This window comes from Lipophrys pholis, assembly GCF_963383615.2.
Source record: "Lipophrys pholis genome assembly, chromosome: 16".
Taxonomy (NCBI): Eukaryota; Metazoa; Chordata; class Actinopteri; order Blenniiformes; family Blenniidae; genus Lipophrys; species Lipophrys pholis.
Genome location: NC_137634.1, coordinates 3,194,261 through 3,480,029, shown reverse-complemented (window position 1 = coordinate 3,480,029; position 285,769 = coordinate 3,194,261). Strand labels below are relative to the sequence as shown.

Genomic DNA, 285,769 nt, shown 5'->3' with positions numbered 1-285,769 from the left:
CGACTGCATATGCACAACACAGCCATAGTAAATAGCTCATATGCACATGTGCAAGTAGATGGACACTAACAAAAACGTTTGCCTCCAGAGAGGCATGACCCCAAGTCCATATTAGACATGTACAGTCAATACGAATGTCCATGTTCTCGCCATTTTTAATGATAATAGCGGATTGTTGTTTGCACACGTGTGTCTGGTTTCATTTCAAAAACAACCAACAGCGCAAACTTGTGGCCTGGCATGTTAACTGCATAGTTTTCAGTGTTTCTTCCATTTCCATGCAAGCAGTTTTCAAAAAGTTGCTGTGTGAACACTGAACCTTTCTGAAACGATCACGCAAAATTATGCATTTTCTTCATTAAAACGTTGCCATTTTAAAGGGGCCGTAGTTTAGCTCACAAAATATCAACTCTCTGCCATGCAGTTAATTGTTGTGACAGTAGCTGTCATCATCTACAAATAATGTAACAACCCTCAAGTAGGCCTACTTTTAAAGGATAACAGTATTTCTAATGCCTGACAACCAATAATGGGTTTACAATCCAAATGACTTCACTGAAACAACTATTCTACTCTTTAAATACATGATGGTCGTTGTTTATTCAATGTTAATTGCAATTGCAAATTGACCCAGAAGTCTGTGAAAGTGTTCTTTTTCACGTGTTTTTGCACTTCTTTAATGAGCCGATGTCACGGATGGGAAACGTGTTTGAGATCATCGTGAATCTGGTTCCAGACCTTCGACTCCCAAATGACAGTCGTATTTCGTCCAACAGCTCCAGAAACGTCTCCTCGTGCGGAATCGTGGTTCAGCTTCATTTTTAAAGGATAAGGATCGCTGACTGTCTTGGAAACCTCTTTAATATTTTAGGAACATTTCGGGCCTTTTATCCACCAAGAAATGCGTCCAACTTAGATTGGAGTTGGAAAAATGACAGCGATTAGTCCCATATGCGTTTTTGAGAGTGATGTCAGTTTAAGGGTGTTATAAGATATTAATTTCAAAATGTTTGATTTTATGGTGGAGACTCAAATTCTCGTGATAAAGTGTGGCTTTTTTTTATTGGAAAAATCAGCACTTATGATGCTATTACTTTAGGGATTGGCATGTGCATGCCTTCGCTTCATTCCCGTGTGAATATGTTCGTGTGGGGAGCTTTTTACTCCGACAGCGAGTAAAATACTTCTGCATTAAGTGTGATCGCACGTTCGCTTTGCAAGTGTTTTACAGGTGATCTACTAAGTACACCACCATAAGGGAGATCATGTGCAAACAACAGTTTTTAAAAAAATTGTTTTGCATGCATTAGATCCTGTTGGATCCGTTGGAAACAGTCTCACTATTGTGTTGGTTTACTTGTGTAATGGAGCAATTCAAAGAAGCACTGCGACCCTAAAGCACACAAATATGGAGTCGGGTGTCTTAGTGGAGGAACATAAATGTTTTGTATTTAATAAAGCTTACAGTCATGGGTGGTTCAGAACAATCTGGACCATTTTGTAGTGAAACTGCCATAGGTTAAGACTGTCGGGAGACCGACACTGAGGTTGTTTCCTTTCTTACTCACCATGTCTCACTATCACATGTCACTAACATTTGTCCCTCTCCTGCAGTTTCTCTCACAATGACAGCAGCTGAAGGCTGAAAGTGGAGACTAGAGGTCAGACCAGGTACCACTGGAACTTACCAGTCAATGGACGATTGAGTGGTAAGTTTCCACACACACACACACAGGAATAACATGCAAACTCCACACAGAAATGCCCGGCCGGTATTTGACCCCGGACACTGTGAGGCGAGAGCCACCAAGTATAAACCTCTCGCAGTATTTTGTGTAATCTGGAACACACACCCAATGTTGGATATCCATGTAGGGAAATACACCAAATAGATAATGTGTTAGAAGATCGGCTTCCACACGTTTACACGCAATATCGCTGTAATATTTTACTCCCATTTTTATGAGCATTCTAATTGCATTTTTTATCCAAAATATTTCACAAGCCTTTTTCCTTTGCTGACCCACCAACTCTTACCGTACTGCATTTGTCACACTCTATACTTTCTAACCAGTCTGCTTTAATGACAATTATAATAGCTGTTTAACTATTTTTGGCATCAATATGCAATAAAAAGCAAACCTCTTCTCAAGCTAGTTAGATAAATCTTTGTGTATGGTCTGAAACTGTTTTGCACTAAAACGTTATACTCTCTTTCACAATCACAATCAGTTCTGAAAATGTGTGGTTTAATGCAATCATGGTGAATTTTACCTTCAATTTATTTCCTTTTATCATGATCTGGATGACGATAGGAAAAGGCATCGCCCTGACCTCCCTGTGTGTTCCAGAGTTCATCTTATGGATTGTTTTGTGGCCCTTTAAGGCCTTTTTCTCGCTGCCTTTCTGACCTCTCGGTGCCGTAATGAGCTGGTGTGCAGTTTGAGATCATCGGGTGGAGGTCCTGTATTCATTTCAGAGGCTTTAGCTGAAAACTGAAGGGAATGCTACGTTTACAGCCAGGACCCCGGGGCTCTGCAACGACCTGCTTGTGGAAATCAAGTTGGCCGAACAGAAAACGCTTCATAAATCATACTTTCATCAGAAATCCTCTCCTGATTTGAGCTCGTGTTTTGTTACCGTCCTCGTGTTTTGATTTGGTTGTGCCTGTTGTAAAACCTTTATGAAGCACCGTTCCAGTTTTGAAGGGTGTTCGGGCTCAATTTTACTTTTTATGTTGACGCTGCAGCGTTTTAAACCCTTTTACCTGAAGTACGTCAATGCCCCCTTGTCATGAGAAACAATATACACAGAAAACAACAGTTTTACAATCTGTTGAAGCTGGTTAAACATCCCTGCTTTGTAAGGCAGTTTCTTTCCTTTCCAGCAGAGAAGAGGTATCACCTGACACAGCGTTAGTGGGACTCGGAGCAGGAAAGCGAGGGGGCCACATCTGGATGTGACCTGCAGTGGCTGAGATAGAGCAGACCTGCTGTCGTTCAGCTGAAGAGGGACTTCTGGGTATAGGTTATGCTCTTTTACAGGAGGTGATGAAATCTGTTCTTATATCCCCCCAGTTATTAACATTCCTCTCCGAATGTTTGAGAGTGACGTCAGACTCGCTTTTGATCTGTTCGTCGTGATAATCCAAAAGAGAAATAAAGTGAGATCAGGTGGTGCGGCAACAAGAAAAGACACAGGCAGAGGTGATCAACAGTTACTGTCAAGGTAAAGACCCCAGAAACACGTCACCTACTAGTGTCTTGGCATGAAAACTACAGTTGTTTTAAACCTTTATCACAGGACTGTGGTTTTGTTTCAGGAGCCCCTTTCAGTCCAATTTAATCCTGGGTGGGCCCAACGAGTCTGATCGTTGGCTCTACTCCCAACATTTTGCTATGTTTGCTAATCTTACTTAAACAGTGTGACTCCCTGTACATTTCACACTTCGCTGTGTCGCTGCAGTGGCCAAAATGCACTGGCAGGCTGGGTTTGGTTCACAGGCCATATGTTTATATTGTTATATCGTGTTCTCATGTATAGAGCACTCATTATCCAAACGCTACCATCTGTAATTTTGCTGAAATAAAAAATAAATATACTTTTCCCCAAAGGGCCCAAGGATCCCTGTAGATGGCCCACATCCATATGTCCGACTGTTAATATCCTCAAGATGGAGGAGGAAATGCATTGAATAAGTATCTACCTACCTACCCAGGTATGCACCTTCCTACCTACCTACCTACCTACCTACCTACCTACCTACCTACCTACCTACCTACCTACGTACCTACCTACCTACCTACCTACCCACTTATCTACCTACCTACCTACCTACCTACCTACCTACCTACCTACCTACCTACCTACCTACCTACCTACCCACCCACCCACCCACCCACCTACCTACCTACCTACCTACCTACGTACCTACCTACCTACCTACCTACCTACCTACCCACTTATCTACCTACCTACCTAGCTACCTACCTAGCTACCTAGCTACCTACCTACCTACCTACCTACCCACTTATCTACCTACCTACTTACCTACCTATCTACCCACTTATCTACCTGCCTAGCTACTTACCTACCCAGGTATGCATCTACCTACCTACCTACCTACCATCCATCCATCCATCCATCCATCCATCCATCCATCCATCCATCCATCCATCCATCCATCCATCCATCCATCCATCCATCCAATATATAATCCAGGTTTAGGGTTAGTGTTTGTTGGTAGGAGAGTGTTTTTCCTCTGTAACTTTCCAGTTATTTTAACACAGTGCTTGTGGATAAAAGTAGTTCAGACGACATGAAGCAAAAAACAAAGATAATCCTCTTCGCAAGCAGCAGTTTTTTGACCATGGGAGCAAAAAGAGTTTAATAAACTATAGACTGTTCTCAACCTGCACCACTGTGCTAATCCATTTCTTTGATGAGTTTTTGTTAACCATAATAAACTCTGAAGATGAAGCTAACCATTAGATTTGAGTATCTAAGCTGTGTAGCAGCCGTCCTTGTTTCTTCCAGCTCGTCGTGTGTGTCTTGATACTGCCCCGTCTGCCTCTGACAGAGTAGTGATGCGATAATTACTCCAGTAGGAGTTCAGAGGCCGAGGCTGCCTCCCTCCACAGCTAAGCTTTGAATCACTGGGGATTTTCGGGGCAGGGCCAGGCTGCGTCCTCCTCCGGAGCAGAGCGTGTGCGTTTGGACAGGGATGAATCAGGCTATTATTAATTATCCACTGCGCAGGTCAGTGGCGCCATAAATAACCATGGACTGACAGATGGATTCTAACCAGAAAAACAGGCAGCATTTAGTGGTGAACGCGAACTTTAAGAACTTGTGAGAATAATGCTGTCTCTTCAGTGAACTCCTACAAGAAGATCCAGACTTCTTCATTCGCCACACAGATTCTGTGTTTTGTTTTGTTTAATTGAGAAACTTCACTCTTTAAAGCGTGTTTCCACAAGCTGTCCGAGAATCGTGAACTTTTCCCACTTTTAATCAAATATTTAATGGGCCAACTTTGGAGCTTCATCAGGGTGCAACCGGAACACGACTCCCCGAGGTAAACACATCAAACCACACCATTCAGAAGTGTCCATACATCGATGAACGGACTCGCTTGTGTTGAATATTTGGCAGAAATTCTGTGGCAGGCGTGTATGATCATCCAAAATCCTGTCATTTTAAAGGTATGCTTCAGAAAATAACTGCTACAAAGCGCCCATGAAATCTGAACGCCAACTTAATGTTGTTGCTCCAAACCGCCAGTGGGTCTGCTTTTATTTTGTTTTTCCCACCCACTGAGGCAAATAGGAGGCAGCCCAGCAGGGGGCCGGGAGGGCAGGTAGTATTTCCTCTGTACACCTGATCCTAAATGCCTCATCTTCCTGTGTCCTGTCTAAAAAAAAAAAAAAAGATTAGTGTGAAGACGTAAAGGTTTCAGCTCTGAATGCACAAATAAATCCGGGTTTATTGACTTAGTTCAGGCGCTGGTTTGTGTGCCTGCTTATGGTCAGCACAAGTCAAATATGAGGTCAGTATATTTTCAATCACCGACCTCCATTTGAATAGTCCCCGAGCCGTGACAGGGCTTTCCGCAGCACATCCAGCGCAGCGACTCAAAACAAACAAATAGGTCCGTCCGCTCCACCTCAAGGTGCTCATCGTTACCCAGATTTAGTGACGGAGGATTACCATTTTAATAAGCATGAGAGGAGGAGGCCTGTTGGCTCCCACATGTCAAAACATTTGTACAGCGTCGCAAAAAGGCCTGTGGTTTTTCCAGCGGGCAGCGGAGAAAGAGCGGACTTTTATTTTAGTCCTGTCGGGTCCTTCCAGAGCCGTACAGTGGGAGCATTTAGCGGAAGAGCTGCACGGCTCGGTCGCACGCCTGATTGCCTGTGAGTGAGGAGCGATGATTCATACTGAGGAGGAGCGGAGATGAAACACCTGCACAAAGTCATCCTTGTGCTGCCTTCAGTCGATGATAGCTTCATTCACTGAGCAGGTCAGTATGAAGTGAACCTGCAGCATTTAGATCCATTTATAAGGGGCAATAACGGCGATATTTCAATGGGCCTTTCCTTTTTACGTAAAGAAATCTACAAGTCACCGAAAATGATTATATCTCACTATATCTAACTACAGATTTGGAAAAACTCTACGTTTGCGTGTAAACAGGAGGAGACGGAGTTTAATGTCGCAGTATGTGACAGAAGCCTCGTGTGTGTGCGATCTGTTTGCCTACTGTGATGACAATGACGGTTTTTGGAAACAGCCTGTTTGCATTTTCAATCACTCGACATACAATAGCGACATTATTGCCGAAGGAACAAGATGTAATTCGTGAAATTTGTTGTTGGTGCCGTTGTTGTTTTTTTCCAGCTATAGGTTTGTCATGCTCAAAGTAGCTCTTTACCAGGTTTTTATGCGGTTTAGTGTAAATACATTTCTTATTTAAAACAATATCGTGTGAACTATGTTATTTGTGAAAACGTAGAGGTGGAAATATCTGTTTTTGTAAATACCTGGCGATGTGTCAACATGGCCTTATATCCAGGATTTGATTTAAAGAATCACATCATTTTTTCTCAGCATGTCTTCTTTCCTTTAAGTTTTCAGATTAAATCATAATAAACAGAGAACTCATCATTTTCACAGAGGTGTCAAGTAACAAATTACAAATACTTAGGAAGAATTTTTAGGCATCTATACTTTACTGGAGTAATTCTTTTTCAGCCGACTTTTCACTTCCACTCCTTTACATTTTTAAAAACAGCCTCGTTACTGTTATTTCTTTTAGGCCTTTTTGGGGGATTTTCATTGTTTAAAAAAAAAATCCAACAACAACCAATTAAGTCACACCATCCAGATAGCGTCAGCTTGATTGTGATTGGATGAGAAGTGTAAACGTACACCATTCCGACACCCTGTTGGCTTGTACACGATCCATCGCCCCTACACATGAATGACAAACACAAATCATGTCACCAGCTGACCTTACAATTCAGGTGTTGCAGCAGCTCCACGTAGCGCACGTATAAAGAAAAATAAGAAAGCCCATAGAATTAAAAGGTGGATTACAAGATAAAATACGAGATTTAAATGGCACACAAGATTATCTGAAACATAAAAAACAAGCTTGTTTGGGGTTTTGTTGAGTTTGCCTGTTCTTCCACTCTACCCTGGCGTGTCCTTTCTGTCCTCACACCAGTGATTGTCACTCATTGCTCTGAGAAAATGTGAAACAGATTCAACATATCGAACCACTCAGAATGTCCAAAGAATTTATCAAATATTAAAGAGGGCATAAAGCTTTGTGGTTTGACCTCAAGGATTTGTTCCAGAAGATCCCACATGGATCAGAGTGATGCTGATCATGAGAGTGTGAGACGGTAAAACCTGCACAATGATGAAGTCAGAAACTTACTCTTCAATCTTTGTTCCAGGAATTATTTAGCATTAAAAAGAATCTGCAAAGACTAAAAAAAAAGAAATGTCATGCTCCGTCCTCCAACAGAGACCAGGCTCCACAGTTTCACGCATCCTTGATTTCTCGCTTCTGAGGGTCCTGGTTTATTGTCATTAGCTCTTTTTTCTTCTTCTTCTTCTTCTGCTGTGGAAATTATTAACAGATTGTGTTGTATTTCTTTAAAGGCCCAGAAGAAGATGTCAGGAACAAAGCATTTGTATGAGAACAGCAGAAATGTCAGAATCAAGGCCAGAGAAAAGCTCCGTGCTCACCATGTGGTTCCAGCCCACAGCGGGCTGAGACCCCCGGCACACTTTGCATGAAGGCTGAATGAAGCACATTAACAACCGATGTTTATAATATTACAACTATTAGAGGTCGTTAAATGGAACAATGTACTTACTGGAGGAAAACACAGAGGGTTTTTTCTTTTCTTGTTTTGTCTAACTATTTGGTATGTTTCTGTTTCCAAGGAATTTGAAACTCAAATATTAGCCGCCAATCTGGGAGACTAAAATTCACATGTTGATCTTCAACAGATAACAGCTGAGATGCATTTCTGATGCTCTGCAGGCACATTTAGAAAATAGTCCTTTCAATCTTGTCTCATGACCCGAATCTTTCAAATAAATAAAAATCAACACAGTTTGTTTTGAGCTAAGATTGGCAGTGAAGCTGATTTAAATTTAAAGGGGCACTGTGTAACGCTTAAGTCGTTCCTCTGCCCATCGGGGGGCAGTGTTGAGTCACTCTAATGCTAAACTAATGTGGTTGGTGATTCTCAACTGGTCGGTCATGACCAAAAATTGCCTTTGATTGGACATTTAAAAAAAGTTACGATAAAAATCAATACAATGTGGTTTGTTCATTCCTTGACAATATTCTAAATGAACATAGCTACCTCCGCAGAAATGAGAAATGCATTTTTTAAAAGGACACAAAGTGTGTTTCACGTTAAAAGTTGAAGCCATATAAACTGAAGCAATGTCTGGACCTATTTAATGCTGAACAAAAATATAAATGCAACACTTTTTTTTTGCAACATTTGCTCCCATTTTACGAGAGCTGGACTTAAAGATCAGAGACTTTTTCTATGAACACAAAAGGCTGATTTCTCTCAAATATTGTTCACAAATTTGTCTAACGCTGTGTTAGTGAGTCCTTTGTCGAGATAATCCCTTCACCTCACAGGTGTGACAGATCAAGATGCTGATTAAACAGCATAAATAAAATGATGATGATGATGATAATAATAATAATGATAATGATAATAATTAATAATAATAATAATAATAATAATAATAATAATACAAATCTTCAATTAGATTTTTCAGAATTTTTAAAAAATTAATTAATTAAACAATCCATTAAAATATGTTCAAATAATCTCTGAACTGCACCAGATCTATACTTTTATGAAAATAATCACTTTAAGTTAATTTATTAATATATTCTAGTACTTATTTTACATTATTCAGATTCAGCTATTATTGAAAGATCTAATTGCAGTTCAAGTTATTCAACTAATTAATTGATATTTCTCACTTTTATCAATATGGTCAAGACAAAGAGGATATTTATCACTTCTTTGAGCAGATGAAACAGTCTAAAATTATCCTGCTGGTCTTTCATCTCGCTGAAATCTGGATTTGAGTTCATGGTTTTGTCTCATCTGCCTCCAGAGTTTGTTGAATTGTTTTCACGCTGTCAGTTTCTTCTCAGTTTCTATTGTGCAATGCATTCTGGGACATTTACAATTTATTGACACAACGCGAAAAACTAGTGAGTTCAGTTCAGTCGGTTCAAAAATGTGAACGGAGATGCGTTTTGTTTTGTTTTGCTAAGTTGTTTTGATCGCGTCTGGTTTCATCACTTCAACCACACTTTTATTGTTTCTCTCTGTTTCGGAGAAACGGATTCGTCACTCTTCAAAAGCTGCGTTGTGGTTTGTTATAAAATTAAGAATCAGGATGGGACGGAGCTGGCCGCTCGGCGTATCTCTTTCCGCGTTAAATCTGTGAAGCACATTTCAGTGTGTCCGTGGATAAGCGATCTTCAAAGCGCACAATGAAAAGCAGTTAGAGTGCTTTTGCTTTGCCCACTTTCACAAAAACGCCAAATCAAAGCCTTCAATTACTGCAGTTAATCTGTTTCCTGTAAAGTCGTGGCGGGGCACGTCGATGAATAACACTTAAGGCAGGCACGTCTTGCTGAGAGCTTACAAACAACTCCTGAATGGGACTAGATAATCCCATGCAGCTCCCTCACTTTGCTTCACGGAGATCTTTTGTGGGGATGCATCGGTGGACTGGGCCTCCTCACAGCGGGGGATGTTTTGGTGCACATGCAGACACGGCGAGCTGCAAATGTAATCCAAAGTAGAGGAGAGCCCACACTGAGTCGGGGCTGATAAGGCTTGTCTCGGGGCTAACGACAGGCCACAGCAGGTACCCGACCCATCCATTTCCCCGCAATAAAGCCCGACTTACAGCCCGCTCCCCCGAGGCTTCAAAGAAAAGAGCCGAGCCCGTCCCGCTGAGGGTCACAGCCACTGAGGAGAAGAAACAAAGTCGCAGAAGCCTGGACGATGCTCGCCCGCCTGTCTGTCTGCTCCTGCTGCTATCTCTCTTCCCTGACACCTGTGACAGTCGCACAGCCCCGATGGCCGAGGCACAAAGAAGACTAGAGGTGCTCCAGAGGTCAAGGAGGGATGTCAGGGGGCTCGCTGGCCCCCGACCCCTGGGAGGGTGGGGTGCCATTCAGCTCCTGGCAGCATGTGTCCACGCCATGACCCGAAACCAAAGTCCTGCAGTGGCCAAAGGTCTTCATCAGACCGCTTTCTACTGTGGAGTCAAGTCTGAAGGCCTGTGGGATCCGAGGTGGAGGAGGCGGCGACACGTGGGCCCGGTGCAGAGGAACCAGAGGGCAGCCGAAGGATCTCACCTCTGACAAACAGGAGAGGAAATACCACAGTTTGATGAGGTTATATCAGGCGGCTGCAGAGGAGGAGGGGGGACTTCACAAGCTGGATGGTTTTGCTCTTTTTAAAGTCAACACTCGAGGCTGACATGAGGAATAACAGACACACGTTTACCAGACTGTCCCCTCCGGCTACAAGCATCAGTCGACGAAGGGCAATCAAAGCCTGATTTCAACAAAAGCAGACAGTTTAATGGGAGAGTGACTGCGTAGCCGGCAATTACAATAAAATAATGGGTGGAAACCTAGATGGTATGATATCGTTGAGGTTGGTAATTATTTATTTAGCAGAGTTTCATCCAGGTGTGCATCTACACATTAGACAGCGGATACAATTTGTTAACTTTTGAGGTCTGTCACGATGCACTTTATTTTAATAGTTTTATGTTACATTTGAATTTGCGCAGAGTGGAATCCACGATCTATTAAATTTGTATCTACGTAATTCAACTTTCATGGGTTTGATTCCAGGCTTTGAGGCTCTTTCAGTGTGAAGTGAACTGTGCGTCGCATGGGCTCCCTTTTTATCCTCTGGGTAATCTGATTTCCTCCCACAGTCCAAACACATACATGTAAGATTGATTAGTGTCTCTAAATGGCCTGTAGGTGTGACTGTGTGTCTCTCTGTGATGGACTGCTCTCCCATACCCAGCTGATATCAGCTGTAGCCCCCCCATGACCTGGAATTAGATCTAGCAGATGGAAAGAGTTAACTCAATGGTCAAAACAACTTTTTTTTTTTTTCCGGTACTTTTACCGTATGTAAACGATATTTTACCTTTTTTAGTTCCACAATATGTCTGAAAAAACAAAAACTGCCATGCAAATTCAAGTTGAAGAGATTTCATGAATGTTGTTGACTTTATATTTGGAAATTTGCATATTTTATTCCACATTATCACAGTTATTTGTGTAAGATTTCTATAATTGATTTTAAAGTTATGCTTTACATTTCCCATGATAACATTTACTCCTGTTGAATTTTCCCATTTTGCAATAGATCACTGCACCAGTGCCTCCAATTCATAATTCTACTTTGAAATCAGAGAAATGTGACTATCTTCATTTATATTCTGCACAGTGCAGATGTGTCTGTGTCAAATTTAAACACTGGCACAATGAATCGATTATGAAGCCTATTAGATAGATGAAGATACAAATGTAACCCATTCTGAGATTATTCCTAAACTATAATCTGTAAAATATGCATAATTTTGGTCTGTTTTACATTTTTTAGTAAACTCCATTATTTTGCAAATTAGATTTTCTTGGCCTTGACTCTATAAAAACAAGTTTTCACACATCTTTTAGCAATAAGGCACTAGCAAAATGTAAATTTCTGTGTATTTCACAAAGAAAAAAGGTAAATAAAACCATTTTAACCCATCAGGAATCAATCATTATCAGATTGCGGTTCGTTGTGGAGCGTTTCTCTGTTATCTTATGATGGATTAAAGAGATAAATGTTGACTTTAAGCTGTGCATCTGCATTTGCTGGTTGTTCATGGGAACTGTCAACAAGTTGTTGATGTATTACCATGAGATGTGCTGCAGATTCTGACATTCCCCACTGTTGATCTCCTGATTTTCTTTGGCTGTTATTGAAATAAATGTCTCAACAATCACTGTTTGAATTATTGCAATATCCCTCAGGGTGATCATGGGATTTTTTTTTTACTTTATTTTAGTTTAGAACTGATTACTTTTCATATATTAAGAGCTACGTATCAGCCTTGAATTTAGTAAAAAAATAAATAAATGTTTGGATGGTTTAGTTGGTTTAAAACAGCAGAAGGACACGCAAACAAAGCTACAGAGTTAGATGATCTAATCACAAATTCCTCACCTATTTGGCTGTTTTGATTCTGATCTGGATGTACATATTAGAAAAAAAGACACTCATTTACTTTTATTCTCGCAATAAATCTTGACAGAGGTATGCCAAACAACACATAGTCTGTACTCTCAGTTGAGCATTTGTGTAGCTTTTTAATTCACAGAGAGAAAACACTATTTCTCCATCAACGTGCTAATCGAGGCCACAAGATCATAAGGCAGCATCAAACTGAAAAATAAACATTTGCAGACGGAAGACGTTCATCCTCTGACACACTGCGCCATCATGATTTACACCAAAGCTCTTCAAGTGTACTGTACAATTAGGTTCTGTGAATTAACCTCAAAAGCACTAAGCCGGAGTACAGTTTAGCCCCACATTGAGCCTCGGGGGACGGATATGAACGTTCCCCCACAGCGAAGCTACATATCGCTCATTCAATCTAATTTTATCTCTATAGCGCCAAATACAACACAGTCATTTCAAGGCACTTTTACAGAGAAATAACAGTAATTCCACATGAGCCAAGCAGAGGAGACCGTGGAAAGGAAAAACTCTGTTTTAAAAGGAAGAAACCTGCAGAACCAGAGTCAGAGGAGGAGAATTTCTGCAGTTCCAGTTGGGGTTTGGGGACAGAAGGAGAGAAAAGGACAAGCAGATTATGAGGAGGGATTCAAACCCTGGTTCAGGTCGGGGGTGACGGGAGCAACAAGCAACAGACTGGATCGTTTAACAACCCAAAAACAAAAGAGTCACTTTTTGTTTTGTTTTGTCCAACAGGAGCCAAACTATCCAGAGGATCCAGCAGTGATGGAAAACCAACCCCTCACATGTTGGATTTCACACTGCTCTGATAGTATCTGTGATTTTTCCCTCCTTCATGAGGGACCTGTTAAACGCTCTGTAAAAATTCCCACAGTTTATGAGTACTAAAATCTATCGGTCTCACTTGGCCAACAAACTCTTCTCCTCTGCCTTCCCAGTCGCTCAGCGCAGCGTTGAGGGATGAAAGGAGCAGAGGAGGACAAACAATGAGGTGATCGATCTAATCTGGGACAGATAGTGGAGCGGAGCTGCAGCTCGGGAACTGACGGGAAAGGCCGCGGCCAAGTTGGAGTGGAAGGCTTTCCACTTGCCAGATTGGACCGTGGTCATGAGAGAGAGAGTAAGCACGCAGTTTGAAAAACAATCGAAGTCAGATCTCCCTGAGATGTTTGAGCTTTTCTGTCCGATGTAGTTAAAACACCTGCTGGAGTCAGTTGTGTGGCAGATGCTTACAGTTTGGGAGCGAAAGGCATGTGACCCTTCCCTCTGATCACGGCGAGCTAAACAAATCATCCCGAGATGTCAGTTGCGGGTGTTCTGGCTCACGGGGCTCGACAGCTCTCCGCTAATAAGCGTTACAACCGATGGAAAGTCATGAAAAGGCCTGAAGGAATCGGGGGGGGGGGGGGGGGGGGGGGGGGTAAATTAGCAGCACGGACAAAAGGCCTCAGTGTGGAGGCACACGTACTCTGTCGCCCACTCAATTATTAACTGCAACACCAGGTGAGGTGATTGTCATGAAATTACATTCTCACATTTTCCTGCCACTCTTTATGTAAAACTAAGACCTCGTTTACACAACAACGTTTCAGAAAAGTTTCAGCGTTTTGAAAATGACGTCTGTTTACACAGCAGAAACGCTGAAAACGATGTAGTTAGTATGTAGGGCCACGAGTCGGCGCTGTTGTTTGTTTTTGTAATGAAACCACACACACATGCCAGCAGAGAACAATACTCTATAAACACTAACAATGAATACACATAGACATACAAATGAACAGATGAGCAAGTTGGATTGTTATTACAGTGACTGTCAACTATGAAACTACAAGTCCCAGGAGAATGTAGACGCGTTTCCGCCGTCTACGTGGAGATGGAACCCGAGTGTTTTCAGAAAGTTGGCATTTCACTAAGTTTCTACAGAGACAAAGTTGGGGCGTTGGTGAAAAGTTACACCTTGAAAGCCATTTTCAAAAAGTTGCCTGTTGTCAGCCGCTCTGAGCGCCGTTGTCATGGAAACAGACACTCAAAACGCAGCAAAGGTTTTTTTCTCTTGAAGACGTTAAACTGGGCCTAAAAGTCAATACCAGGTGTTACAAAAGTTTTCATCCATTTCTAAAGTCTGTCCCTCGAGTCGCCATGTCCCAGTTTGCTGGACAAGTCGGGACGCTGGCGTTGGCATCCCTCATTGACGGTGTCTCGAAGACGACCCAGGAATGTGGTTGGGGTGGCGGGGGGCCGGCGTCATGAGCTCTGCCTGACCTCGGCAGCTCACTCCGGAGGGGCAGATGGGCCTTCACCCTGTAATCCCACCACAACAGGGAGCGGCGGGGACAGCTCAGGCAGCTCAGCCTCCTTTTAAAGGCTAGAAACTCCCTGCAGGGACGGACTCCAATAAAATCTCTTTGTTCCCTGGTGAGCGCTACATCCCAGGCCCTCATCAATGAACCGGTTTGGGGTTTCAAGAGAAACTAAATACCCCCGTGGCCGCTTTTCCCTCGTGCTCTTTGTCAGCGGGAGTGAAGGGGACATCGGAGAGAGGGCGAGTAGATTTATTAGGCGGCTTACAGAGTTCTGACTGAGTTCATTCAGGCAGAGTGATACTTCTGAAAGGCTGCGGTCGCCGCTGTCACTTCGTCATGAACATTAATAATTTGGTGGTTCTTTTGTTGTTGTTGTCTCTCATGTTTGGCATTACATTTCACTCATATTTCACTACAACAAAGGATCATTTTCTGCAGCAATCAATTTATTATTCTCTCCAAGTGACACAATTGATGAGCTTTTTTTCCTCATGAGTGCTTGTTTACTCAAGCTGACTTTACAATTTACTGGTTGTAGTTTATTCAAAACCACAGTGGCGATTTCCCTGGCAGCTCTTCTCAGCCTTATTCGGATTGAAATGCAATTCATCAACAACATTGTTCAAGTTTTCATGCTGTAAACAAGAATCACCACAGAGAGAAAAAAATCTGAAACTCAGTTATACAAAAAGTTAAAAACAATTAGAATACAACTGTAAAATGATTGATAGTGGGACTAAAAAGGCTTATCAACTCATCTGTGAATATACGGGGAGTTTATGAGACACAGAAGTAAAACCAGTTCATTCGTTGATCGTATCAGGTCGGGCCTTCTTTTGTCTTCAGAACATAGCAGGTTCTGACGCTACCGTCTGAATGAAAGAGAGAGAAATCTTTGTTTTTTCAAATGTTTTCGAGCAACAATGCAAAATAACAGTTGAAAACATAACTTTTTATAAACGGCTCTCAAACTGGAACTTTTAGAAAACGCTCTTGTCTCTGTGAAAACGGTTTCTGTTGGAAAATAACAACAATGTTTGTCTCCGGATGGTCATGACTGCCAGCATGTATCCTCCTGGGCCTTGGTAGTTGTATAGTTGACTGTCATTGTAATAACAGTCCAACTTGGTCGTTTGTCAATACAGATGTCTGTTCTCCCAATGTTGATGTTTATATTGTATTGTTCTCTGCATGCAAAAACAAAACAAAAAGCAAACAAACAGCACCAGCTCATGGCCTGTCATGCTAACTACATCATTTTCAAAACATTGACGTCACCTCTCTGGAACAAAAATGCAAAAACGATGCGTTTTCACTTCACTTCACTTTACCAGTCCCGAGCTGACAGCCGGGACAGCCGGGCTGATATTCTGCTGCTGAAGACCTTCAGCTTCAAGCTTCACCAAGCAGAGATCCTCCCCTGGTCTTTCTACCATCTAATAATTCACCTCTGACCTCCATCCCCGCTCGCTGGATAAGTTCTCCTTTTCAGGATATTCTCTAGAGATGGTTGTGTGTGAAAATCCCAGTTCATCGGCAGTTTGTGAAACCCTTTCACAAACATAATCTGCATAATCTGTAAGGGTCTGAACACTAAATCAGTAGTTTTTAAAAATTCTACATGGGCCTAATCTAGAGGGCAGGAGAAGTCTCGCGGTCAGGGTGATGCTCTTTGACCTGAATTCAGATCATTTCCTGTCCGAAAATAATTTAAAGGTTTAACCTTTCTTCAAAGGTTTATATTAATTGCAATCAATATTTTCTATTTGGTGAAATAAAACCTCTACGGTTAGTTCGTTCGTTGCTCTATTGCATCGATCAGTCACCCTCTTAAGGACTTTTAAGAGAAAATCTGTTTTCTATCTATTAGTGCTTACATAGAGATAATAATGTGAAATGCAGAACCAGACAAGAGGGGAAACTTAAGCACTCAGCAACTATAATAGAAGATAGTATGTGTATGTATATTTTACATCTATTTTTCAAAAAAGACAGCGCTCACTTCTCTTTATCGAATTCATGCAAAAGTCATACTCAAGTCCGAAAATGTATGAAGAAGAGAAGAGTTCCTCTGATTGACGCCGTGTTAACAGTGATGCTCAGGCCATAAAGACAGAGAAATTACATAAACAGCCAGTGGCTGTAAAACAAGTCTCTGCAGCCGAGTGAAACTGTGTAAAGTTGTTATTTCACACTGCTGATAATCGCTGAATTCCTAACAGGTAGAAAAGTTTATAATCACACTGAACACGCGGTGCCGTGTGATTACCCAAAAATGCAACTCGTCTGACAGCAGTGCAGATTTTTAATAAGCATGTTTGTTTGTTTTTGTTCCCCCGGAGATAAAATATGAGCTGAAGTCTGAATGACCTTCTAATTAGACCTTCTGCTTGTTGGGGGCACAGACTTTCCCATTTTAATGGTCTTCCTGCATGTGCTGAGAGCGCCGCGCTATCCTCGGGTGATCCCCAGCATGTGTGCACCAACGTGGCAAAAGAAACATCCGAATGGAAACTTCTGCAGGATTGACAGCGCCGCGTGCCCCGTTACGACACAAAGTGGGAGAAAAATCAGCCACGTTTCATTCCTTAATGACCCTTCAGATGAATCCGTTTACTTCTCCAGGATGTCCCGGCATGTGAAAGACGAGAGGCCACCAACAGAACAATGGGGAGAGTAAATATTTGATCCGTCTTTCTTCCCCGCCGTGTCGAGCTGTCATTACAAATAGAGGGTGAGATTCAAAAGATTGCTTTCCTGTGAGTGTATAATGACTCATAAACAGCTCGTGTGAGAAATGAAATATGGTTTTAATTGGAGTCTAAATGTTTATGACGGTGTGAGAGACATCAAAGCCCGGGCTGAGGGTCTGTATACAGCTGTGGCCGCTATCAGAGCCTGCTAATAGTGTTTATGCTGGCTGATGACCAAATTTTCATTGTTGCCCCCGTTGAGCAAACAAACACATCTTTTTGAGCGGGTGTCTGTCAGTGAGGAGTGTCTCAACATCCACTTCTCATTACTCAGGTCAGTTTCCATTCAAGGGCGGCGCAATCAGCCGAACCGGCAGTCCAGCAACTGTAGGCACCAACCAGCACGCAGCAGGAACAAAACCAATCTTTGTTCTCCGCACGTTCTCTCGTAGAACTCCAAATCTCATAATCCAGCCATGTTAATGTGTGATAAGCATCTTAAGTAAAGCTCATGTGGTTTGTTATTATTTCAGATTGGCTAATGACGTCTTTCGGGTTAAAATCGCCCCTCGTGTTCGAGTTTGACACTAAAATACACTCTCATGTGGAAGCAAGTAGAGTTTTTAACTTTAAACATCAGCGCAAAATGCAGTAAATGCACATATGATATCAGTCATGTTGATTTGAAGGAAGAATCCGAAAGAAAAACACACATAGCTTGGCCTTAAATAGTCAAAATAATACGCAAAGATGCCTTGTAATTTCAGTTTATTTAAGTTCTATAATGTAACCAATCTAAATCTCTCCATAACTAAAAATTCAAAAACAGATAGAGGTTACTTACGACTAACCAAAATATCCAAAATTATCTCATTTCCACAATAAATGATACCTAAATAATTTAATCCTCCTTTTGTCTTAGGTTTTATAATGTTAACATGACATAACGTTTTTGATTTGTATGTAATTATCTAAAAATGAGCTGAATGCTCCCATACGAACTTCTTTGCAAATCCTATTAACAATGTTAGTGGAGTGATTTTGATTTTAATAAAATTCATAGTGCATTTGCTACGTTAAAAAGTGATGAGCAAATTGACTAAACTTTGATATATTCACATTTCTGATAACCCATCAATCTCTGCTTTAAATTTGTGCATTTGAATTTGTTGTATGGCACCACATATTACGAAAATAAAACAAGATTTATTTTATATTTCCTGTTTTCGAAGCTGTCAAAACAGACTGAAAGGACGAAATATGCATAAAAATACAGGTTTCATATAGAACCTAGTGTATGGGGGGGGGGGGGGGGGTCATAGAACTGTTGCTTTCTCTGCACAGAGAAAATAGTACATAATATGCATAATACAACAAGAAAACATTTCACATTCAAATTTGTGTGTGCCTACCATTTACTGCCAACTAGTATATCCCCTAGTGATAGTATGTATGTGTAATAATAACCTATGATTTATATATATATACATATCAATATCAATATCAATAAACTACCAGGAATAGTGAAAAGTATCAATAAAGTAGCATTATTAGTAGCAAAGTATCAATAAAGTACCAGTAAAAGTGAAAAATCCTGATTAATTTATCTTTTAGAAATCAAGCTTCAACAAACTATCTTTTCCAGTTTTTTTTAATGGCTACAATAAAAAACCAGAGCAAAGTGTATGACAACTACCACAATGAATAAGTGTGTTTTTACCTTTTCACTAATTTGTAGAATTCTAATAATGTGAACTGATGTGTTTTGGCCTTTTAAGTCGTAATTATTATTATTATATTTTCATTATATCTGACTCCCACAGACAGATTCAATGTGATGTGATGATCAGCCGCTACATCAATTTCTATCTAAAACAAGATTTTTAGATAGTTTCAGTTCAAATATCCAAATGAACGTATTTTTGAATCATACAGGAGCTCACACTGTTATTTTAGTGAAGTAGCCAACATTTCCAAACAGTCACTTTATTAAGAGATATTTTGTTCTCTCTTTACTGTAAATGATTAAATACAATCCCACTAGACAAATAATAAACTCTCTGCATTTTTGTTTTAAAGACACCAAATAAGGACAAGAAGCTTATTCATGATTCAGTTTGAAACAATAGACGGCTCTTAATAACCGTATCAAAGAAAACCCTAAATTATACGCCTTGTGTGTTTTTATGAAGCTCTCACATGTGTGAATCTGGTAAAAGTGGACTTTCCTGCTCCCGGTCTCGGTGCCCTGTGTATTTTGCAGGAATAATTGATTTGAATGGCCTCTATCAAAGCTTCTCACAGCCGTCCTGCAGGATCACGTGTATATTTTCCCTCCTACCTCAGATAACACTGAGACGCAGAGCTCCTGCAAGGAGAATTCTCCTCTCTGATTTAACATCCACAACTTGAAGGGAAGACAAACTAAGCCCGAAACAGAGATGAATACAATCATTTTGAGATGAAATATCTTAATTTTTCTTATACTGTAACACAATTTGTAACCTCAAACTCGTCTAAATTTTGTCACATTACGGCCACAAATGTGAATGTATTTTATGTGACAGACCGGCGGTGTCACATATAAGGCCGGTGGGACAAAATCGGCATGAAAGAGGCTCTAATCTGGCCAAACCACCAAGGAAATAGTGAAAATTTCAAAGAAAACATTGATTTTTTGAAACAAATTTCTTGCCAATTTCTTGCTTTGCTGCCACGAAAACTATGGCTACCTCATTGCTAGCAAACTAGCGTTAGCTACAAAGCCACGAGTTTATAAAAACTATATGTATACAGCTACAGGGGAAGTGTTTTGTGGCACATTTCACTATACTTTGCACCAGAAGGTTTCATATTGATATTGAAGTCATCTTCAAGAGTAATTGTCAAAAAAAATTTGGGATCATAATCTGCACCATAACAAAGAAACATTTTTAAGTTTAAACTGAAAGGTTTTTATGGCACTATTTTACCAGTCAGGCCCACTCAAGGTGCCTTTGACACCCCTGTGATACACCAACACAACGTGCTGCATAATTGTGAAGTGGAAAGAAAATGGTTTTCATAAATTTTCACCCAAACAAAATGAAAAATGTGGCGTGCAAAAGTATTCAGCCCCCCTGACTAAATACCTAGTAAAGCCACCTTGAGCTAAAACCACAGCTAAAGAATTTTAGGGTTTGTTTCTTACCAGTTTCACACATTTAAAGACCGAAAGTTTTACAAAATAGCTCCAGCTCAGTCAGGTTGAATGGAGAGCGTCTGTGAACAGCAATTTTCAAGTCGTGTCAGAGATTTTCAACTGGATGAAGGTCTGGAGTTTGAGGTTGTTGTTCTGCTTTAGGATGAACCTCCACCCCAGGCTCAGGTCTTTTGTCCTGTATTTGGCTCCATACATATTTCCACTAACCCTGAGCAACCCCCCTGTCCCTCCAGCAGGAAAGCATCCGCACAGTATGATGCTGCCACCACCATGTTTCACAGTGGGGATGGGGTGTTGGGGAGTTCCACATTCTTTTTTGCATTTAGTCCTAAAAGTTCAGTTTTGGTCTCCTCTAACTAGAGCACCTTCACTCACATGTTTTCTGTGTCTCCAACACGACTTATGACAAATGGCTCTTCAGGTTTCGTTTCAACAATGGTTTACTTCTTGCCCAATGTGTGGCGTGCAGACTGGATTTCTGCCACTCCTCCTGAGTTACCATGAGACCAGCCGGACTGCTATCCTGATCGATTTCTGATCAGTGCCCTCCTTCCTTTCCGTACTCTCTCCATTTTCAGATGAATGTCTGAAGCCTTCACAGAACAGCTGGCTCTATTCTGAGATTAGACTGTTCATTCTATTTATCAATCAGGTGACTTCTGCAGGCACTTGGTCGCAATAGATTTTATGGTTTATCCTGGTTTTGTGTTTCCAGAAGTGCTTTTAATGATGGTGTGGGGAGCGGAGTGACCACAGTGGCGCTCAGATGAATGTCAGTAATAACGTCTCACATTGTTTCCCGTGTCAGCACTGCGGGGACGAGAGGAACAGCCTCCGTTATAAATCACCATCTCTGTTCGTCTAAACACAGGCTGCTGGTAGATGCATTATTCCTGCTCGATGGCTGTCTAATGATCATATTCTCAACACATGTCAGTGAATTCATCGCAGCTAATCAAAACTTTTTTTTATATTTTCTAAAAGACACAATACATCACTTTCACGTGTAATGTAATGCCGTAGGAATCGGCCACTTTAAAGGTCCTTCCAAGTCATTTTTTTCCTCGCTCGGCATATTTCACGTACACGTCAACATCTGAGGCCGCGGACCGAGCTTGTACATGTTGAGCCGTTCAGGCAGCGAATCTGAAAGAGAAAGGGCGTGATGGTTATTATGTTATTATAGCTTAAATAACTTCTGTAAGGCTGCCAACTTTCAAGACCTGAGCTCAGGATTCTGCTCACACGACTTTCAACCCCCGATTAACCCACGAGACCCGCTGAAGGCCTCGAAAGCAAAATTTGAAGGGGGTCTTAGATTTTGAAAAAATTTAAAGTTTAAGAATTTATTGTCACTCATGGTCACTTAAATGTCTTCAAACTCACCATGTCCAGTATTCAGAATTTAAAACATTTATTCGTGCTGAGGTAAAGGTCACGTAGCAGATTTCCTGTCACATGACTAAATGAACTCGTAGTTTCAAGATAAGAAGGTCACCATCTTTGGATTACATTACTATAACATGTACTTTATATTCATTTTGATTTGTACTCTGTTCAAACATACACTGGAAAAAGTGGACGATTAATAGAAATGTTTCATTTGCTCACAGTCTTATTTGTAGGTAAGGTATACAAGCAGCGCTGTGACCTCACCACATTAATACACGCTGGTTTGTTTCTGTTGGGGATTTACGAATTCACCTGTTTCGCATGAGCATTACAGCCCAGAAGTTATTAAAACATTCCAATAAATGTGATGAGTTAAAAACTAATTTCTTCACCAATTTCCAAGGCATTTACTTTTCATTGGGAGTGCAGTTCTTATTTAATTCTTGGAGAAACAAAAGAGAAGTTTAAGGGGTTCAAACCCCGATGTTGGCCAGGTAGTGATTTCCATGTGTAACACGGTCCAGCCGGAGGGATTAGATCCGCGGTCAGCTGGAGAGAGGGCAGGGGAAGTGGTCCAGGCCCCTTGGAGGCGAGTTGGGGGCCGGTGCCTCTACGACCCCGCACTGAGGGGAACACCGAGAGTGCAGGGTCAGTAGAGCGTTCAGACTGCTAGCCAAGAGGGACACGCTCGGACAGACTCCAGAACAGTGGAAACATGGCAGGAAAAAAAAAGCAAAAACACCAAAGGTAACATTGCAAATTCTGCTGTAACATGCAAGTTTCTTCAACTCTGGTGTTTTTTTACACCTTGAGCGGTGGACCCGCCTCGTCCTCTGGTGTAGAGGCGCACGTAAATCATACAGGCCTGCGACGGCTGCTTGGGCACATTGCTCAGGCATGTGGACGAGGAGGAAGTACGCCGGTTTGATTCCTCGGCACATCGCCGCGTGCTGGCCCACGCTGTTTCTGACTCATTGAGCTCCGAAGGTGGTAATTGATTCTGGCAGAGCGAGCACGGCTCAAAACATTCAAATGTAAACCAGCGGCTGGATTCTCTCTTCAACCCGATGTGGCCTCCGAAAAGGGTTGCGTCGTAGGTGCGTCCACCACATCAGATATAAGTTTGAAGGCCGAAAGCAGCTGTGAGCGCACGCCGACTATCATCTATCCAAACAAAAGCGGAAAACAAACAAAGATGCAGCTCGAGATTCCAAAGAAATGTCTTCCATCTCAGCCAACATGCCAGCATCGCAGATTAAAGCAGACACGACTTTCATGTGGGGACCATCTCATGTGCCCCTCTCGGCTTCAAGGCTAAAAAACTGCTTTCTTCTGGTACAGCCAGATAATTTCTTCCTTTTCGGCCTCAAAGCAACAATTTAAGCTCGCGACTCAAAGTGTCATTGCGAATAATTAGCTACTTTTGTCTGCAACCCGCGGTTCCGAAGCCACATGTGGTACTTCAGCCGCTCTGCAATGGCTTGCTGAAGCTCTTTGAAAAATATACATAAATAACTTGGTTTTTTTTATATATTATTTACATACCAAGCTCCTTTAGACTTATCCACCCAAAAAAAGGTAAAAAGAAAGTGAAATAGCTAAAGCTACAAAAATCAACTGAAAAGGATAATATGGCTAAATATGAGTAAAATGGCAGAACATTTTTAGAATTGCTAAAGACTTCAATAGCTAAACCACAAAAAACATGTAAAAAGAGAAAAATTTCTAGAAATAGATAAAAAGGAAAATGTCTATTCCAGTCAAAGCTATCCAGCTAAAGCAGCTAGTTTGGTTTGAATGACAACAAAGTTCTGAAACAAGGTAAAATCTTTAAGAGAGATACAATTATGATAATGAATCAAATTGCTAAAATGGCTAGGAACAACTTCAATTGCTAAAGTCACCAAAAAAGGTAAAAAAATAAATAAAAAAAAGAACAAACTGCCAAACCGTCAGCTAACTAAAACAGCTAGACTGGATCAAATGACTTGAAAATGTCTTTAAAAATGGTTAAAATAGCTAAATTGATTAAAAACGCTAAGATGTTAATTCACTACTAACTAGAAAAATACAACAAACTGCCAAAATGTTGAATAGCTAAAATCAGCTAAAAGAGTTTGCTACAAATTAAAAACAGAAAACTGCCTAAATATCCAAAACGGATGAAAGTACTATTACAGAAAGAAAAACTAATAAAATGGTGGAAAAACAATAAAAACTGTTGACATGTCTAAAATAGCCTAAACCCTAGAAAAGGTCCAAATGAAACACATTACTAAAGTAGCTCAAATTTCTAAATCAGTGAAACAAAATCTAATCCAAATCTAAAGCAGCTGAATCCATAAAAATCATAAAAACAACTGTTAAAATGACGTAGCTACAAAAGTTAAATTGATAAAAATGTAATAACAAGTCTACCATTCCAATCTATATACACAACTTTAATAATCTACGTTATGTTCTTTATAACAGTTAAACATGTTCCAGGTTCCAGATGTATTTTATTTAGTGAAAAGAGGCAAAAACAAGTCGTCATCAAGGTTGCAGACCTCTGTCTTAGAAACACAACTGTGGCTGATTCTTGTTTGGCACAGAGAAAGGACACAATCTGTGTGCAGTTGAGGTCTTGGCATTTTCCAGAATCATCGTCCAGATTTCCGACGATCTTCTTCTGGGAAACTATTTACCTTTGTCTAAAAATCACCAAGGAAGATTTATTACCATCACCACGATTTCAGGTGCAAATGTTTGAACATAATTTCACGAATTGTAGCAATTCGTACTGTGCAATGATGGAGAATCAGAGAAAATCAAGGCTTTGCTGTGTGTTGGGGTTGATGAGAGAGACATAATGCAGAGCTGAGTCTACATGAATGGAGCTCAGGATTCCCAGCTCATTCCAAAGCGTCTCCATCTCCTCTCCTCTGATAATCAGCCTCCATTAAAGCCATTTAAGTGGCATCTGCGCTCTGACCTTAACCTTAATGGAAAACAGCCCATCGAAACCGTGTGTGTGCGTGCGTGTGTGTGCGTGACAGCCAAAATTCAGTACACGCATACAAAAACACGTTTCCAACAACTTCCATTCTCTGCTGGTCCTCACACGCCATCTCACGCCCCAAAAACGCTGCCATGGTGGGGATTTTCCTCAAAATCCATAAATTTAACGTCCCACTCAGTCAGTCTGAGGGACCAAAGGCATATCTCCTGAAATACTGTGAAGTTGAACGATTCAGAGATTCAATCCAACAGTCGCCATCAAAGCCTCTTCAAGTGGCCCAGCCAAAATAAAGCCGGACACACAGCTGCACCTCGTTGCCGAGCTGGGTTGATTTAATCTGAGCTATACATGATCTAATTTAAAGCTCATACGGCGCTTGTGTGGTCGAAGTGCAACACAACCTCAGACAATACAACAGATAAGAACGAGTGACCTCTCCTTGGAAAGAAAACAGTCGGGACCGAAAGTCCCCTCAGGGCAGCAATCCTTCTTTTATTTTCTATCTGGGGATTTCACTGTGTTTGGTCGAATTCAAAGAGGATCGATCGCCTCCGATCGGTTCAAAGCGGCAGCTTGGAGGCTCGCTCCTGCCCCCGTGGCCACCTGTCACACCCAGTGACTGTCCAGTGGCAGTAATTATGCCACGCTGGCATGAAAGCAAACAGGAAATCCCTCCAACAAAACGTCTGCCGGGCTGGAATGTTGGCACCGCCGCTGGTACTCCAATCTCCCGAAACTGGCCGAGCTCGATGACCACGTGACGCACCGAGGAATGAGAGGATTTGGAGGCCAGCAGTCAAGGCTGTGGCGCTAATCCCCAGAAACAGGCTGGGGATTTGCCAGTGGTGGCATCGAGGTTCGAGAAGTGGATTGAAAGTTTGCAGGTTCAAACGTCAGATATCGTTGATATCCCCGGGTGCTGCACTGTGGCAGCCAACTAGTCCTAGTATGTAAAGTTAAGGTTTACTATTAGAAGAATAATGAAATACAAAAAAATAATAATAATAATTAATAATATAGTATATATTCTTCCTTTTATCATCTTCAACCTCTGAGAAAATATAACACTATGCAGATGACACACTTTTATATATCTCACTGAAACCTGACACATAAGGTGTCACCTGCATTTGAAAATCTTTCACCGATAACAAAACTGAATGATCATTATTGTTCATATAGATGAATCACTACAAATCTGAAATTGTCACTGATAAATCTTCTTGGCAAATATCCCAAAATTTACACTTTGTTTCGCTTTGTTGATGCTATTTATCCTGAAAGTTATGCAGTTCTGTTTTATACAACCGAGGCTTATACGAAGGATCAGAACATTTTGTAGGAATCAGTCATTTGTGCTTGTATATCATCTCTCATATTAGATTATTGCAATACCATTTACTCTGGTATCAGTGTGTCTGATACACAAAATCTGAACTGACCCAATGATTCCTGTCGTTGGAATACTTCACTGGCTCCTTTTGAGCTGAAAACTTATTTCTTTATTTTGGAGACAGTCAAACAGCTTAACACTTTAACATTTTAGCAGTTTTGAATTCATCTGTGACTTCTATTATGAAGTGCTATATAAATAATGGGTATTAAGATTTTCTACTTAGGGGAAGCTTTGGGACATTCCACAAGTAATATATTTTCTGTTCATGACTGCTTTAGTTGTCCAACTCATATTAATCTGCACATTCACTATATGGCCCAATTCTTCCTCAGCCATGATAAACTGCTTTCATTGGAGTACTGTAGGAATATTTCTTATAATTATACTAACATATAGATAGAAGCAATGCTTGAATTGGCTGAGATGATTACAACAAAATGATTAACAGCTACAAATTATATAGAACCCTGACAAAATTCTGAGAAAGGTGATTGTATTTCATTCCAATCTCTGTGCATTTTATGAATGAACAGAAAAATATTTTCCTGAGAGTCTTTATTGTGTTTCATTTAGCAGCATCAGCAGTGTATAATTCTCCCGTGTGAGACAATGTATGTGTTTAAGTCGCTTGTTTCTGAGAGTGATCTGTTTTCCTGTAAAAAATAAATCAATAAACAGAAGCAACCGGCTAAAGCTTTTTTTTTAAGTATTTTGATTGATGATTAATATCTAAAATATGACAAATTTTACAACATCTAAGTGCAGAAATAACCTGACAATGTTATAGTGGCAACTATCATAACAATATCATAACACAATTTATCAATACAACATCCAACTGAACACAGAAATTAACTTAAGACCACATAAGTACAAATGAATGAATGAATACACAAATTAATATTGACATAGAAATGAAGAAATATTAATGAAATGACTTGAAAACCACTGGGCTTCACATTTTTCAAGGGTTATTTGATGTGTTGTTGTTGTTGTTGTTGTTGTTGTTGTTGTTGTTGTTGTTGTTGTTGTTGTTGTTAGCGCCAATGTTACATTGATACTCAAGTTCTGAAGAGATTCAATTTCTATGTGTTAATACCATTAATATATGCTAGAAGCAACAAGATTTTTCGATTTTTCGATTTTCCAACTGAATTGTTGAATCTGGATTTTTTTCTGGATTTCTTTCTCTTTCCAGTGAATTACATATGCAGTAAACAAAACAACATAAAACTTGATTTAAATGAGTGTTTCGGAAAGAATATACTAAAATCCCCCCCCAGAAAATACAACTTGGTTTATTTTGTTTTTAGTCATATAATTATGATAGAGGAAAATGAAAATAAAATTAGTTTACTGTGCATGTAAATATTTTCAAATTCTATGTGGATTCTTTATATTGATTTCATTTTAAGTACGACCTTTTAGGAGGAAAATGAGACACTTTTTGTGGACATGATGGTTCACTTGTTGCTATCGGTGAAATGTAAGTGAATGTGTCTCTGGGCCAGTCGAGCTGCTGATTCCAGCAAATGAAAGCTGTCATCAGAGACGGTTTGTGACAAGACAAATGTCTGCCACTGGAATCAATGGACGGTCGCAGCTGCTCCTCCAGCACAGCTGTGAACTGCAGAACGACGTGTAGCACAAACCAGGACGCAAATTCCTCCGTGTAGGAATGCATCGTTAAACCCAACCTCACCGGGAATAATGCATTTCTGCTGAAGAGGAGCGAGGAAGAGGAGATTGTCTGTCACACATCTCCATCTCAAGTCATTCACAGATAAACAGGGGGGGGGGGGGGGGGGGTACACAATATATGACCAACATAACTGTCACAGTCGCACATCTGCAGAGAGCAAGATTCACATACATGTGAACCAGTGTTGGTTTTATTATATTATAAGAGGGAAAAATCCATCCTGCATTCCCATCCCCATGAGCACTGAGCTGAACTGCAGGTTGTGGAAATTAATTTCTCCCCAATGTCACTGTCATTAAATACCGACAACTCAACTTCTCAGGTGGTCTTTATGTTCTTACATTCTGCAAATCAAGTTGATGATTCTGAAAGGAAAAAGAACAATGTCTGCTAAATTTGTACTTTCTATAATGTAAAGATGTTTAAGTTTTTGCAGTGCCATTTGAAAAAACTTAAGTATTAATTGAGACAATAAAAATATTTTGGGCACATTTAAATCTACAACCACAGAGTTTGAAATGTAATTTTAGCAGAAACTGTTTTTATCTCACATTTATAATTTTCTAAGCTCAATGTTTTTACAATTATTATTATTATTATTATTATTATTATTATTATTATTATTATTATTATTCCGTCACTCATTTTTCTATCGCAGCATTGATGATTCACAATGCTTCACAAGGAAATACATTAAAACAAGGAGATTAATGCATATGATGTTTAGTTTTTTTTAAATAATTTTGTTTCTTCATTTGTTTTAGGAATTATCCAGTTTGTTTTATTCAAAGGAAATGACATGATTAATCTTATAGTAATAATAGAATAATTCATTTATAATAAAGTGTAATAATAAAAGCAATAATATAAGAGAAAAGAAAAATACAATTAAACTTTTTGTCCAAGATATATTTTTAAAAAGTCCTAGAATTCTTTTTAAACAGGATGAAAGCCTTGAATTTATGAAAAACTGTAGGAAATTCAAAATGAGCTGACCAACGTCAAAGCATTCATTTCTTATTTGCATTCCTTTGAATTTTAGACAAAGTATTTTACACAGTTCATGAGAACTAGATCATGTATATTCCATACATTTCATCTGTGATTACAATAAAATAACACAAAATTAATGTGTCCAGTCAAAATATGACACAAGAATCAATCCTCAAACTGCTGAATGAATATTGCAGGGAGTGAAGCAGACAGGCTAACATATTGAACAGTAAACTGGGATATACAAAAAGGAGCAAGATTAAATAAACATTCTACTCCTGTGTGGTATGAGTGGGTTTATATACAGTTGTGGGGATATGGGCACATTTATACATAAACCTTGTATATAACTGTTTGTATGTGTCTGCATGTAAGTATGATCTACATGTCTGGAATAGATCAGCAGAATCATTATTGTAAAACATAACTTGGTTTCAATATATTTGAATGACTACTTCAGGCACAGTTAAGTGCTCCATGTGGATTTGTTGCAGTTTGATCAGTAAGCTGATGGTTATCTGGTTTGTGCCAGTAACGTTTCTCTGTGTGAAAATATAAACAAGTCCATACTGCAGCCTCATGAGAAACCAAAAAGAAGAAAGACAGAAAAACCCCATTCAAAACTCACTGCAGCGGGTCCCTTTGTTGGGTAAACTCAGATCACTCACACACACACACACACACACACACACACACACACACACACACACACACACACACACACACACACACACACACACACACACACACACACACACACACACACACACACACACACACACACACACACACACACACACACACACACACACACACACACACACACAGCTTCTCCAGAGTTCACCCGCGGACCCTCCTGTCAGTCTACAGCTGCTCGCCGCTCCGCAAAGTCACACAGGGGCCCTGAAATAAAGGACAAATGTTTGTTTCCCCTCAGGAGAATTAATGAGGGCATCAGTTCCTGCCACCTCGGCTCTCCCACCCCGACGGCCCAGCTCCCACTCTGCCCGGGCCCCGAGAGCCAGAAGTAAATATTAAGACTTGAGTATTTAGAAAGGCTGGGCCCACCGCAGGGCCACGGGCAGGGCAGCGGGAGAAATGAACGGCAGCAGCGGCTGTGCTGGCAGAACTTCTGAAAGTGCTCCCCTGCAGGATATGTGCTAATTGCTTTAACCCTTCACACCTACTTGCTCCTTGTTATGGCCCTCCAGTTATTCCTCTTCAAATAAAGACGAGGCCTCGCTCACTCACTCATCCTGCACATGCCTGGCTCTTGGTTTATGTCAGGTTTTGTCAGTTGCAGATAATCTGACCATACCTTCTGGATTATAGCCTGAGTGCGATCATTTCCTCTACTCAGTGTGACTTCAATGGCAAAATGGTCGAGCAGAGGCTACAGGGGAAAAACTCCATTTCATCAAGAAGAAACCTTCAGCAGACTCACAGTTGAAGGCTTTCTGCTGCGCTTAGCTGACGTCACACAGCTCACTGAGCCGCATGCTGCAGATTTGATGGGGTCGGATGTCGACCACAGATTATCCAGCTCCACTGTCAGAGATCAGTCAGGTTACGATTTCTTTGACTCCAAGCACCGTTAAACAGACGCAACCAAAGGTTTCTGTTTTCACTTGAAGACGTTGTCATGTAAACAGGGGACTGAGTTAGCTGTATGCCACAGCAACATGAGTGAAGAGAGAAGAGAAATTCCATGTTTCAAAGAAATTCTCTCATCTGTCTAAGGAGCTGTTTAGCGCCCTCCCATGGCCCGGCATACTTACTACATCATTGTCACTGTGTCCACTGCTGCAGTTTAAAAGCAACACTTTCCTTTAATGGTCAAGGTGTTGTTACGTGAAACGTTGTTGAGTAAACGAGGCCTAAACCTAAAGCAGCTTAACTAGAATCGAGTTTGTTCTCTGAGCCTTACCAAACAGGAACATTCTAGGCCAGAAGTAAAGACTTTGTTTGACTCCACAACTGAAACTGTTTGTATCGGCTTAAATCCTCCTGCTGCAAAATGTTCATGGTTTCCTCGACCCTCTTGAATCTCCTCCAGAACATTTCAAATTAAGTAAAACCTGGGAAGCTCAGCGAGAAGAGGGTCTTTCAATCCTTTGTGGATTTGACATCGTTCTTTGTATTTCACTTAAAGGTTTACTTTCAGTTTCTCAATATCCTTACAGTTGACTTACATATTTCAGATCATGGAGAAATTAATACATTGAAGCCTGATTCATAGACTCTCACAACCTTTCTCCCGGATTCTTTATAGTACGATCCAGTTGACCGTGGAGCTCAGGATCTGCAGCCTCTTTTCAGAGTAGCGTAGTGAAATGAATACAAGAGCCGCTCTCTTCAGGTCAACTTCTCAAGATCCCTGAGTTCAGTTTGCAACAAGTCTGCAACATGCTGGTCTGAACGGTGTGGTAATGTTGTTTTGTGTTCACTTTTCCAACCTTTTGAATGACTCGTACATACTGTACATGTCATTGTGTCACCACTGGAAATAAAAGTTTGGCTTTCCTGAATGAAATAACTTGCAATGTTAATAGTTATACTTAAAGAGCAGATGTATGATTTACTATATAGTGACAACCGGAATGCTATAATCTGTTTTTTCTGAAGGTGACATCATTCTAAACCAGTAATCCCAAGTTTAGCGGCAACAAAAAAAAAAACCGGTATTTATGAGCTATGTAAATCTTCGCATGACCCTAACACACGCAATATCAAAGGGATCAGCAGCACCTGTAAGTCAGAGATTTTACAAAGACGAGCTAAACCTTTAAGTGGATTGTAATCATTTACACCTAATCTGGAATCTTTGATATCATTTTGTTACGGCGGGGAGACAGAGGCTCAAGCGCAGAAAGTCACCAGAACAAAGATGAAGTGAACCAAGGATTTTATTTAACAAACAAAATAATAATTTTAGACTTTAGACTCCTCCAGAAGAGATAAAGTCTTGGGGAGAGTGGCTCACGGGTCAGGCTAGCGTGGACGGAGTCAGGCTGACGGAGCGAGGGGACGTGTCCTTGTCCGGACGGGGGCTCCCGGGAATCAGCACCAGAGCCGAGTACAGAGCTGATTGGGGCAGAGCAGGTTGAAGCTGTGGTCCAGTGGGTGGCGGCCGAGGCAGTGTGGGACGAGCTGGTGCTGGCTGGGCCCGAGCGTGGAGTGTTGAGCAGGTAGCAAGAGGTAGAGTTAACAGACAACACCACAACTCCTAACTCTTGTTGATTTTACGGTCCCGCGTCGAGTGGCGTGAGGAGCCCGTTTAAAAAGCAGAGCCACTCCTCCAAAACGCCTCCACCTGCTACCCGCAGCTGTACTGAATCCTGGTAATTAACCCAGCCAGCTCTTCCATCCCAAACACCACCTCCAGGCACGCCCACCTGAAACACACTGCAGGGAAAAAAGCACACACCTGCAGCCAATAACCCCTCCCCCTAAGGGGCTGCAGGAGAGCTGATCATGACACATTTCGTACAAAACAAGGGTGATGCTTGTAGGCAAGAGGTTCTTGGTTTTAACTTTCACAGATGACAAGGCATTGTGAGCAGCGTTTGCACATAAAGCACATTTGAATTCCACATGCATAACAAACCACGTGGACTTTAAATTAATTCATGACAAGGTCCTGTTTGAAGTCTGCTAAATTGTGTGCAAATCCATTCTGCATTCAGTTTTCTTCTGTTTCATATTTGATCACCTACGAATAAAACCATGAGTCACATCACCTGCAATGGAGTATTCAAATGGAGGTTTTGCATGCATTTGGCCACGTTTACATGAACACAATCAGTTTCCATATTTGTTTGCTTGAGTTTGTCATGGAGTGACTGGATGGAAAGCTCAAACAAACTGAAAGAAAAGAGTAATATTGATGATACTTTGTCATGAAGTCAAAGCTGGAAGAAAAGTGCAAGCAGCAAAAGAGATGCAGAAAATTAATGAATCCATTAGTCACGTGTTGCTTCAGCCCCACTTGATTCCAGAATAAGTAGAAATAGATGATGGCTGAATTGTTGTTACGGTATTGAGTTCATGTGTTTGTGAACTGTATATGAGATAACACATTTCAATGTAAAAAAAAAATTAAATCCCAACGTTGAAAAAGACAAAACGGTAGACAAATCATGCTTTTGATCTGTAGTAATAGTTTGAATCTGGCTACTTTTAATGTTTGAGCCACAGCTGACTTCAACTCTTCTTTAGACAAACACTGCTGTGCACCAACTCCTCGTTGCAGAAAGATAAATATACTCTATATCTTTCAGACTGTAAAATACAAATTAAATAATCTCCCTCTGTAAAATGTAACTTTCTCATGTTGAGTTTTGGACTTCATATTTATCTTCTCGCTTCACCCATTGTTTGGAGTAAATGTGGATTTAAACTGCACAGACAGCGTTCACAAAGCTACTGGTGATGGAGGTGGGAAATACCAAAAGGCCAACTTTGGAGTCGTATACGTCGATGACTCACTCTGGTTTACGTGATCAGATTGTCGATGGCTCCTTGGCGTGTCCCCATCGGCGTTCTCAGCTGTGTGGTCACACCGGGTCTAAACAGAGCCGCGCAGAAACAGAGTGTGTTTGAAGCTGGGATTTAATGAGGACTCTCCGGGAGGATGTATCAATGCGAGACTGTGCGACCACACACGATTAGGGTACATTTGTAAATGAAACCACTTGCAAGCCAGCGTGTCTCTGGCAGTGGAGGAATTGGAAGCGAGTGGAGCTGCAGTTCCTGCACGGCTACGTATGACTGGAGATTTAACAGCTCAGCGGGGAGTCGAGACCAGCACAGATTTACTGGCCTGGGAGAGGAGAGTAAATCTGGCTGCAGGTAGAATGTTGAGAACCTGAAGTTTGTGTCTGCAGATCAGGTGGTTTCTGCACCATTGTCTTTCTTCAGCGCTCCATGAACATGCAAAACAAACAAAACAAGTCAGAAGTACTTATTTATGTAAACATTCACTGAAATTGTTGTGGGGGGGAAAAAGAAGTGTAGTTTGGTTAAGTCTCCCAGGAGATCTGTAAAATACTGCCTCTGACTCATGGCAAGGAGATTTGTTGCAAAGCAAATAGAGAATAACTTCAGTTTACTACTTTTTTTTTTCTTCTTGTTTTCACAGTTCAAGGCATCACTTCTGCTGGCTACCACCTGTCACATCACCTACTGTTCAGACCGGCGACGTGCGGTGGGGTTCATGGCCGGTGAGACACTGGGCGCTGAACGTCAGACGCCGCCGGGTGCTGTGGTCTCCACACCGCTGTGGTCTGACTTAGCCCAGTGGAAGAGGCAGCTGGAAGTCAGCATCAGGCAGAAATGAGAAATGGGTGAGGAATGTTTTATTACCCACCTTGACAAGTTTCAATAGGTGAGACTCCTGAGCTGTACAACAGTGTGGAGCCTTTAAATTGCAGCTGAGCCATTGAGGGGCACTAAGTAAGTACAAAAACAAGCCTTAAAAGAGCATTTTATCTTAATTATTTCATATTTTTTAAGTAGTAGTAAATCCAAATGTCACTGTCTATTGATAAATATACATACAGATACATCTTGTGTGCTGTGATAAAACCACTGAAGAGACTCAAGGCAAGACCTCTTTATAATGAAATTGATGATATTAATCATGACAAATTGCATTTTTGGCAGTTGCTTTTAATTCCTTGTGTAGTGCCAGCTTGGTATTGATTGTGTCAAGTGTTTGATCAGAAGTCATGAAATTGATGCAGAAGACGATATCCTGGTCTGAGGGACTGAACATGGAAGAAGTTCAGCTCATGTTGCTTTGAATTATGCCTTATTATTAACGTCATCCTGAAAACAACCGTGGAACGGATTAAGAGTTCTAGTCGTGAGGTGGATCCAAAGTGCCACAAATGTTTGAGTCCTCAATTAGCCAAAGCACAAGGATGACAAACGTAGAAAAACAGTATGCAGCTAGAGATTTTTTTAAAAAATATGATGGATAAAGTAAGATACAGTGAGTTGTCATCCAATAAGATATGTTCAAAAGTACAAACCTTGGAGATTCCAAAACACAAGTACTACCCTATCAATTGGTGATGGTTCTGAAAGTAAATCAATTTAGGCTGGAACTTAGTTGAGACCCTGGTTCCCGGAGTTGAAACAACATTCCTGTGATGGTTCCTAATACTTCACAGAAAGTCCTGAAAAATGCAGTTCAAGTCACAATTTAAAGTGGTGTATGGCTACAGTAATTACATTTCCTTTCTCCACGTCCAAGGAAGGTGTCTTGTTTGGTGTTTAAAATAGCCTGATAGTTGTCCGTCAATGTGACAGACTTGCTCACGGAAACTGCTAAACAAGGTTTGGTTAAAGGAAACAATTGTTCTCATTGCTCGCTGCATGTACAGTCCCTGTTCACTGTTTTGTCCCTGAGCTACAAATTCTCTGACACACCGAACTCTTTCTGCTCTCTTTCGGTTTACTTTTGCACATTTGATCAATTTTAGTTTCAATTCTGTTGATTAGCATTTTCTTTTTGGAGATATTTTGCATGCACTGTCAGACAAATACTGTAATAATGGAGATTTTCCTTTGGGGGTCCTTTGAGCGACTCTATAATAAAAGTCGCATGACCAGTCAAACAATTGAAAAAAGAGTGACTTATAGTCTGGGAAATACGGTAACGATAATGTATAAATATGAGCCTAGCAAATCTAGATATTATAACTGTAATTTGACTGCATATTTAGTTTTTTTACTTCATGAACAAGAAAAACAAGATCAATGGATTAATAAATTAATAAAGTAATGATAAATCAGAATACTCTAGGTCAAACATTTGCTTTAAAGGCATTGAATTATTTCACATGGGAATACCAGCCTGACACGTCTCATAAACTGATGGAGCCCAAAATATTTCAGCACCTGTTTCGCTTTCAGTAGCCCGTTATTGATGATTGATGGTGGCACATTATTTCCACTGCAGTATTTTGAAATTAGTTGGGAATAAAACAAGGAAAAAATGAAAATTACTCTTTTCCCTCAGGGGGGTATCACCAATCAGACAATTCACAAAACAAAGTTAGTGCTCCAAAGAGTGCTAATCACACATAATGGCCTCACCGGCTGCCCTTCCCACTCAGTCTTTTTCGACAAATAAATGGTATTACCTCATTCTGGCTGAGAAATATGGAAGCAATTAAAGTGTAGGGGGGTAATCTGGCTACCACTCAAATAGACCCCGACGTTACAAATGGAGGAGAGACTGAAATAAATATGTGCATGTGTATAAAGTTGAGTCCTCCCGTCACATGTATTGGTTTTTCTTGCAGTAAAAAAAAAACCAAAACGCCTTTTTTAAATGAGAGCAGGAGTTGAAAGATTTGCAAGGGCCGAAGACTGATTTACGACGATGCGCTTGAGTTGCAGAAAGAGAAGAAATGTCTGAATTTTATACCTCGGCCATTCATTTGGACGGCTTGAGAGAACAGCACCTTTCAACCGGATCGGTGGGGTGGGGGTCTGAGCTCATGTGGTCTTTCTTCAAGCCAAGACCGCGTGTTCGGTTCAGCCACTCGACAACTGGAGCTGTTGAAGGAAGTGGAGGTGCAATTTTAGCGCTCGGGTTGGAGCTGCCTGGGTTAACAAAATATTTCAAGGAAGCCGGACAATGATCGGCAGCTTTTCCACATTTACTAATACATGGGAAGAAAGAAAGAAAAGAAGGAAAAAAAAAAACCTCAAAGAAGAATGATTTTCACTCTTAACCTTTGAGCCGCAGTCACAATGAGAGTGGGGTATTTGTCAGAAATAAACAGGACTCACATCTGTTTCCAATACATCAATATATATGACAAACAAAGTCCTTTCCCAACAATATCCACTTGTGCATTTATTTTATAAAACTGGACACCGAAACAAAGGAAGGCACAAGCTGTGCCGAGCTTCAAACAAAGATCCACAAATCAGTGGAGCGGGACATTTAGTTTATACCAAATGTTTTCATGTCTCATATATTCACGAAATCTGCGCCGCAATTCGGAGTCGTTTAAAAAGGAGAATGAATGAGCGGCACTTTGCATTTTTTTTTCTTCCCCTGTACGTTCTAGCACAGATGGAAAAGTGGTGCAAATCGTAGCGGTCATAAAAGTAATTCTTGCGGAACAACACCTCTTTGTTCTGGTCTTTTCTTCAATGTTCCACAAATTTTTCAGAACTGCCGTTCACTGCGTTTCCCCTCATGTTTTTATCAGTCCGCTTGGCGTGACAGCTGCCTGTTAGATCAGGAAAAACTCGGGGTGACGAAACGCCCCCGTGAAGGCAGCGGATCTGTGCTCGCTACTTATCGGATCATCTTAATGCCGCGGCGCTGAAACGGCCTCCGACACGTTCAACACACATCGGGAGAAAAAGAAAAAACCTCTAAATCAGTGACATCTTTAGGTGTGTGACCCTGAATTCTCTCCTTGAATTATACACCGGAGTTTACACAGTTTAACTCAGCCAGACACTGGGTAAACACGGCGGCCTTCCACTGATCTTCGTGTGAATGAAGCCGTGCCGCTACCCTCTTTAACCCCGCTCAGTAATGTTAGTTAGTTAGCCGTTTGTTGACTCCTCCGCCGAGGGCAAAGCCGGCTTATTTCGGCCCCCTGGACAGATTTACTGTGATTACACGGAGCAGTGTTTACTTTTCCCAGCATACTTAGCTCGCTGTTTCTTTTATACGTATTAATTCAGTCTCTCTTTGCCCTCTGCTCACCGCTCGTTTCATCTTCCCTCGCTTTGATCGGCGATACTCAACCCGTACCGGCCACATAAACACGAGTACACAAGCTCTGCATTGAAATCATATAAAGGTCTAAATCAATACATTACATTATTTTGAATTATAGTTTAGTCCAGCTAACGTATTACAATGATAAACAGTTCACTTAGCTTATATAGACTAACATATTTTTCTTGTAAATATATATTTCACCAAGAATATGTTTACGAGGGGACCAAACAGAACTGCCCAATACATCAAAATCTGACTTTAAAGCGATAAAAACCAGAGTAATCCTCAGATTGTGGAAAAGCTCGTCGTCCCAGGTATTAAAACATGGAGAGAAACTAAATTATCATATGAACACATGTTGGCACGGATAAATGATGACATGGAGACGTTTAGAAGAACATGGGATCACATTTTCACAAACTTCGAAACTGTGAAAGTTTATTTTTTTTATTTCAAACATGTGAGTTTTAAAAACGGTATGATTATGAATGGCACATATTTTCACTTTACAGAGACTGCTGTGTGGGAATGCTTTCACTGTGGGCAATGAGTGTAAATGTTGCTGTCTTCTGTTTAGTTTTGGTCTTCTTGCAAAAGTTTACGTATTTATTTTTAAAAAATGGGAGAGAGGATGCAAATATGGGCACATACGCACTACTTTTTTTTATTTTATAACTTTACTATAAGTGTGGTCACATATTTATGTTATGTAAACTTCGATATCCAATGTGGCAATATCCAATATGCCAATATTTTTAAGACAAAATATTGCAGATATCAATAATATCTGGAGTTCAGGGAAGCGTCACTAAAATACAAACAAACAAACAAAAGAAAGAAACACCTGATGGAAAGAAACGAGATGGAAATGTGAAACTGAGGTTTTTTTAGAAAGAAAAGAAAAAAGGAAGCATCGGCGCGTCAAAATCATTTGTCCACAGGATCCGTCAATTTCCCGCTTCCCATTCATTGTCTCGTGAAATGCACCGCGCTGCATGCTGGGTGTGGTGCGTCGCCGCAGACTTATCTTCAGCTCATTTGCATAAAATTGAATCCAACATGTAAACGAGCTGTAGTGGAACCAAATCCAGGACAGATTCAGCCACTGCACAGATTATTTATCTCAAATCGCTTCAAAAATACTTTTCGCTGAACTCTTTTAGTACCAAAAGAGAAACTTTGGGTCCGAGCCGCCATGTTGGTTTAATTTGAACTCCAGAAACAGACGCCGAGTCGACGTGTTCAGGTGCAGCACGTAACTTCGAGCCGTGCTACATGTTGAAGAGTTTCGGGGCTCGCACGGCAGCAAAGCCACATGCTAAACAGGATTAAAGTAAAACTGATGCACTCATTAACAGTGAACTGGAACGTGGTCATGGTGTGCTCACGCAGGTTGAGCTGGAGAAAAAAAATCTGCCATTTCATGCCAATGTAAAAAATCTTTGTGTGATTATCAGCAGATGCCGACATCGTGCCTCTATCATTGTGCATCTCTAGTAGATATCAACATAATTCTTTGCAGGAACGTGAAATAAGTGAACCATTGACATGTCTACGAGCCTTGCTTAGCCATTTGTTCGTCCCTCTATTTCAAAGACACGGAAAATCTCGAAAAATAAATTCCACAGAACATAAAAAGAAGGAAATATTCAGTGTGACGCATGTTTTCAAATGTCACCATAACCCAAAATAATTAACTCAAAACAACAATAAAAGAAAATAAACTTGTCTCCTGAGAAGACCAGACTTACCAGTTTGCAGGACAGAGATCATTTAGAAACTGACGGGTTTTTTTTACATTCAGGCGGTTTGATCGCAAAATCCACCATAAACGCAGACAGCGTTCTAACGGGCTTGTCAGGCGGCTGTTTGGTGGCGTGTTTTCGTATTTCAACCACACGCATACACGCAGAGAACCGTGCGACGTAAACATTCACATTCGCTCCTTGAAAGTATCTCTCTCCGCATGCGATCCAGATGAGGGTGAAGTAAATGCACACTTTAATGGAGACGTGCTGTTGGATTCACAAGAGTCTGGAATCTGTCTCTCTTATTGTTGTCGATCGACGCGCACATGTGCAGAAAAACAATTGACGAGGACAGAAAAGCTTTTTAAGTTTTCAGCGACACCCGAACCCCCAAACCCAGCAAACGTATAACGAGCCTCATTCTCACAGTTCTGCTGCTTATCAGGCTTCAAACTTGATCTGGATTAGTTTTGCTGATCGTTTCAGCCTCTCTGTGCTAACATTAGTTTAACTTGGATTTTGCACTTGTGAGCTTATTGAATAATGAACCCACTGTGGCTCAGCTCCTCTTTGAAAGATGTGATGGGTGAAAACATTTTACAGTATATGATAAAAACTTCCCTTATACTCCCGTCAATGTTTACTCACTCTTTTTGAAACCCTTTCATACATGTTGTCTCACACAAGTTTAAAAACAAAAACAGAAATAAGAACAAATAACAAAATGATAGGATTTGATGTAAAGCGATCAGCTAAATTATTAGGCTTCATATTCACCACAACCAACATTAACAAATGGTGAGAATAAAATGTACGCAAGAGCATGATCTTATGACTCTTTTTAAAGAGGCTTAAGGAGCTCAGAAGAAAGTGACCTGATCGTGACACCCTTCACTAAAGCGCTGATAAATCCTTAATAAGCCCTTCTATATTATTTTATTCAGAAGTTGAATTTATTTCCCAAAGCAAGGGAGGATAGTTTTACTCTTTAAACACATGGAAACCTTTAAGACTTTCATTATAAAGAACAGACTTTAATTTGGTTGTCAATATGAAAATCGTTTTGTTTTTTTTTCTTTTCTGAGTAATGATCCACACATGATTGAAAGATCTAAAAGACAGAAAATTTAATTATTAGAATAACTTGAAAACAGTGTTCAACAAGATTGAAGGATGATTGAAATAATGAAAACCATTCATTCATATAACTATTTATATGGCACTCACAGAAATACTTGATAATTACAAATTTTTAACAGAAAGATATTAGTGAAAAGTAGCTGAAAAGTATAAATAGTTTTTTCTTTTTTATTCATTTTTACTAGGCAGTAAAAATAAACAAGATACTTATGGTATGATGTCGACCATCTTTTAGCTCTGCTTGGGCGACCCTCAGGGAAATCCTGAAAATGACTGCTATTATTTGCTTTTTTATAGCTGATATATATAATATTTAATATATAATATATATAGACATTTTTCACATCATTGGCAACTATTATATTGTTGGTTGTGTCTAGCAATTGTTACCTCATAACATTTTTGTTTCACAGTTTTCGCATTGCCTTTCATCAGATAGATCTTATTGAGCAAAACTCCAGTCAACTTAAATGAAAATTATTTGCCCACCCTTGATACAGATAATTATTGATTTTTTTCAATTTATTTTATGTTCAATTGACCAAATCACATATATTTCATTATTTATGACTTTAGATATGATCTCTAAGCAAATGAATTAGGTCAGCTGGACTTGTCCATATGTCTTAGACACTACTTATCTTTATCTTTAGATTTAAACTAAAGTTTTTCTCTGTTGTGGTGAAGAGTATATGGGATGAAAATGTCTCATTAAAATGCCAATTTGCCAGTTTTGGCCCATGAGCCTTATGTTTGACATCTCTACACTAGATGAACTAGGCATTACTATAAAACCTGATGTACTGTCATATGCACTTGGGTTATGTTTTTTAATGCATTGGTCAGAATTGTGATAGAAGTAAGAGGCTAAACAGTTGAATTCTGACATGTTTAAAGGTTTTGTTTTTAAATGCAACAAACGGAGCACGTTTATCAAACTTTTTGATCATGTAATTCGCCAATGTCACCAACTCATTATAGTTAGGTTGGAAGAAAACTTTAATTACTAAATACAACCACTTATCCAATCTGTTATTTGTTTCCGGTCTTTATTTGCGTCTATTTAAAGGCTTGTGGTCAAATCATTAGAAACCCTGTTGGTGTCACTGCCTCCTGTTCCTCAGCCATCCATCGGCTTGTCTTTATCTAGAAAGCTGCATGCTTTGCACGATCTGCTATCTCCCGGCAACATGCCCGAGGACGGATGGACACACACACACACACACACACACACACACACACACACACACACACACACACACACACACACACACACACACACACACATGCTCTTTAATGACACATACTGCTGGGTTCCTATTTAAAGGCTGCAGGGTGGGGGGTGGGGGTGGGGGTGGGCTCCACAAAAGTCCATTTACAGTACGGGTCAGTACTTCTGAAAGGCTTTACCACTGCAGCCAAATTCTTTGTCTCCCTCATTCACAGCCGGTTATCTGGACTGCAGGCCGCACAAAGGCAATTGGCATTATATTGTCCGGGCCGACATTAACCCCTGATATTTTCACTGCTCTCCATTAAAGTCCTCTTCTCCTTCTCTATTACCAGGCAATTCCCACCGAGCGAGGGGTCGCGTCGGCCCGCCAGAGATACTGAGACACTCTGACAAAGACAGACTGAGAGAAAGGAAACATAAACTTCAGCAGCGATCAGTTCCGTTTTTTGTCCTCACTGTCTTTGTTGAGTGAATAACGGGGGGATGCTCTCAGCCTGATCCTGAATGGGAGGGAGAACCACTCGCAATAAATAAACAGCAAGTTCATATGTCGCATACAGCCACTCACATGAATTGTATTTTTCTGAAGGGTTAGTTGAAGGTCAGCTGAATACTTGCACGGCTTGATGATAGGAGCGGTTGCTCAGAGAGGGTCAGCTTGGCCTGGTCCAACATTTCTGACTGCACCGCCCGTCAGGCTGAACAATTATCTAATCTTTAGAGACGTGATGAAATTATTCCAATGTCATGTTTAGGTTTTTTTGATGGTTTTGGCGTGCGACAGACTCCAGGAAAATTTCTCAACATTTGCACAACCTTTAGAAAATGTACAGAATTCCAAGGTTATCAGATTACTTTATCATCAAAACGGTATGAAAAGTGCATTTGACAAGCCGCATGAGGTGAAAAGTTCCTTCCGAGAGTCCCCATCAGACAGAGGAATCTTCTGAGGGGCATTTTTAGCTACGACTTGAGGGTAGGCGCTCTCTGCTCAAGAGAAACCGCGAATAACCTCCATGTCAAGTGGTCGGGGCGGATGTGAGTGTTCACACTGACGGCCTGGAGTCAACGCCGCATCATCAGTCACCGAGCGAAACAACAGCTGCGGGAGGTTGGCGTGTAAAAAGAAAAAAGACTTTCGGATTGTATCATGCTGAAGATCTTTAGACATCTACAAGCCCCCACAGACGTGTGAGTATGTGAGTTTGTGTTTCTCTCACCAAAAGACATGTATAGTTTATTTCAACCCACTTTGTCGCAGTAATGTTTATATTGTGGCCGCAAAGGTCATGAGATTTAGAAAACTATGGAGCACTCACCGCATACATGATAGTAAAGAAACTAAGGCCCCATTTACACGAGAGCATTTCAACTAAGAACAAATTTCTTTGCATTTTCATTTCAGAAAAGTTTCGAAACGTTTTGAAAATGACATCCAAATGGGATTTCTATTCCAGGTGACTGAACTATAAAGCTACCAAGTCCCAGGGGAATATAGACTGGGAGTCAAGACACATGACACTCAGTGTTTCCACCGTCCACATGGACGGAGACGGAGACGGAGTCCGAGTATTTCCAAAAGTTTGAAAGCATGTTTTCAGTGGCTCCGAGCACCGATTCTGTGTAAACAGGTAGACACAGCAAAAGTTTTCCGTCTTCACTTAAAAAACGTTAATGGTGTAAACGTGGCCCAAATGTAGACTTCCAAAAATGCCTTCCATCCAATGACTGAGCGTACGTCAAGGTGAAAAATATGCTAAAGGTCACTGCACAGTTGCTGTAAGACAAAGTCTGAAGTTAGCATGAACTTCCCAGCAAAACTCTGCAGTTTGAAATAAAGCAGAATCCTCCCTTGAAATATGAAACAAAACACAGACACCTGGAGCAGAACTGAAGCCCTGGCTCTATAAAGCCGACTATAGAAATAACAGTACGGTTTTAAATCGAGAACCAACAACCCTTTTTCACAGGAATACGTTTGCTTTGCCAACAATACGCTGGTTTTTGTCACTTCAGCATTCCTGTTACCGGCACTAATGCGAAAAAAAACAAAAAATTGGGAGTGCTTCAAGGTTTGTAGCTGTTGGAGGAGCTGCCCATAGGATATTGCCCATGGGATATTTTCTCTGTCCTTAAAATGGTTCGACCTGAAAACACTTTAAGTGCTTTTTAATCTTGTGAGCCACCTCTGCTCTGAGCCAGCAGGTGAGGCTTCACATTTCTGTCACGGTTGAACCCGGTGGCTGACAGCAGTGGGTGGACTCATAACCTATTCTCTCCCAAACGCTGTGCTGAGGAATGCCAGTGACTGAAGAGTCCTTGAGGCTGTCAACAGACGGGCCTGTGTGGGGGGGGGGGGGAGCAGACCCCCGCTCACCTGCACACAGCAGACCCTGCCGTCCCCCACAAACCGCATCTGGCTGAAGCTGCTTTTTTTTTCTTTTTTTTTAAATACACGACTTCTCAGCGCTTGGTTGATGCCTTCAGTCTCATTTCTCAAGATGTTGACGTACACAGGGTCTGTTTACACGACAATGTTTTCAAGTGAAAACACAAAACGTTCGATGCATTTTAGGAATCAGAGCCTCTGAAAACACAACCTTTTGAAAATGGCTCCCAAGGTGGGACTTTCCAAAAATGCCCGGACTCTGTCGCCGTAGAAATGAGACCAGCGTCATTTTAAAAAGAATGTAAAAAAATCAGTGATGACTGTGGATAACGTTCCCTCACTCGGGAGTATCGCCGGCTTGTTTTGGCAGCTTCTGTTTGCGTGCACGGTCTCGGGTCAAGAAGCGTTGCAGCTCTGGTGAGTGTGCAGCTCGTACCGGCCGTCGCTGCAGTGGATCATGTGAGCTCACAGCGTGGGCTCAACATCTTCCACAGCTATTACTGTCAGTGGAGAATCATGGGAACCACTTCAGCCAACACAAGGCTGGTCAGAGGGCAACATCGTGCCTGTACACAGCGCTCAGTCTGTTCCTCTCCAACTAGGCCAGCAGCCCATCTGCATGGTGGAAATAAATTAGATTTGCCCCCCACCACTCTTTTTTTTTATAATCTGATGTTTGCCCAATGAAGGTCTGGGCCTCAGACAGATGATTGTTTGAGTGTTAAAGCCGTGGTATGAGTGACAAAAATCCCTCCGCAATGGCCTTTGTGAGGAGGTGGAATGTCCAAACAAACACTTTTCCCAGGGTTGGGGTAATTCAGAAAGAGGGTGGGGTGGGGGGGAGTCCCAATAGGCTGTCAGGTTGAACCCTGCAACTCATTACTGCACTGAGCTGATTTACAATCGCAGTGCACAATACGTTGTGGTTAACTGGCACTTTACTTCTTAGACTTGGAGTGAGTTTCGCTGAAATCTCAGGCCCCGTTTCATAAATTTTCAGTTTTCCCCCGGTTTCCACGGAAACAGAATCAAGAGTGTTTTCGAAAAGTTCCGCTTTGAGAGTCATTTTAAAAAAGTTGCATTTTCAGTGACTCGGTTGTCGTGTAAATGGACCCAAAAACGCAAGCAATGTTTTGTGTCTTCACTTGGAAACGTTGTCGTGTAAACGGGGCCTCAAACTACAAAAACAGAAAAACATGCAGCAACCACTTAAAGATGATGGTAAGGATTGTTTAATTATTTTATAAATACTTCTTTCTTTATTTCAGTATACAAAATAACAGTATGTACATCCACACAGAAGTGGTTTACAAATCCATGAGTTCAGCTCATATGCTCTGAAAAATAGACTATATTTTTGAACTGAAGAAGGAGATAATGCACCATTTCACAAAAAGTCTGTAAAACTCTCTTCTCTCCATCCACAGGGGCTGCAGGCGCGTCCCGATCTGAGAGTCCAAAACCAACCAGCCAATCAACCACAAAAAAAAACAAATAAAACATGTTCCGTGATCGAAAAGCACTTAGAAGTTTCCCTTTGTGTTCCTCTTTCCACTGCAGTCCATTTGCTGACGAGGAAAAACATTTTAATAGTACCAAAAATGATCAAAAATAGAAGTGGATCCATGAGACCCCTTTGATTTCCGTGGAATGAAGCCAAACGTAAGTTTTTGTCTCATCAGGAGGAAAGAAAAATCCCTCTCCTCCAGCACAGGGTCCAATATTATTTCTTTTCATTAGATATATAATAAGATAGACTTTCATCCCTGTTGTGGGGGGGGGGGGGGATTATAATCATTACCAAGAACAAGAAAATACCCAGGAGGACGGCGGTCTTCACATGGAATAACGGCGGCGCCACACTCTCCATGTCCGGGGAGGAAAAAATAAAAAAAGAAGCCCGTGATACAAAAAATGATACTGACACAAGTATAGACCAGTTCTGGATGAGATATGCATGCTAACAGCTTAAGACGAAAGGAAGCCCTCTGTAGTGCTTTGGTTAATCTGTGGAGCCTTGGGGTGGCTGGGTGCTAAAGGTGGAGGCGCGGGGTGGCGGGTGGCGATGGTGGAGCGAGGGGGGGGGGGGGGTCTCATTTGCAGACGTATCGCTCAACGATCCGCTCGCACTTCTTGCAGGTGACGTAGCAGCACCAGTGGTACTTGCAGTGGCAGCGCTCCACCAGCTTCTCCGTGTACGGGTTGTAGCCGCGGCCGCAGCACATCAGGTCGCAGCTGTCGCTGCCCAGCGAGGTCTTGTTGCACTGCCTGGAAAAAAAACAAAAAAAAACAGAGGAAACTTTTGTTTAATCCCGATACGTCTTCCTAAAAAAGAACCCAATGAAAGCAAACGTATCTCCGCTTCGCTCCCCTTCCCCTGACAGTTAAATTTACAGCTTCGTTCTCAAACACTTTGCACAGTGTCGCAGGCCGTCAGGAGTCCACAATGGCCTTTTAAAAAGGGGGCTTTGACCGACCTGCGTGCTCTAACCTTTTGTGCACTCCTTCTCCCAAACATTTTTCTCTTCCATTTTCTTTTTGTTTGCTTGTCTCTGCGCTGCGGAGCCTCTCATTGCAGCAGCCTGAATGAGCGGAGAATAGCCCCGCCATAAATCACACTGAATACGCAGGCCTCCCCTCCCTCTCTTTAGCTGCCCTCGCCACATAATTGCTTTGTTTTATGATGGCAGAGTGTTAATGACCAGCAGAGAGAGAGAGAGAGAAAGAGAGAGAGAGCAAGAGAGCGAGACGCAGAGCCGACGGCTGCAGTTGAAGTGATTGAGAAAAAGGCGGAGCAGCGACAGGAGTCATTGAGAATGTGAGACAGGTTTATTACATCGGTGGGAGCTGGCGAATGGAGCGAAACCCCCACACGCTTATGTTTTGTCAGGAGCGAGATCTCGTTATTTCACTCCTCAGCTTGCAAGTGGAGCAGGAGGACGGCTCAGCACATTCTGCAGGTCACATCTGCAGGGTTTGTTTTTTTTGTTATTTTTTTACAGAGAAAGCCCCGTAAATTAATTTAAGACCAATTCACTGGCTCTTTCCAAGGAAGTGACACACTTTGGATCCTGGGATCACACTTTATCCATTAGGGGAGTTAAAATCCCCCCCCCCCCTCCCCCCCTGCCCCAGATTCTCCAGTTAGCCAGGAATGATGACGAAGCACTACAGCTGCTCTCAGGTGTGGCGTAAAGGTCAGAGCAGACAATGGAAACAGAAGCTGGGTCAACGCTAATATAAGTAATGATGGTCACAGAATGGACACCAGGAAACAAGCAGAGGTGGCACGAGTGATACAGTATGAGCACTTAAAAAAAGACGAGACTTTAGGCGTTTCTGTCAAAGCCGTCCTCCGTTTGAATTATTGTCACCATCAGCTGCTTCACTCACTACACTGTAACTCTGAATCATGCACAGAGAACAATACTCTACATTAATGGCGAGTGACTGTCAACTATAAAACTACCAAGTCCCAGAAGAACATGGAGTTATGACACTCTTCAGGCAAATGTTGTTATTGAACATCTATTCGCACATGTGCAGACAAACTATTTCATATGGCCGTGGTGCACATGACCAGTAGCAGCATTTCATATATATAAACCCTGTAAATAAGAGGGAAAAAAGACTGAATCAATAGAGTTACATTAGATAGGACTTCATTGATGCAATGGATTAAATTAAAGCTAAATGCATCTCTTGTGGTGAAAAACTGGTGGATGAAAGTTTGAAACTGTTCAAGCTGGAGCGGCTCCAGTCCACCAAACACCCCGAGGTGGCGTGTAAACCCAAAGAGCTTATCCTCAGAGAAACTGAACTCGTCGTTAGAGAATAGGACAAAGAAACTAGATTTTGTAATGTGTTATGAGTCGAAGTTTACGGTGGTAACAACTTGGGTCCCTCAGAAAAAGGTTGGCAACTCCTGTTGTATACAAATCCTTGATCTGGGAGATTGTTGCCAACTCTGGTTGATGCCAGACTGTATTTACGGTAACCTACTAGAAACACAGTAATCACCCGTGTTTTTATTGATAATTAAACTTTAATGCTAACAGTTGTAAGCCTCACTGCAGCATGCCAGTGAACCAATTCTCATTAGGATACAATCAGTCTAGACTCCTATGACAACAGCCAGTATCCATGCAAGTGTGCTCTCACGATTGCTCGCACACAAACATCGGCGTCACACATTCATATCAGGTCAACAGCAGAGCGGGCGCCTCGTGATTTGGCAGAAGCCCCAATGTTGCAGACTGTGTGGCTGCTGCGTTATCGGCCCTGAAAAGTTACCCACCGGGGCACCGGTGAGTGTCCCCAATCACGTCTTCTGCTTATCTGTAGATTAGCACAAGTCTGAGTGGCACATGATCCTTCCTATGATGTATGGAATTTATTACAAACAACATCATGTGGTGTTTAGAGGCCTTTTTTTTTTTTTTTTAATCCTCTCTTACTCACACGGTGTGATTATATTCTGGCACGGCTTCAGATCGCAGCAGCACCGAACACCACGTGGACGGTGAGGCATGTCTGGCTAAACAAGCTAACGTGGGATCAGTGGAGTAATGCCCTTTAAGTTATTCAAGATTAAGAGATTTCAAAGCTAACACCTGCTGCTGTTGTCAAAATGATCAACTCATAACATGCACTTCCAAACAATATTAAGCCTGACTTCTTTCTCTGTGACACAAGTACCTTATATGGCGACATTTAATAAGCTACAGAGGCGGAAAAATACAACCATTCTTTACTCAGACTGTATAATTACATTGAATAGGCTGGCCAATTGCTGTTTCCATTAAAAACAAAACAAAAGACTGTGTTTCAGAATTACACTGTTTAACAGTTCACAGTTGTTTTATTGGAGAGTTTGTAAAAGGGCTGTCAAACTCATTTTAAATCCACATAATACAACCTTTGATCTCAATAGGGCCGACCTGGTAAAAGGTTAGCATACATAACCTTAAAATAACAGCAAATCCAAAATGTGACCATTTACAGGAGAATGTCAACAAAAACCTCTGTAATTTTACTTTGTTTTGATTTCAGTCATATTGTCTGAGTTTGGTATGTCTATGCATGATCTCATTTGTATGAGGCGTCTCAAAGCAACGGAACCCAGACAACTGGACTTTCTTCATATGTTTTGGATGACGTAACGTCCCTTATCCATGCGGGATATGAGACCCGCCAGCCTAATCGAAGGAAAAGCATGAACTGATGAAGCCAATTGGATAAAGGGCGAAACTTCTTCCAAGACACATGACCAAGTCCAGTTGACCTGATTCAATTGCTTTGAGATTTAATGTTCGAAAGTCACCCCACTGTCTGGACTGCGGCAATGTCAAAAAACGTTTTAAAGTGAAAACACAAAATTTCCGTTGCGTTTTCTGTGTCCATTTACACGACAACGGTGCTAAGAGTCAACGTAAACACAACTTTTTGAATACATGGACTTTTTTTTTTGTGTGTGTGTAAACGGGTGAAAAAGCAACTTCTCTGAAATGCTGCACACCACAGCTGTAGTAAATAGTTTCTCTGCACATGCACAAGAAGATGGACAATAACAAGAATGTTTGACTCCAGAGTGTCATGACTCCCAGTCCATATTCTCCTGGACTTGGTAGTTTTATACCAAAAAAACCAACAGAAATACTAGTATATTATAAAAAACTAAAATTTTTCAAAATTGAATTTAAAGTCTTAAAGTAGCATCTGTATTAAAAACATGTATAGAACTTATTTCTGTTCCTAATCTTCGATAACTTTCAGCATGAATGTTGAAAAATATAGTCAGTTGGATTTCTGGTTCCTTTTCAGACATGTCAATACTCGTCCCCCCAATAGAAGCTTTTTCTCCATGGATACGTCTGACTATCAACCCTTTTCCATTTGGTTAAATCTCATTCCTCATCTCTTTTTATCTTTGACATTGATGAAATGGACAGAGAAGTCTTGTCTATGTAATCATTCTCCATCAGCCTTGTTAGAAATCTATATTGAAATTGTACAGAGCGTAATAGTAGCAGGGTTTATACGTTTAAAACTTACCACATCTAATTACCTAACAAGATTTCATTTCTCTGATACTGCTGAGGAACATCTCAGTCAAATTGGCTTCTTGCCACCTGCTAATTTCCTGCAGAGCTGCACCATGTCAACCAAAACACTTGTGCCAAGTGGTCTAAATAGACTTTTATCTTTTAGAGACCATCTACTATTTCCTGTCTGTGAGTCTCTCTCAAATCAATATCAGCTCGAGAGCTCTCAGTCCCAAGAATAATCGCATTTATTATAGTTACAGATAGCGGGGTAAGAGCTCCAGTCACTGGGGCTACAGACAAATGGCCACAGACGAGGCCAGCGCTTGTTATCAGCCAGCCCTGCAAAGTAAACCGGGCCACCATGCAGGACAACACTCCACTTGAGTCAACATCCTGGATGAGTGGACATTTGGGATTGGTCATTTCCTCTTTGTCAGCATTCACGTGACTCATGCTAACAAATGTACCACTGCTCTGAGCAAGTTACTACCATCCATGTCTCACACACACACAGCAACAGTCATAAAGAGGAGGCCTTACCTGTCCTGAGTGCCGACAGAACCCTGCTTCTCGTTCTTGGAGCAGAAGTCCGAGGAGCTCTGCAGGTAGACCAGCTCATTCTCCCTCACCGGCCGGATGTCTATGTCTTTGGGTACCAGCTGCTTGCGTGTTCCCATGGGCCGGTGGACCACTTTGGTGGCAGACAGATATTTGGTCTTCAGGTCCATGGCAATCTCTCTAAGGTCTTGCAGTCCCCTCCAGCAGGTCCTGATGGAGCAGGATCCGGACACACCGTGGCATTTACACTTCTTCACCAGTGCCTCTCTTAATACCTACGTGACACCAGAGGCGTGGATGAACCAGCTGTGACGAATGTTTGGTAAAAACAAGACGAGATCGTTCATTTTTTTCATTATGTTTCAAGACTTCTTACTTGTCTCCCGACTTCACTGTTGTGTAGGTGCATCAGTTTGTTGGCGTGGGAGCCCGAGCGCTTCATCTTCATGGGAGCATCGCTGAACTTGGAGCCCATAATTAGACCGTAGTGCAGGTTGTCAGCGCAGCCGCCCCAGCGGTAGCCGGGCTCCGGGATCTCGGCAGGGATCGGCCCACACGAGCAGAGGCGCAAATCGCCGGTGGTGCACGCCCGCGCTATGGTGTGGCTGATGGTGGCCGCGGACAGAGCGTAGACGAAAGCCGCCTCCCTTGTTCCTGATTAAAACAGAGGAGGAGAAACCAGATTATATATTCTACGTAGACAACATACATCGTTCAGTCAAAACATTGTCACATTATTTTTATCGTGCCTCCTTTTATTAGGTGGGATATATTAGGAAGCAAGTGACTATATTGAGTTAAAAAGAGAAAAAAATGGTCAATGGTTAAGACCTGAGCAAATTTGACAGGGACAAAATTGTGATGCCTCGACATCTCGGAAATCAGATAATTTCCTCTGCTCTTGTGGTGATTTTCCATTCTGCCATGGTCGGTATTAATCACAAGTCGTCTAAGGAATGTAAAGTAGTAAACCAATGACAGGGGAAACATAAATTTATATACATTGTCCTATCGAGGCCCCACCTCAGAACTTTGAGGATTTAACCTTCTCACATGCCGTTCAACCAAAAACCAAAACTGATGATTTTAAATAGACCCTGTGCACTTCAAACAGTCTGGGTTAATGGATTTTTTTATTTGTTTGCTTTTATATGAGTTTATTTAAAAGAGTCTTGATGTGTTTTAAAAACGCTTGTGCTTTTTGATCAACACTGGTATTTTTAAACAGGCCGAAGTTCCAAGTCTAGTTTTGTGTTTTGGGAGCTTGTTTGATGAATTCGTCACCACTTTTTTCAGGAATTCAGTTCCAAACCTGAAGTAAAACCTGAAGTATTGGCCTGTTTTAAAAGTCCACGTAAATTTACACTTTCAAGGACAGGGTCTTGTTTAACTTGTCGGGGTTCAATTGAAGTTTAAGAAACATTTTTTCTTTTGAGATGATGTTAAAGGGTTCAAAGTTCCACTGCTAATATCTTGGTGCCAAACAGCACAGCACACCTCAAGAGGTCTCGTTGATCAGTGTAGAATGCTACCAGATCATTATTAGACTGTCTGGCTGAACTGCAACAGGACCAGGGCTATTAAGATAAAGGTTTAGCTGAGTCTCATCAGGAAAAATATTAATCAACTGAACTCTACTTATATTTTGGTTTTTTTCCTTTGACTTGTTCAGATTCAAAGTCCTAGATCCTGCAGAAGTCTTGTACGTCTAATTTGTTGGATTTTTAAGCAGGCCACTGCTTTTTTGTCACTGAGGCAAACCGGTCAGCTGGTTAGAGTGGATTCCAATGACAGGGTGAAGAGGTCTCTAAAATGATTCAGGAAGATTAAAAAAAAGAACAAAAGAAGTCAAAACCTTCACAGATCCAAAATGATTTCTCTACCATAATCAGCCCCTCGGCTGTCCGTCTATTTTCAAGTCTGTTTTTTGCTTCTGCTTCAATGAAAGAACAAACCAAGCACACAAAATGCATCTATCAAATGTTGGCACTCGTGCAGACTGAGCGCTGATGTAATTGGGGGTGATGTGTGTACACGGAAAGCACATATGTTAAAGGCCGGGGAGCAATTGCAAGTAAGAGAAGAACTCATGTATGACCGTGGGCTGCTTAGATCAAAGACATCCCTGGACAGAGATGAGCCATTTCCTGTTCAGTGAGACTGTTCATTTGGTAAATGGTAGCCATGTCTGTTCTTTTTTTTTTGAGAGGGATACCGCCGTAATCCACCTCCCCCAATCCCAACAACCCCATTCCACAACCCTGCAACCCTCCCCAGCTGATTGAAACTCTTATTTTGCCACAGAAGCAGCTTACTGGGACTGCAACAGCCACACTGTGGAGAAATAAAGCTGCATATTTCATAAACAGACCAATTATTGGATCACATTCATTGTGCATATGTTGTGAAAAGGAGGGGAGACGTAAATAAGTTTCAGTCCCTGGGAAAATATGAAGCAACAAGTTAGCAGAGACTAAAATGGTGGAAATGAGGCAACATGTTCTTTGAAAATACCAGAAGGTATCATTGAAAAGGCATGATTCTGCTTTTTTGGCATTGATGAAAGCTGGGAACAAGGTGTGCACCTCATTGTTGCCAAATCTACATTCACATGTGGAGGAAACCTCGACCTTCAACCTGTGTCGTGAACTGATCTATAAGATCAAAGTTTGAGGAGCAGGAAGGATAGGCGTATCCATGTTGGACTTAAGAGCTCAAATCTGGCCCTCGCATACCAACACTTGTATTCTTTGACATAGAAAGTGGATTTCTTGAGATTTTGCAGAATACTGTGCATGTCCAGAGGGGCTGTTGTGTTTGTGGGTTTCTACTGGACTTTCCTGCACCACCGTTTTCCGACAAACCATCGGAATTATGAGCTTGCATCCTTCTGACTCATAATCAAGTGGAAAAGAACAAAAACATACAGGGGATGGTTACCAGAAGATTGGTTTTCAAACTTTTTTTTCCTCTAGATGCCTCCGCGAGGTGCCCCTCTCCCATCTCTGATTTATCAAAACATTACAGTGAAGCCACTGACTCTCATATCACACAACAGCACAAAGCTTCGTCTGCTTTAGATTCTAGAAAGAGTCTTTTCACGGTTTTCTTCGAAATTTGCTAATTTGATTTTGACATTCAGAACATGCAAAGCTTCGGGCCACTTTTGGAAATGCTGGCAGCCCTTCAAGGGGATTCTGGACTCCAGGTTGGGAACTATTGTCCCCAGAAAAACTGCAGTGCTCTCTACTTGTTTCAGTTAGCTTGATTTTGAAATTTCTTGTTCTGAATGAGTTTCTTTTGAGAGAGAGAGAGAGAGAGAGAGAGAGAGAATATCAAACATGACCAGAGACAATAAAATGTGCAAGCATTCAACATTTTGTGGAATTCACTGCATCTGCACGGTCAATCCCATTTGCCCGTTCGTACCTCGGTCGAGGTCTGGCCGATACTTGGTGGCGTCGAGGGGGATTTCGATGGACGAGCAGTTCCAGCGCATGTCACCGAATGTCTTCTGACACGTCTTCTTGACCTCCCGGGCGGCCTGGATGATGGTTTGCATGAGCTCCAGGTTGCTGCGGCACAGCTGGGCTTGGGAGGACACCATGCCGGGAAGCATCTTACAGTGCTGGGTCTGGTTGACGTATATAGAGGCAGGAGTGTGTGATAGTGCTCTGCGGGAGGAGGAGAAGACAAAGAGCTTGATTCTCCAGGTGAATGGGAGCGACTTGGCTTCGAGTCTTGCCTAAAGACACTTTGACAGAAAGACAGGGCAAGATGTGGGATTAACGGCGTGCTGTATCAGCTGAGTTTAAGGTCAAGCTACCCAACAATAATGCAGCTAAAAGCTCTGATTGCTTCATCATGTGTTTTACATTTTATGTCTTGCAAATTTATCACATTTACAAGATGATAAGTCATGCAGTGAGTTTGATTTGACGATGGGTGTGAGCCATTCTTGTGAACATGTATTTCAAGGCTTTTTACACAGAGTAGAAAAAAAAAGAAACAGATAATGCTTCAGGCAGGGAAATATTTTGGCAAAGAATCATCTTATCACAGTGAAAATCCCAAAGGAAAGTCAGCTGCAGATTCATAAAATACAAATGACACATTCTTGGCACAAGTCATTTTCTTTTGTAAAATCACAGAGGAGGCCAGACGATTTGCCAAAAAATCCGAAAGCTCCACTAAATTCAAATCCATCCACATCCCCGGGATGAAAAATGGCGAGGATCCTCCGCTTTTTTGAATTTTCCACCACAGGAAGCGTTGGCCTCCGTGGCCCGGCTCGACATGAATCATCTGTTTACAGACAATTAAAGGGAGCGCACATTTCATTTAAACTATTTTACTTATTGGGGATTAACTTAATAGAGAAACCACAGACGGAGCAGGTTAGCACTGATCTCCGCCTTCTGCGTCTCGCTCTCTGCCGAGAGTTCGTGAGAACCCGGCAGGGCCGCCTGCACCTTGGCCTGGTTTGCATTAGCAGGACAGGGGGGTGGGGGTAGGGGTGGGGGTGGAGGGGCTCCGTGCCCGATGATAAGCTGCGACTCAGCTCTGGCTGGTAACCCGGCACTCACAGGTGTTTGCAGTCGCATCTGTTTTGCATTGCGCCGCTGTGGGACCAGTCCGCTCTGGCACTTGCCATCCCAGCTCTCATGGGCACATCTGCTGCAGTGTTCCCACTGTGACCACTACAACCTCTTCCTCTGATAAGAAGGTATTTCTGCAGAAAGGTGGCGATTCATACTGACAAGGCCACGGCTGCAACTTCTTAATCAATCTTCACTGAACAGAATATTTATCAATGATTATTTTCAGAATTTGTTTTATCTCATTTTGCATCTTTTTGCCAATTTTCAAAGCCACATTTCTGGTTTCACTTCATAAAAACAAAAAGGATATTTCAAGTTTGTGTGGAAAAGTTTCACCAATCTTCTCCTTTAACATCCAAACTTATCGATTATCTGAGAAAATGTTGACCGATAAATTGACGCTGCAGCTCTAAAGCAGATGAATCCAAACTCAGATACAGCTGATTGTGAAGGAAGTCACACACACACACACACACACACACACACACACACACACACACACACACACACACACACACACACACACACACACACACACACACACACACACACACACACACAAAGAAAGCGGTGACATCAGTGGCGCTGCCTGCGACGCCGTCACAATTTCGATTTAATTTTTCCGCTTGTTCTTTACATTACACAACAGGAGCTTGGTTCACTCCGGGATCTTAGACAATGTTGTACGTTTCTGCTGTGAATTGAGTTGCAGTAAACTCCAGTTTACAGCTGCAAGCTCATTTCAGATGCAGACGCGTCGCATCAACACAATACACCCCATCAACATACGAAAACTTGGGGCTCAATTCAGACACTGGTTCTATTAAAACAAGGCGAAAATACTATATTGACTATCTTTGAGTCATCTGTTTTGACACCATTTGAAAGCAAAGCAAAGGAGACGGTGACACTTCTGGAGGATACTTACAGCCACTTGATGCCGGAGCAGAGTTGGGACAGCAGCAGAGCCGTGAGCACGCCGAGAGGCAGGGCATGAGAGCTGCTCCTCATGGTTGGACAGCGGACAGCTCAAACAGGACACAAACACAAAAGAGGGCCGCCGGGCTTCTCCACCGCGACTCAGAGGTCAGCTCTCATGGCACAGCCTCCGTTTCTAAATCCTGCGATAAATCAGAGAATAATGTGAGTGAGTGGGCAGCGTCGAGGTAGGCCACCGAGAGCATTTTCTGATTTAGAACCTCTTTTCACAAAGGCATGGGAACGTTTTTGTACGAATCCGAAACGTCACAACATTCAGACATTCAAAGAAACAAACTTCACAAAACAAAGACAGAAAGTTTTAACTTTTAGTCGGTAATGATCTCACAGGTCTTACATGACAAGTATAAACAGAAGTGAGCTTTTGGAGAAATAATCTTTACAGAAAAGAACAAAGTTGGGAGGGTTCAAACACACACAAGTTAATTCACAGTAACCTAACCCAGCACTTCAGCCTCATACAGGCAAGCAAACTTTCTAGAAACAAAAGCGACTGTAGTGAAACCTTGAAGACAAAAGACTCTCTTCACAAAGAAATACTCTCAGTCTGGTGACATGGTTCAGAGTCAGTATAATATAGTTTAATGAGCTTAAAGTGATTTTATTCAGTTGATCAGACATACACGCCTCCAGGTCTGATGTCACCTTATGAGCAGATTTATTTAGGTCACAATCCAGTGAACTTTGTCTCAACTACGGGACAAGGGGGGCCTGTTTCCGCTCGATCAAACGCGATCGGGCCGTATTTGCACGGATATTTTAGTCCCGCTAATTCGGTTTCGGTGTCACCCAGCTGCGACCCCTCTGCGTAAAAATGTCAAGAATCCCAGATGGATGGGCCCACATCAGCCGGACAGCGGCTCAGATGGAGAGGGCTGATTTGGACAGGGGCAGCAGCATCGGGAGCACTTCGATCTGATAACAGCTGATAAGGAGCCTCTTTGAAGGCTTAAAGCAGCGTTAACGCCGCAGGTAGCTGCTGATAACCGGCCCGTTTGAAACGACGCCGTGCGCCGCAGCGGAGGTTGGAAAATCACTTTTTTTAAGCGAGCCGAACAAAACCCCTGGTGGATTATAGCTATTTTATCACATTCACTCTAAAACCCCATAAACACAATCAGTCTATTGTTTATTATCAATGAAAAACCAGAAACTTCCTGAGTCGCCTCTTTTATGGACTTTACGCAGATTTGGCACCGCTTCTGCGCCTTTAACAGATTTACCACGAACGTTTACTTTTGGCTAAAGTGGTCCTAATGGCAGCCCCCCTGTTTGCAGATAAAGGCTAATAGCCACACACACACACACACACACACACACACACACACACACACACACACACACACACACACACACACACACACACACACACACACACACACACACACACACACACACACACACAATACAAACACACACACCGAGCAGAGATAAGCGGACTGTTAAACATGTTTCCGCGCTCCAATTGCAGATTATCCGTAAAGTGTTTAATGACAATACTGTCATTAATGTTAAAGTTCTGCAAACCGTTCACTTTAGTTTTTAACGCAATTTTGAAAAAGAAAGCGCGCCCGGACGCATTTTCTTAAGTTGCAATATTTAAATTAAACTTAAAATCTGACTTATTCGCTATTTTATTTCCTCCTAAAGTAGCCTCGATATCTGTTGTAAACTAGTCTTAGTCACAATAGCCAAGCTCACACACTTTTCCATGCGCAGACCCTCCGAACAAAGCAGCTTACTCGTCCGGTCTTCGCACAATCCCGAACTTTTACGCACACTGGGACGCTTGTCTCCAGCCGCACTCCCTCACCTTTCAGAGCTCAACTTCCTCCGATCAGCGAGCCAAGTCCAGCAGCAGCAGCAGCAGCAGCAGCAGCAGAAGAAGAAAAAAGGTCGGAATATCCTTTGAGACAGATCAGCCTGACGTCTTGGTAAAATCCAGCACGGGGTGGAAGAATAGCTCCGGACAGGTACTCATGGTGCGGGTGCGAGTCAGTGTGTGTGTGTGTGTGTGAGGGAGGGAGTGAGAGTGTGTGTGACAGAGTGGAGGAGAGTGAGTGAGCCTGAGTGGGGGCAGACTCAGCTCTAAAATACCCCTGCCCTGCTTTGATCTCACTGCTGATGTCAGACCAGCATTAGCATAAGAAAGCAAGCTGGCCGGACTCTGGAGCGTCTTCCTCCCAGGGAACTGCTCTCTGTGGCCGGACTCAGGTCCGAGCAGCAGCCGCCAAAGAGTCCCACTGGGAGCCTGTCTGGGATCATAATGAGCCATCCAATCACCGCATTTAAAGTTAATCAGAATTCCCTCAAGTTATCAAGTTTATTCACTGTATGGAAATACTTATTAGAATCGAATAGAAATACTTTATTCATTCTTTTCTATTCTAAACATGTGTTCATATGATTGTGAACTGATTAAACTTGATAACTTGTTTCCATGGTAATTATGAAATTAAGCTTAAATAATGTGTGTTTCTTGTAGAATTAAATTATAGAATATAAATAATGTATTAATCCCAAAGGAAATTCCCTTTTGCATTTTATATGGAAACAAAATGTTTTCTTGACTTTTGTTATTCAAGTTTTTATTCACATTCAACTAACAGATACTGTAAATATAGACATAACTATTCTATTAAGAATTAATCAAAACATCAGAACTTTTCCTCAAATTCATTAATTGCAGAATTAGTTTTCTGTTTTTATTTTGGACTTGGTGTTAGGGTTAGGGTTAGGGTAATCTCGACGAGTTCTCAGGTGATCTGGACCTCATTTTTCTTGGGGAAAAATATACTTGTTTCCCCCAATATATCTTTTGAGATAAGTATGTCATTTTAAATGAAAACTGTGAGTTCATGGATTTGGAAAGCAGTAAAATGCTCGGCTCAGAAGCCTTAATAGTGATGTATGGGTGAACAAAATACTCTTAAAAAATGTTTCTGTTTGTTGGAATTTTCACTTTGTCCCTCAGATTTAAAACAGTACAACCTTGTATGAAACTTCCTACACAATCATTTCACTATAATTACTCTCATGCTTTCCATCAAAAGCCCCTCAGGATCTGTTTTTTATGTGCATGTTGGAGATTTTTCCGTTTCTTTTGTGCACAAACTACCAAATCAAAACACAACTATACTGCAGTAAATCTCTGCTCTCCCATCCCTTCAGTTGTTAGCAAGTTGGCCTCCTTAACAGTATTTTTAGGTCACATTTAAGGGAAATGTCACGGTCACAGACGGCACCCTGAAATGAATTCCAATTTTCCACTAAAATTTAAAAGCAGCTTGAAAGGTGAACGATGCTCTGAATCGTCCGTGGCAATAAAAACATCTTTTATTTATTAGCATGGATACTATATAATAGCTACAATATATACACTGTAATACAGGGTGACATGATACAGTACTAGTCCAAATACACACTCACACACATATGAATGCTCGCCAACATGTGCTCTTTCAGGAAAAAAAAAAAATCAAATAAAAGCTTCCTAAAGTTACACAGTTTTTCTGCACTGGCTGATTTCCTTAAATATTAACCGCACTGTAAGTGATACGTTGCCGGGCCAGCTGTGGGAAAGTAATGTATAGTTTTTCCTGAGAATCTGTTGCACCTCCAGACGAATAGGCAACGCTGAGCGGTTGTCCAGACCTTGACCTTTGTGCCTGGTGTAGCTAACACGGCCGGCCTCGCACTCCTCCGGGAACAAAGTGGGCCAGGTGTTGTCATGCCGGAGCGGACGCAGACCCACAACAAACTCCTTTTACTCGGCGGGGAAACACCCAGTGTACCATGTGCTTATTTACAGGGCTGCGATCCTGCTTCCAGAGACACTCAATGTGTCTTACATGGCAGTCAACTGTGAATGGGCCGCGCTGACTGGGAGCTGTGCAGCTTCCAAGCGGGATCGGGCCCGTCTACACACATTTATTTAATTTTTTTTGCTTTTTGCACACAGGCTCTCCATTCCTGAGCTCGGGATCAACACGCAGTCCCCCCTTGATCTTCACATCTCGTCTTCCCAGCAGCACAGAGACATGAAGTAAGGGGGCGGGAGAAGACATGGCATGTGAGAGCCACCGCGGTTCAACGATAATGAAATACCTTGTGTCGTGTACGAGCCGAATCAGAGCTGAGTTATGAGCGATAATCCACGTGCAGGATGAAAACCAGCTTTACAGAGATAATATTACAGCCTTGCTGTATTTTTTAACTGTCACTGTAATCAGCTTTAGACACGCTGGGATTACTGGTGCAGCGAGCGACAGAGTGCCTGAAAATACCAACTGTAATTACACTTCCAAGTTTCCAAAACCTTCTGACACACTGTTGTTTAACCGAGATGCTGTCCGGACCGGAGTTTGGAGTTTATTTTCTAACGAGTCAACCAGCAAATGAAGAACCCCTTTAAATTTTTGGGAAGCCAGTGAAATATACCTGAAAAAATGACATGTAAATCCACATAACTAGAAACTGTCTCATTAACCCCTTAACTGAATTACACAACGTGAGGTTCTTGTGTTGCAAAACTATTTTGATCCGGTGGAAGAAGTTTGGCCCCGCTCCGGCTCAAAGAAGCGTGAATGTTCGCTGGGTCTCACGGCGTCAGGCCGCCATTGTCCCCCTCGAATGGAGGTGCAGCCATGAACCAGGAGGTTCGCCGGGGACGGGGAGGGGAGCGAGGACGCTCAACTTTCACCCTGGAGGATCAGAGCCTGAATAGGCACTGAGTTACTATTACAGCCTTGGAAAATAGCCGAAACAAACCTGGCTATGGAAAGACTGCGCAGGTTCCGAGCTTGCAACGTTTCTTCTTGATTATGAAAATGTTTGAAGATGATTTCATGTGACTATAAAGCAAATTGAAAAACCCCTCAGTACATATTGGGAGGATTAGATTAGCATGAGTTTACATCTGGTGCTTTGACAAAATGATAAACTAACAGAGGCTTAAGTCTCTCTGATGAGGTACATTCATCTCTGGTCTTTCACTTTTTTTCCCAATGAAATTAAAAGCAGGAGTTTTGATTAACAGCCATCACGAATGCAATAAAGTGAGGAACATAAAAGGAGGATTTTCAAATGGAAACAATCAGTGAACCGTACTCTGTAACGGTTAGATTTCATTTCGCCTCTCATCTCTAACCAAACCCCGAACGACACAGTGGCTCAACCACAGCCGCCGCCGCCAGACAATTATTGACAAATAACAAGAACATGATGTGTTATCAGCAGCTTTCTCCAAAGGTGGAGAAGAGGTCAGGAAGGGTCCCTGCAGAAGGACAGGGACAGCTTCACCATCGGCCAGGTGAAAATCCCATCACCCCCCTCCTCTGCTCACAGCGGGGGATCTCCTCCAAAAAAATAAACAAGCTCCGTCCAATCTCACGGGACTGGACCTGCGTCTTTTTGTGCGCCATTTGTTTATAACCTCCGTCCCTATTGCGCTTTGATGATGGAACCCTTTCAAGTGACAGATGGGTGGCACTTTTGAACACATCATGTGGTCCGTCGCCTCCAGTGCCCAGACTCACGCTCGGCTCTGGATGAGTGTGTTCACGGGCACGATGACCTGACCGGGAGAGTTTACCAGCACCAAACCCCACAAACACACCATGAGGATACTCCGGCTTGAGAAGAGGCCAAGAGAAGCGTGGATTCCAGTAATATAACTGTTTATTCTAGTTGTTGTCCCTCTAAAATCACCAGCGCTTCATAAATCTGAAGTATAAATAAACGCTTTTTTAAAAGGGAAAATTATTTTGTTTTTAAATTATTATAAAAATTATTATTTTTAAATTAACCTGAAACCGTTACACTGTTGTAAATTTGTGATAAAGATCAGTGTGTAATTTCAATCTCCACTATCATTATTATGAGTCCGGTGATAGGAATGTGTGTTGAGTTGTTTAAAAAGAAAAAAAGGTCTATTTTTCATGAAAAAAATCTGGTAATCACAGTTTAGTCAGGTCCATTTGAAAATAACCTGCTTGTGAGGTTGGAGCATTTATTTCAAAATGGTGGCTCGGATCTCAGACATGTTGAAATCATATCAACATGATGCCTCCCAGGTAGGAGTTTGTCAACTCCTACTGTCTACACAGTTTGATTAGCTTCACAGGCGGTTAGAACAAATCATGGCCTACGCTGTCTGGTCCACCCTGCACATCGACATCATTCACTGATACACATCTACCGGAAATTTGGAAACACGCCTTTGACCAACAGAATTTGCAGAGTTTGCATGTGGAACAAGGACCAATAGGAAAGTTTGTCTGCCTGTTGCCATCCAAGCACATTTTATCAGAATTAGTTGAGAATTTGAGGACATGTCTATAAGCCACTAAAACATCCCAGGATTTGTTTCTTTACTTGCTGTCTGTTCAGCAGCTGCACAATTTCTTTCCCGTGACAGTGCTCGATCTGTGCATGCACCTATGGATTCAGTTTTTGGCTCGTTTAGAAAGAGAAGCTTCTTCCAAGTGTTGGGGGGGCGGCAGAGCAGTTTCACACAGGCCCTTCATCTCAGCGTTGTGATGTCAGCGAAGAGGTGTCGCTGAAGAGGAGGGAAAAGGTGTCGAGGGCAGGACGGGGTTGAGGTGAACTGCAGGGGAGGATGTGCTGACCTCATCAGTCTGGGATGCCGCATTCATTTACAAAACAGCTCGTGCTGGTAAATATAACAGTCAGGCAGTGATAGAAGAATGAGGGAGACTTGCACCAGCCTGGGGGCCTCCAAACAGCACAATAGATAAATTGTGCCGATACATCTGGTTCCTATGAATACAGCTCTGTAGATTGTGGTTGGCGGAGGCGTGAGAGCACCAGCGCATCCTTAGAAATGATTAAAGTGAGCTTCTTTAAGGATTACAAAGGCCTGTGAGAATGCTCCAGGGCCACGTGCAGAGTAAAGGACGCTAGTGCACAAGTCCAGAAGGCAAGCTGGGCACTGTTCTGACAAGAAGCATTCGAGCAATCATAAAACATTGTTTTATTCACCTCCCAACTGAAGACAACGCAAGCATGGTCTTTTACATATTACTTACCCTTTCGAATCCTATAGTTTTACAATGACAAGGAGAAATGAAGTGTTCCTTAAGAGTACAATCAACAAGCTGACATCTGAATAATTCAAACCAAAAGTTCCCTGCTCGCAGTAAGAGGAGGATCTGAATTCTGGGTCTGGGCTGCCAATTTTCCCTGAAAGGGAACCTTGAAATAAAATCCACTTAAGCCTTCTGTCTTCCCCTCCAGAGTGTAGTTAAATCCTGACTGTGTATGGACATGATTACAGAGTGCCACGGGTCTTACATCAGTGCAGAACCTTGACTTCCAGCAGGAAACCTAGAGCGCGGGTCAATTATGGCAAAACCCTCTTTTGCTTAAAGATGGAGGATGTGTTCTTCATGCTCAGACTCTTCTGAGACTTATACCGTAACATGGACCACTTGTACGTCCAGAGTCTAAATAAAAGCAGCAGATATGGGGGTTTCTATTGGAGGTGTACGGTGTGAGGCCTGCGAGCTCCGTGGCCGGCAGCCCACAGCGGAGGCAGATCCGTTTGCTCAGCAGCTGAGAGGGGACGCGGAGATGCTCCTTTCACACAAAGCTGAGCACCGACAATCAGGGCTTTGTGTCACAGAGGCATCTGCTGTTACAGCTCACAGGAAGAGTCCATGTCTCTTTCAAAAGTGCACTCAGGGGTGCATCTTTTATCAGTGTCGAAAGATAATGGAACTTCATGTCAACAGTGCGAAGGATCAGTTGTGTAGCGTTTGGAACATTTGTGCTGGGATGAGATTGTTAATGAAAATAATTTGATATCAAATGACAAAATTGCAATGATTGGTATCAATATAACATTCAATGCCTGGTTATAATCCGTTAGATTTCAAGCAGGGTACGATGAGTCACTTCCTGTTAATCAGTGTACTACCTGCAGTAAATGGGGGTCAGCAGGTGATCAGTTTGGAAAAGCATTCATGGGTCAGCTGTCGCAGAAGCTAAACAATGGACTCTATGGACCGGGTCAGCAATGCAACATAGTTTAACCACTTACAGGAAGGCCTGCTTGAATACAAGAAATTCATTATCACATCAAGTGTACCTTGCAGTAAGAACATTTACAGTACTTTGCCTTTTTGGGAGGCTTGATTCACCCCAGAATCTAATGTTGACATTGCTCTCTCATTGGTCTCCAAATAAAAACTGAGTAGTTGGCCTGCAGCTGTTTTTTTTTTACTATTTTCTTTCTATGCTGACCCCACATACTATGATTCAGTTCCTACATTACAGTAGCAGTGTTACTGAAAAACCTCTTGTGGAGTCTTTCATGCCTATGTGGAATTAGTAGCAAATAATTGACATGGAAGATGGACAATGTTCAACAGAATACATTTGTTCATACAAATTATATATTAACCAAAATACAATGGTAACAATGGAGCCCAAAAGCAATGATTTGCTTTGGTGGCAAATACCAGTTGAACAAGTCTGGCTCTCATTTCTCCAGAGGACACATCCTTTTCTTTGTGAAACTAAACATTTACTTGGTAGAAACATTTGAAGGTTATAGGAGTGTAATAACCATCCTCCGATCCTTTACACCGACTACCCAGACTTTGAAATCACAACTATTTCTGAAGAACTTAACTTTGAGATTAATTAATTTTATATGAAAAAAACCCTTTATCACTTAAGAAAAGTAGTGAGCAGTGGTGAACTAGCAGCTAAAGAAGTGACCCAGAATCAGAAATTTGTAGGTTCAAATCTCACTTTGGTCAGGTCACCACTGTGGGTCCCTGTGTATGACCTTTGACCCCCCCATCAGCACATTGATGTAGCTGCCCACCGCATCCTAGAAACCGGATGTGTAAATGTGGAAAAAGTAATTCCTCTGATGGGATTAATAAAATGATTTAATAAAAAGATTCTGTGCACCTACAAATTCTCACTGCACTAAATCAAATTCATGCAACTAGAAATTGTTCTAGAAACTATGCCCCCTTGCCTCTGGTTCTAGTTCTGTTTAGTCATTGCCCCTTACAAGCCAATTGCAGACCGCCGGCACCATCTTGTGTTAACCTACAAGTATGACAATGTAGTGAAGCGCTGCCTGCTACACATAAGAAATAAAACTGTACAAACTTCTTTTTGAAATATTTTATTACTTTTTTGACAAATATATATGAAGGTTTTCCTATTGAGGAAACATTCTTTCAAAGATACGTTTACAGCAAAGTCATTCCTGCACAGAGGAAACATGGGAAAAATCATCAGAAGACATGATGGAACTAACCTTTTCTATTTGTGCCCAGGAAAAGACAAAGGGTGCAATTCAATAATTAGAATGGACTGATGACAGTGATGTACAGAAGTCTGGTCATTTCGGATAGACAAAAATAGAGTTGTGTCAAACGCCCATGGGACATTGTCAAATGGTGAATTATTAATTTTGCATCAAGGCACACAAGCATTGATAACCGTCATTGGAGCATTGCTATTTACTTTTTTTTTTTGCCAAGACATTGGTCCCATTGGGCAATAAAACTGTACAAACTACAGAATTAAAAAAACAAACAAAAACAAAGCATAAGATAGGGCTCTGCAGGATAACAACCAAAGGAAATCTCAAACAATTTAGATCAATAATGTACAGAGAATTATCAACGTGCCAACTTCACTCTCATTATTCTTGAGTATGATTGCAACACCACACTGAATCAAATCTACTAGTGTAGTGGAAGACCTGCAAGTCTTACAGAGGATGAAGCTCGGTGAGGGATCTCTTCTTCTGTAGAACAAATTCACGTAAGCTCCTTTTTCCCTCCCTAAAGTTGCTCTCCCTTCTTGAAAATGGCAAGATGACTTGAAGTCTCAGGAGAGTTTCAACGTTGCTGAAACTTCTTATTTGTGATGTCTTGAGTGTATCGAGTATAGTAGCTGGAAGGTAGCCTGCTAGGGGGTCCAACCACTTCTCCTTCCACGACTTCATCTCAGAGTGGAGCGACACCTGATCCGGTAGGTCCTCCTTGTACAGGCGGAACACAAGACCACCAAGAACGCTGGTTTCTACTTTGGACATTGCGTAAGGCACAATCTCCAGACACCTCATGGTGTCCAAGACCTTCTCCGTGAAGAGCTCATCAATTTCTGCTATCGAGTGCTCAACGACCTTCAGGCTCACTGACTCTTTGTAAAACTCACTCAGGGGCTCAAGAAGTACCGAATGCAACATGGTGACATGGAGTTTAGATGCCAGGGCGACCGCTTCCTCAAACCAGACCTTGTGATGGGTGTCGATATCACTCTTGAGTGTACTGAGGGATGTTTTCAGATAAGGCAAGAAGTGCACAGCAAGCAGCATGTCTAACGGTTTGCCCTGAAGAGACTGGCTCAGCTTTTTAGTTATACTCAAAACGTTCTTCTGCACCACCGTCGTCAGAACAAACTCCAAAGTTCTTATGGCATCAAAGAACTGCGACGCTTTCTGCTGAACTGAAGCGCTTCCCTCACCTTTCAGCTCATTCAAACATAGCATGACCGCCTCCAAAATGTCTACCATCACTTCGTGCATATCATGACTCTTGTCCCAGTTTTTGATGAGCTTGTCTCTTAACTCGCTGCCCTTCGCTTCATTGTCCTGGAATACGTGAATGATCATGTCTTCCAGTTTGTTCTGGCGCTCGACGTCGTCTGTGAGCCAGTGTAAAATTTGATTTATGAGGACTGCTGTGTTAGCGGCCTCCTCAACCGGGAAGGATTTAGCCAGCCAAACATTTAAAGACAAAGAAGAGCTGACAGTTCTAAAAGCCTGTGGGTACTTTGCAGATATAGCTGAACTTACTGCCCTCATCTGAGCCCCTACTACGCCCACACTCAGCAAGGCCTGCCCTCTGCAATACTCCATGTTGAGCCCCCACTTCTCAGACAGAGCCGTTTCTATAGCCTCTGTAAGGCCAACTGGATCATCACTAAATGGGATGAAAGCCAATGTTTCCTCACATTGGACATCCTCTTTGTTTAGATATCTGATGCACAATGGAATATAGAGCTCACCGTCGATTTTAACTTCTTTTTCCGTTAGAAAAGTGAAGAACTGAGAGTCCCACAATTCCTTGAGCATCTGCTCACGGACTTGCGGATCATAGAAGGACATTGTCGTTCTTGGTCCCGGGATGACCTCCACTATCGCTTGGTTATCAGCTGATGTCTCCTCTCCATCAGTGGCTTTCTCAGCAACACTTGAGCTGTGCAGTTCTGCTTCAGTTGGTACTTCTTTGACTCCTGATTTCAGAAAAAAATTTAATTCACATTGAATTCTCCTCCAAGCATCCTAGAGTAATAGGTTTTGAAATTGCCATGGATACTTACCACTGTCCAGCTTTAGTGTTTCAAGTGTTCCCATCACCTAAAAGATACATTTAAAATGTGATTATGAACATATTGTGAATTTACGTTTTTTTTTTTAATAATCATTTTCTATCTCAACGACAGATGAAATTTACCTGGAACAAAAATGGGCCACTCTCTGGATCACCTTCGGAACACTTCTCAATGACCTCTGGCAGCCTTAGTAGTGTGTTGCAGTGGGAGCGGAGCATCACATGAGCGATTCTGTCACCTTTGCACACTGTGTTGTTGAACAAGTCCCTCATTGAATTCAGGGTGGTCTTCATGAGGTCACACTCCATACTGACACTGGGGAGGACGGCTACTAGCCGGAGTAGTAAGGTAATGGTTGGGTGGCTCTTTGACTCAGGATGAACTAGTGCTTCAGCAATGGATGCTGGTGGAGCAACATCCTGGTATTTCTCCCTCCAGACAGCAGCCCATGTGTTGATTTCCTGCTCCACTGCCTCAGGCTCAGGAAGATCCGTAAGGAAGAGACTAAAGGGCTTGTCTGTGGACTCTAACAGTATGGGCTGCGGGTTGCAAGACGGCAACAACGACAGCACTGACAGGGCTTTCAAGTGGTTGTCCGAGAAACTGTACTTCATCTCATCAATGAGACTTTGAAGGAGAGGAACACTGAGATTTTCTCGGTAATAGATCTCAGGAGATTCATAGCTGTTGGCTTCCTCTGAGAAGCACACTTGTTCAGGTGCGACCTTTGTTGCTAGCTGAAATGCCTGCTCAAACCAGGTGGAGTGCACAATGCTAACGTTTTCTAACATTTTCTTGAGGGCTTCGATGATGGAGGGAATTTTTTCCACTTCACAGAGAATGTCAGCAGGGTTTCCACAGCGGAAGACGGTGCTACAGTTACGGAGGGGAGCACAAGCATTCTTCAAAATCACAAGGGTGACAATGAAATCCATATTTCTCAGAGCCGTGGAGAGAACTTGAGCGTGCATTGACTTTGCACCTGTGGCCAAAGAACTAACAGCATCAAGACAGCTGAGAATGCCCTCTAAAGTGTCAGCAAGAATATCGAAGAAGTCTTCTCTCTTTTTCCACCTCGAGCAACACGTTTCTGGAATTTCTTCAAGAGCCTCTCTTGGCATGTTCAGAAGTCCATCGACCGCCTGTGCCAACTGTCCCTCCAGACGAGGATATTCATTAAAAAACAGCAGCAGGTCTTCAGTGATATCCAGCATTTTTGCTACTGAAGGACAAGGCACACTTCCTGCCAACCAATGGGCAAGGCCACATGACTCACTGGGTGTCACAACGCAGAGGGGAAAATTCTTTAGCAAATCTAGAGACATTTTCTTCAGGCTTTGATAACTTGAGCCCAAGTGCATGAACGCCTGCCCTCGACACTGAGACATTGGCAAGCCCCATTTGTCAGTAAGAATCTTTGCAAGTTTGCTTGCTTGTGTGTCAACATGACAGTTTTCATCGAATGGCAAGAAACCCATGAGCTCCACCTTTGGAGCAGATTCTCCAACATACCTGACAAAAACAGGTAGGTAGGTCTTGTCTGCGATTTTTACAGGTTTGTCTGTAATCAGTGAGAAGAATGGAGAATCCTGGATTTCTTTCAGTATAACATCTCTGATGCTATCTATGAGGAGGTTCACTATTTCGTCATCACTTATGCAGAGTGTACTTTTGTTGTCATTTTCAACCCAATGGCACATGCTGAGCTCCTGGAGCAAATATTCCCTTTTTTCTTCTGGGAGGTCACCAAGAGTGGAATTCTTTTTTCCCAATAGTGCAGCTAGTCTAAAGACCGTAGCCAGGCTTTGAAAGTTATCTCCTGTGTGCCCATTTTCATCTGCTGGTTTCATTTCTTGATCCTCAATTTTAGCAGGATATTGCTGAATAATGGGCTCTTCTGCTTCATCCTTGACAGAATCAACTAAAAACACCAGGGAGAAACAAATCACATTAGTTATACCAGAATTCAAAAAGTAATGTTCAAATAAAAAAGGTTTGCATCGACCATACCTTCCATGTTATTTTCTGTGTTCCTGATTAAACTCTTGGCTTCCTTGTCCTACAAGAATACCAAGAAATATAGAGTTAGTCTGGCAATAACATATAAACAAAAAAATAACAAGCTAAGCACATATAACACAAGTTCATACCAAGCAGATGCCTTCCAAGGCTTGTGGGGTGACCTTCAAGCACTGGGTCACCATGCGGTCCAGGTCTCTGTTGAAGTCCGTGCCCACTTGCAGCATAGCCAGGCATGGGGACCTGTCTTTGGGATTTGTGTTTTTCAGGTAGTCTTGAAACTTCTTGTGGCGCATGACAACGCCACAGTCCTCCAGCACTGTGCTGGGTAGCACGGACATAATCCTCAGCAGTGTATTGATGTTCCCAAAATACTGCATGAGTGGCAGGCGCAACGTGTGAAATATGGAGCTGGGGATAGTCACAGATGCTACTTTGGTCTTCCACGTTACTCTCCAACAGCACAGCTCTGTAAAGAAGTTGTCGGCATCAGGTAGATCACTGCTGTAAAGGGGAGGCTTCGACTTCAGGCTCTCAAACATGTAACTCACAGTGACTGAGCATGGGACCAGAGAGAGAAAGTTGAGTGCTTCTTTGTGGTCTTCTGAAAAATGATCTTTCACAGCATTGATAAGGTTGTCTACGAGGGGTACACTTAGGTTATCTTTGTAAAAACCAACAGGTTTTACCATGCTGTCTCTCGGCAAAGAGTTTTCAGGCACTTCAATCTGTACTCGTAAACTCTGTGCCATCGCACTGGCCTCATCAAACCAATTCTGATGAAACACCTTCATATTTGTTTTCACTCTGTTCAGAGTTGCCACAATGCCGCTGATCTGGCAAAGTTGGGAGGCAGCAGTGAACTGGTCTTTCTGTATACCAGCACTAAGCTCCCTGGTGAAAGAGGAGGCATTCTTCAAGACCACCATAGCAATGATGAAGTCGAATTCCATCACCCCGCGGAGGAGGGCTCCTGCTTGGTCAGACACATTGGCGTGCCATCTCTGTGGGTTGCTTTTGACTTTCTCAAGACATTCGACCAAAGGCTCTAGCATCTGCACAAACACTTCATAGGAATCATGCTTCTCTTGCCAGAGGGTACAAAACTTTCCTTGCAACTCCTGGACCTTTTCGTAGCTCTCTCGAAGACCAAAGTCAATCACATGGTCAAGCTGTTTCTCTAAAGCGGAACTGCTGCCAAAAAAAATTAACACCTCTTCAAAGGTATCCAGGGCTCTTTTAACAGCAGGGACTGGAATTGATTTTGACCACCAGGTGTTGAAAGAGTAGGAGGAACAGTGTGTGCTTATCGCAAGAGGATGCTTCTCCTGGACTTTGCAGGCAAACGCTTTCAGCTTGTAAGAAACGTCTCCAGAACCAAGGTATGCTTGACCTCGGCAGTTGTTCAGATCAAGACGCCACTCCACTGTAAGAATCTCCATCAGACGTTGTACCATGTAATCACAGTCAAGATCTGCCTCGAGGAATCCCATAAGCTCCAATCGCATGACATCGAAACTGTCCACAAACCTGAGAAAAAGCGGGAGATAGTCCTTCTCTCCCAGCTTCACTACACGGTCAATGAACAACGAAAAGAAGGAAGTGCCCACTTCCATGATTATTCCCTCCCTGACAGCATTCTCACACACAGTAAGAACTTCTTTCATTTCAGACTTGGTCACATACTCAACTTCTCCATCCTGTGCAGGACAAGTGTCGCTCTGTGACCTGCTGTGACTGCTGTATGCTGCTGTGACTGTAGCCTGCAAAGCAGATTTAAGGGATTCTCTATCAGTCTCTGCACACTTCATCTCTACAAGCCTCTCGGCATCCATCTCCAGGTTTATGAGGTGCAATTCCTCCTCTGTGTCCTTTTCAGGATGGTTTCCATGGGCTGCCACTGAAATCAAAGGTAGAGTGGTGTTTGGTGAGATCAGTTTTACATGAAAAATGGGAATTTGTGTGAACTCATGAAAAAGTCATCTTTTTAATGTATTTTTGACGTCATTATTATTGAGTGGGTGTGGCACATTTCTGTGTATCCAGCAGGTTTTAAAGGAGTCATCACCCGGAAATCACATTTTTCCTTGTTAAAATACATATATTGGTGTTACACCTCAGTTGAAACGTGTCTGAAAATCTGGAATTTGAAAGTGTCATGAGTTTTTTTGTGTGGGTTCTTCCTTCAAACCAGAATCAACCACAAGAGCGTGGACCCCAAAACGTGAGATTTTGATTGTGCTGTGTGTTGTCATCACCAGGATGACAAAGGAACGCTATAGCCACGATTGACAGGTCCTGCGGCTAATCAACATGCCATAATATCTGTACCAGTCAAGATCTCACATGTTGCGCTATGAAATAGGGTCTGAAGAAGCTCTATATTTTTTAAAAGACAATTTAAGGGACAATGGATATGTGAGAATACCAGGTGATTCCTTTGATATCAATATAGTAAAACAGCAGTGTACCTAATAGAAATATCCCACTTCACTTCAAAATCCTCTTACCTTGCAAAGGTTTGTCTCCTGTGTCATCATCCTACAAGACAAACATATACAATCTGATATTATTTCACTGCAATCAACTAAGAAATAATGTAGTTAGTTTAAAAAATTCTACTCACCGTTTGCAACAAGTGTAGGATGTCTGGATGCTTCTGGACATACGACTCGACCATTTGTTCCACGCTGAAATGCACATCTTGGTTGACATAGATATACGCCATACTGCACTGTCTTTGGTCCTCTGATGTGGCTCTCAGGTAGGAGTGGCACCTTTCCAGTACCATGTGGTATTGACCGTACACATCTGCCTCTGCATTTACGCAGGGAACAGTGCCCAACACCCTCAGCAAGCTTTGCACGTTTGGGTAAAACCCAATATCTGGAATCTTGAGAGTAGCAAACACTGTGGTTGGCAGAATCCTGCGCTTGCTTGCATGCCTCCACTTCACTTCCCAGCAGCCGAGCTCTTCATAGAACGTGTCAGGCCGTGCAAGGTTGTTAAGGTTGGCATCTGCCACCTTATCCCTACGAATGCTGAAATTGTGGTCAGCCATATAAGATGGCACCAACGAGAGCCATCGGAGAATCCTAACCATTTCTATGCTGAACACTCTCTTTACCTCTGCAACAAGATACTGCAGGATGGGCCGGCTGAGTGTTTCTCTGTAGAAATCCTCAAGTGGGGTCTCAGTTGTTTCTTCTTGTGCCATCTCTGGTTTGTTGACCTCCACTCCCAGCTTCTTGGCTCGGCCGACTGCGTCCGAAAACCATTTTCTGTGGAATATTGCGAGCTCCTGTTGGTATTTGCTTACCAGCTTTAAGGCATTGGAAATTGTGTACTGCAAAGTACTGCTGATGCTGATTATTCCCCTGAGACTAGAGTTAAGTATGCTCACACAACACAGGGTGTTCTTTAGAGCCACAAGTGTCATGATGAAGTTGAAGTTCTTCAAAACTGGCTTGAGCTTTGCTATTTGTTCAGCAGTATCTTCATCAACCTTCGAAATCATCTCGTTGATACAGTTCAAGAATGGCTCCAGAATTTCAAGCATGGTCTGGAACGCATCAGTGCTATATTCCCAATTCCCAGAAATGGCTGCTTTGATTCTATCCACTTCGCCTTTTAAATGCCCGTATGTTATCTGAATCTTTCCTTCCAGTCGTTGGGACAGCTCTGGAGTTCTCCTGAGTAATGAGGCCACCTCCTCCACAGTATCAGCAACCTTCTGGATGGAGGGCACAGGCATGCAGCGAATAATCCATATGTTGAAGGCATACGGGTCACTTGGTGACAGAACTACTTGTGGAAACTCCTGCAGAATCCTGCAGGTGAGATCTCGCATTTTCTGACACATGCTGCCTGTAACCACATAAGTGAGTCCTCTGCAATGCTCCATCCTCAGCCCCCACTTGCTTCGCAGCTCGGAGATGAGCATGTAAAACAGATTTTCAGCATCCAGTTCGCACGGCAAGAATCCAACGAGGTGCTTTTGTGGGAACCCTGCCACTGTGACAGACCTGATGAACACTGGGATTTGCTCCTTCCCCTCGATGCTCGTGGCATCCTGGAGCAGGATGGAGAAGAATCGTGCCAGTCGGAGGCTGTTCTGGATCTCCTCCCGCATGAGGTCTTCACTGAACTGTAGGATTTCTTTCTTGTCGATTTTTTCCACACAGATGCGATTGAGGGCCTGCTGGCCCCTTGCGCCTCCGATTGGCTCATCTGTGTTGATATTTGCGCCATTGATGCTGAATCCAGTTAGTGCCAGGATTTCCTTAAAATAGACCTTCAGAGTCTCTTTTGCTTTCGAGCTGGCTCCATCCTCTTGGGTCTCAGTGTCTTTTTGCAGATCAACTGTTGCAGTGTTCTCCCCAGATGCTTCTTTTGTCTCTTCTTTCAAGTCTCTTGATTCATTTTCTGAGGTTACAAGAAGACATACTAATTCACATAACTTTAGAAATTGCCACTTTGTCCAGTGAATAACATTTTTTACAAAAGGAGCTAATAAATTTAAGCATGACTTTGACATCATGTAGACGACATAAAATGCTATTTTCATTGATGAATCAAGTCTCTTACAATACCTTTTGTTTTCTTCACAGCCGTAGCTTCCTCTTCAGACTAGGAGACGGAGAAAATGATAAATGTGCACTGACAGCATTAAAAATACAAATTACAAGTTAATATCAAAACTTACAGGGTCTCGAGTTCGCTTCCTGTTGTAGTTGGATTGATTATTCACAGGCGTTGAAAAGTCGAATATTGTTGGAACAGCATCTTCCTGTAAGACACAGCTGGAGGTGCTCTGAAAAACAAACCAGAAGTAGATCAGATACATACAGGGATAGGTACCTTTCACATTTGAACTGGTATGGTACCACTACCCAGGATCTGGGAATAAATGTTAATTTGTGTAATAATAAAATATTTTAATTTATTTAACATATTTATTTCTCAATGTATAAACTTTAACAAATATATCAAAACAACATCCAACAATCAGTATTGTAACATTGCAGAAGTTTCACAAATTTCTTCAACATGAAAACCCTTAGCTACAACTACACAGTGTTTTTTCTTAATAATGTACAAATTAAAACCCACATATATATAGATCTGCGAGGGTAGATCTGGGGCGTTGAAAGTTGTGCGCTCTTCAGCCTTAAGAAAAATCTTGTGCTTTAACAGGAGCTTCCTCAGATTAGAAGTATCCCCACCGCTGGCCTTGCACTTCGCGTCACAAATTATGCAGCCAGTGTAATCTGCATTGCATTTTCTAAAGTGGAGCTGTCCTTTCAAGTGCTTTCTATCTGCCATGCTTGCTCCATAGCCTCCATTTTCTGAAGATGGAGCTACGGACGTCATTACGCTCATGTGCGTGCCATTATGTGTTCAAGCCCAACTCAGAAAATCACCTATCCTTCCACTCCCTCACAGTCACAAGGATGCATATTTCAGTATTGAAACATGGTACCGTTTCATTTTACGTGAATCGGTACTTGGTAGTAACAACGGAATTCAGCCGATACCTATAAAAGTATCGAATGTGGTAGCCATCTTTATTTTGAATGTGAATAATAGGAAACTTCGAACAGACTTAATAGCTCGGGATGGATTGTTTCTATACTGCGTGTGAAAAATAACATCTCATATAATTGTGACAGATGCTTAAAAATTATAGGAACTATCTTTCTCATGTCAGCTCATTGAGGTCAGGATTTCACCAAGGTGGGATAGTTTCATAGTTAGCTTTGGCCAAAAAGTGGAAAAAGAAGTTTAATCTTAAAAACGTCACCACAGACTGCACTATTTTCCTGATGTTGAGCTGCACAGATGTTTCCATACAAGTACTAAAAGACACTCAGCAAACACTGTTCAGGTCCAGCAGGCTAGCTTGCAGGGCGTGGAATTCCCAGGGTTAGAAATTCACCATGCATTAATTTTGTTTATAGGTCGTTTTTTTTTTTACCTGGTGAGAGATCAGGGAGGGGTCGAAGTGCTTTGCACAGAGCCTGTAGAGCTGATGCAACTGTTCCGGAGGCTCCAAGGCCAGATCGAGGCGACGACAGTTGTTCAGCCATTGCTTGCAGCTAAAACACAGGGGGGGGAAAAAAACAGTGATAATCAATCAAGTTGTACTTTGGATTTCTTTAGTGATCTATATTCACTCTGCAGAGCTGGAGTAGTAAATGTTTAGTCTCTGTGGTACAAATTACCAGAGAAAAAATCTCTCTCCAGCCATCGAAAGACAACATTCATATCTTTGTATGTGATCAATATCAAATATATTCTCTTTTTATTTTGAGAAAATACTGGTTTAAACAGCCAATATTTTTTTGCCAAAAACTGGTATCATTAACTAGGGTTGTGCATCTTCACTGGTCTCACAATTTCATTATTCTGCCCATGATTCGATTCCACGCTGCCTAACTATTTGTACATCCTCAGTTTCTTTATACCTGCTCATGGCTAATTTTCCCATGCAGTCAGATAACTATGAACTCGCTTTTTATTTTAATTTTTTTTATTTTATTTTAGAAAATGACCTCCCTCCTCCTCTAGATCTTTGAGGCAGAACAAAATTTCCTGTCTCTCTTACTTTTGTCATTATCATTAATAATAAGGAATCTCCAAACTGCGGACATCGCTCGTGCTCTCTTGTGTACCTGAAGGCCAGAATGCTCTTGCAATTTCTTTAACATGAAAACTTTGCTTCACTGCCGGAAATTCAAGAAGCATTACTACGTTATAATTAATTCGGTTTAGTCACTACATTGATGCAGAATTGTCAGCATCACAATGCATCGTAGAAACGATTCAATTCAACACCCGTACCATTAATCAATACGAAGAGCATGAAATCCTTTTTATTCCGTCAAATTATTTTTTTTCTTTTGTATTTTTTTATGGTCTTAGCCAATTTTACAATGAAAACAATCATGACATTATTGTCATTATGCTTTGTGATCTGTTCTTCTAATCAACAGTGCTCCTTCTCTTGCCCAAATTCATCGCTCCATTTTATTTACTTTGACCTTTTCGGACATTTTTCTTTCGTTTATCGGACTTCTGTCGAAATCGATAAAAATCATTACTGAATGTTTTAATTTGCTTTGAGTCTTTTCACAATTAAAACAATCAGAATTTTCACAGGTTTCAGTTTGACAGGAACAACAGATGCTTTTGAAGGCTACAAATATGGCCGTTCGTGCTGAAATAGTCTGTCCATATGAATGTCACTCACCATTGTGAATGTTTATCGCATAACGTTTCCTGCGCACATGCATGTGTGGTTTCATTACAAAAACAAACATCAGCAATCTGTGGCCTGGCATGCTTACTACATTGTTTTCAGCAATTCTACAATTTCAATGTAAACAGACATCGTTTTCAAAACGTTACTGTCTGAATGCGAATTTTTTTTTTTTAAACAAAAACAATATATTTACTAGAAGCGTTGTGCAAACGGGGCCCAAGCCACAACTTGACTCTTTCAGCACTTGGCTATGATGATATTCAGAGTATACACTGTCCGCGGGTCCTCATCCAAGATGGCCACAATGCTTTACACCTTTTTGTTTCTGTATAAGACTGTTTATAGAGGATAAACTACAAATAGTTAAAAGTTTATAATACGCAAACATATAGTCACAGATAAACCTGTTGTGTTTTGCTGAACTTTAAAATGTAGTTTTAGCAGAAACTTTTGTTTGTTATGAAGTTATGTAACAATTAAATATCACTTCCTTAATTTGATCTGCTCGTACTAAATTGAGATTACCTGCTAAAATAAATCATATTTACTTTATAATGTTTGAACATATTGGATTCAGTCAAATTAACACTGTTTAATGGCAAAGCAAATTTATTTATAGAGCACCTTTCAAACACCGGGCAATTCACAATATTTTACAAAGAAATAAAAGAAATACATTAAAACAGAGATTTATTAAGATAAATTTAATAAAGTAAGTAAAATATCTTGTTTATTCGAAAGCCTGTGCAAATAAGAAGGTTTTAAGTCCTGACTTAAAGAAGTGTGTCAGCAGTCTTCAGGTGTTCAGGAAGTTTGTTCCACAGGTGAGGAGAAGCTGCTTCACCTTGTTTGTTTCTGACTCTAGGAACACTGAGTAAACCTCTTCCTGAGGACCTCAGGAATAATACTTTATTATGACCCAAATTCTTGTTATTAAGCTAGAACAGGTCAGGAAACAGAGGCTGCTGCACTGGCTTCAATCAGGGACCATCACATGAATATATAAACGTTTTTTGAAGCGATGAAGTGAATTTTATAATCACTAAAATGAGATCTGCCAAGTTAAACCGGAGGTGGTGTATTAGTTAGTCCGCCTCCACAGTGCAGACGGTAGGTGTCGTGTAACCCGTTTTGAAAGAAAAAAAAAGTTTCAAACTGGGCTTTTTTCTCGGTATAGTAAACACTTTAAACGTCAAATGAAACCCGTGAATCGGCCCTCGCACAGCCGAAGGTGGCTTCCGAGGCGGGCCGGCCGAGCGAAGTGTTGAACACGGACTTTTTTCCTCCGAGAGGAGCACAAGTCTGCGCCATTTTCCAGCGTGATGCTAGGCTAACAGGCTAACGGCGGAGAGCTAACTCAGTCATTGTGCTCTCAGCGCGGCGGCTCGCCAACCCAAAACCCGCAACACGGCGGAATAGAGTCTTACCGGTCCGGATCCGAAGGGAAGCTGAAGAGCGGGGGGCTGCTATCCCCCAGCTGGGAGTCACAGCCCGCCGCGGCGCAGCAATCAGTCATTTTGGACCCGCAACGGAGCTAGTTAGCTGAGCTTAGCTTAGCAGACGAGCGAAGCAAACTCCTTCTACAGAGTCATGCCTCGGACAAAAACCTGCAGCCGGCAGAGTCTGCTATCACTTTTTCACTCGCTTAATGTGTCTTTGGCTAGAACAAAGAACGGTCTAATTCCATGCTTTTAAAAGTTCATGTTGTGAGCTGCGCCGAGTGTCCGAAAGCGTGTTATCATCAACCAGGAACTGGAACGTGCAGTTCCGACAGATCACCGGCAGGGGGGGCGGTAGTACCTCGGGGGATGGGACGGAGACGCGCGACCATAGACATTGTGCGCGACGTCAAGATGATTCACGCAGTGTTCCGGGACAATCGTAAACCTGCTCTTTGTTTAACTACATTTTACTCTTACGCCCAATAATAATAAAAGAGCAATGATAAAATTAAGGTTTACTGTCAAAACCTGGTAAACAATGTGCAAAAAAACTGTGTATCCTTGTTCAAATGTAATTATTACAGTACAGATAAAACCGCTGAACTTATTTAATCATTTACTAGAATCTAGTAACACGACGTGAATCATCTAGTATCTAGATGATTCACGTCGTGTTGCGGGTGAATAGTTAAGAAGACAGACATGCTCTTTGTTTAACTACCTTTTATTCTTATGTATGAAGCCTCTGAGTGGCGATAGAAAAAAATATTTATAAGAACACGTGGTAGTATCATTAAGTTATATATAATGATGATTCATAAAATCAAAGTCCACTGCCGAAACTTTATATTAAATTAATGTGCAAAAATAAAACAACCACTGTATTAATTTACTTCAAAGTTGATTAAATAACTCTTTACAGGATTGTGCAAGGCGTATTCTGGGAAAATCTTAAAAAACACAAACATTATCTATGTTTAACTAAGTGTTATTTTGATATAATGAAAAGTAGTTGCTTGGTATGGAGGTCAAATAGTTCCATATGATAGTTCAAGCACAGATAAAGATCAACCCTTTACAAGATGATTTAGGTCATGTTTTGGGAGAACTGCAAAAAACACAAAATTATTTATTCCCAATATTATAATGGTAAAATACAATAAGTGTGAAACGCAAATTATTATCACAACATTTTGTTTGCATTACATTACTGTGTATGAGCTAGCCAGCCTTTGCTATTCACACATTAGCTCATGCTCCACTCTGAAAGTTATTGATAAGTTCGGTGTGTCTAAATCGTGTCTAAATTTGTATTCTTATTAACATCTTGCTTGTCTGTTTTAGTAAATTGTTTCAAATAAACCTTTTGTTTTGATGAATATAATCAGTTTTAAGACATGCTGCAGACACACAGTATATTCCATAACATTTTCAAACATTGTATTTCGGCTGGCATGTTTTGCGTGTAAACAAAATGTACTTTTCCCATGTAAAGTAAAAGGTTTGATTACGACTCATTCATGTTAAATGAAAAAGACTGAATAACAAAACCCATTGGATTCATAAACATTTTATTTTCATTCATTCAAAGTTCACATCTGCTCATGAAAGATCTTTCAAAACACACAAAAAGGAAGCTGTGTTCGACATGAAATGGTGTTTAAATGTGTAACGTTTCCTTTAAACTGGATACCTTGTGATTTTAGGCTCAAGCTGGACTTCCTGAATGAGATCTCCCATAGTTTCACGATTTCATCTCTGAGAGATTTCATGTATGAATGAATGACGATGAGTAAATCTTATCCCGTATGTTTCACAAGAATACAGTTTCCCACTTGTTGAGTGGTCATATGATTCATAGAAGTACCGTATTGACTGATACTTTCCCCAGGTTACATAAAAACACAGCTTCAGATCTGTGTCAGTTCTCATGTGGACCAATAAATTACTCTATCGGTTGAAAGTTTTCCCAACCTTCACAAGAAAACACTTTCTCACTTGTATGAGTTGTCATGTGATTCGTTAAAGTACCGTATTGACTGAAACTTGCCCCACATGTTTTACAAGAATATGGCTTCTCACCTGTGTGAGTTCTCATATGGGTCATCAAATTACTGTGGTTACTGAAACTTTTGTCACACGTTTCACAAGAATAAGGCTTCTCACCTGTGTGAGTTCTCTTGTGGCGCAAAAATGAACTACGAGCACAGAAACTTCTTCCGCATGTTTCACAAGAATACGGCTTCTCACCTGTGTGAGTTCTCATGTGGACCAACAAAGTACTCTGTCGGCTGAAACTTTTCCCACATGTCTCACAACAATACGGTTTCTCACCTGTGTGAGTTTTCATGCGGACCAACAAACTATGCTGTTGCCTGAAACTTTTATGACATGTTCCACAAGAATATGGCTTCTCACCCGTGTGAGTTCTCATGTGGACCAACAAAGTACTTTGTCGGCTGAAACCCTTTCCACATGTTTCACAGGAAAATGGCTTCTCACCTGTGTGAGTTCTCATGTGACTCATCAAATTACTCTGGCGACTGAAATTTTTCCCACATGTTTCACAAGAATACGGCTTCTCACCTGTGTGAGTTCTCATGTGGCGCAGCAATGAACTACGATCACAGAAACTGCTCCCACACGTTTCACAAGAATACGGCCTCACACCTGTGTGACTTCTCATGTGGACCAAAAAAATATCCGGTCGGTTGTAAGTTTTACCACAGATTTCACAAGTTATCTTCTTATCAGCGACTGATATGAGCTCGTCATTTCTAGTTGATTCTGAGTCCGTATGTTTTGTTACATTGTGGACTTCAGAGTCATAAGAGAGGACCTGCTCAGTGTCTGGTTCTTCTTCTAGTTCACTCAGGTCACTTTGCTCCTCAATAGAAGGAACCCTATAAGAATCACTTTTAACCTTCAGTATAAGTTGCTCTCCCTCCTGGCTGGTACCGAGTTCCTTGTGCTCCTCAATCTGTGAAGGTTCTGGTTCTTCTAGTTCCTCTTTGATCTGTGGAGGTTCTGGTTCCTCTTTGAACTGTGAAGGTTCTGGTTCTTTTGGTTCCTCTTTGGACTGTGAAGGTTCTGGTTCTTTTGGTTCCTCTTTGAACTGTGGAGGTTCTGGTTCTTCCTGTTCTAGACAGGAGTTTGTTTCCTGTTTCAAGAGCTGCTCCTCCCCACAGTCACAATGCTGCAGGAGCTCTGGAGGGACAAAGAAGTACAAGATAGAAGGTTAGTTACATTACTTCTACTTACATTATTGCTCGATGTGGACCTTCAGTTGCTGAACTCAGTGATATCATTGGCAAAACATTGTGTTAACTCTTCACCATCACGCTTGGGCAATAATACACTTACCTGTCAAAAAAAACTAAATCTGCCCGTCTAAGCCTGTAATATATTTTTAAATATAATTTATTTAATGCCTAAACAACGAGTGCTTGTTTAGCACTTATGTATGTGTGGTTTAATACTATTAGTAGGCTAAAATGTTTCTCTTCAGTGTTGTTTAGTGAGAAGACAGCTAATAAAGTTTTTGGATGTGACGTCGTCACGATATTGCCCAAGTCTGTAAAGACTGTGTTCTCAAAGCACAAATTTTCCCCATTATTCTTGCTGCTGTGTGAGATTTAATCTCAATGCATCCATCCATCCATCCATCCATTTTCTTCCGCTTATCCGGGGCCGGGTCGCGGGTGCAGCAGTCTAAGCAAGGAAGCCCAGACTTCCCTCGCCCCAGACACTTCCTCCAGCTCCTCCGGTGGGACCCCAAGGCGTTCCCAGGCCAGCCGAAAGACATAGTCTCTCCAGCGTGTCCTAGGTCTGCCCCAAGGCCTCCTACCGGAGGGACATGCCCGGAACACCTCCCGAGGGAGGCGTCCGGGGGGCATCCGAAACAGATGCCGGAGCCACCTCAGCTGGCTCCTCTCGATGCGGAGGAGCAGCGGCTCTACTCCGAGCTCCTCCCTGGTGACTGAGCTCCTCACCCTATCTCTAAGGGTCCGCCCAGCCACTCTACGGAGGAAACTCATTTCAGCCGCTTGTATCCAGGATCTCAATGCAGACAACGAATAATCTCAAACTTACTCCACAAAACAGTCCGAAAATAGAAATGTCCCACATGTTTTTTCAATGAATAGTCATTGTTTTAATCTCGTCTGTGTATTATCAAGTAGTTGGACGTTATTCTAGACACTCTTTTTGCGTTCAACTGCAACTGTGTATTGATTCAAACCTGGAAATGTGCAAAAAAAGCCAGTCTGAGCTCAATCCAAGTTTCCAGGCAGAGACACAAATCCTTTTCGATACCTGTTCTGTGGAACTTCATTTGAGGTTTGCAGCTGATATCCAGCAGTCTGCGCTGACGACCAATCTCCTCCTCATACCGGACGATAGTTTGTTCAAACAGGGTGAATAATTCCATAGCAGCAGCGGTTAGTCGCTCGGTGGTCAAGTCTCTCACAGAGTCGTGGGAATCGTCACTTTCACCATCAGTCACAGTCACTTCAACAAGATCCTCCTCCTCTTTAATGTGTGGAGCTTCATGTTCTTCCTGCTCCAGACGAGAGCTCGTCTTCTGGTGACCAATGTGTTGAAGTGGACTCTCTGGATGGAAACAAGACTAAAGTCACTGATGTGATGGATGTATATATTTTACAGAGATGGATGAGACAGGAAAGGCTACTTGAAATGACACTTTGTCTATTCACTATCCGTTTTCTGTACGGTTTGCATGACATATTGAAGTAAAACATAAACTTTACCCAACTATCAATGTTGCATTTGTTTAAGTTTTATTTGATTTGTGTTATGTTTCTGCTTTATAGTTACTCCTATTATTTCATTTTGAACAAGAACTGCAGTTGCAGCATCATTTCTGTCTGTGAGCTTCAAAAGAATTGTCACGTTCCTCCACGAGTTACGTTCATGTGTTCATTCAGACTTTTTCATACCTGTTTTGTTTAACTTGATTTGAGGTTCCCAGCTGGTTTCTAGCATTCTCTGCTGACGGTCAATCTCTTCCTCATACTGAATGATAGTTTGCTCAAACACAGTGAATATTTCTCCAGCAGCAGCAGTTAGTCGCTCGTTGATAAACTCTCTCAAAAAATGACGTGAACTCATTGTTGCTGCAGGAGATAAAATATTTCCTCGGTGAGACATGACACGAAGAAAGTCCAACAAGCTCCAAACAGCCACCAAAGCTTCTTCTTCTCTCGCCTCGTTGAGAATCACAAAGAATGTTCAGCTTCACACCAACACCTACTGGACAGAGGGAGAACTGCAGGTCAGTATGCAAACTTCCTTGTATATGGACAAAAGATTCTGAAACTACCTGTATTGCATTGTATATTGCATGTATTAAATGTATATATATATATATTTTGCACATTTTTGGGGTGATTTTATAGGGAAAATATCTGGTCTATATTTAAATTTTGAGAGAATAAATGTTTAAACTGTGGGTAGGAGGAAAAGCGAGATGTTACTTTGATATTCTAGGGTGTATTGTGTTGTATATTCACTTTTTGGGGTCTATTGTATCAGATATTTCACCTTGCAGAAATCGTATCACTTCCTGTTTCAGTTACTTCCTGTAGCCGTGCTGTTGCCTCCATAGACATGGGCCATTTTCCAATTCTTTGAACGCCAGTGCGTACTCGTATACGTCATGAGTAACTACTTGCAGGCCGTCCTCGGAAGTGCGGATCTCCTCCGCTATCTCGCCAAAAGCACTATGGGTAATCTGTCTTCCCAAGTCTACACAGGTCCGGTATCGATGTATCCTCAATAAAGTAGGTGGAGTGAGAATACCTCCGGGTATTCCATGCATACGCGGTGAGAAAAGGCCTAAGAATTGGGTCAGTACTTGGTCTCCCACTGATGACGTTTCACGAGTACACGGGAACACAAGTATGGACAAATATGGGTATTGGAAAATGCCCATAGATAGACGCCTCACTCTGTGCTTGAGAGTGATCTAGCATCGCCATCATATTGGATGGGGCATCTCACTATCCGATAGCACCAGAGTAGCCTGGCGATAATGCAGAAAGAGCAACTTTGCCTGTGTTTTGTTTACAAAAATTTAAAGGAAAGCTGAAGAGAACCGACCAGTGGACCTCTCTGAGACTTTCGCTGAAAGTGTACTTAAGCCCAATGATGTATTTATATTTCATATGTTCCATACAGCTGTGACCATCATTAATCTGCTCGGATTAAAATCTCACGCTTGTTTCTGTGACTCTTTTTACGCATACTCACATATACACTTCTAACATGTTATAAATAAATACATATGTTAACATCACAACTGAGTAAAAAAAACTGTCATGCGTGTGCGTAGGCATGTGCCTGAAGTAGTTGCATTGAATTGAATAAACTCACAACACACACACAAAAAAAAATGAAGACATGCTTCTGTTAATCGTATGTACATAAGGGCCGTCTCTCTCGCTCTTTCTTTCTCTCTTGCTCCGTTTCTAAATGTAAATATTTATAAATACGCAATATTATATATCAGTCTTTGGAAAACAAGATAAAGCATAACACAAGGTATCTCAGCGTTAACGATCATATTTTTTATAGGTGAAAATTCGGGGTATGAGGATTATGACAGACGGACTACGCCTTCCTCAGTAGTATTTAAATGCACTGGAGGTGCAGGGTGCCCCATCCAAGATGGCGTCGCGCTGCGACATCAGCTCCAGTAGGCAGCGCCAGCCAGCTACCCACCTCCCCATCTTAACCATTGGACGTTTTACAGCAAAAACTGCACCGTAAGGCGTCAGTTGTTGATCGTAGCTTGTTCAGCACAAGCACTATTTTCACCTCTTCTCACTAAAACCACTGATTGAAATCGTTCGCTGGCGTCGCTTAGCATTAGCATTGGTGACGGCTTCTCTGTCCTCTTCTCCTCCACCTGCCTCTTCCTCAGTGTGCCTCATGTTTTTTCACTTTTCGGTCTCATTTAGTGATGATGGTGTTTGGATTAAGTGCAGCAATTTGTTAGCTTTGGAGACGAGGCTCACCGCGTTGGAGACTGGACTCTGCAGCCAGCAGTCGATGACAACAAAGACGTGCTGCTTCTTTTTCTGAGGTCAAACGGCAGTTTGCGTCCATGTAGTTGCACTACCGCCATCTGCTGGCTCGACTCATCTACATTATTTTCCATCACTACACATTTTCCTCAATAAACACGCTTTAAAAATATATATTCAATCATCTGCCTCCTCCTCCTCCCTCCATTCTTTCTCTCCATCATATTCCTTCTTTCGTTCATATATTTTCTGCAGTTAACCAACACATGTTCTACTGTTTCTGATTCTGAGCACAGAAGACAATCCCTGTTGGATGTTTCCCCATTTTGTGTTTTGTTCTGTTTAAGTAGGTGTGCTCAATTCTTAATCTGGTGAAAACAGCCTCTTCTTCCGGACTGCGTCCTCCACTCCTCGTACCGCCCACTGCATTAAGAATAGGGTTAAAATGCCTTCTTCTTGTGCATTTGTCCCACTGATGGTGCCATTTTGCTTTCTTTCCCTCCAATGTATGTATTTTCCCTGTTTTTGCCAACTTGATAATGGCATCAACATTTGTTTTGGCCGTGACTTTCTTGGCCAACTTGTCAGGCCTCTCATTTCACCCCATGTGCAGAAACCCACATAAATACAATTTCTGTCCCCTGATTATTCATCCATTACTCCATAAAGTATGTCTTGCCTACTGTAGGACCCAACTGATCTCAGACTGTTAAATACTGAATCACTGCATAGTAACACTTTGCTTGTCCTACTTAGACTCAATGACTCGAATGTCGGTAAGTCTACTGATGTCGACGGCTGATCAAAGTGTTTGTATGAACACTAAAACATTGTGTTTGTAAGTTTTAGTCGATTGATTCAAATTAATCTTTTGTTTGATAGATGGATGACATGTTTTGATGAATGTAATCAGTTTCAAGACATGCTTCAGACACATCACGTTCCATTAAAGTTTTCAGACAATGTATTTCAGCAGGCATGTGTGTCGCATGTCAGTAACAAGTTTTAGGTTTTTTTTGACGTAGCATAAAGAGTGAAAAGTTAAATTATGACCCATTTATGTTAAATAAAAAAACAATGAATAACAAAACCTATTGGACTCATATCAACATTTTATTTGTTTCTTCAAAGTTCACATCTGCTCATAAAAGATTTTTCATAGTTTTCAAAAACACAAAAAAGCAGTTGCGTTGAAATACAAATGAAATGTGTTTCTCGAAGATTTGTTGAACAACATGGGGACCGTTTGTCAACCTCTGAAGTTCAACACCAATAGAAACCACATTTATTGAAATATTTCCATTTTTTTGTGACAAACCAGAAACAACAATTTTCCTGAAGAATAGTCTCAATAGTATTTAAATCAGTAATGTTTCCATTCGGAAGCACGCCTTGTGATTTTGGGCTTGACTTCCTGAATGAGAGCTCCCAGACTCTTTTATAATTTCATCTTTTTGTGACATTTCATGTGGTGCAGCACTGAACTACGATTAGCAAATTTTTCTGCCACATGGATCACAAGAATACGGTTTCTCACCTGTGTGAGTTCTTGTATGACTCATCAAATGACTCTGGCGACTGAAGCTTTTCCCACATGTTTCACAAGAATACGGTTTTTCACCCGTGTGACTCCTCATGTGGCGCAGCAATGAACTACGTTCACAGAAATTTCTCCCACGTTTCACAAAAATATGGCTTCTCACCTGTGTGAGTCCTCATGTGGACTATGAAATGACTTTGTTGGTTGAAACGTTTCGCCACATGAGTCACAAGAATATGGTTTCTCACTTGTATGAGTTCTCATATGACTCATCAAATTAGTCTGGCGACTGAAACTTTTCCCACATGTTTCACAAGGATACGGCTTCTCACCTGTGTGAGTTCTCATGTCTTCTCATGTGGACCAAAGACAAATCTGGTCGGTTATAACTTTTCCCACAGATTTCACAAGTTATCTACGAAAGATTCCCAGACTACTTGTATTGCATTGTATATTGCATGTGTTCAATGTATACGTACTGCACATTTTTGGGTGATTTATTCTTATTGGCTTGTGTTAATATTATTCTATCAGGCTAAATATTTGGTCTAGATTTAAAAAAATCTTTCCTACTATTTCCTCATTTTGGGAGAATACATGTTTACACCGAGGGTAGGAGGACAAGCGAGATGATACTTTGACATTTAAGGGTAAATTGTGTTATGTATTGACCCATTCAGGGTTTACTGTATTAGATACATAGTACATGAAAGATAATCGGTAAAACTTTCCTGTATGTACCCATGATAGCATTTGTTCATTTTAGGGTTTTATATTGAAGCATATTGAAGCTATTGTCATATTGTTGGCAAAATAAATAAACTGGCTTTTCCATAAATTCTTCATTTTATTCTTCTTCATTTGTGTTCTATATGTAAAGTGTCTGAGTGCCAAAAAAGCACTGTTCTGGTTTAATTATTATCATTATAATAAATCATTAATTACTCTGAACTGATCTATTTATAATTATCTTTGTAATGAGCATGCAATTGCTTAAGAGACAGCGGTAGTTGGGCCGAGCATCATTGAAATGCTTATGACAGTAATTAGTCCTGTAAGGCATGGAGGTCAGGGAACTTCAAAACATTCAAATTATATTGTATGAGGTTTTTGTGAAGCGTCTTTGTGATGTGAAAATGATAATTATACACATGTATTTTATTATGTTTATTATTTATTATATTTATCTGAACTTTCTCTCACTGTGATGGAGCTGGCCGGAGGCTTTTTGCCACTACCGGAAGTCAGCGCCTATTTGCTATGGCAGCTCCGGCTAGTAGTATTGGTTGCGCAGTCTACAGTTGTAAAAGTCTATGATCTTATCTATTGGAATATTTACAGCCTAAACCGAACTGTGACTGATCGGTTGTCAATCGTAGCTTGTTGAGCACAAACACTAACTTCACCTCTCCTCACTAAAGCTTGTTTTTCACTCATTCGCTAGCTGAGCATGAGCATCGGTGACGGCTACTCGGTCCTCTTCTCCGCTTCTTCTTTCTGTTGCTCAGAGTGTCTCATGTTTTCTCACTCTTCGGCCTCATTTATTGATAACGATGTCTGTACTAAGTGCAGCAGTTTGTTAGTTTTGGAGACGAGGCTCACCAAGTTGGAGACTGAACCTCAGCCAGCAGTAGATGCTAACAACAGATTCTTCTTCTTCTGCGATTTAATGGCAGTTTGCATCCACGTAGTTGCACTACCGCCATCTGCTGGCTCTACCCGTCTACATTATTACCCATCACTACATATTTCCCTCAATAAATAAATATATTCTGCCCGTTCTCCTCTCCTCAGTCCCTCCATCATATTCCTTCGTTGACCCAAATTTTCTGCAGTTAGCCAGCACCTTTTCTGTTTCTGATTATTACCACAGAAAACAATGGCCTGGTGGATGTTTCCAAATTCTGACTTTTGTACTGTTTAAGTACGTATGCCCATGTCGTAATCTGGTGAAAACGTTCTCGTTAAATTATGACTCATTCACATTAAATAAATTTTTAAAAAACCACTGACCCCCCCCAATGGATTCATAAACATTTTATCATCATTTCTTCAAAGTTTTTTCAAAACACTCAAAAAATTTGTTATTAAAAGTGAATTGTGCTTCTCCAAGATTCATTATACAACAGGGGGTCAGCCTCTGTGTTAACACCAATGGAAACTGCATGTACTGAAATCTTCATGTTTTGTGATAAACCAGTAACAAAACTTTTCCTGAAGCAGCAGTGTTTCTCAACAGTGTTTAAATCAGTAACATTTCTCTTAAACTGGATAATGACATTTCATGTGGTGCTGAAATGAACTTAGATGACTAAATCTTATCCCACATTTTTCACAAGAATACGGTGTCTCACCTGTGTGAGTTCTCACGTGTCTTATCAAAGTACCATGTTGAGTGAAACCTTTCCCACATGTTTCACAAGAATATGGTTTCTCACCCGAGTGAGTTCTCTTGTGGGCCAACAAATAATCTCGTCGGCTGAAGCTTCTCCCACATGTTTCACAAGAATACGGCTTCTCACCCGTGTGAGTTCTCTTGTGGATCGACAAGGCATACTGTCGATTGTAACTTTTACCACAGATTTCACAATTTATTTTCTTCTTATCAGTGGCAGTTCTTAAGTTCTGACACGGTGGTTCCTCCTCGTGTTTTTTAAACTGTAGAAGTCCTGGTTCTTCTTCTTCCTCTTTGATCTGTGGAGGTTCTGGTTCTTGAGCGAGGACCTGCTCAGTGTGCGGTTCTTCTTCTGGTTCATGCAGGTCAATTTGCTCCTCAACAGAAGGAACCCTAAAGGAACCACTTTCAACCTTCAGTATGAGCTGCCCTCTATCCTGGTTGGTCCCGAGTTCCTCGTGCTCCTCAATCTGTGAAGGTTCTGACCCCTCCTGGTCCACTCTAAACCGTAGAAGTCCTGGTTCTTCTTGTTCTTTTTGTATCTGTGGTGGTTCTGGTTCTTCTTGTCCTAGACAGTTGTTGGTTTCCTGTTTAAACAGCTGCTCCTGCCTACAGTCACGGTGCTGCAGGAGCTCTGGAGGGACACAAAAATAAAAGATTAAAAGTTAGTTACATTACTTCTACAGGTCCAGCTTGGAAAAAAATGTGGGCTCAAACAGTGGCATTGAAAACCTTCATTACATTTTCTAAAATAATGCACTGTTGTTTCATAATTGCTTGATGTGCACCTTTAGCTGCTAAACAGCTGGTGGATTAATGATTACTTTTCTCCATTAACTTTTTCTAGGCGGTATATTCACTTATCTTCTCTCATATTTGCACAACATTGTACTGACTGTTTACCATGCTAAACTTCAATACACAGCAATGTCCACAGTTCCATCGGTTGGTTATACACACAACATGCAAACCAATAAGATTAAAGTTATGTTTAAAATATTATTATTTCAGCTGGTAAGATTAAGACCCGCATCAAGGCAATAGGAAAAATCTTAAAAATAAATACAATATTACCATGATTCATGAGGTAATATTATGAAAAGTAAAAAAAAAAAAAACTATAGATGAATATAAACACTCATAAAACTGATCATTTCATTTTACATTTACTGTAGAACCATTAAAAACTGTGTTCTTAAAGCACGAATCAATCCTGCTGCTGTGTGAGAGTTCATCTCAATACAGACAAACTGTAGTCCCAAAGTTACTCCAAAGAACATTCAGAAAATAGAAATACCCTCCACATTTTTTTCAAGGACTTTCCATATTATTATTCTGACATTGTCTCAATGTATTCTATTGTAGTTCGTGGTGATTCCAGACGCTCTTCTCGCGACTGAACTAAACTGCAACTGTCTATTGATTCAAACCTGGAAATGTAAAACAAAAACAAAAAAAAAAGTCAAAGTCTGAACTCATTCCAAGTTTCCCCGCAAGAGACATAAATCCTGCTTCTGTCTGTCTGCGGTGGACAAAGCAAACTCAGCCATAACGATGGAGACCTTCCACCAGTCGTATTCAGGCGTTCATTCCGACTTTTCATACCTGTCCTGTGTAACTTGATTTGAGGTTTCCAGATGATTTCCAGCATCCTGTGCTGACGACTGATCTCCTCTTCGTACTGGACAATAGTTTGTTCAAACGCGGTGAAGATTTCTCCAGCAGCAGCAGTCAGTCGCTCGCTGATAAACTCTCTTAAAGACTGAAGTGAACTCATTGTTGCTGCAGGAGATGAAATAGTTCCTGTGAGACACGATCGAGGCGCCTGTTGATGGCGTAGGATGTCGCTACTTCTTCCCACAAACAACGTTTAGATTCACACTGACTCCCAGTGGTCACAGCGGGAACTGCAGATTATTAGCTGCAAAAGAAAGCGTTTGGCCTCTTTTATGAATGGACTGTTCTTTGTATTTTACGGCTGCTCATACTGTAGTGCATCTTGGAAAGAACTGGAGAACTATATTCTGAACAAAACACATAGTCAATATTGAAGAGGGAAACTGCTACTTATTTTGAACCTAGTAAGAAACTATGCACTATTGTTAATCTATATTTTACTTTCATAAATGTAAATTTAGAAATTGCATTCAGTTTCAAGACTTGATGCAGACATATATTCTATAAATGTTTTCCAACAGCGTATTTCAGCAGTGTAAAAAAAACAACCAAACCCTTTGGTTTTATATGAACATTTTAATATCATTCCTTCAAAGTTCACATCTGGATATAAAAGATTTTTAGCATAACATTTTTCAAAAAACACACAAAAACACAGTTGTGTTAGATATAAAAATGAAACGTACTTTATCCAAGATTCGTTATACAAGTAGGGGACCGGGTGTCAACCTCTGTGGAGTTTAACACAAATGGAAACCACATTCATTTAACAGCTCTGCTTTGTGACAAACCTGAAAACATTTCTTTTCTTCAACCAACAGTCTCAACAATGTTTAAATCCGGAATCTTTTCTTTCAACTGGATGATAAATTGTGATTTGGGGCTCAAGCTGGACTTCCTCAATGAGATCTCCCACAGAGTCTTTCATGACTTTGTCTTTTTGTGAGATTTCATGTGGTGCAGCAACGAATTACGGTGACTAAATCTTGCCCCGCATGCTTCACAAGAATACGGCTTCTCACCTGTGTGAGTTCTCACGTGACTCATCAAACTACCCTGCTGATGGAAACGCTTGCCGCAAAATTCGCAGGAATACGGCTTTTCACCCGTGTGAGTTCTCATATGGACCAACAGGTTGCTCTGTTGGCTGAAACTTTTAAAACATATTTGACAGGAATAAGGCTTCTCACCTGTGTGAGTTCTCTTGTGCACCAACAAAGTACTGTGTACACCGAAACCTTTGCCACAGGTTTCGCAAGAATACGGCTTCTCACCTGTGTGACTCCTCATGTGGCGCACCAACTCACTCTGTCGGTTGTAACATTTACCACAGATTTCGCAAGTTATCGTCTTATCAGTGGCCGTTTTTAAATTCTGACTTAGTTTCTGTTTTTTATGGACAATTTTAGCAGGTGGTTCCTCGTGGTGAAGCTTAAGCCGCTCTCCCTCTGAGCTGGTCCCCTGTTCCTCGTGCGCCTCAATCTGTGGATGTTCCGGTTCCTCCTGGCCCTCTTTGAACAGCAGAAGTACTGGTTCTTCTTGTTCCTCTCCGATCTGGAGATGTTCCGGTTCCTCCTGGCCCTCTTTGAACAGCAGGAGGACCGGTTCTTCTTGACCCTCCCCGATCTGTGGCGGTTCTGGTTCCTCCTGGTCGGGACGGTAGTTTATCTTCTGCTTAAAGAGCGGCTCCTCCCCACAGTCACGGTGCGGTGGGAGCTCTGGAGGGACAAAAGAGTGAACTGTTAGTTACATTACTTCTACAATTCAAGCTTTAAAAAAAAAAAACTGTGAGTCACGCTGTGAAATTGAAAACTTTCTTCTAAATGTAAAAAATGACGTACAGCAATTGCATTACGACTCGACGTGCACCTTTAGCTGCTGAACAGCTGGTGGATTAAAGATTACTTTTCTGGATTCACTTTTTCTTGGTGGTATTTTCACTGATCTTCTCTCATACTCACACTTTTTGTTTCCCGTTTCCCGGGCTACCTGAGATGAAGAGATAAATAGACGTCCTGCTTTTAAATGTTCTCAGGAAATGCCTCTTCAAAGAACATCAACGACCACAACATTATCGGACATTCTATGCGTGAACAAAAAAGTACTGGACAAACAAGCAAGGCAGCGCCGGAGCGCGACAATACTTAACACACCTGCAAGGTTCAAGTATTTTATCCAGCTTTCGCAGTTTGGTAAAATACTACTAGTCAGTCAACATGACAACCTGCTGTTCTGCTGAGCAGAATTACTCCTGTGGACCTTAAATTCAGCTTTAAAAAGTCTGACAAAGACTTTCACTTTCACTTAACAAGCCTTCAGGTACTTTTCAAAGTGAACCTTTCTGCTTTAATATCTTATAGTTGCTCAGTATTCTGCCGCTCTGTAGTTTTGAAGTAACAAAACAGCGTTACTTAATTTTTAACAAGTTAAAACGATTTAAAGTAATTAATTAAATGAATGCGTTATTTTTTACAGCACAGGTATTTTTTTCCGCCGGATATCTCCGCGGATGTGTAATTTGTCGTTGAAGCAAACAGAATCTGTGACTCGTGGGGACGAACGTCTCATTGATTCCGCTGCACAAATGTGTTTTTCACCAGATTTACTGCAAAAATTGTAGGAAAAATGTGACTGTCAGTTTCTTTAATCCGTGACTCGTCAGACAGGATTTGTGCACCTGCAATTAAAAAGTTGTGAATGTGTAAGTGTGGGGTTGTATTTGTGGAGAGAAACCAAAATTCTCCAGGTACACGACGGCAAATTCCACTTTCACAAGCGCTCAAACCTTTTTCACCAATAATCCCTCCGCAGAAAACGCACCAACCAACATCCAAATGGAGCTGACTGAACGTCAGTGTAGTGACACACTGAAGTCAAAGTACGACGCCGTGGGCGCCGCACAATTTCCACATTTCCTCCCTGATGCAAGGCCTCAGCTCCGCACCAAAGCTGCTCAGACGTTCGTCATCTTGAACAGCACTTACGTGAGCAGCTATACTCTTCGATGAAGATGACCAAAACATCTCGCAGCAGACGTCTGACTGATGAACACCTTCGCTCGATCCTCAGGATTTCCTCAGCTCAGAGCCTGAGCCCAGACGTAGATGAAGATTTGGTCTGAACACATCAGGGTCGATCAGTGTGCAGCAAAGTGAGCTAAAATTAATGTTTTCTTAATGCACTTTTTCGTGCCACTTTAAGGCACGGGTCTGAATGGTGTCACGTTCATTGAAGGATATTATTATTAGCTATTTGGCTTATTACTGTTATCTTATTTTTAAATTAGCCGGTGGAAAAAGGTTACTGTTGAAATTTAAATCAGAAGGCTGCAAGTTAAAAAAAGAGCCGTACAATTATTATTTTAATTTGATTTTAGAAATTAATGCCATTGATGTGTTTTTTTAATTTGAAATTCGATTTTACATAGGTGCAATATAAAGTTATATATTGTAGCGTTATTGAACTTTGCTTGTTCCATATTCAGCGTTTGAGCAAAATTTGTTTGGGTCCATATGAAAAGGTTCATTGTTAAATCTAGAGGGAGATTTTTTTCAGTAAATATCAATGTTGGACTGTAACTTTAAAATTAAGTTTAACATTTTGGCCCACTGTGTATTTTAGTTTGGTTTAGAGAACAAGGGTGGGTGATATTTTCATGTGGCCTGATGTGTTGCATATGTCTCACAAATTTCTTGGACGTAGGTAGGGATTAGGGATTAGGGATACACGGTCCACGTTTTTTCACTTCCGAGCCGATACCGGAATTTGGATATTTGCCAATACTGATACTATTCCGATACCAGAGCTCTGTTTGCTTTAATATTATCATTATTTTATATGAGGCTGTAATGAACTCCTCTCTACAGGAATTGTACAAATGCATGCGCGTATTCTCCCAAAATGCAACTTGAGGTTAGTATAAGGTCAGAAAAGGAAGCAGTACAAAAACCTTTTGTTCAATTTGGACAATGTGGGGGTCCACGTGATGTCATCATCTCATAATAAACTTTAAAACTTCAGAATCACTTTATTAATCCCTGGGGTTTGGCCTGTAAAATAACGTTAAATGGTAATTCTCTGCATTCCAATAGGGTCCTGCCCACCTCTGCCCAGACCCTAAAAACTGACAGTTGAGTTGAAAATGAATATTTTCTTGGGGGGGATAAAAGGAGCTTTTATATCTACTAAAATGTAATATTGTGCAGTGGTCGTGATTTACACTTCCACGCCACAGGGGGCGCTGTGTGATTGAGTCGACGTAAAGAGTTGGAGAAGAAGAGTGTGCGCGTTTGGATTTATCGTGGTTCGCCCAAATCCTGCTTTTTTTCTGCGGTGGATAAACCAAACACAGCCATAACGCTGGAGATCCAACACGAATCACATTCATGTGCTCATTCACACTCTTCCATACCTGTTCTGTGGAACTTGATTGGAGGTTTGCAGCTGATTTCCAGCAGCCTCCGCTGACGGCAAATCTCCTCCTCGTACCGGACGACAGTTCGTTCAAACACGGTGAATATTTCTCCAGCAGCAGCAGTTAGTCGGTCGTTGATATACTCTCTCAACGTCTGAAGAGAAGTCATCGTTGCTGCAGGAGAATAAATGTTTCCTCCGTGAGACGCGACAAAGCAACGGAGTCCAACAAGCTCCAGCCTCCAAGGGTGCTTCTTCTCTCGCCTTGTTGGAGGATCACATACAACGTTCAGATTCATACTGACACCTACTGGAAACATAGGGGAACTGCAGGTTATTAGTCGTTGGGAGTTCTTTTCTAAATGGACTGTTACGTGTATTTCACAACGATCAATTTAATGATCGTGATCTATTAACATAAAACGAAATATTTTGAAGGAGAGACGATGCCTGGAATTTCTAATTGGTTGTGAATTTTGCAGAATGATGCCAGGAATAATTGTGGGAGTCATAATCAACCAATCACTGTCAAAGTTAGAATCCTATATAGAACGTAACGCTCATCCACAAAAGGAAAATTTTATGTCTCTGACTTTCTCGTTAAATTTGTTTGCCCTGTTTATAGTATATTTAACATATTGCATCAATTTTGGCTGGTATGGATGGAACTATCTTAACGTAATGTGTATTTGATGTCATGTTAAGTGACATCCTGGTGTGCTTTCATTGGAACTATCTTCTATTTCTGTATTACAGCTGACAAAGGTGTTTGGATGAATACCAAAAGAAATTTCTTGGACTGTTTTAGTCAATTATTTCAAATAAACGTTTACTTTGAAAAATGTATTACATGTTTTGATTGATGTATTCAGTTTCAAGATAGACCACAGACATATCATCTTCCATATGTTTTCAGCAGGCATGGGTTGCATGTAGCACGTAAGTGCAAGTATTTTCTCATATATAGCCTAAAAAGAGTGACGTTAAATTATGAGGTTGAATAAAACAGATACTGAACGCTACAGACATATATTCCATAAAAGTGTTCAAAACATCGTATTTCTGGAGGCACGTGTTGCATGTGAGCAAAAAGATCTTTTTTCCTATGTAGCATAAAGAGTGAAAGGTTGAATTAGGACTCATAAATAAATAAATAAAAAACTCTCTGAATAACAAAACCCTTTGGATTCATAGATAGTTTATTTCCATTCCTTCAAAGTTCACATCTGCTCGTTAAAGATTTTCAATATCAAGTCGAGCTCCAGCATGGAGCAGGAGGAACATGAAGCTCCACACATTGAAGAGGAGGAGGAAGAGCGTACTAACATACCTGTGGTTGGTGAAGCGTCCATGGCATGCGCTTATAATAGAGACATGGCAAATATCTCAGAGTCACGATGTGTTTTCATTTATTCTTTAAACCCCACAGCTAATGTCGTTCTATCGAAATAATCACACTTTTTGTTTCTTTTATATATACACACATGACGTCACGAGCAGGCGCAGGAAAAAAAACCCCGCCCCGAACAGATCTGGTAGCTCAGGCGCATGCGCATGCGCAATCCCCGCCCCGGACAGATCTGGTACCTACACCGCCAGTCAAAATGCGAAACGCCATCATAGCCAATCATAATGTGAAACGTCATCACCGTGCGCGGGTTCAAACCCCGCCCCGGACAGATCTTGTACCTACACCGGACATCAGGTACCTTAACGGAGGAGGAGAGAAGGGAGTCGACAGACCGACTGTGATAAAAGTTTTTTTTATCGGATCCTTTGGGGATTTAAGGCGTCGTCGAATGAGTCCCTGTTGTATAACTGGTTTCTCCGTCAACTGGTGACCGACTTTCTTTAGTGTCCGTTGTTGCTGCAACTAGCAACTTTGGAGACTGGAGTTTGTTGGACGTTGCTGTATTGTCGTTTCTATTCCATCTCCTGCAGCAACAATGAGTTCACTTCAGACTTTGAGAGACTTTATCAACGAGCGACTGACTGCTGCTGCTGGAGAAATATTCACCGTGTTTGAACAAACCGTCATCCAGTACGAGGAGGAGATTGTTCGTCAGCGCAGACTGCTAGAAATCATCTGGAAACCTCAAATCAAGTTACACAGAACAGGTATGGAAAGTCTGAATGAAGACATTTGTTTTATCCTCCTCAGACGGAAGCAGGATTAATCGCTTTTATTCAGCTAAGACTTTGACGATAACAACTTTTTCTGGACGATATATTGGCCTACAAATTATTGCAGAGAAACTATATTATTGTCAAATTCATTTTGAGACCAGATTAACCACAAATGTAATGATAATATATCATATCATCGGTGGGGGGGGGGGGGGGGGGGGGTTGTCTTAAGGTGCACATCAAGCAATGAAGTCATGACTAGTAATGTAACTAACCTTCTCTTGTACTTTTTGTCCCTCCAGAGCTCCTGCAGCATCGTGACTGTGGGGAGGAGCAGCTCTTCAAACAGGAAACAAACTCCCGTCTAGAGCTGGAAGAACCAGAACCTCCACAGATCAAAGAGGAACCAGAAGAACAACAACCTCCACAGATCAAAGAGGAACCAGAAGAACCAGAACCTCCACAGAATGAGGAGCACGAGGAACTCAGTACCAGCCAGGAGGGAGAGCAGTTTATACTGAAGGTTGAAAGTGGTTCCTTTAGGGTTCCTTCTATTGAGGAGCAAAGTGACCTGAGTGAACCAGAAGAAAAACCAGACACTGAGCAGGTCCTCTATCATGAACCAGAACCTCCACAGATCAAAGAGGAACCAGAAGAACCAGAACCTCCAAAGATCAAAGAGGAACCAGAAGAACCAGAACCTTCAAAGATCAAAGAGGAACCAGAAGAACCAGAACCATCAACTATGAAAGCAGAGCTGAAAGAAACCAGCATATTTCATAGTGACCGTGTCGACAACGTTCCCGTGTCAGAGAAACAGGCTGAAGGTGAAAAACTTCTTTCTGAGGAAACTTATTTTGGATTACACAATAATTTGGTGGACCACATGAGAACACACACTGGTGAGAAGCCGTATTCCTGTGAAACATGTGGGAAAAGTTTCACCCAACACAATTATTTGTTGGTCCACACAAGAACTCACACGGGGGAGAAGCCGTATTCTTGTACAACATGTGGGAAAACTTACAGTGATCATCGTGGTTTGGTGCGCCACATGATAATTCACACAGCTGAGAAACCATATTCTTGTGAAACATGTGGAAAAAGTTTTGGACTAAAACGCAATTTGGTGGAACATAAGAGAACTCACAAAGGGGAGAAGCCGTATTCTTGTGAAACATGTGGGAAAACTTTCAGTGATCATCGTTCTTTGGTGCGCCACATGAGAGTTCACACGGGTGAGAAACCATATTCTTGTGAAACATGTGGAAAAAGTTTTGGATTCAAACAGAATTTGGGGGATCATATGAGAACTCACACGGGGGAGAAGCCGTATTCTTGTACAACGTGTGGGAGACGTTTCAGTGTGCGACATACTTTGTTGTCCCACATGAGAACTCACACAGGTGAGAGGCCGTATTCTTGTCAAACATGTGGGAAAAGTTTCAAACACCGGGGTAGTTTGTTGGTCCACACAAGAATTCACACAGGTGAGAAGCCGTATTCTTGTGAATCGTGTGGGAAAAGTTTCGGTCGACGTAGTTCGTTGCTGCACCACATGAAATCTCACAAAGAGTTGAAGTCATGAAAGACTCTACAGGAGGTCTCATTCAGGAAGTCCAGCTTGAGCCTGAAATCACAAGGAATCATCCAGTTTAAAGGAAACGTTACTGATTTAAATCCTGTTGCTTCAGGATGATTGTTGTTACTGTTTTATTACAATAAATGAGATGCTTTACAAAAATGTGGTTTCCATTCGTACTGAAGTACACAGAGGTTGATTATTATTCTTGCTCTCCTTTTTCGGAACCTATATTATTTTTTTGCCTCTCAGTTTCTTAAATTGTTTTGAAGGATATTTTATTTCACTCCATGCTCAAATATGAACAATATGTTTCCTGTAAAAGGCTACTAGGGACTACAGTAGATTTGATTTTGAGTTTAAGATGATGTGATGTAGATTGTGGCTTATCATTATAGTGATGAGGGAAAAGAAAGCATATAATTATTTTCTTTGTATTTTAAAGACTATTTTAGCCTCTGTCTTTCTTTCCCCCTTCTTAGTTCTTAATTAGTACTCGTTGTTTTATTTTTGTGTGCCTGCAAATGTGAGTGTATATACACATGTCATTAAAGAGCCAAATTATTAAAGCCACTTTTTGCTGGCAGTCTCTACCACTTGAGATTTTGATACCATTTCTCATAGTATTATTGTTCTTGTTATTAAGGGCTGGAGATAATAAGACATACATATAAATTGCTCTTTCTGGAAAGAACACTCTGAAAATATATTTCCAATGTTTTAGTCTTGCTCCCTTACAAACAAACAAACAAATCTTTATTAAAACCGTGAGTCAGATATAAATACAACAAAGGATGAAGGCCAAAGGTTAAAATATGTATCGGCAGGAGGCCAGGCAGTGATCAGCACAGAGTTTTTGGCAAAACCGGTTGTCATTTTTGTGTTGACAGTTGCAGAAAGTAAGTTACTTGTAATCTAACAGTTACTTTTAAAAAGAAGTAATCAGTAAAGTAACCAAGTTATTTTTAAGAGGCGTAGCCAGTAATCAGTAATTGTATCTTTTAAAATAACTCAGATTAGACCCATCACATGCTTTCCTACAACAATTAAAACAAGACAGACATAAATTGCTCTTTCTGTAAAGAACACACTGAGAATATATTTCATCTGTTTTGATGTTGCTCCTTTTCTAACAAGTTATGGGACGATATTCGCACCTTGATCTCCACGTGTATTGAACCACACTTCTCCCTTTGCTTTGAAATATATATTGTTTGGCTTCATTGACTTTTCCTCTGTCAGAAAAGCTCTATATCATTAATCTTATTATACTTTTAGCTGAATGACATATTCATAAATGTCGTGATACAAATTATAAATAACGCTTCTCTAACTTTGAAAATGAGAGAGTATATGAAAGCTGTCGGACAATCAATCAACATGAACGCAATTACGACTTTCGATATATGTGGTCGTTTTAATGTTTTTTTAATGTAATACTCTGGTTTTGTCTGTGAATGTTTATTGCCTCCTGGCGGTTGTTATACGGTATTGTTTTGTGCTGAACAGCACTGTTATTGTTAATAAAGACTTTTTGAAAAAACAAAGAACGCTATGATGACGCAATAGAGCTGCGACGATCGGTGCTGCTGATTCGAGGGAGAGAATAGAGTCGCCAGACCAGTGTGAAAAAAAAACTTTCTACTCAGCCTCGGTGGATTTATGGGCGTTGCCGAATGCGCCCCTGTCTTCTTCTGGCTGAAAAATCCCGTGGGATGGAGGAGTTTATAATATTTCGGAGCTCGGTGGCGGTGGATTTCAGCGACATGCTGGCCGCTGAGGGTGGTGGTTTGGATTAAGTGGTTTCCCCGTTAAATGGTGACCAACTTTCTTTAGTGTCCGTCGTTGTTGCGATCAACAACAGAAGCAGCCTTGGAGGCGGCTTGGAGCTTGTTGGACTCTTCTGGATTGTGTTTCTCACAGAGGAACTATTTCATCTCCTGCAGCAACAATGAGTTCACTTCAGACTTTGAGAGACTTTATCAACGAGCGACTAACTGCTGCTGCTGGAGAAATATTCACCGCGTTTGAACAAACCGTCATCCAGTACGAGGAGGAGATTGTTCGTCAGCGCAGACTGCTAGAAATCAGCGGCCAACCTCATATCAAGTTACACAGAACAGGTATGGAAAAGTCTGCATGAACAAATGAATGCGAGTGGCGGAAGGATCGTTAGATTTCTTTTTAGGCGAGCAGATAGAACAAGAACTGCAGCTGCAGACTAATTTCTAAGTGAAATAACAGCAGAGATTTTAAAGCACCACAGGAAACCGTGTTTGTGCTGTTTGCAAACAGAAGAAGTGATTTATTGTCTCAATCTGAGCCAACATGTTAACATGCCTGTGGTTTGTGCAGCTTTCACAGTATGTTTATAATAGAGACGTTATGGTAAAGAGTTCAGAATAATGATGGTTCAGGGTTTGCTGGGATCAAAACAAGTCTGAGCCACGTTAGAGTGGAAACTTCTCACTAATGTTTAAGAGCTTAGAGACGCTAAAGTTGCATTCAGACAGTTTTCTCATTTATTCTTTAAACCCCAGTTTACTGTATGTTTATATTTTAAAAGTAGCCTTTCCCATCTCATCCGTCCATCACGTCTTGTTTCCCTCCAGAGAGTCCACAGCAACACATTGGTCACCAGAAGAGGAGCTCCAGCCTGAAGCAGGAGGAACGTGAAGCTCCACACATTAAAGAGGAGGAGGATCTTGTTGAGGAGACTGTGACTGATGGTGAAAGTGACAATTCTCACGACTCTGTGAGAGACTTGACCACCCAGCGACTAACTGCTGCTGCTGGAGAAATATTCACCCTGTTTGAACCAACTGTCGTCCAGTACGAGGAGGAGATCGGTCGTCAGCACAGACTGCTGGAAATCATCTGGAAACCTCAAATCAAGTTACACAGAACAGGTATGAAAAGTCTTAATGAAGACATTTGTTTTATCCTCCTCAGACGGAAGCAGGATTAATCGCCGTTATTCAGCTAAGCCTTTGACGATTCAGGAATGGTGTGATCAGGTATCGACTAGTCACCCTGAACAGAATGACCCGCCCACAGTCCTTGCTGATTTGCATTGTATTCCTTTTTTCTTTTCCAGACAGCTTGACTCATCGAGTAAATACAATGGAAAAGACAAAACAGGAGAAGCATTGACAAAATGGAATAAGTAGGGACGTCCCGATCACACTTTTTTGCCCCCGATACCGATCCGATTTTTCAGAATTGAGTATCGGCCGATACCGATACTTTCCCGATCCGATACTCACATTGCTATTGCAAATATACTCAATAGTCTATTTTTGGAGCAACTAAGATGTCTGAAGCTAAAAGCACTATTGGCAGAAGCTTTGTTTACCTAGAAATTATTGTAAAACTCACTTATTGAATCAAAATTCTTCGCTTTCTCTTTAGTTGTTGTTGTAAACTGAGGAACATCCACACGACGAAAAAACGATCTTTTTCCTCCCTGTCCTTCTCCCAATAAACCGTCCACACCTCACTATGAACACGGCTCAACACGAGGCTTCAGGGCATGTAGTACACATGCCAGGCCTTTAGGGGCGCTGTGACTCACCAAACACAATAAAAAAGCAGAAGAAGACAGACCACATAGACATTTAGAAGTAGACTTCTGCGCATAAACATAAACCACTATATATAACTCTAGTTTTATAGGTCTATGGCCCCGCTCCGCCTGCTTCTAGCTTCTGCAGCTCGACCGGAGCTTCTAGTCCCTGATTGTTGTGGTTATTAGGAGACGTTGCGGACCACGTTTTTATTTTTTAGATCGGCGGGGTGATCGGCTGGATTTGCCGATCCCCGATCACTCACAAATCGCCAATATCGGCCCCGATCCAATATCTACCGGTCGGATCGGGACATCGCTAGCAATAAGCAAAGACAACATAGAAAAAGAATAGCACTACCTTTGTATATTGTTTGTATTATTGATTCTCTTTATATTTCCACATTTATTTCCTTTTAATTTGGGCACTCCTGTGATTTCATACCTCTGCGCTTTACTGTTGCTGAAATGACTCCACAAGTGTTTCCCTGCCGCTGCTCTGCAAACTGTGGAATGGATTTCCTGAACGGCGGCGGGTCTCAATAAGACACGGACTAATGAGTCAGGAAATCCATTCCACAGTTTGCAGCCAGCTCGCAGGCTAGCATAGCAGCACCGTGGCTATCCAACCTTTCTTGTCAACATGTCGACTGTTTGGACGCATTTTACACTCAAAACACAACAAAGCAACACAGCAACCTGTGATGTTTGCAAAGCCGTTGTAGAGCGAGGCGGCCACTCTGCCGCCAGGCGCCACCGTTTTAAAACGCCAGCTCGCCGAGGAGAATAGCTCTGACATCAAAACAATGAAAAGGAGCTCCTCCAGGCTGGAGCAGGCGATTCACACCTCTGTGAAGCTGCATCCTACTCCACGCAAATAGTCCCAATCGTTTGTGCTGCGTTGCTGAAGAATTTCCCCAGGGATTAATAAAGCGATTCTGAGGTTTTAAAGATGGAACTAGTTTATTATGAGATGATGACGTCACGCAGACCCCCTCATTGAACACAAATAGTTTGAACTGCTTCCTTTCCTGATCTTATACTAACCTCAAGTTGCCATTAGGGAGAATACATGTGTACATTTCATACTTTATTATCGAGATGACTTTATTACAGCCTCATATAAAATCAACTAATGATAATAATAATATTAAAGCAAACAGCTCTGGCAGCGGAATGATATTGGTATTGGCAGATTTCCAAATTCAGGTATCAGGATCGGACCGGAAGTGACGAGATGTGGATCAGTGTTTCCCTAATTTAAAAGAAGGATGTCATCACTTCATCTCAGGTAGCCTGGTAAACAGGAAACACAATGTTGTGCAAATATGAGAGAAGATCAGTGAAAATACCATCTAGAAAAAGTTTAAAAGGTGAATCCACCAGCTGTTCAGCAGGTAGAGGTGCACGTCAAGCAATGATGTCATGACTAGGAATGTAACTAACCTTCTCTTGTACTTTTTGTCCCTCCAGAGCTCCTGCAGGATCGTGACTGTGGGGAGGAGCAGCTCTTCAAACAGGAAACACACTCCTGTCTAGAGCTGGAAGAACCAGAACCTCCACAGATCAAAGAGGAACCAGAAGAACCAGAACCTCCACAGATCAAAGAGGAACCAGAAGAACCAGAACCTTCAAAGATCAAAGAGGAACCAGAAGAACCAGAACCATCAACTATGAAAGCAGAGCTGAAAGAAACCAGCATATTTCATAGTGACCGTGTCGACAACGTTCCCGTGTCAGAGAAACAGGCTGAAGGTGAAAAACTTCTTTGTGAGGAAACTTATTTCGGATTACACAATAATTTGTTGGTCCACATGAGAACTCACACGGGGGAGAAGCCGTATTCTTGTGAAACATGTGGGAAAAGCTTCAGTCATAGGGGTGGTTTGTTGGTCCACGTGAGAACTCACACTGGTGAGAAGCCGTATTCTTGTGAAACATGTGGGAAAAGCTTCAGTCATAGGGGTAGTTTGTTGGTCCACGTGAGAACTCACACTGGTGAGAAGCCGCATTCTTGTGAAACATGTGGGAAGAGTTTTGCAGGAAAACGGTCTTTGGTGGACCACATGAGAACACACACTGGTGAGAAGCCGTATTCCTGTGAAACTTGTGGGAAAAGTTACACCCAACACAATTATTTGTTGGTCCACACAAGAACTCACACGGGGGAGAAGCCGTATTCTTGTGAAACATGTGGGAAAACCTTCAGTGATCATAGTTGTTTGGTGCGCCACATGATAATTCACACAGGTGAGAAACCATATTCTTGTGAAACATGTGGAAAAAGTTTTGGATTCAAATACAAATTTGTGGAACATAAGAGAATTCACACAGGGGAGAAGCCTTATTCTTGTGAAACATGTGGGAAAAGCTTCAGTCTTAGGGGTGGTTTGTTGTCCCACATGAGAACTCACACAGGTGAGAAACCATATTCTTGTGAAACATGTGGGAAAAGTTTTGGATTCAAACACAAGTTGGTGGAACATAAGAGAACTCACACGGGGGAGAAGCCTTATTCTTGTACAACGTGTGGGAAACGTTTCAGTGTGCGACGTAATTTGTTGTCCCACATGAGAACTCACACAGGTGAGAGGCCGTATTCTTGTGAATCGTGTGGGAAAAGTTTCGGTCAACGTAGTTCGTTGCTGCACCACATGAAATCTCACAAAGAGTTGAAGTCATGAAAGACTCTACAGGAGGTCTCATTCAGGAAGTCCAGCTTGAGCCTGAAATCACAAGGAATCATCCAGTTTAAAGGAAACGTTACTGATTTAAATCCTGTTGCTTCAGGATGATTGTTGTTACTGTTTTATTACAATAAATGAGATGATTTACAAAAATGTGGTTTCCATTCGTACTGAAGTACACAGAGGTTGATTATTATTCTTGCTCTCCTTTTTCGGAACCTGTATTATTTTTTTACCTCTCAGTTTCTTAAATTGTTTTGAAGGATATTTTCTTTCACTCCATGCTCAAATATGAACAATATGTTTCCTGTAAAAGGCTACTAGGGACTACAGTAGATTTGATTTTGAGTTTAAGATGATGTGATGTAGATTGTGGCTTATCATTATAGTGATGAGGGAAAAGAAAGCATATAATTATTTTTTTTGTATTTTAAAGACTATTTTAGCCTCTGTCTTTCTTTCCCCCTTCTTAGTTCTTAATTAGTACTCGTTGTTTTATTTTTGTGTGCCTGCAAATGTGAGTGTATATACACATGTCATTAAAGAGCCAAATTATTAAAGCCACTTTTTGCTGGCAGTCTCTACCACTTGGGATTTTGATACCATTTCTCATAGTATTATTGTTCTTGTTATTAAGGGCTGGAGATAATAAGACATACATATAAATTGCTCTTTCTGGAAAGAACACTCTGAAAATATATTTCCAATGTTTTAGTCTTGCTCCCTTACAAACAAACAAACAAATCTTTATTAAAACCGTGAGTCAGATATAAATACAACAAAGGATGAAGGCCAAAGGTTAAAATATGTATCGGCAGGAGGCCAGGCAGTGATCAGCACAGAGTTTTTGGCAAAACCGGTTGTCATTTTTGTGTTGACAGTTGCAGAAAGTAAGTTACTTGTAATCTAACAGTTACTTTTAAAAAGAAGTAATCAGTAAAGTAACCAAGTTATTTTTAAGAGGCGTAACTAGTAATCAGTAATTGTATCTTTTAAAATAACTCAGATTAGACCCATCACATGCTTTCCTACAACAATTAAAACAAGACAGACATAAATTGCTCTTTCTGTAAAGAACACACTGAGAATATATTTCATCTGTTTTGATGTTGCTCCTTTTCTAACAAGTTATGGGACGATATTCGCACCTTGATCTCCACGTGTATTGAACCACACTTCTCCCTTTGCTTTGAACATATATTGTTTGGCTTCATTGACTTTTCCTCTGTCAGAAAAGCTCTATATCATTAATCTTATTATACTTTTAGCTGAATGACATATTCATAAATGTCGTGATACAAATTATAAATAACGCTTCTCTAACTTTGAAAATGAGAGAGTATATGAAAACTGTCGGACAATCAATCAACATGAAAGCAGTTACGACTTTCGATATATGTGGTCGTTTTAATGTTTTTTTAATGTAATACTCTGGTTTTGTCTGTGAATGTTTATTGCCTCCTGGCGGTTGTTATACGGTATTGTTTTGTGCTGAACAGCACTGTTATTGTTAATAAAGACTTTTTGAAAAAACAAAGAACGCTATGATGACGCAATAGAGCTGCGACGATCGGTGCTGCTGATTCGAGGGAGAGAATAGAGTCGCCAGACCAGTGTGAAAAAAAAACTTTCTACTCAGCCTCGGTGGATTTATGGGCGTTGCCGAATGCGCCCCTGTCTTCTTCTGGCTGAAAAATCCCGTGGGATGGAGGAGTTTATACTATTTCGGAGCTCGGTGGCGGTGGATTTCAGCGACATGCTGGCCGCTGAGGGTGGTGGTTTGGATTAAGTGGTTTCCCCGTTAAATGGTGACCAACTTTCTTTAGTGTCCGTCGTTGTTGCGATCAACAACAGAAGCAGCCTTGGAGGCGGCTTGGAGCTTGTTGGACTCTTCTGGATTGTGTTTCTCACAGAGGAACTATTTCATCTCCTGCAGCAACAATGAGTTCACTTCAGACTTTGAGAGACTTTATCAACGAGCGACTAACTGCTGCTGCTGGAGAAATATTCACCGCGTTTGAACAAACCGTCATCCAGTACGAGGAGGAGATTGTTCGTCAGCGCAGACTGCTAGAAATCAGCGGCCAACCTCATATCAAGTTACACAGAACAGGTATGGAAAAGTCTGCATGAACAAATGAATGCGAGTGGCGGAAGGATCGTTAGATTTCTTTTTAGGCGAGCAGATAGAACAAGAACTGCAGCTGCAGACTAATTTCTAAGTGAAATAACAGCAGAGATTTTAAAGCACCACAGGAAACCGTGTTTGTGCTGTTTGCAAACAGAAGAAGTGATTTATTGTCTCAATCTGAGCCACCATGTTAACATGCCTGTGGTTTGTGCAGCTTTCACAGTATGTTTATAATAGAGACGTTATGGTAAAGAGTTCAGAATAATGATGGTTCAGGGTTTGCTGGGATCAAAACAAGTCTGAGCCACGTTAGAGTGGAAACTTCTCACTAATGTTTAAGAGCTTAGAGACGCTAAAGTTGCATTCAGACAGTTTTCTCATTTATTCTTTAAACCCCAGTTTACTGTATGTTTATATTTTAAAAGTAGCCTTTCCCGTCTCATCCGTCCATCACGTCTTGTTTCCCTCCAGAGAGTCCACAGCAACACATTGGTCACCAGAAGAGGAGCTCCAGCCTGAAGCAGGAGGAACGTGAAGCTCCACACATTAAAGAGGAGGAGGATCTTGTTGAGGAGACTGTGACTGATGGTGAAAGTGACAATTCTCACGACTCTGTGAGAGACTTGACCACCCAGCGACTAACTGCTGCTGCTGGAGAAATATTCACCCTGTTTGAACCAACTGTCGTCCAGTACGAGGAGGAGATCGGTCGTCAGCACAGACTGCTGGAAATCATCTGGAAACCTCAAATCAAGTTACACAGAACAGGTATGAAAAGTCTTAATGAAGACATTTGTTTTATCCTCCTCAGACGGAAGCAGGATTAATCGCCTTTATTCAGCTAAGCCTTTGACGATTCAGGAATGGTGTGATCAGGTATCGACTAGTCACCCTGAACAGAAAGACCCGCCCACAGTCCTTGCTGATTTGCATTGTATTGCTTTTTTCTTTTCCAGACAGCTTGACTCATCGAGTAAATACAATGGGAAAAGACAAAACAGGAGAAGCATTGACAAAATGGAATAAGTAGGGACGTCCCGATCACACTTTTTTGCCCCCGATACCGATCCGATTTTTCAGAATTGAGTATCGGCCGATACCGATACTTTCCCGATCCGATACTCACATTGCTATTGCAAATATACTCAATAGTCTATTTTTGGAGCAACTAAGATGTCTGAAGCTAAAAGCACTATTGGCAGAAGCTTTGTTTACCTAGAAATTATTGTAAAACTCACTTATTGAATCAAAATTCTTCGCTTTCTCTTTAGTTGTTGTTGTAAACTGAGGAACATCCACACAACGAAAAAACGATCTTTTTCCTCCCTGTCCTTCTCCCAATAAACCGTCCACACCTCACTATGAACACGGCTCAACACGAGGCTTCAGGGCATGTAGTACACATGCCAGGCCTTTAGGGGCGCTGTGACTCACCAAACACAATAAAAAAGCAGAAGAAGACAGACCACATAGACATTTAGAAGTAGACTTCTGCGCATAAACATAAACCACTATATATAACTCTAGTTTTATAGGTCTATGGCCCCGCTCCGCCTGCTTCTAGCTTCTGCAGCTCGACCGGAGCTTCTAGTCCCTGATTGTTGTGGTTATTAGGGGACGTTGCGGACCGCGTTTTTTTTTTTTTTTTTTTTTTTTAGATCGGCGGGGTGATCGGCTGGATTTGCCGATCCCCGATCACTCACAAATCGCCAATATCGGCCCCGATCCGATATCTACCGGTCGGATCGGGACATCGCTAGCAATAAGCAAAGACAACATAGAAAAAGAATAGCACTACCTTTGTATATTGTTTGTATTATTGATTCTCTTTATATTTCCACATTTATTTCCTTTTAATTTGGGCACTCCTGTGATTTCATGCCTCTGCGCTTTACTGTTGCTGAAATGACTCCACAAGTGTTTCCCTGCCGCTGCTCTGCAAACTGTGGAATGGATTTCCTGAACGGCGGCGGGTCTCAATAAGACACGGACTAATGAGTCAGGAAATCCATTCCACAGTTTGCAGCCAGCTCGCAGGCTAGCATAGCAGCACCGTGGCTAGCCAACCTTTCTTGTCAACATGTCGACTGTTTGGACGTATTTTACACTCAAAACACAACAAAGCAACACAGCAACCTGTGATGTTTGCAAAGCCGTTGTAGAGCGAGGCGGCCACTCTGCCGCCAGGCGCCACCGTTTTAAAACGCCAGCTCGCCGAGGAGAATAGCTCTGACATCAAAACAATGAAAAGGAGCTCCTCCAGGCTGGAGCAGGCGATTCACACCTCTGTGAAGCTGCATCCTACTCCACGCAAATAGTCCCAATCGTTTGTGCTGCGTTGCTGAAGAATTTCCCCAGGGATTAATAAAGCGATTCTGAGGTTTTAAAGATGGAACTAGTTTATTATGAGATGATGACGTCACGCAGACCCCCTCATTGAACACAAATAGTTTGAACTGCTTCCTTTCCTGATCTTATACTAACCTCAAGTTGCCATTAGGGAGAATACATGTGTACATTTCATACTTTATTATAGAGATGACTTTATTACAGCCTCATATAAAATCAACTAATGATAATAATAATATTAAAGCAAACAGCTCTGGCAGCGGAATGATATTGGTATTGGCAGATTTCCAAATTCAGGTATCAGGATCGGACCGGAAGTGACGAGATGTGGATCAGTGTTTCCCTAATTTAAAAGAAGGATGTCATCACTTCATCTCAGGTAGCCTGGTAAACAGGAAACACAATGTTGTGCAAATATGAGAGAAGATCAGTGAAAATACCATCTAGAAAAAGTTTAAAAGGTGAATCCACCAGCTGTTCAGCAGGTAGAGGTGCACGTCAAGCAATGATGTCATGACTAGGAATGTAACTAACCTTCTCTCTTGTACTTTTTGTCCCTCCAGAGCTCCTGCAGGATCGTGACTGTGGGGAGGAGCAGCTCTTCAAACAGGAAACAAACTCCCATCTAGAGCTGGAAGAACCAGAACCTCCACAGATCAAAGAGGAACCAGAAGAACCACAACCATCAACTATGAATGCAGAGCTGAAAGAAACCAGCATATTTCATAGTGACCGTGTCGAGAACGTTCCCGTGTCAGAGAAACAGGCTGAAGGTGAAAAACTTCTTTGTGAGGAAACTTATTTCGGATTACACAATAATTTGTTGGTCCACATGAGAACTCACACGGGGGAGAAGCCGTATTCCTGTGAAACATGTGGGAAAAGCTTCAGTCATAGGGGTGGTTTGTTGGTCCACATGAGAACTCACACTGGTGAGAAGCCGTATTCTTGTGAAACATGTGGGAAACGTTTTGGACATAGTGGTAGTTTGTTGGTCCACGTGAGAACTCACACTGGTGAGAAGCCGCATTCTTGTGAAACGTGTGGGAAGAGTTTCGCAGGAAAACGGTCTTTGGTGGACCACATGAGAACACACACTGGTGAGAAGCCGTATTCTTGTGAAACATGTGGGAAAAGTTACACCCAACACAATTATTTGTTGGTCCACACAAGAACTCACACGGGGGAGAAGCCGTATTATTGTAAAACATGTGGGAAAACCTTCAGTGATCATAGTTGTTTGGTGCGCCACATGATAATTCACACAGGTGAGAAACCATATTCTTGTGAAACATGTGGAAAAAGTTTTGGACTAAAACACAATTTGGTGGATCATATGAGAACTCACACGGGGGAGAAGCCGTATTCTTGTAAAGCATGTGGGAAATGCTTCAGTGTGCGACGTACTTTGTTGTCCCACATGAGGATTCACACAGGTGAGAAGCCGTATTCTTGTGAATCGTGTGGGAAAAGTTTCGGTCAACGTAATTCGTTGCTGCACCACATGAAATCTCACAAAGAGTTGAAGTCATGAAAGACTCTACAGGAGGTCTCATTCAGGAAGTCCAGCTTGAGCCTGAAATCACAAGGAATCATCCAGTTTAAAAGAAACGTTACTGATCTAAATCCTGTTGCTTCAGGATGATTGTTACTGTTTTGTTTCAATAAATGAGAAGATTTACATAAATGTGGTTTCCGTTTGTATTGAAGTACACTGCTGCCTGCACAAGCTGGTCAGGAAGTGTGTGTGTCAGTGGTGGGGACGGGGGTGGGGACGGGGGTGGACACTGTCGATGAGCTGGTGGAGAAGAGGATGAGGAGCATGATGCAGGCCATTCTCAGGAACAGTAGCCACCCCCTACTCAACACTGGTCGCTCAGAGAAGCCGCCGCAGTGACCGACTCCTCCATGTGCTGCAGCACTGAGAGGTTCAGGAGGTCGTTTGTCCCGGCGGCCATGCGACTGTACAACAAATTCTTGTAATGTACATTTTATATCTATTGACAGTCACTTTTTAAACTTTTCTTTTTAAGTCTGTGCTGGTGTGAGAGTGTTTAGCTATGTTATGGATAGCACACACTGGATGATGTCAGCAGAAGCAGCAGCAGATACTCGATTATACCGTCTCTGAAGCTGGGAACCAAGATGACTTTGTTGACTATGTACCTCTGTCAGATTGTGCCCCTGATACTCCGGTCAAGCCAAGAGATAACAAACAAAAAGCAGATGTAGCTTTAGAAGAGTCACAGAACAAGATTGTCACTGCAATCACTCAGCCAGCAGACAACCTGGAGGGCGTCATCACCAAAAACACAGTGAAGCCCTAAGAATGTCAGTCGACTTTGCTTTTGCAGAAGTTGAGTCACTAAAAAAGGATATGCGAGAGGTGAAAACTACCAGTGAAAGAAATCACCAACAAATAGAACTGCAACGTGGGCCCCAATGAGTCTGAACGATGGAGGATGGAAGGACGGAGATGGAACCTCGAGACTCCACGGTGCCCCCGGTGGTCAGCCAGAAGATATCAAGGCCACAGTTTGTAACATCTGCTGTGCTGTGCCTCCAGGCTCTCAGCAGAAGATCAGGGACGACACTGACATTGTTCATCGCCTGGGCAGGTACCAGGGAACATGAAACATCTACAAGAAACCTGCAGTGGAAGATGACAAGAACGAGTCAGTACCTAAAAGACAAGAAGCTGAGCTTCACGGAAGATCTGACTGCTCACGACAACACGATAAGAAACACAAGGGTGTTTTTAATTACTACAGATGCAACTTTTGAGGTCAACGAGACGGTTTGTTTTGAGACTAGCAGAGGAGGAGAACAAATCAGAATGCAAGGAGGTTCATCATTATTCTTGCTCTCCTTTTTCTGAGTCTATAATTCTTTGTAATTATGATTTTCCTATTTCATATGTTCTCCCCAAAAGGCCTCGAAGGACTCCTGTAGATTTAATTTAGATTTTTAAGATGGTGTGATATACTGTGGCTTATTTTTATAGTGATGGGGGACAAAGAAAGTGTATATATATATATATATATTTTTTTTTTTTTTTGCATTTTCAAGATCATTTCAGACCCTGACTTTCTTTCCCCTGTCTTACTTCTTAGTCATTACTTTTATTTTGTTTTTGTGTGCGTGGAAATGTATGTACACCTATCATTTCAGAACCATATTAATCAAGCCCCTTTTTGCTGGCGGCGTCTACCTCTAGAGATTGTGATACCAGTGGGGCAATGATGTTTGGTTATTGTAGAAAGAGCAGTAGGTACTGCTCTCTTGAAGAACTCCTTCAGTGGTCATTTTACACTCTGAAAGTGATGCCAAGGGAAAGTTCCTTTGGATTTGGAATCTGCCAGACAGATATGATAGATAATAAAGAAATGTCTTTTAAAATTCTTCACAGATTTGACCCATCACATGCTTATATACAACAATTCCAAAAAGACATAAATATAAATTTCTCTTTCTGTAAAGAATACCCTGAAAATATATTTCATCTGTTTTGGTCTTGCCCTTTTCTAAGAAGTTATGTGAACATATTTGCACCTTCATCTCTACTTGTATTGAACCACACTTCTCCCTTTGCTTTGAACTTGTATTGTTCGGCTTCATTGACTTTTCATGTGAGAAAAGCTCCGTATCACTAATCTTATACTTTTAGCAAAATGGCATTTCCATAAATGTCGTTATACACATTAAAAAACACTTTTCTCCATCTTTGAATATGAGATTAAGAATACATGAAACCTGTCAAATAATCGATCAATATGAAAGCCATTAAGACGTTTGATTTATGTTCCCGTTTTAAAGTTGATGTAATCTGGTTTTGTCTGTTTATTGCCCCCTGGCGGTTGTTATGCAGCATTGTTTTGTGCTTAACTGCACTGTTGTCAATAAAGGCTTTTTGAAAAAGGAACGCGCGGATGACGCAATAGACATGCGACGGCAGAAGCTGCTGACTTGATGGAGGGAATGGAGTCGCTAGACCGACTGTGAAAAAAAAAAAAAACTTTCTTCAGACCCTCGGTGGATGTATGGGCGTCAGTGAATTAGTCCCTGTTGTCTTCTGGCTGAAAAGTCCCGTGGGATGGAGAAGTTGATGATTTTTCGGAGCTCGGTGGCGGTGGATTTCAGCGACATGCTGGTCGCTGAGGGTGGTGGTTTGGATTAAGTGGTTTCCCCGTTAACTGGTGACCGACTTTCTTTAACGTCCGTCCTTCTGATTAACAACAGAAGCAACGTTAAAGGCTGTTTGGACTCTGCTGGATTGTTGTGTCTCACAGAGGAACTATTTCATCTCCTGCAACAACAATGAGTTCACTTCAGACTTTGAGAGACTTTATCAACGAGCGACTAACTGCTGCTGCTGGAGAAATATTCACCGTGTTCGAACAAAGCGTCGTGCAATACGAGGAGGAGATTGGTCGTCAGCGCAGACTGCTGGAAATCAGCGGCAAACCTCATATCAAGTTACACAGAACAGGTATGGGAAAAGTCTGCATGAACAAATGAATGTGACTCGTGGAAGGATCGTTACATTTCCTTTTAGGCGAGCAGATAGAAATTAGTCTGCAGCTGCAGTTCTTGGCCACAGTGGAATAACAGGAGAGATTTTAAAGCAACATTAACAAAGGAAACTGTGTTTGCAGATGAAATGATTGTCACTCAGTCTGAGCCACCAGGCTGACAGCAGATGCCACAGTCCACTGTGTGTAGGGGTGCATTGTTTGTATATTTGTGTGTATATATAAGTATCGTGGGGAATTGGTGATCGATTAGAAATAATGCACGTTCTATATTTTCAGTGTGATAATCTTTTTGTTTTTGTTATGTACATTCATCATTCATATTTGTGAGTGATGTTGATTTTGGGTGGTTGAAATACCCCTTGGACTTTTGTTTCAGCCCAGCCTGTTCTGATTGGCCCATTTCAGGGTGGGGCTGGGCTTATTTAAGGAGGCACACCTTCAGTGTCAGAGAGGACTGAGAGACTAAAACAGTACGTCTGAGTCAGCCAGCTTGCTGTGAGGCCGGAAGTAAATGTGTTTGTCAACTCATGAACAAAGAATGTTTAAAGTAAAAAACTAATTTAATTTTTGAAACACCGTCTACAACCTCATCCTTGCCTCCTCCACTCAACCACAACCAGGCCAAACACATCCCGAGTTGGGGTGACCCCTCGGTCTCTCACAACCATGTTAAAATGGAAGATTCCCACTAATGTTTCATCCAGACAATTTTCTTATTTGTTCTTTAAACCTCACAGCTTCTGTCAGTTTATTGAAATGAGCAGAGTTTTTGTTTCTGAATGTTTATACTTTAAAAGTATCATTTCCTGTCTCATCCATCCTTCACTGTAAAATATTCACATTCATCACATCAGTGACTTTTGTCTTGTTTCCCTCCAGAGAGTCCACAGCAACACATTGGTCACCAGAAGAGGAGCTCCAGCCTGGAGCAGGAGGAACATGAAGCTCCACACATTAAAGAGGAGGAGGATCTTGTTGAAGTGACTGTGACTGATGGTGAAAGTGACGATTCCCACGACTCTGTGAGAGACTTGACCACCCAGCGACTAACTGCTGCTGCCGGAGAAATATTCACCCTGTTGGAACAAACTGTCGTCCAGTACGAGGAGGAGATCGGTCGTCAGCACAGACTGCTGGAAATCATCTGGAAACCTCAAATCAAGTTACACAGAACAGGTATGAAAAGTCTGAATGAACCCATGAATGTGACTGGTGGAGGAGTTCCATTGTTATAGCTGTTTGGTTTATCCTCCAATGACAGAAGCAGGATTTGTGTGTGTTCTGTTTTTGATATCTTTAATCGCCTTTATCCAGCAAACTGGCAGCTCCAAATACACTGACTGTTCTTCTCCACTCTCTACTTCAAGTCAACCACACAGTGCCCCCTCTAGTGTGGAAGTGTAATCAGAGCAGCAGCACAGCATTACTCTTTAGGAAACACAACATCCCCCTTTTCCCCCCCCGAGGAAATACTCCTTCTCAAAAGTAAATAGTAGCTAGAACTTTAACAGTGTCAAATGTATGTTCATTCCGAATGTCTTTCGCAGCATATCTGTAAATATTGTAAACGATCTTACTGTTTATAAATTCAACTATAATAACACTATCAATCTTCAGTCGTGTATCTCTCAAGCAAAACAATAAACACTGTAAAGGCAGTGAGTTGCAGACCTACACTGGTACACCGCCGATGAATCCGACAAGGGGTCATTTAAAGAGCAACTGTGCCTTGAGGGTTTGCTGAGAGGAGGAAGAGTGGGGGATATCTGCCAACAGTGTATCAGAAATTAGATTATTATTTTATTTCTTGTCATTTCCATCGCTTTCAAAAAACCTCGTGCGTGGGTGTCCGTAGACCAGTTCAAAGCTGCTCGCAGCTTTAATTTTTTAACTTAAGAGCGTGATTGAGCCACTGCCGGAAAATGAAGAAACAACATTACTAAGCTATAATCCATTATGTTCTGTCACTGCATCGGTGCAGAATCATCCAGGCCTGCAGCGCAACGCATCCCAGAAACGATTAAATTCAACACCCAGAGTGGTTTTGAAGACCCACTACCTGAGAACATTTAAAAGCCAGACGTCTCATCATCACTTCATCTCAGGTAGCCGGGTAAACAGGCAACAAAATGTTGTGCAAATATAATACATCAGTGAAAATACCATCTAGAAAAAGTTTAAAAGTTAATCCACCAGTTGTTCAGCAGCTAAAGGTGCACGTCAAGCAATGATGTCATGACTAGGAATGTAACTAACCTTTTCTCTTGTACTTTTTGTCCCTCCAGAGCTCCTGCAGCATCGTGACTGTGGGGAGGAGCAGCTCTTCAAACAGGAAACAAACTCCTGTCTAGAGCTGGAAGAACCAGAACCTCCACAGATCAAAGAGGAACCAGAAGAACCAGAACCTCCACAGATCAAAGAGGAACCAGAAGCTTCACAGATCAAAGAGGAAGATGAAGAACCAGGACTTCTACACTTTAAAAAGGACCAGGAAGAACCACAACCATCAACTATGAAAGCAGAGCTGACAGAAACCAGCATATTTCATAGTGACCGTGTCGACAACGTTCCCGTGTCAGAGAAACAGGCTGAAGGTGAAAAACGTCTTCCTGAGGAAACGTGTGGTGAAATTGTCTGTAAAAAAACTAAATTATGTCAGAACATAGGAACTGCCACTCACATGAAGATAATTAGTGAAGTCCGTGGTACAAATTACAGCCGGCAGAGTAAATTGGTGGTCCACATGGGAACTCACACAGGTGAGAAGCGGCATTGTTGTGAAACGTGTTTGAAAAGTTTTGGTCAAAGGTGTGATTTGTTGCGCCACATGAGAACTCACACAGGTGAGAAGCCGTATACTTGTGAAATATGTGCGAAACGTTTCGGTCATCATAGTTCTTTGAAAAAGCACATTAAAACTCACACAGGTGAGAAGCCGTATACTTGTGAAATATGTGCGAAACGTTTCGGTCATCATAGTTCTTTGAAAAAGCACATTCAAATTCACACAGGTGAGAAGCCATATTCTTGTGAAACGTGTGGGAAAACTTTCAGAACAAAATATAATTTATTGGACCATATGAGAACTCACACGGGTGAAAAGCCATATTCTTGTGAAACATGTGGGAAACGTTTCAGTCATCATAGTTGTTTGATAAAGCATATGAGAAGTCACACAGGTGAGAAGCCATATGCTTGTGAAACATGTGGAAAAAGTTTCAGACTACATTGTGGTTGGATGAAGCACACAAGAACTCACACAGGTGAGAAGCCGTATACTTGTGAAACATGTGGAAAAAGTTTCGGTCATCATAGTTCTTTGAAAAAGCACATTAAAACTCACACAGGTGAGAATCCGTATACTTGTGAAACATGTGCGAAAAGTTTCGGTCATCATAGTTCTTTGAAAAAGCACATTCAAACTCACACAGGTGAGAAGCCATATTCTTGTGAAACGTGTGGGAAAACTTTCAGAACAAAATATAATTTATTGGACCATATGAGAACTCACACAGGTGAAAAGCCGTATTCTTGTGAAACATGTGGGAAACGTTTCAGTCATCATAGTTGTTTGATGATGCACATAAGAACTCACACAGGTGAGAAGCCATATGCTTGTGTAACATGTGGAAAAAGTTTCAGACTACATAGTGGTTGGGTCAAGCACACAAGAACTCACACAGGTGAGAAGCCATATTCTTGTGAAAACTGTGGGAAACCTTTCAGAACAAAATCTAATTTATTGGACCATATGAGAACTCACACAGGTGAAAAGCCATATTCTTGTGAAACATGTGGGAAGCATTTCAGTCATCATAGTTGTTTGATAAAGCATATGAGAACTCACACAGGTGAGAAGCCGTATGCTTGTGAAACATGTGGAACAAGTTTTACTCTTCATCCTTCATTGCTGCAGCACATGAAATCTCACAAAGAGATGAAGTCATGAACGATCTCATTCAGGAAGTCCAGCTTGGGCCCAAAGTCACAACCTAGTGTCCAGTTTAAAAACATTACTCAGACTGTGCTTTAGGACATTTTTTGTTACTGTTTTATTTCAGAAAATGGGAAGATTTAGATAAATGTGGTTTCCATTTGTGTCGAACTACACAGAGGTTGACAAACGGTCCCCTGTTTGCACCATTAATCTTACAGTAGCAGACTTGATGTATTTCTAACTCAACTGCTTTTTCACGTGTTTTGAAAAATGTTCCGTTAATCGTCTATGGGTAGATATGAACTTTGAGGAAATAGAAATAAAATGTTGATATGAATCCAAAGGGTCTTGTCATTAATTTAACATGTATGAGTCAGAATTAAAATTATCACTCTGTTACCACAATGTAGGAACAAATACATTTTGCTTACATGGAGCACAGGCCTGCTGAAACACGCTTTAGGCCCTTTCGCCTCAGAAGACGTCGTTAGCTTTCCGTGAAGCTAACTTTAGCGTCGTTACTTTGTTTACACTGTGACGGCAGAAACTTGCCGCCACTAATAATGTGAAACGCCACCGCAGCCGATCACAATGTACAACGTCATCGGAAGGCATTATTGCGTTGGTAACTTACATGATCTGCTCCCTTTTTCCGACCACACACCGGTGATTAAAAAAAAAAAAGGACTTTTATCTGTTGGATTAAAAAAAGGCACAATAGCGAAAATGACTAGAATTTCTAAAAGGGGGAAAAAAATCTTAAGCCGAAAACAATTGTCGTGGTAAAATTATATTTTATCATCATACGCCTCATACTCATATTTTATAGGCTTCCTGGCATTCAACTAGCAAAGATTCCCTCACCCTCTTCGAGCAAAGCTGTGTGAGAACTATGAACTTCAAGGTGAGCCACTTGTTGTCAAACTCTCAACAGGCCTATTGTGCTCCCAGCCCTCCTCCTCCTCCCCACTGGTTAAGACACACAAGCACAACTTGTGAGACGCACACTCTATCTTGCAGACGGCTGAATGCACTCTGCATGATCCTGTGCCGTTAACACTTTATTCCAAACGGCACCGACAACAACAAAATACCCACGACACAAGCACAACTCCTTAGGAAAGAGATAAAATGGTTCAAATGGTCTTACTTCCTCCAACCATAACAATCTGTCCCGTCAATACTGGTTGCTGGGTTTCAATCTCATTCTATCTTTGCTTATATTAGTCACCGTTGTATGCATTTTAAAACCACTTTAAAAGCTGTTTAAACATGTTTTGTGGCTCCAGGTAAATTTGACTTGGTAGAAAAATCACAGAAATGATTCTTTTGGTCAAAACGTTTGCAGACCCCTGACATATACCGTATCTTATTCAACATGTATGACAAGGGGTACTATGAAGCAGATCTTATTTAATCCTACCCCATCGCCTATATTCAATAATCAAATTTCATAATTATATTTTTTGGAAACTTATGCATTTTATGCACAACTTAACAGTTTAAATGGCCGATTCCACTCAAAATAAACTTTGAATTTAAAAGACCTATTCACCTTTGTGGAACTTAACGTTAAACTAAAGTACACACTGTGTAGTGTTTAGCGCGTCTTTATCTTTCTGGATTTAAAAATACATGTGAAGACAACGGCAAAGCTTTTTTAACTGCTCTATTCACAGACCTAATACCCGAGATTAAACTTACTGACAATCACATTCTAACAAAGCTCTGATTTAATCCCATTTGATTCTGGCATGTCTCAGAAGCACATGAAAACCACAAAAATTTAGAAACAAATCTTTATAAACACAGAAGGAACCAATCAGAGATTATAAAAGTACAAACACAGGTGGCAGTGTGATGTGAGAGCCTTTCTCGTCTGACATTCATTAATACAGAAAGTAAAGTTGCTACAAAAAAAAAAATTCAGTTTCAGAGGCGAAACTTGATCTGAATTATCGGCGATCTCAGTCAGTGCTGGGGCACTGTGGGTACGTCTGCACGTACATCTCTACCAGTGAATCCAGGTCGAGCCCGACGTCGTGGTTCAAGTTTAACACCGAGAGGCTCTTTGATTTGAATTTGTCTGGCGTGCTCTCCACGTACATCTTGAAGCGTTTGAACGTCACGTCGGCGCTCTCCTGCAGAGGCAAAGTCGGCACGATGCTGATCAGCCGCAGGACAGCCAGCATGTTGGGGAAGAACTTGACGTCCGCCGCCTGCAGCGTCTCCTGGACGCTGGAGGGAAACGTCTCGTCTTTGCCTTTCTTGCTCCATTTCACCCACCAGCAGTGCATTTCAGCGGAGAGGGTTCCCGCGTTGGGGATGTCGTTGTTGAACACCTGAATGCAGGCCTCTTCAGGTTCCGTGGATTTGTGCTGTTCGATGACGGCGGGGACCAGCGACAAACACCTCAAGGTCATTAGGTGGTCGTCGGAGAAGAGATGAGTCACTTCATCCAGGACGTGGTTCACCAGGGGAACAGACAGATGCTCCTTGTAGAAGCTTTCCGGCCGCAGGGTTCGGGCTTCCACCGGATGCTTCCTCAAGAACGATCGGGGAACTTTGATGGGGATATCCATGGCAGTGGCGAGGTTTACCGCCTCGTCGTTCCAGAACTCGTGATAGACGTCGATGTTGTCGGACACCTCCTTCAGGGATTGCACCACAGCCTTGACGCCGACTGCAGCGAGGTGAACGTCGGCTCCGCTTCCTTGGAGGTTGTTGCCGAACGCTCGGGTGAGAGTCAGAACGTTTTTCAGCACAACCAACGCCATGATGAACTCGAAATCGGCCAGGCTTTTGGAGATCTCCAAGGCGCTGTGGGTGACCTGATCTGTCCACCTCATGTCCTCGTTGTCGTGCACACTGTCCACGCAGAGCAGCAGTGCCTCGATGAGCTCCAACGCCACCTCGAAAACATCCTGTCGTCTGGTCCAGTTGCTTCTGCAGATCTCCCTCAGCTCACGGACCTTCTCCTCTTTGTCCGGGTAGAAAATGGAAATGGCATCCTCGAAGTCCACCTGCAGCAGAGGTGTCTGACTAAAGAAGGACTCAATCTTCTTCAAGGTGGCTATCACCAGCTGAACGCCTGGAAAAGACATACTAGCTGCTAGTGTCATGTTCAGTGCCTGAGTAGATCTCAGCGAGACCACTGCTCTTGGATATTTCTCGATCAAACTGGCAGCAAAGGCTTTGGTTTTTTTGAAATGTGTCCCGGAGAAGGTGTGGGCTTGACCTCGACACTGTCCCATATCCAAACCCCATCCTTCCACTTCTGACAGCAGATTCCCTGCCAGGTCGTCCACGCCGCCTTCGAAGCTCAGGAAGCTGACGAACCGCTCGCGCTGGCAGTTGGACTGGTCTATGTACCGGAGAAAGACGGGGAAGTACCACTCCCCAGAGATCTTCACGGGGTCGTCAGTCAGTAGTGAAAAGAAGCCGCTCTGTTTGACTTCCTCCACCAGCTTGCTGCGGATGCTTTTCTCACACATTTCAATCAACCGCTGGAGCTGTTCCGAGGAGCAGCACTCCTCGTTCACTTCATACCTCTTCTTCAGGGCTTCGTCTCCACTGTTCATTCGATACTCCAGCAAAGCCTGAAAGTTGCTTGACCCCAGAGCGTCAGTCTTGCCATCAGTGGGACAAGTAGGAGGAATGTTTTGTTCTCCCAACAGCAGAACAACTTCAAACAAACACTTGAGGTACTGTTTGTACTCGTCTTCCTCGGATGCGTCTTCCTTAACCATCTCTTCTTCAGACCTTTTGACTTCTGAAAAAAAGAAAAAGAAAAGAGGGCCAACTTGAAAAGTCACCCTGCTCTTTTAGTGAGGAGCAAGAAACATGCATGTTGGGATATGGGATTTGACCTTACTTTTCTTCGCATTTGTCGGTGTTTCTTTGTCTTTGGCCTACAAAAACAAAGATGAAACTTGTCAGAGTGATTGCACAACAGAGTCTCAGAGTTAGTCACATTAAAACATCGCATCCTTCAAATAACACTTATTGAAGACATTGGAAATGTTCATTAGTTGAGCAACGAAAGTACTGGATTCATAAAATTCATGCCAAATCTAAAACCAAAAACACAACAGGACATGAGCAAGACTGATTTCAGTTGATGTGCCTCTCATTCAGAATACATGAAACCCATCGAAGTACAGATCCAAACAATGTTAAAAGCAAAGAGACAGTGTTAACTCTTATCATAATAGGGCTGTAGTGGATGAGGTTCTCAAAATGACAGTATAAATTCGTAGTTAATAGTTAGTTGTTAGGCCCCGTTTACAATAAAAGGTTTTCAGGTGAAAACAAAATCTTCTGTTGCGTTTGTGTCCATTTACATGGCAATGGTGCTCCGAGCCACTGAAAACCGCTCTCAAGGTGTTTGTGCACTCGCCATTGTTAGTGTTTATAGTTTGATTACAAAAACAACCAACAGCACCCACTAGTGGCCCTACGTGTTATCTACATTGGGCCTTAAGTGTAACACCAAGTATCATTAAATGTGTGTTTTCTTATTGAGCCACTTGTTACCCTGGTCTACCCATCCTGGGAGTAGTACGTGTCTCAACTTGTGAAGAGAAATACAGAAGGATGGATCAGTTTTGCTTTCTCGTGGCTTTTTTATTTTTTCCCTTTAATTAGGGGGGGTTAGTTTTCCTTGTTTGAGCAGTACTACAATGCAACTGTTAAAGTGACTAATGGAGAAATGTCTTTGCTGATTGAACAAAAAAACCATCTCCACGACAAAGCGCCTTGCTTAAGGTATTACAATGTATGAATGGTGTAAAGAACCACAACTATTGCGAAATAGAAGTGTATCACAGGATTCTTGCTAACATACACTCTTGACGGATTGTGATGTGTCGTGCACCAGTCATGCCACTTCCTGCATTTAATTTCAGAATTTCGAGGTTTCGTACTTCATAAATAAACTAATAACATTTTAGTTTCAGTCACTCCTCTGGTGAAGAAAACATAATTCAAATATTAAGGCTGTGTGTGGTTTCACCCACCGTATCTTTGCTGCGCTTCACCTGCCCGTTATGAGACTGGTTTGGATCGTCGAAGATAGTTGGCACGGCATCGTCTTTCAATTCTGGGTTCGGAGCGTCCTGGAACCAAAACATAATTATCACATACGCAGGAAACAGCGTCACCACAACTTCATAAATCCTTAAAAAATCCTACAACCTGTTAACGTTACTTACAGTAGTCATTGAAGTGGGTTCAAAATGTTTCCCACAGAGTCTGTAGTATCTGTACAGCTGCTCTGGACATTTCTCCACCAGGTCAGGCCTATGACAGCTTTCAGCCCACTGCTTGGATCTGACACAAGAAACCAGGTTAAAATGCAGTGTGAGTCAACCTTGAGTTACTCACAGCTCTAAAATAACAAAGATAAATTACAGAAAAGCTGGAAACCAATCATACAGACTGTCAATCATACAGCTTCCAGCTGAAATACACAATCGGTTCACTATCCTGCCATAATTTGTTGGTTTGTTTTTAATAAATGGATATTATATGTCTAGTTTGTTTTTATGGAACTACATTTGTTAAAAATTCCCCTGTGGGGATGAATATGATGGAATAAAATACTTTATTTATAATTATATGTGCAATATAATGAAACTGTAGTGCTTCTCCCATTTGGATAAAGCATGCAAATGTACACATAAAAATCAATAGCACGTTATATAAAACAAAGACAGTGTGGCCTTGTCATTAATTCTTTGTGGACATTTAGAATCTTGATTAAATAGCACAAAGCCAGCCTTAATGAGTCGGTAAACACTTTATTGATACTGGGTTTAGTTTCATCTCTCATCTTAAATTTCCTATTAGCATTAGCATCAGAGCTAATCGGACTTACCTACTCGGATCCCGCGGGAACCGAAAGAGCGGCTGCGGGTCAGACTTCCTGCTGGAGCATCCCGCTGCAGCGCACTGATTCTGCATCCCAACTTTAAATCTATAACTAACGTTTTGTCACGAAATTCAGTTTCTCCGGGTTGGCTACAGCACTTGCTAAAGCTAGCAATATACCCTGACTGAACACAACAAACTGGCTTCCGGTTTCGGATTTCAGAATGAAAGCAGCAGTTAGTTGTCTGCAAATAAGGCCACAAACATTAGTTTTATTTATTTACTGAAACGCATTTACATGGTTGATTAATGTCTAAAAATATATTATTGATTCCTAACCAATCATTCTAGTTTTTCGTAATCACTTTTTATTTGTTTTTTCGGGTATGTTCTTTTACTGTGGTAGAAACTTTGGCACATCCTCAAAATACGTCATGACGTGGCGCCATTGGCTCGCACACCCACACACGCATTTCCCGCCATTCTTTGCGCTCTTTTCAAAGTGAAAATTAGGGAAACATGTGGCTGCATGTACCAGACATGTTGTGACGCGTGACAGGAGATCATATTTTAACCTTTTGTGTGGAGTTCATATTTTTGTTATTCAGCCAGTGTTTGTGGTTCTGCTGAATTTGTTCTTAATTCAACACAAACAATTGTACCTTAAAATACTGAAAATATGTTTACTTTATCTCAATTACAAGCAACATAAACAGTATATATGGTTCATATTTGGCCTTTAGCTTTGTTAGATACATTTATCAATAAAGGTCTGCTCTTTTTTTGTTCGATTTTGGTTTGAAAAAATTATAATCAGTCATAATGAAGATAAAAGATGTTTATAATTATATATTATAACTAAAGATTCACAGGTGTTGTGAAGCCCTCTTGAGTTTTATTGGAATAAGGTTTATTTATGTATTAACTATAGATGAGTCAGCTTTTACCTTATTTATGTCACAAAACTGCTATGTTTTAGTGTTACATTGTTTTATCATATATATATATATATATATATATATATATATATATATATATATATATATATATATATATCATATATTATTTAATTTTATTATTCAAGAATTCCCCCCAGAGATTAATAAAGTATATCTGATTCTGATTCTGGGGCTGCTTGGTAGAGCGTGATGGTGTGGAATTTGTATGTTCTCCCTGTGTGTGCATGGGAAACTCAACAGTCCAGAGACATGCATGTGAGTTATGCATGCATACAGGATGAAGCGGTATAGAAGATGCATTACTGGATTGCGTCAATAAATCGGCACTGTATGATCAGAGTCAGAGCCTCATAACATCACTGCTGCTTTCACACCACCTCTACTATTACTGGACAAGTTTAATCATGACGCTCTTTTCTAACGGGGCTTTAATGTCCATGAGCATAAATCAGAACGCCCTTATGTCCTGGGATTTAATAGAAACTCGTAGAAAACTAATAGACTTTAGTTAATTTTCATTCTGTACTCCAGTTGCATTGTTACACTTTATAGTGTTTATGCCATCTTGTGGTCACAGTGCGTAACTACAGCCTTAAAAAGTATTTCTTTGGAGAAATTACACAAAAAAAGTATCCTTATGTGTGAAAAAGCAAGCTCACGTGAATGACTTTCATTCAGCGTTTGATCAAAATTTAGTTATGGACTTTTACAAATGAGATCTAAGCCAAAAGAGGCCTTTTCACTAATAAAAGTAGATAATCCATGTTTTGTCAAAGGGAATGTGAAGCTTCACAAATCACGTGTTTGTCACCATCCATTTCTCACAAGTGATTTCCATTTAGAATACAAAATACTTTCAGTTATAATAATTTGTATATTTCTTGTGTTGTCATTGCACGAATCGACAGCTTGCTGATCGTTTTCTTCCTATTTTCCAAGGGCAGTTTTTGCTTTGGGCGTGTGTCTGTTAGCGTGGACCGGTACTGCAGGAATCTGTTTGGGTTCAAACATTCAAACATTGTGACGACGAAGAAGAAAGAGGGCGCTCTTCTTCAAATCTCGCTCTCATGTGTTGATGCGTTCTGTTGGTCACTCCGTGTTCTCGCGAGACGCGGAGAGCCAATCAGAGCGCAGCGGGAACAGATTGAATCGGATGGTTTGTTCCTGCAGACCCTCAGTCGGTTTGTTTTCCACAGAGCGGAGCTGCTCGTCTGCCTTTTTCACAGCTTTGAGAGGCACCAAAACACGGTAAGTCAAAGTTTATTCATTCAAAATGACAACACGGAGTGTACAGTTTGTGTCGCTTACATATAACGTCTTTCGAACGTGTAGTTTTTCGCCTGTACGCACGATGCCTTGTCATACTAGCGCGTGTAATCTGAATAAACGTTACTATTTTCTTTTTTTTTTATTACAACTGACACTTTTAATAAAATTACTTGTTTAATTTGAAGACACAATATAATTTGAAACGGTAGTTATTGCGATATCATACGCGATATAACACTGACTGATCTGCGATAGATTATATTCCTATACACGATACATCCATGAAATTAATCTACATATAATTTGGGGATTACTAATTAAAGATCGGACCGATTGCCAGCCCTCTTTTTTTTTTTTTTAATACTTGATTGTGAAAAGCAAACCTGGTCCACTGAATTTGAACGTCCAGGTTTTTCCTTGAGGGATTTTCTCTCTACAACAGGAGTAACAAACATAAGACCCGGGGACCAAAACCGGCACGCAAGAGTCTCTAATCCGGCCGGACAAAACACCAAGCAAGTTGTGAAAATTCCACAGAAAACATCAATTTTTTTTTTTAAAACAAATTCCTTAAGAGTAGTGGGCACAACACGAGCTGCGCTTCATGGGGCAAAAATAATCCGTTGAAATGCAGAACCGATTGATTTTGCACCATATAAATATTTCAGTCTGATTATATTTGCACTGTCCGATTGAAATCAGTTCATAAGGGGTGCTTTAGTCTGGGTTCTGATCGGATCATAGTCCACATAAACAACACGTTGGGTTACTTCCTACAGTCGGAGCTTTGCGTGTGTCTGTTACCAAAGGTCGCAGAGTAATCCGTGCCACTCTCTGGATTATATTTTGTTGCGAATGTCACCGTGCATTATGGGATTGGTGCATATAAACTGGCTCAACTTTAGTATTATTTTATTCAGTGTTCATGTAAACAGGACAATCTGATTCTAGAATTGTAAAGAATTCAATCAGATTGATAAAAAAAATTTATAAGTGAGCCTATAAACGCAGCTACTGACGACCTGATGTTGTTTTTGGTTTTTATTGTATTTTTCATCTTTCCTCCACTAGTTGTGTTTTCCTAAGCGAAGTGATGGACAGCGTTGCTTCCTCGAGACGGATTCACGCCAGCAAAAAAGTAAGAATACATCTGATCATTGCTTGTTCTCTTGTCTGGGCTGCTGAGTTAACTCTTTCATTTTAACAGGGGAATAAAGAAAACGCTCAGCCTGCTCATGGAAGCAAAGGCTTCATCAAACGGGACAAGACGTCCGCACCCCCTTTCCAACAGAAGGGCAACAAAAAAGAGGAGATCCCGTCAACAGACGATTCTCTCAAATCCAAAGTGAAACCGGCTGGTCTGACGTCGGTGTCCAGTGTGGCTGCGAAAAAGGTAACGGTTGCTCAGAGAGATGGGAAAGGAGGCTCCGCCGCTGATATCCAGCGACAAACACACAGCAGAGCCTTCATCACCGAGCAGGCCGCAAAGATCAAGAAAATGTCTGCAGAAGCTCCGAAACCTCCAGCCGCTGTCGCTCCAGTCAAAGCAGCTCCTGGACTGTACAAAGGCAGAATCATCCAGTCGAAGATCGGATCCATTTGGAAGTCGAGTTCCAGTCTGAATTGCCTGGATCCCAAACCCTCCGCAGCCAGAACGGAGAGCCAACGGGTTGGGAATGTGACCAAAAGCAGGTCCAAGTCTGTTTCTGAGCTTCCAGCGCGGGGAACTCGGCAGGCCGCGGTGACGAGGTCCAAGTCTGCCTTTGATAAACGCACTCAGATGACCAAACCCGCGGCCGGCAGCCGCCCTGCTGCTGCTGCTCTCTCCTCCACTCGGCCTCCTACCAGAACCATCCCAGCCACTAAACCAAAGGTCGCGGTCACAGAGAGGAAGGTCAACAAGCCTCCCGCCTCCAGCAGCCTCAGTCAGTACAGACTCAACATGGAGACCGCCGAGGAGAGGAGGTAAACCCCGTCTCACACATGCGGCCCGCGTTCCAGTTACTTTTTTAAATCACTAAAGGGTTTGTCTTCCTTCAACAGGGCGAAACTGGCCGAGTGGCTGGCTTCTAAAGGGAAGACCTTGAAAAGACCGACCATGGCGGCATCAGCAGCTCCCGCCAAAAACAAAACCGCCGCAAAACCTGAAGCCGATCCCAAACCTCTGAGTGGGCGTGGCGACGGGGCTCAGCCGGCTGCACACAGAGTGTGTGGACCTGAACCCAATGTGGATGCACACATGCTCGACTCTGCTGCTGCTCCTCCTGCTGCTGCTCCGCACTGTGCAGACACACAGGAAGCAGGGCTCCCGGCGCCCAGCAAAACGCCCCTCGTCATGGAGACGTCTCTGCAGCTGCTGGAAGTCTCCGAACTCGATCCACATGAAGGAATGGAAGACGTAAGGACGCCATTTTTTTGTTTGAAGTGGTTAAAAGTGGTACTTCCTTCGCTGTTAATTCAGAGTATTGTTTTTATGTTTCCAGATTGTTGTGAATCTGTGCCACGCCCTGGAAGCAATGGAAACACCATCTGAATGCAGTGATGGTAGGTTTGTCGCTCTGTACCACCAAACTTGAATGTCAGACATTTTTACTTTATAAGATGTAACTTTTGGGTTTATAAGCAATGAAAATGAGTATCTTGTGCTTGTTTGGATGCTTTTATTATTATTTTCCTCAATTCTGTTTGAAAGGGAAAGGAATACTCGCGGGACATTTACCCAACATAAGAAATTAAATTCAACAATAGAAAAACATGTATGAATAAAAAAGTAAATATGAATTTAATCTGCATAATCCTTGATGGACCCAAAGCGATTAACATTCGTTATTTATTCTTAAGAAAATGTGTAGTCCTTTGCAGTAAATGTGTTGTTCTGAATGTGTTTGACAGATTGCCTCCAGGCGACGGACGAGTGCAGTGAGGCTGAAATGGAGAGCAGCAGACCAGAGGAGGCAGAAGATGAAAAGTCTGAGGAGGAAGTTGACGAGAAAGTGCACACGGAGGATGATAATGATGATGGAGAAAGTGATGAAGGTGTGACGGAGTCGCCCTCGCAGGCGGAGGAAGCATCAGTGATCAAGTACAGCATCAAGACGACTCCGTACCTGCAGAGGTGAGCTCACCGTCTCTATAGCCGTTCGTTTAGCTTCTTCAGCCACGTCGATGCTAAAACTGAATATCTCTTCCACCGCAGCGTCAAGAAAACCCTGGAAGACGAGGCTGGCGCACGTTCGTCCAGGAAGAAGATCAACATCGGCGACCTGAAGTTCGTCACGCCCGTGCGGCGCTCCTCCCGCATCCAGCGGACGTCGTCGCGCCTGCCGGCGATGCTGCAGGACCACGACCCGAGCGTGTCGTCGCTGGCCGAGCTGCTGACGATGGACGACGACCCCAACGCCTTCATCTGCAGGAGGAACGTGGCGCTGCTGGACGAGCTGCCCGGCGACGGACCCCACCGGCTCTGAGCCCGATACTGCAATACTGCTCAAGAAGAAATGTACGGACTGACACTAACTGGACACTTTACTGGCTTTATTATAACATTATTTTACCTCTTAAGCTATTTGTGGTTGTCTAATTCCTAATGTATCAAATTCTTTTAACGCTTTCATCTTTTAATCAAAAGTTGACAATGTACTGCACACGCACTACAATAAAGAAAGTTTGTTCTCATCTAAAGTGCTGATTTGTTGAGGTCATGTGAAGATTTTTTTTATATTTAGTTTCATCCTGACAGTAAATATGAGGATAAAAAGACTTTAGGATATTTTAGCTTTATGAGGCAATGTTTGTTTCTTTGCTGTAGGATCAAAATCAAACTAATCTGCCCTCCTCTTTCAAATTGAAGATAATCCTGCACAATACAAAATAAAGGTAGGCTAGGAAGAAATACTAATCCATGATCCTTTGATTTCCTTCTGATAAAGTCAAGGTGTCACCTGTTTTTCCAGTTTATTCTAAATATTCATGCAAATTGCTGTTTATTTTACATCTCTGCTTTAGTGTTACAATTTCTAGAGATTTATTCTCCATTCTAATTGAGCTTCATTTTTAATCCAGATTGTCTCATTTCAGTTCTGCTTTAGTCCACTTTCCTCAAATTCATGCTTCATTTCTGATCTTCCTGATTGTTTATCAAGTCATTTGATATTTAAGCTGGATTTCTTAATAAGCAAGCTTTTTATTGTAATTTCATGCTTTATTTTCAACATTTTTACACATGTGGTGTCCAAACGACAGGTTCTCTCCTGGATTTATTCAGTTTTGCCATTTAGATGTTTGATATGAATGATGTTGCGACTCGGGAGACATCTGGGAACAGCAACATGATCTGAAACTCGGATTTGTATTCCTTCTGTAGTTTGGAAGTAACTCTTTTCAAAAGAGGTTGATATTAGAATCTGTGTCAACATGTGCTGCTATGATGCTGGAACATTTCAGTGGTGTGTTGAGGCTGTAGTTAAAAAAAAAAAAAAAGAAAATCAAATGTTTCACCACATTTTAATCTGACTTTAATAGACCACATTGTAAAAATTCAAAGCGTCCACAAATGAACACCACTTTTCTTTTGGCTGCTTCCTGACAGACTGGACGTTTTGACACCAGCTCCCTGAAGATCTGATCCCAGATGAGCCGTTTTATTACAACAAAAATTAAACTCATTCACATCCCAAAACAAAAAAAAAAAAAAAAAAAAAAATCTCTTTGATGCAACTCTCTTCCCCAAACAAAAAGTATAAAAAGTACTCTCTCCTCTTCTTTCTCTCTTTATTCCCGCTCATCTGCAGACCTCAGGGGAAGGCCATCAGTGCTGTGCGCTAAAAGGCTGTTTGCTCGCCGCCGCGTGGAGCTTCTATGTCCTCGACAGGCCTCGGTTGTCCAAATCTTTCACCTGGAACACAACACGTGGTTCAAAGATCCTCCTTTTACAGCTTTAGGCTAAATTTACTCTGGTTTTAAAGTCAAAAGGAATCGTTTCGTGCTATTTCGTTTTCAGAAAAGTTCAGGGTTGAACGTATCTCCATTGAACATTTATTTTGCCAAAAACCAATAATCAGCATGTTGAGGACGTCTGAGGTGGAGTTTTTTTTCACCCTTTCTGCTGCTGCTTGGGGTGATTTGGGTTCCTTGTCCTAGAGCGTTTCATCTTGGCCTGATTTCTGCAGTTTACTCCAATTAAAAAATCAGCAACTCACTTTTCTTTCATGATCAGTGGACGGTGTTTTTTTTTTTGTTTTTTTTTTATGTTTTTGGCGTTTCAAACATCTTTGTCTCAAAAACTTTCAATATAAGCACACACAATACCACAAGTGACATCGAGATTTAACACCGGCTGGAACCAAGTACAAATAAGATTTGGAGCTTTTTTTATGTTGCTTGTTACTATTTATGTTCAAGTTACTTTCACGACAACTGGTAACAACAACAAACGATGACTGAAAACATTGCTGCCATTAGAAAGCAAGTAAAAAATTTTAAAGATGGTAAAGAAACTTTCATAATATCTGATCTCAATAAATTAAAATACAGTGAAAACGTGCTTCATTTTAGGTTGTTTTTTTTACTTGCACAACTAAAATATTTAGAGCAGGGGTGTCCAACACATTTCAGTTCAGGGGCCACATACAGCCAGGTTTGATCTCGAATGGGCTGGTCTGGTAAAATAGTGCCATAATAACCTTTAAATTTAAACACTTTGTTGTGGCGCAGAGACGTGATGGAAATGTCTATATTTTCACAAAACAATTACAAAAAAAAATTATGACAATTGCAACATGAAGGCAAAATTAATGAACGGTTCTGGTGCAAAATTAAGTGAAATGCTTAAAATAACTTCACTTATAGTTGTGGCATTCTGCTTGTTTTTGTAACGAACTCATCCTGACAGCATGGCTTTGAGACTAATGCTGGTTTGACAACTTTCATAGCAACATCACTGATATTTTAGCTCAGGTCTCAAGTGTTGTGTCACGTCCGCTACGCTTAGAAAAAATAAATCGATGTTTTCTTTGAATTTCTACAATTTGCTTGGTTGTTTGGCCGGATTAAAGCCTCTTTGGGTCAGTTTTGGCCCACAAACATTTACTTTGACACACGGTTTATGTGTTTTAACCTAGAAACTAAACTAAATCTTGAACAAACTGTAGTTGTGGCTTCAAGGTTTAAAATTTTAATGTTAACTGATGTTATGACATATTCAAACAGGCTTCAAACCCTTTGGTTACCAGGATGCGACTGTAAAAATAACTGAAAATGTTTGATGCTGGTTTACCTTGTATATCCTAACCAGCCAGTGCTCTGTTGTGTAGGCCTCCTCCAGCACGTCCAGCTCAAAGTCTTTGTTCCCGATCTCAGCGTTCCTCACACGGTCGTAGCCGGGGGGGCGCTCTGCGGAACAGCGCCAGTGTTAAAGGCTCCAGCAGTTATTCGGACGTGGTAAAGTGAGCGTGGGTGACACGAGCTACTCACTGGCCTCCGTGTAGACCTGCCCAAAGCGGTAGTAGCACATCTTGTACATGAGGCAGTTGAGCAGGACGGGCGAGCCCTCGCGGTCCACCCTGAACTCCCCGGTGGGGGTGTAGTAGTCGTGCTCCTTGATGTGTTTCCCTGTGTCCGTGCTCCCCCCGATGCGGACCATCCACAGGAACTTATTGATGTCTGTCCGGTAAACACAGTCGCATCACATCTTTAAAACCGAACACACTCACGGACACTGTTTGACTCTGTGTGTGTGTGTGTGTGTGTGTTGTGTTCCGCACCATCAGAGGAGTAACCCGTCAGTCCTCCAAAGATGACCAGGACGTAACTGACATCCAGCTCCCTCATGATCTCATAGGCCCTCTCCTCTGTGGACGCCATCGCCTGCAGAGCAGCCCATAGTCGAGTCAATACAACAGCACTTCAAACTAGAGAGGCAACGATACCAACACCAGCATCGAGTCAGATGGATAGATAGATAGCACTTTATTGATCCCCGAAAGGAAATTCCACTGTCCCGCAGATCATCAAAAGAAAACACACTTCCATTCATACGACACTATTTCATAGATGTGAATAAAATAAGTAAAAAAAACCATTGCAAAATAGTAGGTTTAAAATATCCATAAAATTAGAGTTAAAATGGGATTTGGAAAAATGTGAAAAAGCGATAAAGATTCTGAGTGCAGTGAGTGAGTGAGTTCAGGAGGCATTAAACAGTCTTATTGCAGCGGGGACGAAGGACCTCCTGAATCGCTCTGTTCTGCAGCGCAGTGACAGGAGCCGCCCGCTGGAGCTGCTTCTCTGTCGCTCCAGGAGACTGTGTCTGCTATTGTCCATTATATCACTTAGACACTGCATGGCATACCCGTCCTTTAAGGTATCGGTGCGTCCCGACTTCAAACACACTCATCTTAAAAGCTCCTCAGCTCACCTGTCCAACTCTGGAGATGTGCGTGTTGTTCCACGTGTTGTTGTCCACTAGAATGGTCCGATTCGCCATGGCCGTGATCTGATAGCCGTAATCCCACCACGACATGACTTTAGCATCCTGCACACAGAAGCGCGGCTCAGTCGGGCAGCGGGTGGACAGAGATTAAAAAAACCTTCTGTGCGTCTCGAAAGACGGCTGACCTCGGGGGTGTTGTGGCGCAGCCAGTAGTAAGCCTCTCTGAAGTCGTCGAAGATGATGCGGCTGCCGTCTCCCCCGCGGGCTGACAGCACAATGGAGGGGGAGGAGTAGGCCTCGCTGGTCACCCAGGTGGAGTGGAAGGTGTACGTGATCAGGAAGAACGCCATGACCAGAATCATTCCACTGGCAACCTGGAGAGGAAACGCAACACGTTTCACTTCATGTCTGTCTGTTCCACAACAAAACGAAAAGGAGCATCACCAGCTTCAGCAGGGGTGTCCAATACGAGGCACACGAGAGGCGTCAATATGGCCACCAAACCTGTAGTAATTGTTTGTTTTTGTGAAAATATTGAATTTTTTTTCAAGCATACTCTGCACTACGACAAGGAAAAACTTTAAAGTTTAAATTTTAAAGGTTGTTATGGTACTATTTTTAACATTCCGGCCCACTCAAGATGAAATTGTGGCCCCTGAAGTAAAATGTGCTTGACAACTCTGAGCTACACGAACTGCAAACATCCACTGAAACAGTTAGATGAAGCTAAAGTTTCTCAGTTTTAACAAGAAGCTGCTGCCGACACCCCTCAGACAGTCATGTAACTAAGAAATAAGGAAATAAAATGAAGTAAAAAAAACTTTGAATGTTTAAAGGTTTGTTGGATTTTTGAGAGATATTGTACAATCTGAAACTTGGATAATTGAAAACAACCTAGTTCTGAAACTTTACACCAAAAATGACAAGCAAATTGATATTCAATCTAGACAAGGGGTGGCCAGTTAGTTTGCCTGTAATATTTGCACTGATTGAACTCTCCCATGATGCATCACTTGCAGCAGATTTGAAGTTTGCTTCTTTTTTCACATGAGAAATTAATCAAACTATATTGTTTTTTTAATGTTATTTGGACAGCGTTGGCGAGAATAACAATTAAATACATACAGTATTTGTAAAACACACCACTTTAGTCTTTGAACATTGAACAAACTCAATCCGCTTTTCTACACAGAGTTCGGATGGCGGATTTCACAATTCCAGAAATGAAGCTCTCTTGTGAAACAATCACACTGGAGTTCATTTAGAAAAATACAAAAAAACCTTTGTGAACAAGGGATGCACAGATACCGATACTAATATCGGGTCTGACATTTGAACCAGCAGTTAGCCCAATGTCACTCATTAGTTTAAATGTGTGCTTCATGGCAACGGACAGCCTTCGCATATTGTTTCAGAATGGAGTATAAATCCGGCTTTACGACATTTAATTGGTACTCGTTGCTAAAGGTTAGTACCCGTCCTTTCGTGAAAGTGGTATTGGTGTATCCCTATCGCGAACACCCACCTCGTTCTTGATGGGGTAGGTGGCGTCCTGCTGCTTCTTGCTCTTCTTGTCGGGCCGGCTCACGTCCAGGTTCTTCATGTACGTGGTGAGCACCTGCGACACGCCAATGCCCGACAGGATGCACATGACGGGAGCCAACACCAACATGAGACGCACCTGAGGGTTCAACAAACCACCTCATTCAACATGCGCGTGTTGGATCACATGTGGGCGTGGAGCTAATGATGTGTGCAGTCGTACCATGACAGCGGAGAAGTACATGCTGGTGACTCCGTACATGATGATGAAGATCCTGGCGTCGGACAGGTTGTTGAAGCAGTAGTAAAGACCGACTGAAAGGAGGCAAACATAAACCTGCTTCAGTAATGAAGCGACAACACAGAATCCGCTCAGTCGCTGTGAGCTTCTTGTCTCACCCGGGAACATGAAGACGAGCAGCTGCAGGTCGAAGTAGTACGACGACCAAGTTGTGGGCTGGTGCTCGGAGACTGAGGCGATGATGGGGATGTTGTTCTTGGCGTAGGACGGGTCCAGAAGGGAGTAGAAACGTCCAGTCCAGGGAGAGATTTTACCTGGAAGATTCAAGAGAACGGGAGCCTTCAGCTACCAGGTTCCTCCAACGTGGAACCAGCTTCCAGTTTCAGTTGGGGAGGCTGAGAAGAGTCTGCTTTTAAAGTTAGGCTCAAGACTTTTCCATTCAATTAGCTTAAACTGGTTCAGGACACCCTGGACTGATTTTTGTCTCTGTCCTATGCTTTTCTCTTCTATCCATTAACCCCAATTGGAACAACACAAAGTCTCCATCTCATTTGAATTCACCATGTTTGTCCTTCCCGAGTGTGGCTGGTCTCACCTGTGAGCATGAGCACGGCGCCCACCGACAGCAGCACGAAGCCCACCAGAGAGATCACGCTCTTGAACAGCACTTCAAACTGCTGCGCGTTGAGTTTGCTGCGCAGGTAGTCGACGAAAGCGTGGATCTGACACAGGCCGAACACGCCGAAAGCGGCCATGTGCTCCGACGACTGCACCGGCTGGCGAGCCCAACGAGAGAAAAGCGTGTCACAGAACGAAGAGCACCTAAATGTCTCGTTTTTAACAGGGCCACGCCGAGCTTCTCACCTGGAAACCGACAAAAGAGATCTGCATGGAGAGGACTGTGCCCAGGCAGTACACGGTGCAGTAAGCCACATAGATGCGGTGAGAGAAGCGGCCTGTGAGCATGAGCACCAGGACGTGGAGCGGGATGAGGTTGATCAGGAACACGTAGCCTCCCCAGGAGGAAACCTGAAGACACACAAAGACCCGATCACCACATCTGCACACTCAAACGGAAGCAGCATGAGGTGCAGGATGATGACGCGGTCTCACCATGTAGAAGTAGGCCAGCGCGCACATGGACGACCAGTACACCGAGCCGGTTTTCACAGCCTTTATCCACATGTAGTAAGTCAGGAGCATGCAGAAGATGGCAATACCTGAGGGAGGACGAGTACAGGAAAAAAAAACCACCATGTGATCCAATAATTTTTATGCTTAATTTGTGTCTAAATCATAAGGAATAAAGCAAAAAACTTTTAAGTATTTCAGTTCAAGTGTAATTTTTTTTTTAGATAGATCTGTTGCTACAGACCTAAGATGAGGAACGTTTTCACTAAATGTTCCTGCATTTTGATTTTAGATAATCACCAATGAAATCTTGGTTGCAAATCTATGAAACATTAATGCGCTCAGAATAAATGAAGTGATTTATATGCACAAATCCCACAGAATTTCTTTTTACATTTTATCTTTATACCCAGCACAGACAACACTAATCACATCTAGTTCTCATTACATATTCTACAGTTTGTGTTCATCCCATAGCGAGGTGGATGTTTATATATATTTTCCCTCTGATAAATATTATTGATTATATATTATAGAGCAACTATAGTGTCATGTAGACTCAACATACTAATAAATCTTTCTCTGTTACCTTCATTATCATAGGAGCCAGCAACAGAGCGAGAGATGTAACCCGGCACCACAGCGATCATGGCAGCAGCCAGAAGTCCGGCTCCGGCATCCTGCAGGACAGAGGCAGCCATGGTTGTTACATCGGGGGTGTCAGACATAAGGCCCGTGGGCAAAACAGGCTCGCGGGAGGCTCCAATCCAGCCAAACCACCAAGCAAATGACAAATATGTCAAAAGAAATTGATGAATTTATTTATTTGTTTAATTCTCAAGAGTAGCAGACGAAACACAACACTGAGACCCGAGCTGAGATGTCGGCGATGCTGCAGTGAACGCTAACCAACTAGCATTAGCCTAAAAGCCATTTGTAAACTCATTCATGATGCAACAGTTGTCTCGACATTTCACTGTTTTTTGCACCAGAAAGTTCAATCAAAATTGGTATTATGTTGAGATTGTAGTCATTTTCTGTAGTAATTATTGGGTTTTGTGAAAATCGACATTTTCATTGTGTATACTCAACGTCGCAACAGAGAAAAAACCTAGAATTTAAATCTAAAGGTAATTTTGGCTCTATTTTAGCAGTGTGGCCCACTAAAGATGAAATTAACCCGAATAGGACCCCTGAACTTAAATGTGTTTGACACCCTTGGTTTACCAGGAAACTTATGCACTGTAACCAATTTAGAACTTGATCATGGTGAAAACTGTCCTGAAAAGATCATTACAATATTTCAGGCAAAGAAGCGTTGGTTTGAAAGGACGGAACATTTTTAAAAATCCTTGTTAAAAATAGGGACATACTATTCAGTAAAATTAAGGATATTCTGATTGTTTGAGTCTGAAATTAAACAAACGGTGTGATTGGTGGCTAAGCACAACTGTAATTGCTTAATTTTGTTATTCTAAATAACAAACAACTCAAGTGAGTAAAATTTATCAAAGCGGATAAACTTTCATTCCGTTTGAAGTGTCCCTTTACACGGCCACGGAGCTCGGACTCACTGAAAACACAACTTTTTGAAAACGGCTCCTATTATTAATGTTTACATTGTATTGTTCTCTGCACGCATGTGCGTGTAATTTCTATACAAAAACACGACAGAACCTACAAGTGGCCCCACATGAAAACTACATGGTTTTCAGTGTTTCTGTGTAAACTGACATAATTTTAAAAGTGTTGCCATGTAGACGCAAAACCTTTCTGAAACAAAAATGCAAAATTGATGTCGTTTCTCTTCAAACATCTTTGAGTAAACGGGACCTGGGAGAGTGTGAAAAAATCTGGATAATGTCCCAAACAGACCCATCCGAGTCTTCACCTTCAACTCCTTGGTGAAGTGGTAGGTGACGATGGCGGTGAAAGAGGAGAAGAGGGGAGCCAGGAAGACGCAGACGTTCCGGATGTCGATGGTGATATGGAAAAAATGCAGCACGTGGTAGAGGAGGGCAGACGTAATCATCAGTCCTAGTGAGGGAAGAAGAAGAGAGGGCATCCTTTGTGATCAAACCTGAGAGAAGTGCATCACATCCAGGCTCAGAAACGGTTCTCTATGGAGTCTCACCTGGATAAATGGTGCCACCAATGATCCTCCCTAAAGGATACCAAGCCCTGTCATCGAACCAGTTGTGAAACTTATAAAAGCCTTCTTCTGCCAGGAAGCGGGTGGTACGGTAGTTGAAGTAGCTGAAAGTGACAGAAAAGTTTTAAAAGGGCAAAATCCAATAGAAACAAGGCAATGCAAGAGGGAATGTGTTGAGACTTATGTGTTCACCAATGTACACTTCGATATGTGGATCATATCATGGCTCTCAATACTTTGTCATGGACCTAGAATTCAGAATATGATTTTGATTCGCTTCCTCCTTTGCATATTATCTGTGAGTCTGCTAAATTTAAGCAAAGTCTGTCCACAGGTTCTGTGGTTCAGGTCACCCTACGAAAACAAATAAACCTGATCCAGGTCAAACTAAAAGACACCAGGACAAAGTGGCTGCTACAATCTTTTTGAAGTTGCAGAATTTAAGTTGTAAAAGACTTTAAGGGGCAAATCTACTTTTAAACTCAGGACCCCCCCAGTCCATATTCTCCTGGGACTTGGTAGTTTTATAGTTGACAGTCCCCGTAATAACAATCCAACTTGGTCATCCGTCCACTTGAATGTCACTGTACTTGCTGTTGTAAATTTTGACAGCGTATTGTTCTGTGGGCATATGCGTGTGGTTTCATTACAAAAACAAACAGCAGCACCCAACGTGAATAAAACATTAAGATAATGCATCATAAGGTAGAGACTACATCTTACTGTACACTAGAGGTGCACAATATTTTGTGAACATGTGATGATGCACTTAAGATTTCTTATTTTATGAATGTTTCTGCTTTGAGATTTCTTCCAAACAACAGAGCTCTTTTATGAGCCCACACCAGCTGCGACTGGGCTGTATTCTTTTTTTTTTAAATATATTTGTTTGCATTTTCAACGAGCGCTATATAAGAAGTGGATCAGTTTGTTAACCCATTCTTTGTTCATTTTTTTCCCCCTTGATTTTGACTTTTGATCTGTAGCCAACAGGAGTGAGATAAACTTTGGTTGTCAATCAATTAAAATGTATTAATTGATAAAATAATCTTTGTGAATTTATCAGGGTAAATTTGTTGCAGTTTGTCTAGTGAATATGTTGACACTGCAGTATGGATTAATTGCAATATACCCTTACAGTAATATGATAAAGAAAGCTTTCTTTATTGTCGTGCTACAACTAAATGGAACCGGAACAATGAAACAATTAAGCATATCATTAAAACAGAAATTCAACCAATAACAGCAACGAAGGCAGCACTTACGGATCGAACTCGTGGATGACGCTTTCAAACCTCAACACAGAGAACAATCTAGTGGAGAATGCTTGAGGAGGAGAAAGAAAAGCCCATGAGTGTTTGTTTGTTTAAGTATCGGGGTGACACTGCTGGTACCGGTGGACTCACAGAGGACAGCAGCCATGGACAGGATGAGCAGCTTCAGCAGCGTGTCCTGCTTCTCATAGGACAAACGCAGAAAGCCCAACTTGGTCATTTTGGCGGGGTTAGGGACAAATCACCGTACTACCTAGAGAGAGGAAAACAACTTATTTAGCGTACATCAAGGAACCATGCTACAAAAATATGCACCCATACATAGTAAAACATGACCAATGTCAGTTATTCGATCATGTGACAGTCCTCAAACTATACAAACTGCCTGAGGAAACTCCTATATTGTAAGAATGACGCCGTAAAGTGGCTTTCTATGTGGTGGAAAACTAAAGTACATCTCAGAATTACTTGTAGTATATGAAACCTCAAGACCACTGAGGTCCTCAAGAGGAGTTTCACAGTGTTCCCAGAGTCAGAAACACAACCTTTTACCACTTAACCCAGAAAAAAGGGAGGTAACCGTTTTCAGCCCCACAGAAGAAAGGTCAAAGGTCAGTGCTCATCTAGACTCCATGTTACTTAAGACATCCAATCAAAGCAGAAATCTGGGTGTATTTATGGACTAAGACCTGGAATTCAACAATCACAGTATAAGATAACAAAAACATCCCATGAGCATCTGAAAAATATTGCAGGAAATTATTTCTGAGCAAACAACTCATGTAAACTTGTTCATTTCTTTAATGGGAGTCTGGATCAGTGCCTGGTCCATTTACAGGTCTCAGTGTAAAATGTCAGACAGCTGCAGCTCATTCAGAATCCTCAGCAACACAAAGAGGTTGAAGCACATTACAACTGAGCTTCAATCTGCGCTGGCTGCCTGTGTGTCAAAGGATCCACTTCAACATCTGACTTCTGCTCTATAAAGCTTTGAATGGACTCAAAGAGTAAAGATGAAGTGTTCCCAGAGACAGAAGAAACAATGTGAAGCAGCTTTTATTTGCTTCTTACCTGTGGAACAAAGTTCCCGCTGACATGCTCACTTCCTTTAAATCAGGACTTTAAATAGATGTTACTTATTTTATTACATTAATCTTAAAGATTATTATTTAGCCTCCTTTTTATGACTTTCTTAATCACCTTGTTTGAATATATTTCTGAACAAAGCTACTATTACTACTAAAAGCTATACTATTAGAGCTACTAACAAAAGGTTTGATTTATGATATATGTAGGATTTCTTTGTCAACTTCCAGCATTGATCTCATTCAAACTGTCAATTTTTAAAGAGCAGTAGGGGAAAAAATGTGCCGCAGAATTTACACACTTTCAGATAAACGTGTTTGTTTTGTAAAAAGATAATCCAACGTGTCAAAAGACAGTTTACTGATCACCGAGAGGAGCCAACTTTCCCGTCCAGCCCAACCAGATTAGGCCACGCACCACAGTGTGGAGCCAGGAAGCAGGAAGCAGCCTCTCCTGAAGCCCTGTGCAGGGATCCAGGACCCTCTTCTGCATGTGGTGCACTCTCAAGTTTGTCCCGACGTGCAAACTGACACAGCAAATCTCTGCAGACTCGTAACTCGTGTTTATTTGCATATTAATACCACAGGTGAAGCGAGACATTGAAGGATAGGTGAAGCACCATACCCAACATCACACAGCGAGGAAGCAGCAGGGGATAATATCTACCAAGAAACATTGAGTTGGCGTTAAAGAAGCGTGCAAGGCAAGGTGCAAAACACCTATATTTTGTTAAAATATAAATATAAATCCTGCATCCGGCTGCCTCCATCCACTTCAATGAGAGTAGCTAGCAAAGCTAACCTGCTACTAACAGCTTAATGAAAACCCGGACCACGCACCTCTCCACTCACTTATTCATAAAAATACCAACGAGCCGTTCACACACGACGTCAGCCGACAAGATTAAACTACAAGTTCTCGAGTGAGAACAGTTTTAATCTTTAATTGTTTAGCGACACTCACCCGCTCCGTTCCTGCATTCACTTCACAACCTTCGCCGTGGAGTAAAGCCCGCCCCGACGCCGTCAGACTGGGCGCTAATTGGCTAAGCGTCACTCGCTGGTAATCTTGGTCCGATGTGATTGGTTAAATGGCTTTCAATCAGATATAACTTCCTGGCTTCTATAGCGTTGTGGCGAAGTGACGTGTCCTTACCGGGGGAAGAGACGCAGCGCCCCCTGCTGGCTGGAAGTAAGTTCACACGAATTCGGCTTTGCAAAACGGACTAAAGCGCTTCAAAAATGTTTCCTATTAATCATTTTAAATCCCAAAGCAAGCTACTATCAGCAAACACTCCAGGGTATAACAAGGGCCAATTATATTTTCCAGAGTGAATCCTTCTGGTTTTTAAAAAGGTTAAATATGTTGTAAGGAAGGAATTGTTTGTCCATTCAATTAGTCTTTTTTTTTTTTTTTTTTGCCTCATCATCTCACAATGGTTTCACTGTGTGTGGGTGTGGGTGTGTGTGTTTGATTGATTGGACAGAACACATTTCCAAGGTGTAACCTGCCTTCACCCATAATTAACTAGATCACTCCCTGAGTTGGAAACACTGGTATAAGAGATTGATTTAAGGATGAATAAATTCTGCTGTGTGGTCATATATGAAGAAATACACATCCCGTGGACTACAGATTCACTGAAAAACAAGCTTACATCACTGAATCTGTCGTTTTTCTGTGGCTGAGGTAGTGGCTAGATTCAATTTCAAATCAAAATTATAAACAGTTTAACAATCACACAGAAATGGTTAGTACACTTGAGAATATTGTATTTTCCATTGGGGGAAAATGCTAGCAAGGGAATTCAATGGAAGGGTTATTAATCTTCATCAAAATGGCTCTTTTTGATTTACTCATCACCTGTCTTCCTCTCCACACCCTCCTGTCTGACTTTCCAGTTTCCAGTTCACACACCAGTGGACTGGGAACTGTGTCGTTTTTGCTTTTTGTAAAAGTTTCACGTTCGGACGCCGATGGTTTTCAAAACAATCACTCAAAAAAATCCTCAGTTTTTAATAGTTTCACTCTTATCAAGAGCAGATCAGGAACAATGGCAACAATGAAAGTACCTTAACAAAATATCTGTCAGTCAACCGAAACATATGAAGAACGTCTGGTGTCTCGTGAGAGCATCATCCAAGAGGACACACATGTCAATTAACCAAAGTAATACGAAGTTTTAAAGCTTTTGTGGACAAATCAGTGTTCTCTTCACCAACCAAAAGAACTAGTGATGTGAATAACAAGAGCAATCAGGGATTTCTGATGTCCGTCAAAGGTACCTCTATCAGTGGTGAACATTTGGTGAAAATCTGTCATGTAGTTTGATGAGTTTGTGTGTCTCGTGGGGTTAAATACGTGTACTGATTTTTGTAGCTCTAGGTGAAACGTGATGCTGCGGTTTAATCCAAATTTTGTAGGTGGTGCTGTTGAGCCATTTTGCGAGTCACATATGTACAGTATCTCCCCCCAAAATATAAAATGCACCAGGTTTGATGTGTTTGCAATTTTTCGTGTACATTTAGCCCCTCAAAAACGCAATCTTGGTCCTCTGACCCTAAATAGAGCTAAGAATGACACAACTGGCCCACAATTCAGCTAAAAATCCTACATCCTTTTGAAAATAAATCCTCCTTAAAGTTGGGTCACAGGCACCAACGTGAAAAGAACAACATTGTTATCAATCAATCAAAGTTTATTATTTGTATAGCACTTTAAAATGACGCCAAGGAAGACCAAAGTGCTTCACAGAAAGATAAAACAATTCAAAAACACTAAGATTATTACATCTGGCCGGGAGAGGAGAACTGTGTGGTCCACTGTGTCAAACGCCACAGTCGGGTCAAGCAACATCAGAAGCACTGGTTTCTTTGCATCCAAAGACGGCAGGATGTCATTGTGCACTTTAAGAAGAGCTGACTCCGTACTGTGACGTGATCTGAAGCCTGATTGAAATTTCTCCAGAACCGAATTGTTTTCCAAAAAAGATTGCCCTTGAATAAAAACGTGTTTCTCTAAAGCCTTAGGCAAAAAAAGGATTTGTATTTACATTAAAAAAAAAAAAAAGCTCCAACCACACTCAAAGACCTCTAAAGGTTTATAATTGCAGTAGTTTCGTGACTGGTAGGATCGGACTGATCTTTCCGACGGTGTGCCTTATCGCATGTTCTTTCTTGCAGATCCTGGCTCGACTCAGAGGGGAAGCCAATGGTGGTGAAAATGAAAGGCATCTTTAAAATGTTGTTGGCGGTTGTGCCAGTGACACTGCTCCTTCATGTTGCTTACCACGACACCATTGCACCTCTGCTTGGTAGAGGACAAGGTAACGTTTGTCATACTTGTATGAAATCAGCATCGGCATGTTCTGACCGGTCACATGTTCAAAATTTGTGCTATACCTGCTGCTGATTGCCTTTCAACTTTAACTCTTTAAAACAATATTTTTTTTTTATTTTAACCATCCATTGTTTATTATTTTTGCATTTTCCGCTGTTCATGCGTGCTAATATGAAGCCTTTTGAAATGCCTTGTTGCTTCAATATACTAAACATTTGGCCTAATAGCTGTTTTGACTTAATCTTGCTAAAAGACATACAGACAAACAAATATATGCTGATGATTTTATTTTGTCCTTGGTGGACCTAATTACATAAAATTGCTTTTAAAAAAAAAAGTCCTTTTTAAAAAAAAAAATAAAAAAAAATAAAAAAAGCCAAAATCTACTCTAATTTTTTTTTTTAACAGAATATAGTTTTTAATATGTAAGAAGCCACTGTGATTTAAAATCATGGTGTTTTTTGAGGTTCTATATATCTCCAATTCCAAAAGATTAGAATAATATCAATATTAACCATGAATCAAAATCCTTTTGGAAAGGAAGACTCTCAGAAATCAAAATTGAAATCATTGCACAGATTGTGGGATGTGGAGAGAGGAAAAAACAAAAAAAGCACTTCAAAATGGAATTGTGAAAATCTACCATACATAAAATCATTGGCCAGTGATTTCCAGGTCTTCGGACAACAATGCATATTAAACCGTATCATCCGTAAACATAATTGGCTCTTTAATCCACAATAGACCCTTTTCACATGACGTCATTGAACTTCCGCTTTCTCATGTAGCTGGTTACATTCAATGGGAAAAAAACAGGGCGTCAGACGGTGCTCAACAAAACTAATCATAATTTCTAAAAGTTACCGTTGGAGATCATTTTGTAGCTACCTTAGCTATAGACTGAATATAAAGTTGCAGCCAGCCAGTGGTGTAGTAGAGGTTATGCGTGGGTCGGGATTACACCAACTAATATTCTGTAAATGTACTGTAGAGGCTGCCCACCGAGCAGACAAAAAAGGCACTGATATAATAAGATATGAGTTTTACTGTCAATCGAAGCTCCGCTCCCTGACAATAAATTTTAATCTTCTCCATACGATGTTTCCACTTTCTCAGACACCAGGAGACTGTTGTCAGTGCTCAACAAAGTTTATTTTCAGTTCATGTGTAACGTTTAGTCTTTGTTCCTTCCCAAGTCTAGCACAGCCACAGAACGACAAAGATCACTAACGGTACCTTTCGAAATTACGTTTGGTTTTGTCTGACGTCCCTTATTTTCACATTGAACGTGTCCAACTGGATATAGTGCTACCTGGTATTGTGAGACAGCTGACGTTGCATGACATCACTGTGAAAAGGGTTTATAGCAAGTTAATAGAGAGATTATAACTCCCAAGTAAAAAAATTTTTTTCTTCTCTCCGAACAATACGTTCTCCTTAGAACGATAAATCAGATCAGCGTACAGCAGCTGGCTGTAGCACAAAGTTAAGTCTGTATCTGACATCATGTGGGAACTTATCGTGGTTTTTTTTAAAATTTTACTCCCTGAATAGATATCGGTGCCAGAGGAATTTTTACATTGAGGAATTTCTTGCTGAGTGGGAACAAGGTCATCATCAATCATGTCTACGTTCGGCCTCCGCCCTGGTCCGACAGCCTGCCCACGATCTATGTCATCACTCCTACATACTACCGAGTGGTGCAGAAGGCAGAATTGACACGCATGTCCAATACCCTGCTCCATGTGGCCAACCTGCACTGGATCGTGGTCGAAGACACCGACAGAAGGTCCAGTTTTGTCCGCCGCCTCCTCGAGAACACAAGGCTGAACTACACCCACCTCAACGTGCACATAACTGATAAGCTCAATTCCAAGGGCAGTGGGCAGAGAAACGTGGGTTTGAAGTGGCTCCGGGACACATTCCGCGTAAATGACAGCCGTCCTGGAGTCGTCTACTTTGGAGATGATGACAACACGTACAGTCTGGAGCTGTTCGACGAGGTGAGGTGATTGTAACAGGGTGCAGACCACTCTGTGGGCTCTCAGCACAAACACTCACAAACTAAGCAATTGCAGCTTATTGTTGGGTGCTTTGTTGCAAGCCAGCTCTCTGTCTGTCTCAGTGGTAACCAGACTTGCACAGCTACTGCTCTAACTTTGTCTCAGATGTCTCTCCTCTCAGTCCCAGCTAGTTTACAATCAATGCTCAGTATTGCCGTTTCCAGAGCCATCACACCCTCATGCTATACCCCGTCTCTCTTTCCAACAGTTTGGAATGTTTGTTCAACACTATGCAATCAAGACCTTGCATCTACTGAGATTAAAAAAAATCCCTCAGAGAGAGAAGTTGCTGTCACAAAGTGGTGGACCCAAAAGCAGACTCGCAAATAAAGTTCCATTTTAAAAAAAAAAAAAAAAAAAAAAAAAAAGTATATTCTCAGTTTAGGAAGGCAGATTTGTCCAGAGGGTAATATACTGCGTCATCCATAAAACCAAAACCGAGTCCAACAAACCATTAAACGGGGCAACAGGAGAGAACAGGATAACGCTGGTGGTCGGGGACAAAACGAGACCAACTGAGAGCATGTTTATACATCCCCTGGTATTTGAAAATTTTTAACATTTCTCTGGGTTTGGGACTTTATTTATACATAAACGCAGCTCCGACTCACCACAAACGATGATGTCTGAAAACACAGAGTGTCTTGGTTTGCATCTAAAGGGGGGTAGGCGGGGATTTAAATCACAATTCGTGATGTTTCTTTTCCCCAGGATTCTGATTGGCTATTATGTCTTCAGGCTTTTCGTGACACTGCCCCCTACAGGTTTGGCTGCTCATAGTAGCGCTGAACCAGGTAAAAATGTGGATCCGTAAAAATGAAGATTTCTTTGTCAACGTAGAGGGGGAAATATCCATTTTTGTAAAAACCTGGGTACGTGTAAACGTGGCCTTGAAGGTTGCTGGTTCAATCCCCCATCTGTCCAAATGTCGATGTGTCCTTAAGCACTTGCCATGGACACCATACTGCTCCCAATGGATGGACTGGGCACCCTGCAAAGCAGCTGCTTCCACCGGTGTGTGAAGAGGTGAATGTGACCATCTATAGCGCTTTGTATGCTGTTAAATCAGTGGAAAACGCTGTATAAGTGAAATCTATTAACATTTCTAAACACTCTCACCGTCAGGCCCGTGTGAAGGTTTTTATGTCCAGCCCTAGCCCAGCCTTGACACAAGTGTCATTTACTTTGTAAAGATTAATGAATAAGATAAAGTTGTAGTGTGTGTCAGGTGATCTCTGGATTACTCAGTTGGATAAGTGCCTCTTTTTTTAATAATTTTTTTATTAATTCTGTTTGTTTCTCTTGTTTGTTTATTTAAAAAAAAAAATTTGCACATGTTCGGAAAAAAAAAAATCTAATTAAAAAAAAAAATAAATAAATAAAAAATCAGGAAACTGTCACAGTGAATGTTTAAAAAAAAATAATAATAACTTAGCTAGCACAAATATTTCAGCCATGCCTCCTGTCTTTCTGAAGTTACAGATGCTAACTTATGCTGGGGACGGAATGAAATTTACTCTAAAACTTACATGATTGTTATTTAAACTTCAATAGGAAAGATCATTTGGCAGAACAACCTTAATTGACACGATATAAAGCAAAGGTAAAGTTTTGGCAGTTTGACATGAAGGTAGGAATGGACAGGACTACCAGAGAGTTGATGGAGACGTTTGTGTCACTGGAGCGAAGAGGAGGAAACCTGATGGAAAGGTTAGAGGCTCTCATTTGGTTGAGAGATGGGATATTGAAGAGGAGAGGGAGGATGGTACACTATAGTTTCTTGGAGGAAGAATGACACCGATATTTGAAGAACAGGAAGTAGAGATGCGTTGGCTCCTGAAAAATGTCACCTTAACCCCTCAAAACCTTTTCTTCATTGGGTTCAGCGCATCATTTCCTGCCTCCTCATTCTTTCTTCTGTCTTTTGCAGTAGTTTATGGAATTTAACACATAATAAATGAATGACTTGTATTTCTTATCTGTTTTATCTTTCAGATGCGCTATACTAAAAAAGTGTCCGTGTGGCCTGTGGCCTTTGTGGGTGGTCTGCTCTTTGAGGCCCCCGAAGTGAACGCCTCGGGCAAAGTGTACGGCTGGGACGCTAAATATGCCCCAAATCGACCCTTTGCCATTGACATGGCAGGATTTGCAGTGAACCTGCAGTTTATTCTGTCCAAACCTGACGTTTACTTCAGGCTGCATGGGATACCATCGGGACATCAGGAGACCAGATTTTTAGAGGATCTGGTCACTCTGAGCGACCTGGAGCCCAAAGCTGAGAACTGCACCAAGGTGAGAAAGGGAAGGTTTGAGTAAATAACAACATTTGTTCTTAGAGTGAATGAAGGTGCAGTGTGTAGAAGTGGTTACTGACACCCCACACTGATGAGGAAGCAAATTACCAGGATCAGTCAATCTAGTGATGGTTAATTAGCCAATCAATTCAAGTAAATATATTTGATAGTATATAGAACACAGCTGTTTTTTAAGAGTTAATGTGGTGTTTTGTGTTTGTCATTTTAGACCATTTTTCAAAAGCAATACTAAAGAGTGAACCTTTAATATGGCCTCTTGAGGGCCACAGCTCATCTTAAATTTTCTCTATACATACTGTGTGGTATTTTCAAACAGGATCTGTGTATTAGACTTGACTCACATTGACCATTTTCCCACATGTATCTGCTTTTCTTCTTACCCCACAGGTTTTAGTATGGCACACTCGTGCTTCAAAACCGGCTATTTACAACCATCATGGAAACCCCAAGATTGACATAAGAGACATTTAACCTGACCAAGGTAACGGCAAATTTAGAAATGTCTTTGGAGCATGACTGCATAAAGACGCATTGACTGCTTTTAGGGGGCGGAGCAAGTCAGAACTACCTCAGCTCATATGTGCTGTAATAATTAATCTCAAGGGAAATGAAGGTGTGCCATTTTTTTATTCTTTTTTTTTGATGAATTTCAATGAATCTACATTCTTATCATGCTATGAGGGCATTGTGACATGGTTCTGAAAATCTCTGCAAATTATAATGTAGGTTTGTAGGGTTATGTTGAACGTCGATGTTGTAAAAGCTTCTCAAACGTGAGCTTGTCAGCAATTTGAGCATCAGCGTAATTATTGTTTCGGTCTTTAATTTCAGTTATTGGGAGCAAGATTCTCTATGAACTGGAACTAATTATAGGAATGAGAAATGGCAGCAACAAAAAATAATCTGCTGACATGCAGATAGCCGCAAACAGATCTGATAAAGGATCATAGTGTGGATACAATGATCAGTACAGAGAGACATCAATTATACAGCCCTCCATTAGCTTTCACATACAACATGGTGATCTCTTAACAAACAATTTGAGGCCCTGTTTACATGGCAATGTTTTGAAAACGATGTCAGTTTCTACGGAAATGACCAACTCTGAACATGATGTAGTTAGCATGTGGGGCCACTAGTGGGTGCTGTTTTTGTGCAGAGAACAATACTTCTGAAAAGTTTTATTTTCATTGACTCTTGGCTTCGTTGTTGTGTAAACGGACAACCAAAATGTAACAAAACTTTGCTGTTTTCGTTCAAACGTTGCTTCATAATCCTGATTAGTTACCTTGGTGTTTTTTTTCTTTAACCTTGTTTTTCAGAAGAAGCGATGGTCATCTGGATTGTGTTTGAATTCAAAGCATCTCATAGCAATTACTGCACCAGAACAGCGTATTCAGGACTCTGCTGCACATCTGATCATCAACCAACCATATATAACTACATGTCAACTTGCTGCTGATATGCCTTCACTGACTTTCAGAAGCTGCCCTCATCAAATTGAAAACGCGGACAATCTTTAACAAAATAGCAACCAGAGCACCTGTAGTAGTTCTATCACCATGTCGATTTCTGTGACGTGATGAGCTACAAATCTCCAATGACTGTGCTCAGACCTCAATTACGATCAACCTTATAGGGCAGGGTACCATACATTATACATTTGCCATTTTTTCCCATTTAACCTCAACTATCATGAGCATGACATTTACAAGGCACATCACTTCACGAAATCAAATGTTTTTCATGATACTTGCATGCCTGCACATTGCACATTTTGGAGTTTATTTACACTGTCTTGAACAAAGTAAGTCTTGAAAATAAATTTAACGACACCCAAAGGGTGAAAACACTCAAATTAAAAAATATTTTAAGGAGTTTTCTATAAAGGGTTCAGGGATAAAAGGTGTTTTTTTTAAAAAAAAAAAATGCATTATTGTGATTGTCATATGCTATTGTCATTGTTGTTGTTGTTGTAGCCTATGTACTTCATTAACATAAATGGGGGGGGAAATCTGAAAACCTGTTTGTATTTCAAATCAGCTGATTGGTATTATTTTTTTTTTATCTGCTAAATAAAGAATTGCTTACAAATGCTCAGATGTGTCTGCATGACACTTTGTTTTTTTTAATATATCTTTACAATTTAACATGCATTTTTTTCAAACAAACAGACACTTTACCTATGTCAGACTGCTGAGTAAGCACTTTAATATTTGCACTTTAAAGTAGGTCTTTTTAAGAAGAATTATTTTATCATCTTTGCCTGTGCTTGTCATTTTTATATGTTCGTAACCTTGCATGTTTTATGTGGGGCAACTGATGGAAAATAACCTTGTGCTAAATACGGGATATTTACGGTAACCTCATGAAGAGATAGCTTTTTCATTAATATGCACTGTCCTGTCAAAATAAATTAAATGAGTGAAATAAATGCAAACATTTTATGAAACAAAAATTATTTTTTAACTTGTAAGCATTGTCGTGTAAAGACGGCCTGGGTTAGCTGGGGGCTGGGATTGGTTCCAGTGCCCAGTGAAAGATGCATGGATCAAGGACAAAGGTGGTCAGAGGAAGAAAAAAAAATCTAAGAAGGTTACAAATCTCATTATAATGTCATAATTTTGAGAAAGGGCTAAATAAATACATATCTATTTTTTGTCTGTAGTTAACCTTCTTCATAGATACAGTATTTCCCTCTTGACAAGTATGACTGTTAGGTTTCATTGTGTGGCCTGACCTCAAAGGACTCCATTTCCCATGATGCTCCGCGGCAGAGCTTGCGCCATATGTTTTGCTCGGCCCTTCTGCTGTTAGTGTCTGGTGCTGTTTGTTGTTGTTGTGACATTAACGGGAGCGGGGACCAAAAAAAAACCGAATTTACCGAGCTGTTATAACCCCGGGCCTGTCGCATGAGGTAAGAAATACACCGTGGTCATCCGAGGTTCCTCTCTCCGCGTGTTGAGGCGTTGTCAGAAGCCAAAACACAACACTTTACACGAGTTGTTGAGCGTTGTCAGTTAGCTAGCCACACACGTACAGTCGAGCTAACAGCAAAACAAAACAAACCAAAAAGTCAAGAGATTACGAAGGCAGACACATCATGCTGGACACTCTTCATCGACTAAGTATTTCTGCTTTAAATCACCGACACTGGAGAAGAAACCAGCTAACCCAGACTGGGAGCTATCATGTGAGCTAGCCTGCTAACGTCCACTTAAATAGTCTCTTTAAGAAACACATGCTGAATAAACGATTCCCTTTAAATATATATATATGTGTGTGTATAAAGCCCATCTGATAACAGTGCGGATTAACACGACACCGAGACACATTCAGAGATTGAATAACACTTATTAAAAACACATACGAATGCAGGTGATGAAGTTCCTTCAGCTCGCTGATGACACAGCAATCTGTGATACTTAAAAGTCTTGTTAACAAAAGACTAGAAACAAAACCGTAAACATGCATGCGTGAGTCAGCAAGATTGCTGAGGCATTTCTCGATGGTAAGTTATGATGGCAAGGTAATAGCTTATGTATGTATAATAAACAGTGATGAATAATTTAAATTTTCTCTGAGTTTCCTACAACTGCTGGGGGAAATGAGCATACAATGATCATTAAAAGTGAAATGAACTGTGGGATGTATTTTACAGCTTACAAAAACGAATCTAAATCGAATGGCTTTTGATTGTGAAATCAGACGAATCGTGGTCATGATCTGTTGATCAGGGGTGGGCAGTTATTTTTTTTTGCCAAGAGGCCTCATGAAAAACTAGGACTACTGTGACGGGCCGAACTATAGGCCGACTTCATTTTAGCCTGAAGGAAGTATCTCTTAACATAAAGGAGTTTGTTCCATAAGGTATTTTTGCCCTGTCTGGTTACTCCAGGTTACTGGGTGAGCTCCTCCCTGCCATGAGAGCGGACCACCAGGTCACCAGCCCCCCCTCCTTCTGCAGTTGATGGATCTGCAGCTGGTCCCAAGATGACAGACAGCGTCAGGGCCTTCCTCCGCAATGTTGCGACGGTAAGTGGACACTTGTGGGTTTCTACAAAACTGTTGATATAGATTTTGTTGACATACTGGAACTTATTTTCAGTATATACACAGTATGTTCCAGAAACATGCAGTCCCTTTATAGTTGGGCTCACAGCAAGGTTGGGTTTAGATCGAAGAAGGACAAACACAGTAAAATTGATATTGATTATGTGTTATTTCAATCCTGAAGTATCCAGAGGTTACAAACTGTGAAATTTAAGTTGCCTTAAATTAGTATCTAAGATAAATTGGGTAGCTATTTCAGTGTGGCTTGAGGTGTGTTTGCTTTATTTTCTCCTTCATTGTTTGAGCTCGTTTCATACTTGCATTACAGTTTTAGATTGCTTTTCGGAATTGTTCTGTATCACTATGTATAAAAGGACAGCTCCATAAAGAACATTAGAGCTGGCCACACTATTTATTTTTTTCGGGGCTATTTAAGTCATTTAAGTTGCACAAATGGTCCAACAATGTGCCTGGGGCTCATGCAGCAGTGCAAGGTATCCTGAAAGGATAAATAACAAAGTTTACATCATCCCATTTCTAAAACTCAAACAAAACATGAATAAATGTCTCCTGTGTTTGAAGATGTGGGCAGGGCACACAACCTCACTACTCTTAAGAAATGTGTAAAAAAAAATAAAAATCAATGTTTTCTTTGAAATTTTTACCATTTACTTGGTGGTTTTGCTGGATTGGAGCCTCTCGCGACCCAGTTTTGGCCCACGGGCCTTAAGTTTGACACCCCCACTCTGTATTATTTTTATTGCCTGTATATTATCCTCAATCTTATGAGAGCCGTTTTGTGGCCCAACACTTCTATTTCGATTTTGAAAGAAAATGAAATAAAGCCAGAGCATTGACAAGGATCAGGGAACGACATGGCTGTTTTTATTTTAGCACCAGGGGGAGGAAATCGAATCAATGTGCTGACGGAGTCGACTCCTTCCAGTTCAGTTTTAATTCACTTGTATCCAGCTGCGAAACGCCAGCCCAGTCAAAGGTCTGAAGAAAGAGACCTTCAGCTGTGTTAATGTCCTCGACACCTTTTGAAATGTGGAAAACTAAACAACGGCTGATATGTTCTTAATTACATGTAGGTACCTTTTCATATCTGCAAATGTGTGTATCTCGTTGAGTTTATGCTGCGCTGTTACTGTATCGATGAGTGTTGCATATTTCCTTCAGTTTGTATATATATATATTTAGGTAGACATAATCTTAACCCTTCCTTCACGGCCTTCATTTGAAAACAGAAATGTCAACAAAACAAAATTGGCTACTATATGTGACATTTCGACATTTACTGAATTAAAGAGTTAAAATTCCTGTTTTACTAGTTTCAAACAAATATTCGTACTTTTCACCCCTGGAAGTTGGTCACAGTGTAATGAAGTATCTCTAGTTAAAGTGACACACCGGCTGAGGTCTGCAAGGTGTTTGAAGTACAGCGGGTTTTGTGTCTGTTTGTCCAGAACAAACGAGGACGATTGAACTTCAACGTCCATGTTTATCACCTCTATCTTTTATTAACGCGTACCCTCAGCTTCAACTCGACCCGGCTGTCCTCCGACAGTACAAAGTTAACATTTCCAATCTTCAGAGGTTTGTTTTTTGTTTATTTTTCTCAGCTTATCTGCTATTAGAGAACTTCAAACAGTCTTTCCTATTAAACGGTGTGTGATGACTTCTCAACAGCATCAGGTTGACTTTAACAGCGATGTCCTGTGTGCTCTCTTTCTTCAGGGGATCAAGGACTCCATTTTGGGGATTGGAACGATCTCCAAGCTGGATGCCCGCATCCAGCAGAAAAGGGAAGAGCAGCGGAGGAGAAGGGCCAGCGGGGCCTTGGCACAGAGACGGGCACAGAGTGAGGAACGCAAACCAGACAAGTAGGCCGGGATGAACGCTGCTACGCTTTCTCACTGAGCCCGAGTCAGATGTGCTGAATCATTATTGATGTGCTGGTAGATACTAAATGGAAAACCTCTGATGCTGCAGGATACGCATCATGCGCTTATTTATCAGAAAACATTTGCCACAAAATCTGTCGATCAGATGACTTTGAATGATGAATTTGGAAATGTACATTTAAGTTTCTGTTAGTCAGCATTGAGCTTTAATTTGAAAAAAAAAAAAGAGAGAGAGAAAAAAAAACCTACTTCTGTCAGCTCATCTTTCCAGTACTTAACTCCTTCATAGTTTTTTTTCATGCATTGTCTTTTCATACTCCCTCATGCCGGTCTGCAGAAAATACATTTTTCTTAAAATCGGTCCCTGGTGCAACAAAGAGTTGGGGGCCGCTGGTGTATGCTGTGGGCCGAGGGACCTAGCTCGCTGTGGGCCGAGGGACCTAGCTCGCTGTGGGCCGAGGGACCTAGCTCGCTGTGGGCCGCACACACACGCTCCAGCTCACTGTTAATGAGTGTATCAGTCATACCTTAATCATGATTAGCATATAGCATCGCTGGTGTGTGAGTCCCGAAACTCTCTAGCATGAAGCACGACTCAGTGTGTCCTTAATTAATACTATTATAACATTATTAATGTCTTAGAGGATGTTTAGTTCTGGATCTCCTGAAGTCCAATCTGTAATCTGTGCTCATTTGATATGAACTGAAACTCCACAGCTTTTTATGCCGTCAGTCACGAGTTGGTCTGACTCTGGTAGAAGAAGAAATGTCCTGTTAAAGTGGAGCAAGCTCTCCGTTACTGTTCAGCCGTCATGCTCAGTGTGGTTCTCCCTCTTCTCTCACAGTGAACCCAAAGTAGCCAGCAGGATCATCCAGTGCTGTGCCTGGAATGGAGGAGTTTTCTGGGTAAGCTGCGAAACACTTTCTCTCATGTGATACTTTAAGTTATCACTATTTTGATCCTACGTTATTGTCCAATCTTGTTTTTTTTTTAGCACAATCAAACTTAATCACCTTTGTTATCTTTTGAGCTAGATGACTCTGGGATTGAAAACAGTTTTTAGAATAACGTTGAGTTGATGAGTAAGTGTGGCACTTCTCCGTGTCTCTGCAGCTCAGTCTGTTTCTCTTCTACCGGGTGTTTATCCCACTGCTGCAGACTCTCACCGCAAAAATCATTGGTATGTATTTTTGGCACGTAATTGAGAAAGCAAAGGCGTTCTCCCACATCAATAGAACCAGTCGGCCAACAGTGCTGCTTGTTTGTTTTGCTGCAGGTGATCCCTCCCTCCACGGCAGTGTGTGGTCCTGGCTGGAATTCATCCTGACCTCCGTATTCAGCGCGCTCTGGGTGCTCCCCCTCTTCGTCCTCAGCAAGATAGTCAACGCAATCTGGTTCCAGGTGAGGTCCCACTTTGATGTTGGAGATATTGTCGCACAGCTTCACAGCCACATACACAAACATGGTGAAGAACACGCCGCCGTTAAAGCCCCCGGTTACATGACAAAACGCATCGTTTACAGGGAAGTTTTGTGTTTGCATGTCAATGTTTTGAAAATGATGTCTGGACAAACAACACAGTTTTCGTGTTGGGCCACCAGACGGTGCTTTTGGTTAGTTTTATAATGAAACCATGCACACACACACAATCCGTCTTCTGAATGACATATTTGGCATCAGATGGTTTCATACTGACCACAGTTGTGTTGATCATGTTTCCCTTCATGGTGTCAGCATGACATCACTTGGACACTGGACAAAAACACACTTTATTTTATGAGCTGAACTCAAAGATCTAACAGTTTTTCTATGTACACACAAGGCCTGATTCTCCCGAATATTGTTGTAAAAGGTGTCTTACCTGGTGTGGCTGCCATTTGCTTTACTCAGTGCAACACATCGCCTTCACATGGAGTTGATCAGGTTGTTGATTGTGGCCTGTGGAATGTTGATCCACTCCTCTTTAATTCTCAGACATCAAAAATTGCTATCTGGATACCCCTACCACAAGGACTGAATATCTGGATATTCGGGTCGAGCCCTAGTTTAAAGAGACCCAAACATCAGTAAGTTGTCTCTCTGTTGCAGGATATAGCGGACCTAGCTTTCGAAGTGTCCGGCTGTAAAGCTCAGCCTTTCCCCAGTGTCAGCAAGATCATCGCAGACATGCTGTTTAACCTCCTCCTCCAGGCACTCTTCCTCATTCAGGTACAGAGATAACATTTCTCGATCGACGTTGGTTTCAGTCAAAATGATACACCCTCTCTCCTCGTCTATGTCAAATTAATGTCTGCGTGCAGGGTATGATTGTGAGCCTCTTCCCCATCGATGCCATTGGACAGATGGTCAGCCTCCTGCACATGTCTCTGCTTTACTCCCTGTACTGCTTCGAGTATCGCTGGTTCAACCACGGTGAGTCGCTCCGTCACATTCGGTACGTCGGCCAAATCCTCTGGATTGCCACGTGACGCCCAGACACTCTGTTCGTTTCAGGCATCGAGATGCACCAGCGGCTTTCCAACATCGAGAGGAACTGGCCTTATTACTTCGGCTTTGGTTTACCGATGGCTCTGCTGACTGCCCTGCCCTCCTCCTACATCATCAGGTTAACGCTCTGATACGCTGTCCTCGTCCAGTTTTTTACACAATGATATTAAACAGGAGGTAAAATGAGCCATGAATTTAGCAGATTTAGGAGGTGAGCGGCTGAAGTGCAGCTTTTTTAAGTAAAAGACAAATTACAGTTTGACTAGGTTTACAAATGCTGTGTTAATAAAGGAGGTTAATTTTAGCCAGTTATTCCAAGGAATAATAATGAAAATAATTAGGGATGCGCTGATACCAATATCTGGCATCTTGTGGTCATGGAAACGTCCGAAGATTCCCGAGGCTGTGCATTTGATATTGTGAGATCTCGATTTGCACTGGAAACGATCAACGATCAGTTTCACAACATTTAAAACTTATTTAAGATTAATTACTGGCTTTAAGACTCTTTATTTGAGGAAGTCTGGCTTTTTATTGGGCTGAATCGGTCAAATGTTGATATTTTCGCTGGAGATGCCGCAACGCCATCTTTGATATCCCAGATTTTGATGGCTACAAATTCCGGTTTGTTTGTAAACACATTGGGTTTGGTGTGATCGGTTTGGGAAAACTGAGGGTTTTGAAATTGGTTTATTCTCGGTGCAGAAGTGGGAAATATTTTAAAGGTTATTTTCTGGTAGAGTAACTTTAATAAGTACTTAGTTCGGCAGGTAGATAAAAACAGATATTCGTACTTTAAAACAGTGGTATTAGTGCAGGGCTAATAATAATAATTGCCTATAATAGGGTTTTATTCTCCGTTCTGTTGAGTTCAGAGTACAGACACCATGCAGCTCTTCAAGAAAAGTGAGAGCAATCCAGACAGTCGCCTTCCAACTCTTGTCACATCTCTTTCTTCCTGCACAGTGGCTGCTTGTTCTCCATCCTGTTCCCTCTGTTCATCATCAGCGCTAATGAGGCCAAGACGCCCACAAAGCTGTAGTGAGTGTCAAATCAACACAGGTTTAGCACAACACACACTCGTCTGTCCGCCCGCGCCGCTCACCCGCCACGTCTCTCCTCTTCCAGCCACTTCCAGCTGCGCCTCTTCTCCCTCGTCGTTCTGATCAGCAACAAGCTTTTCCACAAGACGGTCCACCTGCAGTCCTCCCTCACCTCGTCCGCCTCGTCCGAGAGGCTGGCCTCGCCCCACACCTCCCCCGCCCGCCACAGACTGCTGCCGGCGCAGTGATTGAAGGGTTGCCCTCATCGAAGATGAAGGTGGTTAAGGATGAAAGGGTTTACATGTTTTATTTTTCAAATCTGATCTCGGGCTCCTTTCATTGGCCAGACTTGTTCGGTGTGGCACAATAATCGACTGCCCTGTGCCTCACACTCAAAACACATTATATACTCAGTTCTTGACTTCCTGTTTCCTCTTATGGTTTTTTTCATTGTTTTTCTTTTTTTTTGTATAATGTGCCATTTGAGTGACTCTCCTTTAATGAATTACAGCACAACAGATCATGTCGTTTAACATGTAACTATTGACTCGAGAAAGATTTCTTTCTTTTTTTTTTTTTTTTTACTTTGATGGGGCTTGTTTGCATTCAGAAGCGAAGCACAATTGTGTTTTACCGGCAGTACGTGTTGTTGGACGTCGTCCACGTTGTGCTGTCCGGGCAGAAGCAGGAGCAGTGCGGTTCACTTACACAGGGAGGATTTTGTGTTGTTTTCAGTAAGTTTTACAAAAGCTGCTCCAAAAAAAAAAAAAAAAAAACCAACCCCTAAAAGATGATCATGGAAGTGTCGCATGGTGTCTCGTCCCAAATGAAAAAGTCCCTCCTCTGTCCGGTGTTGCTTCCGACACGGTGACGCCGGCGAGTGAAAAAGCTGCCGAAGCCCTTTTCAGTGTGACAGTCGCTGATGGTTGAGACGACACTGCCAAACTGCTGCATCTACGTTGTGTTTGTTTCACTTCAACCACTACACCGCCGAGCTCAAAGAAAGGAGTCAGACGGCAAACGCCTTCACATCCTAACAAACGGGTGATCAGCCTCCACCTGCTTGCTCTCGGCCCCTCCCCCTCCCGCAGCCAGCTCATGCAAAAACAAGTGATTCCCCCTGAAAGACGATTGGCTGTTTGGGGTTTCTTTTAGTTTTCCTGTGCTGTATATAATGTTAATACCTCCTGAATGTTCAGTCAGAAGCCTTCCACACAGCAAGCCCCCTGACCCCCAAACTCTTGTCTCACGCCTCAGATCTTGTGGTTGTGGAGCCGGGCCGTGACTTTTGGACCGGCGTGCAATTTATTGTAAGAAGAGAATAGTCTTTGTGCAGACTGATATTTGTGAGTGAGGTTTTGTAAAAGTAATACGTCTAATTTCAATAAAATTGGTCAGTATTCAGTATTTTATCACTTGTGTTTCAGAGTTATTCAGTAGTCGCATTGAAGTGCGGCGAAAAAAAAAAGTCAATTTCTGGCTCATAAAACATAAATATGATTTGTTGGTTTGAACCAGGGGTCTACACACTGATATTCAAAAATGGTGAAAAATAGGTAAAACTGCAACAAAAAAAAAGTGGTCAAAACAAAAATGATTTAAAAAAACAAATTTCAGGAAAATAAAAATTGTGAAATGAAAAATAATTTTAAAGAATGGAACAAGAAAATTAAAACAAAAACTCAAAAAAATTGCTAGTATAAAACTGCTCTAACAATTTGAAGCAAAGTGGGCGTAAACAACTAAAAGGCTAAAATGCATGAAAAAAACTCATCTAAAATTTTTTATAAAATCTTATCTAAATTGTAGCAATGACGTTTCATGAATACTTGTATAGCTTTAAAAAAAGAAAATCCCTTATGGTACGTTTACACTGTGTTGCCGGCAGCCCCATTTTCATTTCAGGCCACCGTGAACAAAACGGGATGGATGGCACGGCAATCACGACCTGTTACGTTTGTCCATCCTGTCCCCCTCCTGACACGGGGCTGCCGTGACTGCCGGGAACATATTGTAAACATACCTTAAATTTCTGATAATTAGCATGTTTTGTGGCTCCAGACAAATTCGACTTGGTGGGAAAATCACAAATATGGCTCTTTTGGTCATAAAGTTTGAAGACCCCTGATTTAACCTGAGGGGAATGTAAATATTTTAATCATACAACCCATGTTCCCATTAAAATGGGAGCTTTCAAGTGACACTGTGTGAAAGGTAGGTGGAGAACGGGCAGTATCTGGGTTCATCTTGTTTATCCAAAAGACATCAAATGCAAAAAACCCATCGAGAAGGCCACATTATTTTTCCAGAGAGTGTTTTAATCTCTTCAGATGACACCACTATCTGTAATACCAGAGTCCAGATGCACAGACAGTAAGTACCTTCAACTTACCCATCTTATGCTTTGCATACGATTAAATACCAGTATTTCTCAATCTAATTGGAGGAGTGTTAAATTCATCACGTTTTTAACTTTATTCTCTATGTGACGGACTGATAAACTGATGAAGGATTTGGGGTAATTCTTCTAGGCCACATTTACGCAGAGGAAAACGCATACTTTTTGTCTCTGAAAGGTTTTGCAGTTACATGGCAACATTTAGAAAACAATGTCCATTCACACAGAAATGAGTTACTTATGAGTAGAGCGGCTTCACGATTGGCTGTTTTATTTACACTTGACTTTTGCTCAACATCTGCCATGACAGCATTTGAAGCTGCAAAGAGGGGATTTCTCTGCCCTGAGCTCAGGCTCACAGGCGCATTCCTGCTCGAACGCCCTGCAGTCGGGGCTGTGCCCCAGATTTTTCAGCATACATGAAGGTAAATAGAAATGTGTGACATGAATGATAAGTACATTAACTGCGTTGATGCAGGACCACTGGCGTCCTCTCACCTGCTCTGCAGCCATGGTCTATCTCTGGTCTCTCTCCCTTTGTAAGACTCTTGGCAGAGTTTTTGGTTTTGATGCAGGCGCCTCGGGTTCGACTCCCATCATGTGTGTTCATGCTTGGCTGATATTACAAGGTTTTTCAAGACTTACTTTGGTCTAGTGTTGTAACATATATAGTATTTATTTTATTCTGTATATTTATTTTGAACATCAATGGTACAAAATAACATTATTATGCCCAACAAGGCAGAGATGAGCCAACAACAACAACAGAAATAATGGTAACATGACATATGAAAAACAACTTTTATTAATTCCCAATTTACACCACAAAACCACATGACTGTTACATAGATTTTCTTACTGAGCATGAATATCCAACCATTTTAATAAACTATATCTGAATGACCATCTCAACTTAGCTTTTATAATTTCTCGAGCTGATGCTTTATGATGAGATTTTTACATAGTGATACAGAAGACCCATGTCATATTGCTCTCATAATATGATAAGAATGTAGATTCGTTTTTTTTTTTTTTAATAATTCATGATTATATGCATATGTAATGATATGAATATTCTGTTTATGATAAAACAGAATAGAAAAAAAATCACACCTTTACTTGAAGTGACAATTTTCATTACAACGCATCAGCTGAGCTTGTTCCTAATTTCTCGGCCCCTCGAAAGCAACCAATGTGTTGAAATAAAGTCATGCTCTGAAGACATTTCTAAATCTGATTAACACCTGGATCAGGTTAAGTGTGTCAAGTCTCAACGTTGGGGTCTCCATCAGATTGAAAACGAGGTGGATTTAAAGTGCGAGTGTGCCATACTAAAACCTGTGGGGAAGGAGAAAAGCAGATACAAGAAGAAAAACAGCCAAAATGAATACAGTCCAATACACAGATCCTGGTTGAAAATATCACACAGCATGTATACAGAGCATTTAAGATGAGCTATGGACCATAAGAGGCACTTTAAACCTTCAGTGTTTAGTATTGTCTTTAAAAAAATAGTTTAAAAAAGATCCAAAGCTTTGAGTCAAGTGTGAAAAATACACCTGAGATAGTACCTCAAAAACGTTGTGTTCTGCTGCTGTTGATATAGTATCTACTTGAATTAGTTTGCTAATTAACCATCACCAGATTGCCTGAATAATTTGTTGCCTCACCAGTGTGTTGTGTAAGTAACCCCTTCTACAAACTACACCTTCAATGACTCAAAGAACAAATATGGCTTTTTACTACATGTGAATCATGCTCAAAATGTTCTTTTCTTACCTTGGTGCAGTTCGCAGCTTTGGGCTCCAGGTCGTTGATCGTGACAAGATACTGTAAAAACCTGGTCTCCTGTTGTCCCGCATTTATATGATGCAGTCTGAAATAAGCCTCAGGTTTGGACAGAATAAGCTGCAGGCTCACAGCAAACCCCGCCATGTCAATGGCAAAGGGTCGAGATGCAGCATATTTAGTCTCCCAGCCGTACACTTTGCCCATGGCGTTGACTTTGATGGACTGATAGCGCATAGCACCCGTAAAGCCCACAGGCCACACGGACACTTTTTTAGTATAGCGCATCTGAAACGTAAAACATAGATAGAAATGTAAATCATTTATTTAGTATTAGTTACATTTTTATAAACTACTGCAAAAGACAAAGGAAATAATGAAGAGGCAGAAACTTCGCTACATCGCTGTGTTCTGCAGATTCATTTTATTTGGATATTTATCATCAATCACATCAACATAGGCCACATGCAGTACACAGGCCCAGAGGCAAGAGCTCTAGCATCACCTAGTGTCTATCTGTGCAGGCCACTGTTGTCTGTGTTTGCTCACTTGACACTGTTTCTCATTAATTTGATGTGTTTCACCTGTGCTCGCGCCCTCCCTGGTGTAAATTAACTCCCTCTCCCCATCTATCTGTGCCAAATAGCATCATGCCTTGCCGTGACTCTGCCGTGCATTCCATAGTGTTTCTTCTCTTTTCCACATGTGTATGGACCAGCCTACAGATTATCCTTTTAACTCCTTTGCCAGCTTCAAGATCATCACCTTGAATAAACTCTTTGAACTACACCCCCTGAATGTGAATGTCAGTCCAGCCAACATCTGTGACACAATCCTATTGTCAAAGGACATGGCAGGAGGCATGGCTGAAATCCTTGTGCTAGCTACATAGATTTTTTTAAACCTTCGCCGTGACTGAGATTCAAGATGCTTTAGCTTGTTCATTCATTTTTACAATTTAAATGACACTTGCAGAAAGGGTCAAGGCAAAGCTGGTACTTGGACATACTGCGTAGACATTTACACTGGCCTGATGGTGAGGGTGCTTTGAAGTGGTGAAAATTATACAGCACTTTCCACTGATTGAAAGGCTTCCAAAGCACTTCAGTTAGTCACTTTCACCTATTCACACACCAATGGAGGTAGTTGCCCGGCAAGGCGCTTGGTCCAGCTATTGGGGGCAGTTTGGGATTCAGTGTCCTCAACATACAGACAGATGGGGGATTGAACCAGCAAATTTAGGGTTGAGAGATGACCACCTCTACCAACTGAGCCACAATTGGTGGAACCCACAAAGAAGTCTGTGACAATGAGGCTCAAATTGCCAGCACGAACAGAATGACAGAGCAACTAGTCCAGCTGATGCACCAGGAGCAAATATAAGTGAAACATCAGTACCTGTAGTCCTTGGTGATGCAGACCGAACAGCAGTCCAAGACAATGGAAGATTTTACGTCCCAGACTGGGGATGCACCAATAGAAATGGGCTATACCGATTTGCCATGCAACTTTATGTGTTACTGGGTGCCTTTTGGGTGTATCTGTCAACTGGGGTACCTCTGGTGGTGTTCAAGTACATCTCCAGATGGGCAATAACCACCACCATCTCAGTTTCCCTGTTTTGGGGTAGGCACTCTACTAGTTTCAACCCAACACTGCAACCTCGAGAAAGCCCATTGACCAAATTGACCCAAAAAATGTGTCCCATATCTGGGCTGATGGACATAACCATGTCAAATGGCATTCGGGAAGGTAGCCAGTCCTCCACCGTAATAACGTCTCTCTCTTTCATCCTGCAGACTGATGTAGGGCTGTTTCATCTCAGTGGATATATTGTGTTCATCACATAATGGTGTACAAACATTAAAAGCTGTTTGAAAGAGAGACAAGGCATGAGTTTGTGATGGCTCTGGAAACCGCAATACTGAGCATTGATTGTAAACTAGCTGGGACTGAGAGGAGAGACATCTGAGACAAAGTTAGAGCAGTCGCTGTGCAAGTCTGGTTACCACTGAGACAGACAGAGAGCTGGCTTGCAACAAAGCACCCAACAATAAGCTGCAATCACTCAGTTTGTGAAAGTCTGCTTAAGTGACAGTAAAGGTCAAGAGACCAGTGTGGCTGTGAGTGTTTGTGCTGAGAGCCCACAGAGTGGTCTGCACCCCGTTACAATCACCTCACCTCGTCGAACAGCTCCAGACTGTACGTGTTGTCATCATCTCCAAAGAAGACGACTCCAGGACGGCTGTCATTTACGCTGAATGTGTCCCGGAGCCACTTCAAAGCCATGTTTCTCTGCCTGCTGCCTCTGGAAGTAAGCTTCTCGACTACGTGCACGTTGAGGTGGGTGTAGTTCAGCCCTGTGTTCTTGAGGAGGTTTCGAACCAAACTGGTCTTGTTGTCGGAGTCTTCGACCACGATCCAGTGCAGGTTGGCCACATGGAGCAGGGTATTGGACATGCGTGTCAGGTCTGCCTTCTGCACCACTCGGTAGTATGTAGGAGTGATGACGTAGATCGTGGGCAGGCTGTCGGACCAGGGCGGAGGCCGAACGTAGACATGATTGATGATGACCTTGTTCCCACTCAGCAAGAACTTCCTCAATGTAAAAATCCCTCTGGCACAGATATCTATTCAGGAAATAAATGAAGACAATAAGATCCTGTGGGATGTCAGATATCGGTCCTGCTTATGCTGCAAAAAAAACGAGTGTAACCGCAAAATTTTCTTCGCTTATGGGGGTTTTGTTTACATAACACCGGTGCTCAGATCCACTGCAACCCTGACTTTTTAACACTGGCTCCCAGGGGGAAACTTTTCTTTAACGCTCATGGTATCCCCCTGCATGCACGAGTAGAAACTTGGCAGATCCGTAGTGGATGCATGCCTCGCAGTCCGTATTCTAGTTTTGTAGTCTATGTTGTTGGTTTTAGATTTGAGATTCACCTCTAATAGCATCCAATTCATCATCTGTCAATACAAATGCCGGGTACCCTCCATTTTGTTAACATTTCTAGCATATTGATTGTGGGACCTGATAAGAGCGGACACCCTGTACCGAGTGCACAAATCGTCGTGCACAGAGACGTTTTAACTGTTAACACACATTAATGAGTGGACAGCGGACAGCCGCCCCTGCAGCACAGTGCTGCGCCATGACTCCCCTTAAGCTTAAGTTTCACTTTTCGCTTTACACTAGAGGAGTCAAACATTAGGCCCATGAGCCAAAACCAGCCTGCAAAAGGCTGCTATCTGGACCCAAAAAACAACTAAGCAAGGTGGTTATATTGGATTTATAGGAGTTGTTTTTTTTCACTGCATTTTGCACCAGAATGTTTAATTAAAATTGACTTTATGTTGGGATTGTAGTCATTTTCAGTACCTACTGTTGGATCTTGCTAAATTATAGACAATCTCATTACATATACTATGTGCCACAACAAAGAAAAACTTTCAAGTGTAAATCTAAAGGTTATTATAGTGAAATTTTTCTGGTCCGGCCCACTTTATATATATTATATACACATGTGTATATGTATATATATTGTATACATCTTTATATTGGTTCCATTATCTGCTTTTATACAAGTATGTTTCATCGATAACATATTTGGTGTTTGGGTCATTCAATATCAACTGGTCCTACAAGTTATCACATGTCACATTGTAGTATTTAGTAGTCCAGAATGCATTAGAATGCACCATTTAAGGTCAGTTTTTTTTTTTTTTTTTAAACTTTAAAGGGGAGGCCCCCAATTAGTGAGGTTTGTTCTTTCTTCACATGTTCCACATCTTTGGAAAATGGGGTTGCTTTTCTATTAGGCAGTGCTCTTCTCTTGGAAACTACGCAGTATGTTTATGGATGATACCATTTCATGTATTTTTCTGTACATATCCCATAATCTGTGGAACTATTTAAATTTTTACTCCTGAGATAGTCTTCCTCTCTAAAAGGCTTTTGATTCGTGGATAATATTGACATTATCCAAATCTGTTTGCAACTGGATATGTAAAGAATCTCAAAACAGACCACGTGTCAGGTCTCTGTGTCTGCCCCTGTGTGTCTCACGTCGTGTTTCCAATTAACCAATGGCCTCATCCCTCTGTGTGCACCCATCATTGTGCTCCACCTGTGTTCACCCATTCCTTCTGTATTTAAACCCCTCTCCCTCTGTTGTCCTTGCCCTTGTCAACTGGTCATAATGTCGCGCCTCTCATCGCCCGTGTGTCCCCTGTGTGTCCTCGTGTTCCCTGGACTTCAATAAACTCTAGTTTTGATGGAACTCTGTGAGTCTGCGCATGGGTCCATCCACACACCCCCTGCAATCTCTGACACCATGATTTAAAATCACAGTAGCTACTTACATATTGTATATTATAGACTAGATTTTATTACATCTTTTTAAAAGAAATTTTTATTTTGGCTTCTTTAATGACCTTTTCTCAACCAAGGCCATGTTATGTAATTCAGTTGTGTTGTTGCTTATTTATTCTGTATAAGTATTAAACTACATGTACTGTTGCTGCAATCAGTTTAAATCCCCCTCCCCCACCAGATAATTACGATTATGGTAGCTAATGTTCACCATATTGCTAATGTTCATGCTCAGCCATCAGTATAACCTACTGCGAAATGTTAATCTCAATCTCTGTGATAGTTATTCATAATCAGAAGTGCTGCATTTGTACGCAGCATGGCACTTTTATGCAAGTCATGAAAGGTGATTTGTTTTTTCTGTATAGCATATTTAGGCAATAAGGCATTTCAAAAGGCTTTACATTATCAAGTATGAATAGCAACAAATGCACAATATTAAATACAATAAAGGATGGCTAAAAGAAATAAAGAAACATTGTGTAAATGAACATGTGACAGTTCAGAAGATGGAGATGTACGAGCAGCTTTGTTTCATATGACCATGACCAATGTTACCTGGTCCCGTAGTAACCAGATGTTCAATGGTGCTGTAATAAGACATTTGAAGGAGCAGTGTAACTGGCACAACAATCGCCAAAATTAGAAAGATCCGTTTCTTGTTAAACGTTGGCAGCATCCTGTCTGAGTCGTGCCAAGATCTGAAAGACAAATAACATGTGATATGGCACACAGTCAGAAAGATCAGTCTGACCCTTCCAGTCACAGAGCTTACACATGTCTGAATTAATCATAAACCTTTGGAGGTCTTCTTTGAGTGTGGTTGGAGATATTTTTTTATGGACATAAAGATATCTACATAAAGATGTTATTCACATTACCTTGGAACACTGACGAGCAATCAGGAGTGGCAGGAGAGGCAACGCCTCCCCTGTCTTCATGGAAAGAAGGAAATATATAAGACATAAAGTAAATAGTTACATTCATCCAATGGTGTGAATTATAAATTAATTTCACATTTAACTTAAATAACAATGATTGTATCTGGCTTAAAAAAACTTATTTGTCCTATTTGCAGACGATACGACAATAGTGTGTTCAGGTGAGGACCTCGAAACTTGGATGATTGAGGTGAAATAATTGGTTTGCCAAAAAAAACCTATCCCGAAATATATTAAAAACTAAAATTATCTTCTTAAGAAAAGGTGCCATAAATTCACAAATCCAAATAAAAATTGACAACATTGAAAGAGTCCATAAGCCAACATTTCTTGGCGTAACTCTTGATCACAAGAGTCCCAAGTCTCAAGAATGAGTGGTGTGTGTGTGTGTGTGTGTGTGTGTGTGTGTGTGTGTGTGTGTGTGTGTGTGTGTGCGTGCGTGCGTGCGTGCGTGCGTGCGTGCGCTTTTGATTTTTATTCTATTACTCTTATTAAAACCTTTTCATGTGAAACAACTACTAAAACTAACAACATAACATTTCATAACACATTATTCTGTGTATTGTTGTTCGTGACAAATCAAGGACTTGAGTTATGTTAGTGCTATAGCGGCACCTTAACCTATTTAAGGTGCTGCTCTGGTGAGGACGGGGGAACTGTTTCGAACGCGTTCAGAGGCAACAATGATCAGGTCCAATGCGTAGATTTCCTTGGCATATTTCAATCCATTTATTTAAATGAGGGTTTCCACAGTCCAAAAGTTGATGCCTGTCATCAATCACTCAGCCCAATACTGAGTTTCTATGGTCCACATTTAATCTTTCCTACCTACTGCCACTCTCCCTGACACGTCTCCCTGGAACGGTTCAAAACTGTGTCTGCTCCCCTGTCCTGCACACCTGGCATTGATTAGGTGGAGGCTTTATAACCTCCACCTTGCCCTAGCTCCACCTAGTGGGCGAATACAAAATCAAAACAAATGGCCAGTCATCAGGAGGACACATACAAACAGAAATAAACAATAAACCCATAAAATGGCTCCTACAAATGCATCAAGTGTTTTGTTAAATGGCGCTCTCATAAGATATGAGACGTTATGCAAATATTTTGGTCAGATGCCAGATACATAGTCAAAGTCTTTCATTGTTCAATTTAGGCAATGACACTATAATTAAGGTGAGTGATGAATAAAACAAAGACGATGTTTTTGTGATGAGTTCACCAACGATTTTCTCGTAATGGCTCCTTAAACTTGACAGGCAACTGTATTTGCAGGTGAACAAGGACATTCCATATTTGACCATTTTTCCATCTCACACAAAAACACAGTAAACTTTAGCATTTAAACAGCGTTACATGATTTTCTTTCCATCTTAAAGTATGAGGGACTTTTATACGGTCCCTCATGATGCTCAGCCATGGGTATAACCTACTGCAAAATGTTAATCTCAATCTCTGTAACGGCAGCTTACTGCAAACAGCAGCTCCAGCCTGGACAACAACTAAACTCCTTCTTCAAAGACACTGAGGATGTGGTAACTACTGGGCATTCCATGAGATGACTAGTTAAACATGATGCTATGTATGAAGCTACTCTATGACTTGTGATTGAGTTTTACTGGTAATGATATGAGGAGTCGTTAGCAACCTGTAAACCAACGTTAGCTCTGCCACATACAGACAAAGGGTCTGAATGCTAATCTCTTCTTTACTAACTTGTTAACTTCCAACCCTAAACGCTTAACTGAACACCATCTGACGACTCCGGACATTTTACAAAGCAAGTGTTGGGATTTATTGTTGGGTATTAGCATTAAATTACTGTAAGTAATAGATTACTGAAAGTAATAAATCACTGGAAGTAATTTATGAAAAATTGAAATTATTAATGGAAGTAAACGGTCATTTACTCATTAACAACTTCTAAAGTAATTGAATAATTACTTTAAAAACAAAACAAAAATGAAAAAATTATCAAAAATAATTTATTAATAAAATTTTTTAGATAAACTGGAAATAGCTAATTCCAAAATATCAGTCTTGTTTGTAAAAAGTTTATTTAAGTTAGTTAATATTTATGCATAAAATATAACAATCTTAAATAGAATGGAAGGTGTGAGATCCGAGCACAGACTGTTACAAACCAGTGAATTGTCAACAATAAATACACAGTAATCACCAAGAAGCGTACAATTCAGCTAACAGGCGTTTATTAATAAAAATGTACTAATTCATAAATAATTCGGAAATCATCTCATAAATCAACACATTCAAATAGCAAACGACATCTAACACGGAGATCTAATCTATTAAACAACAAACACTATGTACAAAGTGTGTGTGTGTGTGTGCGTGTGTGTGTGTGTGTGTGTGTGTGTGTGTGTGTGTGTGTGTGTGTGTGTGTGTGTGTGTGTGTGTGTGTGTGTGTGTGTGTGTGTGTGTGTGTGTGTGTGATCTGGAGAGATGAGGGTGGCGGTGTAATGACCTTGAACGTCCACCAGGTGGAGGCAGACGTTGGCGGGTCAATGCGGTGACTGTGACGACCACTAGGAGCGTGCGGCGGCGCGCAGAGGGAGAGCGCAATGACTTGATGTGTGCACCAGGTGGATGTCAAGAGGGATTGCGATGACCCACGCGACCACTAGAGGCGTTTGACTCGCTCTTTCTGGGGACGTGGCGGTTGCTTAGCGGCCAGATAAACAAGACGTCCGTCGAGCGCGCATGCGCGAGGGCGGTCTCGGAGCGAGTTAGTCTACCGAGGGCGTAACGAACGGGCGGTTCCGTTGGCCCGGTTCTGAGTCCTAAGTGGAGGTCGGGACCTGCAGTTAGGACTCCTGTGACTGAGGCAGATCTGCTCTTGCAGCACCTATCATGTAAGTGTTACATGCAGTAAGTGGAGAAAGGGGGGTCGTAGCTGCGGGAGATGACAGGCAGATCCCCAGCAGATCAAGATTAGTAGATGAAGATAAGAGAAAGACAGAGAATTCTGCGCGACTCGGTTCTGAACCCTGGTTCCTCCACACAGAGCTCCCAGTGGGCCTGGAGCTCACTCGGACCTCTGGTTCTGAGGTGGAAAACCAGAGTCCGGGACTTGGTTGGTGCGCGTGAACGCGCCTACACAAACATATGAGATGCTGCGGCCTTCTGAGCGGCACATGGAAACACATTGCATGTTAACAGAACATCATTCTAACTATTCTCTGCCCAGACAAAAGCTCTCACCCTTATTGGTTTGGTTCTGGACAGCACCATCCGTGGCGCTGTTGGTTCTGGGAGGCGGTGGTAACTGGTTGTTACCGGGTCTGAATTCAGCATCCTGAATCCAGAGGCCTGGCTCCAGCTGCAGCAGTAGACAGCTGAGAGGATGATTTTGGAGAAGAGGAGACGCTGGCTTTGGTCTCCAGAATCCCAAAAAGGCAAAAATAGAGGGAACAGAAGATGTAGTCCGAACTGGGTCCTGCTCATCCAGCGGGCTGGTGTTGGTTCTGTCTCTTTGTTTCTGCTTGGTGCTCTCTAATACCATCCTGATGAGGGAAAGAGATGTCTCTCCCTCGATGGTCAGATTGAAAAGCAGAGAATGTTGGTAGAAAGTTGGTCTCACCAACTTCAGTTTTAGACCCCTGTGGTGTTCGGGTCGGATTCAAGCATCCTCATTGGCCACTTCCGGGGTCTGGCTCGCTCCCCTGCTGTTTTATGGCCTGTTTATTGTTGCTGGTGTTTTCCTTTCGGGGGAAAAACCTCTGGAGGAGTTCATGGAATCTTCAGCCCGAACATCCCCCCTTTGTTCCGAAGAGTGGGATGCTAATTGCAGTCTTTGGAGCAAACCTGGGCCATATCGTCCATATGATCGTGGAGTCCATGTGAACGTCCAAATGTCCTGGAAAACATCATGTCCACAACAGTCCAACAGTTCATACAGTTCATGTGCGAGGCTAATGTCTGGGCAGACAGAGAGACCAGTCTGGGCAGACTTTTAACTTTTCTAACTACCTACAACCACAATACTCATTTCGTACAGTTTGCCAAACATGAATGAAAATGAAGTACCAGAGTTGAAGAAAGGAAAGGGAAAGGGGGACAGGTGGTTAGAAAATAGTTAGTAGGCTCCTCCCACACCTCCCGGAAGATAGGGATTAACTCGCGACATGTTTGTGGACCAGTTTATAAAAGCGGAGGTACCGGATGCAGGGAGTCGAGTCTGATCTGTAAAATTTGGAGGTGGTTGCACTTGGCGTGTGCAACGACATTGGCGATGGTTCACCAGTGAGCAAGCGTCCAAGAGCCACCAGCCGTCTGGGGGGTCTTGGTGCACGTGCTCCAGCTAGGAGTGAGAGAGTGAAGTGTGGTGTGTGGAGGTGTACGTGTGTGTTCCCTTCCAAAACCCAACATTCACTACAGATACTTCAAACTGTACACATTATTTCAATAATGGCTAAGTTCTGAAGAAATCACAACTCTTGGCTCTGTGGGTTCACAGAGGTTAAAATAGCACTGCAGAGACTATGTCAGATGTATCTGTGAAGGTTTATAACCGTGGTGGTGTTCGTCTTGAGAGATTGCTCAACCCGGGTTAGTGGCGCTAAGTAAGGTGATTCTACCTGTACTGAAGCTGCTAACGGAGGATCTTATCTCCCTACGATCTCCTGTGATATCTCTGACTACACACAAGGGTTATTTCTCCTAAACAATACTCGACAAAGTTTAAGGCATGCTAAGTGGTGTTAATAGAGCTGGATATGAGTTTCCAGTGACTATATTTCCCTGACTGTTTCAACTCAAGCTTTGTAACTGCTCAGGTTGTCTAAGGAGGCGGAGTTAGATTTCTGATGGTGGCAGGGTTAGTACATGCACCTGAGCATGCTAAAACCTACTGATAAAAATCTCCTCTGCTCCTGGGGTGGAGTTTCTCCACCCCTCGCTATGGGAGGAGTTAACCTTACTCCAAGGGAGTAAATGGATTGAGTGGCTCTGCTGTGCAGGCCGTGACAACACTGCCCTCTTCTGGTTGGTCCAGAAGGTGCAGTGAAGGGTAATTTCTCTACCAGTCATTCTTTTGATGGGAGTGAAACCTATGGAGTGGTGCACGGTGGACCGAATGGAAATACCACCAACAATGTTCATCATTCAGTGGGGTTCAGTGCTCATGCAGTTTGACAGGTCATGAAGCTTTGCAGCAAAACGAGCCTCTCTGGCAGTGATTAACTACTGGGACAGATCAACGAGGCTTTCAAATGACTTGCTTTGGCAAGTAGCTAAAAGTTTGGTCCAAAAGACAAACATCTTCAGACAACTAGTCAAACCTTCACAAGAAATTATTCTGAATCTTCATAAGTGTGAGCGTATGAGACAGAGATCCTTCTTTATTTTAGATGAAACCAGATCCAATTTCTCCATCTCTCACAGAACTATCACACTATTCTGATCCCCTGATAGTCAACAGTTTTCTGTAGTTTAACTACACAAACAATCTAATTTAACCCCTTTCGGCATGAAAAGCCCTTTACACAGTCAATATAAGACAGTTCTGTTTGTCAGTCGCTCCAAAGACAAAGAAAATAAAGAGTTCATACCTTAACCACAAACTGAAGCTCCTCAGCATCCACTCCTGCACAGGTCGCCCTCTCTCTTGGTTTGCCCTCAGGTTAAACTGAGAACAAGTGAATGATGACAGCTGTGATATTATGTCACAGGTGTGGCTTGAATACACCTATGTGTTGCCAAACCTGATTGATCATCTCATCCAGTCGATGGCTTTTTTGAATGTCGGATGAAAAACAACAAACTTCTTAGATTATTTTTCATTGTTTAATCAAATATTTAACACCTGATATGTTATGTTAGGAGCAAAGTCAATCAACACTTTGGTAAGTAATCCTCATAATCATAGTCATAAGATATTGACACATTCTTTTTTTTTTTTTTTTCCTTTTGCCCTTGTCCTGTTCGGCAGCTTGGGCCAACAATATGATGTGATTGAGAGCCTTCGGAGTCAGAACAGATTTTGGTCTTGCAACAGGGAGAGACCTGGAGTCTCCTCCTGTTGCCTTCTCCGTCAGAAGATGGCATGGCTGCCGTACACGACCGGCGGGGAACGCTCAAAGAGAGAGAGAAGAGAAAAGAGAGAAAAAGGTTGAGGGAGGAGGGAGGAGGGGGGAGGGGGTAGGGGGATAACATACAATATCCTTGTTGTGCTACATATATTATTTGCAGTTATCACACTGATCCAAATATTTTCCAACTGTTTTTGGATTAAACCAGCCTGAGCAGCTCTATCTAGACAGCAACGTGAAGCAGGAACATGAATTAACAAAGAGGCGACAACAAAAGAGGAACATGACCTCCAAAGTTTGAGCAAATGATGATAGAGAACAAGCAACTTCAGAAGCACCTTTCGTGAGGAGTGGAAGTGTGTGTGTGTGTGTGTGTGTGTGTGTGTGTGTGTGTGTGTGTGTGTGTGTGTGTGTGTGTGTGTGTGCGTGTGCGTGTGCGTGTGCGTGTGCGTGTGCGTGTGTGCGTGTGGTTTGTCCACTGGGTGGGACCGGAACTGCTGTGGGGGGACCCGTGGCAAGACCCCGGGGTCCGAGGCCATTGGGCCCGGACACCGCCACCCCGGCAGACGGAAGCCCCCCAGGCCCGGGGGGACCCCAGCGAACCACCCCAGAGAGCCACGTCCCCGCCCAAAAAGCACCCGACGGAGAATGCAGAGAGGAATCCCCCCCAGGCAAGAGGGGCCCACAAGAGAAGAATAAAGGGCACAGGGCCCCAGGCCCCGACCCAAGCCGCCAAGCCGAGAAAAGGCCGGAGCAGGGCCCCCGGGCCGAGCGGGTCGAGAGCCCCCCCAACCCCGGCGGCGAGTCCCGCCGCACCCCCGGGAACAGGCCCACCCACCGCCCCCCCCCAACCCGGCAAGGCAGAGACGGCCCCAGCCGCCGCGCCCCGGACCAGCCCCGCCCCCAGACCCAGGAAAGCGAAGGCCGGCGCAGGCCCCGGTCGGAGGACAGTCAACTCTACACCCCCAGGAGCCTCATATCACATCCGCCCCATGACCCTCCCCCCCGGTTTTAATTGAAATACCCAACCCCTGACCCACCCCCCACAGACACCCACCCCTGACGCAGACGCAGACGCACACACACACACACACACACACACACACACACTCGGGACGGTGGGGGAGTGATGACTTTCGCCCCCCCAGGCCGCCGGCCGGGCCCCCACCCGGCCACCGCGGTGTCCCAACCTCCACTAATCCAACAGCAAATGGAGAAGGAGCACCGCGCCCCAGCCCCCCCACGAGCGCCATGCCCGAGGGAGCGCGCCCCCGGCATCCCAGCCGCACTCACCCCGGGCCGGGGGGGGACCCCAGTGGGAGGTGCTGGGGGGAGCCACGTCTCCCGCCCTTCCCCTGCCCTATATGTGTGTTGGATGTATGTAAGGGTGTGTCTTTGTGTTTTGAAGAGGTGGATGCAATGTGTGTGTCTATGGTGCGGTTTAAAATTGGGGGGTAGCGGGGCCCGGGCGTTCTACCGCTGACAAGCGGCAGAACCCCGAAAGCGGCTTACCCCCTCAAGACCCTGCGTGACTAAGTGTGGTTAAAATTGTGGGTGGTGCGAAGTCGGGGGAGGACCCAGACCGCAGTTAAGTAGCCCGGACCCCCCACCTAGGCACCGCCCCACTGTTCCCTATTGTGGAGTAATATAAGGTGAGGTAAGGCAGGGAGGGTTCTGAGGGAGGGGGTCCCCCCGTCGCTAGGACCTTGGCCCAGCTGGACCCCCCGCGCTGCCCCACCCCACCCCCGAGCGGCCGGCCTAGGACCCGGGGAGCCACACCCCCCCCAACAAGGCGCCGTAAGGGGACCCGGGCAGGGAGCCCCCACCCCACCCAACGGCCAGACAGCAGAGTCTGAGACCCGCAGGGCCCAGTGCGAGCCCAGCCGGAGGCCAGTGGTCAGGGCACCCCCCCTCATTCGCCCACACACACACACACACACACACACACACACACACACACACACACACACACACACACACACACACCATCAGGCCCTGGAGGTCACTCTCAGTCAACCGTCCATCCAGAACCCGGAGCCCCCCCGTCCCCCGCTCCCCCCAATCCAGGAATGAGGCAGACCCGGAGCGCGGCAGCAGGGGCCAACCCGCCCCACCGGGGGAGGGGGCCAGAGGGAGGACCCACCCCCAGCGCCACAGCGGGCACCCCCGCCGGAAAGGGGGAGGCCCCGCACCCCCAGGGCCCGGACGACCCGCCCCCAACCCCCCCCAGCCGACAGCCAAGCCGGGGCCCGACGCCCAGCCCCCCCACCCCACCCCAGCGGGCCCAACCCCCGCCCAGGGCAGAGCCCCCCCCCACACCCCCGCCCAGGACTCCCCAGGCCAGGCCGCAGCCCCCCAGCATAGACGCTAGGACCCCCCCGAGCCCACAGAGCCACCAACCACCAAAGCCACGACGCCCCAACCACCGGCGGTCCCCAGAGCCCCGGGGTGGAGCCACCACCCCCCCACAGGGCTACATGGTGTATTTAATTATTGGATACCATGTGGACTCAAATTGTGTCAAATGATTTTTCCTACAAGCAGACATTCTCTCCAATGTGATGTGGTCTAGAAGTAAGTTTTTAAATAACTTTATATTCAGATTACTTTTGGATTTCCAGTTCATGAGGATCGCCTTTTTTGCGACGCTTAGGGAAACCAGGAGCATGCAGGACTCATTTTTTTCTCTTTTAATTTCTGTGAGATCTCCTAACAAGCAAAGTGAAGGTGAGACCGGAATTGGGTAGCCCAGGCATAACGATAAGTCTTCACAAATCTTTTGCCAGAACGTTTGGACTGGCGTACACAGCCAAAGTGCGTGTAAATAGGTATCGGGGAGATCACCTGTGCAGTTTGAACATATGTTAGTGGGAGTGAGCCCCATCTTGAACATCCTTTGTCCTGTGTAATGAACTCTATGAAGGACCTTGTATTGTATGAGCTGTATATTGGGGTTTTTGCTCATTTTGAATGTATTTGTACAGATTTCTGACCAAAACGTTGGGTCTCTGTTGATGTTGAGATCTTCTTCCCATTTGAAGGTGGGAAGGGATATTGAGATATTTGAACCTGACAGGATTGAGATAATTTTAGAAAGAGGTTTAGGAGCTGAGATCTTCAGGAGATTTGTCACTGTCTGAGGTAAGTTCAGGTTAATCTGTTCTAGTTTGAACTTAGTTTGTATTATTGACTTAAGCTGAAGATATTCCAGATAGTTGCTTTGACTGATGCCATATGTTTCTATTAGCTCATTAAATGGAATAAAAGAGTTATTGGAGATAAGTTGTTCTAAGTGTCTTATTCCTTTATTTTGCCATCTTGGGAAGTTTATTGGTTTCTTTCTTTGCAGGATGTCGGGATTGTTCCAGATGGGTGTGAGTTTGCAGGGAATGAGTGAAGATCCATTTATTTTAAGAAATTCCCACCAAGCTGTCAGCGATGTGTTTATATTGATGCTTTTAAAGCAGCTGTGCTTTTTAATGACAGGACTGAAGAAGGGAAGATCTCTGACTTGGAGATCTTCACAGAATGTTTTTTCAACGTCTAGCCAGCCTTCATCTAAGGATTTCTGATTGATCCATTTTACAACATAAAGTAGTTTATTGGCCAGATAGTAATTATAAAAATTTGGGAGTTCTAAGCCACCTTGGTCCTTGGTGTTCTGTAGTGTTTTTAAACTTATACGTGATGGTTTATTTTTCCATAAGAATTTTGAGACATGAGAATCAAGAGTGTTAAACCAGGTTTTTGGTGGTTTTGCTGGGATCATTGAGAAGATGTAGTTAATTTTAGGCAAGACCATCATTTTGATTGTTGCTACTCTCCCCATAAGTGAAATTGGGAGTGTCCTCCATCGAATGAGGTCCTCCTCTATTGCTTTAATAAGGGGGGTGTAGTTTAAGTGTACCAAGTCTGAGAGTTTGCCTGAAACGTTAATGCCGAGATATTTGATGTTCCCTGGTTTTAGTGGGGTGTTCGGTGTGTGCTGAAATGTAGAGTTGATAGGCAAGACGACTGATTTGTTCCAATTTATAGAATATTCTGAGATTGAGGAGAATCTATCTATTAACCCTATTGTTTCTGGAAGAGAGGTCTGTGCGTTTTGCAGGAAAATTAGCACATCATCTGCATAGAGACATATTTTATGTGTTACATTTGGTGTTCGTATTCCTTTTATGTTATTGTTCTGTCTGATGGCTGCTGCTAGTGGTTCGATAAAGATTGCAAAGAGAGATGGTGAGAGTGGACACCCCTGTCGGGTGCCTCTCTCAAGATTGAACCTTGAGGACATTTGGTCATTGGTTTTAACACAGGCACTGGGTGAGGTATACAGTATTTTTATCCAGGAGAGGTAATTTTCTCTAAATCCAAATTTCCGTAGTGTAGCAAGTAGAAATTTCCAATTTACCCTATCAAAGGCTTTTTTTGCATCTAAGGAGGTGATAATGGCTTTTTGTTTATTGTGGTGGCAGTGGTCTATAAGATTAATTAATCTACGTGTATTGTTAGTGGAGAGATATTGACACATTCTGAATCAGGTGCACACTGTTTATAAAAGTCACAAGCATTAAAATTTCGGGATCCGGTCAAATTTGAAACTGCACTACATTTATATAGTAAACTAAAAATAGTTTACTTCTGCGTAATATTCTGAAAATCTTTAGTGGCAGGAAAGTTAAACTTTAAAAAAAAAGAAAAAGCATTGTGTTCATTCAACTGTTAAAGGTATGTGTTTCAGTTTGTGGGGTCGCACTGTGGAACGGTCTACATGAGGAGTCGAAGGGAAGCACTACTATAGAGCACTTTAACAAAAAGTATAGGAGGAACACTTTATGAGGATATGCAGACGAGAAAATATACAGAAACACAGATATCCAGAAAACACACACACACACACACACACACACACACACACACACACACACACACACACACACACACACACACACACACACACACACACACACACACACACACACACACACACACACACACACACACACTCTCTCACTGTTATTACAATGACTTTCAAAATAAAACCACCAAGTCCCAGGAGAACGTGGACTGGGAGTCGTGACACTGGAGGAAAACATTGTTGTAAACTATCACAGTGGTTTCAAAAAGTTGCATTTTTTCCCGTTTCCACGGAGATGGAGTTTTTTTCGAGAAGTTCCACCTTGCCAGTAAAGAATATATGATGCTCCCATAAGGCATAAACCCAGACATAGGTGTTAGTAGTTTCGGTACAGGCTCAGGCCTGGTTCAAACAAAGTTCAGTGAAGATGTCTGATAAACCCAGACAAAGTTATCAGTAGTTTCGGTACAAGATGTGCCAGTCTGGCAATTCGCCCTGTCATGCAGCTGCAGCAACTGTCACAAGGAAATGCACAACAAACTTGCTATTGTTCTATTATTATAACATCTCTGTGACATCCGCAATTCTGTGAAACTAAAATAAGGATATGTACCTTGTGAAACCACATGCAGAGGTCTGACGCCCTAAAAACTGTATATAAACTGCTGTTTTTGGGGTCTCGGGGCTCTTCCACTCTGATGCCTGGTCCTCCCGGACAGTCTGATGATTGAGCCCGAGATCTCGCTGTATTCCATGTATTCTGCCTGAAGGTAATTATCAATAAACCCATTGTGATCAATATCATTTCTGTTCCTTCATAAATTTAAAGAACACATTAATGACTGCATTTCCTTCAATTTGGTGACCCCGACGTGATTGGTGTTGGAAACAACGTGAGGACTCTCGGACCGGACTGGTTTCACGGCGCGCCTCAAATAACTGGTGAGAATAATAATTTAAAATTGTGATACAGTCAAAAAAAAAAAAAGTCTTGATGCAGCCACATACCATATCCTCTTCCTGGAACCTTAAACTTGACAGGCAACTGTATTGGCAGGTGGACAAGGACATTCCATATTTTACCATTCTTCCCTCCCACACAAAAACACAGTAAACTTTAGCATTTAAACAGCGTTACATGTTTTCTTTCCATCTAAATGTATGAGGGACAGTATAAAAAGTGGTCACTGGTTTCTGACCCTTGTGTTTATGGCGGCATGTCTCCAGGCGCTTACAACCTGGTTTCTTCTTCCTATGAACACAAAAAAGAACACAGCGACTCTTTCTGATCCTCAGCAGTGGAATTTTGATGTAACTGATCTCATTCAAGGACACATTTTCTTTTGTTTAGACTCCAGAAATGATCTGAAATGTTTTGATAAAAAAAACCAAAAAACAACAGAAAAGAGCACAAAATCTTATCTAAATTGTAGCAATGACGTTTCATGAATACTTGTATAGCTTTAAAAAAGAAAATCCCTTATGGTACGTTTACACTGTGTTGCCGGCAGCCACGGCAGCCCCATTTCCATTTCAGGCCACCGTGAACAAAACGGGATGGATGGCACGGCAATCACGACCTGTTACGTTTGTCCATCCTGTCCCCCTCCTGACACGGGGCTGCCGTGACTGCCGGGAACATATTGTAAACATACCTTAAATTTCTGATAATTAGCATGTTTTGTGGCTCCAGACAAATTCGACTTGGTGGGAAAATCACAAATATGGCTCTTTTGGTCATAAAGTTTGAAGACCCCTGATTTAACCTGAGGGGAATGTAAATATTTTAACCATACAACCCATGTTCCCATTAAAATGGGAGCTTTCAAGTGACACTGTGTGAAAGGTAGGTGGAGAACGGGCAGTATCTGGGTTCATCTTGTTTATCCAAAATACATCAAATGCAAAAAACCCATCGAGAAGGCCACATTATCTTTCCAGAGAGTGTTTTAATCTCTTCAGATGACACCACTATCTGTAATACCAGAGTCCAGATGCACAGACAGTAAGTACCTTCAACTTACCCATCTTATGCTTTGCATATGATTAAATACCAATATTTCTCAATCTAATTGGAGGAGTGTTAAATTCATCACGTTTTTAACTTTATTCTCTATGTGACGGACTGATAAACTGATGAAGGATTTGGGGTAATTCTTCTAGGCCACATTTACGCAGAGGAAAACGCATACTTTTTGTCTCTGAAAGGTTTTGCAGTTACATGGCAACATTTAGAAAACAATGTCCATTCACACAGAAATGAGTTACTTATGAGTAGAGCGGCTTCACGATTGGCTGTTTTATTTACACTTGACTTTTGCTCAACATCTGCCATGACAGCATTTGAAGCTGCAAAGGGGATTTCTCTGCCCTGAGCTCAGGCTCACAGGCGCATTCCTGCTCGAACGCCGTCGGGGCTGTGCCCCAGATTTTTCAGCATACATGAAGGTAAATAGAAATGTGTGACATGAATGATAAGTACATTAACTGCGTTGATGCAGGACCACTGGCGTCCTCTCACCTGCTCTGCAGCCATGGTCTATCTCTGGTCTCTCTCCCTTTGTAAGACTCTTGGCAGAGTTTTTGGTTTTGATGCAGGCGCCTCGGGTTCGACTCCCATCATGTGTGTTCATGCTTGGCTGATATTACAAGGTTTTTCAAGACTTACTTTGGTCTAGTGTTGTAACATATATAGTATTTATTTTATTCTGTATATTTATTTTGAACATCAATGGTACAAAATAACATTATTATGCCCAACAAGGCAGAGATGAGCCAACAACAACAACAGAAATAATGGTAACATGACATATGAAAAACAACTTTTATTAATTCCCAATTTACACCACAAAACCACATGACTGTTACATAGATTTTCTTCCTGAGCATGAATATCCAACCATTTTAATAAACTATATCTGAATGACCATCTCAACTTAGCTTTTATAATTTCTCGAGCTGATGCTTTATGATGAGATTTTTACATAGTGATACAGAAGACCCATGTCATATTGCTCTCATAATATGATAAGAATGTAGATTCGTTTTTTTTTTTAATAATTCATGATTATATGCATATGTAATGATATGAATATTCTGTTTATGATAAACAGAATAGAAAAAAAATCACACCTTTACTTGAAGTGATAATTTTCATTACAACGCATCAGCTGAGCTTGTTCCTAATTTCTCGGCCCCTCGAAAACAACCAATGTGTTGAAATAAAGTCATGCTCTGAAGACATTTCTAAATCTGATTAACACCTGGATCAGGTTAAGTGTGTCAAGTCTCAACGTTGGGGTCTCCATCAGATTGAAAACGAGGTGGATTTAAAGTGCGAGTGTGCCATACTAAAACCTGTGGGGAAGGAGAAAAGCAGATACAAGAAGAAAAACAGCCAAAATGAATACAGTCCAATACACAGATCCTGGTTGAAAATATCACACAGCATGTATACAGAGCATTTAAGATGAGCTATGGACCATAAGAGGCACTTTAAACCTTCAGTGTTTAGTATTGTCTTTAAAAAAATAGTTTAAAAAAGATCCAAAGCTTTGATTCAAGTGTGAAAAATACACCTGAGATAGTACCTCAAAAACGTTGTGTTCTGCTGCTGTTGATATAGTATCTACTTGAATTAGTTTGCTAATTAACCATCACCAGATTGCCTGAGTAATTTGTTGCCTCACCAGTGTGTTGTGTAAGTAACCCCTTCTACAAACTACACCTTCAATGACTCAAAGAACAAATATGGCTTTTTACTACATGTGAATCATGCTCAAAATGTTCTTTTCTTACCTTGGTGCAGTTCGCAGCTTTGGGCTCCAGGTCGTTGATCGTGACAAGATCCTGTAAAAATCTGGTCTCCTGTTGTCCCACATTTATATGATGCAGTCTGAAATAAGCCTCAGGTTTGGACAGAATAAGCTGCAGGCTCACAGCAAACCCCGCCATGTCAATGGCAAAGGGTCGAGATGCAGCATATTTAGTCTCCCAGCCGTACACTTTGCCCGAGGCGTTGACTTTGATGGACTGATAGCGCATAGCACCCGTAAAGCCCACAGGCCACACGGACACTTTTTTAGTATAGCGCATCTGAAACGTAAAACATAGACAGAAATGCAAATCATTTATTTAGTATTAGTTACATTTTTATAAACTACTGCAAAAGACAAAGGAAATAATGAAGAGGCAGAAACCTCGCTACATCGCTGTGTTCTGCAGATTAATTTTATTTGGATATTTATCATCAATCACATCAACATAGGCCACATGCAGTACACAGGCCCAGAGGCAAGAGCTCTAGCATCACCGAGTATCTATCTGTGCAGGCCACTGTTGTCTGTGTTTGCTCACTTGACTCTGTTTCTCATTAATTTGATGTGTTTCACCTGTGCTCGCGCCCTCCCTGGTGTAAATTAACTCCCTCTCCCCATCTATCTGTGCCAAATAGCCTCATGCCTTGCCGTGACTCTGCCGTGCATTCCATAGTGTTTCTTCTCTTTTCCACATGTGTATGGACCAGCCTACAGATTATCCTTTTAACTCCTTTGCCAGCTTCAAGATCATCACCTTGAATAAACTCTTTGAACTACACCCCCTGAATGTGAATGTCAGTCCAGCCAACATCTGTGACACAATCCTATTGTCAAAGGACATGGCAGGAGGCATGGCTGAAATCCTTGTGCTAGCTACATAGATTTTTTTAAACCTTCGCCGTGACTGAGATTCAAGATGCTTTAGCTTGTTCATTCATTTTTACAATTTAAATGACACTTGCAGAAAGGGTCAAGGCAAAGCTGGTACTTGGACATACTGCGTAGACATTTACACTGGCCTGATAGTGAGGGTGCTTTGAAGTGGTGAAAATTATACAGCACTTTCCACTGATTGAAAGGCTTCCAAAGCACTTCAGTTAGTCACTTTCACCTATTCACACACCAATGGAGGTAGTTGCCCGGCAAGGCGCTTGGTCCAGCTATTGGGGGCAGTTTGGGATTCAGTGTCCTCAACATACAGACAGATGGGGGATTGAACCAGCAAATTTAGGGTTGAGAGATGACCACCTCTACCAACTGAGCCACAATTGGTGGAACCCACAAAGAAGTCTGTGACAATGAGGCTCAAATTGCCAGCACGAACAGAATGACAGAGCAACTAGTCCAGCTGATGCACCAGGAGCAAATATAAGTGAAACATCAGTACCTGTAGTCCTTGGTGATGCAGACCGAACAGCAGTCCAAGACAATGGAAGATTTTACGTCCCAGACTGGGGATGCACCAATAGAAATGGGCTATACCGATTTGCCATGCAACTTTATGTGTTACTGGGTGCCTTTTGGGTGTATCTGTCAACTGGGGTACCTCTGGTGGTGTTCAAGTACATCTCCAGATGGGCAAAAACCACCACCATCTCAGTTTCCCTGTTTTGGGGTAGGCACTCTACTAGTTTCAACCCAACACTGCAACCTCGAGAAAGCCCATTGACCAAATTGACCCAAAAAATGTGTCCCATATCTGGGCTGATGGACATAACCATGTCAAATGGCATTCGGGAAGGTAGCCAGTCCTCCACCGTAATAACGTCTCTCTCTTTCATCCTGCAGACTGATGTAGGGCTGTTTCATCTCAGTGGATATATTGTGTTCATCACATAATGGTGTACAAACATTAAAAGCTGTTTGAAAGAGAGACAAGGCATGAGGGTGTGATGGCTCTGGAAACCGCAATACTGAGCATTGATTGTAAACTAGCTGGGACTGAGAGGAGAGACATCTGAGACAAAGTTAGAGCAGTAGCTGTGCAAGTCTGTTTACCACTGAGACAGACAGAGAGCTGGCTTGCAACAAAGCACCCAACAATAAGCTGCAATCACTCAGTTTGTGAAAGTCTGCTTAAGTGACAGTAAAGGTCAAGAGACCGGTGTGGCTGTGAGTGTTTGTGCTGAGAGCCCACAGAGTGGTCTGCACCCCGTTACAATCACCTCACCTCGTCGAAGAGCTCCAGACTGTACGTGTTGTCATCATCTCCAAAGAAGACGACTCCAGGACGGCTGTCATTTACGCTGAATGTGTCCCGGAGCCACTTCAAAGCCATGTTTCTCTGCCTGCTGCCTCTGGAAGTAAGCTTCTCGACTACGTGCACGTTGAGGTGGGTGTAGTTCAGCCCTGTGTTCTTGAGGAGGTTTCGAACCAAACTGGTCTTGTTGTCGGAGTCTTCGACCACGATCCAGTGCAGGTTGGCCACATGGAGCAGGGTATTGGACATGCGTGTCAGGTCTGCCTTCTGCACCACTCGGTAGTATGTAGGAGTGATGACGTAGATCGTGGGCAGGCTGTCGGACCAGGGCGGAGGCCGAACGTAGACATGATTGATGATGACCTTGTTCCCACTCGGCAAGAAATTCCTGAATGTAGAAATTCCTCTGGCACCGATATCTATTCAGGAAATAAATGAAGACAATGAGATCCTGTGGGATGTCAGATATCGGTCCTGCTTAAGGCTTTACATTATCAAGTATGAATAGCAACAAATGCACAATATTAAATACAATAAAGGATGGCTAAAAGAAATAAAGAAACATTGTGTAAATGAACATGTGACAGTTCAGAAGATGGAGATGTACGAGCAACTTTGTTTCATATGACCATGACCAATGTTACCTGGTCCCGTAGTAACCAGATGTTCAATGGTGCTGTAATAAGACATTTGAAGGAGCAGTGTAACTGGCACAACAATCGCCAAAATTAGAATGATCCGTTTCTTGTTAAACGTTGGCAGCATCCTGTCTGAGTCGTGCCAAGATCTGAAAGACAAATAACATGTGATATGGCACACAGTCAGAAAGATCAGTCTGACCCTTCCAGTCACAGAGCTTACACATGTCTGAATTAATCATAAACCTTTGGAGGTCTTCTTTGAGTGTGGTTGGAGATATTTTTTTATGGACATAAAGATATCTACATAAAGATGTTATTCACATTACCTTGGAACACTGACGAGCAATCAGGAGTGGCAGGAGAGGCAACGCCTCCCCTGTCTTCATGGAAAGAAGGAAATATATAAGACATAAAGTAAATAGTTACATTCATCCAATGGTGTGAATTATAAATTAATTTTACATTTAACTTAAATAACAATGATTGTATCTGGCTTAAAAAAACTTATTTGTCCTATTTGCAGACGATACGACAATAGTGTGTTCAGGTGAGGACCTCGAAACTTGGATGATTGAGGTGAAATAATTGGTTTGTCAAAAAAAAACTATCCCGAAATATATTAAAAACTAAAATTATCTTCTTAAGAAAAGGTGCCATAAATTCACAAATCCAAATAAAAATTGACAACATTGAAAGAGTCCATAAGCCAACATTTCTTGGCGTAACTCTTGATCACAAGAGTCCCAAGTCTCAAGAATGAGTGTGTGTGTGTGTGTGTGTGTGTGTGTGTGTGTGTGTGTGTGTGTGTGTGTGTGTGTGTGTGTGTGTGTGTGTGTGTGTGTGTGTGTGTGTGTGTGTGTGTGTGTGTGTGTGTGTGTGTGTGTGTGTGTGTGTGTGTGTGTGTGTGTGTGTGTGTGTGTGTGTGCGCTTTTGATTTTTATTCTATTACTCTTAATAAAACCTTTTCATGTGAAACAACTACTAAAATAACAACATAACATTTCATAACACATTATTCTGTGTATTGTTGTTCGTGAGTTACGTTTAGTGCATCAAGTGTTTTGTTAAATGGCGCTCTCATAAGATATGAGACGTTATACAAATATTTTGGTCAGATGCCAGATACATAGTCAAAGTCTTTAATTTTTCAGTTTAGATTCAGCGATGGATTATTTTATTACTGAAGGCAATGACACTATAATTAAGGTGAGTGATGAATAAAACAAACAAAGACACATAAATAATAGTCTTGATGAGTTCACCAACGATTTTCTCTTTATGGCTCCTTAAACTTGACAGGCAACTGTATTTGCAGGTGAACAAGGACATTCCATATTTGACCATTTTTCCATCTCACACAAAAACACAGTAAACTTTAGCATTTAAACAGCGTTACATGTTTTCTTTCCATCTAAATGTATGAGGGACAGTATAAAAAGTGGTCACTGGTTTCTGACCCTTGTGTTTATGGAGGCATAAACACAAGGGTTTATGCCTCCATAAAACCAAGATGGGATGCCAGTTTGTCTCACAAAACACCCAAGATGCCTGCATGGAAACACATTCCAAATTTACAAATTAAAAGTCAGAAAAGAGGTTGAAGTGTAGCTGTTGGGGACTGACAATTATTCCTTCACAACTGTTTTCAGTTAACATGACACCATTTAGGCTGCTGACAGTCCCCACCATTACACCTGAGTGGAAACTTTAATCTAAGTGCCTCCAGACAACTTATTTTCCCGAAAGCCAAATAGTAAACGGTCTTGCTGCTGCGCTCAGAGACACGCTTCAGGACTGTTTGCAGTGCAGAACTAAAGGCAAATAACAGATCGCGCCTTCAGACTATGCCATTATATTGCCGGGGCCTTTTCACACAGCAGGCAGCGGAAGAGTGAACAGCACAAAAAGCTGAATTGGGATTCTCAGAGCATAGTCTCAAAACAGTACGACACCAATTTGTTAATGGCCTACAGACAAATTGCCGTAAGGCCACAGTCTCAGGAATGGAGCAGTGTTTCCCCTACATGCAACTACGTGCACATCGCAGCTTCATTTATTTATTTTTACAGTATTGGCTCTGTGAAAACTACCATTATATGGTGTTATATAGTGTTATATGGTGGCTGCATAGTCAGGTCAATTCACACACTTGTGAGTAAAGCCTATGAGAGGAGAGAGGAGAGACCGCCCTCTTTTATCTACGTAAACTATTACCATATTATTTTATGCGTCACATAATAACAAAACAATATACTATTTATTGTGTTATACTATGAAACGCTTCACCTTATAATGTGATGATATATATTGTTATAACGAGAGACTTGTGTTTGAATGAGGAAAAGGTGTGGCCCTAATGTGATTTTTTTTTTTTTTTATATTTGCAATGATACTGTACACCCCAGGAACATGTGGGGAAGGTTTAATGTGATCAAAATGAGGAGACCGCCCGAGTCTAGTGGAAAGATGGAGGCTGAGACCGTGAACTTCCACTTTCTGTCTTAAACATACAACAAATATTGACCATACGTAGGCCAGATTGAACATAGATGACATTTCATGAAGTACAAATAGTTAGCTGAACTTTAAAGGCAGTTTTTCCAATTAAAATAAGAGCTGTTCCGAATGTATTCACTATCACAGTGCAATTTCTAAAACAATCCCAAGACCTAAAATTGAACAGCAGATTGAAGTAAGGAATTTAAAATGAAAGAAATTTCAGACTGTTGATGAGGAGAGTGTTACGCATCAACATTTTGAGAATATATTCTTCATCTTCTTTGCTCAGAAACTAAAGAGAACATTAGTAGTGGACATTATTTATCAGTTATTACGCTGTCATTTTAAATGAAGTTGTGTGTGGCCTTTGAACTAAAATGACTTTGACATCCGCTGTTAAAGTACAAAATGACTGACAAGATTTTTTTTTCTCCCACTTCCAAAGTCAGATATACATAGCAGATTGATATGAGATTAAAGAAGATTTAAAAAGGCAATTAAGTTGAAGGTATAAAATAGAAGAAAAAGCATGATAAATACCTTGGATTAGTCACATGCAAGGATAAATTGTCCAAACTGTGCTTCCTCCCATATGGCTGACGACACAGCACTGTTTATCTACTGCAGACGGTCCAACTGGAACTAAATGAATTCTGCACAGCAAAGTAACTTAGATCAGTGGTTTCTTGACAAAGAAGGGTTGGGCTTGTTCATATGGTATCAAAATATTTATAGAATTCATTCACTTTACTCAAATCCTCTTGAGAAAACAAATTTGAACAGTTGTTTAGGGCTTTGGAACAAACAGGAGTGTGTTTCATTATACAGGAAGCTAAAAACGGGGGGAAAACATCCCAATAAGAAGGATAGACTGGAGATGATAGTAACACTTTTTGTTTGAGGTACTGTAACTCAGTGGTTGTTTGCGCAAGAGATCAATTGCTCTTTAAGTCTACTCCCCGGGGTTTATTAAACTGCCAAACTGGAAAAAATATTAAAATCAGTCGCACATTAGTAAAAACAAGCGCTGCTTGAACAGCATCCGTCGTCAACACAGGCCGCACGCATGATGCTCCAAACTAATGTAAAGACAGAGTTTTTTCCAAAGCTACACTTTGGCTGGAGTCTTCAAAGATAATCAGTTTTGGTGACTCGTAGCTTCGTTTACGTGCAAACAAAAAACGGGTATCGGACCGACACCCGATACTGATATCAATATCGGTGCATCCCTGATCATCTGTTTTGTTTGAACATTGGTGTCAAATTCATAAACACCATTTCTGAGAATAACTTAAACCTGAGAAGTTTTAAAGTAAAGCAACTGATACAATTAGAAAAGATCTATTTTTGATGCATTTATCCCCCGTGTGTTTGTGTGAAGCCGGCGGTACCCCGGACACATGGGGAAACCCTGTTAATGGGCTTGATTTCCATAACGCCGCTCTGAGGCACTCCCACGAGGCGGTGCGAGGTTCAGGCCAGCGTCATGCGCTCATATGCTGCCGTGAACTCAGTGTGACTGCTGCCCGTGTGACTGAAGGCTTTCGAACGCCACCGATGGTTGTCCTGAGAGTGAGGAGCCTGCACAAACGGAAATATGCGCTCATCTGTCTGTGCATTGTTGGCTTCATCATGTACAGATATATTCGGTGAGTTGAACGTCTCTGTGTGCTTTTTAAAATTTTTTGGGAAAAAGATCTATATATATATAAATAACCCTTCAGAGTTGCCTTAATGTTGCAGATATTAAAAGTGTACAAAAATCTCTTGTAAATAACCAGGTATCATAGACTTTAATAGCAGTAGTTCCATTGTATTGTACCTAACTACATGTGGTCCGTATTAATGCATGGAAGACTGTCTTGCCTTCCCCTTGTGATGTGTCCTTGTCCCTCAGTGATTTTGTTTGTCTGCACATTTCCATTTAACAAGCGTGTCATGTGGCGGACTCCCGAACAATAGCCAATGCTCTGCATTATGTGAGTGCGGGCTTGCTAATAACCTCCAACCCGTCCTTCAGCATGCCAGCGAGCGGCCGGAGGTTGAGCAGGAAGGTGGGCCTCAGCGCCAACACGTCCCAGTTCACCCTGGAGGGGGAGCCGTTCCGCATCCTGGGGGGGTCAGTCCACTACTTCCGTGTGCCCAGGGCCTACTGGAGGGACCGCCTGATGAAGATGAAGGCCTGCGGCATCAACACCCTCACAACGTAGGACGCTTTGGTTTTAACAAGCCCTCGCCGTCACGGTGGGAACGTTAACTCGGGCTGTCGTGCTTTCCCTTGCAGATTTGTGCCTTGGAGTCTGCACCAACCAGAGAGGGGGGCCTTCGACTTCAACACTCAGCTGGATTTAGAGTAAGAAGCGTTGTCTCATTTGACTGCAATGCAAAAACACTTTATCACCATTCAGTCGGGTTAGAAAATACTCTGGACCACACCTGCAGCTGTTCCTGGAAAAACAAAACAAAAAAAACAACCCATCTTGCTAGTGTGTGGGGAACACTTGTCAGAGCTCGAGGGAGAAGCTCCAGTCTCACCTGGCAACAGCAGCAGCTCCACAACAACAGCAGCGATGTGCTGTGATGAGGTTTCCACGCCTCCGTCACTCTTTATCTTCACATTCACTGACAAATTTACATTGTCTCTCTCTGCCAGATATATAGTTATAATAGTGTATATCTCTGTGTATATATTTGCCAACCATATTAAAATGTTCCTTTTTAGCATGTAATTGTTAATTATTTTCTATTTTTAATATTCTGTCTATCTATCTATCTATCTATCTATCTATCTATCTATCTATCTATCTATCTATCTATCTATCTATCTATCTATCTATCTATCTATCTATCTATCTATCTATCTATCTCTCTCTCTCTCTCTCTCTCTCTCTCTCTTCCTCTCTCTATTTTTCTCTTCTCTCATCTAGCTTCCTCTCTTTTTCTCTCTATTTTCTCATTATCTCACATTTCCTCATTCTCCCTCTGTCTCATTCTCTCATTATCTGTAAAGAATGCTTGTAAATGTGACTGTTCCTCATCAGCCATGAGCTTCACTGCTGTGTTGTCATATATTGTGACGTAATCTGTGTCGGAGCACCGTGGAGATTTTACATCTCGAGTCTGTCCGTTCAGCACACTTAAAAAAAAAGAATCCAACATAAGCTTGAGTTGAAGCTGCATGTTTGTGCTGAAGGTTTCTCTCTCCCTTCTTCAGAGCCTACATCGGTCTTGCCGATGAACTGGGGTTGTGGGTGATTCTACGTCCGGGACCTTACGTTTCCTCGGAGCTGGACTTGGGAGGACTGCCCAGGTAACGGTGCTTCAATCTGATGTCTGAGCATTTTCAATTAATGTACAATTGTACACAGTATATTGCACCATGAAATGATTTTAGTACTTGTTCGACAGTCTGAGGCTGGGGTGGGTGGGCTCACTGGCAATCCTCCTGGCCGTGATCACACTTGTTTTCTATTTTGTCGTTTCTTTGCAGCTGGCTCCTCCGAGATGCCAGCATGAGGCTGAGGACGACTCACCCAGGATTCACTCAGGCCGTCAACACTTACTTTGACAAGCTTATACCGAAAGTGATTCCACTGCAGGTCACTTTTTATAATTTAAACTGGGAGAGAATCGTTGAAAAGGCGGCAGTTTATTCAAATTGTAATCAACATGGAAAAATGTTCACGTGTCCTAGTTCAAGAAAGGAGGTCCCATCATCGCAGTGCAGGTCGAGAACCAGTACGGGTCGTATGCAAAGGACCAAAGCTACATGCTTTTCATCAAAGAGGTACAGTCCAGCGTTTCCTTCAATGGAGACTGAAGATGACAAAGTAAAAAATCTGTAACGTTACAATATTTAATGTTGTTTTTTTAAGGCTCTACAATCGAGAGGAATCAGCGAGCTTTTGCTCACATCAGACAACCACAATACATTAAAGTCTGGGGGTGTGGAAGGAGGTACAGTATGTTAAACAGGTCCTCAATGTGCTCCAGCCTTACCTGCAGAATGACTTTGACAAATACTACAAAGATAATTAGATATTTCAATAAAATTAAGGTGTTTCAGTAAGAGAGCTGAGATGGCACAGTGCTCAGACCTGAGCTGAGATTTCTTTTGAGATGTTTGCTAAGTATCATCGACATCAAAGCTGGACCATGAGGCTGAATGTGAAAAAAGGTGTAAGAAGACTGCAAAGTGCAGCAAACAGACGACTTTTTTTTTTTGTGACATTTCCCTGCATTTTGCAGCCGGAGACATCATTAAAATAATCATTAATTTTGAAACTATACTTAATTCTCTTTGTGAATTTGGGGGCTGCATGTGGCCACTGGGCTACAGTGAGTTTGACACCCTCGCCCTTGACCGACGGTGTCAAACATATTTTAGTTGAGGGACCTCATACAGCCTAATTTAACCTTGAGTGGGCCGGATCGATAAAATAGTTCTATTATAATCTTTAAATTTAAACTTTAAGATTTTTCTTTGTTGTGGCGCAGAGTAGACGTGATGAAAATGTCAACATTTTCCCAAAATCAAACAATTACTCTCAATATAAAGCCAATTTTTAATGAAAACGTCTTGTGGAAAATGCAGTGAAACTTCCCCCAAAAAAACCCTTCTTTACCTGTTGCATTATTCATCTTTTTACAAACTCTCTCTGACGGCACGGCTTTGAGGCTAATGTTAGTTTGCTATTTTTCATGGTAGCATCACTGATATCTCAGCTCGGATCTCAGTGTTCCGTTGTGTTCTCGACTCTTTAACCATGACTGTGAACCTAAACTATTTGAAACCTGAGTCTGGACAACACAAATATACAATTTGAAATCTGTGAATTACTGTATCGTCCAGCATTTTGGTTCACAATATTGGAAGTATTAATCACCTGGATGGGTGGTAACGATGCAGGTTAAAGGCCAGGAAGATTGTGAGTGAGGCCATCCACCCCAGTCACAGACTGTTCTCTCTGCTGCCAGCAGGGCGGCGCTCCCGCTGCCCAAAAGAAAAAACAGAGAGGCTGAGCAGGAGCTTTGTCTCTTCAGGCTGTCCGCTTGCTGGACTTGAAGCAATAGACTCAACAAACTGCCTTGTGTATATACTTTTTGCACTACATTATTTTGTGTGCTTTGGAGTTGTTTTGACGTGGAACAAGTACTACAAACATTTCACGATGCATTATACTGTGTATAATTGTTTGTGACTTGACATAACTGGAATATGAAGGTTGGGCTGCCCGAGACAGGGGCTTAAGCTAAAACAAAGCCATTGAATCGTTGTTTTCATTCCTTCTGAGGAGACAGCATTAGCCCATATTCATTTCATGCAGACTGACTAGAGCTTCAAGCATAGCGAGTTCATGACACAGCTTAACCCTGACTCTCACTTCAAGTTGCATGTTTTTTAGTTTATCCTGTCCTGCACACCAGGATCTCTCTAATCTTCCTGTCTTGTAGCCATCAGGTCAGTGAAGCTGCAGAAGCTGAATCAGCGAGACATCCAGGATCTGATGGCGGTGCAGGTTTGTGTCTCTTTCCTTCATACGTCATCTCACTGTGTCTCAGAGGACGTTAGTAATGAAACGACTGGACCCAGGCAGTGTGAACCGACCGGTCGGCTCCTCTTTGCTCCGATTTTTCAGCCTAACGGCCCCGCCATGGTGATGGATTACTGGACCGGGTGGTACGACGTGTGGGGGGACCTCCACCATGTGCTGCCCCCTGAGGGTCAGGAGTGACACTGCTTTTCTTTTACACTTTCTGTTAACCTTACAAGTAAAATTGAATCCCAGTATTGTTTTCAGTCAGGTCTACTGGTGTTTGTCCGGTTGTCAAATGAGCATAATCCCAAGCTGTTTTTAATACCCGTACACAACATTTCTATCTTACCAAAACAGCGTTTTGCATGACAAATGCTCAGCTACCTGCACACATGAAAATCAGTGCCGCTCTGCTTTGAATGAGTCACATTAGCTCTTGTTAAACAGGTCAGGCCACAAAGGTGGATTCAAAACCAACGAATAGCCTTAAAGAGTCCCGTGCTTACTGAAATACCTGTGTGATCCTTTTTGTGCTATTTATCAGATATGGTGTCCACCGTGAGGGAAATTCTGAGGAGAGGCATGTCTGTCAACTTGTACATGTTTCACGGAGGATCCAGTTTTGGCTTCATGAGCGGCGCCCTGTCTGACCCTTCCTACAGAGCTTTAGTCCCCAGCTATGGTTGGTTCCTGTTTGAACAACGACGCTCTGTCATGGCAGAGCCTCTGAAAAGTCCTGCTTGTATTTTGTTGGCGAAGGAATAGCAATGACTCTCACGTCCAGCAGATGGCAGTGCATGACAGGTCTAACACCTCCAGCTGTTTGTTCTGCAGATTATGATGCTCCACTGACTGAAGCTGGGGAATACTCTCCAAAGTACCATCTCCTGAGGGATCTGCTTTCCCGATACAACAGTGAGTTGAACACAAGGATGCACACTGGTTGACCTTTGCCCTCTGATTGGCTTTAACCTTTCTCTGCAGGAGGGGACCGTTTCCCTGACATGCCCACCCTGCACTACAGGGAGGCCTATGAATCAGCTATTACCTACCATCACCTGTCCTTATGGGAGGCTCTGCGTTTCACTGAGGAAGTATGGAGGATTATCATCTGTCATGAAAGAAAAGGGGGGATTTCAGTAATCATTCACGTGTCTCAATGCAGCCCTTCAAGTCCGAGAAGCCAGTGAGCATGGAGAATCTACCGGTGAACAACAGAAATGGACAGTCGTACGGCTACACCCTGTATGAGACTGAAATCAGCGGTGGAGGACTGTTGAAGTCTGGTGACAACGTTCGAGACCGAGCCCTGGTGAGTCCTTTTCCCCTGCACAAGATGGCATGACCGCTCACCTTTCTCACCGGTTGTACAGTGAAAACAGCTACCTTCTATTATAAATTGATCATAAATCGATTAATCGCACACACATTTAATCCCAAATGTGTTGAGCGAAGCTGACATTGAAGTTGAAGGAAGGTCATATACGGCATATATCGGCAGTCTGTTGCTTTCAGCCAATAACTCAGAGCTCAAAATATAAATGTAGAAGTTTTGTCTATAGATTTCATAGATGCATTTCTTACAATAGTCCCCCGGCGAGCTCAGTTGGTAGAGACTCACAATCTCAGGGGTAGTGGGTTCGTGTCCCACGCCGGGCGTCACCTTCCCGTGGGCTCACCACCTGCAGGAAGGTTCTTAATCGGTGCATTGTGATCTGGGTGACGGTGCTCAGACTGTCACACCCGCGACCCGGAAACAGATAAGCGGAAGAAAATGAATGAATTTTATTAGAATCTGTTTGTTTAAATCTCCACAAAGAAAGAAAAGTCTTAGATGTTATGTAACAAAAGGCTTTGAGACAAAACACTTTCTGGTCGATTTCAGGTTGAAAATCACAGCAGTACTAAGAAGTGATGCTTGTTTTTGCTTATTACAGTTTCAAAGTCCCAGAGTGCGAGACGCTTCCTGGTTTGGAAAACTAAAACCACTTAATCGATTGAAATGTGTTTCGCTCCATCGTATAATTACTTGATGATTATCGCCCCCAGGTGTTCGTAGACAGAGTCCACGTCGGCCTTTTCAAGCGCCAGAGCCTGGAGCTGGCGGTCCCTGATGGTAAGGTATGGCATCAAACACAAACGCCTTAATGGATTCCATGGATTTGCTGACGTGTCGGTTGTTCGGAGTCAAAAGACATAAAAGCGATCGACCCCTGCAGGAACGGCGTACTTTGAGTTTATTGGTGGAGAACTGCGGCCGGGTTCACCAGGGGCGGGACCTTGACAAGCAACATAAGGGTGATTGACAGACGAAGAAAAAAAACCACACAATTTCTTCACTACGCCTGCTATGAAATCACTCAAGCACACAATTGACTGTTTACAAGCTGAATTTGATTTGTTTTCTTGCAGGACTGGTGGGAGACATTTTATTAAACAACGTCCCCTTGCGGGATTTTACAATATACAGCCTGGATATGAAACCCAGCTTTATTGATAGGTTTGTTCGCTGGATTGAATCAGACTACGCACAACCTTCATTTCTCTGCAGCAGAGTGTGAAATGTCCTCTTTTTTTTTTTTTTTTTTTTTTTCAGTCTTTACCAGGCACCTTGGAAAACTCTTCCTGAAAATCCCAGTTTCCCCGGATTCTTCATGGGAAGGCTGTTCGCATACGGATATCCCAGCGACACGTTCATGAAGCTGCCAGTAAGTATGGCGGAGGGATCGTTCCATTTTAAGTCAAACCTGCAGAACAGCGAGTGTTTTTATTTCACCTGAATGAATTGAGCTATGTCCTTATATTTAGATTTCAGCTGTTACACTAAAACACTTTTATTTTTTGAAAATGAAAATAAATTATACTAAAAAACAGTGTTGGTCAAGTTGCTTGGAAATAGTAATTAGTTACTCACTACTGATTACTTTCCTGAGAAAGTAATCCACTTACTTTACTGATTGCTTATTCTCAAAAGTAATTAGTTACTTTGCTTTAGTTGCTTTTCAAAAACGTGATGCACAGCCTGAATACGCTATAAAGCAATACACCTTTCAGATTCCCTCATATAAAACTGAATTAATTATTTTTAGTTTTCTTCATTTCAGTCTTTTAGCATTTCTTTGCACCATATTTCAATGAAGTAAAGCAAGTATTTCTTCTGTTAACTTTGATTGTGCGGCTGCTCAGGGCTGGGAGAAAGGCGTGGTGTTTATAAACGGCGTGAATCTGGGCCGGTACTGGTCCATCGGGCCCCAGCAGGCTCTGTACCTCCCAGGTCCGTTCCTCAACGGCGGAATCAACCAGGTAACGGCGGCTTTTCTCAGTTCTGTGTCCAACGAGCTGTGGAATACGCTGATTGGCACCATTCTCTGGGGAGAACGTAACGTCTCCCTTGTTTTTCAAAATAAATCAGGTGGTTGTGTTTGAGGAGCAGGAGGGAGACTTCAAGGTCCTCTTCGAGGATGTGCCGGATCTCGGCATGGCAGCAGACATTCAGTGACTCTCATCCCCCAAACACTGGAACTTAGTTCTTTATTTATATGGAATAAAGTTGTCTCCTTCAAGGTTCAATGTTAAAAAATAAAAAAATAAAAAAAATAAAAAATAAAGATTCTGTCTTATCGAATAATCCCATACATTCAGTCTTAAGCTCCATTTACATGACTTTCTTTTGGGGTGAACATTTCCATGACAACGAAGCTCGGAGAACGACTCCAAATGTGGAGCTTATTGAAAATGCTCCCACTCTGTCTCTGTGGAAACTGGGGAAAACACAACTTTTAGGAAATCGCTCCGACACCAAAAAATGCAACTTTTCATCAATGCTCCAAGTTCGTCTCCATGTAAACGGCAGGAAAATGCAACTCCGACTCCATCTCGTTTGTAAACGAGGGAAAACACAACTTTTTGAAAATGCGCTAACTCTCGGGACATAGGGGAAAATGCAACTTTTGTAAATGAGGGAAAATGCGACTTTTTGAAACTCCTCCAACACTGGGTACATGGAAGAAAATGCAACTTTTTAAAAACACTCTGACTTCGTCTCCATGGAAACGGGGGGAAACACAACTTTTGTGACTCTTTCCCTGCGTAGATGGAGGAAAGTGCAACTTTTTGAAAATGCCGGTAATGCACATGCATGAGTAGATGGACAATAACAACAATGTTTGCCGCCAGAGTGTCATGGCTCCATATTGTCCTGGGAGTTGGTACTTTTATTTTGACAGTCACCGTAACAACAATCTAACTTGGCCGTCTGTCCACTAGAATGTCCGTGTTCTCCCATTGTTAATGTTTAGAGCATATTGTTCTCTAGCCTGGGATTTCATTACAAACAACATAACATAACATACAATACCTTTGTTGTGCTACATATATTATTTGCAGTTATCACACCGATCCAAATACTTTACAACTGTTATTAGATTAAACCAGCCTGAGCAGCTCTGTCTAGACAGTAACATGATTTTCTAGATTAAACCAGCCTGAGCAGCTCTATCTAGACAGTAAGATGATTTCTTACTTGATAATATTTGAAGACTTTTTTTTTTCTGTAATTCTTTAAATGTTTACCTAAAGTTATGAATAATGTCTGAAAATGATTTAATATTTCATATTTAACCAGGTTAAAAACCTCAGTTTCTGATGTGTGAGAACTGAATTCTAAGTAATTGCTATATATTTGATCTTATTTATCTATCAAAAGGAATTGTAAAATAAATTCCTTGTGTCATTTATTGGCGTTATTTTCAGAATGTTACGGTATACAAGTTTGTTGTTTTGCACATTTGCATTAAAATGAGCATAATGAATAAAAACTCACTGATGGGGTCGGGGATTGAGGTTTCATTCAGTCCATCACTGGGCAAACACAAATGTTTCAGTGTGTTTTTTATTTGCTTAAAAGAAGCTGACTCACCTGGTAAACCCCGATGCAGCCACAGGTAGAGCAAGCAAACTCCACAAACATGGTTGAATCAACATTTATTTTCTATTTTTGATTTGAACGTGCATTGAACAAAATAAGATATTTAAATTACTAACAACGATAAAAACAGCATAACATTTTTATGAAAACTATTACTTCACAAGTTACCCCCACAAACATACATTATAACTGCTACTTTGATTTTGTTTCCTTGCATGTTATGTAATGTTTACAAAATATACCTGAAATGAGCTTTTATATTTTGATGGATATTGTTAACTTGCTCTTTGATGAGATTTTACAGAAGACACATGTCATAATGCCATCATGGCATGAGATGAACCTAGATTAAGTACATTTTGTATTAAAAAATAGAATTAAAATATTTAAATATGTCACACTTTCATTTCAAGACAGATTTATAATTACAGCACATATTAACTGAGGTAGTTCCTAATTGCTCCGCCCCCTAAAAGCAGTCAATGTGCAGTCATAATCCAAAGACATTTCTAAATCTGCCGTCAGATGAAGTGTCATGTCTCAATGTATGGGTTTCCATAACCTTTGTAAAGAGGCGGCGCTGCAGCTCGAGTGTGCCATACTAAAACCTGTGGGGTAAGAAGAAAAGCAGATACAAGCAGAAAAATTGTCAATATGAGTCGAGTCTAATACACAGATCCTGGTTTAGAATACCACACAGTCTGTATACAGAACATTTAAGATAAGGTGTGGGCCTTAAGAGGCACTTTAAAGGTTCACTGTGTAGTATTGTTTTGAATAATAGTCTAAAATTATCCAAAACTATGAATAGAGTTTTGGGGAGAAAGAAACTCTAGTTGTAGTATCTCGAAAACTTTGTGTTCTGTGCTACTATTAATATAGTTAATTAAAGGGGTCATATTATGCTAAATTAACTTTCTAAAGTTACTGCCCCATCACGTAACCACTTCTACACACTGCACCTTCATTCACTCTAAGAACAAATGTTGTTATTTACTCAAACCTTCCCTTTCTCACCTTGGTGCAGTTCTCAGCTTTGGGCTCCAGGTCGCTCAGAGTGACCAGATCCTCTAAAAATCTGGTCTCCTGATGTCCCGATGGTATCCCATGAAGCCTGAAGTAAACGTCAGGTTTGGACAGAATAAACTGCAGGTTCACTGCAAATCCTGCCATGTCAATGGCAAAGGGTCGATCTGGGGCATATTTAGCATTCCAGCCGTACACTTTGCCCGAGGCGTTCACTTTGGGGGACTCAAATCGCATGGCACCCACAAAGGCCACAGGCCACACAGACACTTTTTTAGTATAGCGCATCTGAAAGATAAAACAGATAAAAATATAAGTCACTCATTTAATATAAACTACTGCAAAATACAGAGAAAAGAATGAGGAGGCAGGAAATGATGCACAGAACCCAATGAAGAAAAGGTTTTTAGGGTTTAAGGTGACATTTTTCAGGAGCCAACGCATCTCTACTTCCTGTTCTTCAAATATCGGTGTCATTCTTCCTCCAAGAAACTATAGAGTACCATCCTCCCTCTCCTCTTCAATATCCCATCTCTCAACCAAATGAGAGCCTCTTTAACGTCTCCATTTGGGATTCAGTGTCTTGCTCAGGGACACATATGGACAGATGAGGGATTGAACCAGCAACCTTAAGACTGAGAGACAACCATCTCTACCAACTGAGCCACAATTGCTGGAACCCACATTTTAGTGTCACTGTAGGTGACATTGTAGTGTCAAATCGCCAGCACAAACAGAATGACGGAGCAGCCAGTCCAGCCAGCGTTGGCTCAGGTTTTGGGGAGTTTTCATGCTGATGCACCAGGAGCAGGCAGAAGGGAAACATCAGTTCCTGAAGTCCTTGGTGGTGCAGATCAAGCAGCGGTCCAAGGTAGTGGAGGGTCTCCTGTCCCAGTCTGGGACCACAGAAACATGACTCCCCCATGATATTTTACACTCAGCCTTCAACCGAATCAAATCTCGTGATGGACAAATGGCTTTAAAACAGCATAGTGATGTTGTTTTTTGTTGATGAGGTAAGTCGTTTACAGTGACCTGTGACAGTCCCTCAGGAGTAGAATAAACTCAGTCATTGTTGTGGAAGGGTTTTCCAGGAAGCTCATTATAACCTGATGGCTACTCACATGGGGTATGGCACAACTGTGGGGCAGATAATCACCAGATTCTCATGACCCTGTATCCACTTGTGAGCCTAATGCAGATAATGCAAGTTGGAAAACCACCCAACCTTTATAAAAGCACCATTGTGTCAGAATATTCTTTCTTGTGCGACAAAATGTTTGTTGATGGTGCATTTAATGTCGTATTCGTTACCTGGACAACAGAACAAAAGGTTCAGAACAAAATGGCTATGCTGATTTGTCGTGCCGACGTTTTGGCTTGTTGGGTGCACTTGTGTGTCTGGTACCTGGAGTAACTCAGGTGATGTGTAGGTTCATCCTCAGCGAGACACAAACCACCACCACCATCTCAGCTTCCCTATTTTTGAGGGCAGGCAGGTTATTGCTGCTAGTTTATACCCAACTCTGCCAAACTGAAAAAGCAAACTGACTAAAATTATCCAAAAATGTGTCCCATATCTGGGCCGATGGACATAGCCATGCCAGTTGGCATTCGGGAAGGTACCCAGTCCTCCACACTCATAACTTCTCTCTCCCTTTCAATCCTGCAGCCTGATGGATCTAACTGTGCGGAGGCCTGTTTTATCTCATGTGATGCAGGGTCTTGATTGCATAGTGTTGTACAAACATTCCAAGCTGTTGGAAAGAGAGACGAGGTATAGCATGGGGGTGTGATGGCTCTGGAAACAGCACTTGTGACCATTGATTGTAAACTAGCTGGGACTGAAGGCCCCTGCATACTCCCTTTTGAACCCATAAGAATAAGAAGAAAAATCGGCAGTGACGTCAGCCAGCAGCAGAAAAAAAAAGCTTTTTCGGCAGGACTGTTCATACTCCCATAAGAAGCTGCCGAACTCGCAGGCCACGCCCCCTCGCAGCAGGCACAAGTCTGTGAAGCGGCGTTTAAACTTTTCAACAGCACAGTTTATTTCTGGCCTCCAGTGCTTTCAGAAATAGATTTCTCTGAACTTTTTCAGTTATAAAAAAGTTTTTGTCCGAGCGCCACGTTAGTCCAGTTTTAACTACAGGAGCTGACAGCTGTTCGTGATGCGTTCAGGTGCATCACGTCAGCCTACACTCCGACATTTTAACGAGCTGCGGCGCTCGTACAGTAGCGCTGTTACAAGCTAAATATGATTTAAATATTATCGATAGTCATGAGCGAACTAGAACACGCATGCCCAGCACACTGCAGTGCAGAAGTTTCGGCAGTGCGGCTCCTACATAGTTCGGCCAGGGTGGTTGGCACAGCCGAAACAAATTTGTTCGGCCAGAAGGAGCTGGCCGAAGGAAATGACGTCATTTTGTTCGACAGGACCCCGCACTGCCGAACTTTCGTCTTGTTGTTATGGAGGATGAAGAGGCCTTGAGAGGAGAGACGTCTGAGACGAAGTTAGACCCGTCGCTGTGTGTGGCAGGGAGGTGATTAAGCCCCTGATGGGAATCAGGTGTGCTGTCTCACCTCTCTGCCCATAAAGGAGGAGCCACCCGGACACACAGGGTGACAGGCGGGAGACACAGACGGCGAAAGAGCCTGACAGAGGCTGTGTGTTTGGTTTTGGTTTATTTAATAAAAAGAAATGCCACAATGTGCAAGTCTGGTTACCACTGAGACAGACAGAGAGCTGGCTTGCAACAAAGCACCCAACAATAAGCTGCAATTGCTTAGTTTGTGAGTGTTTGTGCTGAGAGCCCACAGAGTGGTCTGCACCCTGTTACAATCACCTCACCTCGTCGAACAGCTCCAGACTGTACGTGTTGTCATCATCTCCAAAGTAGACGACTCCAGGACGGCTGTCATTTACGCTGAATGTGTCCCGCAGCCACTTCAAACCCACGTTTCTCTGCCCACTGCCCTTGGAATTGAGCTTATCAGTTATGTGCACTTTGAGGTGGGTGTAGTTCAGCCCTGTGTTCTCGAGGAGGCGGCGGACAAAACTGGACCTTCTGTCGGAGTCTTCGACCACGATCCAGTGCAGGTTGACCACATTGAGCAGAGTATTGGACATGCGTGTCAATTCTGCCTTCTGCACCATTCGATAGTATGTTGGAGTGATGACATAGATTGTGGGCAGGCTGTCGGACCAGGGCCGAGGCCGAACGTGGACATGATTGATGATGACCTTGTTCCCACTCGGCAAGAAATTCCTCAATGTCAAAATCCCTCTGGCACCGATATCTATTCAGGGAGTGAAATAAAGACAATGAGCTCCCACATGATGTCAGATATAGATTTAACATTGTGCTACATTCAGTTGCTCAACACTTTTTTAAGTTATCTTGTAGTTAGGAGAAAGTATTGTTTAGACAGGTCTTATATCTTGAAAGCCAGCTTTGTCTGAGCCCAGCTCACCTATCAATATCCATTTTGGAGGTTTTTATAGTCATTTTTAACAAACAAGGACTTTTATTTTGAAGGAGTTTGGGGCATTTATTTTGATATGCAGGTGAACGGGTCAAAGGTTGACTGACATCTGATTGCACAATATTGGGTGTGAATTGGACCACAGTGTTCTCCCAAACTGCAGTTGATGACATCATCAATGGTGAGAGAGAAGAGAAATTTAACCTCGATTTTGGGGAAACAACCCCTCACAGAATTCACAACTTTGGACAAATTTGAATACATTTATAATTTCTTGAGAGGAAAATGTGTTATCTTTCAGTCTGTGTGAGTTTCAAAGCAGTCAAACTTATACTTGAGACACGAGGGGCCTCACTTGGTGCAAACACATGAGAAGGAGAGGAGGCAAACGGCGGGATTCAAATTCCAACTTCACGACAAACAAAATCCATAGCGCTCAAGTTACAAAGTTGAACCAAAAATTTCATCAAAGGGGACTCCTTTGTTATTTAATAGTGTGTTGAAGGCGATACAATAATCGCCCTCCGAGGAGAAATCATTTGTGCGAAGCACAAATTGGAGCAGAAATCTTACTTTGAATGGCAAATTGTGGACTTCCTGTTGGATTTAAGTCAGGGGTGTGAGCACAGGATTTTAAAATCTTGATGAGACGAAGAAATGAGTTTTGGTTTGAGCTCTTTATGACATTCCTACAGGCCATGGTGGCCATTTTCCTGTTTCCAGGTGGCGCCAGAGAGCAGATTTTGGCACTCTGGAGGTTAATCTTTGCATTTTATTAAATTGTTTGCATGTTAGAATAAACTGTTTGTGATGTTTATTATATTGCTAATATTGATGCTCAGCCATGGGTATAACCTACTGCAAAATGTTAATCTCAATCTCTGTAACAGTTATTGATATTTAGTGCTGCATTTGTACGCTGCATGGTGCTTCTATGCATTTTCAAGCAACAAGGCATTTCAAAGGGCTTGACATTAGCATACGTGAACAACAATGCAGAATAATAACAAATACAATAAAGGATGGCTGAAATGAAAAAAACTGAACATTGTTTAAATGAACAGGACAGAAGATGCTGATGGAGATGTACGAGCATCTTTGTTTCATATAACTATGACAAATGTTACCTTGTCCTGGAGTAACCAGAGGTGCGATGGTGCTGTTGTAAGAAGCTTTAAGGAACCATGTAAACGGCAACGCGATGAACAAAACTGTAAAGATGCATTTGATCTTCCCCTGCAGCATCCTGTGTGAGTCGTGCCACGATCTGTAACACAGATAACATGTGATATGACGCATACTGAGAAAGAGCAGTCTGAACCTTCCAGCCACAAAGCATAGACCTGTCAGAACTAATTATAAACCTTTGGAGGTCTTCTTTAAGTGTGGTTGGAGCTATTTTTATGTACATACATAAAGTTGATGTTCTTTTCACATGGACAACTCAAGTTGTCCCTTTGGATTGAAGGAAGCAGGCTGCTCCCAGCAGCACAGCCCGTTAGCCCAGCCTGCTAACAGCTAATGGCCTGAAGCCTCAAAAAGCCTCAACTCCTTTCCTGACCCGACCAAGACCGTCAGCGCTCCACCGGGAACCCGAGGCCAGCACCCAGCGTCTCGTCTCTCCTCGTTGCAGGGAAAAACTCAGCCCTCGGTTTCCCCGGAATGAAACCTGGGAAGCCACCGCTCACAGAACCCTTTGTGCTTTTTCCTCCAACAAGCAGGACAGAGCGCCACCACAGTTCAAGTGACCAGCTCCTCCGATCGGCAAAGCAGCCAACCAGAGTTAGCTAACTGCAAACAGCAGCCATTAGCTCCAGCCTGGACAACAACTAAACTCCATCTTCAAAGACACTGAGGATGTGGTAACTACTGGGCATTCCATGAGATGACTAGTTAAACATGATGCTATGTATGAAGCTACTCTATCACTTGTGATTGAGTTTTACTGGGAATGATATGAGGAGTCGTTAGCAACCTGTAAACCAACGTTAGCTCTGCCACATACAGACAAAGGGTCTGAATGCTAATCTCTACTTTACTAACTTGTTAACTTGCAACCCTAAACGCTTAACTGAACACCATCTGACGACTCCAGACATTTTACAAAGCAAGGCATTAAGGTTCTCATGAGATACTAGACGTTCTCCAAATGTTTTGGTCGGCTGCCAGATACATTGTCAAAGTCTTTAAGTCCTCCTGCTGAAGACTTGACAATGGCGGCGGCGGGGGTGGGGGTCTGGTGGGGTGGGGTGCGATTAAAAACCAGCTGAACACCAGCACCGACCAGTTTCCTGTCATGCAAACTGCAGCGATTGTTTTGAAAACCATTGGCGTCTGAACGTGAAACTTTTACAAAATGCAAAAATGATGCAGTTCCCAGTCCACTGGTGTGTGAACTGGGACAGTGGAGGGAAAACAGCTGGTATTTCAGACAGAAAAAAAACAGTTTGACATCAATGGTGTTTGCTCTCTCTCTCTCTCTCGACAAACATCTTCAGACAACTAGTCAAACCTTCACAAGAAATTATTCTGAATCTTCATAAGTGTCAACGTATGAGACAGAGATCCTTCTTTATTTTAGATGAAACCAGATCCAATTTCTCCATCTCTCACAGAACTATCACACTATTCTGATCCCCTGATAGTCAACAGTTTTCTGTAGTTTAACTACACAAACAATCTAATTTAACCCCTTTCGGCATGAAAAGCCCTTTACACAGTCAATATAAGACAGTTCTGTTTGTCAGTCGCTCCAAAGACAAAGAAAATAAAGAGTTCATACCTTAACCACAAACCGAAGCTCCTCAGCATCCACTCCTGCACAGGTCGCCCTCTCTCTTGGTTTGCCCTCAGGTTAAACTGAGAACAAGTGAATGATGACAGCTGTGATATTATGCCACAGGTGTGGCTTGAATACACCTATGTGTTGCCAAACCTGATTGATCATCTCATCCAGTCGATGGCTTTTTTGAATGTCGGATGAAAAACAACAAACTTCTTAGATTATTTTTCATTGTTTAATCAAATATTTAACACCTGATGTGTTATTTTAGGAGCAAAGTCAATCAACACTTTGGTAAGTAATCCTCATAATCATAGTCATAAGATATTGACACATTCTGAATCAGGTGCACACTGTTTATAAAAGTCACAAGCATTAAAATTTCGGGATCCGGTCAAATTTGAAACTGCACTACATTTATATAGTAAACTAAAAATAGTTTACTTCTGCGTAATATTCTGAAAATCTTTAGTGGCAGGAAAGTTAAACTTTAAAAAAAAAAAAAGCATTGTGTTCATACAACTGTTAAAGGGGACATATCATGCTAAATCCACTTTTTTAGCCCTTAAATGCATGTTGTTGTATATTTAGAGTGTTTAGAAGTACAGAAAAGTTCAAAGTAGTCTCTTCAGGTGCTCCGTTGATAACTTTATATTCTGTTTTGGTCATATTTTGCGATCGGTTTCAATTTTTCTATTCTCTATTACGTTTTTTGAACAATGACGTCACAGTATTCTCAGCGGAACTGCCAAATTAGGACATCGACATTTCGAGCAATCCGCCATTTTTGTTTCTCGCTGCGATTTTGTAGTCCAACCGAAGTTACGAGAGGATAAGTCGAAATGTTCGGTTGTTGGATGTAGTAACCCACAAGCTTCGTTACACCGTCTCCCAGCATCAGAACCTTTTCGAAGTGCCTGGTTGAGTTTTATTTTTCACAGAAATGTACCCACATCTGTGGGTAAGGTCATTTTTGTGTGCGCGAATCACTTTAAGGATGACTGCTTCAGCAACCTCCGCCAGTATAAAGAAGGATTTGCCGAAAGACTTGGTCTGATTGAGCGGTCAGTTCCTTCTATCTATGGAGACGACGAACAGAGCACTTCGGTGAGCTGTATATAACGCTAAAAAGTGTGATGATAAGACGTCCCTGTCATTGTTTTGTTAGCATTAGCAGTTGCACCGTCTTCATATGTTAGCGCTGTGTGCTCGTTTTAGATTATAATGTAACTTCTGTGTTAAATAGTCGTTGTAATACAGGCAGTATTGTAGTAGTGGGCATGGATGGAGAAGTTAGTGTAAATATAGTAACACACCATTGCGTTACATCCATATGAAGACGTTGTTCTGTAGGTGCATCATCGTCATTTTCATCTCGCTCCGCCGGGTCCGACTCTGGCTCCAACATGTATGGCTGGAAGGACAAATCTTCCGTTGTTGACATTTTGTAAATAATGTGTGACTATAAAGTTTCTGCGCCGCTAGATAATTGTATCTGTTCTATCAAACTACAAAGATGGCCGAACAGGGTGACGCTGAACCGAGTGTCACCTCTGCAACCTGGAGAGGAGGCGGGGTATGAAGTGTCTCATTTGCATTTGAAGAGACCGCCCCAAAACGAGTTGCTCTCAGAAGCGCATCAGAAAAGGGGTTGAAAAGGGGCCTGTGGAGCTATAATAATGAGGAATTCAGACCCAAGCATTGCAGTTCCGCTTTATATAGACCACAACTGTATGATTTATATGTAAAAAGGAAGGATTTAAAAGCATGATATGTCTCCTTTAAAGGTATGTGTTTCAGTTTGTGGGGTCGCACTGTGGAACGGTCTACATGAGGAGTCGAAGGGAAGCACTACTATAGAGCACTTTAACAAAAAGTATAGGAGGAACACTTTAAGAGGATATGCAGATGAGAAAATATGCAGAAACACAGATATCCAGAAAACAACACACACACACACACACACACACACACACACACACACACACACACACACACACACACACACACACACACACACACACACACACACACACACACACTCTCACTGTTATTACAATGACTTTCAAAATAAAACCACCAAGTCCCAGGAGAACGTGGACTGGGAGTCGTGACACTGGAGGAAAACATTGTTGTAAACTATCACAGTGGTTTCAAAAAGTTGCATTTTTTCCCGTTTCCACGGAGATGGGTTTTTTTTCCGAGAAGTTCCACCTTGCCAGTAAAGAATATATGACGCTCCCATAAGGCATAAACCCAGACATAGGTGTTAGTAGTTTCGGTACAGGCTCAGGCCTGGTTCAAACAAAGTTCAGTGAAGATGTCTGATAAACCCAGACAAAGTTATCAGTAGTTTCGGTACAAGATTTGCCAGTCTGGCAATTCGCCCTGTCATGCAGCTGCAGCAACTGTCACAAGGAAATGCCCTTATATGCAGGTGCACAACAAACTTGCTATTGTTCTATTATTATAACGTCTCTGTGACATCCGCAATTTTGTGAAACTAAAATAAGGATATGTACCTTCCGTGGGCTCACCACCTGCAGGAAGGTTTCTAAATGGTGCGATGTGATCTGGGTGACGGTGCTCAGACTGTCACCCCCGCGACCCGGAAACGGATAAGCAGAAGAAAATGAATGAATGAATGAAATTTGGTGGGTGCAGCTTATATTCAGGTGCACTCAATAGTCTGGAAATTATGGTAAATAATTTTGCCTTGCCTTCATGAGTTTCTCTGACTAAAATGTTTATTTATTTATTTATTTGTTTATTTATTTATTCATTTATTTATTTAAAACGGGAATCTATTTTACCGCCATAAAAACAAGTAGAAGTTTCTTAAGAGGAATGTACTAAACGGCAATTGCTATGTGTCTTTTGTAATTCTCAGTTGCCGTTTTGTACGGGAGTGTTGTCGCTTTAATGCAGTGAGACAATATTTGCTGATTGTGGATCGTCTTCACAGTTTGCCTCGTCGGAGGAACAAGTAGGTCAAAGCGCCCGGGGACCCTGTGAGCATTTTGACAGACTTCCACGTCTCCTGGAAGTTGCTCCCCAGAGAGCCGAAGGTAATATTTAGGACAAAGCCGAGCGCAGTAATCTCCATCCTGCAGCGAGAGCGTCACGGCATGAAAATCATTCTTAAAAAAAAAAAAAAAGAGAGATAAATACTGAATATGATAAACCAGGGAGGATGTGTGACTCAGGCAGTCAGCTGCAGTTTTGCTTTAAGAGAGCCTGATGTGGATGGTTTGGGTTTCTGGTTTGTTATTGCATTACCAAAGAGGGGCACAGTGCTGCAAAAGCAATATTTACCTTGATATTGTCACTCCTACCAGAGACCAGCTGGTGAGGAGATGTGAGACCGGCAGAACATGGCAAAAAGAAAGTTGCAGGAAGGAGAAAACGTCTTGGCCGAGCGTTTTGTCCCCGAGCGTCTCGCTGGGCAGCCGACAGCGTTGGATGAATTCTCCCGACACAAAAAGCCTGGAAGGGAAGCTTTTCCAAACCAGCGAACAAATCACTTCCCAGGCCGGCTTGGTATTCTGTGCGCGATCCTCTGCTCTTTGTCTTGTGAAATGAAGAGCGGAATAAGAAGCAGGCTCAACTTAAAGGTATGCTTTACTCACTGAGGGGTGACTTTGACTCAAACTCTCCTCAGACACACACAGAATGACAAAACAAATATACATTTTCTTTAACTTATTTACATCATGAAACCGGACTAACGCTGTTCACAGAGGCGACGGAAGCAGCAGTCCCACGTTAATAAATAACAGAAAAGTTACTTTTAAATAAATATGAGAAGAAAGCCTCCGTTTCCCATTTCTAAAACCTTTCAGATCCATTGAAGTCATTTCACGGAGTTTGGATTGGGTGTCAGTGACTTCAAGTTCTTTTAGATGTGACAGGTGGAAACTCTCTCATGTCATGTCCTTGACATTAGTCTCTGCTTTTGAAGTGTCTGCTGTCATCAAGCAGAGATCTGAGGAGCTCTCTCGGGCTTTTTGTGGGGGGGGATTTAGAATGCTCTTAAAATGATTACAGATATAATATTCCACTCTGAATTTCAAACAGCTGCTGATTTTGTTCAAGGCTCATCATCAACGTTGGCAGATTATCTTGGTTGTTTTGTTGCAGCTTCTTCCATTAGGAATATAGAGCATCTTCCTCCAACTAGGTGATGTGACCAAAGAAGAACTTCATTTCAACAATCGTGACAGTCGAAAGTCATAAAAGACAAGTTACATTAATTTGCAGTGAAATTCCAAACTTCAGTAACTTGCACAACTCTGTCAGGAAAAGCAACTTCGGGTCGCATCAGAACGATTTGAGGACGTTTGAATGTTGAAGTGAGTCTGGATCAAACACTCCTTTAAATCAAAGACTTCAGACAGAACAAATGGAAGAAGGTGGAGAGGCAAGAAGTGAGGGACATGATGCAGGTCTGGCCTGTTGACATTTTTATTGAATAAATTAGTGTAAAATTGTGTCCCTCTTCTGGTTGCGTTCAAGTCTGTCACCTTCTGCAGGAGGCACCGTTTGAAACGATGATCTGAGAGCAAAGAAGCAGCAATTACCCTGAGGCGTGCGCACGTCTACATCACTACATGTGTTAAAGTGAATTAACCTGTTTCAAACACTTTGTAGTACAGGGGTGTCAAACAAAAGGCCCGTGGGACAAAACTGGCCCGCAAGAGGCTCCAATCTGGACAAACCAGCAAGAAAATAGTACAAATTTCAAGGAACACATTGGTTTTTAAACAGATTTCTTCAGAGTGGCGACACAACACGACAGTGAGACTCCCGCTGAGATCTCAATGATGCTGCCATGAAAGATAGCAAACTAGTGTTAACCCCAAAGCCACCCTGTCAGGGGGAGTTTGTAAAAACACCCATAATGCAACAGTATTTTTGACATTTCACTGTCTTTTGCAGCAGAGGGTTTCATTAAAATTGGCTTGATGTTGAGATTCTAGTCATTTTCTGTAGTAATTGTTTGGTTTTTGTGAAAATACAGACATTTTCATCCCGTATACTCTGAAAAGAAAGAATTTGAAAGGTTATTATGGCACCATTTTACCAGTCTGGCCCCCTGAACTGGCGTGTGTTTGACGCCCCTGTTGTTGCAGCAGTTTCCAGCCAGGATCACAGATTGTGTGAAAAGTTGACTGAGACTATCTCAGATTGAACATCCTGCCTCAAGAACATCAATCAAAGACTTTAACTGAGGCTTACCGATTCATACGTATAAATAATGAGCATGGAGCGTCAGAGCAGGTGCATGGTACACCCGGGTGCTTATAGAATGCAACATGTTCAAGTAAAAAAAACAAAAAGTGAAATCAGTGCAACTATCGGAAAACAATTGCTGGTGCAGCAGTCCCCCAAGTGAAACTCCCCACAGTGCATCAGAAAATATTCCTTTCACTGAAGAGTCTGGAGTCCCAGTAGAGCTTATAGATCCAGTCATGTGGAGTCCAGCAGGATGGTACCGACACCAACCAGCGCTTCAAGACCTCCAGTAAATCCCCTCGCTCAGTAGGCTGGACGACACAGTCGGTCACTGAGGAGCAGCTTTTTGCTTCGACTGCAGCAGTTCGTTCCTTTACCGATCACGGTTTTCTTTACAGGCCAGGCTTGTGTCTGAGCCCGGCAGTGACGAGCCTCTTCGCTCCCCGAGACGTCCGAGCTGCAACACAGTTCACAGGCTCGACCGTGGACGAGGTCTCTGCGTCTGAAAGTCCATCTGCCCCTTGTTCTCTGGTCTCGTGAACCCGATCGATCCTGGCTAACGACAAGGGAACAAATCATGAATCCGAACTCTGTTGATTGGGTTGTTGTTAAACGTAGTTATACTTTCTTTTTTACCGACAAAGTGAAGCAGGATGTTTTGCAGCTGAAACATGTCGGCAAGGTAACAACATCTTGCTTCGCTTGTTGGTTAAAAAAAAAGAAACTATAACAACAAATCATGTACTTAACAATCCTATGTTCAGTCGTCGCGCGTCGACCCAGTCACTACTTCAAGGATTACCGTGCCGATTCAAGTGAAAACCAATCATTTTTCAATTTTTGTGTCAGAAAAGTTTTGCCTTCACACAGCAACGTTTTGAAAACTGTTTACGCAAAAATGGCAGAAATGCTGAAAACCATGTAGTTTTCATGTCGGGCCACTAGTGGGTGCAGCTGTTTGTTTTTGTAATGAAACCACACACGCCAAGTTGGCTTGTTACTACAGCGACTGTCAAAATAAAACTATTAAATGCCTCCCCTGTCACCCTGCTTATCCTGCAGTTACCCGAGCGTCTTCGCCCTGAGCAGCATGTCAAGCAGATTTTTAACGGGAAGCCATTTTTCTTTCACACCGCTGAAGCGGAGGATCTGTAATCGCATCCATACAAACTGTAAAACATAACAAAAGAAATTGTGATACTGAATCAAACTGCAGCAGTGATCATCAGTCACGTCTGCCTCTTGTGTTCGTTGCAGAAAAGCCTTGATGATGGCTGCCGTTCAGATGTTTTCCGTGCTTTCATCTTTTCAGGATCGGCCCAAGGTTATTTTACATCACAGCATGAATTCTTAATGAACCAAATGGTGCAAGACAACTGTCTGGTCCGTGTCGATGTGCTGTTGTTTTGGAGGAGCCTCGGTATGCGCGCTTCAAGAGCCCCCGGTGACAATAAATAATTCATAAAAACATTCACACATGATCACTTTGTGAGAACATGCATGTTATTTGATCATATTCCATTTTACATTGTTTAACCTTTTTTTTTTTTTTTCCACTAACGGACATGTCGGATTGACCTGTTCTCTCTCTGGTGTCGATTTAGGTTTGTCGAATTGAATAGAGGATCCAAAACACGAACCAGGGTTTGAATCTGTCTGCCTGTCTGATCATTTCCTCTCCTTCTGTCCAACACCTACTGGAACAGCAGAGAGAATTATTGGGTTTTTCTCAGTGAAAATGTCTGGAAATGAACATTTATTTGAAATGACGACCTCCCAGATAATTGTTGCCTTGGAAAAAAGAAGAAGATTTATGTGGATTTTACAGATGGCAACAAGTTTAGCATATTTCTAAATGCATTACTTCGACCGTCATGAGTAAACAGGTTTTGTATGCTATTTTTGCAAATTTCTTTTGGGGGGGGGGGGGGGATTTGCAGTGTGTAGTTTATAATTTAAAATTGATTTCTGACATATTTTTCCAGTTTCTTCTGCATAATACTCCAAACAAAACAGCAAGCATTCAAAAAACGATTCAGGTCAGACATTGATTTCACTAAAGGTGTCGGGAGCTGAGACTCTTCTCCGAGTGGAAGAAGAAATCATTTTCTGGAAATGCAGTCATTTACAATTCTAAACCCGCTATTATACCTGCGTCAGACGAAGTATTTCATATCTCCACATTGGAGTCTGTAAATCCTTTCTTGCCCTCGTTTACCAGCACAGGCTTCTCGGTCCGGGTGTGCCACACTAATACCTGCAGGGTTGGGAGAAAAGCATCCAACAGTCGGTGTGAGGAGACGCTGCACCAGGACACGATGACTTGAAAGGACCTATAAACGCCGGTTACTTCACAACACGTTGTTTACTCGCCTTGGTGCAGTTGGCAGCTTTGGGTTCCAGGTCGCCCAGAGTCACCAGCTCCTTCAGCAGGCTGCTCTCCTGGTATCCGCCCTTCACGCCGCGCAGCTTGAAGTAAGCCTGAGGTTTGGACAGGATGAGGCGCAGGTTCACCGCGAACCCCGCCATGTCGATGGCGAAGGGCCGGTGCGGGTCGAACACAGTCTTCCAGCCGTACACTTTGCCCAAGGTGTTCACTTTCGGGGACTCGAACCGCAGGCCGCCCACAAAGGCCACGGGCCAAACGGAGACTTTCTTCGTGGCGCGCATCTGGAAGACAGATGACAAATGACGGTTGAAATGACTGATTTGAGTCATTTTTGGTCAACAGACAAACTGGCAATTTGAAAACAAAAATAGAAATGGAAACAACATTGTCAACAACTTTCAGGTCAACGGTTTTGTGAGAAATGATCTTAACTCACGATGTCAAACACGAGGAAAAGCCACAAGCTCTGATCCAACCAAACTACCAAGAAAATGGTCCAAATGTCCAAGAAAACATTGATTTTTTTTTTTATCCGATGTCTTAAGAGTCATGGACAAAACACAACATTAAGCCCCGAGCTGAGATATTGGCATAATTAATAATAATGATAATAATAATAATAATAATAATAATAATAATAATAATAATAATAATAATAATAATATATTTTATTTGTAAACACACTTTTTCATCTCAAAGTGCGGCATAAAACAATTAAACACTAAAAAGTATGTAGAATAAAAAAGTAAAATATTTTAAAGGGAAATGAGTTCAAACCATAAAAAGACATTCAAAGAAAATAAAAGTTTTGAGGTTTCCTTTGAAAGCATTGGAGGGCAGAGCTTTTAGACAATTTATGAAGGTTTGCCGCCTCGCTGTCAGGGTGGGTTTGCAAAAACATGTAGAATATAACAACTATAGTCAACGTGTCTTTTTAGACATTTTACTGTATTTTGCACCATTAAAATTGGTTTCATGTTGAAATTGTAGTCCTGCAGTGATTATTAGATTTTTTTGATAATACCAACAGTTTTCATCACTTCTACTCTGCGCCACAACGAAGAAAAACTTTAAATTTAACTTTAAAGGTTATTATGACACTAGTTTAGTGGTCCAGCCCACTTAGCCAGCCTGTGGATCGAGACTACATGTGGAGAAAAGAGGAGAGACCTACCTAAAGAGAAAAAGTACCGATCTGGAGTAATTTTATTACTTCGGAGAGAAAGGCTCCACCCAATTAATAGACAAAGCCAAGAATAAGACTGTTACACAATTTCGGCTAATTTGGGGATTAAGTTGTCACTGCCGCTTCACCTTGGTTCCTGGCGACGGTGGAGGTGTCACATCATTTTGACAGTAGTTTGGGTATTACTCAGTATCGTGACTGACACGTACTATTGTGCAGAAAATGACTCCAGCTTGAGGAGTTAACGTGGTTCATCTTTGCACTTTGAATTTAATACTCGGCAACTCCCTCAGCCAGCATGACAGTCAGCTTGGAAATGGAAAAAACTAAACAAATCCACAAAAAAAACCAAAATCATAAATAAACTACTTTTTTCAAATAATTTTTTTAATCACATTTTTTCTGAAAGACTTAATGACTTAATAAGGTTGTAAATTAAGCAGTTTAAAGTTACTCTACCAGAATCCACACAGGAAAAATGAAAAATGTCGGCGCCACTTTTAGTCGTTGATGTTCATCTTTAATACGATGCCAGAACCTTTCTGAAGGAAATTCGTCATTACACCCATACAATTCCAGAATTTACAGCCACAGAAACGCCTGAAGATTCCCAAAGCAAGATCCCGTTTGTTCACTCGATCTCACAAGATCTCAATTCGCACTGAAAAGAAACAATCTACGATCAGTTTCACAACATTTAAGATTCATTCTCGTGGCTTGAAGACGCTTTCTTTGAGAAAGTCTGGATTTTCTTTTAGACTGACTCAGTCAAACGTTGATATTTTCGCTGGAGCTGCCACGAGCCCCATCTTTGATATCCCAGAAACCCTTGCGGAAGGTTTCAGAAGATGCTGATAGTTAGTGACGCTGCAAACTCCGGTTTGTTTAGTTTTAATGTGATCGACTTAGGAAAGCTGCAGGTTGGAAATTTGTGGGAATGAGTGGTGACGGTCTTGTTTTGGTGTGTTTGTTTATTCTCTGTGCAGAAGGGATTTATTTTATGGGAGGTATATTTAAAAGATTTCCTTTCTGGTACTTTACTAACATAGTGTTACACTAGGGGTCAGACTGCTCAAATATTTTAAATTTTTCTCACTATTGACCTTTAACTGAGACCAGAACCTTTCTTTTTTGTTGTTTTTACATTTTTACAGAAGCGTATTGCATTCACATGAAAAAAAAATAATTCACTGTGTTTTTCTGAATTAATGAGATAACGGTTTTCTAAAAAAATTTAAACTCGTTTCTGTTTTTCTGAATTTATGAGATAATTATCTCATAATTATGAGATAAATATAAAAGTAGTTATAAAAAAAATTGGGCTCATGATATATCTCATTAATATGAGATAATTATCTCATAAATTCAGAAAAACAGCCAAATAATTTTTTTCTCATAATTATAAGATAATTGTCATTAATTCAGAAAAACAGAGTCAATTAAAAGTTTTTCCTGTGAATGCAATACACTTTTGTAGATTATTGCAACATAATAATAATTATACCTCCTCAAACAGCTCCAGGCTGTAGGTGTTGTCGTCGTCTCCGAAGTAGACGATGCCAGGCTGGCTGTTGTTCACGCTGAAGGTCTCCCGTAGCCACCGCAGCGCCAGGTTCCTCTGGATGGTGCCCCGGGGTATCCTGGGGTCCCTGACGTCCCCACGCACCTTATAATTCCTGGGCGTCTCCACGTTGAGGTGGGTGTAGTTGAGCCCGGTGTCGTGGAGGAGGCGGCTGACCAGCGGCGTTCTCCTCGGGGAGTCCTCCACCAGCATCCAGTGCAGGTTGGCCACGTGCAGCAGGGTGTTGGCCATGCGGGTCAGCTCCGCCTTCTGCACCGGGCGGCTGTAGGTGGGGGTGACCATGTGAATGGTGGGCAGGACGTCCGACCAGGGCGGCGGCCGGCTGTACACAAACTCGGTGCGCACCACCTCCACGATGTCCCGGTTCTGGAGGGAGCAGGACTCCCTGACGGCGAAGGTGCTTCTGGAGTTGGGGGGACCATCGCGCTGGACGTCTAACCCGGGAAAAAAACTGTTTATCAGGGCCTGTTTGCAAGAGGTTTTTGCATTTTTGTTTCAGAAAATTTGTTTTCATGTTGGGCCAATGTACTGATAAATGCTTCATATTGATTTATATATTCTTTATACTGATACACCCCTCTCAGAAAATGTGAAATCCACGTCTCTGAGCTTTAGATGTTATTCTCGCTCATGTGGAATTGTTGGATTTTATCTATAGAAATGCCTTAAAATCGCTGTGTTGTATATATTTAATGAATTATATATTTTTTTATAATATTTATTTCATTATATAACATTATTTCAACGTTGTTGTTTTTTTTATACATTCATTCAGTAGTGCTTAATACTCAAAATGTTATGTTCTTTTATTTTAATTCCCACACAAAGGAGCCAGTATTCCTATCATTGAGCCATTGCAACTATTTTAGAGTTTTTTCGGTGTCACTGATTTGTGTGAGAGATTATTTTAGGCAGATTAAAGTAGAACTATTATTTTGAATATAATATTGTGAATTCTTCATAAACTTCATTAAGACATGTTGGTCATTACGTCAATATTTCAAATGTATTTAACTCAAGAAATGATCATTAAAAAGTTTGAGATAGCCATCATTTTTATTTTATTAGAATGGTTGTGATAGTAGCAGTGACTAGAAGCCTTTTGTTATAGATTTCAAGCAAACATAGCCTACGGTCACTTTACAACTTCCAAGCTGTAAAAACCATGTGGAGTTTTTGATTCATGTATTATGATTACATGCCACAAAAGTCCTTTATAATTGGTCAACATTTTTCTCTCTCATAATTTTTGGCCGAGGGCCTCATAGTTGCAGCGTACATTCCTTATCTTGCTGAGATAATTCGATAAACCGCATGAAACCGAGCAGACTCTCTTGGATGGGAGATTGCTATCAGGCACCTAACGGGGCACCACTTCCTGTGTGCAACAACATGTGACACTTTTACCTTCAGGTTAGAAAAGGCAGACAAAGATTCACCTCATGAGCCACAAACACAGGCGGCTTTGTTGCACTTGAACAAATACTGTCGGAACAAAATGTTCATTATCTGATGAATCCGCAGCACAGATGCTTCTTTTTGTTTTGTTTACCCTTTCTGGTAGCGAGCAGAGGGGTGACGGTGCTCTGGTGCCAAACAGTGATGAGCAGCGTCCAAGGCAGCACGATCAGAACGATGGCGACGATGTCTCGTCTCTTCGGCATCTCCAGAGTCACGCCAGAGGCGTGTCACTACCTGCCAGCACACACGGAGAGGCATCCATCAAATAGTTAATCATTTAAGTTAAACTTCTAATCACTCGTTTCATGGAGCGCTGCGCGTTCGGTGGTCTAATGCGCTCTCCGCCAGACTTCGTTTACAAGGATCTGCTTTCAGAGTTATATTTAGCCCTTCTGCGGCCTGCCAATGGATGAGCCGCTTCATCTAATGGACCATCACAATACGCCGGTCCCCCGCCGAGCGCGTCGTGGAGCCGCGAGGCGCTCGTAAAAGAGGCATCCCGATAAAGAGTCTGCCGGAGCCGCGGCGCAAACACAATGTAGGCCAGAACAGCGCTCCGAGCGTCTCCGTTCTCATCTCCTCTGAAAGCAGACGAGTGTACAACACAGAACAAATGAAGGAATGGGTTGAAGAAGGCCACAGGGTCAGGCGCAACATCGGAGACGCACATGTTCTCTGTGCGACTTTCACATTGAGCTGAAATCAGTCCAAAAACAAATTCCAAACGATGACGACATTCCAGATAAACTGGATTAATGCAATTTAGCAAATATCAATCAAGACCCCATTTACACGACGATGTCTTCAAGTGAAAATGGAAACTTGCGTCTCATTTTTAGGGTCGGTTATTAGAGCCACTGAAAACACATTGAAAATGGCTCCAAGGAAATCACCTGGAAAAGGTACACCTGTGAGGGTGCAATTCAGCTTTATGTCGACGTAACGTCACTAAACAAAGAGGAAAGATTAAGTTTACAAGATATGACCTCTTTTTGATCATACACTTTATTAAACAATGACTTTCTTCAGACAGAATATGTCTGAGTTTTAATATATCATAAAATCCACAAGCTTAAAAAGTCTGATTTAGGGTTTCACCATGGCAGACTTTGTAAAACTACATACGTTTACAGATGTGCAGATACCTAAAGGAGGAGTTAAGGTGGAGATTCACCTTTAAAAAAACAACCCAGCATGTTGTGATTTCCTGGAGGTTGAACAGTGGGAAGGATGTACCCTGTGGTTGACATACATTATATCGCCTCCTGCTGAACTGTTTCCGTCTTTAAGGGGAATAAAATCTCACAGTGATTGAAGTCACTCCATAAGCACACGGCCGGAAACACATCAGATTAAATATTTAAAATCCAAGTAGAGCAGAGCTGATAACTCTGATCTATTGAGAGTGTAATAACTCGAAATCACAGAATGTACGTGTTTGGTGTCGTATCTGGTGACTTCTTAAGGAATTTAATATAAAAAGACTAGGTTTTGATGATAGCAGCTGTGGATCTATTAAAAAACATTGTTAGTCAGATGGGTTGGTCCTTATATGAAGACCTGCGACTGTCATACCTGTTGCAAGGTTTTCTTAAATTCATGTGTACTCTGATATCATAAATGTTTTTTTCCATTTATAATCAGAACTTCTTGCAAAACATGATATAAAAACACAATGTGAGAAAAAATATATATAAAAGATTTAAATTGGACTGAAATTATAGAAGGAAAAATTGTTTGAGCTTTTTTGGGGGATAAACAATCTTTATACGATATTTCACGTAAAAAAAAAGCACAGTTGCATTTTCGTTTCAAAAACGTGTACAAATAAGCCAGATGTCAGCACACACGCCTCTCTACTGCCCCCTAAACCATCTCCACATGCGTGAGTTGAGGGACAATAACAACAATGTCGTGTCATGACTCCCAGTTCATGTGCGCTTTCACTTGAAATGTTGCGTAAACAGAGCCTGATATTGTGACGTGATCACAGAGTGAATAATAAATGACTTCACGATGGGTCACATCTTAAACAAACATGATGCTGTGGCTCCGTCTTTAATTACAGAGGAGGCGGCGATGAAAACAGAAAGTACTCCAAACAGATCCAGATATTTATTGCTGTGTACTTTAGACCAGGGGAGTCAAACACATTTTATAGTTCAGGGTCCACAGACAGTCTTCAGTTCAGTTTCATCTTCAGGGCCTCTGACTGGTGAAATAATGGCAGAATCAGCTCGGGTCTCAGTGTTGTGTCCACTGCTCCTAAGAAATGTGTTAAAACATCTGTGTCTTTATTGAAATCATCTGCTTGGTGATTTGTCTGACCGGATTGGAGCCTCTTCCCGGTCAGTTTTGGACCCTGGGTTTTATGTTTGATGTCCCTGCTTTATAAACTCTGTTCTTACCTTTGTTTATTGCAAATACTCGCTGCCATCCCACCGGCTGACGCTGCTCTGCTCCGGATGTGTCGAACAAATTCAGCAGAATCTTCTATCCCTGCAGAGAGAGAACAGTCTCGAAACCCAGCTCAGTATATTTCCACAGTTTTTAGGTCATTTGCATTGGACTGATAACGATTGCTGATAATGATGGGCTCCCTCTGGACAAAGTGTGGCAAATGTTTGGCAACATAAAAGCGTGAACTACCATCAAGACATTCATGCTCCGGGGTGTTTGTGCTTGACAGGCTCATTTCAGAGACGGATCAGGAAGAAATACCGCTGGTAACTTTTATCGACATTCACGTCCTCCTCTTCTGCGGTCTTCCGTGATCCACTCCCTTTTGTTTCCCCTCCATTCAGGCCTCCCTCCATGAACCAGCTCCTCTGACGGTTAATCACAAGTCTTTAGACGTAATTAATCCTTGATTAAAAAGGATCAACCTCAGTCTGAGATCAAAGGTCGAGACAGCTAATTACCACATCAGGATGGGATTAATGGGGTCGTGTTCAAGCAGTGTGTCATTCATACAGACAAGCTGATTATCTGCTCGCATTAGGCCAAGAAGCTGTGACTCCGCACCGCCTCCTCTTCATTTTTAAAGTCGTGGTGGAAAACAACCACAGACAAACGATACTGAAGCGTGAGGTGAAAAAAAAACAGGAAGCCAGTGTGACCCGGAATGCTCCCTATATTCCTGAAATAAATTGGAAGTGTACTGAGAAAAATGACTGTCGGCACCGTGCCTGGTCCTTCCTCCACTAACGGGAGCGACCTCGGACGTCAAACATAAAGGCATGGATGGAACGTTTGCAAGCACCAGTCAACCTGGAGTGGATTGACGTCAAACTCGGATAGAAAGCAGACATCATCCTTAAAGTCTTCATTCTGGAATCCAACCAGGGTATTGTTGTTGTGAGGAAAGAGTTTTGACCACTGCAGCACCATGCCGTTTCCTGTAATGCTTAGATCAGAGGTGTCAAAACCATGGGTCTTCTGTTTGCAAAGGTCTATGATCTTAAACTGTTTTTGTCTTTTAATGGTTTTTACCAACCTTGTTGAAGCCTGCTTGTATCTTTTATCTTAATTAGTTCGGTTTCATTGAGATTTTTTTAAAATGTAAAGTGTGTTACACATAAAATATATTAGTATTAGTATTAGTATTAGTATTAGTATTAGTATTAGTATTAGTGTTGTTGTGTTGTGTTGTTATTATCTGATGTTTTATGCTCACATTCTCTGTAAGGTGAGCCTGGGTGACCTGAGTTGTGCCTCCAAATTAAATGTATCATCATCATCATCATCATCATCATCATCATCATCATCATCATCATCATCATCATCATCATTATTAAAACCAAGAGGCTCCAATCTGGTCAAAGCAGGCCAGCAAGTAAATGATAAAAATGTCAAAATAAAACCTTGCTTAATACAACAGCTATTTTTGAGATTTCACTGTATTTTGCACCAAAAAGTTCAATACAAATTTTTTTATGTTTAGATTGTGGTCGTTTTCAGTAGTGATTTTTTGTCCTCCCACATTGAGGATAATCAAATGAAACTACAGTGAATTCCTTGGGTCATTGCCAGGTCAACAACACATGATCATTGCTCAATGATGGGAACCACCTTAACAGGAAGCAGTAACATTTCCATTCCAGGGATTGAAGCAGAACCAGTCAAATGAGTCCAAAGCAACATAAGATAAGATAAGATAAGATAAGATGTCCCTTTATTTATCTCGCATGTGGAGAAATTTGCAGTGGTACAGCAGGATAGTACAGAGAAAGAAGCACACATAGCAGGAACTAAAAAAAAGCAGATAAAAATACAATATAATAGCAACAATATGCACACGGTGCCTATAGGTGTGGACATGTACAGAATATGGGGGTGGATGTATTGCACAAAGAAGCAGGTAAAAATACAATATAATAGAAGAATATGCTTGATTTAGAGCATGAATATTCTTTCCCTGTTTCATACTAAACTAAACTAATACTCAATGTCTGGAGCGCAGAAAAGCACGTGGATCTTTCTCAAAATAATTCAGACTTTAAGAAGGCACTATCCGACTTCATTGTTGGACAAACTCCTGGACACATGCAAAAGGTTGCTCCTGAGGTTATACTGGGAAATCTTGTTGTACTGCAATGCACCATGGGAGTTTGGGTTGTTGGGCATTTAAATGTAGTTATTATAGTTTATAATTTTAGCGCATATAATTATAGCTCATATAATTATAGCGCATTATCCAAAAGTTGTATTTTCCCCTTCGGATTCTCTGGAGACGAAGTCAGCGCATTTTCAAAAAGTTGCATTTTCCCCCCTGGGTTCCATGGAGATGGAGTCAGAGGGTTTTCAAAAAGTTGCGTTTCCCCCCTCTGTTTCCATATAGACAGAGTCAGAGTGTTTTCAAAAAGTTGTGTTTCCCCCCTCCGTTTCCATGGAGACAGTGGAGAGCTAAGTTGCGTTTTCAGTGCCTCCGAGCACCGTTGTCGTGGAAACAGACTCCCAAAACGCAACAAAAGTTTTCCGTTTTCGCGTGAAAACATTGCCGTCTAAACGAGGCCTGATAAAACAACATTTCCACACAAAAACACAAACACAAATATGTAATCAAACAAAGTTGGAGATATTTCCAGTGAAGTTTCTGATAAACACGTGAAGCGGTGATCTCGTCAACACCATGAACGAGTTCAGGACAGACGATGATCTCGCCATAGCGTGTCGCCGAGCAGACATTTCGGTGAAGCAGAGAATCACTGCCGACGTGCAAACAAACCGTTCTGACGGGACTTTTAATCAAACGCCATCAGTCGAGCGAGCTCTCGTGAGCCGGCCCTTGATTGGTTCTTTTTCGACGCCGCTCAGCAGAAGAGTTGAGTCCTTACACATGGCTAAGCACTGAGGGGGGGGGGCGCTATTTGTTAATGACCTCCACGGGGGGTAGATGAGTCAGTATACAAACACGGCAAATCCCATGAATAAACAAGGGGAAGTGGATTTTCACTCACAGTTTCTACAGTATTTTTATGGGGTATTTTTCAAAACTTGGTCAGGTCAAGAATATATTCTTGTTTGATCAGCCACAAAACGCAGCATTGTTTTCCTCAGCTCGGCTGTAAACACACCACTCCTACTGTATTTGAGCACCGAACCAGATCGGCCATTGAAGAAGGGGCCCGGCGAAGCAGCAACCAGCAACGAAAGGAGGAATAATTCTGAGAAATTATACACATCTGACCCCTCTACACTCGCTAGGCATTAACACTGTACTGCAGGAATACTTTCTCATATACTTGGAATATTAGGCGGATCTGGAAACCTTGAAAACATGAATGTCAAACAGATTTAGTGTTTAGATTTCAGTTTTAGTTCACATTCTACAGTTGACTACATCATTTTATATTCTTATTTTTCATGAGTCTAAAGTCTTTCTGTCTCACATCCATCACTCTGTCTATTCCTGCGTTTCAATTGTCAATGACCTTGTTTCATTACGGAGCTGCAGGGAACGATGTTAAGTTTCCCGTATGTGCTCATATCTAATATAATGTATATTTGCAATCCAGTTTGAATTCAGGTTGATTTGGAGCGTCATGTGAGACAGACTGAGTGGAGTGGATGTTTTCCCAATAGAATAAAACAGAGAAAAAGTTGGATTTTAAAAGCGATCATAGCACTTATAAGGTTGTGTGCCGTTATTTTATAAAGAGGAAAGATGGTGTTATGGTTGGAATTCATTCTGGTTTTTGCTGTTTACTACAAGGAGAAACTGTAAAACCTGTAATCTTCGTTCGGTATATTTGCCGTGATTTCCGAGAGTTTGTATAGAGCTGAATGTGTTGGTGTTAAAAAAATATACTAAATACTAAATTACAGTAATTAAAGTGTCAGAGTTCATGTTCGACTGGTCTTTTTTGTGATATTTCTCTGCGTTTGGGCCTTTATTTACACATAAACGCAGCTACGAGTCGCCACAAACGATGATTCCTGAAAACTAAGAGGTGTGATGTTTTTTTCTCTCCAGGATTCTGATTGGCTATCATTGCTTCATGCTTCCCATTACACTGCCCCCTACAGGTTTGGCTGCTCATAGTACCTCTTTTTTTTTGTAAACGTAGAGCGGGAAATATCTGTTTTTGTAAAAACCACAACGTGGCCACATTCACCCGTACCTGGGCTCTTACAAAAACAAATATTTCTTCCTCTACGCTTACAAAAAAAACTGCATTGACACAGAACCACAGTCACACCTGGTTCAGAGCGACTATGAACATGTCAAACCTGTAGGGGGCAGTTTAACGAGATGCATGAAGCCTTGATAGCCAATCAGAATCCTGGAAAAAAACACAATGTCACGAATTGTAACGTAAATCTCCGCCTACCCTCCTTTAGAGTTTTTTTTAGAAATCCTCATTTGTGCAGTCTCGTAGCTGCGTTTATGTGTAAATGCGCGGCACAAACGCAGAGAAATATCACAGTTTTTTCAAATACCTGTACAAACATGTACAAACATGTACAAACATGTACAAACGTGGCCTTACTCTGTCTGTGGTTTCAAGCTCCCAGACTTCCCCTCCTCGTGTCTGATTGCTGTTCCCTGCCCTGACGTCTTTCACCTGGGCCTGAGGGTGTGATTGTCTGCACCTGGTGCCTTCAGTATATAAGGGACTTCTCCTGTTGCTCTGGTTGACGGTTCGTCTGATTTCTGCCTGTCAGTTTCTGTGTTACTGCGTCTGTGTCTCTGCCCTCCTGTACTGCAGCTTTTGTGAACTTCACTGCCACAGGAAGACCTTTGGGATTTTGCACTTTTGGTTTGTTTTTAGAGAAACAAACGAGTTTAGTTCTTGCAATGGTGGCGTCGGGCAACTTTGAGTCCACCTCTCTTAACACCCACGTGACATAAAGGCCCCATTTAAACAGCATCTCATGTGAAAATGCATCGTTTTTGTATTTTCGAGGTTTACAACGGTTAAAAAGTTTGGGAACTGTTGGTCTTATCCAGTGATTCCCAACCTTTTAATGGAGGAAGGCACATTTTTTACCGACTTCCCACCACAGCCTATCTGTATACATGGTTCTGTGTTTATGTTTAATAATGAGAAAAGAAAAATGAAGATTCAGTTGGACTAGAACTATATGTCCCTCTTTGCTGTTGCTCACATCCTGCCAACACGGCATTGCTATAATTGCAGGATTTAAATCAGGTTTAACCTTTTAGATCACCTGCAGGTGGCTGGTAGAATTTTAAAGTTACAAAATAATCAGTATGTCCACCAGCTATTTCTATTTTCTTGAAGAAATGAAAACAGATTGTTCGTGCCACTGAGGGCATTCAATCATTTGACCCACATTTTGTAAGAACTGTTGTCGTATGTCAAGTTATTACAAAATGCGTCAGATTGCACCGTCAGTAAATAAATTGGGTGAAAATGTAATACATGATTACATAATTGCACCGTTAAATAGTGCTGCGCTACAAGGTGTAATAACAGACTGTGTCAGTCATGATGGACCTGGTCTGGATCGCAGAGGAGGGACTGGAGGGAGGACGCTGAGCGATGCGGCCGGCACTCACTCTGCACTTAAAAAGATCGAAAGTGCCTCGCCAAGCGTCTTTTAAAATGTATGACACAGCCTGCGAAACCTATAAATAGTTCTCTCTTGGTATCAGACCCCTCAGCGACATAAATCCCGTCTCAGTCGGGGAATCCATACTAATGTTGTTTGTGTTAATGACAGTCAAATGGCCGGGGGGCCGGGCGATGAAATCCGTGAAGCACAAACTGGGCTGGAAACGATACGGGATTCAGATTAGCAGCATCGCTGACGATACTTTTCCACGTGTTTGATATCCAACTCAAAATGTGTCCAGAGTCCGACTCCTCGTGGCAAAGCTCATCCTTTTTAGAAAGATGAAAAATAGCTTGGTGGTCGAAATCAGAGATGATTAAGTCAGAATCATTCATCTCAATAGTTATGATCCACAGAGTGTGTGTGTGTGTGTGTGTGTGTGCGCATGACAGACTGCTGCAGGTAATCTGATGCATTACTTTCTCTGCTTTTTTTCTTACGTTTGCACTCATCCCTTTCAACTGGTTTGAAGTGTAGAAGTTGAGCCGGGCGCCTTGATCTGCGGACGGTTCGGAATTCTAATACTGAGCTGCTCGGGGATTTTAAGGATGAGGCTTTCTCTGAAGAGTTTCACACCTCAGTACCTTTTCCGTCTCATGCCTCCCTGCTCACGCTGCAGAGGAAACTTTGAGTTTTGTTGCGTTTCGTATCTTCCCAGTGAGGGGAAGGTTCCAAAATCACGTTATCAAATAATTACCGACACACGAAATTAAATTTTTGAGTCAATAATTCTCATAAATTAGAAAGACGTGTGATAGAGGGATACTCACAGAGATGAATGAAGATCCACAGATATACGGCTTTAATGAAGCGACGGATCCCTCAGGTTCTCTTCCTCTGTGTTTGACGCTCTTGGGTCGGGGTGACAACTGGCGGATTGGGTTCACAGCGTCCGGTGGGTGCCATCCAATCCTCGGGTAGGGTCGCGTCCTCAGTGCCAGCCCCTGTGGAGACAGAGGAGGTCATCCCCCTGGAAGAATGCCGCTTCTCATTGCAAAGACAAAGGCTGGGATTGTCGAAGCTGATGGCAGAGGGACGGGGCAGCGGGGCGGCCGGAGGACCCCGGACAATAGAATAAATCACATAAAAAATGTCACGGCCCTGCAAGTGGAATCCTTCCTTTGAGGATGAAGCCGGATTTGAAAAATCGAGAGCGCCATGCATAACACGGGGGTTGTTTATCTAAAGCATAAACAGTTGGTCACATGGCCCACCAGGCAGCCAGTGAGGGCATTTCTATTCATTTTGCTTTCGTTTCCTGACAGGCGTATGAAAGGGGAGCACTTTGAATGGACTCCTGTGCTTGAAAAGTCTCATAGAAGGACGGGGTAAAAATATGCCTCTAATCTAAGGGCGTCTGCAGATGGAGAGGAGGCAGGTTGAAAGACGGCGCAGGATTCCGATGGAAGAAATCGGGTCGCGTGAATGATTAGAGCTGCTTCCAGAAACTGCTTGACACTTCAAGTAAATTTAGTTTAAAAGGCTGCAAAATGGTTCATTCCAGTGGTATTGTTAAGTATTGCCATGAAAAAAAACTAAACATTTAATGCCTTCATGCTGTGAGACGTGTACTTGCAAATAACTAATGCACTTAAATGTATATTTGCAATACAATTGTGCATTTCTAATATATTCTGGTTTCTCCTTATTGATACGTCCTTTACAGCAACACCATCCAGATGCCATTTCTCATACACAAGTCAGAATACACACACAACTCTTCACACACTACTACAGTAGCTCCATTCAGCCGGTTCCTCGTAGTTTGTGCTGCACAAAGCGTGGTACTGTTAGACAATCCTCATCTCACAGTTCTGATAGCATCAAACATGAGGCCCAATGTTTGTGGTTTTCCTCACTAAACTGGAAAAATTAGATGAAGAAAACAGAATCTTTCACGTTTCTGACAGGATACAGGAACATCACAAACAGTAGTGTTGTACTACGAACAATAACAGTCATACAGGAAAGCTGTTTATGTGCATTGCTTACTTTAAAATCTGACCACACATTGTAAAGCTGTAATTGTGGGAGGAGTCAAAGGGAGGGTCGACCTTGATTGGGATTGGCTAAACCCCCAATGACACTATATAGGGTTTGATTTCTGATTGGCTGGTTGGAGCAACACACTTTTTAAAAACTGACACAAGCGAAGGAGAGAGAGGACAGACTGTCTTCACTTCTGGGGCGTCATTCCTGGTATGGGGATGATTAGTACTGATGGAAAACCTTTAGAGAGTGAATTTTTCCTGGTTAGTTTTGGTCCACAGGCTTATTTCCATTATGTATGCTCAGCGCCACAACGAAGAAACACTTTAACTTTAAAGGTTGCAAATTGGGTTTTTATGAAATGTGTTTGTCACATGTCAGTGAAAAGCTTCATCTGCCATTAATTCATTCATGTAATGACCAAGATATTAGCTGTTCTGAAAAACGTGCATGCGAACAGCCTCACTGTAAAAAGAAATATTCTATCACTGCACTCAAGTTGACGCCTTTTGATGTAAGCGGCATATCCGGAGGGGATCATCTGTCATTAAATCGACTTTAAATCCATCATATTCAACAGACTGTGAGCCCTCGCCGCGTTAACCTGAATAAAAGTGAAGCCTTATCCTTATTTAGGCCACCTGTTATGAAAGAATCTAACTTCTTGCTTTGATAATGTCTCCCCGAGGTGAGAAATGCCACTCAGAGTTTGACAGATGGGCGATTAATGAAACGCTGGAGCAATTTCAAAGGTGCCACAGAAAGACGAAGGTGTAGGTGTGCTATTAAAATGCAAATCATTAGTCTCACATTCAATTAAGGGTTTCTCACCACCGCTGCAGCAATGTTGATATGTGTGTGATGAAAACACTGCGAAGCGGAGCCCCTGTAATTTCCACTGTGGTATTGTGGGTCCTGTGGAAATGATCTGGGTGATAATTAGAGGCTTTTGACTGCGGCAGCTCTGCAAGTGTCACTTCTCTTGGCTGCTTTGTGTTTTGTAGCCTCACATCGACGTTTACATGCTTGATGGTTGAAGGATCGAGGGGTGTTCTAACGGGTTCTCACAGTGTTCCTTTGATTTGTTCATTTTCGTCTTTTTTGATCAGAAGACTGAGAATAAAATCTTGGTGCTCTGCGGCATCTGGCAGTATCCTAACAGCATCACTGCTGATGAGCCGTCTGCTCTGGTAGATACTGAGGATATTTGGGTTTATATCTTTTTCACAGCACTATTGTTTGCAGTAGTGGGGTCGGATTTTCTTTCAATGCATGTTTCTGCAGAAGAAGGAGTTTATGAATAATATAAATGCTCATTAAACATATTAGACTGGTCAAGAAAAAAAAAGTTAAAGGTAATCTTTTGTTCTCCTCGGCGACGTTTACAATTTAAATCCGTCTATCAAACATTCATGGAAACCTGCGTCGTGAACAGTAAATGTATAGGAGTGTCCATCTTGAAGGAATGCCTTCATTCTTTTTTCAGAATAATTTTTTGGAAGACACTCATCTCCAGTAAAGGCAGCTGATTTGAATTACACTAATTTAAACGTAAAATTTGTCACCTTTAGCTTGCAGGTGAAGGTAACAGGAAAGGCTTTTTATTGTGCAACAAAATAAAAATCATATAAAAAAAATCTTTAATTTCAGACGCAGAAAAACTGAAGAGCCCCATGTGGCTCCAGAGCAGATCTCTGGTTTAAGGCCCCCGTTTACTCAACGGTTATACAGGCTCACCTGAGCTTGAACCAACAGTCAGATTGATGATGTGCAAACAAACCAAACAAAGAAAAGAAAACACTACAATCCTATAAATCCATTACGAGAGGCAGATTTTTCTGTATGAAACTAAGCATGTCTTCCTTTTCTCAATCTCTACGATTTACACATCATGCCAATATTTTCTTTGGGCTAATTTTGACTTCAGGATATTTCTATGCGGCTTCCAACTGAGCTTTTCATTAAAAGCAATTCCTAAAAATGTTTTTTACATGCACTTGTTCGATTTGTTTACCATTACGAGAAAGGTAAACAAAGAGGAAACAAAGCCAAATGATGCCATACTAAATATATATATGAAAAATATATGAAACATCAATCAAAAATAACAACATGTAAAAGTACATTGCACAGGATTTATTTCCTCAAAATTATTCTGAAAGCTCATTGATGGACGAGTCGTCGTACAATCAGTCTGACTTCGCCTGATGTTAAACTCTCTTCCATTGTCACCTCTTCACACGCTGCAGACGATTACCTGGTATTCCCAGCATGTCCTCATTTGTCAAGAGGAAACTCTGCAGTGTTAATTTGTTATCCGCAGTCATTTTGTACACAGCGGTGACGGGAGCGTCTCCAACTACTGAGGTCAAATCCGTACGGGGAAATCAAATGTCTGATTTATGGATAAAATTAACAAAAACAAAGACGGGTCACATTGTGCATCAAAAGTTAACTGCAGCACGGAATACTTGAGAAATTCATCTTCTTCTGGATATAAAACAATGAAAGAACCAGTGCAGCGAGTGAAGGTTAAATTATTTAAAGTGTGGGTTTGTGTGATTGCAGCTTTGTACGGTGAAGATGTTTACAAGTACAGACAGTGTGAAGTCTAACATTTCAGGAATGGTGTTAATGAGAAGCGGATCGCACTGTGCCAGCTCCGCTTTTCACGGCTCAGACAGTGAAAATGTTCCCACTTTCAGCACAGTTTGCATTTTCACCGGCTCCTCTCGTCGGTTTGATTACAAAAAACACCTCCACAGACATATATGGCAAACAGCAGCTGTTGAAACATTGCTTCTTATCTTTCTCATCGCTTAGAAAAACAACTTTTTAAAACAGTAATATATTAGTGACAACATATTTTTGGAACATCTTTTTATTTCATTTTCATATAACACTGTTTAAAAGTGATTAAATCTGTATTTAAATAAATTTTGGGCGTCTTTTTTCTTTCGCGTTTTCTTGAACACGTCCAAAATTGGGACGTTGGGAAAAATTGTGTACAGATGGATGTATAAGGATCTAAAAACATCCATATGAAACCAGCTGCGCCAGATTTAAGTGTATAAACTAGTAGTAAGAGTGTGGATCATTTATTTTAAAAGGAGGAATAAGAAAGTACCTCCTGATCAGAGTTCCGTGACTCCAACGACCACAATCTGGTAGTCTACCGTACTTTCCAGACTACGTCGTAGTTACGTGATGCACCTGAACGCACCACCAGGCATGAAGCTCATTGACCCGTAGAAATCCATAAATGAGCTGCGTCAGTTTTTAAGCCGCAGCGCTCAATGCATGTGAAAAAAGAAGCAGCTTATAGTCTGGAAATTACAGTACAGTTTAGTAATATACTAAGGCAGCCTGCTTGTGCCAAAGTAACAGTAATCTAATTACAGTGACGCGTTACTTTAACTTTTACAGTGACTGTCAACTATAAAACTACCAAGTCCCAGGAGAATATGGACTGGGAGTCACGACACTCGTGTTTTTGGGTCTGATTACACGACAACGGTTTTGCATTTTCACTTAAAAAACGGGGTCTCCTACTGAGAGTTACGGGGGCTGAAGATGATCACAGTTGGGAAAAGGCAGAATCTATCCTGACCGAGTTACCAGGACAAACACAGAGTGACACAGACCCCCAGGCAGTCCATCTACACGGGCTATTTTCATTTTCCTTCCAGCCATTGGTTAAAGCTTCGTCGGGACTTCGGATTCCTTCACAGAACTGTGAGGAGTCATGATGCTCCGTCCCACCGTGCAGACACATTAACAAGAATGCCGCTTTTGGCAGGCGTCAGCTGTTAGAAAATATACTGTGCCTCCTTTCCCACGTGCAACTGGAAACTGATAAACACAAGAAGCCAAAAGATTTTACAGAAATGCTCCAAATCCATTTGGCAAGCAGAACCTCGGAGGCTCCAAACACTCCAGGCTTCAATCCAAGCAAATCTTTCTTACATGTCAATTTTATTTAATGCCAAAATGCCACTGAGCAAACTAATGAGCATCAAAAATAGTAACCAAACTTACCGAGCTTGCAAATTAACACAGAAATGAAATGACAATGTGTGATGTCTTTAAATAATTTATAACGAGGCACCTTTGACATCCAGTCTCAAACCGTTTTGAGTTTTAAGATGAGATCGCAGAAAGAAAGTGAGCAGACTTGATGTGCTGTCCTGGAAAAAAAAAAAAAAACCTTCACAGTGAGCAGGTGAGGGGTAGAAACAAGGTGCCCCGCTTTACTTCATGCATGAGGAAGCTCATCTCATGACAGTCGAAGCTTCATCCATCTGCAAAGTCATTCAATCATCACATTCTGATTGCCTAGTGATCTGAATCTGAATTGCATGTTTTCTCTGGGTACTCTGGTCTCCTCCCACAGTCTAAAAACTACACATGATAGTATAAATAGTGACTTTAAGTTGTCAATATGTGTGACTGTGACGTAGTGATATGACTCGCGGTCCGTATTCTAGTTTTATGGTCCATATCGGTAGATTTTGTTCATGGCGTGTCGTTCTCTGCACACATGTATGTGTGGTTTCAGTACAAAAACAAGCGACAGCGCCCTCCCGTGGCCCGGCATACCAACTGCACTGCGGCAGCGGACACACTGACAACGGTGTACACACGCACCATTTTTTTTAAATCACATCAGGTGTTGTCACATGAAACGTTGTTGTGTAAACGGGGCCTACGTCTTTCCTTCACTGGCCTGTAATCTAATTACATCTTGTTCTCTGTGTTTGAGAGTAATTTGATCGAGCCGTTCTTTCAGCTAATTTTCTTACCGTTTTGCATATAACAATTTGTTGAGCTCATGTTTGTGTTCTCATTTTGCACCCTCGGGGTAATCAGCGTTCATCAAAATTCATGTCTTATCACCATGTCCTTTCGCTAAATTACAGCCACAATCAAGCGATCATTACGTCGGGATGCTTACATGACCATGACGTGAGTGTACGATAGAATTCAGACGTGTAGCTGGGGGCGGGCAACAATCAGCTCCGTCAAAAAATCACAGTGTGTACACGAAGTGTAATATTCTGCTGGGCATGTAATTAGCCTAATCCAATTATTCTCGTGATCAAAGTGAGAAACAACAAGTCGGTGTGAGAAGTCGCAGCTAATGATGTTCGCCTGGAAGTCACATCAGAATATTTCTCAAATCAAATGCAACCGAGGTGCGAAACGTCCGTCAACAAAAGAGACGTTATCTTCTGGTTTTCTTAGCGTTGCTTCGATCGGCGAAGTTTAAAACACCAGAATACAGAAAGCACTAAAGAAAAATGTATATATTCATGCGTCTGCAGCCTTCTTATTAAATCGGAATAAATTAGCATTCGGTAACATTTCGCTGATTGGAAACACTGCGTCCCACCCTACCCCCGCAGAGGCCGTTTTAACTTCCAATAGGAGTAAATATAGAGCAACGCTCCATAAACAATCAGCACAAACAATCAGGAAGGAAGCGTATGCATGACCTTGACTCAATTATAACACACCCAGCACATTCCCTCCTATACTGCAGCACTCTATGCTCTGACACACACACACACACACACACACACATACATTAGCTTGTTTACTAAGTCTCTCAGATTGTTTTTCCCGGGGGGGAGCAGAGAAACTTTTAAAGTAGTGCAGTGAGTTTTAAGTAGTGCAATCTTAATCAAAATGGGAACATTTAGATGAGAACGCACACACACACACACACACACACACACACACACACACACACACACACACACACACACACACACACACACACACACACACACACACACACACACACACACACACACACACACACACACACACACACACGTGCACGCAGCCCTCCTCTGCAGTTTGAGGCTGAGGGAGGGTCTTTGTTCGACTCTCTCCGTCCGCCATCAGCTTCTCGCTGTCGTTTCAGCACAATCGTGAAATATGAAAAACATTCCTTCGAGTCCAGTTTACAGTCTCATCTGATTGGGAAACACTGTTCAACAGTTTATATTGTGCAGTGGGCTATAATCTGAAGATCTGAAATGTTTGCTCGACTCATGACTGACATTTTGGAAGTAATAAGACAATCATACTCCTATTAGAAGCGATGCAACATTTTATTTTGTAATATTTCCTCTGATGCTACAAAATGTGTCATACGACACACAGCAAGTTATTTAAGATTTAAGATTTAAGAAGCTTTATTGTCATTGTGCAAGTACAACGAAATTCCGTCTGTTGCATCACTAATAGCAGCAGCAGCATGTCACATTCACATTTAAATAAAAAAAAAAAAAAAGTCTTTGGTAAGGTGCGGTATTGAAGTTCTTTGGGGGGGGGTCATGATCCCTGCAGCAGTCTCTTCACAGCCATGGGGAAGAAGCTATTCTTCAGTCTGTTGGTGCGAGCTCTCATGACTCTGAGTCTTCCAGAGGGGAGGGTGGAGAACAGAATGTGTCCTGGATGGGCGGGGTCATTTCGGATCTTTGTGGCCCGTCGGAGGAGTTATTCCCAGTGTGTATGTGATCTAAATTATAGACTAATAAACAGAGTAGCACGGCTGCACTAATAAAACTAAATACATTGAGATAATCCTGGCTCAATACCAGCCCAGAACAATAAAAGAATTGCTCACATTGCTAAAACAATTAAATAAAAATAGATAATGCTGGTTTATTTAAAGCTCCTTCAGGTTTCTGCTATTATGAGATCATCACACACACACGCATGTTTATCACCTTCCCAGCCTACATCCACTTTGACTGATCTGAGCCTTTGTATTTGACTCACCATCACAATAAATCTTAATACAGATAAGCAGAGACAAAAACAACAAATGTCACACATCAAACAGAACCTCCATCGTTGTTCTTTACGTTTCAACTAATTAAAAACACAAGATTCAATTTGTCAATGAGCCATGTGGCCATTGATGTTATTTCTTATATTTCTTTAAAGGGGTCCTCTTATTATCCAGCTTTTCAAAACTTCATCTTGGTCTCATTGGTCCAAAACGTTGGATTCAAAGTATATTGCTTCTCTTTGATTTTCCTCCATTTCAATATTGGATCATAGTTGCTGCATTCAGAATCTGCTGTGTCTGTGTGAGCTGGACTGGCTCCGCCCACACCTGGGATAGTCAAAGATAGGTTAGAAAGTGAATTTTGCTTAATATGACCCCTGTAACAAATGACCTATACAAGGCTGCTCTGATATACTAAAGTACATACACTACAAGTTGATGCTTGAGTTTTATGTTAAGTTTATATTCGTGACATTTTTTTGTATTTTATCTGAGACTAGGGGTGTCAAACATAAGACCCGTGGGTCAAAACCAGCCCACGAAGTGACCAACCAGGACTGAAAGTGAAATGAGATGTAAATTAACATCCAGCAGAAAGAGCGTCATGTTGAGTTTTTCTACCTAAACTGTGATTTCTTTGTTCGCACAAAGGTCCTAAATCTGTGCATCTTCATCAACAAAGACGACAGTTGCTGAGGAGGTTTGAGAGTCGATTGTGCTCGGATAAATGCATGCAGACCTTGTGAACTGAGCCGGTGGCCGACGGCAAGGCCCTTATGTTGTTCCTATGTTTTATTATGATGTGTGAACATTATGTGGTGTAAAACGTGTTGCAACGGCTTTGATTCCATCGTCAGCCAGCTCACGTAGAGCCAGGCAACATGTGCCAAGTATTGTGTTTATAACACCGCAGCATCGCACATTTCTGTACAATCGTTTCCTCGGACAAATCTGTGTAATGATTGAAAATATTACTAGAAATGATCTCAATCTGTTTTGCATAAGGCACACAAACATGGTTGTATTGAATCTGATAAATGCGGAAAAAAATATACAGTAAAATAAGACCGAGGAATATTTGGTAACTGATTTGTATTGTGGTGAGAGACATTTCCTCAAGACTTTTGTTTGTGTACTCTAATATAAGATACTTTATGTTTTTCAACTCAAATTTTGACTTTCTGACGGAACATTTCTGAGACACCTTCTTTTATTTTTGGCCAAGTTTAAAGTGCTTTTCTGAAATGCTGCAATATGTCTGATAACTTCCCCCATCAGTACGTCCAACCATGACGAACGCAAACCTATTCCAGCAGGTTGTTCTCGTAAGCGGAGTTCACTCATACGGGCCGTTTCTATTCACAGCGTCGGTCACAGACACACATTTACACAAACAAATAACAATGGAGGCCATGCAAGAGGCTCAGTTCATCCATTGTTTCAAAGACACTTGGACATATGGACAGACGGTGCGATTGAACCTAGAAACATCGGATTTGTAAGGTGACAGTTAAACTATGACTCATTAGCCATCAAGGGGCTAAAACCGCTTGGCCTAGAATCTACATAAAAAAATACAGACTGCAGTTACTGAAACCTCAATCCCAATTCCGAATCACCGCATGAATCCGTAACGCTCAGACTGAGGTAGAGTTTTGTCACCTTGGTAAGTGGAGCGAGGTACATAAATGCTCAAGTTTGTGTTCTGCTATTGCTATTGTGTTCTCACAAACAATTCATGTGGTAATTTCAAGAAGCATTTGAGAGGTTTTCTTTGTGAATTTAGTGAAAATATTAGCCTGCAAAAACTTAAGATATTCGTTTATATTGACATTTGTGCTTATGACTTTATAGTTATTTGAATTTTTTGGTGTTTAAATGGATGTCAAATAAAAACGACTGCACCCATCATTCAGACTCTCTGCTAAATAAGGCTTTAAGCACAAACTCTTTTCTTCTATTCTTCTGTTTGCATGAGATGTAACTCCTGGTGTCATTCTGCGTAACTCACCTGCAAAACACATAGAAAATTGAAAGCGTGTTCTCTTCCTGTGTGCATGCACTTCATGCAGGATCTCAGTCATTCAAGCCCGATGAGTCTAAACACTGGAGGTCTGCAGACGCATCACATTCTCACTGACCTCTGAAGAAACTTTGCAGTGTCATTTGAGCAAAGGTCAATTTTCTTTAATCTTTAAAACTTCTGTCCCACTCGTGGAGTAAATAAAAGCTGGCAAATCTTGGAAATAAGCATCTTCACAATGCCAACATGGTTTTGGTTTTCCCTTTGCATCCGTCATAATAACTGCGCCCCTATAGGTCATAAATCTACATCTTCAGTAGTTAAAGCCGGTCCCTACTGCCTCATATCTCATGTTAATATAGCGAGGTGACTCTCACTTTGGCTGACAGCGTCCGAATCCACCGACGAGACGACCACTTTATTTCTCCTTGATGGGCGACCCATAAATATCTCCCGTTGTGAGCACTGATGGCAGCAGTTCTGTCATCCACACATCCCTCACAGTACATCTGACGTTAGAAAAGCACAGTTCAGCGGGGACTTCAGAGGAGTCAGCATCCTGCTCTGTGTATTGATCAGCTCATGCAGCATTCCCTCCATTTCAAGTGAGAATCTGCCTCTGATCTGAACCAGCTTTCAACAGTCTGGCGAGAAAGGTGCATCGACAGTGCAGAGGAGAACAAGCCCGCGATTCAGAATCAGTGTTAAAATCCTATATATATGTAGTGGTGGACATTCCTATTATTCCTCGCATAACAACAGTGGTAAAGTGAAATCCATGCTGTGGATTTAAGCCATCCATGAGGAGCAATGGGCAGACACTGAGCAGCATCCAGGATAGAGAGCTGTGCTCGGGAAGCCAACCTTCTGCACACAAACCCATCTCTTCCTCAAACAAGACATCCCTCCATTGGATTTGTGAAACGAATACTCTCGCAATAATACAAATAGACATATGGTGAGAACTCCTGAAATTTTATTTCTGAGCATAAAGAAATGGAAATGTCATGTTAAACAAGTACAAAACAAACGCAGGATTTCACTTCAGAGTGAGGAAAAGAAACCGGCACCACAGTTCATTCCACATCCTCTGTCAACTCTCTGGAGTCTCAGTTACTGTGAAAAGATTTCTGGCAATGTTTTTACAAACACTGCGAAAAAATGGTCACAACTCACATTTATCACAGAAATCCACTATTCTTAATGTCCAAAACATTAAAATTCACTGATCTGGTTCATTTTCAAACAGCCCAAATCATGTACATAGAATAGAATAGAATAGAATAGAATAGAATAGAATAGAATAGAAATGTTTTATTTATCCCAGAGGAAAATTCTTTGTTAAACGTGATGGGGGCATATGAATTAAGTGGGGAATACATTTTAAACATCCATGCGCCTGTCTTTTAAACAAGTGGTATTGGTGCGTCTCTACTTTACACCTTAGTTCAAATATCTGTCAGCATACATGTGGAAATGAAACACTACCGATGTCAACACTGATATGAAAGTCACTCAGGCTCTGTCCACACGATCCAAAACAATATTTTCTCTCCCCGTCATTCAAAAAAACATTTTTTTTCGCTAACACGTCAGTATGAACACAGCTCAACACAATGCCTGAGGGCATTGTAGTACATATGCCAGGCCTTAAGGGGCACTGTGACTCACCAAAGCATGCAGAAGCACATAGAATGGTGTCATCATCGCTTACCACAAATGTGCGTGTTTGACCACCCCTCAAAGCCGAGTCAGCGTTTTAGAATTTCCTAAAATTTTCCTAAAATGCCGCACCGTGTGGATGATCCCCCCAAAAACAATACGTTTACGTGAAACTGCATTCTCGTGTGGACCTCAGAGTTTGGATTTTCCTTTAACATGGAGCACAAACATAAACTTTAACATGACATCAAGTGGAGGTCATTTGATTTCACCCACATTCTCAGTAAACATTTCCTTGGATATTTGAAAGATAACATCATGTAAAACACCTTCGAGTCACACAGTCAAGTTGGAAATGTGTCGCCCCAGGTCAGAATGACAGAACCCAGCGAAGCCCTGCAGAGGATTAAACTTTGCAAGCCGAAGCAGTGATTGAGCCGAGCTGGAAACCCCGCTGAGAGTTACCTACACACATGCAGATGTGACAAGGCAAAGCTGCAAATTGCACTTTGGGATCTCACGAGGTTCCTTAATTGAACAATGACAATAGATTCACATAATGATGCCGTTAGGGAGGAGCTTTCAACTCCACTAATGTCAGTATGACGGGATTTCTCAGTGCAGTAAAATACGAATTTACTCTCTCTTGATATCATAAAAAGGCCCAATAAAATATTTACAATTCAGCCTGGACCTTCCATGAAAGGACAGAGAATTCGTTAGATTAGAATAGTTGTGCACGTAGATTGCTTTCACCAGTTGAAATCATCCCCATATGCATATTTTTACACACAGGCTGATTTTATCACCAATTCTCCCTCCACCATTATTAGAGAATAAACGTCCTCCTATTGTTAATTAAACTTAAGCCACAACTTCATATTAAGAAATCTTGAATGTTTGTAAGTCGAAGTTAACTGACTGAGTGACTGATTGAACCAGTTGAGTAGTTCCAAGCTGCTTTTATAGTTATAAGTTGTTCAAAGTGGAAATAAGTGATTGTTTTTTTGCCTCAAAATGCCATTATTGTTTTAGGCTGAAGGTAACTTGTTAAATGTTTTACTTAAAAAAAATAACAATATGGAAACAATAGTTGAATTGAAATCCGTATTTTATTCACTAAAGTCTTAATTTGTGTTTTTCTTTATGTAAATAAATAAACAAAAGCTGTCTTTGCTTTTTGAAATAAACAAAAAAACAGTAGTCTGGGTTCAGGCGTCTCAATATACAGCTGGATTGAAATATATTAAATTCAATATGTTTGAAGAAAAATGTAGAAAGAAGAAAAACAGATTTAATCCTACCTGTTCTCCAATATTCAATAATCAAATTTGATCATTTTTCTGCTCCCTGAATCCTGTCGAGCTGTTTAACAAACCCTAGAACCCTCAAGCCCTCGATCCTCTAATTCAATTAAGATTAAGGAAACAGCTCATCCAGGGGAAAGAAAGATCAGTTGATGATGACTGATCGTTAGTTTGAAAGTAAAAGCTGGAAGTCTTTACATAACACTTGCAACTGTTGCACATCTTCCATTAAAACCCATTTTATCTTTTTTTTTTTATTTGTCTTCAAGAAGTCAACCATCATTTAGTGATAAATCTCAGTTTACATCCATGAAGGAACTGAGAAACAAAGATCTTCTACCCGTCGTGACGAGTTAGTAGTCTTTGGTAAACGACTTACTAGCTTCAAAGTTTTTCTGCAGCTCAGTGGAAAAACTCGCGTCAATAGTCGATCTGTACTCCAGTATCAGACTGACACCTTGGAAAAGCCTCCGGAAGCCTGTCCTGCCTGTCAGTGCCGAGCATCTCAAACCCCGACAGCCTCCAAGCAGAGAAATAAAGACGGGTTCAGACCTTAATTGTAGAGTGTGGCAGCTCAGCATCCACTCCTCTCCTCCTCCTCCTCTTCCTCCTCCTCTTCCTTCGTCTCCTTCTGCCACCGAGATCTCGTCAAAGCAGATTCCAGTCAGTCTTTGCAGCAGTTAGCAGTTTCCCAGAGGAGTCGTCCCTGAACAGAGCGGATGAACGGACGCGGCTCACAGGTTTGCACATCCCGGGTGATGTGATGCCAGAGCTCACGCCGAAGACTGAAGATGTGGAGGGAAGAGAGAGCAGCTTATTAGCCAGTGGAAACCCTCCCTCCCTCAGTCCCTCCCTCCCTCCCTCTGCTTCACTCTCCCCTGCCGTTGCTCCTCTCTGTCACTCCTTCTCAGTGCCCCCATTAATCCCTCCATCCCTTCTGTTTCTCCTTGATTTTCCTGCTACTGTTGGAGCTGTCGTGTTCTGGCAGAAGTCTGCGGATGGGAGCGAGAGAGAGAGAAAGAGAGAGAGAGAGAAAGAGAGAGAGAGAGAGAGAGGCAGACTCGACTTGAAGTGAGACATCTGTGAGTGTATTTCTATGGGACTGAAGGGGTTTGTGCTGTGAGGACAGGACCAACCCCCACCAACCCTGAATCACACGCCACAGAGGGATGGACTGCCTACAACGGGTAGCAAGAGGAGGAAAGACCGCCGGTTGGATTCCAGATTGTCAAAAGAATCCTGAAAACTCTCCTAGAGTCCCAGAAAATTCTTTTTTTATTTTTCAGTGTGAACGTGAACATGAGCTGAATTTAGATGATTCAATAGATCAGTATGAAGAGACGTCACCCAAAGAGTACTGTAATTCTAAAAGTAAAATTCTTTTTTTATATTTGCGACTTACCGAAGGTCATCTCCGTTTTACACACTTCCACTGGCCCATGAGCGTTAATGCTGTACGCTGACAGACCAAACTATCATGGGATTGATGAGGGGGGAGGAGGTACTCTTTTTAAATGCATCTTTGCTGCAAATGCAATGACACGTTTCATTTTATAAAGCAATCATTGTAAAGTTGATACTAACTGGAGGTCAGTTCCCTCTAGTACACTTCTACGGATCCCATGGCAATCATGATGAGTGTTGCTGTTTGTCCTGATTCAAACAAAAAAACCAAACCATGATGAGATCGATGAGGGGGGGAGGAAATACTCTTTAAAATGTATCAGTGCTGCAAATTCAATGACTTTTATATTTTGTTATTTTAAAGCAATCTCTGTAAAGTTGATACTAACTGGAACTAACTAGCACACTTCCACAGATCCCACGGCAGGCATGTTGAGTGCTGCTCTTTGTCCTGGTAAAATGGAGGTAACAAGTGGCCTCTTACCAACGGTCAGTTGCATCTCACTTCCACTGATCTACAGGTGTGAAAATACCAGGCCACTGTGGAACGGTCAGCTTGAATAATCTAGTCTTTTCTGAAACAAAATTGGTTATTTCATGTGTATCTGAAGAAATCAGTGGAGACGAGTTACCTCTCACACACTTCCACCGATCCAACAAGCAGTCCTGCAGAGAGCCACTACTCTTTTTAAATTGCAAGGTCATCATTTTGTGTGTCCAGTTTCCATTGTAGTGACATATTTTCATTAATCAGTCAGGCGACTGCTGTGTTTTCAGTGAAAGAGAGTGTACTGTACAGGACCCCCCCCCCCCCCCCCCCCCCCCCCCCCCCCCCCCCCCCCCCCACACACACACACACACACACACACACACACACACACACACACACACACACACACAACAGCAATTTTTTTGACGGTGAAGGATCGCCCCTTAGGATCCATTAAGTGTAACTTTTCCTCTTTCTGAAAGGTGTGACATTTAGAAGAAATGCTAAGCTACTGTGGATAATCCACCAAACTGCTGCCTAACCTTTACTAAATAATGGATGGCGGCTGAGCGTCATGTGACACCCCAGTAATTGGAAAAACAAAGCGAGTATCGATACAACACTTTTAACACCAGTTTGCGGATTTAGATCACCGCCAGGATGGGGAGAAAATGTTTAAAATGTACATGTAGTTTAAAACCTTTCTCTTCCCCTTTCCTTGGAGGATGATCATTAAAGGTGAACACCGAGATGTTTTTGTGTGTTTTTGTCTTCGTAATGCATTCCTCCCCTTTGCCCATCGGGTATCCTGATGCCCGATTCGTCCCGTCTTCATCAGGATGAGCGTCGAGCGTTCTGCCGCTGTGGCCTTTCAAAGTTTCAGTCTCTGACCTTTACGATCACGGGGCGTTTTAAGCGAGTCCAGGTGTGAGCGGCGTCGATTATTTCCCCGGAAATGCTTCACATCTTAATGAGGGAAAAATAAAATGGACACAAGCTCAAAAGCCAGGATTCGTTTAGTTTTTAAAGTCTCAAAACACTTAATCCCAGTGAGTTTTGAAAAAATTCCAGAAGCAAAAATAAAAATGGCACAGAGCCCTCCACTTCTCAGTATTATTATTCATTTTTCACACGGCGAAGCACAAGGTCATTATTTAAAAAAAAATATATATATATTTAAAAAAAAATTGTATTCAATACATCAGTATGACAGAAAATATATAACTTCTAAATCTGCCACAAAAAAAAATCTTGGCACACAGATAAACTGCTAAAAGATGTTCTGTATATCTTAGTGAATAATTAACATTTCTTTTAATGAAGCAGTACTTTTTGCTGGTAATTTAACCTCACACATTTCAGTAAATGTCCAACAAATACTTTTAACATGTAACATCAAAACATTACTCAATTTTATTTCTCTAGTGGCGGCATGATAAAACACATACATGTTTTCATTTCTTTCAGAATAATTGTAAAAATATGTAAAATTCTAATATAATTTCTCGCCCAATACAAGCATAATAACAATAAAGATTAAAACTAAAACCTTTTCCTTTTCCACTGTAATTCCCAGTGTACTTATGTGCTCTTTATGTATATTGTTGTATATTTAGAATAATACAATATGATCACAATGTTATTGCTGCATTTACACTGTTTGCTTTGACGGAATCTTCTCATGATTAATTGAAGGCTTATTGGCGACGGTGGTTTGGTAACGTCCAGCATGTTGTCCACATTTTAACTGTTTGCCGTTTTGTACGGGAGTGTTGTCGCTTTAATGCAGTGAGACAATATTTGCTGATTGTGGATTGTCTTCACAGTTTGCCTCGTCGGAGGAACAAGTAGGTCAAAGCGCCCGGGGACCCTGTGAGCATTTTGACAGACTTCCACGTCTCCTGGAAGTTGCTCCCCAGAGAGCCGAAGGTAATATTTAGGACAAAGCCGAGCGCAGTAATCTCCATCCTGCAGCGAGAGCGTCACGGCACGAAAATCCTTCTTTTTAAAAAAGAAAAAAAAAAAAAAAAAAAAGAGAGATAAATACTGAATATGATAAACCAGGGAGGATGTGTGACTGAGGCAGTCAGCTGCAGTTTTGCTTTAAGAGAGCCTGATGTGGATGGTTTGGGTTTCTGGTTTGTTATTGCATTACCAAAGAGGGGCACAGTGCTGCAAAAGCAATATTTACCTTGATATTGTCACTCCTACCAGAGACCAGCTGGTGAGGAGATGTGAGACCGGCAGAACATGGCAAAAAGAAAGTTGCAGGAAGGAGAAAACGTCTCAGCCAAGCTGATTGGCCGAGCGTTTTGTCCCCGAGCGTCTCGCTGGGCAGCCGACAGCGTTGGATGAATTCTCCCGACACCAAAAGCCTGGAAGGGAAGCTTTTCCAAACCAGCGAACAAATCACTTCCCAGGCCGGCTTGGTATTCTGTGCGCGATCCTCTGCTCTTTGTCTCGTGAAATGAAGAGCGGAATAAGAAGCAGGCTCAACTTAAAGGTATGCTTTACTCACTGAGGGGTGACTTTGACTCAAACTCTCCTCAGACGCACACAGAATGACGAATAAACCCTGGATTTGACCCATTTGGTTCCGCCCATCACAAACACTTATATGTAACCCCGGAAATGTGTACGGCTCAACGTTTCCCGGGCAGTGGGTCAGGCGGGTTACAGTTAATGTTGCTTCTTCTTAAGTTTTACTCTCTTCTGTGCTAAGTGGATTACCAAAGCGGCAAGACAGTTTGCAGGCGAACTCACGTTCCCGTGCGTCCATTAATTGGGCTGTACCAACAACACTCAGGTAGGAACCAACGTTTTGTAACATAGAGCAGTGCAAGAAGTAAACATAAAATATCTGACTACAATTATTAATTAAATTATATGTAAGGCGCCACATACATTAATACTGAAAATAAATAATAAAGTGACACGAAAAACTTTAAATCAATACAGTTAAACGGAAAGCTAATGTTAAAAAAAGATTATATGTGGATGGATTTTACACAAAGCTGGTCCTATTACCAGTTTCATTTAAATCAGAAAAAAATACAGAATATGTCACATAGAAGATGTACGTCTATCATACTTTTCAGTATGCATCGTATCCTCAACATTCTTTATGCAGGTAGAATAGAAATACTTTGCTCAGGGACACTGAGACGAACCACTCCAACTGAGCGCACCATACGAACAAAAGCCTAATTGCAAATATCTGAGGGCAAAACAAATATAAGGAATCCTACAGTCAATAATCAGGTATCGTCCGGCGAGCTTCAGGTGTGATTCATTCTGTGACAACAGCATTCATACACGCTGGCTCACGGAGGTACGGTCGCTGAATGGCTTTCCAATTATGACGGCAACAAAGGAGTTCTCTTGTCTGTGGGATCTACACAGCGGTAAACTGAACCGACAACCGAGAAACAGAACTTTTTTTGAATCAATAAAGCATGTACAGGTACAATAGGAGTTGGGGAGCCGCCCTGTCACAGTGCAAAGGAAGATGGAAAACCAGTTGTTTGTCTGTCAGGATTAGTTGAGCGTTTTTCAGAGATCTCATCTTGTTGAACATGTAAAGTGTGTGTTGTTTTTTTTTTAAGCAGCTTTTCACTTCACTCTCCAGCTTTTGTTTTTGGGTGTGATGATCCCGAACCAAACACAATGGAAGTGATCATAACTCCAACCATAAAGGGTTAAACAACTTTGTCCATGTGGCACAAACAAAACTTTTAAAGTTGGTTGGATTCCATGTTTAATTTTGAGCCTTTTGTTTTCCACCACATTTGTTCAATTCAGTGATTAACTGTCATTTTAAACCCCCAGCTCTGAAGATTACATTTCAGCAATAAGAGGCTCATTGTATTTTAATGTGTGGATACCGTATAGTTCTTAATAGAAGAGCACCACCCTTTTTCAAAGATGTTGAGCCCATGAAGGAGCAAACCTCACTATTTAGGGACCTCCCCTCGAAAAACGCAGAAAAAATACACCTTGAATTGTGTATTCTAGTGCATTGTGGACTATTAAATACTACAGTGTGACATGTAGAACTATTTACTCTGAAGCCACTTTTTCACACTGCTGGAGCTCCTCCGGACTGGAAATGTGTGACGTCACGAATTCTACCTGTTAATATTAAGATATAAGGAGAAAACTCTGATTATCAGCCACATTTGCCTCACGTGTTCGCCGCAGTAAAGCCACAGTCTCGCTGGCATTCAGACCTTCCTGTGCTTTCATCTTTTTAGCCAAGCCTTGGCCCAAGGTTGTTTTATATCAGAGCATGAATTTTTAACCAACCACATGGCCTCACTTCGTTATGCAATAGTGAAAAAAAAAAAAGAAAGAAAGAAGAAAAACAACGGTGGAGTTTATGTTGCTGTGTGTAGGAGCCCCCCGGTGACAATGAATATTTAACTGATGAAAAGAAAAATAAACACCATCACAAATTATCTTTATGCACGAAGACATTATAGTTGATAAGTAAACTGCATTTTTCATTCAGTTGGTGTTTGTTCATATTATTTTTCAGTTAGCTCAGCTGAGTCGCCGTGATTTGATGCGAACATTGGGATAAAGACTGAAGTTGTCTTCCAATGTGACCAAGTCCAGTTGATTCAATTTGCTTTGAGGTTTGTTAAAAGTTTTACATGTGACTGATTTCTGTATGAGTCTGTCGTCCCGTCAGCACCGGAGTGTATTTCCTTTACATGTACAAGCAAATTACCTTAATTTTTCAATTTAAAAACGTAAATAATTCAATCTAAAAGTAACTTTGACAAAAGGGTTTGTACACCTTTCATTTAAAGGATCCAAATAGCTTTTTGCACCTATTTTAAGACATTTACTGAGATGGTCCAAAAGGTCCAAACTAAACTTCAGTCTCACTTTTATCATCCTTTTAAACAGGGGTCACAAGGTTATTATTTTTTTTTTTAAGTCCCCCCCAATTAAGTTAATTTCTAATGCATTTGAAAGCTGTTTAGTCAAGGTTTGGACCAAAAGTAACATGAAGCGGATTATTTCTCAACAAAAACAATGACATTTTGCACAAGTGTTGCAAAATATTATGGATTTCACGCCATGCGGTCGGGGGGAGTTTGTTAAAACATGCTTAATAGAAGATTTCCGGGACATTTCACTGTATTTTACCAAAAGGTTTCATTAAAATGTACTTTATTGTGAAATTGTAGTAATTTTATTTTGTAATTGTGTGGGTTTTTTTTTTTTTGCAAAAATAGAGACACATTCATCAGGTATACCATGCGTCACAAACTCCAAAGTTTCAATTAGTTATTGCTCAAGATGAAATGGGTTGTATGTGGCACCTCAACTAAAATGTGTTTGACACTGATGATTTAACGGAAGCCGTAACTCCACCATACACAAGGTTGTGTAAACCAGTCATTTTCGAGCGTGACACTTTCATTTTTTTAAGAATACCATCAGTTGGTAAAAGATGAAACACTAATAACATTCTTTAATTTATCTTTAACTTCAAGGAGACCGTCACTGCACTGTGCTTTCATTTCTCACTCTACATACACTGATTTTTCACTATTATTTCTTTCTCTCTTGTCATTTCTTGGGAACAATTTGAGAAAAAAGCTTCACAGTTTAGACATTTTCATTACCTTGTTTTCTTCAGCAACACTTCTGACAGATTTCTAGTCGCACTTAAGAGAAGAAGGATGAAATTTGTCATTAATGTGAAAAACCTGTTGAAATCCTATCGGAGGGAAATGAATAGAAACCAAAGACACTGTCTGGCGTGTCTTCATACAGCCGCTGTCAATGTTCTGATATTGCAAATAGCTCATTTATGCTCAGTGCAGACAGACGTGCACAAAAGTGTGAGTGTAACAACACAGTAAACGTTCAAGCAGCATCATAAAGGCAAATTAATATATCGGCACAGAGATACTAAATAACTCAACATGTTCTCTTCAAACATTTTATCTTCTTTTTACCATGTCACATCACGCACCTTGTATATTTGTAGAATTTAGACACACCTCCCATGATGGGGTATTTTAAATATATATGCAATAATAAATGCAATGTGGGAAAAAAGTCACAGAAGTCATAAAAGCATTACAATCTCTTCCATCTTGTGTCCTCTAATGAAGCCGGGATGTCTTGTTTGCCATCTCAGCAAATTTAAAAAAAAAAAAACCACCACAGATGTGGCTGTAAAAATCAATACAACCTGCGATTCTGTGCAGCTACTGTCCTGGAAAACGATGATGGATGAGGGATTTTTGGGGTAATAAAGCTGCTGCTGTTATTGCAGCACAACTTTAAATTGGATTTTTTTTTTTTTTTTCCCCACGCAGTAAAAGAGGGGCGAACGAGCCAGCATCCAACAAGCTCTGCTTTTTAATTATTAATTTGGGTGAAGCGTAACACTGCGGTTTCCCCCGCACCGACACAACTTCCTTCATAGCGTGTGGCTGCTTCCACTAATGTGATGGAAATTCACTGTTAACACAATCTGCTCGCCGCGGACACAAGAAGTTGAGGAATAAAAACCGTACTCGCTCATTAATAAAACATGATTCAGCGCCTCTTGTTTGGTGTCGGATCCAGGAAGTGTAATCTTATGCCTGAGCGATCAAAGCCTCCAAATAAAACTTTTAGATAAATGCTCCCCACAAAATCGAAGAGAAAATGAAAACGCTGCCTTGTCATTAGAACAATTTTTTCATTTTCTTTTTAATCTCCACAAATGGCGTAAAAATTTCTACAACTTTTGGAAAATGGGATCTAAGGTGGAAGTTTTCAAAAACACACCGACTCCATGTCCATGGAAACAGGGGAAAACGCAATTTTAAAAAAAATGCTCCGACTCTGTTCCCATGGAAACGGAAGGGGGGGGGGGGGGGGGGGGGGGGGGAACGACTTTCTGAAAACACCCCGGTCGGAGAAGATGCTTTGTTTCCAGGGGACAGTATTTTCTGACGGAACAATGGACGGCAGATCACATACGTAACATTATGACAATTTCAACACGGTGACCAACAATAGTGATTTCTGAAAACACATAATGACGTTAATCACAGTCATCACACAGCAGCATTTTACTAACGTCTCATTAAAATACGTAATCAAAATAATTCGTCTGTTGTGGAATTTTGCTGTTGTGTTGTACTGTTGGCCCTCCTGGGCCACCGTAATGTATTATCGTCATCGAGTTTTAACTGTTTTCCAAAAGTTATGTTTTTACCGGCTCCGAGCGCCGAAGTCGTGTAACGGGAAACCCAAAACACAACAAAATGTTTCCGTTTTCACTGTAAGGACGCCTGACATTGACATACATGCATGGTCTTTACTGTGCGCTGAGTGAGATGAGCGACCATCTTTAAAAAAATATATATATATATATATTACCTTCTATCAATTATTTACAGAAAACTCTCGAATCAATCATGTTTGAATGTTTGAGAAGGATCTTCTCTTGAGAGAACACATGTCATGACACGCCTTGTAAAGTCTTAGAACCTTTCCTTTCATTTGTCCCTTCATTTGAAATGTTGCAGATCATTTCCAGATTTTTTCCGGAACAGAAGCCCCCTGCTGGGAGTGTCTTCGTGTCCGTTCACGTCGCAGCCGTCTCACTGCGGACCGAGCTGCTCGTGGCTCCGTGGTTCTGATGGAAACAATCTGAAAGCACTCTGAGGTCCATCAGTGACGTCTGATGGGTAAAATGACGGGACTGGCACTGGTTCCCTTCCATCTTTTAGAGGATCAGAGATGAAAGCTGCCATCGGGGCCAATCAGCTCTCTCCATGGGGGCCAATGAAAGAATGATTGATGCTCAGAGGTCACAGTGATGCGACTTCAATCACAACTGGATGATTTGTAACCTCCCCTTTGCGTCCATACGGTGTGTCAGGAGAGCAACAATGCAGCTGGACGATGATTCTGTATTTAGAGGATCTAGAATATAGTGTCACGTGCTCAGGCCCCCAAGGAAACACTGTGATTATCTTTCTCATTCATTCTGTCGTTTCACGACAGTGAATGAGGACCTGAGGGATCAGTGGCTGAGCTGTGAACGTTCCCACCTTATTCTTCCAAAGCAGATTCAACATTGAATTCAAGCCGTGGGGGGGTGACTTTGTGAAAACATAGAACGATCGTTCATATGATCACCGTGAATTATAAAATGAACTGCTCCTGAGAAAAAGAGGAACGCATAGAGGAAAAATAGGAAAGAATAAAGAGAGAGAAAATGAAAAAGGAAAAAAAAAGGATAAAAAGGAAAAAAGACAAAACATTCAAAAATGAAAAAAACTAAAAATGAACAAAAGACAAAAAAGGGAATAAAGATGAAAAAGGGATAAAAGAGAAAATAAGAAAAAAAAACATTATAAAGTAATATACACTTCACTTTTTCTTTCTAAAATTCCAACTTTTTAAAAAAAAAATTTTAATGAAATTGACCATTTCCAAAACATTCCTGTTTGCAATAAAGCTAAAGGGATCTAATCTGGTGCTGGTCTTGTTATTTTACCAGTTAAGCCCAGTTGAGGTCAAATTGTTTGTGACCTTGACACACTGATAGCGTCCCAATACTTATATACCGTATATTCATCTGCGTGGAAAAAGATGTTTATGGTCATGTGCACCGCACATCAACACACTTCTTTACATAAAGCAATGAAACTCTTAAGATCTCCCAGCATGCAACAGATGCTAAAAAAAAACAAAAAAACAAAGCTGACGGAGCTTCAGGGAGAAAGCAGGAATGCACCACATACACAGAAACCACTTTGTTTTAGCTGCTAAGAAACAAACTCCTCTTCCACTCTTCTAATTGCACATCAGCTGTGTTTTCTCTGCACGGCTCAGCGATGATAAAACCAACATCAGCAGGAGAGACGGAGGCTGGAGGAAGAACGAGAGATTAGTGAAGGTGCAAGAGAAAATACAAACATGCTGAATCAGAGTTTTCGATCGGCCGGAATCACACATCGTTGTAATGAGGAAGGAATATGTAGAAAGTGTACGGGGAGAACATGCAAACACCACACAGAAACACCTGAGCTAAAATCTGAATTCTCTTTTAGCTGTGATGTGAAAACGATACGAAACCACGATTCCTCTTAGAAATGGGCTGTTTTGCAAAAATAAAACTAAAAAACATGTAGGTGCTGGACTTGAATAAAATAAATGAAAAGAGCTTTTTACTATTACTTTTTTTTTTAACATATGTAGACCTTCACTTCTTTTTGAGAACAATATTATATTATAACAAAAAATGAAAAGATAAAAAAAACTTTTTTTTTGCTGGAACATAGATAATAGAACAAAACATAGAATTTACTAAGGACGCACCGATACCGATACCGATACTGATACCGATACTGATACAAGTGCTATGGTTATCTGGGATTGGCTCCAGCTGATGGATTTTATTTATTTTTTTAACAAATCTCTCACAATCAGACGCCACTTCATCGTTGCTCGAGACTTCCTGTTGTCCCCATGAGCCGGTGCGTCAGCCTCATTAACCTTCCATTACCAGACGAACATCTCGAGATGTTACTAACTGTCGCAAGTCATGCACACGAGCAAACCGAAGAAGTGCCGCCGCCTCGGCTTTTCTTTCCTCCCGCGACATTAGAAGACAAACAACCTTTCATATTGAGAGCCTGAGCAGCAAGACCTTCGTCTCAGGAGGAGACCGGAGATATAATGGCAGTAATTAACGGAGCGTTACTCCTCGCCGAGCCCTCCTGAGGACCCCCGCCGCCTCCGAGCCCCTCGCTGTGCCTCCCCGTCCTCCTCCTAAATTGACACGTCTGTTTTCTAACCTGTGAGCAGGAAGTGAGTCTCATGCCAAGCGGCAATTTGTGGATGAACGCTGGACGACAAGGCAATATGTTGTTGTTAAATGACTGCTAAACACTATTATTCTATATATCCAGTGAAAAAATAAGTTGTTTTTTATTATCTACTGAAGGATTGCACGTATAAAAATCAGTGCAAACGAGATATTGTGTACAGTTTACGTGACATGTGTTTTCCTTTCAGAGAAGTTTGGCGTCAACATTTTGAAAAACAATATCGGTTTAAGCAGAAATGGTGAAAACAATTAGCATGCCAGGCCACTAGTGGGTGCTCTTGTCTTGTTTTTTTGTAAAGAAACCACACCCACACACGCCGAGAACAATAAACATTAACAATGTACGAGCGCCGTTCTCATAGACGGAGGTTTTCCGCTTTCACTTGAATAACCTGACAGGCCCGACAGACACTATCCACTGTGCACGTTTGCCTTAATTTACCCGTAAAATCTGCCGTTTCTCGCTTGTCCTGCTCAAAGCATTTCAGAAACGACGTCCAAATCAGCTCCGTTTAGCAAAACATGACAAATAAAAGCGTCCTGCAATTCTGCAGGATTTTAGTAAGCCGGGCCTACAGTCTGCAAGCGTAGTAACCGTTACACTACACACACACACACACACACACACACACACACACACACACACACACACACACACACTTGGTGGGAGCATTTGTTCCACCGGGTGCGGGGGCAGGCTTCACACCGCTGTGACACCCTGCAATAAATCACTGCGCCTGGATAATTTATGAATTCCAACAAAGAGGGAGGGGTGATCATTATGCTTCTGAGGGTTCGCACAGACACTATTTACAGCACATATATCAGATCAGCAGGTTAACACCTTCATCTGCTGAAAAATTGCTCGACACAGCCGCCGGGCTTCAGAATACAGGACAGCTTTATCCCTGGCGTAGCGTTTACTAGTGCGTCGTGCATCCTGGAATATCGTCCCACTGCAGCTTTGCACTCATCCTGACCAACGACGTCTGGTCCTTTTTGTGAGACGGTAATTATATCGTCGGGATTTTGATTTAACCGAGATTAAATGTCATGAGGTGCTGCTAATTTGAACGCACATCCCAGCCTCCGATGGTCGCAATTAAGAAAAGAGCCACTCGAAATGGAAGAAAGCCCCTCCCACATCTGCTCGAAGGCCCGGGTCTGAAATCAGCTGGGGAGAAGCGGGTTATTTTTGACGGGCCGAGCAGCGCCTGCTGTTTTGTAAATGGCTCTGTCGTCAACGGGGAAATCAACCTGACATTTTCCTGCGACTGCGAGCAGCTTCCCGCCAGAACACGTTTGTCATCTACTATTTTGTATTATCAACACACGGCTGCTTTATCAGGTTTCCTGGAAACTGCCGATGGAACCAAAACTCACAGCTGGCTCTGCTGTAATCGTCATTTTTTGAAGAAGCCTTTTTTTTTTTCAAAGCAAATTTTCAAATAAAGTAAAAAAAATTTATAAAAAAAAGCCAATATTGGTCTTGACATCACAAAATAATGTTGATGGTTTTATTTCGAATAAGTGTCTAAATCGGGTGTTAAACATAAGGCTGAGAAATGAGTGAAGCTGCCATAAGAGATCAGTTCCTCATTGCTGGCAAACAAGCGTTCGCTGCAAAGTCACACTGTCATGGTGAGTTTGTAAAAACATGCATGCAAAAGGATTTTTTATAGACATTTCACTGTGTTTAGCAGTAGTATTAAAATTGGCTGTATGTTCATATGGGGGTGATTTCTGGGCCTAAGTGTGAAACGATTTGCAAAAACTTTTTCGAGACGTATACTCTGCAACACAGAAATGGCAAACTCTAAAGTTTAAAGGTTAATCTGTTTTATTGGACCCTGAACTACAATGACTTTAACGCCTCTGTTCTAAATGATCCTCATATTTCCTCTGTGTCGTCCCCAGACAAATATCCAGTCTCTTGTGACCTGAAGTGACCGAATTCAACACGGAGACTACGCAATTATGTCGATTTAATTATTCAAGGCTTGTTTATGACGCACCTAAAGGCCACAGGCAATTAATCCACCTGAGGCCATTGCTCTGAATGTATGCAGCATGTAGCATATAGCATGTAGCACGTAGTACTGCTCGGAATAAAATCCTCCTGATCCAGACAATGACCATAGAGGAAGTAAATAAGAAACAGGGCTCATTGATCGGTAATGTAATCCCATAATACTCGCCAGGTTGGGATCTTTTGTCCGTATTGATGCATTTCCTACACAAAGCCACCGCAACAGAACCTACATGAGTGAATCCAGGAAACTTCTGGTGGAAACAACCACAAAGAAAGGCCATAGAAGAAGAGGCTTGGAATCCAGTCGAACGAGTGAAGTGGTTGGAGATGAAGGCCGGTAAATTGTCCTCACAGGTGGGGAAACCACAGTTACGCCAAAACCTGGCAGCAAAACAAGTATTACAGGAAGCAGGATTACAGCTGGATCATCCCACTACAAACAGACAGAGAAAGGAGGGCAGAAACGCTGGAAAACAATCACAAAGAAAGACGTGACAATAAATGAAGAAATGGCAACGAAATAGACAAAATTAATGACAAATCGGAGACTAGGAATGATCAAAAACCTCGACTGAGAAGCTGAAAGCTGACGCTCCTGCTTCCAGTTCAGAGGTTTTGGTTTTGTGTCGGAAGGTTTTTGATCTGCCTCGTCGTCTCTAATCTGTTTGTGATCGTTCATATCGGGGCCGCTTGAAGATACGACCCAGGAGATGAGCTGTTATTACTTTTGAAGATTGTAATATAGATATTTTAAATGGAAAAGTTGGTGAAGTTGGCCTCCTTTTGGTTTATCTATTTTTTTGGCAGCATACATCAATCCGTACATCCATCCATACATTAGCAGCTTTAATTAACATTCTGAATGAGCTAAAGAAATGAAAGGAAATCCATGTGTGGGAGGATGAACCGGTTTGTGCTGCAGGAACCTGTCATGACAAGGCAGAAGAGGTGTTGTGATCTGTTTGTTTCTGTTTCTATTGAAAATTACTTCTGTGAGTGTAAACTCAGATTGAGGACAAATAATACAAAGGTCCATGTATTCGACGTTGTTAATGTTAGTAGCACATTGTTCTGTGTGCGGTTTCATTACAGAGACAACAGCACCCACTAATGGCCGAACATGAAATTTCCATCATTTTCAAAGTTTTTGTCATTTTTTTATATAAACGGACATCGTTTTCAAAATGTTGCTGTGTAAAGACTCCCTGTGAGGCTGAACCATTTAGGAAGTCTTGAGTCCATCGTTCTTCCCCATGTGGAGGAATTCCAGTACGACGGCAACGCGGCAGTCGACCAGACAGTTTCAGGTTCATCTGGACTTCTTTGCTCTTCAAACTGCCACTATGACCCCAAGTGGACGCAACAAGAAAGAAGATGGATAAATGGGTGAATTAATAAGCGTACAGATAAATATTAGTAGTTCTTAATATTTTCATCACTTCTTTTTTTATGTGTACGGGAGGTATGAATAATAGCTATCACTTAAAAACGCATGTTAATATCAATGCATATTCCCATTGCTGCAGGTAGAAGGCAATTGAACCTGGTTAACTGGACTTTCTTGGTATGTCTTGGAAGCTTTGGGGATAAAGAAAGGTAACTCGATTTAAGAGTAACTAACAAAACATTGATTCGTGATGGGATCCAATACATTTCTTATATTATTCAGATTTTTCTGTAGATAAAAGTGCACATCATACAGTATGTGCTCTCTTGACCTTGTTCCTTTAGAGTAGCTATTTGGTAAGAAGAAGCATGCTTCCAATTAATTTTTTTTCAGCCTGTGCTATGATGAAAAAGATAAGCTCAGAACAACATAACACACCACCCTCCAAATGTGTTTTTCAAAGCACTCAAGCACGAAAAACACTAACATGTGACAGTATTGCAGAACATAAATAAACAAATGCAAAATAAGTATTCTACAGAGTAAGAAACGGATGTCCGTGTATCCAACCAAGAGAGAAATGAATGAATATCCTGTTTTATTTCAAGTTTAATTTCAGAGGGTGGGGGTGGGGGTGGCGTGCGTGACGAACGCAGGATATTTCTGACATTGGTCACACTGATAGAAACACAGCACGGCATGACTTTTAATCAGAAAACGCTATTTACAATAAAGCTTTAACGCAGATGCAGTCACCTGGTGAGCAGAAATGAATCCAGGATGGCAGATTGTGTGTTTTTTTATGTCTCACTGCTGGAGGGAGAAAAAATGTCTTATCTGGCCATAAATATAACTGTTTAATGTTTTTCCTTCTTGAGACTATATATATATATATATATATATATATATATATATATATATAAAGGGATATTGGTTTACAATTCATTTGTCAATGTGGTCAATGTAAATACATCGGTGTGAATTATTTAAACAGTCCAACTATGCTCCTTGGCATTATCGCGTATATTTCTTAATTCTGGTATGTTTTTTCTTCTTCTTCTCCTCTTACGTTCTGTTGTTGATGTCGGGCTTGCTGATTGAGGCCCCGTGTGCACGACAACATTTTCAAGTAAAAACAGAAAACCTTTGTTGCGTTTCGGGTGTCCGTTTACTCAACAACAGTACCGTAATTCCCAGACTATAAGCCGCTACTGTTTTCACACGTTTTGAACCCTGCGGCTTAAAAAAATAACGTGGTTGATTTATGGATTTTTACGGGTTAACAAGCTTCATGCCTGATACATGAGTGATGTGTTTTCAGGTGTTTTAAATTCGGTGGTTGCGGCCTACACTCAGGTGTGCTCAACAGTATGCAAATTACGGTACTCAGAATGCAACTTTTTTTTTAAACAGATTTAAAGGTGGAACTTTTCACCCGACTGAATCTCCATGGAAATGGGTGGAAAACACACATTTTTGACTCGGCGTAGACCAGCAGCGCATGAGAGACCAGGGAGGTGGCCGAGAATTAACACGAGCATGAGCAGATCTACAGATCTAAAGGAAAAACTATGGCCATTTTGACATGTATGGGCAAAAATCTCCAATATCTAACTGTAGTGACTGCAGCACGTGATACAGTCAGAGCCTGAAAATGAGGTGGCCACTGGAATAGAAAAGGCAAAAGCAACTTTACTGAGATGCTCCTTACATGGCAGCCATCAATGTTAGAAAGTGTGTGAATGGATGAACGTGGCAAACGATGAAAAGAGCTTTGGCGCGACTGAAACTGTGCAAACATCTTTAAGAAAATCTGTGGGATCCATGAAATTATCCTTTCTTGTGCTATCTTGTCTTATCTCAGCATGCTTTGGGTTTGCCTTGCCCGTATTCAAATTTGTTCATTTTTAGTACTCCCCCATGTCCCCTTTTCTTTAATCAAATTTGTTCTTCCAGAACCGAGTACAAGCTGCAGTGATCTAACACAAAGAGCAGGGAGCCTTTTGTCCTCCATTCAGCTGCTTTCCATCCTGAGGATTTCGCTCCCCGGTCAAGTGTGCTGCCGTGGCTTTAATGGCGAACGAGGAGAAAAAGAGGCCGGCTTTCCTTTCATCAGCTGCATCTTTTCATTCGCCATTAGCAGATAAGATGTTTGGTGTACAAACATGGGGGCTTTTGTTGGAGGAAGAGGATTCAGGGGCAGTAAAGGCAGACGGTGCTCATCTTGGTAAGCAAAGTATGAATTACTTTATTTTGAGGCGCAGCAACAAGTTTTATAGAAGACCCTGTTTACACAACGTTTCTTGTGAAAACATGCATTTTGTTGTTATTACAGTGACTGTCAAATAACAAACTATAAAACTACCGTGACACGTCGGAGGAAAACATTGCTGCTTGCATGTGCAGAACAACTATTTACTACGACTTGTGGTGCGCATCAACATTAGTTTCGCGCAAAACTAACTTCAAAAACATTGTGTTTCGCCCCCGTTACCAAGGAAACAGTGACAGGGCATTGTAAAAGTTCCACCTTGGGAACCGTTTTCAAAAAGTTGCATATTCAGAGGCTCCGAGGACCGTTGTAGTGTAAACAGGCGCCCAAAAGACAAACACCAAATTTTTGTGTTTTCAATTGAAAATTTTACATCATTTTACTGCAGCTTCATTATATAGACCTGAAAGTCAACCTAATTGGCTAATTATTAACTTTTAACCTCCTGGTAGATATGTCGCTGCCATCAAATGTGGAGTGAGTGAATATTTTTAATGTCATGGTCACTTAAAACTTGCACGTTGTATTGTGCGAGCCAAAATCTCTGATTATGACTTTGGCGTCTCCTGGTAGTGTCGTTGTCCTGCTGGACCTTCTGCTAAAACCCAAATGTGGTTTATAATGCGAATCAGGATCATCGTCTGGCTCCTTGATTCGACCGTCTGCGACGAATGGGAGCTCGGCCTTCAGCTTTAATTGGCAAACACACAACACTTATTTATTTCACAAGTATTCAAAGCCTGCATTTGGAATAAGAAAGTATTTTTTTGCAGCTTTAACCCCTTAAAAAATTGGTTTCGAAAGCTTGAGTACACATAAATGCAATGAAGCAACATTTGATATTTAAAAAATATAGTAACGTCAAGCATCAAATATTTAATCCGTTTTAACAATGCTCAACACCAAATTTTAAATACCGTAATCTCTGGACTGTAAGCAGCTACTTTTTTCACAAGCTCAAGCTTTTCACAATGATGCTACTGATTTATGGATTATTACGGGTTAATGCGCTTCATGTCACCGATACGTGGATGATGCGTTCAGGTGCATCAAGTAACTCCGTCCTTTCATTTCTTTTCTTTTTAAGTTTGGTGGGTGTGGTTTATACTGTAAACTACTTTACAATAATAGATGTAGTGTCATTTAATCCAGTGATTCCCAACAAAGGCGCAAACGTCTTTGTGTTTGAAAGTTTTAAAAATAGGTGAGTCAGAAATGAATTCATTTGTGTCACTGAGTTTAGGCATTTACATAAAAAGCGTATCATTCATTCAAAAGTCTATTCAAAAAAATTACTAATTAAAAGTTAGAAAATATTGGTGAGGATGTGGGCTTATTGAGCATGAATATCCTGTCGCAAAAAAAACAAAACAACACAAAGTAAGAAGCGGGAGACAAAATGGCGAGAGTCACATAGAAGAATATAATATAAGAAAGAAAAAAAACAACAACTGTATTTTTAATATAGCGTTTTATGAGGTTCTTTTTCTAGGGTCTGGGCACTGACAGTGGATAGGACCCTATTGAAACCATAATTTTCATTTTCATTTTAATTCTAATTATTTATCAAATTAAAAAAATTTTATTTATTTATTTTTTCCCCAAAACAAGCGTGTTTTTGAGGGCCTTATCATACATAATTTTTTCTGTAATTGTACGAGGCGCAGTGGAGATGGAGGGACTTCAAGGTTTGCACAGGCTAAAATTTGGGTCCCTCTAGAAAAAAGGTTGAGTCACTGATTTAATCAACCTAGTTTGTCACATTTCAAATGCTCGCTATCCCAACCAACTAACTTTTATACCAAAATTAACCAGATAGAGGAAGTTTTTGCAACCTGCTCTCGAGCCACATTGTCTATTTATCTGCCCTGCGAAGAACTGTGATTTGTAAAAGCTCAATAAAAAGGCCTGAACGGTCTCTGCATCAAAGTCAAACGGAGGTTTAAAGCTTTGTTTTGGACACAATCAACATTTTATCAGCTGGAAATTATCAAACAGGGAAGATCAGGCTTGAAGATTCACCACGATTTTGAAGAACACAACCTTGAAAATATCGTCCCAAGATGCGTGGACGTTCAAGTCGAGCAAATATTGCAGTTTGGAAACTTTAAAAATGGGAAGAAATAACCCGTCCACCTCTGGAACTGAAGCCACAGCATTAGGACAAGTCCTTCCTTGGCAGCGTGTGTGAGAATAAAGGTGGTAATGATCCATTCCACCTTTAACACACACCTGTATGTCAATATTTACTATGCAGGGCGTGTGAGTGTAAGACGGGAGGTATACATCTGTCCCCTGAAATCACAATTCACTCAGTACAAAGAGAATAAATAACTAAAAGACTGATGACACACGCATGACGCCACGTGGGAAATAAGGTAGAAGCTTTTTAAAACGGCTCTCAAGACAGTGACAAATAAACCATTTAGTGAAAAGTAAATGTGCATTAAAGAAATTTAAATTTCAAATCAATATTTCTTTCTCATCTTAGACCCAAAGTGAATGTCGCTGTTCTCCGAGTGATGGCGATAAGGTCCTGGGACTCAGTGCCGTCATTAAAATGTCATTATGCCTCTTATCTTAATGAGACTGCTGTGATGTGGATAAACCTTCAGACCTCCTCAATATATGTGTTAGAAGGAGATTAGTTTAAGAAGCCTCATCATTTTTGGTTGGAACGATCGTCTTTACTGTTCATCACTAATATAGGTGATTAAAACACTATATCTAGTTTATATGTGTGTGTAGGATTTTCTCCAAATACTGAGCCTCGTGCCTGTTTATTAGTCATTCCACCGACTCACAGGACCTTTTTCAGTACGACCGTGGAAACGCATGATTCATCGGTGTGTCACACAATTTCGACATTAGCTTCTGAGTACCGTCAATAACAGAGAAATATTCTTCTTCTTTTTTGACATAAAAGAAAAAAAAATGTTTTGAAAAAAAGAAGTAACAGATATAAATATTGAACAAGAACTGATCGTTACAATTTTTTTTTACAGTTCTACAGCCCAAAAAAATCTTCTTCTTCTTCTTCTTCTTCTTCTTCTTCTTCTTCTTCTTCTTCTTCTTCTTCTTCTTCTTCTTCTTCTTCTTTTTCTTTTGAGTTTAACGGCAGGTTGCCTCCATAAAAGTTGAAATACTGCCATCTGCTGGTCTCAGCGAGTCCACATCATTCCTACTGCTCAAAAACAAAAACAAAAATTTTAAAAAGACTCATAAATCCTGAGAATCTGCAGAGAAATTGAACCTTGAAGGAATCAGACTAATGTTAACTTGAATGAAAGTGATCCCACCTCTGTAAATGTTTGCTTAAGCATGTGGGATTAAAACCAGCAGTTTAATCTGTGGCTTTATTCCCAGAGTTCACGCGACTGCTAAAACTCACACACCGTGTGTGTCCGTCCCTCCTCACGGACGCCCAAAGTAACCTCTCTGTTTGCTCGATAAACCACAAAGTACATCATGAGAGGCGGCGATGCGTCGGGCTCCGTGTGAGGAAGCTGTTTGCTTCGATCTCGCCCTCTCCCGCGCTCCTGTCGGCTGCTGTCGCTCGCCCGCTCCCTCTCCAGTCCACTCTGATGAATTCTCTCATTAATTTACTCGGCGGAGATTAACGTCATTCCGTGATTTTGCGCATAACTTAACAATGCCTGACTAATTTATGATGGCGCGGCTCGCCGCTGATTGCAGTTTGATCACAGTTTCTTCCCTCATTGCTTCATGCGGGGGAATGTTTATTCTTATCCTCGGATTTTATGTCAATAAAATCGTCTTTCTTTTCTTTGTCCAGCTCATATGTCCTGGTCTTATTTTGATATGTCAATGCCCGAGCCTTGATTTCCTGTAAATATCCTTCTATTGATTAGTGTATTGTTGCACCCACATAATATCTTGTCTTTACTTCTCTCCCATCCTGGCCCGTTTGCATCACGATGTAGGGAAGTTTCCCCCAGCTCTTGTCAGAACATCTCCTCACTTCAACGGCCAACACTCTGCGCCACCAGAAGCTGGTAATTTGACACCTGCCTCACTGCCTTGCCGACAGCTTCTGTCACAGGTATCCCATCTCTTCTCCGTGTAGGGAGAGGAGAATGCAACTTTTCTGAAATGCTGCTTCTGCGCAAAAAAACAAACAAACAGCGCCGACTCGTGGCTCGACATGCTTCGTGTTTCCGGGTGTTTCTGTGTAAACGGACGTCGTTTTCAAAACGTTGCCGTCTAAAAGCAAAACTATTCTGAAATAGTGTAAATGTTGCATTTTTTTTATTTCAAACCTTGCAGGTTGACAATATTACACGTGGAAAATACTTTTCCAGTAAAATTTCTAGCAAAGAAATTACATGCATGTCAAATGTACACCACAGGTCTGGAGCCACACGTGGCTCAGAAAAGTTTCACTTTCACACGGCAACATTTTGAAAACGGTTCACAAGAAACGGGGATGTAGTTAGCGTGACAGACCACTAGTGGGTGCTGTCTGTTTTTTTCTTTGAAACCACATGTGCACAGAGCGCAACACGCTAGAAACATTAACAATGGGAGAACACGAACAGATGACCAAGTTGGATTGTCAAAATAAAACTACCACGTCCCAGGAGGATATGAACTGAGAGTCATGACACTCTGGAGGAAAACATTGTTCTGATTGGCCTCTACTGAGCATGTGCAGAACAACTATGGTGATGGTGCGCATAGCAGCAGCTCAGAAAAGTTTTGTTTTCCCCCTCTTTTCCATGGAGTCGGAGTGTTTTCACAAAGTTGGAACCGTGTTTGGATGCCGTGAAGCCTCTGATGTTTTTTTTTTTTTTTTGTTACGCGGCTCGATGAGGTGGAAACTCTTCAGGGCCAAACAAGAACGGAGTCACAAGAGAAGAGACGTTACAACGTAAACTCAGACATGAACTAGAACAAAGGACATCAATATAAATGCATAAGATGTGTAGAACAAAACCATGAATATTAAAGTACAGACATGACAAGAAAGTAGAACACAAGAAACAAAACCATAAAAGATAAATATAACATTAGTTAGCTGGAGCACAAAGAACCATGAGTGGGGAAACACAGGAAGAACGGATTTTAAATGTTTTAGCTTTATGGGGGATGGATTTGTTGGTTTTATGTTGTTATATGTCGTATTTATGATGTTTATTTTGTTAGTATTTCCCACAATCCTTACAAATGGATTCAAAAAGACCAAAGACACAAATTCAAAAAAAGGTTTAAAAAAATGATCAAATTGACAAATAAAATGGTTTAACCACAGTGAGGCGTCGTAAAACCATCAGCAAGATGCCCACCAGTTCTATCTTCTTTTCTTGGTCTGATTGTGTGTTTCTCGACGCTCGCCTGGTCCAGTGAGGTTTTTTTTTTATTTTTTTTATTTCACTTTATTGTTTCCGAATTCCGAAAGAAAACCGAAAACAAGCCCAGGCCTTCATGGTGACTGACACTCAGTGATTTCCTCGGTAATACGACCATCTGCCGCTTCTGTTGGCAGGAAATGAAGTTGCAGATGTGGCAGCCAACGAGTTTGATAGTCCATAGTCTTTTATACAAATAACCATCCATTCCCAAACTGAATTAAAATAAAAAATAAATCATCACATCGTCTGCGGTCCAGCCGGCCATGATATCCTCAATCTGTTGGAAATATGAGAAGAAGATGGATTTCCATGAAACCTTTGTTCCAGAAACAGAATATTATTGTATTAATATAATAGTAACGAATAGAAAATGAACCTTGCACGTCGTTGCGTCGTAGCATATCAAACATCACCGTTCAGTTATTCCAGCTCGTCACAGCTGGACGCTGGTGTGACGAGTTCAAACAAACACGTCAGGACTTGTTGAACTGTGTTTCTCACTCAAACTCAAGCTGGAGATTAAAGTTCTGTTTATACTATATGGGTCTGTTCACACCACAACGATGCTTTGAGGCACTGAAAACACAACTTTTCTGAAAAGCTCCTGCTGTTCTTGACTAATCCTTTATTGCCTTTAATGCCCATGTCTTTATCCTTTTAACTTGTTTTATCTGCGTTTCTTTTATTTCACTTTTATCTATTTTAGGCTTGCTTGTTAATGTTTATAGCTTATTGTTCTCTGCGTGCATGTGTGTGTGTGTGTGATTTGATTAGAAAAACAGCGCCCACTTGTGGCCTTTCATTCTAACTACATCGCTTTCATTTTTAATTTTTTTTTGCAGTTTTCTCGTTAACGGACATCATTTTCACAATTTTGTCGTGTAAACAAAACCTAAAGTCATTTGGTGGCACTCCAACTTGGAGAAAGACATGACTTAATAAATTGGATTAAAACCAATATTATTACGTTTTAATTGAAATATGACACGATTATTCTTAGAGTTGTATGAGTGGGCTTACGTAAACAACAATTATAGGGATGTTGGTACATTTATAGTGTAAATGTGACTTTGTTGAAAATGCATATCATCAGGTATTTATATAATCGTTAGTAATTCCTAACTCAATCCAATTGTTGAAATATTTGTAATAAAGTTATTATAATTGACCTCCGATGGCTCGGTAGTTTCAGGTGGAGCAGAACGGATTTCATGCATACATGTACACGCTTCTTTTTCTTTTCCACCCCAGAACAATAACAAATGCCCTCCTATTCATTAATCTGCTGGTCAGAGAGTGAAGTGCAGGTGGACTGCTGGTGTTTCCCTCCAGGGGAGACGTCACGAGCAGAAAGTGTCTGAAACCACAGGGGGGAACGGCGACGGAGACGACGGGGAAGAATGGGGCGTTTTAATGGCCTTGATCAGCAGGGGCTGAGTTTGATGCATTAATTGAGATGTGGAGCTAATTCCTTGCTTGTGGTCTGCCCCCCCCCCCCCCCCCGCTGGGAAACCGTGATTGCCGTTGAAGATTAAAGAGTGGATGGAAGGAGCGAGGTAACTTTCTTCTTCCCCTGCCGTCTGCAGCTCATCTGGACGGATGAACTGAAGCGACGGTACCGCCGGCTCATTATTTCTCTTTCATGCCGACGTGCGATTTGAAGTTTCACTGCTGCTCAAAGAACTTTGAATCGACACAAAAGACTTTCATTCATTTAGTCAAGCTTTATCCAGCCGCTGAGCCAATCAGCGTCTCTTGTTTAATTACAGCCGCCGTCCCGAGTGTCATTAAAATATCAGCGAGACTCGCAGAGACACCAAACTAGTTTTTTTATTCTTTTTTTTTCCTTATTTCTTTTGACTCCTAAAACATGAAATCTGCACTTTTTTCTCTTCACATTTTCAAGGCTTGTTTGTTCTTTCAGTTCTGTCACATGTCACTGCAGATGGAAACTCAGAAAGTCACCAGTTGGGAAAGTCCCTGAATTCACATGACAGGAAGAAGCAGCTACCAAGTCGGTCCCAACAAACAACGGAATCACCACACATAGAAACCAGCACATGAGTATTTTAATGTAAAGTCAATATTCATCTTCACTACTTCATTTTTGTATTTTTTTTTTTTTTTTTTTTTTTTTTTTTTACAGCTGGCAACTATAAAAGTTGGTTATAGAAGCAGACATATTTGTGTTTAGAGATTGCCGTGAAAAGGCAACGAAAGTTTTGTGTTTTCGCTTAAACTTTTTTTTTCTTGTAGCTTTTCTTCAGATTCTCTGTCAAACTCCTTATGATTTAATATTATAATTAAAAAAAAAAACATAAGAAGACAACTAGCTTGTGTTCAATGGCACAATTCTCCATTAAAACTCCATTATAGTAATCTGTTTTTCACGAGGATAACGTGAAATGTGGAGAAGCAAATCTTTAGGATAGATGGATGGATGGATGGATGGATGGATGGATGGATGGATGGATGGATGGATGGATGGATGGATGGATGGATGGATGGATGGATGGGTGGATGCATGGATGGATGGTTTCCATCGTCCACATAACACAATGTTGACCCACAGCAGCTCCGTCGTTTTTGCAGTAAATTAAACCAAATCGTCCATTTTGCAAAGTGCACTTTAGTCTGGGCGTCCGCTCTCTGGACGTCAGACAGACGTTCTTGGGACAGAATCAATCTTTAATTCATTTCACTGCAGTGTTCACCTATGGCCTGAATAATTGAACACCAGGTTGAGGTATGAAGTATGTAGGTTGCGTCAGTGCCGCGGCGTTCGGATGCCGCAGGCTCCCTGTTGACCGACACATTAATAGTAAATGTCCTGTTTGTTCTGAAGAGGAACTCGCTGTGTTGTTGTGCTGCAGGAAACCGACTCTTTTTTTTCCTCACGAGGAATAAACGGCTCAAAACGTGGAACTTAGGAATAGGCTTTTTGAAAATGCTGCCTCTCCATATAAACAGGGGAATTTTTTTCTGAGAGCTGTATTTATATTTGTAGTATATAGTTGAGAACATGCTTGAGAAGTTGAACAATAACAGTGAAGGAATCCAGAGTTTGTGCTGCTCACTCATTTTAATTCAACAGATTTCCTTCAATAAAGTGTAAATTCATCTGGATCACATGCGGAGACGCATTTCATTCTCATGTACAGACGCTGAGAGGACAAGATAACCCAGAAAGGCACTTTAAGGCTCCCTTGTCGTGATATTTTTATGTGAAAATGGAAAACTTTTGTTGTATTTTGGGCGTCTGTTTACAACGGTGCTCGGAGCCACTGAAAACACAACTTTTTGAAAACGCTCCGACTCGTCTCGCTGCTCCGCAAAGCCATGGTAAATAGTTCCCCTGCACATGCTCAGCAGGTGGACGTACTGTGTGGCTCCATTGTTATTGTTTATAGCGTATTGTTCTCTGCGCGCATGTGTGTGGTTTCATTGCAAAAGCAAACAACAGCACCCACTAGTGGTCCAACTTGAGAATTACATCATTTTCGGCATTTCTGCTGTTTCCGTGTAAACCGACATTATTTTCAAGAATATGGGGATCTTTTTTTTCAACAAAAATACAAAAACAATGTGTTTTCACCGTAAATGTTGTCGTTTAAGGTCTAAATAAGCTTGAAAATTTAGGCCCCGCCCACACGACGATGTCTCTTTATGTAACTGCATCATTTATGGCCGATCATCCACACGGCGTGGCGGAGCTGAAAACGTTTCTGTTTACTTTGTGGAGAAATTTCCAAAACATCGCCTCAGCTTTGACGGTTGGACGGAGCTGAAAACGATGATGTCATCGCCCCACCTTTCGACCCGATGACCTTGCGACTATCTGCTCCAGGTCAAGTTGCAGAAACTACTGATGCTAGTCGGTTTATAAAGATGAAATGTTGAATTTGTCTATTTCTCAGTTTTTTGCAGTCTTCTCAATTTTTGGTGTATTTCTGTAGCCGAGTTACAGTGCCACCTATAGGCCCGGCATATGTTCTGCATCATTTTGAGTTATTTTAATGCTGGCGCATGCTCACAGATATTTTCTGTACCGATGCCGTGTGGATGGGAAACTTTTTTAGAACGGTGTGGAGAAAATGAGTAAATATTTATTTACAAAAACAAACAACAACACCCACTCCTGGTCCAAATGGAAACTATATAAAATTTCTCTAAACTTGAAACATTTCTACAACGAAAATGCAAAGACAACGCTGGTTTTAATAAATGGGGCCTAACTTTGCTGTGAATGTGTGAAGTTGCGCGTCTCTGGCTTAAATAAATGATCCAATGGTGGCAGCATTTTTTTTCTTGTGTTTTGTCGAACAAAAGTTTCACATTCAGACAGAAACATTCTGAAAACCATTGCTTATACACACAAAAATGCAGGAAACACTGAAAACGCTGCAGTTTGCATGAATACTTAAATAGATAGAACAATGCATCTGAAGACACGAGGTATTCGTGTCACGTTCTCGGCTCCTGGTTTTCCACCAAAGACACAATTAGTCAGAAACGACACCATTCAGAAATGAAACTTTATCACTTCGCTGTCTGTGCTGAAGCTCCAGAAATCTGTCAGGGAAGAATCAATTGTCTTCAGTCATGTGTTCATTGAGAGTTTTTCCATAGAGCCGGCCCGTGAGGTAAGTGCACTGCAATCATGTGCATATTTATTTTTATACAAAGGGGCTTTTTCACTGAAGCTCTCACTCAAAGAAATAACACAAAAAGAACTTCCTGCAGGATAGAGCGTTTTATCACACAGCTTTACAAAGAGTCTTTTCTACAGTCAAACACTGATCCAGTTTCTTACTAACAGCCGGGAAGCCGCAGCCTTTTCAAGTAAAAACGCATCATTTTTTAAATTTTCGTTCCAGAAAACGGTTTTGAAGACGATGTTAGTTTGCGCAGAAACGACAGAAACAGTGAAAACAATAAATAACTTTTTAATCAGTGTGATCTTTTACGATTAAACGTGTTTTGTGGCTCCAGAAGAATAATATTTGATGGACGGAGACAAAAACATCCCTTTTTGATGGGAAAGGTTGCAGATTCCTGCTATAGACAGACGAGCAAGTCGAATTTGTGTTCCGGTGACTGTCAACTACTGCAGTTCTTCAAGACCTTGTGAGAAAAGGGGGAGGAATTTTAAAAGATTTTGTTTGTTGAAATATTTACTCTTAGCCTCTCCTTCCTGAGGTTTCAATGTCACACCTGAAGCAATAATGTTCCTTACAGTCATTTTAAAAATCATGAATGATGGACTGTTTTACTTGAGAGCTTTTGAGAAAACAAACGTTTCATGTCCAACATCCAAAATGTTGAAGAGAATTTAAAAACAGTGACGGTTGTAGAGCCGGATCTCTTTAGTGTTAGTGTACCGCCATCTAGTGGCCGAAGGCAGCAAGTAACACTAGTTTCTCTAATAGTGCTGCTGACCTTCATAGCAATACTTTAGAGTGCTCAAAATGAAAGTCACTTAATGTGGTTTTGCCCTCAGATTCCACATTTTTGACAATCTGTCCGTCCGGAAATTAATCAAGTATTAGATATTATTATCCCTTTTGATCTCTGTCACTTGGTTTTAAGACTGACCTCAAATACTCAACATAAACATGAATACATATTGAGAATTCTATTTTTTCCACCGTGAAAAGCCTTTAGACAGACTGTCCGACCTACTTAAAGGGTCTCTCCTTGTTTCATACTTTAAAGAGGAGTGAAAAAAAAGTGATTTGTATTTGGTTTGTATTATTTTTGTGATGTTTTCTTTTCTTTTCTTTATTTCTCTTGTATCATTGGTGTCCTGGGTAACTTTATAGGTTTTTGAGGAATAGGCAGAAATAAGCCTTGGCTCCAGTCGAAACCCATTTTGTCTACAGATATTAAAAAGACAAAAAAAACTAACATGTGTACGGGAACTTTTAAGCACTATAAACTGCTATGAAACACTATAGAATGCACAAAATTCAACTTTTGCATTTTAACTGTAACCGAAATAAATCATTCATTCATTCATTCATTCATTCATTGTTGGATATTTCAACGAACTTCTAAATGTTCACATCTCGTCAACAAAGTATGACATTTTTTAAGGGGAAAAAAAATGCATTCTCTGCATCATTCGTCATTTACACATGATGCATTCCAACTTATAGATCACAGTGGATCTACAAGTTCTTATATCATCAGAGAATATAAGTTAAATATAATAATAAAATGTAAATACAATCCAGGAAAAGGACCATAGCCAGTGAGATGACCGTGGTCCTAAAGGTTAACACCTTCACCTTCACCACATGTAGTGCTGAACATTCAATATACGTTTTATTTTACATTCAATAATCTTTCTTAGAAACCAGCACTTTGAATGTCTTTTCCTTGTGTGCCTGTGGGGCGTCTCTCTGTTTTCAGCTTCACTCACTATGAAACAAACTCCTGTTTATTCCAAACGGCCTTATTTAACCTGAGAAACTGTTGAAGCTTGTTGTTTCAAGAACTGGACTTGAGTCAATGAATTGTGGGGGAATATTTGTATTGATCTTTCCTGAGGTCAAATTAACAAGCCAAACTCTTCTTCGTCAATAAACCAGTGAACTAAGTTACTTTGCTGTGCAGAATTCAGTTAGTTCCCGTTGGACCGTCTGCAGTAGATACACGGTTCCGGCGGCGTCAGCCATATGGGACGAAGCAGAGTTTGGACATTTTATCCTGACTTGTGACTAATCCAAGGTATTCATCGTGCTTGTTTCCTTTCGATTTCATACCTACAACTTAATCATTGTTTATAAATTTGTGTTTTTATAGAAACAGTCTCATGTCAATCTGCCATGTATATCTGACTTTGGAAGTGGGAAAAAAAAAATCTTGCCAGTCCTTTTGTACTTTTACAGCATATGTCAAAGGCCACACACAACCTCATTTCATCTCACAGAATCTGAACCATTAAAATTATATATATATTTTTTTTTTTTATAGTGTTTTCTTTAGTTTCTGAACAAAGAAATGTGACTATATTGAATATAAGATGATGATACGTAACAATTGAACAAACTGAAATAACTTTTTTTTTTAAATATTTCTTAATACACTCTGCTGGTCAATTGTAGGTCTCAGGATTGTTTTGTCTGGTAAGCTTACTGTTAATTATTCGTACTTGATAAGAGGTCATCCATGTTCAATCTGGCTCACGTACGGCTAATTTTGGACGGATCTTCAAGGCTGGAACTGAAAGTTCATTGTCTGAGCCTCCATCATGTCTGCAGCTGGTGGATTTATGTCCATTTGCTTGTTGCTCTCTGTCTTTGTCTTTTGTCTCTCTTTCTATCCTCTAACCGGGACAGAAGAAAGTCTACACCTGAGTCTGGTTCTGCAGGTTTCTCCAAGGGTATTTCCTTTCCCACTGCCTCCTATAGTTGTTCAAGTGGAAATTCTGAGTTTTTTCTCTGTAAAAGTGCCTTGAAATGACTGTTGTATTTAGTTCTAGTGAAATAAAATTGAATTGCTGCTCAACAATAACTGAGTATCAACATTAGCAGGTCCTCCAACGGCAGTACCTTTCAACTGACAACAGGGGGCAGCACTGAACATATGTGTGAGATAAATATTAAGATTTTATTGCAATATGACCATGTCTACTCATCTACTGTCCTTTAATCGTCAGATATTTACTTGGGTGTTCTGGTATTTGTGTAGTGGGCGTGGCAATGTTTAAATTCGGGTGTTTTAACTGAAATGTGACAACAAGAGAGTAACTGTGTGTGATTTACTGAGGATAAAAAGATAATTATGACACTATTATTTTAATTAGATGTGATGTTTGTTCAGGGTGTGTCATTGTTAGTAAGAGGCACGTTAAAGTTATATATCCGTTATTGTAATGTAAACGGAAAGTCCCCGGTAGGTAGTAAAAACCCGCTCGTGTGTGTTTGTGCGCCGCGCGCCTCCTCGCTCGTTCCTCTTTCTCGGGGCCGCGCGCCGAAAAAGGCTACAGACGAGAGACTCGGGGACGCGCTCCGTCCTCTAGCACGGATGCGACCGGAGAGACGGACGAGCACGGAAGGTAACGAGCAATGCGGACATTTTCCCGTCACGGAGGCTTCGTAGCGGCGCCGCGTCCAATGTTTTATCGCTTTCCGTCGGCGTCCGGTTACGTAGGAACCCGGGGAGGTCACTCCCAGACACGGACCGACCCTCCGCCGAGCCGCCGGCGTTCGCAGCGCTGGGGCAGGTTGTTGAATTAAAAAAAAAAAAAAGGGGGGTGTGGGGGTGTTATTTTGCACCACAAGTCGGGGCTGACGTGTAAAAAAGCTGAGTGAACACTAAACATCCCGGCTTTGAGAGTGTGAATGTGGGGGAAACAGTTGCTCCCGGGCTGGACATACCTCGGTGAAAATGGCCGAGACCCTGCAGGTCAGGACGGTTCAGGCTGTGTTATATTGAGGTTTGCTGACTGGAGGAGTTCGAAGGACCCTCTTGACCCCACGAACAAGCTGAGCCAAGGGTTCATTTGATCCTGCCCTGCTCGTGTTAAGAGAGGCTGCATCTATCAGGGCAGCTGTCCTGGTCAACTGATCATCACTGCACCCCCCTCCCCTCCTCCAACACCCCCAGTCTGAATGTATGGAGCACTTCACTTCCTAGGACCATCCAGGTGTCTTCTCTCCTGTACGACTAATGTTTATGTTGATCTCAGTTTCAGGCTGGTGTGAAGTTTCCTCCTCACTCGCCCGAGCCACCAGCCTCCATTCCCCTCATGGAATCGCCTCCAGCCGGCCAGCACCCCGTCCCAGACCTCCTGCTGCCCTCCAGCGCCTGAACCGCGAGACCCAAGACCCAAATACGAGGCTCCGCTGAAGAACGAGGCACAAGAAACTGACTTTGGGCTGCAACCGACCGCAACCATGGGGGCCGTGGGATATGGCTACTACCGGGCGGTCATCTTCGTCTGCATGTTCATCGGGTACTCGCTGTATTTCTTCAACAGGAAGACCTTCTCGTTCGTCATGCCCTCGGTGATGGAGGAGATCCACCTGGACAAAGATGACCTGGGTGAGACAGAAATATCAACTGTTCATGTGTTTTTTAAGAACTGCTTGATCAACGATTCCACCACTTGAATTGTCACCCACCCACCCGTTTTCAGCCCAAACTTGTACCACGTCCGTTTTTTTTTTTTATGTTTATGAAAACAATGTGCGTTTACACTGAAAACCACGCAGTTAGCATGTAGGGCCACTAGTTGGTGCTGTTGGTTGTTTTTGTAATGAAACTACACACATACAGCGGAGAACAACCACTGGATATGGACTAGGGAGTCACGACTCCATGGAGGCCGCCATTGTTGTTATTGTCCATCTGCTGAGCATGTGCAGAAGAACTATTTACTACGGTCGTGGTGTAGCTGCTTTTATGAAAAGTTATTTTTCCCCGTTCAGACCGAGTCGGACCATTTTCAAAAAGTTGTGTTTTAAGTTAGTAGAGCTGGTGCTTTACTTACCAGCCATGATTTTACGTGTTTAATCAGTTAAAAAAAAAAAGCCCTATATAGGCAAAGTACATGTACCATTTATATAAAACGTCACCGAGTTGTGAAAAGTGATCGCCCCCACCTTGGACTCGGGTCTCACTTCTGGCATTTGACCGATTGCGCAAGAGAAATGTCGAGCAGAGCGCGGTGTTGGATGCACTCCATCTGTCGTTACAGCGCAAGATAAATAACAACATGTAACTTAAAGAGCTGTGAAGTAGGACAGTGTGTTCATCAGGATCTGCTGGTATGTTACATTTGATATTGGAAGTACATCGGCCATTATGTAATGAGTCTTGTTGTATTACAGTATGAAAAGTGAGACTTTACTAATGAGTCAGATGTTCAGACATTCGTAATGTAATTAAGAATGTCTGTACAGTCAGTATTACAGTGTTGTGATGTCTGCTTTTTTTTAATTTTGAAACAGAGCTGCCTTTAACCAAGCAAAAGGAATTATACACGACGACGTTTGTGAGTGAAAACGTTGAGCTTTCATTGTCCTTTTGGTGAAAGTGACTCCCAAGGTGGCACTTTATGAAAACCCTCCGTCTCCGTGGAAACGGGAGAAAAGGCAACTTTATGAAAACGCTTCCACTCCGTGTCGACGGAGGAAAACGCTGTTTTTCTGAAGCGCTGCTTCCTTTCGTTGCGTTTTGAGGGTGTCCGTTTACACAACAACGTGCTGGGAGCCAGTGCAAACGCAACTTTTTTTAAAAACATCTCTTTGTTGCACCACGGCCGTAGTAAATCGTTCTTCTGCACATGCTCAGTAGACGGACATTAAGAACAATGTTTGACTCCAGAGTGTCATGACCCACAGTCTACGTTCTCCTGGGACTTGGTGCTTTTATTTTGACCGTCACCGTAATAACATCTTCATCGTCTTTCCACCAGAATGTCTGCGTTCTCCCGTTGCTAATGTTTATATCGTATTGTTCTCTGTGCACGCGTGTGTGGTTTCATTACAAAAACGTGAAAACGACATTGTTTTTTAGCGATCGTTTTCAGAACGTTGCCGTGTAGACACGGAACTTTTCCGCAACGCAAAAAACGATGTGTTTTCACTTGAAACGTTGTTGTGGAAACAGAGTTTTTCCCTCTTCATCCAAATCCTGAATCTCAGTCATTTCCTCTGGCGAGTGAGTCAGTGACACAGGAAGTCGTGATACAGGAAGTCGTGATACTGGGATTTAGTGATACAGGGAGTCGTGATGCAGGGAGTCAAAACCAAACACACCCAGCAAACATTTATTTACTGAGAATTGATGCATTAGTCATGAAAACACTATCACTACAAGTAATGTTGATGATACTTAAGTGCTCCATTGTTTTCATCCCCTTTTATCTGTCAGACGGAGATGATAACGCTGTTACAGTGATGGATGAATCACCATCATGTCTTTACCTTAATTACCTTTGAGACTTTTTGATTATATGCATTTGAAGCTTCTATCTCGTATCTGCATTTGAGGCATTTTTCAGCCCAGAAACTGAAGTTTGTCTTTCTTCCTCTCGTCAGTGCAGAAGCTCCGACATGCACGTTGGTGAAATATTACAAAACCCACCAGCACAACTCGTGGCGAGCACTGCGGAGGGATTTCTTCCTCGATTAGCGAGAAAAACTCTGATCTTGTGATCGGGGTATTGATGATATTACAGTGTGAAGAATCCTGATGAAAAATTACCATAGAAGAAGTCACGGACAGTTCTCTAATGTTTCGTGTTAAAAGTGGTGTGTGTGTGTGTGTCCTCTCCGAACAGACACTGAAACTCAAAGGAAATGGAGCCATTGATCCCGATTTGAATGAAATAATTATTTCCGTGGCTTTTCTGTCTGGTTTTAGAGCCGCAGGAAAGACTTTCCACCTGACGCACGCTCATGTTTGAAAGTTTATTTTTAAAAGTGAAGAAAGGACGAGAAAGTGCTTCAGATGTGTTTGGACTAAGTAGTGTGTTTAATAATATCACAGGTGATCACAGGCTCATTTTTAAGATGCTTTTAGTTAAAAAAAAAAAAAGAAAAGATTTTTCACTTCTTTTCAGTGAACGTTTTTTACTCATAAAGGTTTGCGAGATCGTGGCGAAAGTGATTAACAGTGAAGTGATGTGATTATCACATAAACACGATTAACAGCCCGATGGACTGGAAACTGCATCGTTTTTATTTTAGAAAAGTTTCACCGTCAAACAGCCTCCATCCATAATTTGCTTGTCAAGCCACGAGTTCATGTGTCTTTTTATAAAAAAAAAATGAATAATCCAACTGTTTTCCTTCCTCTTCCTATAGTCCCAGTCCGTATCTGCTGTATGTTTGAAACGTGTAGTGAATGTTCACTTTATAGATACAAGTGATCAATATAAACAAGGAGTGTCGGACATGAGGCCCGGAGGCAATAAGTCTGGCCAAACCGCCAAGTAAATGGGAATTTTTTTTATAGAGAACAGATTTAAAATTCAACAAAACACTGAGACCGGAGCTTAGTGATGGCACTTTTCCACAGATTTAAAATGGAAATGGGTCGTTTTTGTGAAATGTCTCAAACCATTAAATTCTTTAGGAGGGTGGGGTATTTATTTATTTATTTATTTATTTATTTATTTATTTATTTATGAAAATGTACGAAAAATTAAAGAAGGAACAAGAAAAAAACTGAATAAATAATTAAAAAAGAGACAATTTACAGTGTGTGTGTTCCAGAAGAAGGATAACTTTTTAAATCCTACCCCTTTACATCTCTGGTGTCACAAATCACACAAAAGAGAGTTAAAATGCATATAAACAATCCCAAAATCAAAAGTAAATAAGGCTAAGTCGCTCAACAAATTCAAGCTTTAACTTGGACGTGAAAAATGCTGAAAAACTGTGGGAGGAAAAAAAACTTGAATTTGCAAAATAAAAGTCTTTTTTAGCTACAAATTCAATTAATCTATTAAATAGATATTTTGCCCAGCCCTACTAGTAAATGGATCAGCGATTTGAAACGAATGAGACAATGAGAGTGTCCGTTTTACTTCACTCTTAGATGAATTGTGCGCGGCTTGTTAGACTTGAGATCGTTGGCAATATTTGCCATGGAAATAGGACGTTTGTACCACGAGACCAAGAAGCGTCGGTGTCAGATATTGAAAGACGTCAAAGAACCATCTTCACTGGGAACGGCGGCAACGAAAAGTCACATCGAGGGTTAAAACTGGGGAAAAGATTGATGAGATCAGTGAGACGGTTTGTCAAGAAATGCCATGTTCCTTCTCCTGGTCTTATAATGTTCTTGTACTAAATTTCCTGTTGCGCCTCGTCTGTCCATCCCCTCAACGGTTCCCGTGTGTCTCTCCAGGTCTGATCACCAGCAGCCAGACCATGGCCTACGCCATCAGCAAGTTCATCAGCGGCGTGCTGTCCGACAAGATCAGCGCCCGCTGGCTCTTCTCCATCGGCCTCTTCGTGGTCGGCGGCATCAACGTGGTGTTCTCCTGGTCCTCCACCGTGTCCATGTTCTCCCTGCTGTGGTTCATCAACGGGCTGGGCCAGGGCTGCGGCTGGCCGCCCTGCGGGAAGGTGCTCCGCAAGGTAACGCCGCCCCAGTTTTCTTTCTGGTCTCGGTGATTAGATTGGTGAAGGGGTTTTTTTTGTCTGTAAGAAAGCTCCACTACACTCCGTGGGCAGAGACAAACACGGGGCTTCTAAGGAGCTCCCTTCAAGGTGGCAGCGTTGGGGAATAAATAGGCTTTGGCATGTGGTCAGCGTGGAAACGGGATCAGATTACAGGAGGATGTATTTATAGAAGATTTCCTCGGAATCTTTACGTTTACTAAATGGAGTTTTCCTTCTGCAGTGAGAGTGGAAACATTAAAGGCTACTAGTGCGTCCCTCGCCGGGTTAACGTACACATCCCGTGTCTCAGCATGAGCCCGTTAATGCTTTAGTCTGCTAAGTGTGTTTTCTCAAGTTACTGCCGGGGAAGCCGTGTGAAGGAGGAGGGGGGGTTATGTCATCTCTGTGTTTGGCTTTTTGCTGGAAGGACACACTGGAAACCTCAGGGTTTTTTTTTTTTTTAATCATGTAAACTAAATCTTATCAACAAATCACATGTGCATCTATTCACACTTAAGATTCAGAAAGCAACCTAACAAGCTCCTTTAAGAAGTTGATGTGTCATTAGAAAACAGGCGCAGGAAGAACATGCAAACTCCATACAGCAGCTCTGTGGCGCCAGCTTTGTCGTCTCAAACTGATGAAATGTGGCGTTGATAAGTTTCAAAACATGCGGCTCTCCAGAAAAACAGGTTGAATCCACGTATTTGCGGTTCCCATGTTGTCCACCGGGGGTCGCACTGTCGCCCACAAAGCACCAGAACCAGAATCCAACAGCAAATGGCAGGAATGCAGTGCAGCTGTCTACTTAGCGGAATAGCATTAGCATCAGAGCAAAAAATGTGAGGATGAGTTTTTGGTTGTTAAGTGAACTTTCGTCTCCCCTCAGTGGTTCGAGCCGTCCCAGTTTGGCACCTGGTGGTCGGTGCTGTCCTGCAGCATGAACCTGGCCGGCAGCCTGGGCCCCATAATGATCACCGTGCTGCTGCAGTACTACGACTGGAGGAGCATCCTCACCATGTCGGGCGTGTTCTGTGCCGCCTTCTCGCTCGTCTGCGTGGTGTTCGTGAAGAACGAGCCCAAAGACGTGGGCCTGCCCAGCGTTGAGGTCGCGGCCAAGAAGGGGGCGAAGGGAGGTGAGTGAACCTCGGAGGAGGAGATCGGATTGGCTTTTATCGTCTCATTGTGGTGAAAGTTATCAAGTGTCTACGGAATGACCAGAACGTCCTACAAGCAGTGTACCAGACGCCTTCACAGAATTTTTATTCTTTTTTCATTTCCAGTTCATTTTATTCCAAGTGGATTGAATTAAATGAGGAAAAACGTGTTGTTTAGTTAAGCTGCTCCACTATTTTCACCTAGATTATTAAAAAAACCCATATGTTTTTAATGTTAAATGCTTCCGTTGAATTTCTGGCCAGTTATTTTTACTCTGATTACATTAATTTATCTTGAATATGAGCAGAACTTCACACTTTACTCTGTTGGTTCCCATGTAAATCACTCATAGTGACACTGGTGACCTTTTTTCTTCACAGAGGTCAGTAGCTCAGTGGAAAACAGTCTGTAGATCACATTTCTTCGTGTGTGTGTGCGTGCGCGCGTGCGTGCGCGCGTGCATGAGTGCGTACACATTCACTTGTTCTTCTGATCCCTGCTCGGTTTCTCCAGTAGGGGGCAGCGTTGTTCACACTGTCTCGCCCAACTCCTGGGGAGTTTTCTAAGATTTGAATGTTGCTGGATAATCTTATAGGGCACAGCCAATCGGATGAAATCCTCACTGAAAGAGCAGCAGGACACTCTTGACGTGTAGAAACATGCAGGAACTTAAAATAAATGCGGTTTCGGTTTAAATACAGTTTTCTGACGGGGCAGCAGGTGGTAGATCAAGTCTCCCAATTCTATTCAAGTGAAAACACAAAACTTCCGCAGCATTTTTCAGGGCCAGTGGAAACTTTTTGAAAACGCTCCGTCATTGTGTGTGTGTGTGTGTGTCTCCCCGCCAAGGAAACGGCGAGAGCACCCTGAGCGAGTTCCTCCTGTCGCCCTTCCTCTGGGTGCTGTCTCTGGGCTACCTGGTGGTGTTCGGGGTGAAGACGGCCGCCACCGACTGGGGTCAGCTGTTCCTCATGCAGGAGAAAGGCCAGAGCACCCTCATGGGTACGTATCGCCGGGCCGTCGCCCCCCACCGCGTTTCTCCGTGACGCCATTGACGTCCGCTGTGCTGCCAACAGGCAGCACCTACATGAGCGCCTTGGAGGTGGGCGGCTTCGTGGGCAGCCTGCTGTCGGGCTTCATCTCTGACAGAGCCGTGTCTCGGGTGAGTAGGGAAACGGACCGAAGGTGCGTCGGTTGGATTCAGCGTTTTCAGACTGCTGTTTGTCTTCTTTCTCCAGCACGGCCTGAGCACGCATGGCAACCCTCGCCACGGCCTGCTCATCCTCATGATGGCGGGCATGTACGTGTCCATGTACCTCTTCAGAGTGACCGTCACGCCTGAAATCCCTCAGGTAGCCCGTCGCTGCTCGCCGCCCTCACTGTGTAAACGGCGTACAATGGATTTAAAGTGTGTTTTCTCTCTTCGTGTAGGAGGCGCCGCTCTGGGTCCAAATCCTTCACCCTGTGTCTGTCCTGATCGGCGTGTCAGAGAAAGAGGTACGCTCCAATATCTTGAGTTTACGCCCCAAAGTGGACATTTTAAGACTTTTTTTTTTTTTTTTTTTAATATCACACGATAACATCAACCCACATGGAGCTGGAACTGGTCCCATTGCTGCAGGGAAAACACAGGAAGACACAAGCTCACACATTTTCACAAGTACAGACATTTTACAGTCAACGATGATCCCGACATGCAGGTCTTTTACATCGGGAGAGGAATCCAGAGTTCCTGGAGAAAATCCATGCAGGCACAGGAAGAACATGCAAACACAAAACTGTAACTGTAACTTTAGAGTTACAGTTTCAACTCCTGAAAAGCTATTTTATTTGAACTACCCACTAACACTATTTTTGCTCCTTGTTTATATTTTCCAGATTGGATTCAAGGTTCAATTTTGAAATATTAAAAAAAAAAATCAACAAAATATACATGATGCTTTTACTCATAAGTGATACATATTTGTCACAAAAAATTTGTTACACTAGTTCTAGTGAAAACAGAAAAATTTTTGTTTTCGTTTTGAGGCTTATTTACACATCAACTGTGCTCAGAGTCGCTGATATTGCAACTTTTTCAAAACGCTCCGACTCTTGTCCCCGTGGAAACGGGGTAAAACGCAACTTTTCGTGTAATAGCAATCCAACTTGGTCCATACGAATATCCGTGGAGCATATTGTTCTCTCCGTCTGTGTGTGTGAGATTTTCTTCACAAAACGAAAACATCAGCACCCACTGGTGGCGCTACATGAAAACTACATCGTTTTCAGATTTTCCGTTGTTTCGGTGTAAACGAATCGCTGTGAAAACGTGTAAATGCGAATCTTTTCTGAAACAAAAAACATAGAAATTATGTGTTTTCACTTGAAAGTTTGACCTGTAAACAGCGACTGAGTTTCATGTAAACAAAAGCATCATGCAGGTAAAACGTCTCTGCAGCGTAAGTTTGTAAAAGCCCGTGTTTCCCTCCATCTTTTTCCAGATCTGGATCCTCTTCCTCGGCGCCATGTTCGGATTCTCTTCCTATGGACCAATTGCTTTGTTCGGGGTGATCGCCAGCGAAAGCGCTCCGTCCAACTACTGTGGAACGTCTCACGCGGTCGTGGCTCTGATGGCGAACGGTAAGTTCGCGGCATCGCACCCCTGGTGGCGCTCCTCCGCACACTAAACCAGCTCTCTAATGTGTCACAGTGGGGGCTTTCATGGCGGGGCTTCCCTTCAGCACCATCGCCAAGCAGCACAGCTGGGACACGGCCTTCTGGGTAGCCGAGGTGTTCATGGGCGCTGCCACCGTGGGATTCTTCCTCGTACGCAACATGCGCACCAAAATGGGCCGGATCGCTGAGAAAACGGACTAAATGAGCCGGATGACGGGCGTCTGTTTTCACAGCCTGTAAACAAGACGCTTCTCAAAGGGACTAATCTGGTTGGATTCTTCCTTCTTTAATCTGGTTTATGTAGATACTCAGGGTTGGTACACGACATTAAAGACGAATCGTTTATGACTCGCATACACACACGTATAATAACTCATAATGTAACCGTCCAGAGGGGGCAGTAGATTGTAGTTGTTTGTTCACAAGCTTCCATTCGACTCGACCCACCGAACGGTTGCTTCACGACAGCTGGAAGCTAAAGAAAACACCATTGTCTTGGAATACGAGCCGCTCTCGACGAACCCCGCCTTCAGCGGAGGTCAGATATATTTAACTTAATGAATGTCGACACGAGGGTCTGTGTATTTTCTCACGTTCCGCACAAACGTGGTAGCATGTGTCCCCGGTCGTTTTATGAGGCACAATCAAAAAGCCCCAGACTGCGCCTATAAAAAGAAGAGGCGGGACCTGATTTAATTGTCACCTTGAACAGCTGGACCGCGGCTCCTAATGCGCCCTTAAGAGTGTCCCGCTTCTGCAAGGACACTGCAGCACGCCTGCACTGTGAGCGACAGTCATCCAGTTAATGTGGCAGGAAGACTTGTGCGTCGAGGTAAAGATTCAGATTTGTGTGTATTTAAAGCCAATCATGCACGCCAGGATTAGTGGATTTGCAACTTAATTGGAAAGTGTGTAATACGTTTGGTGTGCACTCACGAGGACCCGTGAATGCCCCTGTCATAATTTAAATTCTGTTCATTACTCTGGGTTTTCTTTTCTCTCCGTCTCGACTTGCAGGCGCAACATTTTCTACACGACAGGATTAACTACCGTTTAATTCAAGATCCCATATTATGCAAACTTGACTTTCTATTGGTTTTTTAATGGTCATCTTCCTCACTTGCGCCACTTTTTAGTGGATGTCAATCATCCGGGCCATGCAGAGATTTTCCCTTCATGATGTCATGCAGGGAAATAACCACTCCCTCTGGTATTGAATTCTCACTTTGAATCTCCCACAGGAAGATGGTTCAGTTACCAACAGGTGACGTTTGTTTCTTATTGCAAGTGCTACTGGAAAACAAACACACGTCATGAACATTTAAAGGTACAGTCACTGCCTGTTCTCAGTAAAGCACACGAGAGGGACTTTTAGACTGGCTGAAATTCTGGACCAAGGCTGGAATTGGAGAAAAAACACTTTAAATATAATGTTGTTGAACCTCTTGATATGGAAATGAACTTGTTAAAAGACTGTTTAATATGGGACCTGTAACAAGGGATGGAAAACAAAAACGTCATGAGTGAGCCTGCCAGTCTGAGACGAGGTAAAAGATCAAGACTTACAGGAATTTAAGAAAAAAAAACAAGAAACATTTGTCTGACCGGGAGATGAAGATTATTACAAAGCCTTGTGGAAATGCACACACAAATATCATAACAGATATAAATACACATAAGTTATTCTGCTACTATAATAGCTTATATAGATAATAAAACAAATATAAACAAGACGTCAGGCTCTTTGTAGACAGCATCCAGTGTGTGGCAGCGTCGGTATTTCCATACAGGAGGTGTTCATGTACAACTTGAAGCAAGGCAATCCTTATTACAGGCGCTACAGACGTCCTGTAATGTAAAGGCAGCCATCATTCTGCTGCTCCTCAGCAGAACTGGAGAATAATAACTGGAATAAAAAGAGAAATATTTCATACTACAAAATATTTCTTCCAATAAGAAATCAGAGCCAATAAAAAACAACATTCACGGTTCCAGCCAATAGAACTAAAGACTAAAAGCAATAATGAAAATAAAGAATGTGAAGACCGAAGGTTGAAAAGTATTTATTTTACCAAAAATGAAGTGAGTGAATCACTTCTTGTTTCAGATTGTAAAAGCCACACCTCCCTCCCTTCTTTTTGATTTCACCTCGTACTAATACCTCAAGAGTTTGTACTCACTACTTTAGCGGCCGGCTCACTGCACTGACATGAAGCTTTGAGATAAACCTGGTATTTTTCTACACACGTATTCTTGTTGTTACTGAAGAGCCGCTTGTCCTCATAGGAAATGTGTTGGTTTTTTTTAAACGACCAACGGACGTCGTGTGTCTGTTGCACCACATCTGGACTATGTCACTGCCATGGTGCGGAGCAGTTGCACCTCTGGATTATTTACCATTAGATCTCTCATCTCAGAAACTTTGGCAGCCTTTCAGCAGGTTTGTCTGGAATCATACGAGTGTAAAGTGCTAATAAAGGTGAAGTTTTATTTGTTTCCTGTTTGTCTGGACTTGAAACTCTTTTCTGCAGACTTACGTTTAGAATTATTATGACGACAACGTTTGTCCTCCAGAGTGTCACGACTCCCAGTCCATAGTCTCCTAGGATTTAGTTTTATAGTTTAGAGCAGGGATCTGCAACCTGTGGCTCTTACTTGTTTTCATTTCTTCATTTTATTTGCATTCCACACTGATATAAAGAGAAAAACAAACACAGTCTAAGGTAAAACGGCTAAGTCAGCCATCGCTTTGAAGAAAACAAAAAAGGAAATATGATTTTTTTTAAATGAATAAAAAGAATAATTGGAAAAGTAAAGAGAGAAAAAATGCTAGTGGAGCTGAAATGGCGTAAACACTGGTAAACGTACAGCGACTATAAACTGCTAAATAGCTAAAGATGTATAAAATGACTAAAGTGGGAAAATCCGTTTAAAAAAAAACAAAAAAAAAACCTAAAGGACCACAAATGCTAAAATGTATTAAAATATATCTAAATTGCAACTTGACACTTCATTAATACAACCTTAGTTTTAGTATTTTAAATTTTCTTTGGTGGAAAATTGTGAAAACGGCTCTTTTTTTCCCTAAAAGTTGCCGACGGCTGGTTAAGAGTCACCAGCAAAACCAATCCAGCGTCATCATCTGTCGGTGTTCTGGCCAGTGTTGATGTTTATAGCGTAAACAAACAGCACCCACTAGTGGCCCAACGTGATAACTACACCATTTTCAGCGTTTCTGCCGTTTCCGTATAAACACGTCGTTTTCTAAACGGTCAAACCAAGAAGACACCGGCGCTCCACTGTTCCAACCTTTCTCACTGTGAGACAAGACCAAAGATTTCTTCACATCTGGTGAGTTTTCATGTGTGTCGACTCAAAGTTTAGCTCTGTGGAATTTACTGAACGTCATCAAAGTTACACAACCTCAAACTAAGGTATGGGAGTATGGCTGCCATCAGTTTGAATTTCCAACACTGATTTATTTTTTTAACCATCGAAATCACCATCAAGCACAGAATTTCTTTGGGCTTCTCATTTTTCAAATAAAATATTCAATATTCAAAAATTCTGCAAATAATTCGGTGTAAAAAATTTCAACATCTAAAAAGAAAGAAAATCTATAAAAAAAAAATGTAATGTCTCTAAAAGTCTCAAAAATGTTGCTTTATCCATGTCAAATTTTAAAATACTGGCGTATTTTGAAAAACTGGATATTTTATATATTTTATATGTATAGAAGAAGATCCAGTGCCTAATGTACACTGTATACAGCCTCATAGTGCCTCGGAGTGTGTATGAGACATCCAGTGCCTCATACACACTTTTAAAATATTTTTTACACTGAATTCATTTCAATATTGAAAAAAAAAAATCAGAAGCAAAATAATATATATCTGTGCTCGAAACTCGATGGCTTTTACATTTTAAAGTCTGATTTCAACGTTAAAAAGATTCAGTTAGAAATTCAAATTCAACCTCTGACGGCAAAGATATACTTCCATACTGTTGTAAAGACTGAATCTACGCTTTAACATTCAGAATAATGAACAAATTAAAACTATATACCTTTTAAATGCAACAACAGCACTTAAAAAAATCAATATCTCAAATGTGATATTTTGCCAATATTGATTTCCTTTATCCTGCTCGGTTGTCTTTCATTGTTTTGTTTTGTTTGCTTACTTTGGAGGGGATTCTGTCATTTCTCTTCTCGTTGATGGTAGATTAGCATCAGAATGCATTCTTGCAAAAGAAAAAGAACTATAAACCTGCTTCCTTTTTCACGATTATACATGTTGGAATAGTTTGGGGGTAGAAGATGAAGGAGAAAACATGTCCCTCTTGTTTCACCTGAATATCAGAACCTCTACGAGTTTTATCATTTCCTTTAATTTATTTGTACCGGAGAGTGCATATTAATAAACAATGCATCGCTTCACGAGGTTTGCTCAATGTTCCGGCTCCGGTACAAGGCTAATTTCCACCCATTATTACACATAAAACCATACAAGATTACAAACATATAAAAACAATATGGTAAAACAGAGATAATAACATAATTGACCTTGTTTTCTGTCACTAAAGCTGCGTCGCACCAGAAATCTAGAACATGTGAGAGTGTGAAGCTGTCCATGGTGCTGAAACTGGATTTTTCTCTCTAAAACTATTATTTGCAGACTGTGTTTGGTTTTTTACTGTTTTTAGTGGTTCAGAATTCTCCGATTTAAAAAAAAAATAAAAATAATAATATATATATATATATATATATATATATATATAAAGGCCTTTTTGTTTCTCGCAGAAAAGTTGTGTAAATAAAGGTTACAACTTTTCACAACTTAAAACTGAACAGTTACTTAAATCTGACTTCACCCATAAATCCTGTAGAATCATATATATATATATATATATATATATATATCGGCAGTGACCTCCCTCAGTCTTCAGTACCAGAGGCAGCCCTGCAGCATGATGATGCCTCTACTGTGTTTTAAAATAGGTAGTCTGGATTATTCATTTATGTTTAAATTTTCTGGACTACACTTTTGAAAAGACTTTAAGAGTAATTGCTTCATTTATCAATTTTCCTATTAGTCATAGTATTGTAGATGTTTTTGTGAGTTTCTTTATATTTACTTTTAATCCCTCACTCTGACTTTATTGTTTCTGCCCGGCAGATGTCTCACTTAAATTATTTAGAATTTTCGTCCCGGAGTTTCCTGAAAGTGTCGGGTTTTTATTGAGTAAATTATTTCGTGTTGCTTCTTATGAAATGAACCATATAAATATCGATAGATCGATTGATTAGGTGGCGTATAAACACACTGCTGCCCTGCCTTCCCAGAGAGATTTACTTTGGTTTCATTTCAAAAACTCACTGAGTCGTAATTGTTAAAGCTGGTACTGAGGATTGAAGGTGTCTTAGTAAACAGCTTTATCTAGTAACACTCGTGTTTATTTAAAATTTATAATTAAATGGCATCAGGATTAAATCGTAGAGATTGATTCTGTAAGTCTGAAACACCGTCGTTTCTCATAATAGCAGGAAAACCGTGTTTAGTCCCAGTAACAAGACCTGTGCAGTTAAAACTAGAACACATTTCTCACTTATTTTATTTTAAATACTCTCCCACATGTTGTATCTGTGACACTTTTCTGTCTTTCTTTCTGTACTGCCGTTTTTCTCGGTCCAGTGAGTTTTGATTGGTTTGTTGTACGGTTGAGATTGAAAGCAGAACTCTGCTTTGTTTTTACTTCAGACCAAGACCAGAAAACCCAAGAGAACTTCAACGGTGTGAAGTTCAGCTCTTCACCATTAACGAAAATGCAAATAACCTTTTGCTGACTCACATATTTGGTTATTTAGCCGCTCAGTACGGTGGCCCTGAAGGGTCAAAGCAACGGCAAAAAACACAACTTCCTTTGCTGTTGTGTTGTTGCTGTATTGTAGTTTCTTCAGTTGCGTTGCTGCTGTTGTATTGTAGTTTTTTCAGTTGCGTTGTCTTTTGCAGTTGCGTTGCTGCTGTTGTATTGTAGTTTTTGCAGTTGCGTTGTCTTTTGCAGTTGCGTTGCTGCTGTTGTATTGTAGTTTTTTCAGTTGCGCTGTCTTTTGCAGTTGCGTCGTAGTTTCTGCAGTCGCGTTGTAGCTTTTTCAGTTGTAGTTTTTGCTGTTGCATCGTGGTCTTGCTGTTGCATTGTAGCTTTTAC

General features: G+C 41.7%; 17 protein-coding genes and 1 long non-coding RNA gene across 26 annotated transcripts; 8 read left to right on the top strand and 10 right to left on the bottom strand.

The window, feature by feature from the left end:
* Positions 1-45,513: 45,513 nt before the first annotated feature.
* On the bottom strand, positions 45,514-58,568 carry wnt11 (wingless-type MMTV integration site family, member 11). Its single transcript, XM_080483753.1, has 6 exons — positions 58,320-58,568; positions 56,436-56,628; positions 54,336-54,580; positions 51,283-51,560; positions 50,889-51,181; positions 45,514-46,569 (listed from the first exon to the last, which is right to left on the bottom strand). Exons 2-6 carry the CDS (start codon positions 56,516-56,518, stop codon positions 46,395-46,397), a joined length of 1,074 nt encoding a protein of 357 aa, XP_080339879.1. The 5' UTR covers positions 56,519-56,628; positions 58,320-58,568; the 3' UTR covers positions 45,514-46,394.
* Positions 58,569-65,664: 7,096 nt separating this feature from the next.
* On the bottom strand, positions 65,665-78,940 carry LOC308121927 (uncharacterized protein). The gene is made up of 11 exons (XM_080483460.1): positions 78,605-78,940; positions 75,891-76,011; positions 74,619-74,726; positions 74,506-74,542; positions 72,540-74,338; positions 72,424-72,454; positions 70,045-71,813; positions 69,905-69,953; positions 68,017-69,815; positions 67,883-67,919; positions 65,665-67,795 (listed from the first exon to the last, which is right to left on the bottom strand). The coding sequence occupies exons 1-11, from the start codon at positions 78,691-78,693 to the stop codon at positions 66,267-66,269; spliced, it is 7,368 nt and encodes a 2,455-aa protein (XP_080339586.1). The 5' UTR covers positions 78,694-78,940; the 3' UTR covers positions 65,665-66,266.
* Positions 78,941-89,228: 10,288 nt separating this feature from the next.
* Positions 89,229-91,403, bottom strand: LOC308121501 (uncharacterized protein). The gene is made up of 2 exons (XM_080482759.1): positions 91,206-91,403; positions 89,229-90,234 (listed from the first exon to the last, which is right to left on the bottom strand). The coding sequence occupies exons 1-2, from the start codon at positions 91,375-91,377 to the stop codon at positions 89,468-89,470; spliced, it is 939 nt and encodes a 312-aa protein (XP_080338885.1). The 5' UTR covers positions 91,378-91,403; the 3' UTR covers positions 89,229-89,467.
* A 439-nt stretch (positions 91,404-91,842) lies between these two features.
* Positions 91,843-95,940, bottom strand: LOC308121500 (uncharacterized protein). Its single transcript, XM_080482758.1, has 2 exons — positions 95,689-95,940; positions 91,843-92,995 (listed from the first exon to the last, which is right to left on the bottom strand). Exons 1-2 carry the CDS (start codon positions 95,858-95,860, stop codon positions 92,202-92,204), a joined length of 966 nt encoding a protein of 321 aa, XP_080338884.1. The 5' UTR covers positions 95,861-95,940; the 3' UTR covers positions 91,843-92,201.
* A 5,128-nt stretch (positions 95,941-101,068) lies between these two features.
* LOC308122281 (uncharacterized protein) lies at positions 101,069-106,237 on the top strand. Its single transcript, XM_080484022.1, has 3 exons — positions 101,069-101,522; positions 102,012-102,308; positions 104,438-106,237. The coding sequence occupies exons 1-3, from the start codon at positions 101,351-101,353 to the stop codon at positions 105,646-105,648; spliced, it is 1,680 nt and encodes a 559-aa protein (XP_080340148.1). The 5' UTR covers positions 101,069-101,350; the 3' UTR covers positions 105,649-106,237.
* Positions 106,238-107,468: 1,231 nt separating this feature from the next.
* On the top strand, positions 107,469-111,815 carry LOC308121424 (uncharacterized protein). The gene is made up of 3 exons (XM_080482654.1): positions 107,469-107,764; positions 108,254-108,550; positions 110,695-111,815. Exons 1-3 carry the CDS (start codon positions 107,593-107,595, stop codon positions 111,663-111,665), a joined length of 1,440 nt encoding a protein of 479 aa, XP_080338780.1. The 5' UTR covers positions 107,469-107,592; the 3' UTR covers positions 111,666-111,815.
* Positions 111,816-114,043: 2,228 nt separating this feature from the next.
* Positions 114,044-118,938, top strand: LOC308122157. The gene is made up of 3 exons (XR_013936130.1): positions 114,044-114,620; positions 115,546-115,842; positions 116,952-118,938. It is a non-coding gene; the product is annotated as an uncharacterized lncRNA (long non-coding RNA).
* A 1,382-nt stretch (positions 118,939-120,320) lies between these two features.
* thap12a (THAP domain containing 12a) lies at positions 120,321-124,682 on the bottom strand. The gene is made up of 5 exons (XM_080484079.1): positions 124,482-124,682; positions 123,817-123,934; positions 123,622-123,720; positions 122,478-122,514; positions 120,321-122,375 (listed from the first exon to the last, which is right to left on the bottom strand). Exons 1-5 carry the CDS (start codon positions 124,565-124,567, stop codon positions 120,571-120,573), a joined length of 2,145 nt encoding a protein of 714 aa, XP_080340205.1. The 5' UTR covers positions 124,568-124,682; the 3' UTR covers positions 120,321-120,570.
* A 1,882-nt stretch (positions 124,683-126,564) lies between these two features.
* On the top strand, positions 126,565-131,386 carry LOC308122214 (uncharacterized protein). Of its 2 annotated transcripts, XM_080483910.1 has the most exons (8): positions 126,565-126,681; positions 127,774-127,840; positions 127,910-128,667; positions 128,746-129,100; positions 129,186-129,246; positions 129,595-129,817; positions 129,899-130,201; positions 131,291-131,386. In XM_080483910.1, the coding sequence occupies exons 1-7, from the start codon at positions 126,587-126,589 to the stop codon at positions 130,167-130,169; spliced, it is 1,830 nt and encodes a 609-aa protein (XP_080340036.1). In that variant the 5' UTR covers positions 126,565-126,586; the 3' UTR covers positions 130,170-130,201; positions 131,291-131,386. The 2 variants fall into 2 exon arrangements, with proteins under 2 accessions (XP_080340036.1, XP_080340035.1); XM_080483909.1 differs by lacking the exon at positions 131,291-131,386 and having other exon boundaries at positions 129,899-130,305.
* On the bottom strand, positions 130,872-142,889 carry stt3a (STT3 oligosaccharyltransferase complex catalytic subunit A). 2 transcript variants are annotated; one of them, XM_080483907.1, is made up of 18 exons: positions 142,521-142,889; positions 140,604-140,724; positions 140,463-140,523; positions 139,180-139,301; positions 138,937-139,082; positions 137,635-137,725; positions 137,028-137,134; positions 136,779-136,943; positions 136,510-136,690; positions 136,073-136,228; positions 135,897-135,988; positions 135,657-135,812; positions 134,317-134,505; positions 134,117-134,233; positions 133,464-133,566; positions 133,174-133,362; positions 132,977-133,092; positions 130,872-131,596 (listed from the first exon to the last, which is right to left on the bottom strand). In XM_080483907.1, the coding sequence occupies exons 2-18, from the start codon at positions 140,689-140,691 to the stop codon at positions 131,558-131,560; spliced, it is 2,118 nt and encodes a 705-aa protein (XP_080340033.1). In that variant the 5' UTR covers positions 140,692-140,724; positions 142,521-142,889; the 3' UTR covers positions 130,872-131,557. The 2 variants fall into 2 exon arrangements, with proteins under 2 accessions (XP_080340033.1, XP_080340034.1); XM_080483908.1 differs by having other exon boundaries at positions 141,975-142,563.
* A 936-nt stretch (positions 142,890-143,825) lies between these two features.
* LOC308121832 (galactosylgalactosylxylosylprotein 3-beta-glucuronosyltransferase 1-like) lies at positions 143,826-149,745 on the top strand (the record flags this gene model as incomplete). The annotated part of the gene is made up of 4 exons (XM_080483358.1): positions 143,826-143,838; positions 146,451-146,899; positions 148,955-149,251; positions 149,662-149,745. 4 exons carry the CDS (start codon positions 143,826-143,828, stop codon positions 149,743-149,745), a joined length of 843 nt encoding a protein of 280 aa, XP_080339484.1.
* A 2,299-nt stretch (positions 149,746-152,044) lies between these two features.
* ei24 (EI24 autophagy associated transmembrane protein) lies at positions 152,045-159,554 on the top strand. 2 transcript variants are annotated; one of them, XM_080483520.1, is made up of 11 exons: positions 152,045-152,191; positions 153,173-153,309; positions 155,068-155,213; positions 156,080-156,140; positions 156,349-156,415; positions 156,512-156,636; positions 157,324-157,443; positions 157,536-157,647; positions 157,729-157,840; positions 158,731-158,763; positions 158,851-159,554. In XM_080483520.1, exons 2-11 carry the CDS (start codon positions 153,268-153,270, stop codon positions 159,011-159,013), a joined length of 981 nt encoding a protein of 326 aa, XP_080339646.1. In that variant the 5' UTR covers positions 152,045-152,191; positions 153,173-153,267; the 3' UTR covers positions 159,014-159,554. The 2 variants fall into 2 exon arrangements, with proteins under 2 accessions (XP_080339646.1, XP_080339645.1); XM_080483519.1 differs by having other exon boundaries at positions 158,689-158,763.
* A 1,866-nt stretch (positions 159,555-161,420) lies between these two features.
* Positions 161,421-174,340, bottom strand: LOC308122246 (galactosylgalactosylxylosylprotein 3-beta-glucuronosyltransferase 1-like). Of its 2 annotated transcripts, XM_080483962.1 has the most exons (7): positions 173,991-174,340; positions 173,838-173,914; positions 168,208-168,261; positions 167,885-168,027; positions 165,133-165,581; positions 162,943-163,239; positions 161,421-162,501 (listed from the first exon to the last, which is right to left on the bottom strand). In XM_080483962.1, exons 4-7 carry the CDS (start codon positions 168,003-168,005, stop codon positions 162,427-162,429), a joined length of 942 nt encoding a protein of 313 aa, XP_080340088.1. In that variant the 5' UTR covers positions 168,006-168,027; positions 168,208-168,261; positions 173,838-173,914; positions 173,991-174,340; the 3' UTR covers positions 161,421-162,426. The 2 variants fall into 2 exon arrangements, with proteins under 2 accessions (XP_080340088.1, XP_080340087.1); XM_080483961.1 differs by lacking the exons at positions 168,208-168,261; positions 173,991-174,340 and having other exon boundaries at positions 173,838-173,908.
* A 7,643-nt stretch (positions 174,341-181,983) lies between these two features.
* On the bottom strand, positions 181,984-186,055 carry LOC308121831 (galactosylgalactosylxylosylprotein 3-beta-glucuronosyltransferase 1-like; the record flags this gene model as incomplete). The annotated part of the gene is made up of 4 exons (XM_080483357.1): positions 181,984-182,529; positions 182,971-183,267; positions 185,161-185,609; positions 186,031-186,055. 4 exons carry the CDS (start codon positions 186,053-186,055, stop codon positions 182,455-182,457), a joined length of 846 nt encoding a protein of 281 aa, XP_080339483.1. The 3' UTR covers positions 181,984-182,454.
* Positions 186,056-189,575: 3,520 nt separating this feature from the next.
* LOC308121693 (beta-galactosidase-1-like protein 2) lies at positions 189,576-197,446 on the top strand. 2 transcript variants are annotated; one of them, XM_080483096.1, is made up of 19 exons: positions 189,576-189,979; positions 190,351-190,536; positions 190,615-190,683; positions 191,545-191,640; positions 191,821-191,929; positions 192,025-192,117; positions 192,206-192,287; positions 193,785-193,849; positions 193,970-194,054; positions 194,412-194,549; positions 194,702-194,782; positions 194,852-194,961; positions 195,033-195,179; positions 195,917-195,988; positions 196,087-196,165; positions 196,280-196,367; positions 196,464-196,575; positions 197,054-197,170; positions 197,280-197,446. In XM_080483096.1, exons 1-19 carry the CDS (start codon positions 189,681-189,683, stop codon positions 197,364-197,366), a joined length of 2,115 nt encoding a protein of 704 aa, XP_080339222.1. In that variant the 5' UTR covers positions 189,576-189,680; the 3' UTR covers positions 197,367-197,446. The 2 variants fall into 2 exon arrangements, with proteins under 2 accessions (XP_080339222.1, XP_080339223.1); XM_080483097.1 differs by lacking the exon at positions 196,087-196,165 and having other exon boundaries at positions 195,917-195,983.
* Positions 197,447-198,706: 1,260 nt separating this feature from the next.
* Positions 198,707-206,247, bottom strand: LOC308121695 (galactosylgalactosylxylosylprotein 3-beta-glucuronosyltransferase 1-like). 2 transcript variants are annotated; one of them, XM_080483100.1, is made up of 6 exons: positions 206,089-206,161; positions 204,434-204,573; positions 202,886-203,120; positions 202,672-202,792; positions 199,812-200,108; positions 198,708-199,402 (listed from the first exon to the last, which is right to left on the bottom strand). In XM_080483100.1, the coding sequence occupies exons 1-6, from the start codon at positions 206,115-206,117 to the stop codon at positions 199,328-199,330; spliced, it is 897 nt and encodes a 298-aa protein (XP_080339226.1). In that variant the 5' UTR covers positions 206,118-206,161; the 3' UTR covers positions 198,708-199,327. The 2 variants fall into 2 exon arrangements, with proteins under 2 accessions (XP_080339225.1, XP_080339226.1); XM_080483099.1 differs by having other exon boundaries at positions 198,707-199,402; positions 202,672-203,120; positions 206,089-206,247.
* Positions 206,248-209,692: 3,445 nt separating this feature from the next.
* Positions 209,693-240,674, bottom strand: LOC308121298 (galactosylgalactosylxylosylprotein 3-beta-glucuronosyltransferase 1-like). 2 transcript variants are annotated; one of them, XM_080482473.1, is made up of 8 exons: positions 240,362-240,674; positions 226,794-226,967; positions 220,350-220,440; positions 218,033-218,175; positions 216,403-216,914; positions 213,697-213,993; positions 213,475-213,580; positions 209,693-211,875 (listed from the first exon to the last, which is right to left on the bottom strand). In XM_080482473.1, exons 4-7 carry the CDS (start codon positions 218,142-218,144, stop codon positions 213,494-213,496), a joined length of 1,008 nt encoding a protein of 335 aa, XP_080338599.1. In that variant the 5' UTR covers positions 218,145-218,175; positions 220,350-220,440; positions 226,794-226,967; positions 240,362-240,674; the 3' UTR covers positions 209,693-211,875; positions 213,475-213,493. The 2 variants fall into 2 exon arrangements, with proteins under 2 accessions (XP_080338599.1, XP_080338600.1); XM_080482474.1 differs by lacking the exon at positions 240,362-240,674 and having other exon boundaries at positions 209,693-211,879; positions 226,794-226,959.
* Positions 240,675-270,578: 29,904 nt separating this feature from the next.
* Positions 270,579-282,061, top strand: slc37a4b (solute carrier family 37 member 4b). 2 transcript variants are annotated; one of them, XM_080483180.1, is made up of 10 exons: positions 270,579-270,684; positions 271,318-271,673; positions 275,490-275,722; positions 276,636-276,882; positions 277,754-277,906; positions 277,981-278,066; positions 278,143-278,256; positions 278,336-278,401; positions 279,388-279,526; positions 279,597-282,061. In XM_080483180.1, exons 2-10 carry the CDS (start codon positions 271,526-271,528, stop codon positions 279,761-279,763), a joined length of 1,353 nt encoding a protein of 450 aa, XP_080339306.1. In that variant the 5' UTR covers positions 270,579-270,684; positions 271,318-271,525; the 3' UTR covers positions 279,764-282,061. The 2 variants fall into 2 exon arrangements, with proteins under 2 accessions (XP_080339306.1, XP_080339307.1); XM_080483181.1 differs by having other exon boundaries at positions 270,673-271,242.
* Positions 282,062-285,769: the final 3,708 nt, after the last annotated feature.

What these genes read in the sequence shown, in the direction of transcription:
- stt3a (XM_080483907.1), bottom strand. Translation starts at nt 140,691, where the DNA reads ATGACCAAGTTGGGCTTTCTGCGTTTGTCCTATGAGAAGCAGGACACG. An exon ending in CGCCGTGCTCATGCTCACAG is followed by an intron (nt 136,229 to 136,509) that starts GTGAGACCAGCC and finishes TGAATCTTCCAG; the next exon opens with GTAAAATCTCTCCCTGGACT. An exon ending in GCAGGTCTACACGGAGGCCA is followed by an intron (nt 133,093 to 133,173) that starts GTGAGTAGCTCG and finishes GCTGTTCCGCAG; the next exon opens with AGCGCCCCCCCGGCTACGAC.
- wnt11 (XM_080483753.1), bottom strand. Translation starts at nt 56,518, where the DNA reads ATGAGGAGCAGCTCTCATGCCCTGCCTCTCGGCGTGCTCACGGCTCTG. An exon ending in TGCTCCGGCATCAAGTGGCT is followed by an intron (nt 54,581 to 56,435) that starts GTAAGTATCCTC and finishes CTCCTCCCGCAG; the next exon opens with AGCACTATCACACACTCCTG. An exon ending in TCGGCCAGACCTCGACCGAG is followed by an intron (nt 51,561 to 54,335) that starts GTACGAACGGGC and finishes TGTTTTAATCAG; the next exon opens with GAACAAGGGAGGCGGCTTTC.
- LOC308121298 (XM_080482473.1), bottom strand. Translation starts at nt 218,144, where the DNA reads ATGCCGAAGAGACGAGACATCGTCGCCATCGTTCTGATCGTGCTGCCT. An exon ending in GCCTGGAGCTGTTTGAGGAG is followed by an intron (nt 213,994 to 216,402) that starts GTATAATTATTA and finishes TCTGTCTTCCAG; the next exon opens with ATGCGCGCCACGAAGAAAGT. An exon ending in AAGCTGCCAACTGCACCAAG is followed by an intron (nt 213,581 to 213,696) that starts GCGAGTAAACAA and finishes CCAACCCTGCAG; the next exon opens with GTATTAGTGTGGCACACCCG.
- LOC308121500 (XM_080482758.1), bottom strand. Translation starts at nt 95,860, where the DNA reads ATGACTTCTCTTCAGACGTTGAGAGAGTATATCAACGACCGACTAACT. An exon ending in AATCAAGTTCCACAGAACAG is followed by an intron (nt 92,996 to 95,688) that starts GTATGGAAGAGT and finishes TTGTCCCTCCAG; the next exon opens with AGCTCCCACCGCACCGTGAC.
- ei24 (XM_080483519.1), top strand. Translation starts at nt 153,268, where the DNA reads ATGACAGACAGCGTCAGGGCCTTCCTCCGCAATGTTGCGACG. An exon ending in TCCTCCGCAATGTTGCGACG is followed by an intron (nt 153,310 to 155,067) that starts GTAAGTGGACAC and finishes CTCTTTCTTCAG; the next exon opens with GGGATCAAGGACTCCATTTT. An exon ending in GGAATGGAGGAGTTTTCTGG is followed by an intron (nt 156,141 to 156,348) that starts GTAAGCTGCGAA and finishes GTGTCTCTGCAG; the next exon opens with CTCAGTCTGTTTCTCTTCTA.
- LOC308122214 (XM_080483910.1), top strand. Translation starts at nt 126,587, where the DNA reads ATGGTTTGTTCCTGCAGACCCTCAGTCGGTTTGTTTTCCACAGAGCGG. An exon ending in GGATTCACGCCAGCAAAAAA is followed by an intron (nt 127,841 to 127,909) that starts GTAAGAATACAT and finishes TCATTTTAACAG; the next exon opens with GGGAATAAAGAAAACGCTCA. An exon ending in ACCATCTGAATGCAGTGATG is followed by an intron (nt 129,247 to 129,594) that starts GTAGGTTTGTCG and finishes TGTGTTTGACAG; the next exon opens with ATTGCCTCCAGGCGACGGAC.
- LOC308122281 (XM_080484022.1), top strand. Translation starts at nt 101,351, where the DNA reads ATGAGTTCACTTCAGACTTTGAGAGACTTTATCAACGAGCGACTAACT. An exon ending in TATCAAGTTACACAGAACAG is followed by an intron (nt 101,523 to 102,011) that starts GTATGGAAAAGT and finishes GTTTCCCTCCAG; the next exon opens with AGAGTCCACAGCAACACATT. An exon ending in AATCAAGTTACACAGAACAG is followed by an intron (nt 102,309 to 104,437) that starts GTATGAAAAGTC and finishes TTGTCCCTCCAG; the next exon opens with AGCTCCTGCAGGATCGTGAC.
- slc37a4b (XM_080483180.1), top strand. Translation starts at nt 271,526, where the DNA reads ATGGGGGCCGTGGGATATGGCTACTACCGGGCGGTCATCTTCGTCTGC. An exon ending in CAAGAAGGGGGCGAAGGGAG is followed by an intron (nt 276,883 to 277,753) that starts GTGAGTGAACCT and finishes CTCCCCGCCAAG; the next exon opens with GAAACGGCGAGAGCACCCTG. An exon ending in CTGACAGAGCCGTGTCTCGG is followed by an intron (nt 278,067 to 278,142) that starts GTGAGTAGGGAA and finishes TTCTTTCTCCAG; the next exon opens with CACGGCCTGAGCACGCATGG.
- LOC308122246 (XM_080483961.1), bottom strand. Translation starts at nt 173,866, where the DNA reads ATGCTGAGGAGCTTCAGTTTGTGGTTAAG. An exon ending in AGCTTCAGTTTGTGGTTAAG is followed by an intron (nt 168,028 to 173,837) that starts GTATGAACTCTT and finishes TTTGTCTTTCAG; the next exon opens with ATCTTGGCACGACTCAGACA. An exon ending in AAGCTGCGAACTGCACCAAG is followed by an intron (nt 162,502 to 162,942) that starts GTAAGAAAAGAA and finishes CCTTCCCCACAG; the next exon opens with GTTTTAGTATGGCACACTCG.
- LOC308121927 (XM_080483460.1), bottom strand. Translation starts at nt 78,693, where the DNA reads ATGACTGATTGCTGCGCCGCGGCGGGCTGTGACTCCCAGCTGGGGGAT. An exon ending in CCTTGGAAGGCATCTGCTTG is followed by an intron (nt 69,954 to 70,044) that starts GTATGAACTTGT and finishes GTATTCTTGTAG; the next exon opens with GACAAGGAAGCCAAGAGTTT. An exon ending in CACAGAAAATAACATGGAAG is followed by an intron (nt 69,816 to 69,904) that starts GTATGGTCGATG and finishes TGGTGTTTTTAG; the next exon opens with TTGATTCTGTCAAGGATGAA.
- LOC308121424 (XM_080482654.1), top strand. Translation starts at nt 107,593, where the DNA reads ATGAGTTCACTTCAGACTTTGAGAGACTTTATCAACGAGCGACTAACT. An exon ending in TATCAAGTTACACAGAACAG is followed by an intron (nt 107,765 to 108,253) that starts GTATGGAAAAGT and finishes GTTTCCCTCCAG; the next exon opens with AGAGTCCACAGCAACACATT. An exon ending in AATCAAGTTACACAGAACAG is followed by an intron (nt 108,551 to 110,694) that starts GTATGAAAAGTC and finishes TTGTCCCTCCAG; the next exon opens with AGCTCCTGCAGGATCGTGAC.
- LOC308121693 (XM_080483096.1), top strand. Translation starts at nt 189,681, where the DNA reads ATGCATTTATCCCCCGTGTGTTTGTGTGAAGCCGGCGGTACCCCGGAC. An exon ending in GACTTGGGAGGACTGCCCAG is followed by an intron (nt 191,641 to 191,820) that starts GTAACGGTGCTT and finishes GTTTCTTTGCAG; the next exon opens with CTGGCTCCTCCGAGATGCCA. An exon ending in GTCTGGGGGTGTGGAAGGAG is followed by an intron (nt 192,288 to 193,784) that starts GTACAGTATGTT and finishes CCTGTCTTGTAG; the next exon opens with CCATCAGGTCAGTGAAGCTG.
- LOC308121501 (XM_080482759.1), bottom strand. Translation starts at nt 91,377, where the DNA reads ATGAGTTCACTTCAGTCTTTAAGAGAGTTTATCAGCGAGCGACTGACT. An exon ending in AATCAAGTTACACAGGACAG is followed by an intron (nt 90,235 to 91,205) that starts GTATGAAAAGTC and finishes GTGTCCCTCCAG; the next exon opens with AGCTCCTGCAGCACCGTGAC.
- thap12a (XM_080484079.1), bottom strand. Translation starts at nt 124,567, where the DNA reads ATGCAGAATCAGTGCGCTGCAGCGGGATGCTCCAGCAGGAAGTCTGAC. An exon ending in AACCCACTTCAATGACTACT is followed by an intron (nt 123,721 to 123,816) that starts GTAAGTAACGTT and finishes TTTTGGTTCCAG; the next exon opens with GACGCTCCGAACCCAGAATT. An exon ending in ACCGACAAATGCGAAGAAAA is followed by an intron (nt 122,376 to 122,477) that starts GTAAGGTCAAAT and finishes TCTTTTTTTCAG; the next exon opens with AAGTCAAAAGGTCTGAAGAA.
- LOC308121695 (XM_080483099.1), bottom strand. Translation starts at nt 206,117, where the DNA reads ATGCTGAGGAGCTTCGGTTTGTGGTTAAG. An exon ending in AGCTTCGGTTTGTGGTTAAG is followed by an intron (nt 204,574 to 206,088) that starts GTATGAACTCTT and finishes TCTGTGTTACAG; the next exon opens with ATCGTGGCACGACTCACACA. An exon ending in TCTGGTTACTCCAGGACAAG is followed by an intron (nt 203,121 to 204,433) that starts GTAACATTTGTC and finishes CTCCCTGAATAG; the next exon opens with ATATCGGTGCCAGAGGGATT.